This window comes from Macrotis lagotis, chromosome X (assembly GCF_037893015.1).
Source record: "Macrotis lagotis isolate mMagLag1 chromosome X, bilby.v1.9.chrom.fasta, whole genome shotgun sequence".
Taxonomy (NCBI): Eukaryota; Metazoa; Chordata; class Mammalia; order Peramelemorphia; family Peramelidae; genus Macrotis; species Macrotis lagotis.
The window spans coordinates 123,700,454-123,983,322 of record NC_133666.1 but is presented as its reverse complement, the minus strand read 5'-3'; the positions used below and the strand labels follow the sequence as shown (position 1 = coordinate 123,983,322).

The 282,869-nt window shown below is 35.8% G+C and overlaps 5 protein-coding genes and 1 long non-coding RNA gene across 15 annotated transcripts; 3 read left to right on the top strand and 3 right to left on the bottom strand.

Annotated features, from left to right (window-relative positions):
• Nucleotides 1–31,544: 31,544 nt before the first annotated feature.
• On the bottom strand, nucleotides 31,545–63,505 carry LOC141503348 (acyl-coenzyme A synthetase ACSM2B, mitochondrial-like). Its single transcript, XM_074208577.1, has 14 exons — nucleotides 63,244–63,505; nucleotides 59,292–59,545; nucleotides 57,800–58,010; nucleotides 51,122–51,329; nucleotides 50,035–50,178; nucleotides 47,990–48,152; nucleotides 45,607–45,686; nucleotides 43,194–43,317; nucleotides 39,576–39,653; nucleotides 38,955–39,056; nucleotides 37,623–37,750; nucleotides 36,050–36,149; nucleotides 33,373–33,492; nucleotides 31,545–32,832 (listed from the first exon to the last, which is right to left on the bottom strand). The coding sequence occupies exons 2-14, from the start codon at nucleotides 59,475–59,477 to the stop codon at nucleotides 32,716–32,718; spliced, it is 1,761 nt and encodes a 586-aa protein (XP_074064678.1). The 5' UTR covers nucleotides 59,478–59,545; nucleotides 63,244–63,505; the 3' UTR covers nucleotides 31,545–32,715.
• A 16,670-nt stretch (nucleotides 63,506–80,175) lies between these two features.
• Nucleotides 80,176–161,651, bottom strand: ACSM5 (acyl-CoA synthetase medium chain family member 5). Of its 2 annotated transcripts, none has more exons than XM_074207127.1 (14): nucleotides 161,565–161,651; nucleotides 125,049–125,222; nucleotides 123,586–123,796; nucleotides 116,871–117,078; nucleotides 111,457–111,600; nucleotides 104,594–104,747; nucleotides 99,296–99,375; nucleotides 97,391–97,514; nucleotides 91,833–91,913; nucleotides 90,628–90,729; nucleotides 88,826–88,953; nucleotides 88,605–88,704; nucleotides 86,770–86,889; nucleotides 80,176–81,582 (listed from the first exon to the last, which is right to left on the bottom strand). In XM_074207127.1, the coding sequence occupies exons 1-14, from the start codon at nucleotides 161,595–161,597 to the stop codon at nucleotides 81,499–81,501; spliced, it is 1,743 nt and encodes a 580-aa protein (XP_074063228.1). In that variant the 5' UTR covers nucleotides 161,598–161,651; the 3' UTR covers nucleotides 80,176–81,498. The 2 variants fall into 2 exon arrangements, with proteins under 2 accessions (XP_074063228.1, XP_074063227.1); XM_074207126.1 differs by lacking the exon at nucleotides 161,565–161,651 and adding an exon at nucleotides 127,653–127,779 and having other exon boundaries at nucleotides 125,049–125,308.
• Nucleotides 151,385–221,530, top strand: PDILT (protein disulfide isomerase like, testis expressed). Of its 6 annotated transcripts, XM_074207130.1 has the most exons (13): nucleotides 151,385–151,500; nucleotides 152,546–152,706; nucleotides 155,535–155,744; nucleotides 175,839–176,045; nucleotides 184,887–185,020; nucleotides 191,911–192,048; nucleotides 193,988–194,098; nucleotides 194,182–194,307; nucleotides 196,291–196,488; nucleotides 198,875–198,995; nucleotides 201,706–201,884; nucleotides 204,555–204,641; nucleotides 220,787–221,530. In XM_074207130.1, exons 3-13 carry the CDS (start codon nucleotides 155,546–155,548, stop codon nucleotides 220,865–220,867), a joined length of 1,581 nt encoding a protein of 526 aa, XP_074063231.1. In that variant the 5' UTR covers nucleotides 151,385–151,500; nucleotides 152,546–152,706; nucleotides 155,535–155,545; the 3' UTR covers nucleotides 220,868–221,530. The 6 variants fall into 6 exon arrangements, with proteins under 6 accessions (XP_074063231.1, XP_074063233.1, XP_074063232.1 ...); XM_074207132.1 differs by lacking the exon at nucleotides 152,546–152,706; XM_074207131.1 differs by lacking the exon at nucleotides 151,385–151,500 and having other exon boundaries at nucleotides 152,491–152,706.
• LOC141502406 (uncharacterized) lies at nucleotides 180,907–219,348 on the bottom strand. Of its 3 annotated transcripts, none has more exons than XR_012472519.1 (6): nucleotides 218,856–219,348; nucleotides 215,906–216,486; nucleotides 204,844–204,921; nucleotides 197,453–197,633; nucleotides 193,963–194,724; nucleotides 180,907–182,028 (listed from the first exon to the last, which is right to left on the bottom strand). It is a non-coding gene; the product is annotated as an uncharacterized LOC141502406 (long non-coding RNA). The 3 variants fall into 3 exon arrangements; XR_012472517.1 differs by lacking the exon at nucleotides 180,907–182,028 and adding an exon at nucleotides 190,308–193,815; XR_012472518.1 differs by lacking the exon at nucleotides 180,907–182,028 and adding an exon at nucleotides 190,308–193,815 and having other exon boundaries at nucleotides 216,406–216,486.
• Nucleotides 221,531–224,351: 2,821 nt separating the features above from the next.
• UMOD (uromodulin) lies at nucleotides 224,352–242,190 on the top strand. Of its 2 annotated transcripts, none has more exons than XM_074200602.1 (11): nucleotides 224,352–224,459; nucleotides 224,905–225,092; nucleotides 226,492–227,265; nucleotides 227,484–227,591; nucleotides 230,695–230,903; nucleotides 233,444–233,592; nucleotides 234,334–234,579; nucleotides 234,980–235,142; nucleotides 236,964–237,045; nucleotides 239,952–239,993; nucleotides 241,587–242,190. In XM_074200602.1, exons 2-11 carry the CDS (start codon nucleotides 225,011–225,013, stop codon nucleotides 241,646–241,648), a joined length of 1,917 nt encoding a protein of 638 aa, XP_074056703.1. In that variant the 5' UTR covers nucleotides 224,352–224,459; nucleotides 224,905–225,010; the 3' UTR covers nucleotides 241,649–242,190. The 2 variants fall into 2 exon arrangements, with proteins under 2 accessions (XP_074056703.1, XP_074056702.1); XM_074200601.1 differs by having other exon boundaries at nucleotides 224,353–224,459; nucleotides 226,489–227,265.
• Nucleotides 242,191–247,799: 5,609 nt separating this feature from the next.
• GP2 (glycoprotein 2) lies at nucleotides 247,800–262,679 on the top strand. Its single transcript, XM_074201335.1, has 10 exons — nucleotides 247,800–247,918; nucleotides 250,286–250,717; nucleotides 250,820–251,140; nucleotides 254,221–254,432; nucleotides 256,110–256,258; nucleotides 257,084–257,329; nucleotides 257,438–257,600; nucleotides 258,412–258,493; nucleotides 260,052–260,096; nucleotides 261,935–262,679. The coding sequence occupies exons 1-10, from the start codon at nucleotides 247,846–247,848 to the stop codon at nucleotides 261,994–261,996; spliced, it is 1,785 nt and encodes a 594-aa protein (XP_074057436.1). The 5' UTR covers nucleotides 247,800–247,845; the 3' UTR covers nucleotides 261,997–262,679.
• The last annotated feature ends 20,190 nt before the right edge of the window (nucleotides 262,680–282,869 follow it).

Here is a 282,869-nt window from a genome sequence, read left to right as displayed (position 1 = left end):
TCCACCCCTCTAATTTTATATTTGAGGAAAATAGGGCCCAGAGACATTAAGTGACTGGCCCAAGGTCTCCCAGATGAGATGTGTAAGAGAGATGATTTGAATTTAAATCCTATGGCTCCAAAGTCATTATTACTCTTTCCTCAATGCCTCTCTAATTTACCTCATGAGATATCCAGTACAGTAGTCATTGAACCCTTGAAATTATTTTACATGTATTCATAAACCCAACTTCAGAAAGAGTGAAGGAAGATGCAGTTGCATGTTAGCTTATAAAGCATTCTTCTTAGCCAGACATTGTACAATTTCAGACTGGATTATCATTGGCCACTGGAAACTTTCAGTGGAACTAAAGAACTATGCCAAGAGAGTTGATCTGTAGTAAGAGAAAAAACCACAACTATGGGAAGGTTAGCTTCAGCAGTTATCCTCTGCATTAGAAAAAAAAGGAAATCGTCCACAAAATGACCATTATGCAAACATGTTAAACACAAATGTACATGTACAATGTTCACTAGACTGTTTAATGCTGAGGGGAGGAGGGGAAGGGAGGGTGGAAGAAAAGTAGGTAACATAAATATACAAGTGAATGAACATGGAAAATCTTTCATATCATGTAATTAAAAAAATAGAATACAATATAAAAAAAGAAAGAAAGGAACCATGGCTTCTCATTCCTGGAAAATACCTAGCCTTCATGCATATTTAATATCATATTCCCAACTTAGTGGGTAAAGGATTAGTTGGAAGGAGAGAGAGAATTTGAAATTCAAATTTTTAAAAAAATGAATCAGTAATATGTAAATAATAAAAAATTTTTAATGGCAAAAAAGTGACTATTCTTTTCTAAGAACTGTGAGAAAACCCCAGAAAGATTTTTCTATCAACTTCCACATATTATCAGGCAAATTTATGATTTGTTTTCTTTCTATGCTTTAATTTACTCCTTTATCCTTGATTACCTTCTCAGACAACCTCAGACCCTCACTGGCTGTGTAACCCCAAGCATGTCACTTAACCTCAGTCTCTTCAACTGTAAAATAGGGATAATAATAGACCAGATCTCCCAGAGTTATTGTGAGGATCAAATGAGAGAATAATTATAAAATGCTTGTTTCAGTACCTGATAAATAATAAGTGCTGGCATAGCACATAGAAAGTACTGATAGTCTAATTACTATTATAATGAGTTTCAATATGCAATGATGGAAAGAGTATCTGAATTTGAGAGATTATAGGATTGATTGAAGATCCAGTGAAATATTATATAAGATCCTTTATAAGCTAAAGTAAATGTTAACTACTAATTGGTTCCTAAGAGAAGCCTACCTTAGTCCATACACTTAATATGCAATATATGAGTAAGAACCTCTTGCTGTCTTAACTCACCTTCTCTGGATTGCTGTTGTAACCAAGAGAGAGGGTTTTGAGGAGCAAATTTATTTGACACTGATTCCTTTCTACTTTCTTCCTTTGAAGTGGAGCTGAATCCTTTCAGACCATACCATTCTTTTACCTCTGGGGACAGCTCACAAACTGCTTTTTTTTTTTTTCTGTCACTGCATTCTCCATTTACTGGGACCTCATTGCTCACACTCTGCTTCATTATCCCTCTCATGAACTTATCATATGCTAACCTATGGAGGGGGTGATGGTGGAGGTGTAAAGAGAGGAATAAAAGTTGCCTACAGTCAAGAACCTGATTCAAAACAATTTGCTCTATTTTTTTTAATGACTCTCTTGTCTTTTCTCTTCTCATTCTATAGTTTGAGAGCTAGTATGATGGTTTGGATAGCATTGTTTAACAACTGATTCCTCAAAAAACCCAAACAAACCCATAATACAATTTTTTCGAGACAATTGAGGTTAAGTGATTTCCCCAGGATCACACAGCCAGTAAGTATCTGAGGCTACATTTGAACTTAATATCTCTTAATTTCAGGGTCAGTGTTCTATTCATTGAATCACCTAGCTATCCCTATAATATACTTTTAAGTTTAATTAATTTCTTAGATCTAGGCAATCAACAAAGTAAACCAAACTTTGATTTATAGTATTTGCTGATTTTTGTGGTATATATGCTTAAAGTGAAAACTTGACAATTGACTTTCAAGAACTGGTTCAACCTGATGTCAACATACCCTTGGTTGATGAGTAACTTCTAGTAGCTGCCAAGTTTATTGATGCAAGTTCTGTTGACAGATGCAAGTTTTACATCTCTGGTAAGAGGTAGATGTGTGATTTGTTAACCAAGATTTTATTGAGCCATCATTAAATTGGAAGTGATAAAGCAGGCCAGAGACAGAATGCCAGTAAATCATATAGCACTTTATTGATTTCTTTCTTTGTAAAGAACCAATTTGAGAATTTTGGGATTACTCCACTTCTTGGAACTTCTTTTTGCTGTTTTGGAGCCAGATTATACATGATTATAAGGGGGAAGGTGTTTCATAGAACAATCAGATTTGGGATTTCAGTGATCTTCCCAGGACAAGCCCACATGCAAGACAATACAATTATCATATCACTTGTCACCATCCAAGAGGAAGTCCTGTGGGAATAGCTAAGTGGTACAGAATAGAACAGAACAGGGCTGATCCATTTACCAATATTGTTTATTTCCCTTAACATAGGCAGAATAATTCAGGACTTGTTATGAGTAAAACAAATTACTACTTAGTTTTCACTGTTTTCCCAGATCCAGAGTCTGTGCATGTAAAAAGGAATGCTAGAAACTAAATTATTATTAAATTCTTTACATATACCATATTAATCAATATAAAAATCATAACTCAACAGATTTGATCAAGATCTCAGTGATATTAAGTGGCAGAATTGTGATCTGAATTCAGGTTCTGTGACTCCAAGTTTTGTAATCTTTTTATGCACTATACCCTATTATCCCCCTCATGTTCTTTAGGCTATATATTACCTCTTTTCTTTGATCCGAACTCATTTGGTATTAAATCCATTCCCTTCAACATCCTGGTTATGGTCCTCTGGACACAATGAGCTAGGTGTCACTGTGGATAGAGCTCTGGGTCTGGAGTCAGAAATAACTGAACCAAACCTCCCATACTTATTGGATGACCTTTAAGATCTTTTCCAGCTCAAAAGTTTGGTTCTACAATTGATTAGCTCTGTGGCCATGGCATCTGTCTTCTCTGAATCTTAGCTTTTTCATTGGAAAAATATAGTGTTATGTGATCAAAAGTTGTGCCAGGGAAAGTAATTAGCTAATTTATTTATTTTAAAAAATCAGACTTATGATTTTATTTGTATAAAGGATGAGGAACTTCCATTACCAGAGTAGATTCACAAATGTGCCACAATTTATAGTCCCTGAGAATTGTTTGATATAATAAGCAATTAAAGGACTTGTCTGGGTCAGGCAACCATTATATGTCAGAAGTTGCATTATAACTCAGGTCTTTCTCATTTCAGCCATTTCTCTATTCCTAATCCTTTCAGCTGTTGTTATTCAGCCATTTCTGTCATGGCCAACTCTTTGGGGCCCCATTTTTGGAGGTTTTCTTGTTAAAGTACTAGAGTAGTTTTCCATTTTCTCCTCCAGCTCATTTTCCAGATGAGGAAACTGAGGCAAAGAGGGTTAAGCTACTTGCCCAGGGTCACACAGTTAGTAAGGGTCTGAAGCTAGATTGAACTAATGACTGTGAGTCTTTCTGGTACTCTTATCCACTGTGCCACCCACCTATCCCAATCCATTTCAACAGTTAATATCTGCTACATTTTTAAATCTGTAAATTGGGGATCATAATGACACTTACTTCCCACAGTTCCCAAATAAGATGATTATTGTAAAGCACTTAATATGATACTGGGAACACAGTAAGTGCTATACAAATATTAGCTATTATGATCATTGACCCACTATTTCTCAGGGTTTGCCAGATATGATCTATTGAATGAAATTTCCCTAGATGTTATAAATATGAATGAATCAAAAAATCATTTATGAAGAGCTTGATGTGTGTGTCAAACATAATTTTAAGTATTGGGGATACAAATAATAGAAGCATGTGACAGTCCCTGCTCTCAGAAAGCTCATGTTCTAACTGGAGGCCAAAAATCCAAGAAGGAAAGGTAGGAGAAGGTAACAGAGTTTTGCTTCTGTGAAAAGGAATCCACTACCTTCTAAAGCAGCTCGTCTCACTTTTAGATAGCTTTGGAAGTATTTCATTACACTGGGCTAATGTTATCTAAATGTAAAAAAGGAAGTTCTCTTTTTCTGTATAAGAGATATTGGTTTTCTGAGTCATTGATGTTTACAGAAATATCAATTGTACTTAGCGTTCATGTTTAATTGTCATGAGCTGGTCCTTCAAATAGACTCTGCTCTGTTCCCCTGTCACTGACGATGACAGATAGGGTTGGGGAGGGGAGGCATATATAGCAAGAATCAGAGATAAAAGTGAAAAAATAAAGGAAGAAAGCAAGTGGCTTGGAGGGTCGCAATGACAACCTCTTATGTTTGTAAAGAAATTTGACCCTTCCAAGGCATTTTTAACATTCCTTATATCATTGAACCTTGACATTAGCCCTGTAAAGTGGATGGGGCAGAGATTTTTTCAATCACTTAAAAGATGTAAAAATTAACTATAAACTGAAGGTCAAAGTAAGAAAGAGATGCATAACCCATCTTTTTCTTTTTAGTGAAGACTTTGTTCACTGGATTTTGAGTCAAGGATTCCGTTTCAAATCTTTGCTCTCTTATTGATCATATCTATGATTTCAGTTAAATCACTTGATATATCTTGACCTCAGTTTCTTCACATATAAAAATGAATGGATTGGGTCAGAGGCTAAGACATTTTTTACTCTCAGTTTTACTTTTATTAAATTTCCTATACTTTTACAGGCGAGTCTTGCTTTAAGAAAATCCATTCTACTGAAGTGCAAAGTTTTAGAATTGTAATGTCAGTATGGACTTCAGAGATAACAGACTCCAATTCCTACCTGAAGCATGAAGTCTCTTGGACAAAAATTCTTTATTACTAGTCATCTGATCTTTTGAGGCAACCTACTGAGGCAATTTTTGATATCTTCAATTAGAAAGTTTTCATTGTATTAAGCTGAATTTTGTGTCCCTGTATAACTTCTATCTATTTATCAAGAGTTGAATTCTTTGGGGACTGGGTGAATAATTTATCACCCATTTTCCATGAGAGTCTCTCTGATATTTGAAAATAGTGGCCATATCCTCCCATCTCCCTTGCCCCCATATCTTCTTGTTAGTCTCAACATTTTTGAATCTCGAGTCAGAAGATCTGTATTCAACTCTCATTCTTCCTATTATTACCTGTTTTAACTTTGGGGAAATCACTTAATTTCCCTGGGTCTCAAATTCCTCACCTGTAAAATGAGAGGGTTGGGCTAGATAGTCTCTCAGGTTTCTTCTAGTTCTTGATCAGTTATCCTACGATCCATGTAAATACTTTCTAAATAAGTTGATGAACTCCCTCCTGACTTTACACTTATGAATGGATCCTTAAATGACATTTTCAAGTTTCTTCATCATCTCTTCAGCCTCCTCTGGATATGTTCCATTTTCTTAATGCTTTGAATAAAATATTTCACTTTAACTATCATATTTCAATTAATGTACTTTGACAATCATATTTCACTACTGATATATTAAATCCAATTTTTACTGATGCTTGCATTGGTATTCATATGAACTACTATCAAGATACTCCTTTATCTAATACTTATTTAGCTGAATTTTAAGCCTAAGTCCTGGATCTTATATTTGTCTCTATTAAATTTCATCTCACTAGTCTTGGTCTTTCTCCTTAAAGACAGTTGAGAACTCTTCATTTGTAATTAAATAAAAATTATAATGAGGGATAGTTATCCATGAATATGATGCTTATTCCATTTTTGATTCAAGTTATTGATAAGAATTAAACTCAGGACAAAGACCTGACTGGAGGATTTCACTAGAAATCTCATTTCAGTGGCAGCTAGGTGGCACAGTGGATAGAACCCTGGCCCTGGAGTAAGAAGAACCTGAATTGAAATCTGACCTCAGACACACACTTAATACTTAACTGTGTGGCCTTAGGCAATTCACTTAACCTTATCACCTTACAAAAATTTAAGAAAAAATCTTATTTCAGATTAACATTGATTGAGCTACTTGATAAATTGTTTTATGCCTTATTGATCAACCAGTTATGAACTCATAATTGTTAGGCCTATATCTCTTCATCTTATCTTGTGATTTTATCAAATGCCTTGTTGGTCTCCATATGGTCTAAATTCATCAAACACCCTGATCTTTTAGTTTATTAACTTTGTCAAGAAAGGAAACAAAGTTAATCTAGTATGACTTCTTACTAATCTTTTGTTGACTTGTAGTGATCTTTTCTTGCTTTATGCAATATAATATAGTGGAAAAATAGTATGTCTTGGATTCAAGAAGACTGGGTTTCATTCCTTTCTCTGACTGGTTGCAAGATGGGTTAAGTTACTTTACCCTATAAGTTCTAGACTTCACACTATAAGTTCTAGACAAAATACTGTTCTACATTGGTAGGGGGAGTTTTGTCCTCTGGGAGAACCCTATATAACTGAAAGCATAATTATGGTCCTGTTCTAATTCAATTAAATATGCAATTATCCCCATTACAATGAAAAATTCATTCTAGAATTTTATCAAGAACATGGGTCAACAAACTTATAATGACCCATAATATTCAGAATCTACCTTCTTCCCCTTGCTATATACTGGAACAGATTGCTAAATAGAGAGAAACTGGAGTTTGGAATTGAAATTGAGTTCACATTCACTAAGTTCAGTCTTTGGGAGTCTCTCACTGATAACATGAATAAAATGTTTAGCCCCTCCTAGAGTGCATTTGCTATGTTTCTAGCTTTCTTTTTTGGTATTTTTTCATCTAACTGCCAACATGTAGAGGAGCAGCTAGGTGCTTTATTAAACAGAGCCCCAACCCTGGAATCAGGAGGATCTGACTTCAAATCTAATTTTAGTCTTTTGACACCTATGACCCAGGCAAGTCATTTAACTTTTATTGTCCCACAAAATTCCCCCAAACAAAACCTGTAGGTTTCAAAATGCTTTCACTATGATGCTTGTAAAAGATTATAGAAGGGATTAATAATGAAGTTAATGATTTTGTAGAACAAGTCAAAATAGTATTTTAGAAGTAACCCAGCTGAGCTCTCTCAATATTCACCTCCAAACAAATTTAAAATGATTCCTCAAATAAAATTTTGGAGTGACAGAGTAAGTAAAAGGTCTTAGTGAGACACTTTTCTATCCTTTAAAGACTGAGGAGATTTGTGGGAGAAGCTAATGCACATTCACCACATTAGGGTGAAGGTCTGGAGCCCACACATATAGGGTCTGCTACAGAAGCTACAGCAATAGCAGCAGCTATGGAAATTCTCTCAGCCCAGAGACATTCTGGGTCATAATTCCAGGGCATAAAGTAGCACTGGTGGTCAGGCGCAATGGAAAGTAACCCTGGTCATAGTTCCAAAGCAAAGAGGAATGATACTGCTTTGTGGTTTCAGGGAACACGGAGTCTTTTCTGGACTGCAGAGCAGGAAAGGAGTGAGCACACGTCTCCCCACATCACATCTTGGAAGCAACAAAAACTTGAAGACTCCCCAAACTAGTTCTGAAAACAGTAGTAGGAAAAAGTCTGAAGCCTGGGCCAATGTCTCCCCACTCCCAGCTGAGCAGAGTAAAACTTTAACATAAAGGTCAAAGACAAGAACTAGGCTAGAAAATTGAGCAAACAATAAAAAAAGATTGTAAAAAAGCTACTATAGTGGCAAGGAAGACCAAAATATGAACTCAGAAGAATACAACAATGTGAAAATTTACAAGTAAAACTTCAGAGAAAAATGTTAATTTCATCCAAACACAACAAAAATTCCTGGGAGGATTAAAGAAAGGAATGAGTGGTAGAGCAAAAATAGGGAAAAGAAATGAGAGTGATGAAATAAAATTATTAAAAGAAAATTAATAGCTTGATAAAAGAGGCATAAAAAGTATTGAAGAAACTAATATCTTAAAAAACCAGAACTGGTCTAATGAGAGTCTTCCCCTGAAGAAAAGAACTCCCTAAAATGTAGAATAGCTCCAAAAGAAGAAGAGGTATAAATGTTCACTAAAGAAAATAATTCCTTAAAAATTAGAATTGGACAAAGGAAGCTAATGACTCTAAGAGGCATCAAGAAACAATAAAATAGTCAAAAGAATGAAAAAAAATAGAATAACATATGAAATATCACATTAGAAAAACAATGATCTGGAAAATAGATTGAGAAGAGATAATTTAAGAATTATTGTATTAAGGACTAGGTGGTGCATGGATAGAGCACTGGCTCTGGAGTTAAGAGGATCTGAGTTCAAATGTGACCTCAAACACTTAAGACTTACTTAGCTGTGCAACCTTGTATAAATCACTTATCCACTTTGCCCACAAAAACAAAAAATAACACCACCAAAAGAATTATTGTATTACCTAAAAAGAAATCAAAGAAAGAGTCTAGAAATCACATTTCAAGAAATTATCAAGGAAAACGCCCTCAGATATTAGATCCAGTAGGTAAAATAGAAATAGAAAGAATCTGTTGATTATCTCCTGAAAGAGATTCCAAAACAAAAACTGCTGATAATACCATAGTCAAATTCCAGAGTTCCCAGGTCAAAAAGAAAATATTCTAATCACCCAGAAAGAAGTAATTCAAATATTATGGAGCCACAGTCAAAATTTAGTGGTTTCCATATCAAAGAAGTGGAGAGTTTAGAATATGATATATCTATTTTTAAAATTTATATATTTTCCAACAAATGCATATAGTTTTCAACAATAATGTTTTTATAAGGTATTGAGTTTCACATTTTCCTTTTTCCCCTCTCTTTCCCTCTCTCCCTGTTAGAGAGTAATCTAATATAGGTTATACATGTATAGCTATGTTAAACTTATTTCCATAATAATCATGTTGTAAAAGAAAAATCAGGAAAAATAGAAAAAACTTTAAAGAGAAAAATCACAAAACATAAAAACAAATTTTAAAAATTGGAAATAATAAATTTTGGTCATCATTCAGATTCCATAATCCCTTCTGTGAATGGATACTATTTCCATCATAAGTCCTTAAAAATTGTATTTGATGATGAAAGCCCTGAATGTGAATGGAATGAACTCACCTATAAAAGAAAAGTGAATGGCAGACTGGATTAGAAATCAGAATCCTGCAATATATTGTTTATAAGAGACACACTTGAAATAGAAAAGCAGACAGAGTTAAAATAAAGGGCTCGATGAGAGTCTAGTATGCTTAAGCTAAACTAAAAAATAAAAGCAGGGGTAGCAATCAGAATGTCAGACAAAGCAAAAGCAAAAATAGATCTAATTTAAAATGATGATCAGAGAATCTATATCTTGCTAAAAGGAACCATAGAAAATTAAGTAACATAGAAAAATTTTATGGCGAGATAAAAGCCTGATTTCTCAAATATATACTGACTGTACAATGGAATAAAATTTCTAAAAGTAAGAGCCATTTCCCAATTTATAAATAGTCAAAGGATATAGAAAGGAAGTTTTTTGAAGAAGAAATCAAAGCTGTCTAGAATCATAAGAAAAATATTCTGAATTTTGATTTTATTGTGTTCAGTCAAGTCCAAATCTTTGTGACCCCATTTGGGGTTTTCTTGGCAAAGATAACTGAAATGGTTTGCCATTTCCTCTTCCAGCTCATTTTATTAAGGAAGAAAATGAGGTAAACAGGGTTAAGTGATTTGCCTGGTGTCACACAGCTAGTAAGTTCTTGAGGCAGAATTTGGACTCAGATCTTCCTGATTCCAGGTCAGACACCGAGACACCTAGATACCCTTCACTATTGAACAGAGAAATGCAAAACAAAACAACTCTGAGGTACCACCTCACATTCATCAGAAATGACAAATGTTGAGAGAGTGAGGTATATTAATGAATTGCTGGTAGAGAATAATTTGGAAATAGACCCAAAGGACTATAAAGTTTGCATATCTTTTGACCCCCAAATACCACTACTAGATTTGTATCCCAAAGAAATCGAAGAAAATGGAAAAGCACCTATATGTACAGAAATATTTATAGCAGCTCTTTTGTGGTGGCAAAGAACTGGAAACTGAGGGGATGCCCATCAACTGTGGAATGGCCAAGCAAGTTCTGGCTTATGATTATGATATAATACTACTGTACTGTAAGAAATGACAAGGAAGGTAGTTTCAGAAAATAGAAAATGCCAAGGCCTATGTGAACTTATGCAAAGTCAGGTGAGAAGAACTGGGAGACCATTGTGCACAGGTAAGATAATTTTGTAGCAGTTAACTGTGAAAGACTTAGCTATTCTGATCTATACAATTCATGGAGAAATATCTGTCCAGTTTTTAATTTTAAGAAAATATTATTTGTCCCTGCCTGATATTTTCTGAGGTCTTCCTCTGCAGCATAAGTCCCATTTAGATGCAAATTCCCTCCAATTGTTCAATGTAACTTCATTGTTAAATGTAAATTCTCCAAGATGAGGGCAAACTCAGTCCATCTCTCTACACTTCCCCTAGCTTCCTGACTCTCATTTTTCCAAAATGGGTATTTGACCCCAGTCTTGTACCCTCCACAGAAAGTGGGTAAGACTATAAAAGTCTGGCCCACATTTCCTTCCAGCCAGACTTACTAGGGTCAAGCCCAATCATTTTTTATGGCTACTCCCCTTTTTCTCTTTCCCTCAGTCACTCGTTCCTCAACCTTTGTTATTTAGCTATCCATAAGTAATTTACTATCTCTCCAGAAAAGTTTATTCTGTGAACTGCTTGTGATTTGTAAACTTGTTTTTTAGAAAGATTTTATTTTGAGTTTTACAATTTTCCCCCCATTTTTGCTTCCCTTCTCCCAACCCCCACAGAAGGCATTCTGTTAGTCTTTACATTGTTTCCATGGTATACAGTGATCTCAGTTGAATGTGTTGAGAGAGAAATCATATCCTTAAGGAAGAAACATAAAGTATGAGATAGCACAATTATATAATCAGATAACTTTTATTTTCTAATTTGTAGGTAATAGTCTTTGGTTTTGTTCAAACTTCACAATTCCTTCTCTGGATACAAATGGTATTCTCCATTGCAGATAGCCCAAAATTGTCCCTAGTTGTTGCACTGATGGAATGAGCAAGTCCATCAAGATTGATCATCACCCCCATGTTGCTAATGGGGTGTACAATGGTTTTTCTAATTTTGTTCATCTCACTCAGCATCAGTTCATGTAAATACTTCCAGGCTTCCCTGAACTCCCATCCCTCCTGGTTTCTAATGGAACAATAGTGTTCCAAGGCATACCTATACCACAGTTTGTTAAGCCATTCCCCAATTGAAAGATATTCACTGAATTTCCAATTCTTTGCCACCACAAACAGGGCTGCTATGAATATTTTTACACAAGTGATGTTTTTACCATTTTTCATAATCTCATAGACTCAGTAGTGATACTGCTGGATCAATGGGTATGCACATTTTTGTTGTTCTTTGGGCGTAATTCCGAATTGCTCTCCAGAAAGGTTGGATGACTTCACAGGTCTACCAACAATGTATTAGCGTCCCAGATTTCCCACATCTCTTCCAACATTGATCATTGTCCTTTCTTGTCATGTTGGCCAGTCTGAGAGGTGTGAGGTGGTATCTCAGATATGGTTTAATTTGTATTTCTCCAATAAGTAATGATTTGAGCAATTTTTCATTTGACTATGGACTACTTTGATTTCCTCAGCTGTAAATTTCCTTTGCATATCCTTTGAGCATTTGTCAATTGGGGAATGGCTATTTGTTTTGAAAATTTGACTCAGTTCTCTGTATATTTTAGAAATGAGTCCATTGTCAGAAATACTAGTTGTAATTTTTTTCCCCAATTTACTACATTTCTTTTTACCTTGGTTACAGTGGTTTTGTCTGTGCAAAAGTCTTTTAATTAAATGTAATAAAAATAATCTAGTTTGTTTTTAATGATGTTCTCCATCAAGCATTCATAAGCTACTTCCCTTTCCATAGATCTGACAGGTAAAGTACTCTTTGGTCTTCTCATTTGCTTATAATATTGTTTTTAAGTCTAAATTCTGTATCCATTTTGATCTTATCTTGGTATAGGGTGTGAGGTGTTGGTCTAATCTAAGCTTCTTCAAAACTAACTTCCAATTTTTCCAACAGTTTTTATTGAAGAAGGAGTTTTTATACCAATAGCTGGACTCTTTGCATTTATGAAACAGCAGATTACTATAATCATTTCCTGCTATTGCACCTAGTCTATTCCACTGGTCCACCACTCTATTTCTTAGTCAGTACCAGACACTTTTGATGACTGATGCTTTATAATATAATTTTAGATTTGGGAAGGCTAAGCCACCTTCTTTTGCACTTTTTTCATTAAATTCTTGAAATTCTTGGCTTTTTAATTTCTCCATATAAATTTACTTACAACTTTTTCTAACTCAGTAATTTTTTGGAATTTTGATTGGTATGGCACTAAACAAGTAGTTTAGTTTTCATAGAATTGTCATTTTTATTATATTAGCTCGACCTATCCATGAACAGTTGATCTTTGCCCAGTTATTTAAATCTGATTTTATTTGTGTGAGAAGTGATATGTAATTTATTTCAAAAAGTTTGACTCTGCCTTGGCAGGTAGACTTCCAGGTATTTTATATTGTCTAGGGTTCTTTTGAATGAGATTTCTCTTTCAAGCTCTTTCTGCTGTATCTTGCTAGTCATATATATATAGAAATGTTGAGGATTTATGAGGGTTTATTTTATATCCTTCTACTTTGCTAAAGTTGCTAATTATTTATAGTACTTTTTTTAGATGATTTTTTTTGTGATCCTCTAGGTATACCATCATGTCATCTGCAATGAGTGAGAGTTTTGTCTCTTCCTTCCCTATTCTAATTCCTTTTTTCTTCTCTTATTGCTGAAGTTAACATTTCTAATATGATATTGAATAGCATTGGTGATAATGGACATCTTTGTTTCACCCCTGATCGTTGGGAATGCCTCTAGCCTCTCCCCATTGAATATAATGCTTGTTGATGGTTTCAGATAGATACTGCTTATTATTCTAAGGAACAATCCATTTATTCCTATGCTCCCTAGTATTTTTAGTAGCAATGGGTGCTGTATTTTGTTAAAAACCTTTTCAGCATCTAATGATATAATCATATGATTTCTGATAGGTTTGTTATTGATATAATTAATTATACTGAAAGTTTTCCTAATGTTGAACTAACCCTGCATTCCAAGGATAAATCCTACTTGATCATAATGTATTATCCTAGTGATAACTTGTAATTGTTTTGCTAAGATTTTATTTAAGATTTTTTGCATCTATATTCATCAGGGAGATAAGTCTATAATTTTCTTTCTCTGTTTTAACTCTTCCTGGTTTAGGTATCAGCACCATATTGGTGTCATAGAAAGAGTTAGGCAGAGTTCCATCTTCGCCTATTTTTCCAAAGAGTTTATATAAAATTGGAACCAATTGTTTCTTGAATGTTTGAGAGAATTCACATGTGAATCCATCTGGCCCTGCAGATTTTTTTCTTAGGTAGTTCAATAATAGCTTGTTGAATTTCTTATTCTGAGGTAGGGCTATTTAGGTATTTAATTTCCTCTTTATTTAATCTGGGCAACCTATATTTTTGTAAATATTCATCTATTTCACTTAGAATATCATATTTATTGGCATAGATCTGGGAAAAATAATGTTTCTATATTCTAAGATCTGGTACTGGCCAATCTCAGATTCGTAAATGTGATACAAGAGAATTGTTTCTGTGTTTGTGTTAGTGTCTAAACTCCTATGTGTGTGTGTGTAATTCAGATCTGAAATAGGTATACTTAAATGTTACTCCTTTTAGTTTGAGTATTGAATTTAGTTGCTTAAAAAAGTCCATTTTAAGTATTTAGTATAGTTGGGATCTGAGCCTATCCGCTTATACCATTTGAAAGTTTCTTAGTTGAGTAATTTAGTTACCAAATTTTGTAACAAGTCTTGAGAATTTGTGTGTGTTAAAAAGGAAAATATAATTGGGATAAACTGTATTTCAAGTAATTTGGGAATATTGAATCATATATAATATACTTATTTCTTTTGGGAAAGAGATATTTGTACTATCTGATTTGCTTTGATGTTAAATTGATATAATTGTCAAACAGTTACTTATGTTATATATTCTTTGTCTCATCTATCATCACACATTTATGGTAAGGGAAATATCACAAATCATGACCTTCTGGGATAAATTTGTGAATTCATGCATAATATAATGATATAAATATTATTTTGCAAAATTTAATAACTCATGTTGATTGACTTGGATGCTTAGTTGTTTTTACTATTGTTTAATTGACATTTGTTTATATTATTTTTGAACTTTTGTTTACAATATATGTGGTATCCATTATGTAATTGATTTAAGGAATTTTGCTTCAAAAAAAAGACAAGAAGGGGGATATGTAAGGGACTGCTGTGTGTGTGGGATTACCGCAAACTTTTATCACCTGGTGTCCTCCAGCACCAGAGCTTTATTTTACTAGTTGAATGGAGAGTGCCATGGGAGTGGGAGTGGACCAGGGACTGCACAGGATATTTAAGCTCTTGTATTTGATCTAATAAATGGACATCTTGGAGATCTAGGAGATCTTGGAGAACTTGACTTCCTTTTCCCCTGCCCCTTCTACATTCACCTGGGTAAGGATAGGGTATCTGTCTGGAACCTAACACATACTGAGCAGCTAGTCTAGCAGGAACACAACATTCCTGAGTTCAAGTGTCACCTCAGGCACTTATTAGCTATTATGAGCCTGGAGTTTCCTTATCTGTAAAATGAGTGGGAGAAGGAGGGGCAAGTAAGTGGTACAGTTGATAGAAGACTAGCCCTGAAGTCAGGAAGACCAGAGTTCAAATCTAACAGAGGACACTTACTGTGTGATCCTGAACATGTCATGTAACCCTGATTTCCTCCAAAAAAGTAAAAAAAGAAAAAAGTATTAAATAAAAAAGGAAGTGGCAAACCATTCCAGTGTCTTTGCCAAGAAAATCCCAAATGGGCTTATGAAGAATTGTATAGAACTGAAATAACTGAATAACAGTTATTTCTAACTCCAATGCCCAGGCTGTGGCACTATACCACAGTTTCTTCAGGGGCTGGACTTCTGTGGACTAAGTGAAGAATACCCATGTCTGGATATGTTATTATATATTTGTAATTTTCCAGGGAACCTCATTCTATGGATTACTTTTCCTTGAATAAATCTCCTTTACTGTTTTTTTGTGTTATTAGCCCTTTGGGCAGCCTAATAAAGACAATGGATCCTTTCTTAAGAGAATGAGTTGAGATGAAGTAGATAAAGTGATCAATGTGACCCTAACTCTGTCAATATTTCCAGGCATTGATTGGAACTAATTTCCACCAATTCAAAGAATTGTTTGAAAAATAGACCTCAGAGGCGGCTAGGTGGCATAGTGGATAAAGCACCGGCCTTGGAGTCAGGAGTACCTGGGTTCAAATCCTGTCTCAGACACTTAATAATTACCTAGCTGTGTGGCCTTGGGCAAGCCACTTAACCCCATTTGCCTTGCAAAAAAAACCTAAAAAAAAAGAAAAAAGAAAAATAGACCTCAGCACCTGAACTCTGGATAATAATTTCTGCCTCTTATAAAAAGACTTATAAGAGAGTAGAGAACTGGACTGACTCAGAGTTCCAAAGAAACACTGGACCATTCATCAGGGGTGAGTCAAGAGGATTTTGGGTGATTGTGTTATAGAAGGAATATTTTGTCAACCCATGTGTGGGGAGGTACAGAATACCAATAGTCCATTGCAAGGAAATGTGAAACTCAAAAGAAGCTAGCTTTATTGAGAGAAGATGCTCACAAAATGAAGGATGATCAGGGATGATGATTATGATATATATATATATATATATATATATATATGTTCATTGGGCCTCTTGATGGAATTGGATCTTCCACTGGGAACCTGGGGAGAATGGGGCTCTTTCTCCCTAATTGATAGTCTTAGGAGGTTGTTTAGGGTTCTTATCAGGGTCTAGCAGGACTAGGCAATGAGGGAAGGGATAGAAGAGGCTGGATCTGGAGACTAGTGCAGGGATGGGGCATGGGATGGAGGGAACACTTCTGGGAGGATTGGCAACTAAAACTCCCTGAGAGCAGGAGAAGGGTTTTGGTCCACTACTGCCAGTCTTATTCTGATGGGGTGACACAGTTTTTCAGTCAAGGTCTTTTGGAGTTTTCTTCACTTTCTTCATTAGTAATTTGGGGAGGCTAGTATAATCCTTACATTATTTGAATTAGAAATTTAGTGTAAGGGATTCAGGAGCTTGGACAGCAGTCAGGCTATATAAGATAATTTCCAAAGTGTTGTTAAGTCGAGTATGGAAGCTATGACTCTTTGGCCATCTTAGTTTATAGTAAGCACTATTTAATGTTAGTTATTATTATTATTATCATTTACTTTTTCATTACTTTGAGCCACATCCAAAGGCTGACTCTGGCCATGTTTTTGGGACACCCCCTATTGCTATTTTAAATTTCTTTGTGGAGAGTGGAAGTTGACTCCTTTGGGGAAGGGAAAGGAAGATGATCCTATACTCTCACTAACATCTTATAATAAATGTATATTATATGAAAATGCTTATTAGGAAAGTATTGCTCATAAGAAAAGGTTTAGGAGGAGTTTATTATATTGGAAAGAACACTGACTCAGGAATCATAGATTGAATTCAAATCCCAACTGATATTTACTATCTGACTGAGTGAGTCACTTAATCTCTCTTAGCTTCCTTCCTTCCTTCCTTCCTTCCTTCCTTCCTTCCTTCCTTCCTTCCTTCCTTCCTTCCTTCCTTCCTTCTTTCCTTCCTTCCTTCCTTCTTTCCTTTCTTTCTCTCTCTCTTTTTCCTTCTTTCTTTCTTTCTTTCTTTCTCTTTCTTCTTTCTTTCTTTCTTTCTTTCTTTCTTTCTCTTTCTTCTTTCTTTCTTTCTTTCTTTCTTTCTTTCTTTCTTTCTTTCTTTCTTTCTTTCTTTCTTTCTTTCTCTTTCTTTTTTCTTTCCCTCCTTCTCTCTCTCCTCTCTCTTCTTCCCTCCCTCCTCTTTCTCTCTTTCTTTCTCTCTCTCTATCCCTTCCTTCCTCTCTCTCTTTCTCTCTCTCTCTCCCTCTCCTTTCTTTCTTTCTTTCTTTCTTTCTTTCTTTCTTTCTTTCTTTCTTTCTTTCTTTCATCTTTCCTACTTCCTTCCTCCTTTCTTCTTCTTTCCTTTCTATTTACTAAGTAAGCTTTTAAATTTCATTTTAAGTTTATCAACACTATTTTGTTATCAGATAGGAAGGGAACAGATTTTGTCATCAGACATCAAGGTAGCTAAGTGGTACAGCAGTGGGTTGAAGCTTGGTGTCAGGAAGACTTCTCTTCCTGAGGTGAAATCTGACCTCAGATATTTACTAACTTGTATAATCCTAGGTATGTCATTTCCTCAGCTGTAAGATGAACTGGAAACCACCCTAATATCTTTGCAAAGAAAATTTCAACTGTGGTCACAGAAAGTTGGGCATACAACAATGATTTTTTTTTCTACATACACTTAAAAGCCACCTACCCGTAAAATAGTTTTTGTAAATACTACTTTAGCAGTAATTAACAAAAAAGTAATGTAGCTTCCTTCAACTTTGCTAATGTTTTAATATTGACTTTTATTTATTTCTGTTTTTTCTTTTATAAAAGTGATGTCTTTTGAGTTTATATTCTATAATTTCTAAATATAAATCTCTCTCTCTCTCTCTCTCTCTCTCTCTCTCTCTCTCTCTCTCTCTCCTCATATTTGTTTAGCACCTTTTTGCCTTTTCAAGATTGACATTATTTAAATGATCATGGACATTATGTACTCTACTTTGGGTTCTGATTTCTTTTCCCTACATAACTTCAATGTGATAAACTAATAAACAAGTTGCCAATATATTCTAGGCATTGTGATGGGCATCAAGAATACTAGGTGAAATGATCCCTGTCATTGAGGAGCTCTTGCTGTTCCTGGAGTAAGACCCATGTTCTCAAGAAGCCTAAAATCTAATGGGAAAGAAATTAATATCATGTACCAATCTTAAAACTGTCATTTTACTACTTGTGCGAGTTTGAGAAAGTCAATTAATTTCTTTTTAGTCAGATTTTTAAGGGACAACTTCTATATATTTAGTCAAATCAACTCCTTTTAAACCTGGACTCCTTTTTAATCTTTGAAATTATGCCTTGTTTCTGTTATCACTAATCTTAACCAGGTTTCCTTCAAATTTATTCTTTGGTCTTGTGGAAACTCTTTTCTTTTATCTCTAGGGCCTAGTACAGGGTTTGTCACAGTAATCATTTAATTGCTTGTTCTCTAATTGATTTGTTTTCTCTTTTTTTTGACTTCTAGAGAAAATAACTATCATTGGTTCCACAATCCTCATAAGAGTGAACTCACCTTGTCTTCTCCATAGAGCATCATCATCATCTCAAACACACTGACACACAGACACACAGACACACAGAACCACAGACACACAGACACAGACACAGACACACACACACCCCAGTCACACACAAATTCTGTTAAAAATCAACCTTCAGCCTAGAGCTGTTCTTAGAAATGTCTGTTTTCCTCCTGTACTCATTTCAAACCAATTACTTTCTTTCATGTCATTTATCAGTCTGTCTCTGTCTTGTTCTAATTTAAGATGAAGGGATTAAACTCAGACAGAAAATTATTTGCTTAAGTCCTCACTAGGTTATGCAGTAGCAAAGATGAGAGTAATCAATCAGTCTACCAACAAGAATTTATTAAATGGTTATTATGTGCCATAATTAGGTGCTGGGAATCATAAGAAAAAATGTAAGTTTCTTTAATTGAGGAATTTATATTCTGTTGAGGGGAGAAATAATGTACTTATATAACTATATGAGATATATACAAAACAAAATATAGGGTATTTTTGGGTGAGGAGAAAAGGAGAATTTCTAGTAATTGACAGGTTCTGGGCAGGCTTTATGGGGAAAGGGACATTTCTGCTGAACTTTGAAAAAGACTAAGAATTTTGAAATAAAGATGAGAAAGGAAAGTGGTCTAGACAATAGGGACAGCTTGGGATGGATAGTAATTCTCTTTATGTGAGAAGCAGAAAGATGGCTGAATCATAGAACGAGTGAAGAGAAGTAGTGTACAAACAATAATAATGAAATTAGAAAGGAAGGTTAGAGTAGAATTTTCCAAATTCCATGGAAATGATTTTTCTAGGTTCTGAATTACTTTTAGAAACACAGAATTATGGAAGCCCAGAGAGTGGGAGAAAGAAATTTATTAAGTACCTATTATATTCTAGAAACTGAGTTAAGTGCTTTACAAAGATTTGATTCTTAAGACAACTCTGATCTTTATTTTATAGATGAGTAAAGTAAGGTAGACAGTCATCAAATGACACAAGTCTCTGAAGCTATATTTGAATTTAGGTTTTCCTGATTCTAGGCCTACCACTCTTTACTCTAGCCACCTGGTTTCCAGAGTTGGGAGCAAACTCAGATGCTCTAGTCTAATCTAGATTCAAAATACACATCTAACCCTCAGTTTATTAAAATTTGATGAGATTAAAATTAGGGAGAACCAACCACATCTCAAGGCATTCCATTCCATTTGGGGGTAACTAACTGTTCAAAAATCCACAAGCTTTTCCTTGTACTGAGGCCTAAATCGTTTTCTTTGCAGTTTCTGTTTGTAACAACTGGTTTTGGCCTTTGTTGATGAATCTCTTTTTTTTTTTTTTGTGGAGGGGGTTGCAAGTGGTTAAGCAAATTGCCCAAGGGTCACACAGTTAGGCAATTATCATTATAAAGAGTCTGATGTCACATTTGAACTCAGGTCCGCCTGACTCCAGGGCCAGTGATATATATATATATATATATATACTGCACCATCTAGCTGCTCTTTTGTTGATGAATCTAATCTCCTTTCTGCATGACTGCACTTCAAATACTTGAAAAGGTCTTTCATAACTCCTCCCAAGATTTCTCTACTCCATATCAATTATCTCCATTTTCTTCAATCACCATCAAGATTGACTTTAGTGTGAAGCTGCCTTCACTGACTCTAAAAGAGTTCCTTCAATGAATATTCTATCACTTTTATTCCTTTTGTGATACATATTCTTTAGATAAAACCAGCAACTTTGGATCAGAGGTACTCTGATGAATCACAGAAATCACAGAAAGCTAAAGGTAGAAAGGACCTTAGAGATTATCTTGTCTAATTATCCAACAAAAAATTGATAGTATTGGTTTTTATTTTGTCTTCCTTTCTGAATTTGTCCATTTTCCCTTTTCACACTTCCCTTGTATCAAAAAATAAAAAAAGAAAGAGGGAATAGAAGCTGGTCAATAAAAGTAATAAATACATTAAATGTGTTTGACAGAGGGAAAGTATAAGGATGGTGCATACTCAGAGTCTCTAATTGTTTATAAAGAAGAGGAAAATGTATTTTCTCATCTCTTCTTTGCATTCAAAACTGCTCATTATAATTTCATTGTTTTTGTTGGTTTTTATATTTACATTAATGTGATTATTGTTTTCATGGTCCTTCATACTTCAATTGGCATTGGTTCATATACCTTCCCAGAATTCTTCATATTCAAAATATTCTGTTATATTCATATACCACTATTTGCTTAGCCAATCTCAAATAAATGAAGCTCTCTACTACCACATAAAGTGCTGAATATTTTGGTGTATAGAGATAGGACCTTTGATCAAAGACCTTCAGTGACTCTCCATTGTCTCCTGATCATTTTGACATTTAAGGGCTTCTACAATCTGACAAAATACTAGATTTCCAGGATTATCTTGTTTTACTTATTTTCATATTCTCCAGGATCATGCAAAATTGGACAGTTCTTTGATCCTTTGAATATCTCTGTGGCATTTTTAGATTATTCCTTATTCCTGGAATTTCCTTTTTCCTCTTCATTTATTTAATTCCTACTGATCCTTTAAAACTCAAATCAAATAGAATTTCCTTTGAGAAATCTTCCTTGATTTCTTTAGTCTATAATCTCATTCTCCTTCAGAACCCAGATAAAACTTCATTTTCTAACTTCAGACTCATTTAAAATGTAGTATTGTATTCTGCAGCTATCTTTGTAGGGAAGGAATTATATTTAATCTAAATACCATATCTTTCCTAGCACCTATTAATGTGTTCTTCATAGATTAATCACTTAATAAATGTTAATGAAATTATATTAATTTCTTTTATCCTGGAACATTATCCCTTGGCCTTATTCTGTCTTGTTCTTAGTTAGTTGTCACAGAAGAAAACTAATGATAAATCAGTATATTTCAATCAAATATTTCAGAGTATATCCCAAGGGAATTTGCATTTTATGATGCTTGAAGTCAATCAATCAAAAAACATTTATTAAGTATCTACTATATGTCAGACAGAGAAACAATCTGGCAAAACACTGAAAGACTTTAAGATAGCTCTACCTATTTCAACCCAGTCCCCTTGTAGTTTAGGTTTAATATTCAAACAAAATGAGATATTTCTATTCATTCAATATTTAATAAAAGTATAATTACTTACTAATTACAGAAGAAAGTTATTCATAAATGATAGACATTGGGTTCACCTTGAATTGATTCAGCTGACTGCAGTTCTAGTCATGAGGAAGAGGTTCTTTGAACTATAAAAGAACATCTGGTTACCCTAGATGGTGCAAGTCCTCAGGTTTCGATTTATTACAGGGTATATAAAGAATTGGTTAACATGATTGCTGATCCCCTCTCAGTGATCTTTAAAAAATTATAGAGAATGGAGAGAGGAATGCTGAATCAGAAAAAAGGTGAATTTTGCTATGATTTCCAAAACAAGATTGGCCTTTGATAGTTGTAGTCCAGAGCACTTAACTTTGATTCAGCACAGAATATATATATATATATATATACATATACATATATACATATATATGTATATATATTTATAGAAAGATTTTATTTTGAATTTTACAATTTTACACCTATTCTTGCTTTCCTCCCCCCCCCCCCCCACAGAAAGTACTCTGTTAGTCTTTACATTGTTTCCATGGTATACATTGATCTACATTGAACATGATGAGAGAGAAATCATATACTTATGGAAGAAAAATAAATTATAAGAGTTAGCAAAATTACATTATAAGATAATGGCTTTTCCCCCTAAATTGAAGGTAGTCTTTGTTCAAACTCTACAATTCTTCCTCTAGATACAGATGGTACTCTCTATTGCAGATAGCCCAGAATTGTCCCTGATTGTTATACTGATGGAATGAGAAAGTCTATCAAGGTTGATGATCACCCCCATGTTGCTGTTAGGGTGTACAGTGGTTTTCTGGTTCTGCTCATCTTGCTCAGCATCAGTTCATGAAAATCCTTCCAGGCTTCTCTGAATTCCCAACCCTCCTGGTTTCCAATAGAACAATAGTTCCATGACAAACATATACCACAGTTTGTTAAGCCATTTCCCCAATTGAAGGATATTCATCTAACTTCCAATTCTTTGCCACCACATAGAGGGCTGCTATGAATATTTTTGTACAGGTGATGTTTTTACCCCTTTTCATAATCTCTTCAGGGTATAGATACAGTAGTATTGCTGAATCAAAGGGTATGCACATTTTTGTTTCTCTTTAGGTGTAATTCCAAATTGCTCTCCAGAAAGGTTGGATGACTTCACAGCTCCACCAACAATGTATTAGTGTCCCAGATTTCCCACATCCCTTCCAACATTGATCACTGGTCATGTTGGCCAATCTGAGAGGTGTGAGGTGGTACCTCAGAGATGCTTTAATTTGCATTTCTCTAATAAGTAGTGATTTGGATCAGTTTTTCATATGACTATGGAATTGCTTTGATTTCCTCATCTGTAAATTGCCTTTGCATATCCTTTGACCATTTCTCAATTGGGGAATGGCTATTTTTTTGAAAATTTGACCTCAGGTCTTTGTATATTTTAGAGATGAGTCCTTTGTCAGAAATACTAGTTATAAAAATTGCTTCCCAACTTACTACATTTCTTTTGATCTTGGCTACAGTGGGTTTGTCTGTGCAAAAGCTTTTTAATTTAATATAATCAAAATTATCTAGTTTGTTTTTAATGTTGTTCTCCATCTCTTCCTTGATCATAAACTGCTTCCCTTTCCATAGATCTGACAGGTATACTACTCCTTGATCTTCTAGTTTGCTTATAATATTGTTTTTTATGTCTAAATACTGTATCCATTTTGATCTTATCTTGGTGTAGGGTGTGAGGTGTTGGTCTAACCCAAGTTTCTTCCATACAAACTTCTAATTTTCCCAATAGTTTTTATCAAAGAGAGAGTTTTTAATCCCAATAACTGGGCACTTTGGGTTTATCAAACAACAGATTACTATAATTATTTCTTGCCATTGCACCTAGTCTATTCCACTGGTCCACCACTATATTTCTTAGCCAATACCAGACAATTTTGATGATTGATGCTTTATAATATAATTTTAGATCTGGTAAGGCTAAGTCTCCTTCTTTTGCACTTTTTTTTCATTGAATCCTTGGAAATTCTTGACTTTTTATTTCTCTATATGAATTTACTTATAATTCTTTTCTAACTTGTTAAATTAATTTTTTGGAATTTTAATTGGTAGGGCACTACACAAATAGTTTAGTTTTGATAGAATTGTCATTTTTATTATATTAGCTCAACCTGTCCATGAACAGTTGATGTTTTCCCAGTTATTTAATTCTGATTTTATTTGTGTGAGAAGTGTTTAGCAATTGTTTTCAAAAGGCTTTTGCGTCTGTCTTGAGATAGATTCCCAGGTATTTTACATTGTCTGAGGTCACTTTGAGTGGGATTTCTCTCTCTCTAGCTCTTTCTTCTGCATCTTGCTAGTCATTTATAGAAATGTTGAGAATTTATGAGGGTTTATTTTATATCTTGAGACTTTGCTAAAGTTGCTAATTATTCCAGTAGTTTTTAGATGATTTTTTTCTAATCTCTAGGCATACCATCATGTCATCTGCAAAGATTGAGAATTTTGACTCTTCCTTCCCAATGCGAATTCCTTCAATTTCTTCTCTTATTGCTGAAACTAACATTTCTAATACAATATCGAATAGTAGTGGTGATAATGGACATCCTTGTTTCACCCCTGATCTTATTGGAAATGCCTCTAACCTATCCCCATTGCATATAATGTTTGTTGATGATTTCAGATAGATACTGCTTATTATTCTAAGAAACAATCCATTTATTCCTACACTCTCTACTGCTTTTAGTAGGAATGGGGGCTGTATTTTGTCAAAAGCTTTTTTTTAGGTTTTTGCAAGGCAAATGGGGTTAAGTGGCTTGCCCAAGGCCACACAGCTAGGTAATTAGGTAATTATTAAGTGTTTGAGACAGGATTTGAACCCAGGTACTTCTGACTCCAGGGCCAGTGCTTTATCCACTGTGCCACCTAGCCATCCCTTGTCAAAAGCTTTTTCAGCATCTATTGATATAATCATATGATTTCTGATTGGTTGGTTATTATTATAATTAATTATACTGATGTTTTCCTAATTTTGAACCTTTTCCTAATATTGAATCAACCTTATATTCCTGGGATAAATTCTACTTGATCATAATGTATTATCCTAATGATAACTAGGATAATTGTTGTTGTAATTGTTTTGCTAAGATTTTATTTAAGGTTTTTTGCATCTATATTCATCAGGGAGATAGTTCTATAATTTTTCATTTTCTGCTTTAACTCTTCCTGGTTTAAGTATCAGCATGGTATTGGTGTCATAGAAAGAGTTGGGCAGAGTTCCATCTTCACCTATTTTTCCAAAAAGTTTATATAGAATTGGAGTCAATTTTTCCTTAAATGTTTCATAGAATTCACATGTGAATCCATCTGTCCCTGAAGATTTTTTCTTAGGGAGTTCAATAATGGCTTGTTGAATTTCTTATTCTGAGGTAGGGTTATTTAGGAATTTAATTTCCTCTTCATTTAATCTGGGCAACTTATATTTTTGTAAATATTCATCTATTTCACTTAGATTATCAAATTTATTGGCATAGAGTTGGGCAAAATAACTCTGAATTATTACTTTAATTTCCTCCTTATTGGTGGTGAGTTCAACTTTTTCATTTATGATACTAGCAATTTGGTTTTCTTTTTTCTTTTTTTTAAATCAAATTGACCAGATTTTTATCAATTTTATTGTGTTTTTCATAAAACCAGCTCTTGGTTTCATTTATTAGTTCAATGGTTTTCTTGCTTTTGATTTATTGATTGCTCCTTTAATTTTTAGAATTTCTAATTTGTTATTTAATTAGGGGGTTTTAATTTGTTCTTTCTCTAATTTTTTAGTTGCATATTTAGTTCATTGATTTCTTCTTTTTCTAATTTATTCATGTAAGCATTTAAAGATATAATAAATCCCCTGACAGCTGCATTGAGTGTATCTTGTAGGTTTTGGTATGTTGCTTCATTATTGTCAATATCTAGGATGAAATAATTATTTCTTTCTATAATTTGTTGCTTGATCCACTCATTCTTTAAAATGAGGTTATTTAGTTCTCAATTAATTCTGGGTCTATATCTCCCTGGCCCAGTATTGCATATGATTTTATTGCATTATGATGTGATAAAGATGTATTCACTATTTCTGACTTTCTGCAGTTGATCATTAGATTTTTTTATGCCCTCCTACTTTAAGGTCAATTTTTGTATAAGTGCCATGTACTGCAGAAAAAAAAACATGTTCCTTTTTACCCCCATTCAATTTCCTCCATAATTCTATCATATCTAGACTTTCTAACAATCCATTTAACTCCTTAACTTCCTTCTTGTTTATTTTATGATTAGATTTATCTAAATCTAAGAGTGGGAGGTTGAGGTCTCCCAGTAGTTGAGTTTTGCTGTCTATGTCTTCCTGTAGTTCTTTCACTTTCTCCTCTAAGTATCCGGATGCTACACCATTGGGTGCATTCCTATTTCATATTTAAATTACTTTATTGTCTATGGTACCTTTTAGGAGGATATAGTTTCTTTCCTTATCTCTTTTAATGCTATCTATTTTTGCAGCTGCTTTGTCTGAGATAAGGATTGCTACCCCTGCTTTTTTTGCTTGAGCTGAAGCAAAATATATTTTGCTCTAACCTTTTACCTTTACTCTCTATGTATCTCTCTGCTTTAAATGAGTTTCTTGTAAGCAGCATATTGTAGGATTCTGGTTCTCAACCCACTCTGCTATTCATTTACATTTTAAGGGAAAGTTCATCCCATTCACATTCAAAGTTATAATTACTAACTCTTTATTGTCCTCCATGATACTTTCCTTTTTTTGTATTTCTCCCCCTTTTCTCCTTTATCCATATTCCCCAATGTTCTGTTTCTGAATACCACCACGTTCAGTGTGTTTGCCCTCTTATATCAACCTCCCTCCTCTTTCTTTCCCCTTTCCCTTTTCCCCATGGTCCCCTGAGAGAGACCTTGTTGGTAGGTGTTCCTCTCCTTGCTTCTCTTTCTGGGTTTTGTTGATCAAATTTCTGTTAAGAGGTTTCTTTCATATTATATTTGAGGGGAACTAAGGATCACTTAACACAGTGCCTGTCTTCTCTCTGCCATATTGGCTGGAAGTCCTCACAGAATATATTATTAAAAGGGTTGTTTGTAAACATTTTAAGAAAAGCAGTTTTGTTTTTTAGAAAGGTTTTATTTTGAGTTTTACAATTTACTCCCCAATCTTGCTTTCCTCCCCCCACCCCCAACAGAATGCAGTTTGTTAGTCTTTACATTGTTCCCATAGTATGCTTAGTATGATCTAAGTTGAATGTGATGAGAGACAAATCATATCCTTAAGGAAGAAACATATGAGATATAGCAGAATTATAGAATAAGATAACATTTTTTTAAAAATTAGAGGTAGTAGTCTTTGGTCTTTGTTCAAATTCCATAATTCTTTCTCAGTATACAGATGGCATTCTCCAGCACACATATCCCCAAATTGTGCCTTGTTGGTATGAGCCCTGTTGGTTGCCCTGTTGGTATGAGCAAGTCCATCAAGGTTGATCATCACTCCCATGTTGCTGTTCTTCTTGTTCTGCTCATCTTGCTCAACATCAGTTCATGAAAATTCTTCCAGGCTTCCCTGAATTCCCATCCCTCTTAGTTTCTAATAGAACAATAGTGTTCCATGACATACATACACCACACTTTATTAAGCCATTTCCCAATTGACGGACATTCCCTCAGTTTCCATTTCTTTGCCACCACAAATAGAGCTGCTATGAACATTTTTATACAGGTGCTGCTTTTACCTTTTTTCATAATCTCTTCAGGGTATAGACACAGTAGTGGTATTGCTGGATCAAAGGGTATGAACATTTTTGTTGCCTTTTGGGCATATTTCCAAATTGCTCTCCAGAAGAGTTGAATGAAGAAAGGCAGTTTTTATATTGAAGAGTCATCATGTTTCATTAAAAATATGGGATGGGATGTTCAAATAATACTAGTACTGTTGATTTGAGGACTTGCTGAGCTCTTTTCAGGGTTGACTCATTCACTTTTGGTGTCTACCTATACCTCAACTCTCACCTGTGGCTGCAAGAAGCTATACCAGGTGTAGTGGCTACACTCTGGTAAAATCATCTTGGTAGACAGGTTAGCTCAGGTGAGGATAATCAACAGACTCAAACTCATTGGTCAGTTAGGGGGATGTCTACCCTAAGCTTGTGAAGATTTCACCCATCTGAGACTGTTCTATTGTTCCATTGACCCATCAACCATGAAAGTGACTGAAGCAGGTCCTTGGAATGCTTAGAGCTTCTCAGACATCAAAGACACCTTTGATGTCATACACTATATCCTGGACCATTGTCAGTATTCTTGACTTTAGTCTTGCTGTTAGACTTTGATGACTCTGGAAGAGAGAGGGAAATTTTGCCTCACTTATATACAATCAGGTAAAAGTCAAGATATCACCCCATCATGCCATTGGACTAACACCTATCTGATCCCTTTTAATTCTAATGCTTTCATTCTGTTGATTTTTTTTTATCCTGTACATAGCTTGTTTGTATATAATTGTTTACATGTTTTCTCTGTTAGTATGTGAGCTCTTGGAGGGCATGGGTTTATTTTTTATTTTTGCATTTTGACTTCCATGGTATCCCCACTACTTAACACAATTAATATTTGCTTATTACATTAAATAGAAATAAGATGGGAAAACAATGACCTTTTGTTTCTTTTCTAGAATATTGTGAAAATATATGCTAACAAAGAACCAGGGCAGTTTTCTCCAACCTGTATGTAACACTAAAGATTGAGAACATATCTGATATTTCAAACCTGGCTGTGGAAAATATCTCTGGGCAAATACCATCTGGATAGACTGAGCTCAGTTCTTTTTTGAATGTAATTCTTTGTCTAAAGAACATATTCCCAAACCCTATTGAATGGGGTGGGGATTCATCCTATTTAATAGAAGTCTAAAATGAATAGAAAAAAACTCCTCTTTTGGGGTATTATATATTTCTACTAATTTTCTATGTATCTTGGATAGTAAACCCCTTATCACAGCTTTATGATTCAAGGATATTTCTGAATTGATCATTTCACATCTTATATGCTATAATTTTGTTTGTGTAAAAGACTGTAGAATTTCATCTATTTTATTCTTTGTAATTGCCTTCTTAACCAAAGTATTCTTTGGTTAAAAATTTAAGTCATTCAAAATTGTAAAAGGTACATGAGGTGCATCTCTTTCAACTTTTTATGTTATGATCTTAATGTTTTAATATTAATGATTTCATATTGAGGTTAATCTCTTTTGAATTCATTGTGTAATATGATTTAAGATATTGGTGTAATCCAATGCTTGTTTTACCATCAAACACTGGGTTATTGACCTCAAATATTTCTGATTCTTCTTTGTCTAGTTCAAAGTTCAGCAAACTAGGGCTTGTGGGCTAAATCCATCCCTCTACCTTTTTTGCATAGTCCATTGAACTAAGAATGGTTTTTATGTTTTAAAATAAAGGTTTTTTATATTTAAAAATCTAAAAATTATTCTTAGTTTGTACAAAAACATGCTTCAGTGGATTTGACCCTTAGGCTTGACTCCTGGTATAGACTGTTGCATTGATTTACTTGAAATTTTTTTTATCCAGTATCTAATGCTTTCAATGACTGTGATTTAGAAGTACCATTTCTCCTTAATTCTTACTTTTTCATTATTTTCCTTAATATTTTAGATTTTTTATTCCTTCAAATGAATTTTGTCATGGGGGTGAAGGGAATTTCTTTGCAGCAAATTTCTATGATAAAGAAGGCATTGTTTCAAATTTTGAGAACCATTCTCTAACAAATTGTGAAAAGATAAGAGCAAGCAGTTTTCAAAATAGGAAATCCCAATTTTGATTACATTAAATTTAAAAAAGTTTATGCACAAACAAAACCAATACAACCAAGATTAGAAGAATAGTTGAAAGCTAGGAAACAGTTTTAACAACCAATGTTTCTAAGAAAGGCCTGATTTATAAAATATATAGAGTACTGTGTCAAATTAATAAGAATACAAGTCATTTCCCAATTGATAAAGTCAAAAGCTATAAATAGACAGTTTTCAGATGAAGAAATTAAATCATGTAGTCATCTGAAAAAAATGCTCTAATCATTATTGATTATAGAAATATAAATTAAAACAACTCTGTGGTTCTATCACACCCATATCAGATTGACTAATATTCTAGAAAAGGAAAAATGATAAATGTTGGAGGGGTTGTGGAAAAATAGGGACACTAATGCATTGTTGGTGGAGTTATGAACTGATCAAATGATTCTGGAGAGCAATTTGGCACAATATTGAAAGTTCTATAAAACTATGTATGCCCTTTGATCCAGCAGGTCTTCTCAGAAATACAGTTATCAATGACAAATCTAAAAGATTTGTTTCGAAACTACCTTCTACATCCAGAGAAAGAAATCTGAAAGCAATTCAAAGGAGACTATTTTTCAGGGAAGCTAGGTGGCATAGTGTATAAAGCACCAGCCCTGGAGTCGGGAGTACCTGGGTTCAAATCCGGTCTCAGACACTTCATAATTACCTAGCTGTGTGGCCTTGGGCAAGCCACTTAACCACGTTTGCCTTACAAAAACCTAGAAAAAAAAGCAGACTATTTTCACTTAAAAATTTTTGGCTTTTGTTTTTTCTTTTTTGTGGTTTTTCCCTTTTGTTTTGATTCTCCTTTCACAACCTGACTAATATGAAAATATGTTTAACATGATGTATAGTATAACCTATATTAGATTGCTTGAAAACTATCTTTACATGTAATAAGAAAAATAAAATACTATTAAGATATTAAAAATTCCAAAGGAATCCAAACTATCACTAACCATATGAGGAAATACTCCAGATAGCTAATAATTAGAAAATTTCAAATGAAAGCAACTCTGAGGTTTCACCTCTCACTTAACAGTTTGGCAAAGATGATAAAAAAGAAAAATGGCAAATATTATAGAGACCATAGGAAAAATAGACACATTGATGCACAGTTAGTAGAGATATGAATTGGTCTAGCCTTTTGGAAAAGCAATTTTGATCCAAGTCAAAACATTCTTTTAAAAAATATTTACCTTTTTAAAATTTAATTAATTAATTTATTTTGAATTTTACAATTTTCCCTCTAATTTTGCTTCCTTCTCCCCACAGAAGGCAGTCTGTTAGTCTTTACATTGATTTCATGGTATACATTGATCTAAGTTGAATGTGATGAGAAATAAATCACATCCTTAAAGAAGAAAAGTAAAGTATAAGAGATAGAAAAATTACATAATAAATTTTTAAAAAAATATTTACACTTCTAGGTCAAAAGGTAAATAGGTCAAAGAGGTCAAAGAGATAAAATAAAGAGGAAAAGGACCCACTTATAGAATAAGATTTATAGAAGTTATTTTTGTAGTAGTAAAGAGCTGGAAACTAAGGAAAGAGATGGAGAACTAAGTAGGGAATGACTGAACAATTATGGTATATGACAGTAATAGCTTGCATTTACATCATGAGGCACTGTACTAACTACTTTACAAATATTTTCTCATTTGAGCTTCACAACAATCCTTTGAAATAAACACTATTATTATCTCCATTTTGCAATTGAGGAAGCTGAGCTTAAGTGATTTACCTAAGGTCATACAGCTGGTAAGTCTCTGAGGTCAGTTTTGAATTCAGGTCTTCTTGACTCCAGATTTGGTGCTCTATTACTCTGTCCACCATACCACCTACCTGCTATATGAAAATAATGGAATACTTGTACCCCATAAAATTTTGTGTAAAAGACAGTTTCAGAGAAATCTTGTAAGATTTATTTGAACTGAAAAAGAACAAGGTGAACAGAAAGAAAAACTGGGGGCACAATTTATACAATAACATTTTAAGAATTTTTAATCGATTCATTGACCAACCATGATTCTAAAGGATCAATGATGAAACCCCCATCAGACAGAGAGGTGGTAGATTCAAAAGACTGAATGAGACATATGCATTTTTGACTATGGGCAATGTGGGAATTTTTCTTGCTTGACTACATATATTTGTTACAAAAGTTTTCTTTTTTATTTTCTCTTCAATGAATAGGGAGATTGGAGGGAGAGAAAACAAATGCTTCTAGTTGGAAAAAGAAAGAATAAGAATCTCTTTGGCAGTTTGATTGACACAGCATTTAGTGTATTTTGGTAGATTTATTCCTAAATATTTAGTGTATTTTCTACATGTTTTTTAAGTGAGACTTAACTTTTTATTGTTATCTCATGAACTTTGTTCTTATATAAAAGTGATGCTGATTTTTATGGGTTTACTTTTTAACTGGCAAAATTTCTGAGACTATTTATCATTCCAATTAGCTTCTTTCCTGAGTCCCTAGGACTCTCCAAGTTAATTATGATTTCATTAAAAAATAGATACTGTTTTGTTTCCTCTTTGCCCATCTTTATTCCTTTAATTCTTTTTTCCCCTTATTGCATTTTTTTTAGGTTTTCCCAAGGCAAATGGGATTAAGTAGCTTGCCCAAGGCCACACAGCTAGGTAATTATTAAGTGTCTGAGGCTGGATTTGAACTCAGGTACTCCTGACTCCAGGGCTAGTGTTCTATCCACTGCACCACCTAGCTGCCCCCCTCTTATTGCTTTTGCCAACATTTCTTGATCTTTTCAAATAACAGCAGGGGAATTTTGCATCTTTGCTTTACTCCTGAATTGATTAGGAAAGATTCTAGTATTTCTTCATTGCATATAGTACCAAAAGTTTTAGATAGGTTCTTTTTGTTATGTTAAAAAAGTTACTCAAAGTCTCAGAAGTTTGAGTTCCTGCTTTGTTCCAGATAATAATATTCCCATCTTCTATGAATAATTGCTGTAGGGACTGTGGAGGTTGAGAATGGTATCATTTTATTTGAGTTAATATACTTTAATGAATTTAACTCTGAATCTGAATCACTATTCTGGCTAGAGTAGGCCTGTCTCAGAATGGGACCTGAGGTAGAAAAGGGATCCTGCTCTTTTTTGGGGATAGGAAACCACATTGTGTAATGTCACTGGGATCTGGGGACACCTTGGATCTTAGTTGTTTGCTTCCATTCATCCTTTCGCAGCTTAGCACGTTGGATTTTTCCAGTGACAGTCTTGGGTAATGCTGAAACAAACTCCACCTGTTGGGAAAGATGAGAAACCAGGGATTCAGGCTAGATGGCTCCCTTGGACTGAGCTCAGCACAATGTCTTGTGTTATCATGAGATTATGAAAATGATTTTTAATAAATTGGGTGAATAGAGGATTCAATATGAAGTCTTTAAGTGCTTGGGGTTTAAAATATCTATGGTTAAAATATACATTATGGGTTCTTACAACATTGTAAACTCTTATTATACAGGACTTTGTTATTCCATAGAGCAAATAAATTAAGCAATATTGAGCATCATGTCATGTTTCCCATGAAAAGTTGATCTATATTATATCTCCCTAAACAGAAGGGTATTTGTTGGAATTCAACAACAGTCATGGACTATAGACCTTTCTTTTTAAGAGACCTAGAACAATGATGAGTGCCTACTCATCAGTCCCTATTTCTGAGTGGTTCAGGAAAGTTGTGGGTCAAAGATATTGATCCCTAAAAAAGGAGTGGACAGAGATATGATATCAGGGACTAGAGGTGAAAATGACTTTCTTCTATAAACTCAGAGAGGCCTCACCTTTCTGGGATATTTGTAGGGGGCAGTTGAAGTTTTCACATGCTGCTGTAGCTCTTGAATGAGTTTATCCCTATCATGAGATTCAAACTTTGGGGTTAGTACCACAAATGCTTTCACTACCTATAGGAAGAGAACAGAATAAGAAGAATTTATTGCTATTAAGCACAAAATAAAACATATTGTTGGGAAGAATTCATCACCTTAATTACTATAAATACCCTCCACTGACATCATCTTTAACATCAGTGTCATTATTATGATGACTTGTTATCATGACCTTTATAATTATCATCACTACCATCAATATTATTATCACTACCCACTGTCACTATCATTGAGATCATCATCATGACCATCATAATATGTTCCATGATCACCACAACAGTCATCATCACTAATTCCATATTAACCACCAATATTACCACCATGACATCTAGCATAAGTTCCACCATTAGCACTATCATCATAATCATTATTCTCCACAGACACCATGACTGTCCTCATCATGACTGTCAGCAGCACTATCACCTTCATTGCCACTGCCTTCATCATCATCATCATCATCATCATCACTATGGCTATCATTATCACCTCTAACAGTGCCAACTCTATCACCAGTGAAAGTGAAGCTATAGAATCAGGAGTAGAGGTAGACAGGGTCAAATGTTCTTTCAGAGATAAACATCCTCAAGTGCAACTCATAAGTAGGACCAGTAAGAACATCATTCTATAAAGTAGGGGGAATAGCAGTAGTAGGGAAGAAACTGAATGGAGGAGTTTGGGCAAAGAGTAACATATACTGATAATAAATTTCATTGGGAGCTTCATTCCAGCATTCCTTCATTACTATATTAATAGAATCACAGGTCTGGCCTAAAAAAAATTGCTCTAGATAGAGCTTATCTTGAATAAATAAATGAATATATTAGCCAGCAAAGTCTTTCCTCCTTTCCTTCCTTCATTTCCTTGCCCCTCCTTGTTTTGTCCTTCTCTCTCTTTTCTTGGTGAGGATTAGAAATCTTCCACTGTATATTTTTTTGTTATAATTTTCCACAGTGAACTAGAGAATTTCAGAATTGGAATGCTCCTCAGAGGTCCTCTAGGTCAATTCTTAACTGGACATGTCTTTTTCTAAGTGTATTGCTAGATAGTTATCCAGTCTTTTCTTGGAGGCTTTGATGAGAAGGAATCCATTATGTGTGAGGCAATCTATTCTACTTTTTTAGATAGTAGTACTTGTAAAGTAGATTGTACTTAAATTGAAGCTAAATTTACCTCTTACAACTTTTACCTATACTCCTAGTACCAAAGAGCAACAAGTTTAACTCCTTTTATAAGGGATAACTTTTCAGATATTAAGACTATTATATAGGAGGATACTATGGGCAATAAATATTGAATATACTGTTGGATATAGTTGGTGTGTGGGTTAGTTTTGCTGCTCTGGTCTTTTTTCTTTTTCTTTTTTAATCTTTGTTATAAGGGAGATTTCCCTGGTAGGAGGCAGATGAAATATATTTTTAGCTTTTCAATTTCTTTCTCTGAGATTGGGCTATTTAAATTCACCATTTCTTTTTCTGTTAATCTGGGAATTTTATTTTGGTAAAATATTCATCTATTTTAAGTTAGTGTTATTGGCACAAAGTTGAGCAAAACAGTTTCTCATAATTTCCTTTATTTCTTCTTCATGAGTTATTTTCCATTTTGATACTAATAATTTGATTTTTCTATTTCTTTTAAAAATTAAATTAATGATTTATTTAATTCAAAACCCAGCTCCTATATTGTATTTTTTTTAGTTTATTTTTGCAAGGCAATGGGGTTAAGTGGCTAGCCCAAGGCCATACAGCTAGGTAATTATTAAGTGTCTGAGGCTGGATTTGAACTCAGGTACTCCTGACTCCAGGGCCAGTGCTCTATCCACTGCGCCACCTGGCTGCCCCTCTATATTGTATTTTAAAAAAAAAAATTATTAATCTCTTTTTTTGATATATTTGAAAATGTATTCAGGTCCCAATTGGTACAAACAATAGATTCCTCTGAAGTGTTTGCATTATCTGAATTCACACTACCTTTCCCCCAATAGATTGGAGCCAATTATCATGTTTTATGAAACTTTGTGTTTGAATGAAAAATGCAAAGACAAATATATGTCATCACATTAGTGGATTCATTAATCACATTTATGGAACTTAACTAAGCATGACATAAAACTAAAGACATGAACAAAAATAAGATTAAAAGAAAATTCTTGAAAACTCATTGGCCTGCTAACCTTTTCTAATTAATGCTCTGCTTTATGGTTTGTCTTCCTCCATTCTGATTTTATCTACCTTTCCTATGCTAGGTCTCTGAGACTAGGGTAATGATGACTCTCAAGATTGCAAAAAATTGCTTGCATATGGGTATTTTCTGAGAGCTGACTTACTTGATTTCATGTACATTGTCATCCTGGGCTTAAGCTGATCACTTATATTGGCAGGGCCAATTTTGAGTTCTCATTGATAGGAACTTTAATTCTTTGATCCCTTCCTTTGGCTCCCATATAGGGTACATCACAAGGTAGGTGCCTAGTAGTCAGTAAATTGCTCATGCTACAAATTGTGTGACTCAGCCCCAGATTAACAAAGGCATCGCTGTGGTCCACCCCCATGCCCTGCTGAAACATGCCTCCTACCTCTCCTTGACTGGCATCTGGACTGCTGATCACAGCTGACTCAGCCACAGCTGGGTGTTCATTCAAGACATTTTCCACCTCTGAGGGACCAATTCGATACCTGAGGAAGGGAATGGATTTTCAGTCAGTCATCATTGAAGAAGAAGGGGATCGTGTCTTCCATAAATGTTCCCTTTCTCTACCCATTTCCAATCTGCCTTCTGCCTTAGAACAACATTTTTACTGCCTAGGGTTTCCAGATGATATGAATGAGAAAGTTATCTAAATTGCTACACTCTAGGGAAGCATTATCAGTGGGACTCTACTTGTTGCTAGATTTCTGGATGCTACATCTTATTTGACAGACCTTGATGGCAAAAGGAGACCTGGAGAAATTATGTAGTCCTATCAATTGCCTATGAACTTTCATTCTTTTTTTTTTTTTTGCAAGACAATGGGGTTAAGTGATTTGCCCAAGGTCACATAACTAGGCAATTATTAAATGTCTGAGGCTGAATTTGAACCCAGGTCCTCCTGTCTCCAGGACTGGTGCTCTATCCACTGTGCCAACTAACTGCCCCACTTTCACTCTGTTTTGAAGACCTTCAGAAAGAAACAAAAATTCAACTTTCTAAAAATTCTCTTAGTCATTTATTCTAGTAGTGTTTCAATAATCCTCCCTGCTTGAAGTTTGTGTGTGTGTGTATATTTGTGTGTGGTCCAACACTATCAAACTTATTTAAAGATTAAACTTATTTCTATCCTCTATCCTCTCCTTTACATAATGACTCTTCAAAGAACCATTTAAGGTTTAGATTCACATTTATTGAAAGATCTTTAAGTTATCAATTTGTGATTTTTGTTAGTGTTGGGAATTTCTACTAATGCAGATTTATAACTCTTCTGCAATTTGTAATTATAAAGAGTTACATGGGACTTAGAGAGATTAAGTGACTGACCAAGATGAGAAGCCATTGGACTTTGAGATCAGTTCCACTTTCCCATATTCCCTTCTTATTACAAATGAAAACTATGTTTTTTAAAGTGATCTTCAACTCTGTGTGGCCATATCAGAGAGCCGGTGTCAAAAAAGACTACTGCATTTCCTATCTAGATTATCAATAAAATGTTTTTTTTAATTTTTTTTAGTTTTTTTTTTTGCAAGGCAAATGGGGTTAAGTGGCCTGCCCAAGGGCACACAGCTAGGTAATCATTAAGTGTCTGAGGCCGGATTTGAACTCAGGTACTCCTGACTCGAGGGCTGGTGCTCTATCCACTGCACCACCTAGCTGCCCCCAATAAAATGTTTTGAACTCTTTTCATATTGGATTTCTTTTTTAGAATGAGTAATTTGACTGCATGGGCAGTATAAAATCCACTGGATTACAATATCCTAGATTAACTACTTTAACCTGGATTCCTAAAGTTCAATAGGGTCAGAACCTAATGGTTAGAAAACAAAAAGTAGTTTGAGATCAGCAATGAGGCACTTTTGTCTGCAGGTTTCCTTGTCTCCAACCAAACTCTTAATCCTTGCAGTATCACAGGGTTCAATCACATTCTGAAATCCCCATTTGCCAGAGCCAAACCTCACCCCCTTGAGTTGATGACATCATCAGCTCTCCCAATATACTGGAAATTCCCATCTTTGTCCATGATTCCAAGGTCTCCCATGCGCCAGAAGTTCCCTATGATATTGGCAGCTGTTTTCTCAGCATTGTCCTGGTGATCATATTTTGTGGAAAGGTTAGTTTTTCAGGAGAGGCTATACCCAAGTTTGACAGATACAACCTAAATGCAACTTTCCTTCTTCTCAAATCAGCGGATTGAAATGGGAGAAAACCTCAGGGTTCCTAATTATTCTATAACACAGACTTGATTACTATAGATTATTAATTCATTCAATTCACAGGCATTTATTAAGCATCTACTATGTGCCTCCTATGTTAGACAATGGGGAAAAAGACAAAAATCAAGCAGTCTTCAACTAATTAATTGGTTAATTAATAAGCATTTTTTCAATACCTGCTATATGCCTGCTATGTTAGACAATGGGGGGAAAGACACAAAGAAGCAGTCAGTATCTGTTCTTAACTGATTAAATGATGTATCAGCAAGTACTTATTAAGCTCCTAGTATGTGCCAGGCAGAAAAGCAAAAATGAAAAGTGCTCACCCTCAACCAATTAAGTAATCAGGAACTATTAATGAAGCTTTGACTATGGTCCAGGAACTGTGTTAAGCATTAGGAATACAATGCCAAAATGAACAGTTCCTATCCTCAAGAAAGTTATATTCTCTGGGCATGAATTTATAATGTTGATTCTCACTTCAGAGCTTATGTTTTCCAAAGAAAGTTTTCCTTAATTATTTCCATTCTTTCTCTATTTGTCAGCATGCTCCTTGACCTAATGCTATTAATAATTGCTTAACACAATCTCATTTATCCAAATGTGTTATAATAAGAGGTATCAGAGCCAGATGTGGCTTAAAGGAACCAGTTGTTAAATTTTCAGTATGGGCATCGACTGCTTAGAAGCATTTGGCATCTTAGAAATGGGAAAATGGCACAAATTGGTTTGGGAGATAAGAAGACTGAGGGTTGGTGAAATATGATTCAATATAAAGGTTCTTATAGGTGGGCTTGGCAACAGAAGCAAGTGCCAAACCTTGAGAATTCCTATTTTGTATTGACTGAATATTCTGCATTTCTTCCCTGAAATTTCCTGAGGGTCAGAGAAGGAGGTGAATTAGTTTATCTACTTTGATCATTTATGCACAAAATTTGCAGTTCAAAGAGAAGATAGTCTTTTGCTCACCTTTCTGACCTAGTCTGCTTGACTCAGGAGAGCATGACACCTTCATACATTTTCCTATCCTTGTAGTAGCCCCAAAGAGATAGGAAGAGTAGGGAAAGGATGCCTTACCACATAGCCAGAGAAAAGACCAAGAGGCTTGAAGGGTGTGATTCTAATGCCAATTTCTCCTTCTGTGCCAGGAGGCAGGACATTACCATTCTCATCAATAATCTGGAAGAAGAGGACCATAAAATGAATGTAGATGAGTGTCACACCTAGCAACTATCCTTCCTAAGCTCCCTTCACATACAAATGAGAAATAACATTTTGGAAAGTGATCTTAAATTGCTTTCCCCTCTACCTTGTCAGGCTAGATCAAACCTTTCCCAACTCTTTATCTATCAGATAAAAACAGCAACAATAATATGATCTGTGGCTACATAGATCAAGCAAAGTTCACCAAATTAACCATTGTTCTATACTGGTTGCTTTTGCTATTCTAGTGGTATATAGGATGCCATTCATTGGTCCTGGCATTTTCTCAAATTTCTTTCCTTTACTTTACTCTTCTGGTGTAAGTGAGTGGATGGGAGAATTTTCTAACCATTAAACATTATTGAGTATAGTTAGAAAAGAATGGATACTTTAAAAACAAGTTCTCAAAACTATTTGCCTTGAAGAGAATTCACCACACAAGACACTAAATGAACAATGAACAAAGCGGATCCAAGGACAAAAGATCCAACACACCTGGACATCATAATTTGTCACTGCCTTTCCCATGAAGCCAGGCTTGCTTTCCTTTGTGCTGGACCTGCAAGTGATTCCCTGCAAAAAAAAAATACAGTGAATTGGGACAGTAAAATATAGGAGCCTTGGGGGAGGGGGGCTATTGCTATGGAAATTCAGAGGGAGAAGGAAATTTTTGATTGGGAGAAATTGCCCAGAAGAGATCATGGAAAACTTCATTGAATCAAGTCTTGAAATAAATAAAAAAGCAATTCAGCTGGCAGAAATAGGCAGGGGAAAATCATTGCAGGTACATTAAACAGATGGACACAGACCCAATCCAACATTTATTTGGATTATTTCAGCGAATAGTGAGTAGTTAGTTCAGTTTTGCTGAAGATGAAATAGTATCATGAATCTAGAGTGGAAGGAACTTTAGACATCATCAAATCCAACCCCTCATTTACATATGAGAAAACTGAGGCCTAGAGAGAGTGAGACTTATCCAAGGTCACATAGTTAACAAGAGTTTGGTGCAGCATTCAAACTCAGGTCTTCCTAATTGCAAGTACAGTGATCCATCCACTATGTCACCTTGGGAGCAATTGTTGGGTTTACAATTAGAAAGATATGTTGGATTCAAATTGTGAAGAGACATGGTGAAAAATACTATCCACCTCCAGAGAGAGAGAACAATAAGGTGCAAATTCAAGTATTCTGTTTTCACTTTATTTTTCTTTTCTTTTCAAAAAAAATTTTAACATACATTTTTAAAAATTTTGTACTGAAAATTCTTTTTTCTTCCTCCTATTTTTCTTGAGAAGTCATAGAATTTGATATAGATTATAAATATGTAATCATTTAAACACACTTCCACATTAATCATGTTGCAAAAGAAAGCATAGAACCAAAAAAATAATTCAAGGGAAAAAAGGAAGTTAAAAAACCATATTTTTTTTTATCTGCATTCAGAGTTTATCAATTTTTTCTCTGGAAATGGATAGTTCTTTTTGTCTTAAATCCTTCAAAACTGTCTTGAAAAGCCACATCATTCATAGTTGATAATTGCACAATTATTGCTGACACTGTGTAAAATGTTCTCCTTGGACTGCTCACTTCACTTTTTATTAGTTCATATATGTCTTCCCAGGTTCTTCTGAAACCATGCTGTTTGTTATCTTATAGCACAATTATTATTGTTACAATTAATATTCCACAATCTATTCAATCATTCTCCCTTTGCTGTATGTCCCCTCAATTTTCAATTCTTTACCTCAAAAGAGCAGATATAAACAATTTTGTCCTGTTTTCTTTCTTTTTTTCTTTTTTTATCTCTTTGGAATCCAAACCTAGCAGTGGCAATTTCTAGATCAAAGGATTTGTGGTTTTTATAGCCTTTTGGGTATAGTTCCAAATTGCTCTCTAGAATGCTTGGATCAGTTCACAGCTCCACAAACAGTATATCTATGTCCCAATTTTTCTATTTCTCCTCTAACATTTGTCATTTTTCTTTTCTGTTTTATTAGCCAATATGATAGGTGTCAGTACACTTTATTTTTCTTGCTTTTTCCTCTAGTATTTTAATTTTTTCAATTATATGTAAAGATAGTTTTCAACATTCATCTTTTTATAAGACTGAGTAGTAAATTTTTCTCCCTTTGTTTCCTCTCCCTCCCCCAACACAGATATAGGTCAAACATGTGCAATCATTATACATAGATTTCCACATTAGTCATACTGTGAATGCTTTTTTTCTCCAACATGGTTAATATGGACATTTATTTTGCCTGATTTAGTTTATATAATTAATATAATTTTGCTTGCTTTTTCAATGGTTAGGAAATGAGTTTGGAGGTAGGAAGGGAATCTTGAACTCAAAATTTTAAAAATGAATATTAAAAACAAATGAATGAATAAATAAATACATAAAAACAAATTATGAAAAGACGAATTCTGGGCTCTCAATTTAGAAGGTAATGAGGAGTTACTAATGGTTTTTGAGATCTATATTTTGGAAAGTTTAATAATGTCACCTATGTGATTAGACAGTGGAGAGGCTGGAGGCATGGAGATAGATTAAGATGAAAAATAAGATAGTGCTTTGGATAAAGGACCCTAAATCTGAAAAACCTGAGTTCAACTCTGACTTCAGACATTTAATAACTGTGTGACATCTTGTGTAAGTCATTTAACCTCTGCTGGTCTCAGTTTCCTCATCTATAAAATGGAGATCATTATAACACTTACTTTCCAGGGTTGTTATGAGGATAAAATGAGATTATATTTATAAAGCCTTTACAAACCTTAAAAATGTTTCCATTTTAGTTATTATTATTGTTGTTGTTGTTATTAGATTAAAGCAATTCGGGCATAACATAATGAATATCTGGTTAAACTGAGAGTAGAAAGGAAAGGGTGGATGGAAAAGCTATATAAATTGATGCAAATTGATGATAAAAGTTTAAGTGACCTCTCTCTCAGGGATATCTGGATTTTAACAGGAGATTTTGTAGACCAAAGCATATTTAAAATTTCTTCAAATGAACTGAGAATAGTTAAACTTTAGACACTGAGGCTGATTCTTCTGTAGCCTCTCAAATCTTACCTATATATTGGTAGTTCTTTGCTTCCTCATATTAGACATGCTCAAAGCATAGGTATTACTACTTGTTATTAAGTGCCTGTTAATGCTACTTTATGAGATTTGTCACATGGTCAGGAACCCTAATCATGTTTCCTATAGTCTTTTATGCTCTTACTAGCCTACAAGTCAACTTATAACTCCTAATCAGTTGTCTTTAGACATTCAGTCAAGTGGGAGGTTACTAGACAGTGTAGTCCATGGACATAAAGGTGAGAAATTATTGCATGAAAGATTAAAAAAATCAAGGAGTAATTCATTGATGAGAGTAAGAAGATGTCACCTGCCAACCATCTAAACAAGGACCTCGATGTCTTCTATTCTGAGACTGATTGTTGGCAATAGATTAAAGCAGAATGAGCCCAGTTTAGTATTTTATTATTGACCTATGGTCCTTGATTCTAAAGACATTTTTAGGAGGGATAGTAAAGGAACCTTATTGAGGCAGATCATATCAAATTTGAACATTCCAATTTCCTGGATGCCTTCCTCTTCACATCTGTTTCATATCCTTCTCTGTTGTGTCCACCCCTAGGAAAGGTCTTGTGTATTGGACTATACTTAAGTTGCTGAAAGCCTTAGGCATACCACAAAGGACTACACATTGATGACACTATATTACAAAGTCATTGACAGCTAACTACTTCCCTTTTTTCTTCTCAGTTTTGTCAGACTTGGATAAAGGGGAGAAAGAAGCAGCAAAAAGTGGCAGGCAGGAAAAGAAGAGGTTTGGCAAAGGCATCATTGAATGCTTTAGGGTGGGGAGAAAAAAAAAAGAAATGGTGAAAAACATCTCTATCTCAACACCACCCTGACTGGCACCTGTCTTTAAAGATAATTGCCTGATCTGGTTCAAATATGTTCTCTAGACAGGAATATGTGACAATTTAGGATTTTAGAAAATGCAAGTGCATTCAAGATCATTTTTCCTTCTAGTAATTCTGGAAACAAGTTTTAAAAACTACTCTTGGGTTACAGTGAAAGGTGAGAGCACATACAGTTTCTGTCTGTCCATAGATTTCCATGATATTCAACCCAGTCTGCATATTCCATTTTTGCAGGGTTTCAGGGAGGAGGGTCTCTCCGGAACTGATGCAGGAGCGAAGACTTTGGAACTTGTAACTGAACAAGAAAAGAAAACAAACAATAGTCCTGAGTCTGATGTGAAATGCTTTGAGGAAACAAAATTATTCCCCCAAAGTTCCACTAGGAACAAGTTTTTGTCCTAGTAGCTATGTGGACAGAGTATAAGACTGCAAGTTTCCCCAGTCAAGATGTGGAGCTGGTGGTAGTGGGGACCAAGAATATGAGACCAGTGAGACATCTCTGGTGTTTGGAGATGTCTCCAGTGTTTGGAGATACTTGTGGTTTTCACTGCATTGGGATCAAGGACTGTTTGAATGTATTGCATTTGAAAGTGACATTCCTACTCTCTGCCTTCTGATACTATTTTTTTTTTTGCCTTGCCCAAGTCCACACAGCTAGGTAATTATTAAGTGTCTGAGGTCACATTTTAACTCAGGTCCTCCTGACTCCAGGGTCAGTGCTCTATCCGCTGTGCCACCTAGTCACCTGATGCTAAATATTCTACTGGATTTTAAAAAGAACCCTGGATTAGGAGTCAGAGACTCCCACTCCATTTCTAGTGTTATTTACTCACTATGTGACTCTGGGGAAATCACTAAACAAAAACATAAAACAAATAACTTGTGTTTGGGGCAACTCCAGGCTCCTTCTGTGCTCTTTCTTTCTTATCTGTCCCTTATCCCAAGACCTTCATACTCCCAATATCTCTCTCCTTTCCATACAGTATCTGCGGGTAGTACAATTGAGATAAATCAGAAGATCTGAATTAAAATTCCACCTTTTATGTTTGCTACCTGTGTGACTTTGAAAGCATCATATTACCTCCTTGGACCTCAGTTTCCCCATTTGTAAAACAAGAGAGTTGGACTAGATGACCAGTGAAGTCCATTCTACCTCTTTGACCTTCTTGCCTTCCTTAGTCAGGATCTCTATATTTCTTCCTTTTCATTAAAATTTTTTCTTTTTTTTTTGCAATACCTCATTCTCATAGAGTTGTGTTATTTCTAATTCATCTTGAGGTGTTGATAACCAGAAACAACTTGAACTGTCATTCTGTTCTGGAAGCATTTGCAGTTAAATAATAATAGTTAGCATTTACATAGCACTTTGAGGTTTGCAAAACACTTTAAAAATATTATCTCATTTGATAACTCCAATAAGTAGGTGTTATTATCAACCCTATTATTAACCCCCATTTTATTGATGAGGAAATTGAGTATAGGAGAGATTAAGTGACTTGCCCAGGGTCACATAGCTAGTAAGTGTCTGAGGCTAGATTTAAACTCATACCTTCCTACCTCCAAGTCCAGTATTCTATCCATCATACTACCCAACCATGGCCTTCTTAGCTTAAAGGAAAAGGAACTAATGGCATAATTTTAGGTTTCTGGGTAGCCTGGCAAAAGAAATTCTCAGTGGTAGGGAGAGTAGTTGAGAACCCTTCACATCCCAATAACCAGTCAGTAAGAAACCAAGGGCTCAGTTCAAGTCCTAATTCTGATGCTTTGTGCCAGATTTAAAGTTTTAAAGTCACTTAATATCTCTCTTCCTCTTTTACTCATCTATAAAATGAGAGGGTTTGGATAACATGAGACTTCTAAAGTCCTTCTAACTCCAAATCTATGATCCAAAGAAAAAGATAGTGAAGATGATTATGATAAGCATTTGCATGGGGCTTTAAAGTTGGCAAAGTATTTTGAAAATATTACCTCATATAATGCTCAGAACAACCCTTGAATCAGTTGCTATTATTATTCTCATTTTTTACAGATGAAAAAACTGAGATGGAGAGAGTTTAAAATGATCCATGCAAGGTTGCACAGATAGAAAGAATTCAGACCTTCCTGACTCCAAGTTCAGCACTTTTGTCCTTAAAAAAACATTTTTTATTTAGTTTTTTTGCAAGGCAATGGGGTTAAGTGACTTGTCCAAGGTCACACAGCTAGGAAATTAGTAAGTGTCTGAGGTCAAATTTGAACTCAAATCCTCCTAACTCCAGGGCCAGTGCTGTATCCACTGTGCAACCTAGCTGTCAGTTCCCTATTGTCTCTTGATAGATACTAGGATACATATATGTGTACACACACACACACACACACACACACACACAAAATCAGTCCTACTTCTCCCATTAGTGGCCACTTTAAAACAGGATAAAATCACATTTTGGAAATGGGTACTGCATTTGCTTCATCTATGTGGGTCTTAGCAACAAATCTTCATTCCAGGAAAGATGCTCTTGTCTTAGAACCAGCAAGGTTGAGGGTAGGCTAAAGACTTAGTAGGACTTTTGCCAATCTGGAGGTAATGGATGACATTACCTACCTGGTGAGATCTTGTCGTAGCAGCATCCGGTATAACATAGGAGGAGCCAAAATTATATTGATGGGATATCTGGAGAGAGTCTGGTGAATAAGATCAGAGAGATGGCTCAGATGTTTAACTTGAGTCAATTATAAAACCATTATCAGATCTTTGAATTGGTGGATTTTGATACTGCAAAGAGTACAAGTCCCTAAACAATACCCATGTTTTAATATGTAGCTCAAGATGAATAGTAACATTTCTTTTAATTGTCACATAGCGTCAATGCCAGGTCTTTGGTTCATAGTTTCATAGATTCAGATCTCATTTAGTCTGATCCTTTTATTTTACAGCAGAAGAAACTAAGGTGTAGAAAACTTAAGTGTTTTGCCTAAGGTCTCATAGTAAGTGGTAGAGTCATAAGGCTCCAAATTCCATGCTTTTTGCATTGAAGCATGCTACCTCTCTGAATCACTATGTAATTTTATTTTATTTGAGCCTTCCTCTTCCTGATAAGGATAGTGACTGAAGCAAGGAGACCTGGCAGAGGGGCGAGGAAGTTCATCAAGATCTGTCATTGAGACAAACAGTCACACATTTGTCTTTGATGGTCTCCTGTTTCTCCTTTCAGATCCTTTTCCCTTTCTTCTGGTATTTCTCATTGAGCCACCTGTCAGATTCCTGTATAGAACTAAAGTGACTGTTAATAATTTAGGGTGATAATCATCTCAGGGATATATACATTTCAATAGAGCACTCTGGACCAAAGAACCTTTAAGAGACAAAAAAGTGAGTTTTTTATAGCAGGTAGTAATTTTTAATAGAGAGGAAAATAAAATGATATTTAAATATATTAATATTAACATATATTAATGTATATAAATATAAGAGAGTAAAATATTGTTCATATATTTAGAGCTGGAAGGGACCTCATAGATTATCGAGATCAGCTTCCTCCTTCTTACAGATGAAAAACCTAAGACCCAGAAAGTCAAATGATTTGCCCATCATCTTATAGTTAGTAATGGTAAATTTTGAACCCAGTTCTTATGACACCAAATAAGATGTTTTTCTGGCTACACTCATTTTACCTCCCTCAGGTCAGAGGAATTTTCCTGGAAACCTCTGTCCAATACAAGTGAAGTCATTTCCTCCACTTCTGTGTCAGGTTGGTTATACTTACATATTTATTGATTAAAAAAGTGACTTCCTTGGGAAAACTATCTTCAAGTCAGTTCCTATTTATGCAAGACCCAGGAGGGTGGTCATACAGGAATTTGAACAGCATTAATTTCATAGTAAAAAATGAACTGAGAACCTAATATACCCAGCTGGATATAACTATAAACTCAAAATATAGAAAAGACAGAAGTTCATTAGGTCAATCTCAAGAGGAAAGTTGCATGAATTGTGGCATTTATTTTCCTTTTTCACTCTTCTCTACCCCAAGAAAACATTTTGAAAAAGGAAAATAAATTGCCCTCCCAGAACAATGGCATTTTTGATTCATAGACCCTCTGGAATGCAAGGACTGCTAGGAAGGGAGTGTTTATGTCTGCAAATAAATCTCATAGAAAAAAAAAGAAAGTCATCCACTGGCTCAACATTTAACTGCTCTTCCAACCATTTGGCTAGTATCTTGTTTCCTGTCAAATGAGATCCCAAGATTTTATAACTTAACCCTAAAATGTCTAGGTCATTACTTTTTCGTCAAAAGATGATAGAATCTCCTGGAAAGAACATTGGAAGGGGGTGCAACTGAAAGATGGCTGACCCTAGAAGATCAGAGTTACAATCCTATTATTGACTCTATGACCTTGTGTAGGTCACAGTCTTTCTGGACCTTAGTTCCCCCTTTATAAAATGAGCAGGGCAGACTTGATAAACTTTATTGTCCTTTTCAACAGGGTTTATTATGAAGAACAAATGAAATAAGATAAGAGAAAGTGCTATGCAAGCCTATAAAAGGCATAGTTCTACTTAGTACACCACTTGTGCAAAGGGTGGTTGAGGAAGGAAAGTAATAAAGTGTTTAAAAAAGGAGATTTGAGGGTAGACTGATGAGTGACAGAGCCATAGACAGTAAGGAAGAGCATCTGGAATATGCCAGATTTTTAATATTAATGCTGGGGAGAACAATTAGTCATGCCACAATGTATCCTTTATGAAGTCTAGCAGGACCAGGGATCTCGCCCTCTAGGGTTAGTCCTTAGTTCATAGATGGAAACAGATATATTTTTGCAAGCAGAGTAGAGATGATTTTCCATATCCTAACTCCAGGCTGAGATATTTAGTGGGTGCTTCTGGGTCAGACTAGATGTTCCTATATATTTGGCTTCCCGTGAACATCAGAGGACTTTGGAGTCAAACCTGGTTAACCCCTATGCATTGGATCTAATCTTACATTGATGATAACCATTGGGTCTATCCTTGACAAATGGTGGATAAATGAGCATGCTCCAGATGTCCAGGGTTCCAGAAATGACCCCAGTATGTTGAGAATCCAACCTGTATCTGTGATACTCCACATTGTTTCTGAGGCTTGCAAATCAATCCAATTTTTGTCCCTGGAAAAAAAGTAAAAAAGTGTTTGCATACTTCTGTATGATGCCAGCATATAATTTAACACACACACACACACACACACACACACACACACACACAAACACACAAACACACACACATACATATCTATGGGGAAGCAGCTCACAACTTGGGTAGAGTGATATAGGCATTTGGGGTTCTAGAATCTTATCTACTCTAATCCCAAATGAATGAGTCAAATCCTATCCCATACCTCTATTGTATTATCCGTAAGATTAGGAGCACCTTCCTCCCCCTTCTTGGCTTTCTATAGATTTTGTGAAAGAGTATGAACCTAGGGCAAAATCAGCAGCTCTATGTTGGGAGATGTCTGGACCCCTTGGGAAAGAGTAACCTTGGACCTACCTGAGCCTCAGTTTTCTCCCATGGAAAATGAGAATAATAATCTCTATCCTATCTACTTCATATGGATATCAGGAGATTCAAAAGACACACATCAGTTTGAAACAGTAAAAATACTACACAAATACAAGTATTCTTAATTCAAGAAGCTCTGTTATGAATATTCCTTATGAGATTTTTTTTTCCCTACTGGGTTGAAAGAACACAGATTCAGAGAATCTTTGAATTGCAAGGAGTTTTCAAGGTTCTCCCAGGACTGTGTTATCCCACAGTGAGGAAGGGAGGATCATTTTTTTTAGAGTTGAAAGGGAACTTGGAGGTCACAGAAATTTATCTCATAATATCAAAGATTTAGAGCTGGAAGAAAATTTAGAAGTCAAATCCAACCTCTTCATTTTATAGATAAGAAAACTGAGACCCAGATGTAATGTGACTTATTATACAAGGTCACATAGATAGTAAGTCAAAGAGCCAGGATTCAAACTCTGGTCCACTATCTTTAAAGCTAATTAATTTTTTTTTTGGTATAAGCTAATTATTTTTTTTTAAATTGAGTCATTTTTTTTAGTCATGTCTGACTCTAGGGTTTTCTTGGCAAAGATACTGGAGTGGTTTGTTATTTCCTTCTCCAGTTTATTTTACAGATGGGGTAACTGAGGTAAATGGGGTTAAGTGAGTTGTCCAGGATCACACAGCTAGTGAATTTCTGAGGGCAGATCTGACCTCAGGAAAAGCAGTCTTCCTGACTCCAAGCAGCACACTATCCACTATGCTATCTGCCTCCAATGCTAATTAATATGCTTTCCACTATTTTTGTATTCCTTTACAATCTTTAGAAGAAGTAATAGGGACTGCTTCTGATTGTGTCCTTATAGGGATAAGAGGATAATAATGACTTATCTCTCTTTGTCTATCTGTTCCCAATCCCACTCTCCCACTTTCATTGTTTCTTATCTTGTCATGCTTAAGTAACTGTTGTGGGGAAAGGAAGTGTGTGATGTAATAGTGGTGGGGAATTTCTGTTCTCTCCTTACTAATGAGAAAACAGAGCAAGTAGGAAGGATTTAGATCAGTTTAGAGAACTTCCTAATCAGAAAGTAGATAGTGAAATAGACCTGGAGTCAGTTCTTCCTAGCTGTGTGACCTTGGGTAAAGTCACTTAACTTTTAATTTTATTGATGTAAAATGAGAATAATAATAATAGTACCTACTTCATAGGGTTGTTGATTCTTCTAGGATCAAAGAAGATAATAATTGGAAAAGATTTAGCACATAGAATTATATAAATGTTACTACTATTATTATCTCTGGGAGATATGGAGTGTCTCCTCTGAACAGGCTTAATTTAAGCATTCAATCAAACAATATTTACCATGCGCTGGATGCATAAACAAAGTTAACTGTCTTCTTAGGAGAGATTGCAATTCAGCCTGTCCAAAATATAGATGATGGACATCACAAAGCTCCACGAGATTTTCTTTTGAGGTCAAGAAGTCTCCTTACCTAGCATCTATCTTGAATTTGAAGCCCAAGCTCCCATGAGAGTGCTCTGCCATCTTGGGGGCCCCAGTGGTCCCACTGGTGAAATAGATGGCTGCTGCTTCTGTGCTGTCAGTCTCTACACAGCTGTGTGTGGTGGGGGCCTCTCTGAAATACAAATTCATATATGCTCAGCACCCAGGTAGAGCTCTAGAAATCAGTCTGTTCTGTCCACTTTTTCTTCTGAAATGAGGGTCCCTGACAAATACTATACACAGTGTGTGATCCTAGGTTGTCAATTCTGAAGATCCTCTGAGTAACAAGAATGCTTCATGTTGGCTTTTAGATAAGTATTTACTCAATAAATATTCTACCCCTTGTTTGTTGGGGGCTTGCTTCATCCAATTCTCTCATTTCCAAAGTGTGATCAACAACCCTGCTGTCTTATTTTGCTATTTCCACCCCAAATTGGAAATACCAAGAGAGGCAAGACATGAAAATGGGTCTCTAAAGCAATCATATACATAACTATTATGGAGAGAGTAAACCCATGATTTGAATTCCATACAGTAAGGAAAATTAGAGAAATAACCATTTCCTTCCTCAACTGAGAGCCAAGGATGCCCCTTGGTAAAATGAAACTACAGAACCTTATTCTTCAGTCCTTTCTATCTTACTTTTCAGTGACTTCTTCCCCCTTATGGGCTTTCTCCCTTTCTGAGCCTCCTGTTCAGGCTTGACATCTTTGGATAGATTGACTCTGAGATCCTCTTCTTTTCTCTAAATTAGCTACATTCTAGATAAAACTATTTTCGGGTAACTTTCATGTTGGTAACAATTGGATCAATTCATTTCTTTAATCAGTTAATTTCTCAAAAAAGGTTTATATTTCAAAACAGAGGAATCAATTACTAATGGTAGAATTTCAGGGCATATTAGGGAGCTTCAATTGGTGACTGCCAACTCTATGTACTCTAAAAGGAAAACCCACAGTAGTCTATGAGAGAAACTTAAATTAAGCCTAAAGAAAACTTATCATAGAGAGTTCTCACTTCTTCAAGAAGCACAGGCTCAAGGCTTATTACAGAGTGAATAAAATTCAGCCATTCACCGTAGTAGTGTTCTGAAGTCCATCCATCCATCACGTCTATTTTCTGACACTAGGAGTTTGACTTTCAAATCAAGGCAGTCAGGTGCCACTGCATCCACGATGGGAGCCAGAGCCTCACTGGTTATGATGCATTTGGCTTTTGAGATATGTAGTCGATAGAGAATGTCTTTTGCTACTAGCATAGGAGTCCCAGGAATGAACACAAGTCCTGGAAGTAGTAAATGATTATTGAATTGTTCATTGAATAATTCCTTATATAAATACTGATTAATTGTCTAATGTATATAAGATGGGGTGCTGAGAACCACAAGTGATATAAATAATATTAATATGTGGACCCTGTATAGTTTATTGAATTGAGATGACATGTACATATATAACTAAAATACAAAAAAGACTATGATAAGAGTATAAAATGCTTACACATCTATAAAGTACAAAGTATACAAAGGTGCCAAGTAGAAGGTAAAAAGGGCTTATGATAAAGATTGCTGTCCATTCCAAGAGAGAGAGAGAGAGAGACAGAGAGAGAGAGAGAGAGAGAGAGAGCATTGATTGTGTCTGAATTCAGATTGAAATATACTTTTAACTTAAAAATAAACCAACAACATTGTGTGATGATTAATTATGATGGACTTAGCTCCTCCCAGGAGTTCAGTGATCAAGAACATTTCTAAAAGACTTGTGATGGAAAATGCTATCCACAACCAGAGAAAAAACCATGGAGTCTTTATGCAGATACAGTATACTATTTTCACTTTTTAAAACTTGTTTTTTGTTTTTTTTCTCACTGATTTTTCCACTTTAGTTCTGATTCTTTTTTTTTTACAATATGATTAATAAGGAAACATTTATTATGATTATTCATGTATAACCTATATAAGTTTTGGGGATGGAAGAGAGAAGGGAGGAAGGTAGATAAATGTGGACTCAAAAGCTTACAAAAATGAATGATGAAAACTATCTTTGCATGTAATTGAAAAAAAAATAAAATAACATTAAAAAAATCTTTCCTGATATTTCAGTGAAGATTGCCTAAAGGTGACATTGTGATAGAAGGGATTGGATTTGTCTTTGGCGCTCTCCCATTCTTTATTTTTTTTTGATTTTTTGTTTTGTAGGGTAACAGGGTTCAGTGACTTGTCCAGGGTCACATAGGTAGGTAAATTATTAAGTGTCTGAGGTCATATTTGAACTCAGATCCTCCTGACTCCTGGGAAGGTGCTCTATCCAATGAGACACCTAGCTTCCCCTTCCATTCCCTATTTCAGGTTTGGAATTTCAGATAGTACCTATCCTTGGTTTTTCCACAAAATCTTTTAGTTGCTAGGTCTGGAAACATCATTTGGAAACTAAATCCTATAGAATGTATAAGCTGTTACTTTTAATAGCTTTTACATTAAGCTTTATACATTAGCTTCTTGAAAAGCCAATGAACTTAGATGAAGAGTTCCAGGCAACTGAAAAAAATTTAAAGACCTAATAGAATAAATCTTTAATGGTAGAATTTTATACAGACTGTAGAAAACACTTTTTACTTTGTTTTGTTTTTGGCAAGAACCTCTTGACTGTCATGTTGGAAAACATCTGATAATTTAACACTTAAAATGCTACCTTTAGATATTTATCATTTTTTTTAAAAAATAAGTGATAATTTTATTTTGATATATTATAAATCCTCCTGGTATGATTCCAAAGGAACCCCCCCTGAAAACAATTAAGTAATATTGATTGTGTCTTGATAATATTTGTAACCTTGTCTTTTAATAATTTTCCATTTCTGATAAGAAAAGACAGATGTTTATTTTGTAATTTAGTACCAATGTGATGTAATACTTTTTGATCTGGGTTTTGTTGCCATTTCAAATGTTCTTCATATATATTGTTCTAGAAATCTTGTAAATTTTTTATTTGGTTCTGTTTTGTTCACTCTATCCCTTCATACAAGACTTCACATATTTGAATTCTTATTCATCATACTTCATGGTTCAGTAATATCCTATCACATTGACATGCTACAATTTGTGAAGGCAGTTTCCAAATGCTGAATTCATTTTGTTTCCAAAATTTTGCTTCAAGAAAAAAATGTTTTGTTATGAATGTATTTATATACATATGCATTTTATTTTTTCTATTGATTGTTTTGGAGTGAGATCAGTTGGTCAAAGAATATGAGTGGTTGATGTACAAGTATGATTTAAAAATTATTTTTCAGTGGTTGGACAGCTCCACCAGCAGCAAGTTAATGTACTTATTTTCCTATATCTCATGAACACCAAGTTTTGCCATGTATAGTCAAATTTTCCAGTTTGATACATCAGAATTGTTTTCATTTCTATTTCTTTGATAATTAGATAGGCAGTGTGGATAGTGAGCTAGCTTAGAAAAGGAAAACTATGGTTTAAGTCTTGTTTCCGACATATACTACTAGTTTGACCCTGGGTAAGTCATTTAAACTGCAAATTCTCTAGGTAACTCTCAGAGATGATAAGTTGCAAAGAAGGTACCAATTTGCATTGGTAGAAGAAATATCCTCACTGGGAACCTTGCGCTACCCATGAAGTCATAGGTCAAATCCTTTATTCCTTTTTTGAGGATTATTATTTTTGAACTCCTGTCTTTTCTCTTTTGAGAATTTTTTTTTGTATCTTCAAGAATATTTGTGTATTACTGAACAACTCAGTTATAACTATTACTTTGTATCAGTTCCTTATAGGTTTTGGATGTGAGGCTTTTATCAGAAAAAAACCTATTTTGAAAATATTGTTCTGATTCTATATCTTTTCTCCTTATGATAGTGTTTGAATTTATTTTATGGAAAAATTTTAAATTTTTAGATAAGTAGTAGTCTATTATCTTTATAATATTGTTCATGTTGAAATTCATTATGGAAACATGCTTTATGTACAGTCCTGAAGGTTATAACTATTTTCCTTTAACTTTTGAATATTGTGACCTTTTAGATTTTGTTAATTTTTCCACTGAAAATTTATTATGGTAAATAATTTAAAATGTTGAACTAAATTTATATTTTGGTAAACTGCTATCCAATTCTCCCATTTGGGGAAAAAAAACTTTTTCCTTAATTCTTGTTTTCTTGAATATATCTGAGGGAAGACTTCCATAAGCATTTCCTTCTAAATCTTGCTTATTTATCTATTCTTATTTTTATATATAATTTATAATGTAATATAATCTATTTATTTTTGTTCTATTAAGTTTTGATAATTTCTGAGTTATAATGTAATTTTATAATAATATATCCTACCTGCTAATGACAAAGGACTATTATTTCTCTAGATATTATTGACCTTTATGTGAATTTTTTAATTCTATGACATATTTCCTTGGTAATATGATTGATATAAATCTAGATTGATTTAGATGCTAATATAATTTTTATTATGTTGATGTGACTTAGTCATGAATATTGAGAATCTTAATTTATCTGGGTCTTGTTAATTTCTGCAAAAATTATTTTATAATTTTATTTGCATAAGCCCTCAAATGTATCTTGGTAATAGCAATAAAAATAATAATAAATAACATTTATATTGCTCTTAAAGGCTTACAAAGCATTCCAAAAATATTATCTCATTTTATCCTTACAACAATCCTGGGAAGTAGTTGTTATTATTATCTTCATTTTTAAAGACAAAGAAACTGAGGCAGACAGAAGTTAATTGACTTGTCCAGGTTCATGCAGTCATCCATTATCTGAAGGTAGATTTGTACTTATATATTCCTTATTCCAGATCTTGCACATTGCTATCTCTTGGTAGATTAGCTCCAAGATATTTAAGTATTATAATTGTTATTTTAAGTTATATTTCTCCATTCCTTCATCCTAGTATCTCGAATTTATCTTGTGTTTATGACTTTGCTGAAGCAATTAGTTGTCTCAGCAAAAGAGAAAACATGGTTTAATTAATTACTTTTACAATAAGGAAAACTATAAACCAACCAACAATTCCAAAACAAAACCAGGATATTTTTTAAATTAAAGGTGAGATATACAGAATTAATTTTTAAAAATCAATTGAATTAATGTTAAGAAAAATGTTCAGGGAAACAAATTTTACTCTAAGGATTACTTTAGCTGCATCTCATGAAATCTGTAAGTGATCTAATTATTAACATCTTTTTGAATATAGTTTTTAGTTCTTATAATAACATTGACCTACATTATGATTACCTTATTGAAGATGTCCTTTTGAATTTTCCTTTTAGGTCTACATTTTACAATTTTATTTTGTTGAGGTTCTGTAAAGGCTGTGTTTAATAGTTCTATCATGCATTTGCTTGAGTTCTTGAAAGATTGAGAAATAATTATATTCACTAAGATTCCCATATGTGTTTTCATTTGTCCATAAAATCAAGTTTCCCCCAATATTTTGTCTGTAATTTCCTGTTCATTTTATCAAACTCTATTAAAGGAATGCTAAAGTTGACTAGAATTATCATTTTACCACCTAAACCTTTTTTTCTTTTGGAAACATAATAGCTATCAGTACACACACACACACACACACACACACACACACACACACACACACACACACACACAGACTTTTAGTATTGTATCACAGGATAATAATATCATAGCTTTAGAGCTGGAAGGGATCCTACAAATCATTTAGTCCAATACTCTTATTATGCAGATGAAAAAACTGTGTCCTAGGAAGATTTAATGACATACACACAATCACACAAATTAGTAAAGTGGCAAAACCAGAATTTGAACCAGAAGTTTTTCCCTCTCTTATGTTCCACTTCAAAATTGTATTGTTCATTATCCATGGTGCTTTTATTAATAATATTTCTCTGAATATATCTTTTAATGTCATCTTTGCTGTTGACTTATACAAAATCATATTTGCAATTTCTGCTTTTTAAAAAATTTAACTGACATATAATAGCTCTCACTTTAGCCTTTACTTTAAATATGTATCAGGCTCTCTGTTTTAGATATGCTTCTTGTAAGCAGCATGTTTTAGATTATTATTTTTTAATCTAGTCTGTAATTTTTCCCTCTTAGGGAAATATTAATAACATTTTAATTAATATATTAACTAATTAAATATTAATATTCAAGATAACAATTGTTTAGATTTTCCTATATTAGATTTTCTTATATTGCTTTTCCCACCCTTAACACAACATGCTATATTGATCATTTTATTTTTTGGCAGACTAGTTTAAGCACTAATAATTTATAGCCATTCATTTCCCTAACTTTATCTAAGATTATCTTACTTTGTTAACACTGTAATCCTAGTCATCTCTCCCTTCCAGAAAGAACCAGGTTTTCATGAGTATAAGATAGAAAGAATGTGAAAAGAAGAAATTGAGGATAAAAACTTTAAAGATTAAGAAGGACTTCATGGGGTAGAGATGGGTATTTGGGGGGAATGGTAGACTGGGGATTGGTAGGATTGAATTGAATAGTAATGAGAAATTGGTAGAGGTAATAGGAAAGAAGTCTTTTGCTTTGGACAGCTATTCCAGGGCATCACTGCATTATTTTTACTACCTATCTTAACAAAAGACCTTTCCTTAAAAAATCCATACTATTTATTCCTTGCATAGGAACTTTTTTATGCTTAATTAATTCTTTGGTTTTGGAATTTTTCTGTGAAGATTTCTTTCCCTTTTCCTAATCTTTTTCTTTTTGTTGTTTTGTTTTATTGGGTATCTTTGCCTTTTGAACATGGTACAAGGAAGCAAGGGCTAGTAATAAATACTGTCTTCTCATTGGAAGTTTGGGGTAATATGCTTTTCAAAAAGAAATAGTTCTGTAGCCCAAAGGAACATAGTTCCCTTGGAGAACTTCAGATATGTGGGAAGAAGAGAAATAACCTGCTTCTTGGTAGACTGGCATTCAACTATAGTTTAGATTAAACCAAAGGAATATACTCAGATCAACCTAATACCTTTTCTTCTAAAAAAGCCCAGGCACTTTTTACTTGATTTATCTGATTCATATTCACAACCTACCTGCGGGCAGGAAGTGGAAAGTAGTTTTCTTTCTTTAAATAATGAAAGCCAGGACCCAGAAAAGTTCAGTGCTATTCCTTGATCATTTAGAGTGGTGATTTTTTTTTTAGTTTTTTGCAAGGCAATGGGGTTAAGTGGCTTGCCCAAGGCCACATAGCTAGTTAATTATTAAGTGTCTGAGACCGGATTTGAACCCAGGTATTCCTGACTCCAGGGCCAGTGCTCTATCCACTGCACCACCTAGCCACCCCAAGTGGTGATTCTTTATTTCTGCTACATTATACTAACATTAAATAGGATTGAAGTCATAGGCTAAATTCTCCAACCTTTTCTTGAAGATCAACAACAAAATAAAATAAGTCAGAAGGTTGTTTTTGTTTTGTTGTAGATGTGTCAAAGTGCAGGACAAGGGACAATAGCAAGGAGCTGAGGAGAAGGAAGAAGAGAGGCAGAAAATCTGATTAGCTTTAATCAGAATAGTCAGCTCATCAAGAGAGAGACCCAGAAGGATCAGGGAAAAAAGTGGCAAGTTTTAAAACAAAAATGTATTTCTCCAACTTTCTGGCAACGTTGAAGTGTGGAAAGTGTGGAAAGTAAAGTGGTAGCTTCATTTTTTGGTAACAAAATAGCACCTTTGTGTAGTTAAGTTTAATTATCTGAGAGCTGAACCTTAGCACTCACCTGCTCGCATGCAGCCTGTGATTACCAGCCACCACTCAGGTATCCGGGGCAGAATCACAATCACACGGTCTCCTCGCTTCAGCCCACAGGCATCTGAGAGGACACTGGCTGCCTGGCAGGTGAAATCGCCCAACTCTTGGAAGTTCCACTTCACCTCATTCCCTTTATCACTCACCCACCACAGTGCTGGGGTTAGGGTTTTCTTGCCCTCCTGATGAAACAGAACACTATTAATAACAATATGTACAGAGACTGGCCATCCATATAGGTTAGGGTGCACTATGATCTTTAAGACTAATGATTATCAGCTACTTGAAAGGTTGCAAAGGATATTATTAGTCTTTGAGGCAGTGTATAAATGTGTGTGTGTGTGTGTGTGTGTGTGTGTGTGTACTCATATATGTGTGAAGATGGATCTGTAAAATGGGAATAATAATAGCATTTACCTTTCATGGTGGTTGTGAGGCTTGAATGAAATAATATATGAAAGTGCTTTTCAAACCTTAAGGTATTTGAATTCTTGCCAACTTTTATTAGGGGAAACCATACTCTGTCTTTCCATGAAGTTTGGAGCTAGAAAGTGAGAAAGTTTTCTATGCAGTATGTAGGGTGGAGAGGGGTAGAAGGAGGAAGACTGGATTTTGACCTAAAACATGCTTGATTTTTCTAGGTGGGCTTTCAGATCCATTAGCACATACAATATGAGCCCTGCAATAAACTTTCTTCTCTTTGCCCTGGAGTTGGGAGTTCTTTCAATTGGACTTACCTGTTTAATTCCCCTTTATCCTCCCAAGATGAGCTTAAGGGAAATAAATGGCTTACCTTGCAGAGACAAAGGAGTTCAGAGAAGGGAATGGTTTTAACCAAGGTCACACAGCAGTCAGGTCAAAAACGTAGAACTCAGGTTTCTTAACTCCCTGATAGCCACTCCCCCTCCTCCAGTGTAAGCTAGTATAAATAGGCTACCTTCCCCCATATTACCCTCTAGAGATAAAAAAAAATCAGGGGAGAAGGTTAGGGCATTTGAATTGGATGTAAAATGGAATAGATGGGAAAAATCTAATTTCAGAACTAGTATGCTGACCAAAAAAAAAAAAGCCTCCCATTGCTTCAGTACAACAGATGAGATGAATTGTCCCCTGGGGAAATTCTGAATTAAGAACGACTTCATGAAGAAAGTAAGAGAGCTGGACAGAAAGATGGAATAGGGATGGTTGGAGCTAAAACTGCCCACCCTGCAAGGAAGAGATAGGCAAAATGTGTTGTATTGTAGGGTTCTGGTTATTGTGTTCTGTTTTAGGGTGGGAGTAGTTTCCACTTTCCTGGCATGGTTTTGTGTTCTGTTTTAGGGTGGGAGTAGTTTCCACTTTCCTTGGCATGGTTTTGATATTTCATTTTTCACAAACTAATCAGTACAAATATCAAAAGTTTAGTTCCTGCTTCCCAGTTTCCTCCACTTCTGACATCTTCAGTCCCTGAAAATCTCTTTTACCTTCTCCATATGAGCCCAGTGATCCAGCACATCATTTACAAAGTTAAATTTTTCAGGCATTTCTGGATTTCTTGTCCCCAAGAAGGCCTGCTGGACCATGTGTCTGGGATGGAGGTATCGTGGACAGCAGGTTAACCAGGAGGACCACAGGGCTCGGCACTGCTGGAATCTTAGCAATGGTTGCATGATTGGGAGATCCTAATGGCACCAGGGAGCCACAGAAAATCTTTGAATCTAATTTAGTTTCCAGAGCTCTGTTGGAGGGAGAAATGGAAGAAAGGGTTTTAACTCATTTGCAACAGTTCAACCAAACATTGGACTTCTAGGGCAACCTGAGGGAAGCTGTCCTCCTTCACTACTCACATGTAACTTGGTTACATGTCCAGATACCAAAGAAGAGACAGAACAGGGACTGGGAGTGGGCATCTTTCTCAGTACCTGAGGTCTGAATATTAAGCAAGCACTGAACTAAGTCCAACAGGGTTGGCATTTTTCATCTCTCAACACTGAAGCCCTTCCCAGAACAGACCAAACAAATCCCTCTGATATTTTATTACCATATAGAATTTTCAGGGACTCCAATCATCATTCTTTCCTCAACCCAACATCCACCTAGTAGAATCTACCTATCTATCTAGTAGAAGAAATAATGTTTTTCCTTCAGGATACTACACTGCTTTCTCTACTTAACATTTGTGCATGTGTTAGCAGATAGAGTACTAAACTTGGAGTAATAAAGATGTAGTTCAAATCCCACTTACCTGTGTGTCCCTGGACAAGTCATTTAACTAACCTTAGCCCCAGTTTCCCCATCTTCAAAATGGGGATAGCAATTATTTTACAGGGTTGTTGTGAGGATCAAAGATAGTATACACAGCATACTCTGTAAAATTTAATGCAATATATAAATGTTAACTACTGTTATCCTGGTTTGTTTTACAGTGGTTATTGTTTTGGGTCATTCAAGTCATGTCTATATATGTCTATGCATGTTGTCATTTGTTCAGTTTGTGACCTCCAGCCTCCTCCCCTCTATTGCTGGTATTTTGTTATTATTTTAGTGCTTGTCATATAGGTGTGGACTAGGTTGCTTTTGAGGTTCCCTTGTTCTCTATGATCCTGTTATTTTTGGCATTAGTTCTGAGAAGAGGTACCTAACTGTACCTCTCTGCTGACATTCTGTAAATGTTTATTGAAAGAACAGTTACAGAGGGGATGGGAGCTAAATCAGGTCAATGAATCTCTTAGATTAGTATTTGTTTATTTTTACACTCCAAGTTTGAAAGGCCATGTGAGGCTGGGTCTAAGATCGAACTGGTTGTATAATCTTTCTGGTTAAGAGAACCTGACCCAGCAGTTTGTAAAAGGGGAGGGTTATCTTCTGTGATTAGATTAATACCATGCCCTACATAATCAATCAAGCATAATGAAAGAAACACTGAGTTCCAAAGTCAGACAGAGGGGCTAAGTTCAAATCTTAACTCTCTCAGTAACCTGTGTGACCAGGCACAAATTGTTTAATCTTTTGCTATAAGAAATGATGAATAAGTTAATTTTAGAAAAACATGGAAAGACTTACATGAAATAAAGAAGAGATAAAATGAGCAGAGAGTATTGGATACAGTAAAAGAATTATGTGAGGTCAGATAGGTGGTGCAGTGAATAGAGACCAGCCATGGGGTCAGAAGACCTGAGTTAAAAAAACAGTCTCACACACTTGACACTTACTAGCTGGGTGACCCTGGGCAACTCACTTAACTCCAAATGCCTCAAACCCCATCCCCCCCCACAAAAGAATAACTGTGCATGATTAAACTCTTCTCAGTATTATAAAGGTCCTAAGAAGGAAAATACTATCTACCTCTAGAGTAACAACTGATAAATAAATGAATGCATAGTATGATTTCATATCTATCTACCTACCTAACCTATCTGTCTATGTATCTTTGTACCCATGTATTGATCTATGTAACTATGTAAGTATATTTATATGCATGTATGTATATGTATGTATGTATGTGTATATCTATCTATATAGGCCAAATGGTGTCCTTCTCTAGTTCAGGTTGGGAGGGAATGAAAAGACAATATGGGACTTAAAATATAACCAAAAACCACCAAATTTTTATTCTTTATGAACTCAATTTCTTCCTCTATGGAAGTGAGAGGACCAAGTAAAATGAGTGCTCCTCTTAGCTTTAAATCAATGATTTTTTTGATCCATAACTTCTATTACTAATTCCAAAAATGCTCTGTTATACATAAATTTGCCCAAACCTTTATTAAACAAATATAGATTTTCAGTCTTTACTGGTTCTAAACAGGGCAGTGAGTTGTGGGATGATGGGGAGATCTGAGAGAAGGGTAGATAATAATAAATAAATTTATTATCTGTTGCCTCTTACTAGTCACAAAAAACCTGTGATTTTATTGGAATGGATCTACTCTCCCAGATGTAGACTGGAATTCCTTCACACCACATCATTCCACTAGCCTTGTTCTTGAACAATAGGAATATTTTGGGGCACTGCTCCCTAAAGTCTTTCAAGATGGATTAGACCTACTACAGCTTGAAGGCCACCACCATAATCTTTAAGAACCCAAATCCTATGCCATAATTGGAACCCATAGTAGAACTTTGAAAATATAGCATGTTTGAGCAAAAAGAGACCTTAGCAATCATTTAATCCTGCATCTTCCTTTTTGCAGATCAAGCCTAGGAAGTCTAGACAGTTTAACTAACTTGCTTACTTATTGCTTACTTACCTAGATAAATCATTTAACCTTTCTGCATTCTAGGCCAGAGGTATCAAACCCATAACCTGCAACATTCCCCAGTGGCTAAATCAGGTTAAAATGTAATTGGGGATAATTTAACAAAATAACTAAAATTACAATAAACACAGGTAACATTGCCTTTTTTAAATAACTTATAGTTTGTTGGATTTCCTATGTAAGAATGAATGGTCTTGTTTCTAGTTGAGTTCTCTTTGAGTATTCTTTTCATACCTTAGTTGGGTTTCTATATGATTCTGTGGGATGTGTAATTCCATCTACAATTGCCTTTACCAAAATTCATCTAGCCTTTCCTAGAACCTCACTGAGTGACAAAGAACTTATCTGCTTTCTTAACAGGTAACACAAACCATTGTTGGACTATTGGACTGATTCTTAAGTTTCTGGGACTTCTACTCATTTGTAATAATTTTACCCCAAGAGTAATGCAATTTGAAATTTTTTCTTTATATAATTCTCTAGCTATTAGAAGGCAATATTCCAAATTCTTAGCCAAAGGCACTGGTCTTCATTGTTTTTTTTCCTTAGGGTGGTTTATTTTTATTTTGTTTTTAATTGGAGGAGTTAATATGCAGGTTAAGTTCTGTACACTAAATTATAAGGGAAGGAGAGTAGAATGTAGAAGTTCCTAGTTTGAAAAGGCAAGAAGATAACTTGGTAGGGATGTTGGAGTGACAGTGATGGAAGTAGAAAAAGGATGTGCAAAGATGCCAAAGACAAAAGTATTGTGTTTTTCTTTCTTTTTTTTCCCCTTTGGTGGAGACAGTCCCAACACTGATTAATAACACTCTCCCTCCAACCTAGGAAGAAAGCATTAACTTTTGAGGGTGTTCATAGTCCTTCCTTCTTTCAGGTTGAACTATTTGGGAAATGTCATTTGTTATCCTTCTCTTCAGCTTTCTCAGAATCAATATCATATTAAGCGTAATTTCTAAAATTCTGCTGCCAAGGACATTCTAAACTTCCTCAACTGAGTCATACTTCCAGTTTTGCAGCTGGGAAGTTCTTCCTAAAAAATAGAATCCTACTTGCTATAGCTAATGTCTGTTGAGCTGAAATGATCTCAAGAATCCTTTGTCCTGTGAACCCTCCCTCCCTCCTCTTCTCACTTCCCAAATCTTCTTTCCCAGCCAAAATGTCTTCTGATTTCACTTACCTCTGATGAGAGGGCAGGATGAACATCAGATTGCTGAAGGAAACTTGGAACCCTTAGGATGTAAGGAAGGAGATACTAGACTAACTCTGGGGTTCATTTTAGAATCTTAAGTAATGAATTTCTTTGCTCTGGAAGGATAAACTGTTGGATGCAAAGAAGAGATTCTTCTGTGGTAGAGACTGGCACTTCCAGAAATTTTATTTCATTCACCTTCAAGTAAGAGCTCTGAGTTTCCTGAGGTTAAGGACCAATGGCAAGAGCCTTTCGCAAGACTACCAGTAGCTCAAATGCTCCTCCTCCTGTTTTAAATCTTTCTGTATTTGACAGTTATCTCAAATTCTTAACAGGGAATCCCATAGTTGCTCTCTTTCCAATATAGAATGCTAGTTAGGGTGCATTAACTTTCTGAACTATCTAATCCCTTCCTACTCTTTGGTATGGCATAATTTGGGTGCCTTCTTGTAAGAAACCACACATACATGTATGTGATGGAAGGAACATAGGATTTGGAAAGAGCAGAACATTTGCATTCAAATTCTGATTTTGCTATTGACTATTACATTGTTGATTCTGAGCAAGTCAATCAACATCTTTGGGTCTCAGTTTCCATATATATATAACAAGGAGATTGGATTAGATTACCTGTAAAGTTCAATCTAGTTTTATATCTTATTATTGTGTATATTCTCTAAAGTATTTACCTTTTTCATTAGTCTTAATAGTATCTCTGCATTGTGCAAGCATTTGCTCTAAGTTGAGATCCAACCCTTTGTTCTGGTATATAGATAGAGGAATACTTTTTTAAAGAGGCAAAGTGATGCAATAGAGAGAACATCAGATTGGAGTTAAAAACAAACAAATTTGGATTAAAATCTCAGACTTAGCATTTATTATTTGTGTGACCCTAAGTGAGATATTTTCCCACTCTGTGCCTCGGATTTCTTATCTGTAAATTGGGTGGGTTGTATTTGTCAATCTTTAAATTTTCTTCTAATTCTAAAGTTCTTCAAATCTCTAATTCAGAAGACAAGGGCCTGGGAAAGGGACAGATATTGTTGGAAGGATCTGTGACCCTGAAAAAAAGATATCAATTTCTTAATCTATTATTCAGTGGACAAAAAAGAGCTTTTCAGATTTCTTTTTCAGAGTATTTCAGGGGCTGAAAAGAATTTTTACCCAAAAGACATTTATAAATGCCTATTATGTGAAAGGCATCAATAATATAAAAACAAAATAAATAACAGTTCTTGCTCTCAATGAAGTAACATTTTGTAGGATGAGGAGTGGGAGGGCAATGTTTGTTTATGCCATGAAAGCAGATAATACATGCATAGATGTACAGAGAGGACTTTCATACACAGGATGGAATGTTAGCTTTTTCCCTTCCTCTACCTCTCTGTTACTTCTGGATTGAAATACAAATCCTCCTCTTTGAATTTTGCAATCTGACTCCATCTTACCTTCTTGGACCTGTTGCATGTAACTCTCCTTTATTTGCTCTATTTTTCTAACCAAACTAGCTCACTTCTTTCCTGAACAAAATATTTCCCCTCCTGCCTTTGTGCCTTTGCATACAGATGCTGTCTCTTATCTCTCTTTTCACCCTCAAACTCTTAGAATTCTTAGCTAGTTTCAATCTACTTTTGTCACTCACCATGGATGCCTTCTTAGATTATTTTTATCAGTCCTCTCTTCTTCTTCCTTAAATTATTAGATGTTTATATACATAGAACATGAATTGGGTATTCTGGTATACATTGGGAAGAACCTTGCCATTGATCCTTCCCCCCAGGAAAGCACAGAGTCAGCCCCAAAGAGAGACAGGGAAAAGCAGTACCCAGCCTAGAGCACTTGGGTTCCCTCAATGCCCTAGAGACCTTGCAGGTTTCACAAGATCAATGGAATCTCTGATAACCAAATGATCCTGGGACTTATTAAGGTTAGAGTAGAGGATGGAAGGACTCCTCTTTAGGGGTATACAAAGAGAAGAAAATAAAGGTGGGTCTAGGCTAGCATCTATGATGGGTAAAGAGGAGATGGAGGTAGGGACCTGGGATTGTGGCAAAGCTCAGGTCCTAGAACAAATCAGCCCATCTAGAGTTGTAGAGGAGTCAAATCCTAACTACATAGTGGGTAGTACTTAAAAGGGTCTACTCATGTCATCTAAGATAAGGAGACAAAGTAAAGCCTATCCCTGCTACAAAGTCTCAATCTGGGGATTTGAGTAAGTAGATATAAATGCAAATATAATGAAAAATGCTTCATTGTACTGAGTTGAAAGGAGTCCAAAATAAAAGTCCAAAAGATGAGTATACTTCCAAACATGACTATAAGAAGTATCTCAGAAAAAAGGAATAGCTTTGTTATAAACATTGCAAAAATGTCTGAATGAGATGAAGCTAAAGATAATAAATGAAATTAGAAGTCTTGAAGGGAATAAAAAGAAATAGAATTAAAAAGCTTATAATCAAAAGTGAAAAATCTTATCTAAATTACAATATCTGATCTAAATTGGATTCCTGAAAAACAGAATGGAGTTCCATGAGACAACAAGAAATATTAGAACATAATTAAGAAATTAAAAAAAACAGAACATATAAGAGATCTACTACCAAGACTATTGTGGAAAATGGAATTTTAATTTAAGAATAGTTGGACTTCATGAAAATCATGGTCATATTTTAAAAGATTGTTGCTATATTTTACTGACATAAAAGAAAACTACTTAGATTTATTAGAACTAGAAGGCAAAAATAAAAACAAAGAACCCAATGACTTTCTCTTGAAGAAATTTCAAATGGAAAACAAATTGGAATATCATATAAAAAATTTAGAGCTTTTAGGTTAGAATAAAAAAATACTGCAAGTGATCAGAAAGAATGAATTCTATTAAATGAACCAATGTCAAGATCACTTAAGACTATACTATAGGGGGGCGGAGCCAAGATGGCGACAAGAAGGGATGGAGTCTTAGGCGCTCTCTGATAAAACTTGAAACTAAGGACTCTAACCAAACTTTTGAGAGACAGAACCCACAAAGGGACCCAGTGAGGAAGTTCTCCTACTCAAGGTAACCTGGAAAAGAGCACAAAGGCTCTGCTTCCTGGTTCGGAGGGGCAGCCTGCCAGAGGGGTGGCCCACCAGAGCGAAAGAACTTCAGCTTCCCTTGGCAGCCCCAGGGTGCTGGGAGCCCCAGCCCGCAGCAACAGGGGAGTCTCCTGAACTGCACCCCTGCACCCCGGGGACCACCAGGCACAAAGTGGGGGAACAGCAGGGGGACCTCTGCCAGAGCGAGCACGTGGAGCCCAGCCCTCAGGGCACACAGCCAGCAGCTTGGTCTTTGGGCAGCCCAGACCCGGAAACAGAAGCAGGTGGAGCCATTAAGCAGGAGCCTCCAGGGCATGAGCCCATTTAGCTGAGGGAGCAGAGTGAAGAGAGACTGCAGAGCTCTGTCCTCTGCCCCTGGAATAGGACTCTGGGGCTCTGAACACATTCAGATCCTGATAGCAGTCTAGAACAGCAGGGGCACCCCAACCTCAGCCCCATGGCAGAGGGGGGAGGCGCTTATGGTCATTCACAAACCAGGAGGGAGGACAGAGCCTCACACACTGAGACCCTTGTGGGAGTGCCCCAAAAGCTCAGGAAGCACCCCAAAACCAGGCCCAGGCTGGGAAAATGAGCAAGCAGAGAAACAAGAGGAAGACCATTGCAAAATATTTTGCAAATGAGCCCAAGAAGGACCAAAATACTCAGTCTGAAGATGAGGAAGCACAACCTCCTGCATCTAAAGACTCCAAGAAAACAGAAATTGGTTTCAGGCTATGACAGAGCTCAAAAAAGACTTTGAAAATCAAATGAGGGAGTTGGAAGAAAGACTGGGAAAAGAAAGGAGAGATGCAGGAAAAACATGAAAATGAAGTCAGCAGCTTAGTCAAGGAAATCCAAAAAAATGCTGAAGAAAACAGCATGCTAAAAACAAGCTTAGGTCAAATGGATAAAACAGTTCAAAAAGTGATTGAGGAGAAGAATGCCTTAAAAAGCAAAAATGGCCAGATGTAAAAAGAGATAAGAAAACTCTCCGAGGAAAACAAATCCTTCAGACAAAGAATAGAATTCAGGGAGATTGATGAATTTACCCGAAATCAGGAATCAATACTTCAAAAACCAAAAAAATGAAAAATTAGAAGAAAATGTGAAATATCTCATTGAAAAAACAACTGATATGGAAAACAGACTTAGGAAAGATAATTTAAAAATTATTGGAATACCTGAAAGTCATGATCAGGAAAAGAGCCTTGACATCATTTTCAAAGAATTACTACAGGAAAATTGCCCTGATATTCTAGAAGCAGAAGGCAAAATAGAAATGGAGAGAATCCACCAATCCCCCTGAGAAAGAGATCCCCAAAAACCAACCCCTAGGAATATTATAGCCAAGTTCCAGAACTCCCAAGTCAAAGAGAAAATATTACAAGCAGCCAATTCAAATATCATGGAGCTGCAGTCAGGATCACACAGGACTTAGCAGCAACTACATTGGAAGATCATAGGGCTTGGAATATAATATACCGGAAGGCAAAAGAGCTTAGAATGCAGCCAAGAATGAACTACCCAGCAAGGCTGAATGTCCTCTTCCAGGGAAAGAGATGGACTTTCAATGAACCAGGGGAATTTCAAAGGTTCCTGTTGGAATGACCAGAGCTGAACAGAAAGTTTGACCTTCAAATACAGGATTCAGGTGAAGCATAGAGAGTGGAGAAGAAGGGGAAAATATGAGGGACTTAATGATGATGAACTGCATGTATTCCTGCATAGAAAAATGACACTGGTAATACTCATATGAACCTTCTCAGTTAATAGAGCAGGTAGAGGGTAGCTTTTATAGTTGAAGCACAGGAGAAAGCTGAATTTGAAGATAAAATATGGTGTAAAAATGGAGCCAATAGAAAAAAAGGGAAATGTAATGGGAGAAAGAAAAAGGAGAGGGGGTAATAGACCAAGATATTTCATATAATAAGATTTTTTTTATTACAGTGAGCTATTGCAATGATATAGAAGGGGGGAGGCAAGGGGGAATGAGGGAACCTTTGGTGGCTAGGAGAGGAAACAGCATATATACTCAATGGGGTATAGACATCTGGAGTAAGAATGGGAGGAGCAGGGGGAAGGGGTGGGGATGTGAATAAAGGAGGAGAGGATGGACCATGGAGGGGAGAGTGGTCAGATATAACACATTTTTGTTTTTACTTCTTGCAAGGGGCTGGGATTGGAAGGCCAGTCCAAGATCATAGGGCCAGGTGGATTCTGGGCCTAAGGGGTGGTATAGGGGCTCAGGGCCTCTTGGCCCCAGGACCAGGGATCTGTCTGCTGTGCCACTCAGCAACCCTATAGCAGAGTCAGAGTGAAAGGAGAGAGAAAATATAGTACATGGTAATGGAGAAATAAGAAAGGAGGGAGTTGCGATCAGGAATGACAATGTTGGAAAAATATGGAAGTAACTTTTGCGATGGACTTACCGTAAAGAATGCGATCCACCCATGACAGAGGTGTTGGAACAAAGATTGAAGCACATTTTTTATTATTATTATTTGGGGGGGGTGCAGGGAAAATGGGGCTGGGTGGCCTGCCTGGGGCCACATAACAGGGTGATCTTTGGATGTCTGAGGCCGGATTTGGACCCAGGTGCTCCTGGCTCAAGGGCCAATGCTCTGTCTGCCACCCAGCCACCCCTACTATTATTACTATTTTATTTTATTTTGGGTCTTCCCCCCCTTTTTGTTGTTTTTTACAGGGCAGTGGGGATTGCGTGGCTTGCATGTCACATGGCTGGGTGATTGTTGGGTCTGTGGGGCTGGATGTGGGCTCGGGTGCTTGTGGCTCCAGGGCTGGTGCTTCGTCCATTGTGCCACCTGGCCATACCTACAATTATCATTATTATTATTATTTTTTAATTTTAATTTTTTTCTCTCCCCTTTGTTTTATTGCCCAAGCAAGTCTATATTCATGGGGGGAGGGGTATTTTGTTTACTCTTAAACAAGAATATTTTATTAATGTAAAAAAAAACTTTTGTACAAAATGAGAATAAAAAAAGAAAATAAAAGAGAAAAAAGAAAAAAGACTATATTATAACTATTTTTAAATACAATCTTAGAATATATTCTAAAGACAAAAAAACTGTTTATAATAAAGACTACAATAAAAAGTTACAATGGACTATAATCCTATAGCAGAGGAAAAATAGAAAATTGAGAGAATTTACAAATATTGTTGATGAAAAGTCCAAAGCTAGGTAGAATTTTTGAAATGCAAGCATGGAGACAAAACAAAGGAAGGGAAACATATTTGAGTAATTCAAGATATGTTCTAATGGAGAGACAAGAGAAAAGTGTTCCTGTAGACTCCTATGGTCTTCAGGAACACAGAAGGAGTAAAGGTAGGTAAAACAAGACCTGGAGTAGTTTTTTCCTATCTTGTTGGTTTCAAGACTAGAAAGAAAAATGAAAAATGGATAGAAATGGAAGAAGAAGAAAGGAGAAAGAGGGAGTAAATTTGCTATTTTTCTTGAAATTGGAGTACGAGGTATGTATGTAGTTAAGAAGGATTTATTAAGTGTAAGCATGCACTGACAGTGCTAAGCAATGGGAATAAAAATAAAAGCAAAGAGAAGGATAATCTCTGCCTTTAAAGAGTTTCTATTTGAACGGGAATATATATATATATATATATATATATATGTATATATATATATATATATATATATATATATATATATACATATGTATAAATAGGAGCTGGAAAGTAGTGAGGGATAGTTGATAAGAGATACTTGGATGAGTCATGGTGGCAAAGTTGAAGAGGGGAATGAAGCATAGTTGGCCTGGGTTTGTTTCCTAAAAGAACTCATCAGTGAAGGAAGAAGATAGGGAAGAAGGCTGTATGTGATGAGGGAAATTCCTATATGATAGGACAGCTAAGCCAAGAGCATCAGAAGCACAGTTGGAAGAATTAATAAAGCATGGCTCTTTGGACTCATTCCCCAAATGGAGATTTTTGAAAGGAACCTGCCAATAGGAGAAGTGAGTGGCATGGCAAAGGGATATTATGAAAGAGCAAACATAGAGGAAGGGTTAGGAGTCTTATCTGAATTTGGAAAAGGTGGGATGAACATGTACACATACACTCTCACAAACATTAAAATTAGAATAGACATACATTAATTTCAATATGGCAAGAGGGAAAAAGAATAGGAGAATTCAATGAGGACAATTGGACTTAGAAGGGGAGAAGCACAAACAAAACACGCTTATAAAGGGAAATGAAAAGGAAAGAAGGTATAAGAACTAGTGACTCACAGCATGGATAGGCGAAGAAAGGAAGAGCAGAGGAATGGGATGAGACCATTATAAAATGCCAGGGTTGATCATATACTACTTTGAAAAGAGGATGTTCAGCAAAGAGAAAGCAAATTATGAGAATAGGATGGAAAGAAAAACACAATAAATAAGCATAACCATAAATGTGAATGAGCTGAAATCACTCATAAATAGAGGATATCAGAATGAATTAGAAAGAATAATCCAGAAATATGTTGGTCCCAAAAAACCCCACAAACTATAAAAATTTATAGAGTGAAAAATGAGATATTGTATCAGAATTTATTGTGCCTCAAGTTAATTTTTTTAAGTTTTTTTTTGCAAGGCAAATGGGGTTAAGTGGCTTGCCCAAGGCCACACAGCTAGGTAATTATTAAAGGTCTGAGATCGGATTTGAGCCCAGGTACTCCTGACTCCAAGGCCAGTGCTTTATCCACTACGCCACCTAGCCACCCTCAAGTTAATTTTTTAAAAAAGCAAAATGAACATTCACAAAATATAAAATACCTAGAACAAAAAACAGAAGCTAAATTGCCTAATTTAAAAAAGAATTGAAATTTATGTATGGATTTTTAATTAAAAAATAAATCTAGAACCAATCAAATTTACAAATAAGTTCCATGAAAGGTTCAACGAATAATTAACTTGAATATTGGAATTAATAAATTATTTTCAAAAAAATGAAGGGATTCTACCAAACTTTTTGCTGTAAGACAATCATGGTCCTGATATTTGAACCAGGCAGAAATGAATCAGATAATGAATATATATATATATATATATATATATATACATATATATATGTATATATATACATATATATATGTGCTTTCATACATATTGATATAATGATATTGACAAAAAATTAGTAAAGTATAGCAACTATTTTTATGACTAAGTTGTATTTATGCAAGGAATACAAGATAGGTTCAATATTAGGGAAATTAAAAGTATAATAGACTGTATTAATGACAAAAATTTTCTTGATTTGATCAATAGAAGCAAGAGAAGTTTTTGCCATAATACAATATCGCCTTATGGTTCTTGGTAAGCAAGGCAAAACCTCACCTATTAGTACCCCATGTCACAGAAAGATAGTTCAAGTTTCCGGGTGGGGAGGAATGAATAAAATGGGGTCATAGCTAGAATGGAGGCTACAGTGAGGAGATGTTTAGAAGGTATCACAAAGTTAAATTTCTACACTCAGACTCAAATCAACTGTAGAAGTAGAGTGTGAAAGAAGATTTGGCTAGAACAAATTCCTATGAAAAGATGTGGCAGCAGCTAGGTGGCACAATGGACCTGGAGTCAGGAGGACCTGAGTTCAAATTCAGACTCAGACACTTAATAATTGCCTAGCTGTGTGACCTTGGGCAAGTCACTTAATCCCACTGCCTTAAAAAAATTTAAAAAAAGAAAAAGTTCTAGTGGTTTTAATTGACTCTGGTGTCATAAAAAGTAACCTGACTTTTGAGTCAAAGGACTTTTCAGTTTCCTTATCTGTAAAATGAGGGGATTGGATTAGATAATCTCTGAGATTCCTCAGAAGTATAAGGACCATAATTTTGGATTACATTCACAACAATAGTAATGTCACATGTTTGCAAAATACTTTTTGAGGTTTAAAGAGTGTTTTCTTCAAAATATCCCTTTATCCAAAATTAAGTAGATGATGGTCAGACCACATCAAATGTATTATATCCACTTCTATGAGCCACATTTTAGAGGAGCATTTACAAGATACAATTGCCCAGAGAAGAGTGATTGAAATGACAAGGGGAATGAATACTGAACACCATGAAATTCCATTGAAGGAACTGAACAACTTTTGACAACTAGAGCTACCTAAAAATGGAATGGGTTACTCAGTAAGGGAGTAAGTCCCTCCATTGTTTGGATCATCAATGTTGCAGAGGAGATGCCTAATTTGTTTAGGGGCTAAATGACCTTTGAGATTCCTTCTAACTTTAAGGTTCTATAATAAAACAACTTTAGAGAAGTTTAAGACTTGGTGCGGATCCTTCCTCCTCCCCTAAAAGTTTTCAATCAATAAAAAAGAATATAATAATAATAATAATAATTATTATTATTATAACAACAACAATAATAATAATAACTGACTTACATTGCCACCTGAATTTTGCAAAGGACTTTCCTCATAATTATCTTATGAAGTATGGGACAGCTAGGTGGTCTAGTTGCTGAGCCTGGAATAGAAAAACTCATCTGACCTCAGATACTTATTAGTTGTGTGACCCTGGACAAGTTACAAAAGAAAATGGAATGGAAATATCTTGGGCCTTCTCGCTAAATGTATCCTGTTTATATCAGTTCTTCATGCTGTAAAATGAGCTGGAGAAGGTAAAGGCAAACTACATCAAATATTTTTGCCAAGAAGATCCCAAATGGGGTCATGAAGAGTCAGAAATGACTAAACAAAAACAAAACCCTATAAAGTGGGTATTATTACCCCCATTTTACAGTTATGGAAACCAAGGCTCTGAAAGACTGAGAGACTTGCTTATAGTTGCCCAATTACTATTTCTGAGGTAGGATTTAAACTGTGGATCAGGTTCAGTACAGTTTCTATCATGCTTGTGTCTCTGCTCCCTGAAACAATCTTCATGTGACCTGAACATCCAAGAGAAACAGTTTTCCAATCTCCCTTATAGTAGAGAGAACATGATTGAAGGGACTGTGATTCCTGCTCCCATCCTAGGGCAACTGCTTGACCTCTGCCCTCACCATTACCACGACCGTGTTCTGCAGGAATTCATTGCACCAAGACTATACCTCTTCATTACCAATCAGTGAGGTCTGGGTAAAACTTCCTTTGCTAGATAAAATCTAGCCCAGAACCAGAGCCATTGACCAGGGGCCACTCTCACCTCCAAGACAGGAGCTCCAGCCCCTTGCCCTCTTGCCCTCAGAACCTCATCAACGAACAGGGTCTCTGATCCTTTAGATGCTTGAGAATAAACTAATGGACTCTGCCATCTTTCATCACAGGATCTTGATAGTAGGGGAACTATCCAATGATATTACAGCTCAAACCTATGGAGGAAAACTTCCAAACTCTTCCTTATCAGACTCACCAAAACATACTTCACCTGATGCTGTTCTGTACTCTAGTGTCCAGACCTGCGTAATCTCATCCCTTCCATATTTTCATCTCTCTCTCTCCACTGCTTTCATTTTGCCCTCTAGAACCTTGTTTTATTCCTAATAACTTATTTACTAATAACTCCATTTTAGCTCTTTTCCTCGAAACTTTTCCATCTTCTTATATTCATGAAAATCTGTCTTCTTTTCCCCTTAAAGCCCCAAAGCAGTGCATTTCTGGTCACCCTTCCCAGGGTTATCTTTTGCTTTCTCTCCCACCCACTCTGTCATCATATCAACCATCCCAAAATGCCATGCTACTTCACAGCTATCTGTAAATCATGCTGTCTACTCTGACTAACATCACCATCTCTTCACCTCCATTGCAAAACTCTCCTCCTCTACAGGAACCTTGGATTCTGCTTTTAGGGTGACAGGCTCTAATAGGTAACTTTTGCTTCATGTTATCTCCATGACACTTTCTAATCACCATCCCCATACTATGCTGCCACCTATCCTCTTTTCCAGTATTCCTTTATGTGTCACCATCCCTGACTTTTTGAACTTCAAAACCATGTCTGCAATTGCTTGAACTTTTCTCAGTGTCCAGGACCTCTTCACCCTGGAACATCCAACCATTCTTGTAATCTTCTTACCTAGCAATATATCTCTGCTAAACTGGTGCCCTATTTACACTGATGAGTGGATCATTCATGGAGGAGTCTTAAGCTGATCAACTTTTATTCCCCTCCCAACACTACTCCTGACTATATGGACTTCAATACCATGTTCCTGGAAAGGTTTCTTCATCCCCTTTCTGCTTCATTCTCCTTCACCTGCTATTTGTGTGTTGTCTTTCCCTATTAGACTATAAGCTCCTCAAAGTCAGAAACTATCTTTTTGTGTATAATTATGTCCCCAGCATCCGTTATAGTGCCTTGCTGGTTTTCTGAACTAATAATTATTATGTTTGTCCTTTGTTTTCAAAGAAGACTGGCATCAGGGAAGTGATCCTATGGCAAGTAAGTGAATTGTACTTGAACTAAAGGGTAGTTTGCTAAGTCACAAGACTCATTTTCTCCTTTGGAGCCATCTAGGTCTGGTAGATGCATCAGGACTGCTGGAGATGACCCTGGGTATGAGGAAACCAGGGTTAAGTGACTTGCCCAAGGTCACACAGCTAATAATTGTGAAGTATCTAAGGCCAAATTTGAACTCAGGTCCGGATGCATTTTATCTTTGACAATAGGCAGAATCTAGAGGTTTTGAAAAAAGGACTATCATAGTTAAAGCTATACTTTAAGATTTTTTTTTATTTGTTTTGTGAGATGAATTGGAACTGTGAAGATGGTGAGCAGATAGTCAATAGTTCAATTAGGAGGTGATTATTATGTTCTAAATTATAGGGAATGAAAGCCTAAATTAGAATTGTCATTAAAGTAGATAAATGGGAATGGGTTCCAAAGATATAGAGAGATAACTGACAAAACTTGGAAAATGGTTAAACATAGGGTTTGAGGGAGACAGAAAAGTCTAGTCTGAAGTTATGTAGATAGGTAGCGGTGATACTATTGGAGGAATGAAGGAGGGGCAGACTTAGAGAGTAGGATTGTTCGTAGGGTCATAGATATAAAGGTGGAAGGCATCTGAATGGTCATGTAGTCCAACATCTCACTTTGCAGATGAAGAATAAGATCAGGGAAGTTAAATGAGTTTTTCCAGGTCACATAGGTGGCAAATAATGGAGCCAGGATTTGAACCTAGGTTCTCTGTCCCTGGAGTGAATGGTTTTTACATTTTACTAGGTTGCTTCAATATTAAATATGTCGGAGTTGAGATATCAAAGGACCAGTCAGGTGAAGATTTTCAGAGTGACATGAGACAAAATGAAAGATTGGACCTCATGGGAAAGTCAAGGGCTAAATAAAAAACTGTAGTATTCATTTTAATAGGAAAAAATAATTGAACCCCCCGAGAGCTGATTAGATCATCTAGAAAGAAAGTGTAGAGTGAGAGGTCTCAGGGCAGAACCCTTAGAGACAACCACATTGGATTTGCAAGAAATAGATGGTGAATCAGCAAATTGAAAAGGAGTAGTCAAAGAAGTAGGAGAGAATTATCTTGCAGGCCCAGAGAAGGGATAGTCAATAATATCTGGCACTGATACTGTGTGCTTTATTTGCAATTTTTATGGTGCCCTACAAACATCTCATTTAAGTCTCATGATCAACCCATGAAGTTACTACAAATATGCCCATTTTTGAGATATGGATATTGAGGCTTAAAGAATCAAAATCACTTGTCCAAGGTCAGACAGTTTATAAATATTAGAGACAAGTTTTGAACTGAGATCTTCATGGTGCCAAATCCATCTCTCAATTTACCATGAATGTCAAAGGCTGTAGAAAGATCAATATGGTTAAGGACTGAGAAAGTGTAGAGTGTAAGGGATTGAAAAATAGACAGCTCTTTCAAGGATTCTAGCATCTTTTGGGGGAGGGTTAAGATGATATCTTTTTTATTTTAAACCTCATTCTGTAAAATTCTATTTAAAATTTTTCTTTATTTTAAACATTTTTTTCTTTTTAATTTTAATTTTAAATTTAAATTAAAAAATTTTCTTTTCAAATTTATATAATAAATATTATATGTATGTGTATATGTATGTATGTATGTATGTATGTATGTATGTATGTAAAATCTTTTTTCCTCTCCTTTCCATTCTGGAGATCGTAACCATATGGGATGATCAAGAGTCTCAAATGAGATGTTTGTACAGAATCTTAAAAACTGCAACTAAAGCATACAATATCAGTGCCAGATATTATTGATCATCCCTTCTCTTGGCCTTCTGGTTAATTCTCTTGTACTTCTTTGACTACTCCTTTTCAATTAGCTGATTCATTATCCATTTTTTTGCAAACCCAATGTGATTGTCTCTAAGGGCTCTACCCTGAGACCTCTCACTCTCTTCCTCCTATACTCTCCCTCACATATTAAGGTAAGTTATATGAAATCAATTATACACGTGAAATCATACAAAATATATTTCTATATTAACCACATTTTTTTAAAAAGCCAGAAAAAAAAGAATGTCACAAATTTATAGTTCAATTTACACTCAGAATTCATCTCTGGAGGTGAATAATATTTTTTCATCATGATCTTTCAGAACTGTCTTGGATCATTGTATTGATCAGAGTAGTTAAGTCTTTCACAGTTGATCATCTTTATAACATTACTGTTACTGTTAGCAATATTGTGTGATGATCAGCTGTGAATGACATAGATTTTTCTCAGCAATACAATAATCTAAGATAATTCCAAAGGACTTAATTTTTTGTTTTTTTATGTTTTTAAATTATTTTTTATTTTTAATTTATGGAATAAATCAAGTATTTCCATAATATAATATAATATAATATAATATAATATAATATAATATAATATAATGATTAGCATGTGAAGCTACCAATCTAGTATATACAATTTTCTAATCTGTTTAATTATATAAGATATTTAATTATATAAATAAGCATATAATAAAATATATATGTAAAATGTTTCTTCTCTCCCTCCCACTCCAGAGATGGTTACCATTAGACGCAAATAAGTATATATGTGTGTATATATATATATATATATAATATACATATTATATATATATATATATATATATATATATATATATATAAATCATACTTCTGTTTATCAGTACTTTCTCTGGATGCAGCGAGCAGCTGACAGGCAATGTGTAGTTCTTTGCCACCATAAAGAAAGATGATATAAATATTTTGGAACATATAAGTTCTTTTCATTTTTTCATAATCATCTTTGGAAGGAGACCTAGTAGAGGCATAGCTGGATCAAAGGAGATAGGCCGCTTAATAATTCTTTGGCCATAATTTTAGATTGTTCTTCAAAGGACTTAAGATGAAAAATGCTATCCATCTCCAGAGAAACAACTGATAAAAGTCTGAATGCAGTTTTTTAAAATAAACTTTATTTTTCTTGGGTTTTTTTTTGTTTTTTTTTTCCCATGACCAGACTTATATGAAAATATGTTTTGCATAACTGCACATGTGTGAACTTTATCAAATTGTTTGCCACTCAATGGGAGAAGAGAGGAAGAAGGCAGAGAATTTGGAGCTCAAAATATTTTAAAAAGATTTTAAAATTTGGGGGAGGAATTGGGGAAAAAATAAAATATTAAATAAAAAACCATAGCTGTTATTTTGTACAATGATCTGGTTTATCTTACTTTTCATAACTTCATATAAGTCTTGTCCTATTTTTCTGAAACTACCCCTCTCATCATTTTTTTATAATGCAATATTACTTCATTACAGTCATATGCCACAACCTGTCCAGCTATTCTCCAGTTGATGATCCTCTTTTAGATGTCTAATTTTTTGCCACCATTTTTGCATGTAAAAGTGATTTTCCTTTTTCTTTAATATATATATTATATATATATATATATATGTATATATATGTATATATTTGGGATATAGACTTAGTAGCGATATTTCTGAGTCAAAGAGTAATCACAATTTTATAGCCCTTTGAGTCTAGTTCTAAATTGTTCTCCAGAGTAGTTGGACCAGTTCACTCCTCCACCAGCCACCAGCAATTCGTTGTGCACTTGTTTTTTCTCCTTCCCTCCAGAATTTATCATTGCTGATACATATGGGAGGGTACCTCAGAGTGAGATTATTTTGCATTTCTCTAATCAATAGTGAATTAAAGTATTTTTATTTGACTATAGGTAGCTTTAAGGAGTTCTTTTCTTCAGTATTTTTGTGTGTCTTTTACCAAACTGCTAATTATCTTTTAATAATTTTCTGGGATCTTTTATTTCCCCAATTATCCCCTACTATTCTTAACTCTTTAACTTTTCCAGGAATTCTTGTTTAGTTTCAGTTCATTTTGCATTTTTCTTTGAGGCTTTGTTTGTAGCTAATTTTACATTGTTGTCTTCTGAGTTTTTGGTCTTGGACTTATCTCTCACTTTAGTAGCCTTTATGGTCAAGTTCTTTTTTCATTTCATTCCCATTTTCTCAACCTATATTTTGAACTTAATGCCAAAGTTGGTCTCTGCTCACCTGGGAATGGGAAGCAATGTCCCATCATTTAGTTTGGAGCAAAGGAGGAATGTGAAAATATAGATGTGAAGAAATTTTGAAGCTGAGGAAACTCATGACAGATGATCTAGATTTTCTTAGTAAAATACATGAGATAACTTGTGTGTGTGTGTGTGTGTGTGTGTGTGTGTGTGTGTGTGTGTATGTGTGAGTATGAGAATGATAGATTCAGAGAGACAGAGGGACAATGACAGATAGAGACACAGAAGGAGGAAGGGGAAGGAGGGAAGGAGGAAATGATTTGGGAAGATAGGGTAGAGAAAGAAAGGGAGAAGAAGAAAAAGAGGGAGAGGGAGATGGAGAGAAAGTTGGAGAAAAAGGAACAGTAGGAAGGGAAGGTTAGAAGAAAGGAAAGAAAAAATTTGAAAGGAAAGAAAGCAAACAAGTTGAGAGGGGAATGGAGGGATTAAAGAGAATGAATTTTTGGAGCTGCCATGATAGAAACAAGGAAGAAAAGCACAGCAATGCAGCATTGTGAGGCTGGTTGAGATTAGATAACAGGGACTTTTAGGGAATTTGTGGTTGGTTGCTTGGGTGGACTGCATGACTTCTTCCAGTAACATTCAGGTAATTGGGAACAGGAGACATGACTCATTGGTTTCCAATAGGCAGAGTAGGAATAGAAGAAGGCAGGGGATTCCATGGTGGAAATGAGTACAAAGTGGAGCTAGATAAAGATGTCAAATATCTAGTCTGCTGGTTGAATGTAGCTCCAATACTCCCAAGTGCTGTCTGAACCAGATTAAAATGTAGTTGGAAAACAGCAAAATTGATAGAAGTATATAGAGAAAACACAAAATATAGATAACATTTAAAAACTAAGTCAATTTGTGACCTCTAGGCATCCATTTGCATGAATTAGTGGCTCCTGTTTATATCTGAGTTTTACACAATTGAGTTGGAGGGTCAAGAATTCAAAGGGAGGAAAGTAAGGTCAGAACAAGATTGATTGTCAGGGAAACAGAAGAAAAGTGATTGCAGTAGAAACCCTAACCATTGCTTTAAATGCCCTCCTCCCAAGCTCCATTCCAAGTCTCTTCTTTTTTTTACTTCTAAAGAGAAGAGGGAGAGGGGCAGCTAGGTGGTGCAGTGGATAGAGCACCAGCCCTGGAGTCAGGAGTACCTGAGTTCAAATCTGACCTCAGACACTTAATAATTACCTAGCTGTGTGGCCTTGGGCAAGCCACTTAATCCCATTTGCCTTGCCAAAAAAATAGTCTAATAAGGAGAAGAGGGAGAAAGGGAGAAAGACAATTCAAACAAATGCAATGAGACCAGGCTGATTAGGACCTCATTTACCTTCTAGATGAGAAGAAAAAAAATCCAAACTTTTGAGATGAGAAGCAAATAATTTATTGGCCAGAAATACAAACAAAGACACAACATTCATTTAGTTGAGGAATGGGTTTTGGCTTAGTGTGCTTTGGGGACAGGAGACACCATCTTCACAAGGCAGCTAGATGATACCATAGATAAAGCATTATATTTACAATGAGAAAAACAAGTTCAAATCTGATCTTAGACATTTGCTATCTATGTGGCCCTAAGCAAATCATTTAACCTCTGTTTCACCAATATAATATGGAAATAATAACATCTATGGGGTTGCTTGAAAAGTTATATATATATATATATATATATATATATATACACACACACATATATGTACTTCAATCATGATTATTGTTTATTCAACAAGGAAATTTTCGACGGTAAAACACAATTTTTCTAGACCTCAGTTTCCTCAACTATCAAATAAAAGAGTTAGACTAGATAACATCTAAGATCTCTTCAATTCTAAAGTTTAAGATCTATGATCTATATTATTATTATTATTATTATTATTATTATTATTATTATTATTATTGAACACTGAATTGGAACTGAACCTCAATTTGAATCTGGTTGATGCCATTTTTTTATTTAAAGGGTTATGGGCAAGTTACTCAATCCAGAGTTCTAACTAGAACAAAGAAAATGGGGCTTTTCTATGGAGGTCCATAATAGGGATGGGTATTTTTTAAGGAGAGGTTAAGTACTTTCTCTCATGGTGACAACTGAACTATGTAAAAAGTCTTCCATGATATAATACAGATGCTTTGAGTTTCCCAGTTGACCTCCCTACTATCCTTAACTGGCCTAAATTGAGCTCTTGGGTGTTGTTTTCTCCTCTATTTTGATATTTGGAAATGAACTCATACATGGTTTTCACCTCCCATACACTACCCCCACCTCAACCTTTATCTACTGAATTTGCCTCAAGTTAATGTTTTCTAGATATATTTCTGATTTTAGTTCTTAAGATCCTGTTTCCATCTTTATAAAATGGGAGTAATTATTTTTGCACTGCATATTTTAGAGCATTATTGTGACTAAAGCATTTTTTTTAAAACCTAGAACATCATATAAATGTGAACTCTTATTGTTATGAACTGCTTTTTTGTATATTAGTAAAATGCATACCAGGGCTATTCAAATGGCCCATTCCTAAAGTGACAATTTTTATCATGGTCTTGGTCAGACTTCTCCTTCCATAGGACTCTAAAACATTCTTTTCATAAATTCGAGGGGAAAATCAACTCAAAGCCTCCACAAGGAATACTGAAAGGTCAATAGAAACTTCTCCAACTCCATCTTAATTCCCCCATTCTTTCTTTCTTAATTTGCTCCTTTGAATCTTCCCACTGATTGTCTTTGGCAGCTCTTGGACAAATTCCACCTAATTAAAAATAAAAATTTTTCCCATAAGTAAGTAGATGAAAAATTCTAGCTTCCTTGTGCTCAATGGACTTGATTTTGAGTTTGGGAGGGAGAGGGGTAGGTAAATCAAGGTATTGGGGAATAATGTAACTGATAATATTTCAACAATGTAAGTTTGTTTGAATGCAATAGAGATTGATTCATTCTTTTTACTTGTCTATCCAGAATTTAGCATAGTGTCTGACATATACTTAAATACTTGATTGTTGTTAAACCATTCTGATCTCGTAAGTTAGAAAGAGATCTAGCCATACTTTATATTGATGGAGAATAACATATTCAGAATCAAAGGATCCCAGAATTTGAGCAATGGAAAGGAAATCATGAGTCACCTAATACAACCACGTGCTGTTTAGACTCCTCACTCTCACCTCCCACAGCCAATTTTTTTGCCAAGGCCTGAGAATTTTACCTTTATACCATCTCTTGTGTGCATGTCTTCTCTCCTCTGATTCTCCTGATACCCTGATGCAAAATCTCCCCAACTTTTGCCTAGACTATTACAAGAATCTGCTGGCTGATGTCCCTCCAGGAGCCTCTCCCCATTCTAGTTCATTCTTCACTCAGCTATCAAAGTGGTCTTCCTAAAACACAAGACTGACTGTGTCACCCCTTCCCCTCTCCTCTCCCCATTATTCAATAAACTCCAATGGCTCCCTATCACCTTCAGGATCAACTAGAAAATCGTTTGGCTTCCAAAGTCCACCAGTTCACCTTATTTACACCTTATCCCTCCATCTTCATTATCCATCTGACTTCTTCCATCTGCTGACATTGTCCTCCTTGCAGTTTCTCAAATAAGACAGTCTCCCTATTCCTTTTATTTTCACTGGACAACACTAACCCCAGGACTGTGTACTCTTCTCATCTCTTCTTCTTGAATTCTTTGGCTTTCTTTCAGTCCCAGCAAAATTTCCACCTTTTGTAGAAAACCTTTCTAGATCCTCGGAATCCTCACACCTTTTCTCCGTTGATCATTTCCTATTTATATTTTTTTGTGGCTTGTTTATACCTAGCTATTTGCATGTTGTCTCTCCAATTTGACTGTGAGCTCCCTAAGAACAGGAATGTCCTTTGCCTATCTTTGCATCCCCAGTGCTTAGCACATAGTAGATAATTAACAAATGTTTATTGACTGACTGTGTCAATCTTTGGATCTAAACAGAACATGTCTGATTCCTTCTCCCCACGAGAACTCTTTAAATATTTGAAAACAGGTACCATGTCTTCTTGGTCTTCCTTAGCCTAAATTGATCTTGTCCATTTAGCAGACTCACAGATGCTATATACTCAAAAACCCTTCACTATCCTACTTACTTTCCTCTGGGCACTTTTTGGTTTACAAATGTATTTCTTAAACTACGACTTTCACAACTGACTACTATCCTAGGGAAGACAATAATTACTACTAGTAATTTCCACCACCACTATTACTATTACTATTACTAGGGCAGCTAGGTGGCACAGTGGATAGAGCACTGAGCTTGGATTCAGAATGGAAGTTTGAATCCAACATAAGACACTTGCCACTTACTAGCTGTGTAACCTTGGGCAAGTCACTTAGCCCTGATTGCCCTGCAACCAGGGCCATCTCCAGTATTCCTGATTCATATCTGGCCACTTAACCCAGATGGCTTTGGAGGAAAAAATGAGACTGGTGACTGAGCACAGCAACCCCCCACCCCAAATCCAATTCATGTGCTTGTCATGGCATCACCTCCCTAATGTAGTGGTCTTCTTTGAAAATGAAGGACAGGGGAGGCTAGGTGGCACAGTGGATAGAGCATTGACCTTGGAGTCAGGTGTACCTGAATTCAAATCCGGCCTCAGACACATAATAATTACCTAGATGTGTGGCCTTGGGCAAGTGACTTAACCCCATTGCCTTGCAAAAAAATAATAAAAAATGAAAATAAAGGACAAACATTATTATTACCACTACTACTTCTTCCAGTACTCCCACTACCACTATTGTTGTTATTTTCCTCATTTTACCTTTGAGGAACCTGAGGCAGAAAGAGGTTATGTGATTGTCCAAGGTCACATAGCTAGTAAATGACTGAATCACATTTGAATTCAGGTCTTACTGACTAGATCTGGCATTCTCTCTACTGTGCCACCTAGCTGTCATATAAAAGACTTGACATAATCTAATAAAATGGAATTCAAAAGTGATAAATGCAAATTTATATAGTTTGGATTAAAAAAATTAACCTCACATATTGGGTAGAGATAGGTAGACAGTGATTTGTTTGATAAAGAGTTTTAAGAAACTCCAATCTCAAGATGATTCAATAAGGTGATGAGGCAACCAAAATGCTAATGTAGTTTTATCCTCAAATCTTCCCAATTTAAATCTCATCTCTATTTACTGCACTCTCTACTTAGCTGCCCTTCTTATGCCTGAAAATTGTCTTATGTAGTCATAGATATAGTTGACTTTTTGTGTTTGCCACACATGATAGATCTGGGTGGATCTTTTAAAAACAAATTAACTGTGTTCCTCCCATTCTCTAATTGTGAAATGGATTTTATTTTAACCCAGGAGTAAAAACTCACATTTATCTTTATTGAATTTCCATTTCTTACATTCAATCTAATCTTTGAGCATGTCAAGATCTTTTTGGACACTGTTACCTATCCCATCTATATTTTATGCCACCTGCAAATTTGATGAATATAACCTGTATGCTTTTATCTAAGCCATTCATAAAAATGTGAACCAGTACAGGGCCAAGCCCAGACTCTATTGAAGATCTACTGCTAAAATAATGCTGAACTATTATTAATGGTTCCTCTTTGATCCATTCAACAAGCTTTGAATCATTTATTATCATATGATCCACATCTCTCCATTTTCTCCAGAATAATAGTAAGAGATACTTACTAAATGTTTTTCTTAGATCTGTTAAACTACCCACAGAATTCATAAGGATTCTAAATGATGTAGAGGATAGACAACTGGGCTTGAGTTCAGGAAGATGAGTTCAAATGTAGTCTCAGATACCCATTAGCTTAGGAAAAGTCCCTTAGCTTCTGACTGTCTGAGTTTCCACAACTCTAAAATAAGGATCTTAAAAGAGCCTGCCTCCCTGGGTTATTGTGGGGGTTGCAGCAATATTTTTAAATCCCTTAATGCAGTATCTGGAACATAGTAGGTATTGTTGTCTTCCTCTGTCTTACCCCCACTGGCATAGAAGGTTAATCTGGCATATTCTGTTATTGATGAAACTCTGTTGTCTTCTTAAAGTAACTATTTCACTTTTAGATATTCACAATGTATTTCTTCAATGATTCATTCTAGAATTTTCCAGAAACCAGAATTAAACTTACTGGTCTAGAGTTTGTAGACTCTATTTTCCATTCTATATAATTTCATATTAAAATCGCTGGTTTATAGATTGGAGGAACATAGACTTAAATTCTGGTTAAGGAGGTCACATAGTCTCTTGCTCCCTCAACCTACTAATGATTCCACCATCATGTTATAGAAAGAAACATTAGAGTATACTAGAAAGAGCTTCAGGCCTGGGAGTTAGGAGCTCTTTCTAGATCTAATTCTAACTGTCCCTAAGACTTAGCTTTGTAAGAGACATAGTTTTTCAAAAGAAAGTGTGTTAGACCAAACACAGGAAGATGAGTTCAAATCTAGCTTTGGATTAATGCGTGATCATGACACATCATCTTAATTTGGGGTTTCAGAACCTTGGCTAAAATCCTAGCTCTTTTATTCAAGGGCTGTTTTAACTTTTTCCAGGTTACTTAACTTTTTATGAAAAGGTTCTTATCTATAAAATTAGGAGGTTAGACAATGTCTGTCTGTCTATTTATCTATCTATTCCATGTCTAAATCTATGAACCTATGAAGTTGTTTCTCTCAGCTTCAGTTCTCTCATCTATAAGATGGAGCTAGCATTATTTAACCTCACAGGGTTGTTGAGAATCAAGATGCCTCTTTTGAAAATGTAAAGCTGCTAGAAAATTGGCAGTTAATATATTGCCACTTGTAAAATAGAGATCGTGATTCCTGCACTACCAACTCCCAGAATGATTATGAGGTTTAAAGGAGATGATGAAAGTGCTTTGTGAATACAAATAAAGCAACCTGCCTGGCTGGCTTTTATTATTGTGTTATATAACATGCTAGAGATGCCTGACTAATCATTATTAAGTGATTGATCATCACCATACCAATGGGCAATAGTTTAACAAAAAAACCCATCACAGACTTGTCATTTCATCAGGGTAGGAAACTCTCAGTGTGGAATCTCATAGAAAGCTTGGCAGGCAACTCTCCTATAATTTAATGTCTTGAAGATTTGGGGGACAGTTCTGATAGGTTAATTAATTTCCCCTTGGTAGTAGTATCAAAGTGTAGGAGGAAGGATTTGAACCCAAGGTTTCCTGACTTTCTGACTCTCTAAACACTGCTAGATCACAAACCTATTCTCCCAATCCTTGTGAACTTTGTAAAGCAGATTTCCATGTTATGAGGATTTCCATTATACAAATAGGCTTAGAAGCCATGTAGAGACAGCACAAATCATCACTAATTAAATTCTTGGATAGCTAGAGAGCTGGACCTGGAGTCAAAAAGACTCATCTTCCTGCGTTGAAATTTAGCTTCACACTTATTAGTGGTGTGAATCTGGGCAAGCCACTTAACCCTGTTTGCCTTGATTTCCTCATCTGTAAAATGAACCAAAGAAAATGGCAAATCCTTCTAGATCTTTGCCATGAAAAAACCAAATGCAATCCCAAAAATCTTACACACCTGAAACAGCTCAACATCAATAGCATATTTATGTATTTCTTCTGGCTATGAATCAGCCTTCTGACAGTTCTCATCTGTTTTATTATGGTTTTATGCTTGTCTTGAACTCATATTGATATTTATATTTTAATGTTCATATCTTGTCTCTTTATAGAAAATGTCGATTTTGAAAGCAAATACTACTACCTGCTTCTTTGAGAAGGCTTAGATCCTTGCAAGGTTCTTCCCTTTTTCTTTTCCCTTCTTCTCTTTCCCTTTTCCTTAAAAAAAAATTCTGTTTTTCATTGACTATGAGATTAGGTAAGCCTTTTCTCTTACTTCCCTGTTCCAATCTCTAGAAGATAGTAGCTTCTAGTTCTCCAAGCCACTTACCTTCCTGGGATATTTGTATGGTGCTGTCAACTTTTTGACATGCTCCTGCAGATCCCGAGTCAATTTCCCTGGGTCTTGGTTGATAAAATTTGAATTCAAAACTACAAAAGCTTTTACCACCTGTATAGGGAAATACATAAGGTTACCACATGTTTAATCAAGAAAATAAAACCCTTGATCGCTGCCCTTTAAATAAGCCTTTTAAAAATGTCTAAACATTCACCAATTCACATAGAAAAGTCTGTCCCATCCCTATGCCTGTTCACCTTTAGCAAGATGAATAGAACCAATATTCTGTTCTACCTTTTTGAGGCTGTATTGATGGAGACGTTTTAAGTGACTGCTTATGAGTAAAACTTGAAGAATATTGGAAGACCCCCATATTTCTCTATGTTTTTTGCAACTAATGTTTAAGAATCTTCTATTAGAATTGCAACATCCCTACTAAGATTCGTACTTCTGAAAGGAAAACATACTGTGTCACAACATGAGTCAAAACACCTCAGGACTAGATTAGTTTCATATGAGATAATTAGCTTAAAGAGATTATGGGGCACAATTCAGGAAAGGTAAAACTTTCTGGGGGTTACTGGGCAGCCAAAGTCCAACAGAGCTCCCCTCCTAGTGCTCTATCTTCAGTTGTTATATTTCTTTCCTCTTTTTCAGATTTCTTGCTTTTTTTCACAATCATCTCCCAAAGTTCTGCCTCATATGATAAACAAATTCACCCTAAAGGGTGAATAACTATATTGGCATTCATTTACAGGCATTAATCCCTTTATTCCCTATTGTTTTACATGCCTGAAAAGTCACATTTGTATTCCTTTAGAAAGAAAGGATTTTTTTTTTTACTTTATATCCTCAGGGCTTAGCATTGTGCCTGCCTGGCACATGGGAATCTTTATTAAATGATTATTGACTGACTGACTATACATAACCCAATACATGCTTTCCATAGTTTCCCCATCAATTGTGAACTTTTCTCATTCAATCTCACAACCCTTTATATGTATTCTCTTATGTATCATTCTGTCTGCATAGCCTATGACTTCATATTTCTTTATTAGACTATAATATTAATGAGGGTAGGGATCGTCTTATCTACATTTTTTTTAAGTTTTTTTGCAAGGCAAATGGGGTTAAGTGACTGGCCCAAGGCCACACAGCTAGGTAATTATTAAGTGTCTGAGACCAGATTTGGACCCAGGTACTCCTGACTCCAAGGCCGGTGCTTTATCCACTATGCCACCTAGCCACCCCTATCTATATTTTTCAATGTTAAACTGTGCCACCGAAGAAAGTAGATATTAAATAAATACATATTGAATGAAAAGTGCTAGGAATTTAATGTTACTTTTTTTTTGCTTTAAGACTGCACATTTTTTAATGGGTACAGAGGTTAAACTGACACATCACATACCAATATAAGCTGCAAACTGATAAGCAACTTTAAGGCAAAGGGTTAAATTATGCAAAATAGCTGGGAAGTATCTTTTACATCTTTGGTTTTAAGAGAAAAATCATAATCATTAACTAAAAGAAACCACAAAATGATTATACAAAAGTCTTTTGCACACTAATTGTAAGAAACTTGGAAAAGTTTTTTTTTTGTGAGGAGGTATTTGCTTTTGAAAATTAGATGCTAAAGAGGGAAGATTTCAAACAAAGGAATGAACCTCTAATAAACCTCTAATTTTAGATATTAACACTCTAGAGATTTAAGATTGTGTGAGAGGCATTTGGAGACAAGTAAAATCTTGGGACATCCAAGTGATTCATGTATCCTACCTATGTAGGTCCCTGATAGAGACTCAATAGGAAACCTGCTATATTACCTCCCCTCTGATGGGGTCTGGGCTGCTGACCACAGCTGACTCAACAACAGCAGGATGTTCTGATAGGGCACTTTCTACTTCAAAGGGTCCAATTCGGTAACTGGAAAAGAAAAATGAGCTTTTTCAACTGACACTGTTGCAATGTGCTACCTGCAGTAGCCCACTCTCATACCTAAGATCCAGAGACCCACGAAAATAAAAGTATCAGCCATCATCTTTACCTTGAAGAATTGATCACATCATCAGCTCTTCCCTTAAACCAGAAGTAACCATCTTCATCCATATGGGCACGGTCCCCAGTGATGTAAAAGTCCCCTTGTTTGCAAGAGGCTGTTTTCTCAGTGTTGTCCTGATCACACATAATGAAAATTCAAGAAAGGACATCCCTGGCATAACTCTAAAGTATTGACATACTTTTATGTTGGCTTGATTAGCAATGGCCAGGTTAGTGTTCAGTTAAGTTTCATGATCTACTTGTTTTGATAATTGACAAAAGGTAATCAAGTCCTATCATTCAAACTACTTTGTTCTGAAGATCTAGTTCCATAATAAGAGATTTTTAGTAGGGAATAGTTATTCGCTGAAACCAGAACATCATAAAATAAAATGGTCTTTGAAAGATCACTTAGTCCAGCCTTCTATCTCTTGCATGTATGACAGTCTCTTGAAGGGAGTAAGTGTGGTGTTGTGAAATCAGAAGTTGACTATGGTATCAAAGAACCTTGGTTTAAATCCTACCTCTGTCACTTACAATCTACATAATCTTGGGTGAGTTACATTACTTCTCTGTTCAGTTTCCTTATTTGCAAAATGAGGGATAGGTGATCATGTGAATTAGTGAAACCTATAGGGAAGGGCCTGGGTCCCTTCAAGTTGTAAATCTAAAATCTCCCAAAGTAGAACTGGGATTAAATAGAATAATTACAGCTGCTCTGACTAGTAACCTTTTGCTTGAGCACATATGCATAATTCTTTTTTTTAAGGGTTTTTTTTTTTTGCAAGGCAAATGGGGTTAAGTGGCTTGCCCAAGGCCACACAGCTAGGTAATTACTAAGTGTCTGAGACTGGATTTGAACCCAGGTACTCCTGACTCCAAGGCTGGTGCTTTATCCACTGCACCACCCAGCCTCTCCCTCATATGCATAATTCTTAAAAATTTAATCTTATATTGGCAGAAGTTCTTTAAAAGATTTCAAATTGTAAACAACCTTATGAAAAGTCACTCAAAATCAATAGTAAGGGAAATGTTTATCAAAAGAACTCTAGTTTCATTTCAAATGCAGTAAACTTGTGAAGAATAAGAAAAGATAAGAATAGTCAATGTTGAAAGGGTTGTAGGAAAATGAGCACAGTATAATTTTAAAATATTTGGAATTATTCCAAGAAATGGCTAAAATGTCCTTTCTCTTAAACATATAGATCACATTGCTGGACATATGCCCTAAGAAGTAAAAAGAAGAAAAAAATCCAATATTCACTAAAATATTCACAGCAGCACTTTTTTTTATAGTTGAAAAGAACTATAAAGAAAGTACATGCCCTTTGACTGGGAAATAACTAAGCAAATCACAGCATATGAATTTAGTAAAATATTGTTGTGAAGTAAGAAATGAGGAGTTTGTAGAATACAGAGAAACACAGAAAGATTTGTATGAACTGATGCAAAGGATAGTAATCAGGACCAGGAAAGCACAATGAAAATGAAAAGAACAACGCCAAAAAAGGAACTGAATACTCTTCAATTATAATGATCAAATTTGACCCTGAAGAAAAGAGAAGAAAAGGTACCTCCTTCCCTCTACAGTGGTGGGAAAATTACTATGGGTGTGAGATATTTTATGTGCTTATGGGTTAGTTTTTCCTGAACTACCTCTCCTCCCTTTTCTCCTTTGTTATAAAGGGTGATTCTTGGGGAAGGAGAGGAGAAGGATATATTTATATGAAGTTGATATGTAAACAAAGGTTATAAATAAAACTTTTTTATTGCTTCTAATGCTGCTTATTTACAAACAAGTTTACTTACCAAATAACCTGTGAAGAAACAGAAGGGCTGCTTTGGTTTGATCCTCACACCAATATTACCCTCCTTTCCTGGAGAAAGGATGTTGCCTTCATCATCTACAATCTGGATGAAGAATGAGAAACAAAGGCATCAAGTGAGTTTAGGAGAATCAATTCTCCCACAGACCCAGCACAGATATACTTAGTATATAATCAGCTTTAAACTACAGGAAAAACAATAACAACAGTTTACATTTTTGTTGTTTTACCTGCAATAATTCTGTGGGGCAAGAAGAATCAATAACTGAATCTCAGAACTGACAGGGACCCATGAAGTCATCTTGTTGTTTAGTCATTTTAGTAATTTGCATTCAGACTCTTTGCAGCCCAATTTGGAGTGTTTTTTTTGGCCAAGATACTGGAGTGGTTTAACATTTCTTTCTCCAGATCATTTTATAGATGAGGAAATAAAGACAAAGAGGGTTAAGTGACTTCCTCTTGGATCACAAAGTTAGTCAATGTCTAAGGCCAGATTTGAACTCAGAAAGATGACTCCAGACTTAGCACTGTATCCATTGTGTCTCCTAACTAATCTTTGACTAACTCAATTAAGAATTCCTCATACAAAATACCCATCAAAGGGACATCATCTTCTTGCTTGAAGTAGTTGTACCTTTCTTAGGCAACTTCCACATTATATTTGGGTAGCTCTAATTCCTTAATAAGAATTTTTCCACTCATTATTCTATGTTTTTCCCTCTGGACTCAAACAGTCCAATGCCTCTTGTAAGTGACAGTCTTTTATATATTTAAGGTAGGTATGATGATGTCTCCCTTTAAAACTTCTTTATATCAACATATCCTTCAATAAATTCACATGACCATGATTATTAGACCCTTCTGGTTCATCAATTTCCTTTCTCTAATGGTCTCCAGAACAATTTGTCAATTGCGCTCTGGTATGAGTACAATGAAATTATTCTTTCCCTGGTTCTCAACATGCCTCTCTTTATTTGGTCTAAGATTTCAATAGCTTATTATTTGCAGAGTCAAAATCTCAGAGACAGTAAGTGATATGGCATAGAGTTTGTAAATGTGAGAGTCAATACTCAAACATGGATATTTTGACACTCATATGTGGGGTGCTTTTTGAATTGCACTCTTAGACCTATACATCTAACTCACTCTTAAACTAACCTCTATCTAATTGAGGCAAGAGTTTCTTACCTGGACATCATAAGGTGGAAAAGCTTTCCCCATGGAACCTGCCTTGATTTTCATGCCTTTTTGATTGGCACATATCAAAACCTGAAGAGAAATTAATGTCAAATAATAGTGATTGCCACATATGGTAAGTTCTGTTGTTAGTGGAGATTGATGGTAACACTGATATATTTGGATATATTTTGTCAATCTTGTGGGTAAAGGATGCCTACATCTCTCCATTTGAGGTAGTCTACCTCACTTTTTGAGCCTCTCTACTCTTGTAGTAACCCTCTTCACTCTTTCTCTTACCCAGTGTCTTTTTGAAACCCCAGGTCTTTCATGTCTATAAAGTCAAACTATTTGATAAATTTATTCATGCTAGGGAAACTTGCTAGAGAGATATAATATGTTACTCTTTCAATGGCATTTTACATTTTAAAATAGGAGAGAGTAATGCTTAACCCCAACAAATAAATTTCTAATGCAAGAATTTCAGATATACTGACATTGTTCTCAAGGAGATACTTGATAAGGACCATTGACACATAATGATAGATAGTATTTCCATAAGTCACTTATTTGATGCCAAGAACATGAGCTCAGAAAACAAATTTCCTGTGCCAGTTACCCTAATCCATACAGAAGTCTTTATTTATGCAATTTACCCTAGGAAACAAAAATCTGGGTAGAAGCACTATTCAGTTCTCTTCTACTACAAACATTAACTAGAGCTAAATATTTGGTTGTGACATGTGCATTGCATAGGAATTAGAAGTATTTTTGTATTCAATTTTTATTATATGGTCTCACCAAGGTTCTGTTGTCAGGGAAAAAGTAGTATAATAAACATAGAAGGCAAATACTTTCGAGGCATAGGCTCTTGTGTATTTTGTATCTTACACAGTTCTGGAATAGTTTTGGATATAGAGTTGACATCAATAAATATTTGTGGATATATTAGCAAAAAATAACTGGAGAATGAGCTGATGTTAAATTGTGTAACCCCAAGAAATGGATTTCTAATGCCAGAATTTCAGATATATTGACATTGTTCTTAAGGAGATACTTGATAAGGACTGTTGACACATTGAGTCAAGTCACTTCTTCATCAAATAATATTCATTAATGCAAAAAGTATTTGTTAAGTGCCTACAATGTGCCAGTCACTGGGAGTTCAGGGAAGGGAATAGTTTGAGAAGACCTGATGGACGATGGTATGGATGTGCCAGATTTGGATTGGTGGAATGGGGAGGAAAGGCATTTCAAATGAAAACAACATGAGAAAACAAATTTAGGAAAAGTATGGCAATTGGAAATTAGTGTCATGTTGGAAAGTAATAGATCAGAATTATCAGTAAAATGTGACCAAGTTATGATGATCTTTGAAAATGAGAGTTTAGATTTAATTTGGGTGAATAATATAGAACTATTTTTGCTTCTTGAACAGGAAAGTATCATAATGAAAGCTGTGATTTGGGAAGATTAGTCTGATATTAGTATGCAGGATGAATTGGAGCAGATGGGAATAGGGACAATGGAACCAGAAAGACTAAGACACTAGTAGAAGGAGGACTGGAGCAATAATCTCAGCATGAGGTGATGAAGACTCTGAGCAGGTGAGTGTGAGTGAGTGGGAAAATGAAAGACTAAATGAGAGATTAAATGAGAGACTTTTCAAAGGAAGAAACAAGATTTGATGATATATTGGATATAGGAGATGGAGGGCAATGGAGCTAAAGATAGTGTGAAAGTTTCCATTCTAGGAATCTGGATGAATAGTAGCATTACTGATAGAAACAGAATAGTTGAAAAAGGGTGAAGATTAGGTTTAGGATTAATACTATCTGGAAGTAGGCTATTATGAAGATCAATTAATGGAATATTTTTTTTCTTTTAAAGATATTATTTATTTTGGGCTTTATAATTTTTTCCCCAATCTTGCCTTCCCACACCTACCATCCAAAGAAGGCAATTTGCCAGTCTTTACATTGTTTTCATGGTATACATTGATCCAAATTGAATGTGATGAGAGAAATTATATCTGTAAGTATAATAGATAGCAAGATCATATAATAAGATATGATTTTTTTTTCTAAATTAAAGGTAATAGTCTTTAGTCTTTGTTCAAACTCCACAGTTCTTTCTCTGGATACAGATGGCATATCGTAGATAGCCCCAAATTGTCCTTGATTGTTGCACTGATGGAATTAACAAGTCCATCAAGGTTGATCATCAGCCCCATGTTGCGGTTAGGGTGTATAATGTTTTTCTGGTTCTGTTCATTTCGTTCAGCATCAGTTCATTCAAATCCCTTCAGGCTTCCCTGAATTCCCATCCCTCCTGGTTTCTAATAGAACAATAGTGTTCCATGACATACATATACCACAGTTGATTAAGCCATTCCCCAATTGAAGGACATTTACTTGATTTCCAATTCTTTGCCACCACAAACAGGGCTGCTATGAATATTTTTGTACAAGTGATTTTTTTACCCTTTTTCATCATCTCTTCAGGGTATAGACCCAGTAGTGGTATTGCTGGATCAAAGATTATACAATTTATTGTTGCCCTTTGAGCATAATTCCAAATTGCTCTCCAGAAAGGTTGGATGAGTTCACATCTCCACCAAAAATGTATTAGTATCCCAGTTTTCCCACATCCCTTCCAACATTGATCATTGTACTTTCTGGTCATGTTGACAGTCTGAAAGGTGTGAGGTAGTACCTCAGAGATGCTTCAGTTTGCATTTCTCTAATAATTAATTATTTAGAGCAATTTTTCATATGACTATGGATCGCTTTGATTTCCTCATCTGTAAATTGACTTTGCATATCCTTTCACCATTTGTCAATTGGGGAATGGCTTCTTTTCTGAAAATTTGACTCAGTTCTCTGTATATTTTAGAAATGAGTCCTTTGTCAGACACTAGTTGTAAAGATTGTTTCCCAGTTTACTACATTTCTTTTGATCTTTGTTACAGTGGTTTTGTTTGTGCAATTTTAATTTAATATAATCAAAATCAGCTAGTTTGTTTTTAATGATGTTCTCCATCTCTTCCTTGGTCAAAAACTGCTTCCCTTTCCATAGATCTGACACATAAAGTACTCCTTGATCTTCTAGTTTACTTATAATATTGTTTTTTATGTCTAAATCCTGTATCCAATTTGATCTTATCATGGTATAGGGTGTGAGGTGCTGGTCTAATCTAAATTTCTTCCATACTAACTTCCAATTTTCCCAGCAGTTTTTATCAAAGAGAGTTTTTATCCCAATAGCTGGACTCTTTGGGTTTATGAAACAGCAGATTACTATAATCATTTCCTGCTATTGTACCTAGTCTATTCCACTGGTCCACCAATGTATTTTTTAGCCAATAGCAGACAATTTTGATGACTGATGTTTTATAATATAATTTTAGATCTGGAAGGGTTAAGCCACCTTCTTTTGCACTTTTTTTCACTGAATCCCTGTAAATTCTTTGACTTTTTATTTCTCCATATGAATTTACTTACAACTTTTTCTAACTAGTTAAAGTAATTTTTTGGAATTTTGACTGGCAGGGCACTAAATAGGTAATTTAGTTTTGGTAGAATTGTCATTTTTATTATATTAGCTCGATCTGTGTATGAACAGTTGATGTTTGCTTAGTTGTTTAAATCTGATTTTATTTGTGTAAGAAGTGTTTTGTAATTGTTTTCAAAAAGTTTCTGAGTCTGCCTTGGCAAATAGACTCCCACATATTTTATATTGTCTAAGGATACTTTGAATGGGATTTCTCTTTCTATCTCTTTCTGCTATATCTTGCTAGTTATCTATAGAAAAGTTGAGAATTTATGAGGGTTTATTTTATATCCTGTGACTTTGCTAAAGTTGCTAATTGTTTCCAGTAGTTTTTTTAGATGATTTTTTTGAGATTCTCTAGGTATACTATCATGTCATCTGCAGAGAGTGAGAATTTTGTCTCTTCCTTCCCAATTCTAATTCCTTCAATTTCTTTTTCTTCTCTAACTGCTGAAGCTAACATTTCTAATATGATATTGAATAGTAGTGATGATAATGGGCATCCTTGTTTCACCCCTGATCTTACTGGGAATGCCTCTAGCCTCTCCCCATTGAATATGATGTTGATGGTTTCAGATAGGTACTGCTTATCATTCCTTAGAATGATAAGTCCATTTATTCCTACACTCTCTAGTGTTTTTAGTAGGAATGAGTGCTGTATTTTGTAAGATCTTCCTAATAAGGAATGCCTCTTGAATATAGTGTTTGTTGATGGTTTCAGATAGATACTGTTTATTATTCTAAGGAACAGTTCATTTATTCCTATACTCTCTAAGTGTTTTTAGTAGGAATGGGTGCTGTATTTTGTCAAAAGCTTTTCTCAGCATCTATTGATATAATCATATGATTTCTCATAGGTTTACTATTGATATAATTAATTATATTAACAGTTTTCCTAATATTGAACCAACCCTACATTCCTGGGAAAAATCCTACTTGATTGTAATGTATTATCCTAGTGATAATTTGTTGTAATTTTTTTTGCTAAGATTTTATTTAAGATTTTTTGCATCTATATTCATCAGGGATATAGGTCTATAGTTTTCTTTCTCTTCTTTAACTCTTCCTAGTTTAGGTATCAGCACTATATTGGTCATAGAAAGAGTTAGGCAGAGTTCCTTCTTCACCTATTTTTCCAAAGAGTTTATATAGATTGGAATCAATGGTCCCTTAAATGTTTGCTAGAATTCACTTGTGAATCCATCAGGCCCTGGAGATTTTTTTTCTTAGGGAGTTCAAGATGGCTTGTTGAATATCTTTTTCTGAGACAGGGTTGTTTAGCTATTTAATCTCCTCTTCATTTAACATGGGCAACTTATATTTTTGTAAATATTTGTCCATTTTATTTAGATTGTCAAATGTATTGGCATAGAGCTGGGCAAAATAATTCTGAATTATTACTTTAATTTCCCCCTCATTGGTGAGGAGTTCACCTTTTTCATTTATGATACTAGCAATTTGGTTTTCTTTCTTTTTTTAATCAAATTAAGCAGAAGTTTATCAATTTTATTGATTTTTTTCATAAAACCAACTGTTTTATTTATTAATTCAATATTTTTTCTTTCAATTTTATTAATTTTTCCTTTAATTTTTTAGAATTTCTAATTTGGTATTTAATTGGGGGTTTTAATTTTTTCTTTCTCTAATTTTTTAAGTTGCATATTTAGTTCACTGATTTCCTCTTTCTCTAATTTATTCATGTAAGCATTTAAAGACATAGTGTATCCCCTGACAGCCACTTTGAGTGAATCCCATAGGTTTTGTTATGTTGTTTCATTGTTGTTATCTAGCATGAATTAATGGAATCTTAATGGTGAAATTTTAGGGTTCATTGAAGAGATGGAAAAAAGTATTAGGGGCTCAAGATACCACAATGTAAGTCCAGAACTGATCAGATCCATTAGTGCTCAGAACTGGAAGGGTGGAAAAATTCTAGGATCTAGAAACGATTGTTCAGAATGTGAGGGAGCCAATGGGACAATTCTCATTGGAGGTTCAAGGATTCAGTAGCAACTTACCGTTTCAGACTGACCATAGCCTTCATGCAACTCCAGACCTGTCTGACTCTTCCATTTTTTTCTCACATCAGGATTGAGGATCTCTCCTCCTGTTACACAGTGCCTCAAGCTCTTAAATTTGTACCTTTGTTGCGGAAGAAAAGAAGATGACTCTAGTTAGGGATTTAGCATGGGATGCATGCTATCCATGGTGATTAACATTGGGATCCTGCTCACACTTCAAAAGATGTAGTCCTCTGAGTTGCTGACCTTTAATGACTCTTGATTTTTATAACTTATGAGCTTGCTACCTATGGAGTAGATCAAGACAACTATTACTTAAGGAGATAAATAGCTTTATGAATAATAAAAAACCAGCAGATAATATTAAAAAAAACCCCAAACCTACTTTTTGAATGTGGGTTAGCTAGGTTGTATGGTGGATAGGGTGATGACTCTGGAATCAAGAAGAATTGAATTCAAATTCAGACCCAGATAGTTATTTACTGTGTGACCTTGGGAAAGTCACTTAATCCTCTGCTCCAATTCCTCATTTGTAAAATGAGCTGGAGAAGGAAATAGCAAACTACTCTAGTATCTTAGGGATCACAGAGAGTCAAACATGACTGAACAAACATAGCACAACCACATTTTAAAAATAATGAACAATGAATAATAAAATGACCATTTAATTCAATGTGTATCTTGCCAGGAATGACTTCTGTAGCTTACTAATTTGAGACTTGGACAAGTCACATGCTAGACCTCAATTTCCTTACCTATAAAATGAAGGGGATATACTGAACATTTTCTATGTTCTTGATCTACAATCCTTTCTAGGATATTTCTATGATTCTCATCATGAGATCCAATGAATGGCTACCCAGCTTCTTTGGAGAGGGACCCTTTACCTTCAGGGACAGAGTCCAACTCTAATGCATTGCAAGTGGAACTTAAGTCAAAACAAATGTTTGAATATATGATTTACATATAAAATGAATGAAGGAGAGATTATTTGCCTCACAGAAGACCTTATCACAAGGAACCTTTAAATAGTATACTCCTCCAGTGAATCTAAAAATTAAGATTAAATTTACACAAAATATTTTGCATGGATTCAAAGTGAAGGCTCCTTGTGTATAATTTTGTCTAATGAGGGTGTGGATCAGTGCAACCATTTCATTTCCTTTTTTTCTTAGACATTGCATGAGAAAATTATTCCAGAAGAACAGAATTCTTAGAATTATCAAGGTTTCAACAATGATGTTGCCCTTCAGAGAAGGCAACCCTTATAGGAGGTAATTCACAAAGAGCCAATTCAGAATCTACCATATGTTTGTGGAACATCATAGAAGTTACATTTGTTATAAATGGTACATAGGGAAAAGGAAGAGGCACCCCTTGAGAGATTGAGAGGGTTACAAATTTCATAAGAGACAAAAAAGGCTCCATTTCCTGCAGGCTATTTCAAGAAACCAAAGAGGAAGGACCTTCTATGTGGCTACCAGAGGAATCAATGATTTGTTTGAGGTGGTCATCCTCTATATGCCCAAATAACACTATATTAATTAATGTTGATGCTATATACAATCAATGACTGTGCCTAAAGCAGATCTTTATGGACAAAACCACATGGCGTAACTCATATGAGAATTAACTGAACCCAGAACCTTGGCCTCATTGGCACCATCAGAGTCAATGGAACCATACTAAAAAAACCCCTCAGTTTTCTCTACCAGAACTCTTTCAAATCCCTCTGAGCCACTAAAAGATGGACACACTGCAGTTCAGCTTTATAAGAAAACTGGGGTTCATATATTCAGGGTGTCCTGAGTAGTGCTTGGTCCATTTTCAGTCTCAGTCTCTCTCTCTCTCTCTCTCTCTCTCTATCTCGTATAAGTAAATATGAAATGGAAAAAAAGGTACCTGGTCAAGTCATGTTGTACAAGCATCTGGAACATGGTTGGAACACAACAGAAGGTGGTGATTGGCATTTGGCAGAGTGTCTAAATAGGAAGAAAATGCTGAACAGTCACCAAATCTTGGGTCCAAAGGAATAATTGGTTAGGTTATCTTTAGCAGGGTGCCAGGGACAAGGATAATTGAGGTGGGTCCCATCTCTATATACAACCTATGTGGATACCAACTATCTATCAAAACCTTCTCTGGATTGCTGAACAACGAACAATGTAATTGACTTTTGTTTTCCCATCCTTTTTGAAGAGAGGTATTAGGGATGATGGAAGACATTTGGGGAAGGAAAGAGGACCTGAGGAAACTTTAATCCTGGATAATTGAGAGTCATCATTTGGAGTTTTGATGATTTCTGATAAATATTGAAGCTAAAATTTTCTTGTTGGAAATGTCTTTCATGGGAAGGTCCAGAACCTTGGTCTGGAATATCCAATACCTGTGTTTTAGCTCCATTTCTTTCTAACTTTCTTGTAACTTTGGCAGGTCACTTTCACCCTCTAGGCCTCAGTTTTCTTTTCTTTTGCTTTAGGGTAACATGCATTTATTGATATTTCTCTAAGTAGAGGATTGCATAGATACATGAGTGGGGATCTAGTTAGAGAGCCACTTCTCCAGACTCAGTTTTCTTATGTTCAAAATGATTGGGTTGACCTAGATCTCTAAAGACTAAAATACTTTACAGTAAGCTTCAGACCCAGGACCCTATTTTTCTACACAATTCTCAGATCCTACATTGCTTTACAAGTAGGAGGAGCTTAATAAAATACTTGCTGAAGTGAATTAACTTGAATTACTCATTTTGGATTGTGGAATGACAGAGAATTAAGCTCAGCAAGAAAAACAGATATACATTGTTATATCTTGATTCCATTCTTCCAGTACATGGTTTGCTTTCTACCCATCTAGTAATTCAATTCAATAAATTTTATTAAGTGTCTATTGTGCTCCAACACTGCTGTTGGTTCTGTAATTCAACACAATAAATAAAACTCAGAGATAGTTTCCAACCTCAAGGAGCTTCTACTAGAGAAAAATACAAAATATAAACACTGGGAGGGCAATGACTCTTGTCTTTCCTCTTTGTGTATTTCTGGTGCCCAGAAAAGTGCCAAGTACATAGTAGTCTCTTAATGTTTGAGTAGATGAACTGAATTATCAACATTTTCCTTTGAACCAGAAAGTCCAGTTTTTTTTCTGTCACAGGTGGATCAAATTCTTTATGATAAGTCCATCACAAAAGCTACTTCCATAGTTTTCCACTGTTGCCATTGCTGATCGCAACTCCCTCCCTCCATACCTCCCCACTACCATATACTATTACATATTTTCTCTCACCTTTCATTCTGTCCCTCTTCTAAAATGTGCTTTAGGGTAGCTGAGTGGTCAGCAGACTGATCACCAGCCCTGGGGCCAAGAGGCCCTGAGCCCACACACCACTCCTGAGACCCAGCAACCACCCGTCCCTGTGGTCCCAGATAGGCCACCCAATCCCAGCCCCTTGTAAGAAGTAAAAAAGAAAATGTGTTATATCTGACCACTTTCCCCCATGACACACCCTCTCTTAGCCACGTCTGATGAGAGCAAAGGTTTTCCCTCATTCCTCCTCACCTTCCCCCCTTCCATATCATTGCAATAAAAAATATCTTTTATACAAAATACCTTATCCTTTTCTACCTCTCTTCTCTTATGCCCAGTACATTTCCCTTTTAGCCATTGACTCCATTTTTACAATACATCTTCAAATTCAACTCTCTCCTGTGCTTCCTCTATATAAGCTCCTTCTACCTGCTCTATTAAACTAGAAGTTTCATATGAGTATTATAAGTATCATTTTTGTATGCTGGAATACATGCAGTTCATCATCATTAAGTCACTCATATTTTACCCTTCTTCTCCACTCTCTATGCTTCAACTGAGTCCTGTATTTGAAGGTCAAACTTTCTGTTCAGCTTTGGTCAATTCAACAGGAACATTTGAAATTCCCCTGGTTCACTGAAAGTCCATCTTTTCCCCAGGAAGAGAATGTTCAGTTTTGCTGGGTAGTTGATTTACGGTTGCATTCCAATCTCTTTTGCCTTTTGGAATATTATATTCCAAGCCCTATGAGTCCTTAATGTAGTTGCTGCTAAGTCCTGTGTGATCCTTACTGCAGCTCCATGATATTTGAATTGTGTCCTTCTGGCTGCTTGTAATATTTTCTCTTTGACTTGGGAGTTCTGGAAATTGGCTATAATATTCCAGGGGGTTGGTTTTTTGGGGGATCTCTTTCTGGGGGAGATTGGTGGATTTTCTCAATTTCTCTCTGCTTTTGGGATATCTGGGCAGTTTTCCTGTAGGAATTCTTTTAAAATGAGGTCAAGGCTCTTTTCATGATGATGACTTTCAGGTATCTCATTAATTTTTAAATTATCTTTCCTGAATTTGTTTTCCAAATCAGTTGTTCTTTTAATGAGAAGTTTCACATTTTCTTGGTGTTGAAGTATTGTGTCTTGACTTCTCATAAGGTCATCAGTTTCCTTTAGCTCCATTCTACATCTGAGGGATTTGTTTTCCTCAGAGAGCTTTCTTATCTCATTTTCCATCTGGCCAATTCTGTTTTTTAAAGCATTCTTCTCCTCAATAACTTTTTGAACTATTTTATCCATTTGATCTATGCTGGTTTTTAACATGTTATTTTCTTCAGTATTTTTTTGGATCTCCTTGACTAATCTGCTGAATTCTTTTTCATGTTTTTCCTGCATCTCTCTCATTTCTTTTCCCAATTGTTCTTCTACCTCCCTTACTTGATTTTCACAATCTTTTTTTGAGCTCTGTCATGGCCTGAGCCCAACTTCCGTTTTTCTTGGAGTCTTTAGATACAGGAGCTTATAATTCTTCATCTTCTGATTGAGTATTTTGATCCTTTTTGGGATCATAGACAGCATATTTCTCAATGGTGTTCCTCTTTTTTCTCTATTTACTCATTTCCCCAGACTGTGACTGGTTTTGGGGTGCTTCCTGAGCTTTTGAGTATTATTGGGACAACCCCCCCCCCCCAACAAGGATCTCAGTGTGTGAAGCTCTGACTGCCCACCTGATCTGTGAATGACCACAAGTGCATCCTTCTGCCATGGGGCTGAGGTGGGGGAGGGGCTGAGATCAGGATCTGAATGTGGTCAGAACCCCAGAGTCCTGTTCCAGGTACAGAGGACAAACCTTGGAAGCATCCCCTACCTTCCATGGTCTGAGCACTCAGGGCTCAGTTGCCTGGAGGCTCTTGCTTGCTGGTTCCACATCTGCCTCTGTTTCCTGGATCTGGGCTCCCCAGGCCCCAATGCCACTATGCTGACCTCACTGACTGCAACAACTGCCCTGAGGGCTTGGGCTTCCTCACTTACTCTGGCAGAGGTCCCCTACTGATCCTCCAAGTTGTACCCAGTACTCTCTGGAATGTATTTCAGGAAACTGCCCCAACTGCCAGGAGCCATGGCTCCCAGGTGCCTGGGGCTGCCTCCAGGAGGCTGAAGTTTCTTTACTCTGGAGGGCCACCACTCTAACCCTGTAGAGCAGAGCCCTTCCACTATTTTTCAGGTTACTTTGGTCTGGAGAATTGTCTCACTTATCTTTCTGTGGGTTCTGTCTCTTGAAAATTTAGAGTCATAATTTTAAGATTTTTGAACTATTATGGAGAGAACACCTAGGAGAGGCTCTTCTCCAGTTGCTGTCTTGTCTCCACCCTGAAAGTCCAGTCTTAATGACATGCAGGGTTTTGCACTGAATTGAATAAAGCTTCTAGATGACATAGTTTCTTTCAAAATTATTATCACCTTAGTCCTTGCATAGATCTCTTTTCTCTCTGTTCATAAATATTCATTATTTTTCAAAATGGGATTAAAAACTTCCTTATTTTAAGAAGTCTTCCTAAAGAGGAAATTTCACACAAATGAAAATAATACACTAGCTTCTGAGTTGAGAAAAACAGAATTTTAACTTCCTCTTTGACACTTGGTGGTTTATATAACTCAGTTTCTTTATCCATACAATCTGAGGCAGTTAAGTGGTATGGTATATAGAGCTCCATTCAAAGATCCAGAAAGACCTGAATTCAAATGTGACCTTTGACATTTACTTATGGGTAATTTTTGACTGCCTCAGTTTCAACAACTATAAACTATGAACAATAATAGTGCCTCCTTTGCAGAATTGTTGTGAGGATCAAATAAGATAATATTTGTTAAAAGTTTTTGTTATATAATAGTTACTATATAAATACTTATTTTCTTCCCTTCACCTCCTCCCAAAATGGAGATGCTCGATTTCTCTATTTCACAATATTAAATGAGCTAATATGTATCAAATATTTTATAATAATGTGATCCATTTATGATTATTCCTTCACTGAATTTCTACTCTGATGTGTCACTATCATGCTGGGGTAACCTTTCATTCTCAAAAGCAGGGATCAAACTCTAGAAGGTCTAATTAAGTGCAAAGATTTCAAAAGTAGGTCAAAGATGAATGAATAAATAAGCGAATGAAGAATTAAATAAGTAGTTACTATGGATTAATCACAGGAGATAAAGTTAGAAATGAAAGAGAATTCTTATTCTCAAGCATTTTACTTTCCTGTGGAAGGAGATGATGTGTATGGAAGCTTTCAGCTGCAGATCTGATGTCAAGATCTCATGGTGGAGAGATGTGCTTTCCTAGCACCAGCTTGTCTAAGACCAGCCTAGGTTAGTGAGGCTCAGCACCTGAGGGTTCACCACCAGATGATGAAATTGTTTTTCCATCAGTACCTCATATAGCCATTTCTCACGGGAGTGGATTTGCATTCCTGAGGGTTCTTCCTATACTGATTAAATCAAGAATCCTTGAAAAATGGTCACCAATATTATAAAAGGGATTTTAAAATATATGTTGATTAGGGATCATCATAATTTACATTTACATGAACTTTGATGTTTGCAAAGTGATCTACATATATTATTTCACAATATTGAATCTCACAATAACTCTGTGAGGCAGCTACTATGTATATTATCACTATTTTATAGAAGAGCAAGCCTCTTTGATAGAATTCAAACCCAGGTTCCTTGTCCCCACAAATATTCAATATTCTATCCTCTTCTCTATTGAGATCAATGACAGTTTAAATTTACTTATGCCTTTTCCCCATATCTCCTATAGCTCAGTATGTCTGTTTACTTTCACTTTTTTTTCCTAACCATTTTCAATACATTCAACAACTAAAGTAATTTCTGTTCTTACATTCAGGATAATGTTGGTGTCAGCCTTTGGCAGTTGGTGGACAAAAAGACAGGCTCCTGTTATCCAAGTAGAGTAAAAGGTCCAAGCGGCTTTGACCCAGCCTGTGTCAGATGTATTCCAGAAGATGTCAGAATCCAATAAGTCTGTCCACTTCCTGACAACCCAAAAGAGAATGTTTGCTTTATAGAAGCAAAGTTGTAGAGACCAATCAATTCCTGGTTGTTTAGCTCTAAGCAGGGCTTGTCTTATTTCCCTCAACTGTAAAATGGGGATAATAGTAACACTCCTCAGAGTTGCCATGAATATACAATGCAATAATACTTGTAAAGTGCTTAGTGTAGTGTTTACACAGAAGGCACTTGATAAATGATTATTTCTTTCTTTCTATCTCTCAAAAAAAGAATCAGAGACTAGAGAATGTCTGGGATTACAATGAATATTTAGCAAATACTTGTAGAATAATTCTACAACTGAATGGTCCCTGGAGTGTCAGAAATGTCATATCATCAGACATCTAGAATTATGACCAATCAAACCTCACACACACACCATACTTAATACCATCTTGAGGGGGGGAAATAATTGAAACTTTAAAAGTTGATGGGCTCTGAAGTAACAGCATTTTTGAACTAGAAAGGGACTTCAAATTTTATTTAATTTATTTTTTGCCATCCCCTCCCCCAAGCTCTGCAAAAAAGAAACTAACTTGGTCAAAGTTACTGTGTAATTAGATCAGTGATTATGTTTTGGCAGAAATGCAGAATAAAAAATTGGCTAGCTTCATCCTCTTTCTCAATCTTGCTAAGCAAACCTCCTGAGGTAATATGCATGAAACCTGATAATTTTAAGGAGACCCTGACTGAGGGAGTAGAACTGTGTTCAATTGGAACTTATCTAGGATTTCTGGGGTTGGGAGGAACAATCTAGTACTGAAAGGTTCCACTGAGGATTTTCTACTTCCAACCTTATCCCTTCCTCAAGACACTATGATTGGATAGCTACATTTTTCTGATGTGACCTTTAGAGGACAGACTAATTTATTGATTATAAGTATTTCATTATTGCATATAAGCTTTACCAAAATATTGTTTTTAAATGGTGTAAGGCAATGAACTGCATTCAGATCCTGATTCAAACATTTTGTATCTGTCTGAAGTTGGATGAGTCACTTAATCTCTCTATGATGTCAAGTTTTTTCATTTGTAAAATGAGGAAATAGAGTCTCATGATCTCTCAGGTTTCTTCCAGTATAAATCTATGATCCTATGATTCTGTGACAACATTCTGGATTTTATAGCTTCAATATCTTTTCATATTCTCAGATGTTTCACTCCTTTCCCTCCATCCCGTATGAGAATAAACTCAGACTACAAATTATAGGTTTTAGGAATATCCCTGATTGTTCTGATAAAGCTATTGTACATGCAATGATGAAAGCATACTGTTGGGAAAGTAATGTATTGACCAATTTATAGCAATGCATTCTGATATTCTCAAAGAGCCAGCAGTTTGGGAATTATTTAGTAAACACTCTAATGATGACAATGACCAAGAATTAGTGACATAAGGTGGAAGTAGAAAATCCTCAGTGGAACCTTTCAGTACTCGATTGTTCCTCCCAACCCCACAAATCCTAGATAAGTTCCAATTGAACACAGTTCTACTCCCTCAGTCAGGGTCTCCTTAAAATTATCAGGTTTCATGCATATTACATTGTGACATTCTTGGGAAAAGGTGGACAGACTGGAGTAAAAAGAGCATACTGGCAAGCAGACTATCACTTGGAACAGCAGCTTCTTCAGCAGCATGGTGCAATCATAGCAGCATCCCAGGAAATATTGGATGGATGAGGACTATAAGATATGAGCCAACCTATAAGGCAGATAAGTTGTACAGTACTGTACTAGGAGTCAAGAATATTGGAATTCAAATACCAACTTGGATACCTACTAGCTATGTGACCCTGGGCAAGTTATTTATCCTCATTTCCATACTGAATATCTATCTCATTATTTTGTTGTGAAGATCAACTGAGATAACATATAGAAGGTGCTTTGCCAATCTTAAAGTGCTATGTGAATTTTTCTCCTCTTTTTTGTTCTTATTCTTGTTGGTCTTGTTGATTTTTGTTGTGGTGGTTCTTCTTTTTGTTCTTCTTCACTGCCCTTTTATTCAATATTGAAAACTATGGACCATTTCAGGGGAGTTACTCTAGCTAGAAAAAAAGGAATATTTTGAATTTTGAAAATTTTGAATTCTAATTGTTAGTTATATGCCCCAAATGTGATTCAAGAATTGTGAGGACCTAAAGCAGAAACACAGAGATATGTCTAATAATCTTGGTTGATTATTAGAATGGCATAGTGGATTTACTTATGACATTGTACACACATTAATGATGCAATGGTCTAAGACTATAACATTTGAATTTATGTGAATAGTGAATAATCGATCTAGGATAACTGTGTGAAATTCCTAAAACTATCTTCCAACATGAATAAACAGCATAGGGCATTATAGAACAATGCACAAAATCCAGTTGATGATTCCCAACCTCTTTGTGAGTAGCCATGGGTAGGGACTGCCCTTTTAAAGATGGAATATCTCAGGAAGTACTGGAAAGAATTACTGGTCAATTTGGATAGAACTTTGGAATCAGGAGCCAAGACCTAGGTTCAGATCCTCCCTCCGAAATCACTAGTTATATTACCTTGGGTAAGACATTTAATTTCTCAAAGTCTTAATTTTTTCATCTCTTAAAAGAAAAAGATAGACTAACTCTAAGATACTCCCCACCTCTAAATCTACCATTGTAAGTTTATCATGGAGTTTTGAAGTCTACATAATTTTTCTCTTATTATTGGCAATATGCATGAGAGTATGTATTATTAGTAGTATGAGAGAAGGCTAGAAAAAAAAGACCTGGAGATATATAGATTAGAGGGAAATTAAAGAAGGAGAGAGAAGGGGAGAGAAAGGGGAAGAGAAAGTTTTGAATAAGAGAAACAAAGTAGAAAAGTACAGTATGCCATTACTTCAAGATCTGGAGTTTGCCAAGATCCAGTATTGGAGTACTTGTCAATGCTGGACTTGCACAGTAGATACTATCAGATCACTATGGCTAAGGAAGATGATAAAGAAAAGATGACCTACATCTGCCCCAGAAGAACTCATGCTCCATGAAATTGATGGGGTCCCAACCATTTTTCAGTAGTCTATAGAAAAATGTAGTTGAGAGTATGAACTACCTGGAAGTTACAATGCACCTAGATGATCTCATTATAACTGGAAAGAAATTTGAGAAGAGTGAGGAAAAAGATTAAATCAAATGAAAGACACTCAAACTATCAAATGATAAGTGTCATTTGTCACATAGTATTTAAGTAGACGGCTATTGTTTATCTTTATCTTTAAAAAGATTAAGTCCATGTTAGCTGACCTTATTTAAAGATTATTTTTGTGAACCATAGACTTCTGAAATTTAGTAGCTGCTATCAGAAGTATATAAGGAACCATGATGAAATTGCTAAGTCTCTCAAAGATATCTTGTGATTATATATTTCAGAAAAATCAAAATTAGGATAGCAAAAAGCCTTGGACTGACCAGAGCTTCTGTAGATCTCTGGGACAAGAAATGAGAGCAAGCATTTAAGAATTGGTCCACATTGGTCCGCTACCACATGCATAAAAAGGCTTCAGTGATATTCTCTTGCCATCTTTTCTTGTGAGACTCATTATTCTTTCTTTTTGTAAGGCAAACGGTGTTAAGTGGCTTGCCCAAGGCCACACAGCTAGGTAATTATTAAGTGTCTGAGACCAGATTTGAACCCAGGTACTCCTGACTCCAGGGCCGGTGCTTTACCCACTACGCCACCTAGCCATCCCTGAGCCTCTATATTCTTATGAGGTCCAAATGGTAGGGATGGATCATCAGGGTGTCCAAGGACTGGCCCCAGTCTATAATATTCTGGTAGTACCCTGAACAGACTGGAATTGGTTTATGCAGATCAAAATATGATCTTTGGGTGACATACAGATGCTACCTCAGAGAAATAAATTGGTCAATATATTACTTTCCCAACAGTATTTCATGGCTCATGGCCACCAAAAGTCTTTTGCATTTGCCATTAAAAGATGTACTGGCAGTGACATTGATTATTTAATAAAAAAAAAAACTGATTTCTTTGAAAGGCATTCTATTATGGAACTAATTCCAAATATGTGCAATCTATTAATGTATATTTTGATCACCACAAAGCTGGATGCTTTGCTGGAGATAAATAGTGGCACTAATCATGCAATTTTTGGCCAATGAAGATTAATGTAGATAGGTGCAAATGCTGTAACCTATAGGTTCCATGTATCTGAAGCCTGAGAAGTACCCAGTCAGTCAACAAACATTGTGTTTATTGTATGCCAGCCTATGACATAGGGATCTGAATCATTATCGCTTGAAAGCAGAGCTGAAATTTTCGGTTGTTTACTAAAGATTGGGTCAGCAGTAGATGTAAGTTTAAATGGACTGGATCAATCAACTTTGTTTTGGTTGTCCTTGTGACAATGGGAAGCAAGAGCAGTTGAATAATGAAGTATAAAAAATGATCCAGATTAAGAAATGACAATGTAACCCTTGGGGATTTAAACTTCTTTCCCCAGAGAATACTCTACTATTGAAAGAATTACAGAAATTGATAAACATGAATAAGCCCCAGTTGATTCCAAGCAAGGTATGGAAAACCAGAAGACATCCCAAGCCTTCTAAATCTATGACTATAAAAGCTTGGGTAAAGAGAAAACTGAGGCTAACACAAAGCAGACTTACTGGCTCAAGATGGCAGTAGATACCTGTAGGACAAGAAAGACTAATGCTCAATCTGAACAAAGAAAACAGCCTGGGGCAGTTAGGTGAGGCAATGGATAGAGCACTGACTCTGGAGTCATGAGGACCTGAGTTCAAATCCAGCCTCAGACACTTAATAATTACCTAGCTATGTGACTTTGGGCAAGTCACTTAATCCCTTTGCCTTGCCAAAAAAGCAAAGAAAAGAAAAAAGGCTTTTTGTCTAGAAGTAGCAGTAAGTCTTAGGAGTTTGTGTTTATAGGCTATATTTCTGAAAAGATACTGGAAGAGTATGAGTTGCATCCTAGAGGTGACAGATCATTTGACCTATTGCTGACAGGGCATGGGTGATTAAAAAATGATCTTTTGCTTTCCTTAAAAACTCAACTCAAATATTACCTTCTACATTAAGGTTGTACTGATACTGCTAGAGTTTTCTCTCCTAAAACTACATTACATTCATTTTATATGTATTTATATATGTGCTGCTGCCTCCTCCCATTAGAATGTAAGATACTTTAGGGAAAATTTTTATCTTGTATTCCCAAAACTTCTGCCAAAACACATGTCCTGACCCATGGTAGTCATGACATTTAATAAGTGTTTATTGGTTGATTGATTTATAGATAGGCTAGGTTGACATAATGCCTCAGGAGGAATAGAAGATGAACAAATAAGCAAGAATAAATATATTTTTCAAAGGTTCAAAAGTTTGTAGTTCATTACCATGAGATGGGGAACAGGATGAAACTACAGAGTTTCAGTCTTACATACAGTTAAGGATGAAGGAAAGAGCAAAAGAATTTCCCCTTTTTCTTCTCTGGTAAGGATAAAGTATGTTTTTTCTTAGAAATGATTGCAGATAGCTATTTGAATGAGAGAAAATAGTCATGGGGGAGGGGAAATGATGTGGGGAAATAACGAATGAACAAATGAAAAGCATTTATTAAGTGCTTACTATGTGCCAAGAAGGCACCTCCCCAAAATATGCATGTGGGTAGAAATAAAGAACAAAATAGGGCAAAAAACCATGTAATTAATGACACTTTAAGAAGAGGATTGTGGGGGCAGCTAGGTGGCACAGTGGATAGAGCACCAGCCCTGGAGTCAGGATTACCTGAGTTCAAATCTGTCCTCATATACATAATAATTACCTAGCTGTGTGGCCTTGGGCAAGCCACTTAACTCTATTGCCTGCAGAAACCTAAAAAAAAAAATAAAAGAAGGTTGTGCCTGATTATCTGTTAAATCCCTTCCTGACTTTCCATTCTATGAGTCTATTGTTTCATCAATCCTTTTGGCATAGGGAAATATGTGACCAGTAGGCAGGATGAGAATAAAGTAGCCTCCATACTACACTGACTAAACATTGTTTCCCCTGGTTCAGCAGACTGTGGCCAGGCTGCCATCAACACAAAAGCACCACTGTCATACTGGTGTCAACATCTTAGATAACTGTGACTCACACCAGTCTTCCTTTTTTGACCCTTTCATGTGAGTTTTCTCCTAGCACTATTGTCTTTCTCAGACTTGTAGGTTAATTTTTTTTTAAAAGTATTGTCATAGGGGAGGCTAGGTGGCACAATGGATAGAGCACTGGCCCTGGAGTCAGGAGTACCTAGGTTCGAGTCTGGTCTCAGACACTTAATAATTGCCTAGCTGTTTGGCCTTGGGCAAGCCACTTAACCCCGTTTGCCTTGCAAAAAAAAAAAAAAACCACCTAAAAAAAAAATAAAAGTATTGTCATAGATCTAGCATTGCAAGGGACCTCAGAAACAATCTTGTCTAACTCCCTATTTTAAAGATAAAGAAATTAATATTCAGGGATATTAAGTGATGGTTAAATGGATAGGAAGTATCAAAGATGGGATATAAATCCATGGCTTCTCACTTTGGATCCCATGGATTTTTAAAAAATTCTACCACAAAATTGTTGACCCATCACAGAACTGGTGATTTTAACTAAGCTATCACTGGGATTATTGCTTTATATATTAGCTGCCAAAATATCTTCTCATTATACCTTGCAGAGGTGGCAAAGCCCAAGCCAAAGCTGACTTGTGTGTGTTCCAGCATCTTGGGTGAACCTGTGGTACCACTGGTGAAGTAGATGACTAATGGATCTTGACTCCTACTCTTCACACAGCTGTGTTCTTCAGGTGCCACCCTTAAAAAAAAAGAATATACATGTGCATATATATATATATATGTATATGTGTGTGTGTGTGTATGTATGTATGTATTCTGCAAATTACCCTAATCTTTACCTCTACTCTCAGGTAATTTAAAACTGTTTTCTTACACAAACTTTGGGGAATTTGAACTCTGGATACTTTGTAATATAAACCCACAACAGAGCCATGTTTTCCCTTTGGATAGATGTTTCCATCCACACCAGTTTTTGTGCAAACAGGCCATATAAAGATTTCATTCCTCCTTTGAATAGAGCTGCTGTTTTCAGAAGATCTTTAATCATCCACCAATCAACAGGCTGAACTTTATCTTAAAAATGAAAAAATAACAATTAATAATCATAATTAATAATAACAATAAATAATATATTTTATATTATCCTCCCAAGATGAGATAAATTCGTTAACTCTCAGTTTTAAAACAATCTCCAAGTTTAATTTAGGCTAGAGAGGAGGCATAGTGACTCTCTGGAAAGTTATACAAAGTATTCTCCAGAAAATACTCACAATCTCTGCCCCATATCACTCAACCTTCTTTCTCTCTCCTCCCTTATATGAATACAAAGCTCTGTCCAATTTCTTTCTTTCAGAAATTTTTAGTTTTTATTGATGTTTTATTTTCATATCATCCTCATATTAAAATATGTCCCTTATTCATATTCTACCTAGCAATTCATCCCTTGTAGTAAAGAATAAAAACAGGGAAAAAAAGCAGCTGTCAAACTAACCACAACATCCATTAAATCTGATATTATATACTATGTTTCACAGTTATAACTATCACAGGGTTTAATTACTCTGTAGAAGCAAGAAATGGAAATTTACCATCTCATCTCTTTTCTGGAGCCAAATTAAGTCATTATAATTATACAATATTCAACTTTTCCTTGTATATTATTGTCTTCATGGGTATGTTGCATTCTTGGTTCTACTTACCTTATTCTGTATCAGTTCATGCAAGTCTTTGTGTACTTCTCTGAATTCTTCATAGTCATTTCTTATAGCACAGCAAAATTCCTTTATATTGCACTACAATTTGTTTTGTCATTCCCCAGTTGATAGGCACAAACTTTGATTCTAATTCTTTGCTATCACATAAAGTGGTGCTATGTATTGTTTTTGTATATTTGGGGTATTTTTAATCATAAAATATAATTTTTATTATATAAAATAACATATTATGAATTAAATATGTTAAAATATTTTGATGTATATATTTCTGTCTTTAATTTCCTTAGGGTGTATGACTAGTAGTGTGATCTTTGGATGAAAGAATCATGACTATATTTTAATACCCATTTTTTTTAAAAAAACATAATTCCAGACTGTTGAATGTTTGAACGAATTCTCAGATCTGACAACAGTGTATTTGTATGTCTGTTTTCCTCTAGCCCTTCTTTTGTAATCTTTATTAATTTTTTGGGGTGAGATGTAAAACCTTAAGGTTCTTTTGTAGAATTTTTTATTATTAGTGTTTTAGAGCAAGTCACATTATTTACTATCAAATCATTTGGGGGGAAATATTGTTGGTTTTTCTGGCAGGGAGGAGGGGAATCACCAAACTGTTTTTTTTTTTTAGGTTTTTGCAAGGCAAACGGGGTTAAGTGGCTTGCCCAAGGCCACACAGCTAGGTAATTATTAAGTATCTGAGACCGGATTTGAACCCAGTTACTCCTGACTACAGGGCGGATGCTTTATCCACTACACCACCTAGCCACCCCTCACCAAACACCTTCTTATCCTTTGACCTTTTGGGTATATGCCACAAAAGAGTCAAAGAGAGACAAAAAGATTTTTTTCTCTCTCTTTCATATATATAGATATATATGTATATGAACACTTTTTAATCATATCGAAAGACTAGAAATAAAATGGGTGTTCTTAAATTAAGGCATGATTGAACTAATAATTGTATTATATGATGGTTAAGATTTGCAAAACATTTTGCAAACATTATTTCATTTTGTTCCATTTGTCTCATTTGTCAAATAATATATGAACCTAATGAAATATTCGGAAACAATATGTGAAATAATATGAAATCTATGTACCAGTATGACACAAATGTGATTTAATTTATGAAATTTAGAAAAACATACCCTCTTTGATAAAAACTGCTGGGATAATTGGAAGTTAGTATGAAAGAAACTTAGATTAGACCAACACCTAACACCCTTTACCAAGATAAAATCCAAATGGTTACAGGCCTTAGACATAAAAAACAATACTATAAGCAAATTAGAAGGTCAAGGACTAGTTTACCTGTCAGATCTATGGAAAGGGGAGCAGTTTATGACTAAGGAAGAGTTGGAGAACATCGCCAAAAACCAATTAGATGATTTCGATTACATTAAATTAAAAATCTTTTGCACAGATAAAACCACTGTAACCAAGATCAAAAGAAATGTAGTAAATTGGGAAACAATCTTTACAACTAATGATTCTGACAAAGGACTCATTTCCAAAATATACAGAGAACTGAGTCATATTTTTAAAAGAAAAAGCTATTCTCCAATTGACAAATGGTCAAAGGATATGCAAAGGCAATTTACAGATGAGGAGATCAAAGCAATCCATAGCTATATGAAAAATTGCTCTAAATCATTAATTATTAGAGAAATGCAAATTAAAGCTTCTCTGAGGTACCACCTTACACCTTACACCTTATACCTCTGGCCAATATGACCAGAAAGGATAATGATCATTGTTGGAAAGGTTGTGGGAAATCTGGGACACTATTACACTGTTGGTGGAGATGTGAACTCATCCAAGCTTTCTGGAGAGCTATTTGGAACTATGCCCAAAGGGCAACAAAAATGTGCATACCCTTTGACCCAGGAATACCAGTACTGGGTCTATATCCTGAAGAGATGATAAAAAAGGGTAAAAAATCACTTGTACAAAAATATTTATAGCAGCCCTGTTTGTGGTGGCAAAGAATTGGAAATCAAGTAAATGTCCTTCAATTGGGGAATGGCTTAGCAAACTGTGGTATATGTATGTCATGGAACACTATTGTTCTATTAGAAACCAGGAGGGATGGGATTTCAGGGAAGCCTGGAGGGATTTGCATGAACTGATGCTGAGTGAGATGAGCAGAACCAGAAAAAACACTGTACACCCTAACAGCAACATATGAGTGATGATCAACCTTGAAGGACTTGCTCATTCCATCAGTGTAACAATTGGGAACAATTTTGGGCTGTCTGCAAAGGAGAGTGCCATCTGGATCCAGATAAGGAGATGTGGAGTTTGAACAAAGTTCAAGGACTATTCCCTTTAATTTAGGAAAAAACCAGATATCTCATTGTCTGATCTTGTTACCTCTTAGGCTTCTTGTCTCTTCTTTAAGGATATGATTTCTCTCTCATCACACTCAATTTGGATCAAGGTACAACATGGAAACAAAGTAAAGACTGACAGATTGCTTTCTGTGGAGGGGGGAGGGAAGTAAAATTGGGGGAAAATAGTAAAACTCAAATAATATCTTTAATAAAAATAAATTAAAAAAAAGAAAAACATGGGAAGTCTTTTGTGACTGTTGTAGAGTATATACAACTAGTAGAACAAAATATACAGCAGCTACAATAATGCAGATGAAAATAATGTGACTGAACCCTGACTAATTCTAAAGACTAATCTATATTTCTGAGAACAGATGAGAATTTCCTTATCTTTCTCCTTTCAGTAGGGAGGTGGATTACAGATATGGCATGTTCTATGTGCTGTCAGACAAGTCACTATTGGTTCATTTGACTTAAAGTTTTTTATTTTGTTATCAGAGAGGGTTCAGTGGGTGGGGTATAATAGTAATTAACTGTGCTATGAAAACAAGTCTAAGAAAATGGGGCCTAATACAAATTCTTGTCTCCTCTCTCCACCCTCCCACCTCCATGTACAAAATTTAATAGAAATTTGAAAACAGAACCTCTAGCACTGCTGTGTCATATCATTTCAACTAAAAAATATATTAAGTGCCTATTGTATGCAAAGTACTATGTTAGGTAGGAGGACAGAAAACCAAGAAGAAAAAGCTAGAATTGCACCCTCTGTTTGTGGAGCTTACTTCCTATTTCTTAAGACTCCTAATGTTCTTCCAATCAGAGGTAAATAAGAAAGGGCTAATTTTATACAAAGGGTTAGAGAATACCATTATTGGATATGCCAGTCTGCTCTGACCAGTAGTTTCTAACTTCCTATTTCTGAACTTTTTTTTTTTAAATCTCATTGACATTCCCTTCCTGCATTTTAGCTATTGGAGCCTTGTCTACAGCTTGCCTCTGCTGGCTAGAGGGGAGTTTAACCAATCCTGTGGTTTTACCCACCATTCCATCTACTTACCTACCCACCCTTTCTGAGTACATATAAGTCCTGTTATAATTCCCCTGTCTGAAAAGATTGTGATGTACTCCAAATTACAATTCCTTGAGCCCGAATGAAATATCTCATTATTACTTACTGACCACCCAGTTGGTCTGAGTTTTTGTTTGTTTGAGAAATGATAATTTTTTTCAATTCATGAGACTAATCATGCACTATTCTCCTGCACATTCTCAATCTCAACATACCTACCAAATAATATTTGCTGCTCCCCATCCAAGATCCATTACCCATCTCTGAGTCTATGCATAGCCCATCTGCCATGCATGAAATACTCTCCTTTCACCTCTGACTCTTAGAACCCCAGACTCCTTTCAAGGTAAAGTCAAGATTCACATCCTCCAAGAAACTTTTCCTGCAGTAGAACTTAATTTCCTTGAGGGCAGGGATACTTTTTTTTAAATCTCTGAATCCTCAGTGGATGGCATATTAATTGCAATTGAAAAATGATTATTGAATTAAATGGAATTCCAGATTATGCCCAACATATTACCACCTTCTCAGTCCTAGTGAGTTAAAATAGCCATTTCATTGAGGGAATTAGTTTTGCAAAGAAATAGTTCTGCGACCAGAAATTCTACCTACTTAAGTACAATTTCTATTCTCTGACTTTGTATCTAAAATGCAGATGGTTATGGGGAGGGGTAGTAGTTGGACTATGTGGTCTCTAAGATTCTTTCTGGTTTTAACATTCTAAGATATACAAGATAGTCTCTAGCTTGGCTTCCTTTTCTTTTTCTTTCTTTTTTTATTCCCTTCCTTCCTTCCCCCCACTTATCCTCTCCTCTTCCCCTCTCTCCTCTTTCCTCTTGATTATGTTTTCATTTGGAGGTTAGATTACTTTCCCAAAAGGATCATAACTCACTGGAATAGTTCTCTGAAGTTCAACCAGCCAGGTCGGCTACTGCCAGAGATGAGCATTTTTGTCCGGAGGGAAGGACAGTCAGCACTAATGAGGTCCACCTGAGGTGCTAAGGAGTCATTGGTAATTATGGCTTTGGCCCCAGATGCCTGCAATCGGTAGTGGATATCTTTTGCTGTTAGCTGAGAGATTCCAGGGATGATAACAATCCCTGAAAAAAATGAAAGAAGATAATAATAATTTAGATTTAGTCATCTTAATCCACAGTGAACCAAAGAGCATCATGGTATAATTCAGATGTACAGCACTGGATTTGAAGTCAAAAAATGTTTTTAAATCTCATTTTTGCAATTTACTGAGTGACAATGGTCAAATTACTTCCCCTTTTCTAAGATCCTGTTTCCCCTTCTATAAAGTGAAATAGTTGTACTAAATCACCCATAAATTCTTTTTTTTTAGTGCTAATTCCTATATTCTTAAATGTCAATTCCTAAAAGTCATTCTGGTGTTTTTTCAATCCAAATCAACACTGAGATCAAACTTCAGTAGGAACTTAATTTTTCATCTGAGGCAGCTAGGTAACATGGTGGATGGAGTACCTGACCTGGAAGTGAGAAAGATCTGAGTCCAAATCTAATTTCAGACACTTTCTAGCTATATGTTCCTGGGCAAGTCATATAATCGCTGCTTGTCCAAGCTTCCTCATCTATAAAATGGGAATAATGATCTCACCTACCTCCCCCTAGATTATTGTGAGGATCAAATAAGATAATAAAGAGCTTATAGCACAGTTGCCCATAACAAGCACTATGTAAATGTTGTAGGCAGATGATGCAGTGGATAGAAGGCCAGGCCTGGAGTCAGGAAGTCTTCCTGGGTTCAAATCTGTTCTCAGATACTTACAAGTTATTTGACCCTGGGTCACTGGCGTTAATGATTGGTAGGATCAGGAAAGAATTTATATAGAAGGTGATAAAAGTACTGGATTGTTTTACTATTTCCTTCTCCAGCTTGTTTTACAGATAAGGAAACTGAGGCAAATAGGATTAAGTGACTTTTCCAGAGTGACACAACCAGTAAATGTCTGAGGCTGGATTTGAACTCAGAAAGATGAGTTTTCCTGACTCTAACCATTATATAACCTATCTGTTCACTATGATATGTGTGTGTGTATATATATATATAGTATTTTAATTCTATTTTTTTTCTGAAAACATTACACATATAGAGCCTTTGGAATAATATTTTTATTCCTGGATACACAACATTCATGCATATATATATGGTTACACAAATACATATTTACATACACATATATACACACAATATATATCTACACATATACCTATGTACACACATATATGCATTCATGTGTCCATATCTATCTCATCTGACTGTCTGTAGGTCTATCTATCAATCTAACCATCTGTCCATCTCTCTCTCTCTCTCTCTCTCTCTCTCTCTCTCTCTCTCTCTTTTTCTCTCTCTCTGTCTATCTCTCTATCTCTTTATCTCTGTCAATTAGGCTTATCTCACTTTTGTCTTTGGATACAAAGTTACTAGCACAGTGCCTGTCATATACTAGCTCAATAAATGGTTGTTGATTGATCAATTGATCTCAACCGGATCATAACTTCTACCTTTATTCATAGTTCTTGAAGGTAAAATAAATAAGTAAAACAAGTTAAGTAAATAAGTTAAATAAGGAAGCAAGTAAATAAATAAATAAATAAATTTTAAATAAGTAAAAATAAATAAGTAAAAAAAGTTAAGACAGAAAACTCTCTGAACTAAGGCTGATTTTTGGAGAATGACCATATCTAGGGTTATTGACTATAGACCTCTATCTGAAACTTTTTCATTTTGATAGAACTTACAAGAACTCATGTTTGGACTGTCAGAGTCTTCAGAAACATTTTGGTTCTAAATTAGGATGTGTGCCCAGATCAGATATGATAACAATGAATCTAAGAAAGTCTCTGATTTTTTAGGATTTTGGGGTGGCAGCCCAGTGAACTAGCTATTATGGAGGATATTGATAAGCTTGTGCACTGTGAGTTTGGGAGGAATATCTGCTCCACAAAAAAGGAACCAAGGAAACAGAGCTATGAAGGTTTATAAATAAAAACTCTGGTTTGTACTTTATTCTCCTCACTCTCAGTAATAAGATGAACCTCACTGACCTAACAAGAAGGAAGCCTTCACTTTCTTAGAGATTCCCTGCCAACACAGAATAATATGATAAGATTAGCTACAGAGAAAATATTATTTCCCTGGAGCAAACCAGTTTTTTGGTACCTTTGAGACCCCAAAGTAAATACATATTCTCTATTTCCATTCTGTTACAGAATGCTTCTGATTGTCTATGTACTCTAAAAAAAAAGTAAAATACTATAAAAGTCAATCTGTACTCCTAGCTGAAGCCACTAATTAGCATACTAATAGATTCCTTTTAATCTAGCTGCTTCCTTTAAGTCCTGCAGATCTCATGGTGGATGAAATTCTCCTTAGACTCTTATGGAATCCATGAAAAATTCCATGACAATATGGTGGTAGGAGTAGAGTGGGATGACTAGGACTCAACAGAAAAATAACTGAAATTATCACACCCTAGACAACTAGCGTGTGTACAAGATAAGATTTTTACACAACTGTACTCACTGGTGTACTTTCTGACTTCAAATGAGTTATGAGTCGTTTTCCCTTTAATTTTGTGAGAAATACAAATTGAAACCATAGTTTACTATTGACAATATACTACTCAAACTCCATCTATCTCTTTTGACAATGCATAAGGAAACTCTAGAAATATGCATCTCTATTGAGAATCTGAGTTTTTGCCATTCTTTGAATTAAGCAAGGATTTCTCTAGCAATGCATTTATATTTCATGTACATATGAGGTATGTATCTTATGTTTATATTTCTTTCCTGTGGAAAAAGAAATTTATGATTTCCCTCCCTCCTCCTTCCCATGTACATAAAATTTGCCTCCTTTTTCTTCTTATCCTCCCTGCTGGGGATATAGTAAACTTGCTGAAGATTTGGCCAGAACATCCAAAGAAGTGCCAATAACTGTCAAAAGAAAGACAATTAGCTTCAAAGTTCTTTTAGGAGTAGTGGGTGGGAAGTTAGATCTAACTTAGCAGTTGAATTGGCTCTGTCAGTTTCCTGTTCGGCAAAATGTGAATAGTATAACTTAATCTTTCTTGCAGAAATATCAGATATATTGAAAATTAAGGGGTTGATACATTTTAGTTATTTTATTCAAGCCTTCAGAGACTGGTGTCAGAATCCTCTCTCAGGCAATTCTTCAAGTGCAATCTACTATAAACCATTTGCTTCTGTCCCCATTCTGAAAATTTTCTTCCCCTCCCATCTTGTTTGAGAAAGTAACCAAGTTACCTCTTTGACTTTCTGTTCTTGAGTTGGAAAGGAAATTTTGGCCATAAAGTGATATTGATGTCTAGAGAATTTTTCTACAACACTGAGAGATTTCAGTGTCCTTTGGGTTAAAATAATTTCATGTAGTATACTTCAGGTAGCTCACATAAAAGGAAAACAATTAGTATTTGTGGAATGATTAATTTTAAACTGTCATGTCAGATGAACCTAATATAGCATTAAATATTAGCCAGGATATTTTATACTATATTCCTTGTTCTTGTTAGTGGAAATCTATATAGCCAGATAAATGGTTGTAGGAACCATGAAGGAATTGTAGGTCACTGTTTAGAGAACTGGAGCCATTGGAAAATATATATGTATATATGTATATATATATATATATATATGTATATAATTTTTAATTTCTGAATTTAAAGGTGAAAACTCTCTTCTACTTTGGAAAAGATTAAAAATAATACTCAGACATATAGCTATTTGTCTGTCTCTTTCTGTCTGCCTGTCTTTTTGTATGTCTATCCATCTGTTCATTCACTCAAGTGTGCAGTGGACAGAGCATGGTATCTAGAGTCAGGAAAATCTGAGTTCATATTTAACCTCAGACATTTACTGTGTGACCCTGGGTAAGTCACTTAACCTCAATGTATTTCAGTTCTTTGAACTGTAGCATGAGGATAGTAATAGTGCACAGAGTTGTGAGCTTTGTGAGAAAAATTGTCTAAGGATACATACAATAAATGATGCAAGGATATGGAAAAACTGGTTTGTTACATTCAGAATTTATGTATAACTAAAGAAAATCAGTGAACTTAGTTCATAACTTGCAGCAGCCATATGTAGGATAAGCAGGATGAGTGCAATGGAATTTCAAAGAGCAAATAAGGGTAGATAGTGACTTACAGACCAAAGGACAGATGGCAGAAAAAGAAGATCTGTAGCAAGTAAAACAGGAAACTTAGCTGGTTGACACTGTAGCTACCACAGACTTCTCAAACTTGAATTTGTAGCCATGTAGATCAGGAACTAACACCAGAGCTATTATTGATGTCTCAGCTTGACTTTGCAGACTCTATCTAGTTATGACTTGCTCATTTTAAGAAAATGGCAGTAAAAAAAGTTAAGTCAGATATTCTTATAACAGATCAAAGGAGATATAATATTTGCAAAGTACTCAGCACAGTGCTTGAAATATATATGTATGTATATATATATATATATGTATGTATATAACCAGTTAATAAATGCCTCTCTCTCTCTCTCTCCATCCACCCATGTGATACTAAATATGAAGTTGTTTTCTCCTTTCTTTTTCCTCCCTCCCTCCCTCCCTCCCTCCCTCCTCCCTCCCTCCCTCCTTCCCTCCCTCCTTCCCTCCTTCCTTCCTTCCTTCCTTCCTTCCTTCCTTCCTTCCTTCCTTCCTTCCTTCCTTCCTTCCTTCCTTCCTTCCTTCCTTCCTTCCTTCCTTCCTTCCTTCCTTCCTATTTCACCCAGAAATCTGAACTATACAGGAACTAAAGTCCAGACAGGTTAAGTTTCTTGTCCAAGGCAAACAGGAATTTCATGGCAGGACCAAGACCAGAACTCCTGAAATTCTGCTCTTCTGATATATTGGATTTTAAGGGGTTTTTTTAATTTAGTATTGAAAACTGGATGTAATTTTTTAAAACTGATTATTCATTCCATCTCTTATTTTCTAGTTTTTTCATTTCATTATAAGAACTGAAAATGAAGTCAAGATCCTGAATCTTCTAGTTGCCTGTGATGTGGCATTAGGTAAAAAAATATTACCTCTTTTTGCCTCAGTTCCTTATTAGCAAATTAAGAGTAAGAATGCCCATCCTATCTACATAAATGATAAGGTATATATACCTACTTAGAAAAACACACAGAAGGGACAGCTAGGTGGGGCAGTGGATGGAGCATTTGACAGAGCATTGGACCTGGAGTCAGGAAGACTTGAGTTCAAATATGATTTCAGACACTTAATACTTACTTAGCTGTGTGACCTTGGACAAGTCACTTAACCCCATTGTTCTGTAGAAAAAGAAAAGCACACCAACTTCTTTCAGTTAACAAGTAAGGGCTGAGTCTTCATATGATTTGTTTATGACCAATGTACAAGGCTATGTGGAAGATTTTTTAGTGTCTGTAAAGCTGTGGTATAGAGTACAGACAGGGGAATGAGGATCTGGATCAAAGGTCAGATTGGGAGAAGGGATTGATTACTACTGAGGATTATATTGAATACTGGTTTGTATGATGACCTCCCCCCCAAGTCTCTCACCTTCCTAAAAGAAGACCAGGGAAAGCTCAAAGTCCTCTGAGTCAGAGAAAAATGAGCAGTAATAGCCTTTACAACTGTGAAAAGTTTGAGTATCAACCAGCCTCCAAATGACCAGGAATCTTCTCTTTGCACACCCTAACTCCATCCTGGATGAATCAGTGCTAATCCCCAGGTCCAGTCACTTCATTCCCTTCCCACAGTACCTGGCCCTATAAAGTCCTCCAGGTTTTTATAGTTTGTAGTGGGGGTTCTCCATTTGTTCTCAGACTCCAATAAGGTATCCTCCTCCATCAATTAGCTTGCCTTGTGTCTCTCCTCTCTGATTTCTTAATATCTCTATCTAATAAAGTCAACTCTACTTTCTTGTTGTGAGTTCTCTAATTCCTTGCACTAGACTTCTGAACTTTCCCAAGTCTATATTAACATGGCAGGACTGCGTGGTTAATATGTTGATTTATTTTTCTTCACCTTATTTATTGTTAAAAAGGTAGGTTCTTTTGGGAGGAGAGAGAAATATTGGGAAGAGGTAATGAATTGAAAAAAGAAAAGGACATCAATCTCAAGAAAATTTATATGTATATATATATATATATATACATATATATATATATATATTTAATTGGATTGGAAGGAAGAGGATTAGTAATAAGAACCATATTGGTATGAGTAATGATCCCAGTAGTAACTTTACCATCTTCCTAAAAAGAAGAAGCCCAGGGAAAGCTCAAATCTCATTTACTTAGAGTAAGATTTTATTCTATTATTTATCAATATTAATTCCAAATTATATCTATATTTATGTGCTACATGCATTTTAATATATACATATATACATGTATGTATACATATACACATATATACTTCCTCATTCTCTAGAAAGTCTTAGCAATTGCTCAGTATAGAATGAGAGCAATAAATTATTCCTCCCACTCTAAACACATTCTACTTCCCCCTCCTAACTCCCAACTTGATCTGTACTTAGAGTGAGTAGTGCTGTCATCTGCCATGTCAGAGGGAAGCATTCACTAACCTGTTCTCATACAAGCCACGGTCACCAACCAATATTCAGGTATTCTGGGGAGAATTACCAACAATCGATCCCCTGGTCGCAGGTTGCATACTCTGGACAAAACATTGGCTGCCTTCCTGGATTTGATCCCCAGTTCTTCATAATTCCATTTTACCTCATCTCCCTGACCATCGACCCACCAGAAAGCAGGATTTGGGGATCTTTTTCCAGCCTAGGAAATGACAAGAGGTGGAAAGATAATAGCATTTATGAGCCAAAGGTAGTCTTCAAGCTTATGGAATCAGGTTTTAGTTGGGAGCCCTATATAAAACTTTACCAAAGGGGTTTGGGGTCTGCTATGCAACTAACCAATAGAAATGCCCTCATAATGCACTATAGGTTTGAGGAGTTGTTTTATGGGGCCCCAGACACTGTAGGAGTTACTTGGATGATCATTATGCCTCTGTCTAAGTTTTTCCTTTTATGTCCAGTAACCTGTTATTATTCCTTCTGTGGGTCTTCTTCCCCATCTTACCAGCAGATAAGTGAACTACAAGGGAAACTGACCACATCCTAAGGCCCAAAGTATGACATTAGCTAGAAATTCTATGCCTTATTGGAGGCAACTAAGGGTTGTATTCCTCTGATCCTTAAATTGTTTATCCCTCTTTCTTGAAGAAGATCATGTCATCAAAGAGTTGATGTCATGACATGCATGTGAATTGGATTTGAGTGAGGGGATGCTGTGCAAAGTCAACAGCCTCACTTTCTTCTCCAGAGTCATCTGGATTCAAGGGCCAGATATGAACCAAAACCATTGAAGATGGTCCTGGGTGTGAAGCAATCAGTGTTAAATGACTTGCTCAGATTCACACAGCTGGTATGTGTCAAGTGTTGGAGGCTTAATTTGAACTCAGGTCTTCTTGACTATAGAGCCAGTCAGTTCTCTATCCATTGCACTATAGATCAAACCCATGAGTAGAAAATTAACTTTCTTACTCTCCCCTTCCCACACAACTCAATATTAACTAAACAAAATTAATCAAACTTCCAGTCTCTTATTAATCATCTGTCAGGTTGATTTTTCTAAAGCATGAATTTGACCATATCATTCCAAAATTCAGTGAATGAATTACATTGCTTGAGAAAACTGCCCTTGCCTGGAATTTTCTTCATCATATCATTGAACCTCATTGTTAGAGAAGAAAGAGTCAGTTTTTCTACTAAGTCTTATCTAAATGGTAAGTTTTCATTGCCATTGTACAAATCTTGAACATTAAATAAGATCCATGATTTTGATGCTTTGAAAGTCAAGGACAATTTCTCTTTTTAGCCCCTACTATCTGAACAGCTCGAGGTGGCAAAAAATTGATCTTCTCAATACAGGGACCAATTGTTTTCCTTCTACAATAGGGCTCAGAATCTAAGGCATACACCTTTACAGTGATGTCTGTCAACCCCACCACCCAATCCTCCAGCTTCACCTTTTCCATCTGACTCCATATGTCTAGTACATCACTGGCAAAATTAAAGTACTCTGGTATCTCCTGTTTTCCTTGATGAATGGCTTCAAAGTCAGCAAAGATCTTCTGAGAGCTGGATAGACCTGTGCTTATACTGCGAAGAGGTCTACAGAAGACTTGGGACCCCCACAATGGCTGGAAAAGCAGATGAGATAACCTTAGCCTCATATTTCCACAGACTTGTCTTGACAGGCAATGGAGGAAATGTGGAAACTTTGTACCTAATGACAACAAAAGGAGGCAAAGTTAAATCATTACATGTAAGGATACATGTAATGGATAGAGCACTAGGTTTGGAGTGAAGAAAATCTGGGTTCAAATGTTGTCCCATTTGTCATCCTCAATGTATGACACTAGGGGAATCATGAACTTCATTTTCTTCATTTATCAAATGGGATAATAATAAGAGCATCTAACATGCAGAGTGAATGTGAGAAACAAATAAGTATTTTGCAAACCTTAAAGAACCATTATAAATGCTAACTTTTATGATCATCCAGTCAAGAAATGATACTTCTCTTATGGTGACTGGTGATTGAATTTACCCACAATTGTATATGTAACATATTTGTAAGTGTTGAGAACTTTGGATTAATATTTACTGTGGAATGTGGAAGGAGGAGGAGCAGATCACCAAAGAGGAGATTTTTTTGACATGACTATTAAAATTATTGACATAGAAAATTTATTGAAGAGGCCAGGAGGGAAATTCAGGGTGCAATGGAAGAAGTGTAGGTGACATTGATTACAAGTAATAGGAGTTTTCTTTGGCACTTTTTCCTACAATTCTGTGATTGTGGGAATGAACTGACAGAGGATTCTATTACACTGATATCACTAGGCATTTGAAGGAGGGGGAGAAACCAACAGCAAGAGAGAGAACAAGTATATTTTTAATCCATTAGTATAATTTGGTAAGTTTTTCTCATCACTTTTGCCACATCTTTTCCTTCCATTTTACCGGAGGGCCTTGAGGAAAATTTCCTTTTTCTCCTCAAATCTAAACTCTACATCTCGTCAATTGTATCCCTCATTTCTCTAATCCTTTGCTCTCATCTTGAAGATGCAGCCTTTCTCTTTGTAAACTCTAGTCCTTCTGCTTTTGCTCTGGCAAATTACACCTTCATTCATCCCCTATTTTCTCCTAATTTTCTAACTCACCTTATCCTCTCATCTCTTCCTTACTACTATTAAACATGCTCAGTTCTCTTCCATTGTTTTTTAGGGGTGGGGTTTGCGAGGTAAATGGGGTCAAGTGGTTTTCCCAAGGCCACACAATTAGGTAATTATTAAGTGTCAGAGGTCGAATTTGAACTCAGGTACTCCTGACTCCAGGGCTGGTGCTCTATCCACTCTACCACCTAGCCACCCCTCTCTTCCATTCTTAAGAGAAAACTTCAGCAGACCCTTTCATCACCTCAAGCTACTGTCCTATGTTGTTTCTCATTTTCACAAACTTTTTGAAAAAAAACTATATTCTTTTCCTGGTTTTTTTTTATATTCATTTTTTGACCCCTTGCAAACTGGCTTCTAACCTCATTAATTACCTGAAACAAAAGACTCCCTAAGAATACAAGTGATCGACTACCAAATCTGATGGTCTTTTCTCATGATTTATTTCCCTTGACCCCTCTACTTATTTGACAGTATTGACTGTGGTACCCAGAACTAAACACAATACTCCAGATGAGGTCTGACAAAGGCAGTGTGCAATGTAACTATTACCTCCCTATTTCTGACAGCTATGCTCTTTTTAATGCAGACCAAGATCATAGTAATTTTTCTGGCTACCATATCATACTGCTGATTCAAATTGCTTAAGTTTATTATTTGTTTATTAGGAAAAATATGAGTAAAATAAATGATTTAGCAAATGTATGATAAAAAGAGATGGTGGACTAGTTAGAAATATTTTCAAGTAAATTCATAATTTTTTGAAGACAGTCACATAGAATAGTGAGATTTTGAATCAAACAATTTGACCTCTTCCCCTTGTTGCCTCTTTTCCTAAGACAAATAATTTAATTTTTCTGGATCTGGATTTCTTCATTGTAAAACAAGAGGATTAGACTCTCAGATTGAGTCTAAGATTCCTTTCAATTCAAAAGCTTTGATTCTATGATTTTATAGAGAATAGCCACATTCTCTCACTAGACCTATAACATGCTGGGGTCAATGAGGGCCTATTCCCTGATGAAATGTGTTTTCCTTTCCCCTCTTCCATATGAGAGGATCAGGGTTCAAGAAAGGTAGGCTCCAGAAAAGCTAAATTCTATAGCTCAAACACTTGGAACAGAGTGAGGAAGAAAGTGAAAGAAGGAAATTAGTAGGAAGGAGGAGATAAAATAGGAAAAAAGGATAAAGAGGGGAGCAAGAAGAGAGAAGACTCATGTTGAGCAACAATCCAGAGCCTTATATAATGTGACCCATTTATGTCAAAGCAATTAGCTCTGATCATCAGCATATAAAATCAGTCACAATATAAATCATCTGAAAGGCAACCTCTTGGCCAGAAAAATTACACAAAAGTACACCAAGCAAGTGTCAATTCTTCATATACCGTACCTCTCAGCCAGTGAAATATGGAAGACATCCTTATTTTGATTCAAATTGGGAAGAGTTCTCAGTACTTGTTTTTGATTCCAACTCCCCAAGGTGACTGAACAAATTGACAATAATTCACCAAACAGTTTGGTGCCGGAGAACTTTGGACTTTGCCTGCAGCAGTGAGAGGAAGGAGGAGTAAAGAGATGTTCTTTTGCCAATGTCACTAGTAATATCCAGTGTGGTACCTGAACTCCTTAAGATTAAGATTTGCTGCTGAATCCAGGACTAAAGCCCAGAATGAATTTCAGGATGGAGGGAGAAAATGCTGAGGATGATAATTAAAGGGCTTAAAAAAAGTTATGTTCATGAAAGAGATCCAAAAAATTAAAACTGCCAGCACTTTTATAACCAAACTTCACAGCTCCCAGGTCAAGGAGATAATATTCTAAGCAGCAGAAAGAAGAAATTCAAATATCATGGATAATGCAAGATTTAGTAGTTTCAACATCATAGGATTTGGAACATGATATTCCAGAAGTTAAAAGATTATGAACTATTACCAAGAATCAGCTACTCAGCAAAACTGAACATACTCTTTCATGGGAAAAGATGGACAATTCAATAAAATAGGAGACTTTGATGAAATGACCAGAGTTAAACAGAAAATTTGATTTTCAATTTTGAGACTCAAATGAAGCACAGAGTTAAATAGGACAGTCAAATCATAAGGAACTTAATGATGTTGATCTGCTAATATTCCTGGATGTGAAGAAGATGGTGAAAACTCATATGAACTTTCACATTTATTAGGGAAGATAGAAGGGACATAGGTGGGAGTTGCATTTGAAGGGATGAAATAGTAAAAATATGAAGTTAATGGTAAGAGTGAAATGTACTGGAAGAAAAAGAATGGGGAAGTGAAATGAGATAAGTTATTTCACATAAAAGAGGTAAGGAAAAACTTATTCAGTGGAGTGGAAGAGGAGGGAGGAGGGGGGATGAATGAGCCTTAATCTCATAGAAATCGGATCAGAGAGGGAATAACATACACATTCAATTGGATATATTAATCTATCCTAACATAGAGGAAAGTAGAAGGGGAAAGGGATGGGGAAAATGAGGGGGTGATGGAAGGGAAATGAGATTGTAGGAGTAAGTAATCACATGCAAAACACTTTTGAGGAAAGACAGGTTGAAAGGAGAGAGAATAAATGAGGATGGGGAAAGTAGATTGGATTAAATATAGTTAGCAATAGTAACTGTGAGAAAAGAGAAATCATAAGAAAAATACAGTTAAAAAGTATGGCTATGTTGAAGAGAAATTTATTGGAACAAATTTCTCTGATAAAGACTTCATTTCTCTAACATGGAGAATTGAGTCAAATGTATAAAAAATAAATAAATGCAATTTCTCAATTAATAAAGGATCAAAAGGTATGAACAGTTTTCAGTTGAGGTTATCAATACTACATATTTTTATCATTTAACAAATGTTCTAATTCAGTATTATTGAAGAAACATGGGTTGGAACAATTCTGAGGTACTATCTTATATCTATTGGACAGAAAGAAAAAGTGGCAAATGTTGGAGAGGATGAAGGAAAATGTACTGTTGGGAGACTTGTGAAGTGATACAACAATTATGTAGAGCAATTTGGGACCATGCCCAAAGGGCTATAAGACTATGCCTACCTCTTGACCTGGCAGTGCCACTACAATGTCTGTATATCTGAAGAGGTGAGCAACAGGAAAGAAAAGGACCTATATCTAGAAGGATATTTATAGCAGTTCTTATCTGGTGCAAAAAAATGGAGATGCCCATCTGTTGGGGAATGTAATTGTGAAGAAATGCTAAGAAATGATGATAAGATACTCTCAGTAAAAAAAAAAAAAAAAAAAAACTTACATGAGTGGATGCAATGGGAAAGGTAATATATAGAAAGTCATAACAATGTTGTAGGGTGATCAACTGTGAATGACTTACCTCTTCTCCGCAATTCTGTGACCAAGACAACTCTGAAGGACTTCTGTTTAACATATCTATAATTTTTTAACTGTATTTTCCTTGTGATTTCTCTTTTCTTGAGTTGGGGGAGAATTATGTTTACTCTTATAACATGATTATAATAGTAATGATTTTTGTGACTACACATTTCTTACCTATATCAAACAACTTGTTTTCTCAATGAGCAGGAAGAGAGAGAATTCGGAACTCAAGTGAATGGTAAAGCTTATTTTGCATTTGTAGGGAAAATTTTAAAAATGTTATGTTCAGGGGCAGCTAGGTGGCGAAGTGAATAAAGCACTGGCCTTGGAGTCAGGGGTACCTGGGTTCAAATCCCGTCTCAGACACTTAATAATTACCTAGCTGTGTGGCCTTGGGCAAGCCGCTTAACCCCATTTGCCTTGCAAAAACCTAAAAACAAAACAAAACAAAACAAAAATGTTATGTTCAGTATGAGGAAGAATATTGAACCAGCCCAGTATTACTGGTATAAATTCCACCTGATTTTAGTGTATGATCCTTGTGATATATTGCTGTGATCTCTTTGCCAGTATTTTAATTAAAATTTCTGCATCTCTTTTCATTAGAGAATTTGGTCTGTTCTCTCCTCTCTCTCTCTCTCTCTCTCTCTCTCTCCCCCCTCTTCCTGATTTAGGTATTAGTACCATCTTTGTGTCATAAAAGGAATCTAGTAGAACTTCAACTATTTTTTTTCAAATGTGTAGCACTAGGATTTAATTATTATTAATTATTCTTTAAATGTTTGGTAGAATTCACTTGTGAATTCATCTGATCATGGGAATTTTTCTTAGGAAGTTCATTTATTTCTTGTTCAGTTTCTAATATTGGGTTATTTAAGTATTTTATTTCTTCTTCTGTTAATCTGGGTAATTTATATTTTTGCAGTATTCATCCATTTCATTTAGATTATCAAATTTATTGGCATATAATTGGACAAAATAGCTTCTAATATTTCTTAATTTTCTCTTGATTGGTGGTGAACTCACTCTTTTCATTTTTGATATTAGTAATTTGGTTTACTTCTTTCCCTTTTAAAAACAAGTTAACTAATGATTTGTATATTTTATTGTCTTTTTTTCGTAAAACCAGATTCCGGTTTTATTTATTAGTTCAACAGTTTTCTCACTTTCAGTTTTAAAAATCTCTCCTTTGATTTCTGGGATTTTTAATTTGCTCTATTTCTAGTTTTTTGTTGCATATCAAATTCATTGATTTGCTTTTTCTCTATTTTATTAATGTAAGCAATTATATATAAATATGTGTATATATGTACACATATATATGTGTATACACTCATATATATGCATATATGTACATATATATTTACATGCATACATACACATATATATGATTATTTTCCCCCCTAAATTCTACTTTGCTTGCATTCCATAAATTTTAGTATGTTGTTTTATTGCCATCTTACTCATTTATTTATTTTTGAATTTTACAATTTTCCCCCTAATCTCTCTTTCTTTCATCCTTCCCCTGCATACCCCACAGAAGACAGTCTGATAGCCTTTTCATTGTTTCTGTGCTATATATTGATCTAAATTGAATGCATTGAGAGAGAAATCATATTCTTAATTAAAAAATATGAGATAGCAAAATTATATTATATATAGATAATGGTTTTTTTCTTTTTAAATTAAAGGTAATAGTCTGGTTCAAACTCCGCAATTCTCTCTCTGGATACAGATGGTGTTCTCCATTGCAGATATCCCAAAATTGTCCCTGATTGTTGCACTGATGGAATGAGCAAGTCCATTAAGATTGATCATCAACCCCATGTTGCTGTTATGGTACATGTTCTTCTGGTTCTGCTTATCTCACACATCATCAGTTCATGCAAATCCTTCCAGGCTTCTCTGAATTACCATCCCTCCTGGTTTCTAATAGAACAATAGTGTAACATATATATGCCACAATTTGTTCAGTCATTCCCCAATTGAGGGTCATTCACTCAATTTCCAATTCGTTGCCCCCACAAACAGGGCTGCTATGAATATTTTTGTACAGGTGATGTTTCTATCCTTTTTTCATGATCTCTTCAGGGTGTAGACCAAGCAGTGATATTGTTGGATCAAAGGGTATGCACATTTTTATTGCCCTTTGGACATAATTCCAAATTGATAGTCAGAAAGGTTGGATGAGTTCACAACTCCACCAACAATGTATTAGTGTCTCAGATTTCCCACATCCTTTCCAACATTGATCATTGTCTTTTCTGGTCATATTGGCCAATATGATAGGTGTGAGATGGTTCCTCAGAGCTGCTTTAATTTGCATTTCTCTAATCAATAATTATTTAGAACAATTTTTCATATTACTATGGATAGCTTTGATTTCCTCATCTGTAATTTAACTTTGCATATTCTTTGACCATTTGAAAATTGGGGAAATGACTTGTTTTTTTAAAAATTTGACTCCATTCCCTATATATTTTAGAAATAAGTCCTTTGTCAGAAATACTAGCTGTAAAATTGTTTCCCAATTTACTACATTTCTTTTGATCTTGGTTACAGTGGGTTTGTCTGTGCAAAAGTTTTTTAATTTAATGTAATCAAAATTATCTAGTTTGTTTTTAATGATGTTCTTCATCTCTTCCTTGGTCATAAACTCCTCTTTCTGACAGGTAAACTATTACTTGATCTCCTAGTTTGCTTATAATATTGTCATTTTTGTCTAAAGATTGCACCCATTTTGATCTTATCTTGGTTTAGGGTTTGAGGTATTGGTCTAATCCAAGTTTCTGCCATACTAACTTTCAATGTTCCCAACAGTTTTTATTGAAGAGAGAGTTTTTATCCCCAAAACTGAACTCTTTGGGTTTATCAAACAGCAGATTACTATAATCATTTCTTGCTATCTCTTTTGCACCTAGTCTATTCCACTGATTATTGCCATCTTCTTTAATGAAATTTTCAACTGTTTCTGTGCTTTATTCTTTGACCTATTTATTTTTTAGGATTAGATCAGTTTCTAATTAAATTTTAATTATTTTTTCCATTGTCCATTATTGAATTTAATGTTATTGCTCTATCATCTGAAAAGAATGATACTTTGCCTGCTTTTCTGCATTTGGTCTAGTGGTTTTCATGCTTTAATATATGATAAATTTTAGGATAGAGCTATATACTGCTGATATTTCTTTCTATTCTCATTCAGTTTTCTCCAAATATCTATCATTTTATTCACCTCCTTAATGTCTTTCTTATTTATTTTTTGTGTGTGCTAGATTTGTCTAGTTTTGAGATGGGAAAGTTGAAGTCCCTCACTAGTGTAGTTTTATTATCTATTTCCTGCTTAACTCATTCAACTTCTCTAAAAATTTAGCTGATATACCATTTGGTGCATATATGTTTACATTAGTATTACTTAAGTGCCTATGATACCTTTCAGTGAGATACAGTTTCCTTACTTCTCTTTTAATTAGATCTATTTTTTCTTTGTCAGAGATTATGATTACTATCCCCTGATTTCTTTGCTTTAACTGAATAAAATTGGTTTCAGTTTACTATCTTTACTCTGTGTGTATATTTCTATTTCAAATGTGTTTCTCATAGATCTCTCGTATTCTTATAGAATTCAGGTTTTAATCCATTCTGTCATTTGCTTCCATTTTACAGGTGAGTTCATCCCATTCATATTTGTAGTTATGATAAATAAAACTGTCCCTAATATACTCTCCCTTTTATTAGTCCTCTCTCCTCCTTCTTTTAATCCCTGTCCCTTTTTATTTCCTCATAAGGTAAAATAGATTTCTGTATCCAACTGAGTATGTATATTATTCCCTCTTTGAGCCAATTTTGATGCAAGTAAGGTTTTAGTTTTGTCTGCCACTCCTCGATTATGATAGCTCTTGCACGCTTCTTTTATGTAGGATCATTTTTTTTTTTTTTTAGATTTTTCAAGGCAATGGGGTTAAGTGGCTTGCCCAAGGCCACACGGGTAGGTAATCATTAAGTGTCTGAGGGCAGATTTGAACTCAGGTACTCCTGACTCCAAGGCCAGTGCTCTATCCACTGCACCACCTAGCCACCCCATTATGTAGGATAATTTACCCCATTCAATCTCCCCTATCCTTCTTCCAATGAAATTTTCTTTCTTACTTTTTTCTTTTTTTTCTTTATTTGGTATCATTCCATCAAAGTCACATTATAGACATATTCTCTCTCAATCTCTGTCTCTGTCTGTCTGTCTCTCTCTCTCTCTGTATATATACATATATATATATGTATATATATATATATATATATATGTGTGTATGTGTGTGTGTGTATGTATAAATTCCAATTGGTCTTTTAGAAATAAAATAATAATGTTATTAAAGTTATATCATCTTACCACATGGAAAGATAAACAATTTGACTTACTGAATTTCTTATATTTTTATTATTTCTTTTTTTACTTTTAATGTTTCCCTTGAGTCTTGTATTTGGAGAGCAAATTTTTTTATGCCCCTCTGGTCATTTAATTAAGAATGATTGGAAGTCTTCTATATTGTTAAATGTTCATTTTTTCCCCTGAAATATTATATTCAATTTTCTTGGGTAGGTCATTCTTGGTTGTAACACTAACTCCTTTGCCTTTATTATTTTACAAGCTCTCCAGTACTTTAATGTAGAAGTTGCCAAATTCTATGTATACTGACTGATATTTGAATGGTATCTTTTTGGTTTCTTGTAGAATTTTCTCTATGATCTGAGCCCTGGAATGTGACTATGATGTCATTGGGAATTTCCATTTTGGGATCCCTTTCATGGAATGATTGGTAGATTCTTTAAATTTCTTTTCTGCCATCTTCCCTAATATATCAGGGAAGTATTCTTTGATAATATCTTGAAAATCTTGAAAGATGTTGTCCTGGCTCTTTTTTTTGATCATGGCTTTCAGGTAATCCTAAAATTCATATCTCTCCTAGATATTTTTTCTAGGTCAAAAGTTTTGTCAGTGAGACATTTTATATTTTCTTTGATTTTTAAACTTTTTTGATTTTGTTTAATGTACATTGATATCTTAGTGTCATTAGTTTTCATCTACTCAGTTCTAATTTTTTTATTTTTTAATTTAATATTTATTTATTCTCATTTTGTATAAACAATGTTTTTTATACATTAATAAAATATTCTTGTTTAAGAGTAAACAAAATACCCCTCATCCAAAAAATATAGACTCAATTGAACGATAAAGTAAAGGGGAGAGAAAAAATTAAAATTAAAATTAAAAAAATAATAGTAATAATTGTAGGTATGGCCAGGTGGTGCAGTGGATGGAGCACCAGCCCTGGAGCCAGGAGCACCCAAGCCCATATCCAGCCCCATGCACCCAACAATCACCCAGCTGTGTGACATGCAAGCCACCCTAATGCCACTGCCCTGCACAAACCAAAAAAAGAAAAAAGAAAAAAACATAAAATAACATAAAATAGTAATAATAGTAGGGGGAGCTGGGTGGCAGACAGAGCACTGGCCCTTGAGCCAGGAGCACCCAGGTTGGAATCTGGCCTCAGACACCCAATGATCACCCTGCTATGCAGCCCCAGGCATGCCACTCAGCCCCATTTGCCCTGTACCCCCCCAAATAATAATAATAATAATAATAATAATAATAATAATAATAATAATAAATGTGCTGTGCTCCAACACCACCAACTCTGTTGCAGGTGGATCACATTTTTTATAAGTCCATCACAAAAGTTACTTCCATATTTTTTCCACTGTTGCCATTGCTGATCACAACTCCCTCCTTTCGTATTTCTCCACTACCATGTACTATATTTTCTCTCTCCTTTCACTGACTCTGCTGTAGGGTAGCTGAGTGGCACAGCAGACAGATCCCTGGCTCTGGGGCCAAGAGGCCCCAAGCCTCCATACCACCCCTTAGGCCCAGCATCCACCTGGCCCTATGGTCCTGGACAGGCCATTCAATCTCAGCCCCTTGCAAGAAGTAAAAAGGAAAATGTGTCATATCTGACCACTCTCCCCCCATGGTCCATCCTCTCCTCCTCCTTCATTCACATCCCTACCCCTTCCCCCTGTCCCCCCCTCCTTCTTACTCCAGATGTCTATACCCCATTGAGTATATATGCTGTTTCCTCTCCTAGCCACCTCTGATAAGAGTGAAGATTCCCTCCATTCTCCCTTGCCTTCCCCCTTCCATATCATTGCAATAGCTCATTGTAATAAAGAAAAATCTTATTATATGAAATATCTTGGCCTATTCCCCCTCTCCTTTTTCTTTCTCCTATTACATTTCCATTTTTTTCTATTGACTCCATTTTTACAATATATTATATCTTCAAATTCAGCTTTCTCCTGTGTTTCATCTATAAAAGCTCCTTCTACCTGCTCTGTTAGTTGAAAAGATTCATATGAGTATTATCAGTGTCATTTTTCTATACAGGAATATATGCAGTTCATCATCATTAAATCCCTCATAGTTTCCCCTTCTCCTCCAATCTCTATGCTTCACCTGAGTCCTGTATTTGAAGATCAAACCTTCTGTTCAGCTCTGGCCATTCCAATAGGAACATTTGAAATTCCACTGGGTCATTGAAAGTCCATCTTTTTCCCTGGAAAAGGACATTCAGTTTTACTGGATAGTTGATTCTAGGTTGCATTCTAACATCTTTTGCTTTGTGGTACATTATATTCCAAGTCCTATGAGGTTTTAATTTAGTTGCTGCTAAGTCCTGTGAGATCCTGATTGCAGCTCCACAATATTTGAATTGTGTTCTTCTGGCTGCTTGTAATATTTTCTCTTTGATTTGGGAGTTCTGGAACTTGGCTATAATATTCCTGGGGGTTGCTTTTTTGGGATCTCTTTTTTGGGGGGATCTGTGGATTCTCTCCATTTCTATTTTGCCCTCTGCTTCTAGGATATCAGGGCAATTTTCCTGTAGTGATTCTTTGAAAATGATGTCAAGGCTCTTTTCCTGCTCATGACTTTCAGGTATTCCAATAATTTTTAAATTATCTTTCCTAAATCTGTTTTCCATATTAGTTGTTTTTTCAATGAGATGTTTCACATTTTCTTCTAATTATTCATTCTTTTGGTTTTGAATTATTGAGTCCTGATTTCTCATAAAATCAGCAATCTCCCTGAGTTCTATTCTTTGTCTGAAGGATTTGTTCTCCTCAGAGAGTTTTCTTATTTCTTTTTCCACCTGGCCAATTTTGCTTTTTAAAGCATTCTTCTCCTCAATAACTTTTTGAACTGTTTTATCCATTTGACCTAAGCTTGTTTTTAGCATGCTATTTTCTTCAGCATTTTTTTGGATTTCCTTTACTAAGCTACTGACTTCATTTTCATGTTTTTCTTGCACCACTCTCATTTCTTTTCCCAGTTTTTCTTCTAACTCCCTCATTTGATTTTCAAAGTCTTTTTTGAGGTCTGTCATAGCCTGAGCCCAATTTTTGTTTCTCTTGGTGTCTTTAGATGCAGGACCTTGTGCTTCCTCATCTTCAGATTGAGTGTTTTGATCCTTCTTGGGATCACAGGCAAAGTATTTCTCAATGGTGTTCCTCTTTTTTCTCTGCTTACTCATTTCCCCAACCTGTGCCTGGTTTTGGGGTGTTTCCTGAACTTTTGAGTGTGTGAGGTTCTGTCTTCCCTCCTGGTCTATGAATGACCACAAGCACACCCCTCTGCCACGGGGCTGAGATGGGGGGGGGCTTGCTGTTCTATTGGGGGGGAGGTCTAGACTTCAATCAGAATCTGAATGTGGTCAGAACCACAGAGCCCTGTTCCAGGGACAGAGGACAGAGATTGGCAGTCTCTTTTCACTCCTCCCTAGGCTCAGCTCTCCCCTCCTCCCTAGGCTCAGCACTCAAGCCCTGGGGAGTCCTGCTTACTGGCTCTGCCTGCTTCCTGTTCCTGGATTTGGGCTTCCATGACCACACTGCTTGCTGTGTACCCTGAGGGCTGGGCTTCATGTGCTCACTCTGGCAGTGGTCCCCCACTGTTCCCCCCAAGTTGTGCCTGTAGCTCCCTGGGGTGTAGGTCAGGAAACTCTCCCACTGTTGTCACCCATGGCTCCCAGTACCCTGGGGCTGCCTCCTGAAGGCTGCAATTCCTTCCCTCTGGCAGGCCAGCCCTCTGGTGGGCCACCCCTCCCACCCTGTGGAGCTGAACCTTTCTGCTCTTTTCCAGGTTACCTTAGGTTGGAGAACTGCCTCACTGGGTCCCTCTGTGGATTTTGTCTCTTGAAAATGTAGTTAGAGTCCTTAGCTTACAACTTTTAAGAGAGAGCACCTAAGAGGCGATCCTCTCTTGTCGCCATCTTGGATCTGCCCCAGATAAATGCTTACTTTTTAAAAAAATTTACATCTCATTTCATTCTTACAAAAACTGTCCAGTGTGGGCACATTATCCAAATTTTAGATAAATTAGTTCAGATAAGAAAACTGAGGTAAATAGGGATCAAGTGACTTCTTGAGGGTCACACAAGTAGTGTTCATCTGAGGCAGATTTAAACTCAGAACTTCTGATTCCAGGTGCAGGGCTCTATCCCACAGATGCCTCATATAGGAGAGGTAGAAAAATTCTTTGGAAAATTAACAAGATGCTGCAAACCTAGACAGAATATATTTTAATTTATAATGACCTCAATGTGGAAGTAGGCAAGCAGCTTTATGGTGAAAAATATATTGAAAAATATGACTCAGATTTAAGAAACATAAAAACCAATTGCTCGTAGACTACTCTTAGGTCTTGCCCTTGTATGTCATAAATCATTTCCTTAAGAAAAAAGTTGGGAGATGAACATGACAAACAATAAGCAACATCATCACAATATATCATGGTAGTAGCAACAATAGTAGCAGTAGTAGCAGTAGTAGCAGCAGCAATAATAGTAGTAGGAGTAGATAGTGGTGATAGTAGTAGTAGTAGTAGTAGTAGTAAAAGTAGTAGTAGTAGCAGCAGCAGAAGCAGTAAAAGTAGTAGAAACTTGTTATTGCTGCTGCTGCTGCTACTACTACTACTACTACTACTACTACTACTACTACTACTACTATTACTACTACCTAGGATTTATATAGCATTTTTAAAATTTGCAAACATTAATTATCTTATTTGATTTGTACAAGATACTGCTAGTTATTTATATGATACATATTGGAATCAGTTTACTGTATGCAGGTTGACTTTGTTAAAGCAAAAGTCAATTTGCATGAACTGAAAAGAAAATTTAACAATTTGGAGAAGACCTTGTGTATGATTGCAACAGTTTCAGTCTGATCTAATAAAGCAAGACTCTGATGCAGAAATTTAAAAAAAATTGTAAAAGGGAAATATTGAGATTGCTTATCATTATATCAAGTAGGGGTTTAGTATAAACAAAGAAGTCACCATAGTGAACAGGTCAAAGGAACCCAGAAACATCCTTAGCCAGAAAATATTTGAAACTCTTGCCAAAGTTTGTTCATGTCAACCCAGGAAAAAAATTAAGAAATGATTCTCAGTCTTGGGTAGCACCCTTCTGCTTCCAGAACAGTAAGGATGGAATAGCAGAAAAAAGGGAAGAGAAACAAGACACATAATCCAAGTGGCTGAGAACATGTAGCCAAACGAGGCTTTGGCTATGTGTTTTATGCTGGTGATTACCTGAAAACACCCAGTCTCCATTTTTCACTGTGACTGGTGAAGTAATCAAATTGATTATGTGTTTTTAATTGATCCTATTTTTAAAATATTGATTTTATCTTATAGCTATCTATGTCATGATTTTTTGTCTTTGAACTTAATTCAGAAATTTTGCTGGCCTGTAATGAGTTAAGTTGTGAAATCCAGATGTCTTGTTTATCATTATTCCATTATTCTGTTAAGGAAATTTATTATCCTTGAAGGAAGAAGACATCAGGGAGTCTGGTCTAGTATCTTTATACCCCAATCTATCCTTCAAGGATGTCTGTTTTTTTTTATCCAAAGAACGTCTGGTTTTCTATCTCTGTCCCAGAAGATCCTGCTGGACTTAAACAATGAACTTTTCTTAATCACAGGAGGGAAGAAGGGGGTTGTTCCTAACCCTCATTCCCAATTTCCATTCAATCATATATTTTTCATTTATGATGCTAGCTTTCCTATTTTCTTTACTCTAGGAAACTATAAAAAGAACTATTAATCCCATTGGTAAATTCATATTTTACTAATTATTAATCTTGTTGGAACTTTGTGCCTTAGTCTTTACTGTTACACTAGCTCATTTTGTCATTGTCTAATTTTCTTTGGGTACATAATTTAATCCCATGGATTACTAAAATTGTTGATATTCATTTTTAATTAGCTTACCATCACCGTAACCTGTGATGAAAAAGGATCTCCTATCTCTATTCCATTAGTTTCCCTTCTCTCAATCTAGGACTAAACACTTTTTGACTTGGACTAAAATCATTATAAGGGTACCACATGCTTTAATAGACATTTCAAATGAATCAGAACATAGATAAAATTACAATAAAGTTAATTAGGATGCAACAGGGTGGCAGTAGGAAAGCTGATATAAATCTCTACCGCTCCTTATATACCCTCTAGTCAGAGAAAGTAAAGGGATCAGACACTACAAGTGAACTTCACAGCCTGGATTTCAGGGAAACAAGAAAGTTGTGAGATTTTCTTGTTATCCCACCAACCATGGTGAGTTGGTTTGATACTATGTGTTCTGCTGATATTCACTGTCATCTCTGCCCACATGAATATATGCTATGACATACCTTGAGCTCTTAGTGCTTCTTACTTCCCTTGCTTCTTCTGCATGGAAGTGGAGAATGGTCCTGTTCCCTGTCACTTCTGAAGAAGGGTGTATGTGGGGTACAATGTGGCTTATAGTTCTCCCTCTCTTCTATTTCAGTCATTTGACTTTTTTTTCCAGAAGGAAATTCCTTCTGTCCAAATACTCATAAACTTGTAGTATCTTTGAGCAATGCTTGTATGACAGCACTCCTTTTTTACCATTACTATATGCAATATATGTGAAACAGAGATTGCATCCCTCCTTGTGGTCAAAATATTTTGTTCTCCTAAAATCATGATGAATATCAGAACTCAGTATAGCAAGAATGGTTATGCAAGTATAACAAGTAATTATCCCAGTCTACCATTTACATTAGTGTTTCATTAATATTACATGCAGTAGACAAAACAATGCAATGTACCATTTGACAAGCTGCTTCAACTACCAAGTGTATAAATTATATGTAGGCCATATTATATGTAACCATTAATTTTGCTACATTGCTGTGCATTAATTTTTGCTTATTTATTATTGAAATGCTTATGTTTATATATGTATATCCGTAGTTTACAAGCAAAAAAAAAATCATGCTCCTGTCAGAGGGGTGATGGACTCTAGGTGCAGGATGAGAAACACATTTTCTCATACAAGAAGAACTGAGAGACCTCATGATGTGGCATATCACAAATGTAGGTTGAAAGAGGTAATAGTGTATATCAGTAGAGGGCATATGTTGCTAAAACAGCAGACTATGGCCAGTACGTTGATTTTGTTTTGCTTAACCACAGTTATTTGTTCCAAGATTCTATCCACCTCAGAGGTGAGGTACTGGTGTTAATATTGAAAAAAATGAAGACAAGAGGAAAGAGGAAGATTATTGAGACTTTTTGAAAACTACACATAGGAGAACAGAAAGAAGTCAAAAAGAAACCATACAAGCAGGATGTTTTTGAAAGTAATGTCTAAAATTTAGTTATATGCTTTTAAAAAACAGGCATTATGAAAATAGATTCATGGTTTAAGATAAAAATCTCTTTTTGAATATGGAAATGCTCATTGTGGAGGTGGGTTGTTTGCTAAATTCTGGTCAGTGACTAGATGTTACATGAAGCTTTACAAAAGAAGTTCTTCCAATTTTATAACGAGGTAAAAGTGTAGCCATGTTTTGGTATATTAAGACCTTAACTATTCATTATTTATGTTGCAGGTCTAGTGCTATCTATAATTTCATCAACTAGATAAATTTATTAGGCTTATTTTGATAAACTTCACCCTCTCCCATTCTCCTTACCGGTTTTTAAAGAATACACAGTTCCTTCAAATCATCAACTAATAAGCCATGTCTTAAAGGAAGTTTTTCATGATCTCCTTTATTAATTCCTCAAATTTTCTTGTATTCATTTATCTGTGCATGTTTTCTTTCTTCAACATAACATAAAACTTTTTTCAAGGTGGGTATTTAAAAATAAGACACTTTTGTTTGTATATGCTCAGACCTATCCCTGTGCCTTACATGTGGAAATGCTTGATGAATTGAAGAGGGATTAGATTTTGTTTGTCTTGTTCTCAAAGAATCGACTTTTGAATGCATTCAAACCAACTCAATCTGACTGGAAAGAACTGAAAGTTAAATTTTCAGTGTAAGCATGATTTATTTTGTTGCTGATTAAGTCTTAAGAAAATAATGTTAAAGGTGTTAATAATACAGACTAAACTTGTAAGTGTTTAGGGGGTACATTTTAAGGGAGGGAGCCAGTTTTTAAACATTTACCAGCATAACCCTGCAATGAGTTGAAGTTAGAAAGTTAGATTTAGGCCCAATAAAAAGGAATAAAGACCCCTTCTTTTATTGGTGAGATCTTTCTGGAACTTCCACAATGGAAGTTTTAGAATCTCTCTGTTCTCCAGTCTTAGCCACCAATTCTCAGTTGCCTCATGATTTCACTTCATTACTTTTGATCCTTTCTCCCATTGATGAATTCTTGGAAGATACATTTTTGAAAAAGGCTACACAATGCTCATCCTTCAGCTATCTGGATTTAACTACCATGACACTGACTGGATACCACCTTCTAATCTTTTCCTTTTTTGAACCTTTATTTTAATTTTTTTTCTTCTCCTACTAGGATGTATGCTTTCTAAAGGCAGCAACTATCTTTCTTTTTATTGTTTTTGCATCCCTAACTTAGCATAGTGCCTGGCATAAACAATGCTTAATCAATGCTTATTGACTGATTAACTAAAAATAATAACTACATCCAAAGGGAAAAAACCCAACCTTGTAAGATCCTCTGGAAATATTTTTATATTTGTCTAATACATTTTAGAAGGAATTTTATTAAGTTGCTAGTGTCCTTTCCACTAATCATCCTTCTTTAAGAATAGGAATATTACATTGTAGTATTATTTAGATAAGATGTATAAAATAGTTATTCCTGTTGCTATGATCCCCATGTATACCTCTAGCAGTTTCCCTAATCCCTAATAGATTTTGATGAGGGTGAGGGGTAAATTGACATTTTATGTTTTCAGATACAATTTATCTAAAGGTCTGATTTTGTTATACTTCAAAAATTTTTGCTTCTTTTGTTAGTATTGTCAATCTCTTTGATATCATTGTTTTTTCTTTGATTTATTCTTTAAAATGCTCATTATTCAAAATGTCATTAGTCTTTACTTATGACAATCTTTTACTTGTTTTCTGTATTGCTATGGTTATTGAATTTTTGTCTGGATTTTCTACCCTTTTAAAATTTATTGATTTATTTTTGTGCCTGACATGCTCAATTTTTGTAAAGAAATAATGATCTAAACATAACCACCATGGGAAAATTATATTTATTACTATGGAACTTACCATTATTATAATCTGGAGCTTGAGAAGACTCAAGGTCTAAATGATCTACATTTTGGTCTATTCAATGCAGATACATATGTTTTCAGATAAATAATCTTCAAATTTAAGAGTAATATTTAAATATATGTTAGGATCTTTTGGCTATTTCAATTTGATAAATATTCTTTTTTACTTCACTATAAACAATGATTTGCTCCTTTGACCTAGAGTAAAAGAGTAAATTAAGGAGAAAAATGAATTATATCAAGCCTCCTATTATATTTTTTAGGCTTTTTTTTGCAAGGCAATGGGGTTAAAGTGACTTGCCCAAGACCACACAGCTAGGTAATTATTAAGTGTCTGAGGCCAGATTTGAATTCAGATACTCCTGACTCCAGGGTCGGTGTTCTATCCACTGTGCCACCTAGCTGCCCCTTAAAGGTACATTTCTAACAAAATGTCTTATTTATGAAGTAAATGGTACAACAAATTTAGTAATCTTTCACAAGAAATTTCAGGACTATATTATCCATCTTTATACAAAATCAGATGTTTGTCCTTTATGTTCACAAGGGCATTAGAAAATAAACTGAAGAGTATCAGCAAAGCTTCTAAAGAATTTGTAAGGGTAACAATGCTGAAAATATATCTGTATATGTGTATATACATATACACAAACATATATACACATATACATATAAAGATATTTTCAACATTAGAGGAACTTTTGCAATTTTATGTGTGTGTATGCTTCCAATTTAGAAAATATTTTGTCCTTCAAAATTTATTTTTAAAAAATGTTTTATTCAATTCTGTTTCTTTATGGTTGATTTTTCTGCTATATTTATCCAGATCTGAAATAAGAACATTACAATCTCCTATAATAATTGTGTTATTATCTTTTTAGTCAGCTAGATACTGCAATGGTTAAAGCACTGAGTGTGGAAGCAAGAAGAATTAAATTCAAACTTAACCTCAGACATCATGCACAAATCACTTATCCTGTTTGCTTCAATTTCTTCAACTTTAAAAGGATCATAATAAAAGTACCTAACTCTCAGGGAGTTGTGAAATTCAAGTAAGATAAAAATTTTTAAATATTTCTTAGCATAGTGCCAGACAAAATAGTAGGTGCTATATATAAAAATGCTAATTCTTTTTTTCTATTCTCCCATTCCTGCCAACCCCACCCCTGACCCCAGTTTGGTTGACTTCTTCTTTCTGGATTTAGGTTTTATACCAGAGACAAGGAGGAACAATCATAGATGTAGAATCAGAGGACCTAGGTTTGAATCCTGACTCTACTAATTACTACTCTATCTATGTGACTTTTAACAAGTAAATTCCTCTGTTTGGCCTTCAGTTTCTTCACTTTTAAATGAGGATATTGAATTCATTCACTTCTAAGATAATTTCTAGTTCTTAGCATATGATACCATAGCACATATGTATTTAATACTGGTATTGTTTTTCTGTCTATAAATATCTTTAAGCAAAACGTCTTTTCCTTTTATAACTTTCTTGACACTTTGAATCTTTATTGTTATCTTGAATGAATTTAAGATTTCAGTTTCTGAATTTTAAAAAATAATTTAAGGTGGTAGCAGAGTAGAAAAAGCATTCATCTATGCTCTCCCAACATTCATTCCTAAACAACCTTAAAACAATGCCTCAAATCAAGTTCTGGAGTGGTAGAGTCAGTAAAAATTCAGTGTGATACATTCATACAGCACAAGATGATGCAGGCTGGAAAGAAAAATTTGTGACACGGGGATTGAGGATGTCCTGAAGCCCACAGGTATGAAACATCAGTGAAGGGACCAGGTGATAGTGACAAAAACAGCAGCAGCTTTAGGAGCTCTCAAGTCAGAGGTGGTAAGAGGAACTGACAAATGGTCAGAAAGAAATTATAGGGGAATCCTGTACTAGCATTGGATGCACTAGTATCTAGATGCTATTTGACAACTCTATTGCCTTTACCTTTTGTTCTACCATTTTATATCTGTATTTCAGTATGATCAGTTATCTTTGTAATATTATATATTTTTATTGTTTTGAGAAAGGGTCCATATTCATGAGACTGGCAAAGAGATCTATGATCCCCCAGAATAGTAATACTGTGAAAGAAGGATCAAATCTTAATACTTGTGGGGAAAAAATTGAAAAAGAATAGTTGGCAGCTAAATGGAATAATTCACCTGTTGTTCTTTGGAGCATCAGAATAAGATATCAATAAACAAGATTACAGGATAAGTATAAACTTTGAGGTATAGAATTTTCTAGAAAATGGAAGGGATAAGGATAGGAAAAGGAGGGAGGGCTTCAAGAAAGATTACACTTTTGCAAAAGCATGTAGATCCCAAGTACAAAGGTATTTTGGATTTACACAGAGGCTCCAACCAAAGGACAGGGGCCTTTCTGCATAGTTTCTTACCATTATGTGGATGAACTTTCTTTGAGAAATTTATGAGAGGAGATGAAAAAAAATCTGCCTCAGAGGAGAAGGTATGAATGAGAAGCTATGGAAGTATCTACATCATGAATCACAAATCATAAATTATTTACAAATTCATCAGTGTCAAAATATTTGCCTAATCATTCAGTATAAATCTTTCCTTCAACTATTTTGAAAAACAATCTTTCAATGTCCTCATATTTATATTACTCAATTAAAATTATATCAGATATGTTCCATAAGGTTGTTATTCAAGGCATCTAAATTCTTATCAGAAATACATATGACCAAAATTCATTCCCCAATAAATAAGTGTTCAAAGGATATGAATGAACAGTTCTCAAAAGAATTGTAAACTCAAGGGGCAGCTAGGTGGTGCAGTGGATAGAGCACCGGCCCTGGAGTCAGGAGTTCAAATCCGGCCACAGACACTTAATAATTACCTAGCTGTGTGGCCTTGGGCAAGCCACTTAACCCCATTTGCCTTGCAAAAAAAAACACCTAAAAAAGAATTGTAAACTCAAAAGAAAATGCTCCAAATGAAAAATAAGAAAAATGCAAGTCAAGATAATTATTGTATATACCTCGAAAATAGGAAAAAATGACAAAAAAGTGAGGAGAGTTGATTTTGGAGGGATTGTGCAAAGATGAGCTTGTATTAACATTCTGAGTGCGTCTGTCAATAGATACAGTCTTTCTCAACTATTTTTGCAATAACAAAAAATTGGAAACCAAGATTGGGGTGATATTAATTGGGGAATGACTGCTCAAATTAAGAATATAAGAATGTAATAGGATAGCATTGTTCCATAAGAAATTGAAATGTGAGGGCAGCTAGGTGGCACAGTGGATAGAGCACCAGCCCTGGAGTCAGGAATACCTGAGTTCAAATCCGACCTCAGACACTTAATAATTACCTAGCTGTGTGACCTTGGGCAAACCACTTAATCCCATTGCCTTGTAAAAACCTAAAATAAAAAAAAATTAAAAAAAGAAATTGAAATGTGCCAGTGCTATCATTAAATAAAACAACACTGTACAAACTAATACTTTTGAAAAGACAAGAACTGTTCAATTTAAAGACCAATCAAATTCCACAGGACCAATTATGAAGTATGCTGCTCATCACATGACAATAGACACAGGATGAAAAACGAGATATATATTTTTGGACATGGCCAATGTACAGATTTCTTTTGCTTAATATTTGTTAGAAAGAGGTTTTTATTTTTTCCATTTTCAGGGAGGAAAGGTAGAAGAAAGATTAAATAAGTGCTTGTTAATTGACAAAATAAAAGTAAAAAAATTGAGGTTAAAAATATTCTAAAAAGAAAATTTAAATTTTATAAAGAGAGTGACTAAAAAGGGGCTCCCTTTCTAGGTATATTCATGGTTGTAATGGTAAATGTTTAATAACCATCTCTTCTTAAAAGAAAGATTATGTGTGGTTCACACTTTCAAATTTTACCTGCATTTTTTTCTCCATCACTTTTTAAAGTCTAGACAGCAAAATAGTAAATCAAGTTCTAATTTGTAGCATTTGTTGATTGCTGAGATGTAAATGTTTAGACAATAGGATCTGGCTTCTCCACATTGGTATATATCCCAAGAAGGTCAGTGACAAAAAGAAAGTCCTCAGGTACTGTGAAATATTTACAGTAGCACTTTAAATAACTGAAAAACATAGTTATGTAGGGGCTGGCATAAGTAATTGTTGAACATGAATGTAATGGAATATCACTTTGTTATAGGAAATGATGATCATGATGAGATTAGCGAGATATGGGAAGACTTGAAATAATGCAAATATATACAATAACTATAATAATTGAAAGAAAGAACAGCCAAAAAGTTGAATCAATGCTAAGAAATTATGACCAAGGTTAGTTTCCAAGAGGAAATATGAAGTCACGTCTTCCTACTATTTTTTTTTTTTTGCAGAGATGAGGACTACGGGTATGGAACGTTGTATATCATATCAGAAATTTTCAAAATATTGGATTGTTTTGCTAAATTTTGCTCCTTTCTTTTTATCTTCCTTACACAGAATGACTCTTTAGGAATGGACAAAGAACATGTTCCATTGAAAAAGATAGATAATATAAGAACAAAAGATGTCAATAAGTTTTTATTTTCTTTAAATGCTTTGTCTCTAGAATTTTTCAGTGGATTAGCACAGTTGCTTTTCCCATCTTTTTTTTAAAGTGCCATTTCTAGTTCCTTACATAGGTAGACCTGAGGTCAAATTCAGTCTTAGATGGTTACTATCTGTGGCCTCTACTTCTTTTTGAACCAATTTCCCTAACTGTAAAATAGAGATAATAACACTATCTATTTTCCAGGATTGTTGTGAGGATTAAATGTGATTATATTTGTAAAGTGTTTAGCATAGTACCCAAACCTAAGAGAGCTTATTAAATACTTGTTTCTTTCCTTGTGATTCAATTTGTTGATATGAAATGAAATAGATGAAGAGAGATTACTTTCATTTTTTTGAATATGTTGTTTTCTTTCCAGTTCCATATTTAAACACACTTGAGATGGGCTCATTTGAGTCTCACACAGGGTTTTCCTCCAAATTATTTTTATTTTTTTTCTCTCCACTAACTTACTAGATCCAGTGGAGTACTTGGTTTGTCCATGTGTTATCTCTGACCCTCTCCTTAGGATCAATATAACTTTTTGAATTTTCTATTAGTCTGATGACTCTTGTTCTTCAAAATTTCTCATTTGTCTTAATGTTGTAGAACACTGAGACAAACTATGTGCTGCTCTGTTGTTCTCTGTGTAATATTCTCTTTCATTTTCGTGTAAATGTCTCTGTTTTATGTCTCACCAGACAAATTAATTTTTTAAAAAATCAATTATTGGAGTTCATATCCTGGGTTATTTTTATTTTTTCTTTCAAGAAATTTTGACTGATTTTAATGAATGGGATACAGCTTGTTTGAAGAAAAGTTTTAAGGTAATATTTTACCCCCAACAAATCAATTGCTTTTTTTTTTTTTAGTTTTTTGCAAGGCAAATGGGGTTAAGTGTCTTGCCCAAGGCCACACAGCTAGGTAATCATTAAGTGTCTGAGGCAGGATTTGAACTCAGGTACTCATGACTGTGGCCACCTAGCTGCCCAAATCAATTGTTTTTTAAAAGTATACTAATGGAAACCTTGAACTGGTTTATGCTTTGCTAGGTGCTTATAGGTAGAGAGTCATTGAATAGGATTTTTTTTTTTATTTCTTTCAAGGAATCTTGAATAATTTTAAGAGATAAATAGAATATATTTTGATGGAAGAAGGCATTCTGTTCCAATCTATTGTACCAAATCTATTAGTAGTTTAAGGGTAGCAAGGTGGTGGAGTGGATAGAATACTGACCCTGTAGTCAGTAGAACCCTAGTTTAAATTCAGTTAGACACCTGTCACTTACTAGCTGTTTGATCTTGGGCAAGTCACTTAATCCCTATTACCTTGTCAAAAAAAAAAGAAACAAAGAAAGAAAAACAAATTAAATGTTTAACAAAAATCAGTTAATAATAGAAGCAGTGTTATCTGTACTCTGGACAACTTTTGGTCAATTTGTAATGGTAAAGATATGGTCTTTGTGGAATATCATTTGAAAAAATCTGTCCCCTCCTAATGTTTTCATTGAAGATTATATACTTGTAAATGATTCTAATAAATATTTTCTATTGATAAGAAAGAAGATATATTATTTAGTAATTCTTGGCATTTCTTTGGTCACTTTTCTTTGGTATTGAGTTTCATATTTTTCAATGTCCATTGCATATTCCCTTATTCATATTATTTGTGAATTGATGTCTCACCACCCTCATTATTGCATCACTTCTAACATGGATTACCTCTAAGTATACTTGTTCTAATATGGATATTTTCTTTATTTTCATTTTAACTTCTTTATTTGAAACTCTGAATTTATGACATTAAAATCTAAAAGAGGCAGTTCAAATGTCCTTTATGGCAAATGTTTCTCATGAAAAAATCTTCGCAGACCTTTATTTTCTCTTTTTTTATCCTTCCATTTTCATCTGCCATGACCCTGGAATGACTTTGCTTAGTTGTGTTTTTCACCAACCTTTCTTTATCTTTCTTTACCCTCTCCTGTAAGACTTTCTTTTATGGGACTATGCTCATAAGAATTTACTGATTTTTTTTTATTTTAGATTGATTTTTCCTTTTAATGTTATCTTTCTGTATCTAGTAAGTCAAGTGTTTTCTGTATAATGTCCTTTAAAGTCCCTTGTGGTATGATTTAATGGCTATTTATTTATTAAATACATGTATGGAATTATGATCCATGTTAATATTCCTTCTTAAAATAACAATTTTATTTAATTATAAAATGTTTGAATAAGTCAGGATGGAGTATGCTATGACTTTTCTCATGATTATTCACTTTTTATAACTTTGTACTAATTCTCAACTTTGATGTTTTATGACGGAAAAATGCTCTCTCAGCATTATCTTCTAGAAGAGTTTGTAGATAAGTTTACATAGTAGGAGTGTAATGTATCTTAGCTTGGCAAGGAAATTAAGTGTTTATGACCTGATGTAGTAGATTCTAGGCTTTTTCATCCTCTTTATTGTGGAAGTTACATCTATCAATTATATTTTTATAAACAATGATGCTAATCCATGTGGCATTTTGTTCTTTAATTCATTTTATTTTTGGTCATCAACAGCTTTCTTAAATGATCAAGCTGGAGTTCTTTCAATTGTCTGCCATATCTTATTTCATCTTTTTCCTTGAATTTTATCTCTTCTATAAAATATCAATTGTAAGACTGTGCAAATAGCAAACTTTGAAATAATTAGCATAATGATAACTATGAATTTCCTTTTCATTAATTAATATTATAGCCAGTTGCATTTTCTGTGGTGTTATTTGGTATTCATGATGTTCAAGGACTTCAGTCTCATTACTTGAAGAAATTGTTCATCATATATAGTTATGAAGCTTCTATGTAGTAACCAAATTCTTTATTTCTTGATATTGTACTATATTTTGCATCATAGTTTTTATCATTTCTGTGCCCATTTTTGCATTAGAGCATTGAAATCTTGATTTATACATGCACTGATTTAATTTGGAGCAGCATTTTAAGGGGTTCTTTATGGAATTTTTCTGTTTCATCATCTAAGCATAAATTGGTCCATAAATTACAATGATTTTCATGGTGATCTTTTTTTAAATGCTTCTAATGAGTGATGCAAAGTGCGATGGTAAGTTGTACCATGGTGTTCCTCATTGCCTTTGGATGCAATCAACACTGCCAGCTAATTTATTTGTCTCTCTAAGAAACTGTGAACCATTCTTTCATTTAATTAAATTTATCCTATGGTTTCTGGTTTCATATATAGCAAGAATGCCAACACTGATAAGTTCAGTTTCTCCAAAAACATGCCAACAGTTGAAATATTTTTAATTTTCAAAATTCTGAATGAAACATCAAAATAAACAGTTCCATATATAGTAGAAGAATAAAATTATTGTATATGAAACTGCATATCTGTAATATATGATTTAATTTTTAAAAATTCAGTTTATAACTTTAAATACAATGCTTTTTATGATTTCTGCTTCTATTCTTGTCCATTAATACTTTCTTCTACTTTCTTTTTATCTTCTTTCCTTTCATTTCTTCATGTCTTCTATCCATGCTGCCTTCCTTCCTTCCTACCATATTTTTCACAGTTGGAAAAAATTTAAAAAAAAGAAAAACAAAGTCCTCAAAGAAAACTAATCAACTCAAAGGTTTTTGGATAAAGATCTTATGCTTATTATATCAAGAACTTAACAGGTAAAGATGTTCTTAAACTATGTTATTTCTAGTATCTTATGTACTTTTTTAAAGCATGTCTTACTGATGCTGAAAAAAATCAATGTCACTTTTATTATGAATGAGTTCAGTTAAATAAAATACAAATATTGGTTGTCTCTGAAAAATGTGTACTTCCTTCTACACATATACTACACATACTGCCTCTATTCCATGAGGTAAAAAGGCATGCTTCATCCTTGTCCTCTGAAGTTATAATTGGTTTCATTATTATTCCATGTTCTGAAGTCATTCAGTCTTTAATTGAACTCATTATGAAAATTTCTTCCTTCCTTATTCTGCACTATTTTATTATATGTGATCCCAAGTTTCTCTGAATCTATCATATTCATTGTTTCTGACTCAAAGTCTCAGATGGATCTATAATATCATTTATCTAAGAGTTCCCTCTAATGATTTAGATTTTAACTTATCCATGTCAGCTCAAGCTGTGTGATAATTGTCAATACTTGTCTAAGTTTGGTGCAGGATATACATCCAATGTGCTGGAAGCCTTGCTTGCTTTTTCCTAACATTGTAAGGGTGACAATAGACCTGAGGCTAATTATCTACTATCTTTCATCCTTACCATATGACCAGGAATCTTCTCTTGTGCACATTCCATGGTGATATCTTTCGCTCTTCTTCTTTGAAGTTCCAAATCAATTATATGTTTCTACTCATATTCAACATGTGCCCCTCTAATATCCTCTGCATGATTATAATTTTTTATTCTTTGGTGATGATTGTGTTCAAGTCTTGATCTTAGCATCAATACAAGTAGAATGTTTGTATTAAATGAATTTTTATTTCTATTTTCACAGATTGCATTGGCTCTGATTTAATAATCAAGTTCCCAAGAAACATATATTCATTTTCCTTCCTCAGCACTCTCTTTTTTCCTGCCACCCTTCTAATTGAATGGTATCAAATTGGGCTAAGGGTCATTTTACTTGTTTGTTTAATGAGTTTCTGTGGCTACCATCTAGTAGACAACATAGTCTTAGGTCCTTCTGTATTTATTTAGGCTACTCCATGAATTCCAGGCACAGTGTCTCTGCAGCAGCATTCTTTGAAGCTATTCCAGTATGAATGGATCTTTCCAGAATTAATCATGTATCTTCAAGAACCCCAGGTTTCTTTCTAGCCACAATGAGACATTCATAATTCCCACTTCTGAAAGAGTAGGTGAGAATGCTTTAAAAGGGTCTATCAACTTAGCTAAGGGTGGTTCTAGTGATTACAATGTGCTTTTCTCATATTGGATACATAAAACATAATGATAAACTACACTTGAAGGGCAAATTTCACTTAGTTTGATTTGTTGAAGAGACCAAAGTTAGGGGAAAAGTATTAAATAACCAGTCTTCTTCAGGAGAATAAAAAGAGCACATTCTAAGGCAGTTGAGAGTGGGGAGGAGCAGAAGGAAAAAAATGGAGAAAAGAATGAAAAGAGACAGAGAAGAGAAAATAGAAAAGGTGAATAGAAGAGGAAGAGAGAAGAAAGAAGATGGAAAGGAGGGAAGAGAGAAGAGAGGGAGGGGAAAAAAGAGATGGAAAAGAGTAGAAAGAGAAAGTAGAGAGAAGATGGAGAGATTAAGAAGAAGAAAAAATAGAGAGAAAAAAACAGAAGAAGAGAAAAGAAAGAAGAAAAGGGGGAGGAAAGAAGACAAAGAAGAGAAAAGAAGGGAGAGAAAAGGAAAATGACATAATGAAGAGATAAGGAGAAGAAAAGAGAAAAAGAGAGGAGGAGAGTGGAAAAAGAGAGGAGAGAATAGAAGAGAAACTATATAAAGGCAAAATGAGATTAAGAGAGAAAAGATACAAGTAGTTATTAAGGGGGAAATACCAGGTAGAATAAAGAAATAAAAAGTCATGACAACAGTAAAGGGCAATCCATGAACCAAGCTTAAAATAAGCAGTATTATATTAATATGAGAACAGATTTGTGCACAAGTCTCAAAGCTCAAGCAAAGGAACAACATGGCATTAACAAATAGGAGGAAAGAGAGTAGAAACTGAATTTATTTTAAACTTATTCTGAAACTTTGAGTTTATTATGTTCATACTCAGAGCCAGATCTTTCCCACCACTAGTTTTAGAAATTGAGACCTCTGTAGAAATAAAGCCAATGAGATGAGACTATTAAAGGCATTTTTTTGCTTCAATTGTTTGTATTAAACCTTATTAGTACTTAAAAAATCTCTAACTTCTGCGTGTGACTGACTGCTATTATACAACCTTAAACGTATGGTGCTTTAAAATTTTCACAATATATAACCATACACTCTTATTTGATACTCTTGTTTTGTTGAGAGTTAGGAATATTATCATTATTCTTATCACCACTCTCATTATTCTGGATCTTATCAGTGTAGGGAGCCCAGGGTCAGAAAGTTTTCTCTTTTAATGCAGATGTGCTCTGAAAGATTAATTGTTCAGGGCTACAAGTCTAATAGTCAAAGATTTAAGCCCAGGTCTTCTAGACTTTGAAGTCAACTCTGTATTCACAGTGATGTAATTACTCTTAGTTTCTTTATATTTATTCTCATCTCTATACTACACATGGGGAAATTTAGGATGAAGGAAATTTTTAGTTACTTTCATACTAGGAGGGCCAGAACAAGAACCTTTTGATTCCTAATTCTTGGTCATTATACCAGGTAAGGTATAATAATTGGTAAGGATATCTACTGCTATCTGTTGGGTTCAAGTTATAAATGGGGCAAAAATGAGTAATGAAGAAGGAAAATAGCCATTCTGGATCCATCCATCATAGACCCTGGTTTAATGTTGTAGCATGGGGATACCAGCCCTAATCCCCAAATGCCACCACTTCACCTTAGTTGTTGCTGCTGTTTTGTTGGTTTTTTAGTCGTGTCTGACTCTTCATGACTCCATCTGGTGTTTGCTTGTCAAAGACACTGAAGTGGTTTGCCCTTTCCTTCTTCAGTGTATTTTATGTAGTATGAAGAATTATACATTATGAGCCAGGCAAGGTTTAATGACTTGCCCAGGGTGACATAACTAAATGTCTGAGACCAAATTTAAATTCAGAAAAATGAGTCTTCCTGATTCCAGGTCTTCATCTAGCTTATCACCTAGGTGCCCCTACCTTGCTACAAAGGGTTTATTTTTCTAGAATATACACTTTTTAACATCTAGTGGTGGATATAAGTATTAGTAAGTTTATGACACGGAGCCCTTAATCACCTTAAAAGTTTGCTTTACAAAATGGATTGGTACATAGACTGGGCCCGTCCTATGGCTGTTTGTCATCTGTTACCTAGAAGCATAGAATTTTAGAAATGAGAAAGAATCTTCATGATTGTTTCATATCACCTCTGCAGTATACAGTGGAGGAGACTGAAGTCCAAGGAGAGGTACAGTAATTTTCAAAAAGTAAAATAACTAGTTATTGGCAGAACTGGACCTTGAACCCATGGTTATCTATTTTATTCACTAAATCTGAGTACTGAAGTTCCATTAGCTGATAATTTTTAATAACATGGCTCAGCTGGATTTTATGTTTTCTTCACTGGATACTGAAAAATCTACTCTTAATTAGAATAGGGTAAAAAATGGATCAGGATGACAAACAAAAATGACAGCATCATTCTCTACAAAAGGACTTTGAGGATTTTCCCACTTGTTAATATTCCCTCCTTTTCCCTGCCCCTGCCACTTTATGTTTATTTTGTATTGGATTATCATATATACATATATATATATATATATATATATGTGTGTGTGTGTGTGTGTGTGTGTGTGTGTGTGTGTGTGTGTGTATGTATATATCCTTCCCTTCCATCCCTACTTTTGGTAGAATGTAATCTATGAAAGTAGGAAATGTTTCATGATTTACTTTGTTTCCCTAGTGCCAAGTCCATTTTAGATACATCATCAGTTTGATGTTGAAGCCCCTTATCTCAACAAGTAGGGTTGATTATTAGTGTGATAGTAGGGAACATTGTTACTAAGCATTGATAAAGGAGCAGTCTTTATTTCCTTCTCAGGCAGGAGGAAGATGTTGCTGTTTTTGATTACTTCACTACTTTCCTCTGGCCTCCCAATTGTCCAAGCATGGGGAGGATGGAATTTCCAGAATGACAGGGTCTGGAAACTAGAAGCTCTAGGGATCCAGGAGGAAAAGAACTTGCTAGTGCTCACAGCACAAACACTGGGCAGAGTGCTGAATGAGACTCGGTTCCTGATGGTGGAGTTCTGTGAGTACAGTGATCTTCTCAAAGAAATGGGCTCAACAGTTGAATTAAGGCAAAAGGAGAGTTTAAGTATAGCTTACATTTCTGTGGAGTTTTGAGGTTCATAGAACTTTAAAATTTGAGTAAGAAGGAAGGAAAAGGTTTTGCTTTTCTCAGAACAACTGTGTGAGCTATCTAATATTTGCTGTGAAATGTGAGGTATAGGAAGTTACATGACTTACAAAACCAAAGTTCTTAAGAATTGGAAAGGATCAAAGGATCTCATGGCCATGAGACCCTAAAGGAACCCCATTACAATATACCTGGCTAGTGTTCATTCATCCTCTGCTTGAAAATATCTTAAGGGTGGGGATCACCTCTCACCTTTGGATAACTATTAAAGACTAAGTTTTTCTTGATATTTTGCCTAAATTTGTCTCTTTGAGGTTACTATCAATTTTTCCTTATTTTACCCTTTGGGGTCAAAAAAGAGATAATCAAATTCCTCCTTCACACAAAAACCCTTCAAATATTTAAAATCAGTTCTTTTATCTGCCTACCCTAGTTTTATCTTCTCCATGGTACACATATCTAGTCCTACCTTTACATCACAATTCTCATATGCCCCATGAGCTTCATTATTTTTGGTTGTTCTCCTTCTTACATGCCACAGCTTATGAATATCCTTCTAAAACTACCCAGCTCAGACCTAAACAATATTATAGGTGAAGTCCGACAAAAACAGAGTATAGTGCGACTTTCGCTTTCCCCTGCCTGGAAGCTGTACATCTTTGAATTCAGTCTAATATTGTATTAGTTTTTTTAGACTGCCATTTCTATCACACTGTTGATTCCCATTGGGCTTGTATCCTTTAAAACCCTTGATCCTTTTTTATGAAAACAATTCCTGCTTAAAATATGTTCTGTAATCTTGTATATGTGAAGGAAGGGCATTTTAAAATATCCAAATATAAGATTTAACAATTATCCTTTTTGAATTTTACTAGATTCAAATGAATTCTTAATCTTTTGGGTCATATGATCTGCCCTTGTCCTAGTCATTGATGGTCATGCCATCTGCCTTTGTCCAGGTCATTGATGAAAATATTAAACAGCACTGGACCAAGCACAGAATTCTTGGAAATTCTACTGAAGACTTCCTGCTAAGTTGACATTGAACCTTATAATACTGCTCCCTAAACAATTCTGAATCTAATTATTTGTGCTGTTCTTTAGTTCCCCAAAGAATGGATATGAGAAAATTTGTCAAAATCTTTGCTACTATTTAAATAAATGATATCTACCACATTCTCATCATCGACATATTTAGTTATCCTGTCCCTCCCCACCACCCCCTAGGAAATGAGATTATTCATTCAAGAAACTTCTGAATAATAAGCAATGACCTTGTCCTGCTAGCACTTTGCACATCTCTTCTGTGCTTATTATTTATTATAGCTATTTTTGTATTTTTATATCTACCTTCTTTAACTGCATGGATGATCTTTGAAGACAGGAACTATGTCTTAATAACTTTTAATATTTTCACCCAATGTCTAACACAGTACTCTGTATAGAATATGTACTTGATAACTTCCACTGAATTGAATTAAAATATCTATTTATATAGATTGATGATTTACATAGAAAACCTCAAAGAATAATTTAAAAAACTAAATGAAACAAAAGCTTTAGTTAAGTGGTAGGATGCAAAATAATAAAATAAATTCAAAGTTGGATATTTATATATAGCAGAAAAAGAATTCATGAGGAAATAGTAGGAAAAAATCATTCTCAAACAACTACAAAATATTTAAGATATCTACAGAGTCAATCTACCAAGACATAGTCAAAACATACAAATACAATCACAAAATGTTATTTAAAGGAAAAAAAGAATTACTTCAAATTAGAAAGACATTCATTGCTCGTGATGAGGACCATCCATATGCTAGAAATGTTATTATCTAAATTCATTCATATATTATTGCTATATTAATCAAATTACCAAAGAAATTTTCCATGGAACTAGATAAAATAATATCAAAATTCATTTAGAGCAGGGATGGGGAATCTTTTTTTCTGCCAAAGGTCATTGAAGCTCAAGTATCTTGAAAGATCATAAAAAATAGGAATTCAGGGGAATAGAATTTCTAGATTTCAAAATATATTACAAAGATAGAAAATTATACAATATATTTTGTATCATGAAATAATATCTTAAAATCATAAACATCATTTGATATTTCTTTTTTAAATTTTATTAATTTAAGGCTATGGGCTTAAGTGATTTGTCCAAGGTCACACAGCAAGGCAAATATTAAGTGTCTGAGGTTACTTTGAACTTAGATTCTCCTGACTCTAGGGCTAGTGCTTTATCCACTGTGCCACCTGGCTGCCTCCATTTGGTATTTCTTAAACAAATAGAAAAGTGGATCACTGGAACAAAGTTAAAGAAGAATCAGAAACATTTAGTTTCAATAACCTATTGTTCAATAAACCCTTGAACATAAATTACATGGAGAAGTAATTTGATACAAAGCAACATCTTACATTATTTTCTACAATAAACTCAAAATGGATGTGATTAGAATGTAGTAGATCATATCCTTAAAATAGAAAAGAAGCAAATTAGGTACCTTTCATGGTGATGACTAAAGGGAAGAATTCTTAACAAAAAAAATTATAAAGACAATCACCAAAGTTAAAATTGCAAACTTCAATTATTTAAAGCAGAATTTCATCACCAAACCAATGCAGTTAAAACCACTATTGATTGGTGAAATGATTTTGTTTGTTTGTTTTGCATTGAATATCTTTGACAAAGTTCAGTTATACAAAATATATAAGGAATTAACAAAAATACATTTCTAAAGCCACTTTCCAGTGAATAAATAGCTAAAAGATACGAACTGATAGTTTTCAGAAGTGTACATTATTAACTTCATGAAAGATTGATATAAATCATTAATGAAAATTCAGATCAAAACAACTTGAAGATTCCCACTCATACCCAGAAAATTGACAAAGATGATCAAATATGGGAATAGTCAATGATGGAGGCACTTTGAGAATATAGATATTGAACATTGTTGGTACAGCTACAAATTGGTTTATAGTTATTCTGAAAAGCAAGTTGAAATTATTCTAAGAAAGTAACTAAAATTTCTTTGCACCTTGATCCAGAACTCTTACTGTTAGGCATATACCCCCAAAAGACATAAAGAAAGGTTCAATATACTCTAAAATATTCTTGATCACACTTTTGTGTGTATGTGGGAAAGGGGACTATGACAATATCATTGAGCAATACCAATGAACAGGAAGTAAGTTATGATACATGTATCTAATTTATAGTAAGAAATGTTGAATATGAGGAATTCAGAGAAACATGGTTCAAGGTTTAGGCAGTGTGAAGTAAGCAGAATAAGATAAATATATATATATGTATATAATATAAATGTATATTTACATTTACTGTAAGCAAAATGCAACTGATTGTTATGTAACTAAAATGTCCAACCTTGACCCCAGAGAAGAAATGGAGAATAATTTTACTGAAATGTCTACTCTCTCACCTTTATATAAATATAAATATATATAAATATATATGTTTATTTTTTGTTATAAGGACTAGATATTTGGGTAAGGAACCAAGAAATTATTCAGGACCAAGGGTGATGGAAAAGAAAAAAGCTAGAAATAAAAATAGAAAAAGAAGAAAAGTATATCTTATTTGTTTTTCAACAATTTTCATATAATAGAGAATATGGATCTGTCTACAATGGACTTAGAATCAGATGACCATCGTTTGGTGGCTCTTCTCTAGCATTTATTAACTATTAGCCCTTCAGTATGTCACTTATCCTCTTTGACCTCAATTTCTTTCCTGTAAAATTGTGAAATAATATTTGTATTTCCAATCTCACAGGGTTTTTGTGAGACTCAAAAGAGATATGAACACTATTTTGGAATCATAATTCAATATACATCTAAAATCTACCATTACTATGTTATTTTCTATACTGGACAAAAGCCTACATTTAGCTTGATTAGTCTTAAATAAGTAAGTAGGGAAAATTCATTTTTGGAATCTGCAAGAAATCATATATTTTAGAGCATATTAAGGTCTTTTATATAGATTTTTATCAACAAGAGTGGATAGAAACATAAAGAATTTTATCATTTACTCATTTGGCCAAATTTTTAAATTAAAACAGCATCTGCTAGTCTCTGTCTGAGCCAAGTATTCTGTTTAAGCCAAGTTTTAAAGTATTTCATTTTATTTGGCCTAAAATGACAGCTTTTAAATTTCAAAAGGGTTATAGAATTTGGTGACAAAATTCATGGTTGTCCTAGAAATATCTGATATGATGATCCAGCTTGCTCAGTTCAACTTCTTGATTAATTTGAAAATTGACTCAACCTTGAACTTAGATCTCCCCCTATCAGTAAAGTGAAAGGTGAAAATGGAGAAAGACAAGAAGACAGAGATGAATTCAGTTGAATTAGATCATGAGTAAAACATTCACATAGATCTTTCCCCCACCCTACATCTGTAGCTTTCTAATCTAATGATTTCTAGCAATGTTTACCTAACTGTCGCTGTCTTGCCAGAATTTGGAAGGAACTTGCTTTTTGCTCTCCATAAGAAGAAAAATAACTTCTAGAGCTTCTCTCTTTTGTAATAAAAAAATTATCTTAAATACTCTCCAAATCAGTATTTTCCTTTTCCAAAGTGTTTGTTGGATTATAGATTTAGAACTAGAGGAGACATTTGAAGTCATTTGGCAGATGAGGAAAGGGAGACATAGACTAGATAAGTGATTAGTTCAAGGTCTCATAACTAGTATGTATCTGAGTTAACATTTGAATGTAGGTTTAGGTGGTACAGTGGATAAAGTACTAGGCCTGGAGTCAGGACAGTTTATCTTCCTGAGTTCAAATCTGCCCTTAGAGACTTTCTAGTTATTGATCCTAAGCAAGTCAATTAACCCTGTTTTCTTCATTTTCCTCATCTGTAAAATGAGCCAGAGAAGAACATGGCAAACCACTCTAGTTTTTTTGCCAAAAAATAACAAATGGGTTATAAAGAGTCAGATTTACTGAATAACAATTTCCAGATTCCTAGTCCATCGTTCTACCTATTACTACCTCAAAGACTTCTCCATAATGGAATTAATTAAGCCCTAGTCAAGAAACTTCTGCTCTCTATTGCAGGAAAAACTAGAGAATAGAAACATTGTTTTGATGATCCAGAACCACAGACCACAAAGCTAATAATATTATTTGGAAATCATAGATCTAAATCTGAAAGGATCTTCAGAGACTGTCTAATTCACCACCCTTCTCCCATTTTGAAGATGAATAAACCTAGGCTTAAGAGATGTTTGGTGACTTATCCAAGGTTGCACAGAGAGTAAAAATCAGAAATGGGATTTGAATCTAGGTCTTTGTATGAGAATGTCAGTGCTTTTTCTATTGTATCATATTGATATACTCACTGTCTCACTTTAATTCAAATCAGTCTTAAGTAAGACACCACTCTTAAGATGTCTTTGGTCCTCTTTGAGAACAAATGACATGCCGCAACAGTGAAAGCAACAACAACAGCCATTCTATGCTTTCTTTCCTTATTTCTATTAACTGAAGAAGCTAGCCTAGGGCTCCACAGTCACAGAATTCTCGGATCTCAGTTCAGTGTCAACAGTGTCCCAAAGTACTCCACAGAGACATTTGTGACTAACCACCCTGACAGCATTGCTCCCTGTAGAGGCTACGCCCACAGAGTTCTGAACTAGAAAATGCTAACAAAAAAGTCAAATACAGTAAATGTTTTCTTACCTTTTCTCTTCTTTCTTTTTTACTTCTTTGCATTCAGCTCCATACTCAATCCACTTCTCCTGTTCTGCCTTGGCTGATCTGAGACCTGGTCACTTTCTTAATATACTTCATAGTTTATTAGAGTTAGATCCTATCTCTTTTTGTTTTCAGTTTGTCCTCAGATGGCAGTAGTTTTGAGATCCCATTGATCATTTTCCCTGTCATTCTATGGAACTTCTCCAGATGTTTAAGCCTTGGAACACAGTGTTCCAGGGACAGGCACACAATGGCCTTAGAGAAACCTCTTTTTTCCTTGGCATGAGGGCTGTCTTTCAGACTGTAGCAGCATACTGGGCAGATGGCTTCAGAGAACAGTGAGTGGATCATCATAGCTATGTTATCTGTATTGAAGGTACAGCATGCTACCCAGTGAAGAGTTCCCAGTGGTTTGAATTTGCCACCACATCTTGGAATTATTTTCCACTCTCCAACAAAATTAAACAATCTTGGATAATTTATTTCCCTGCTGTGGACCTCAGTTTCTTTGCCTTTAAAATAAAGGGGGGGGTGTGTGTCAGACAAGATGACTTCTAAAGCTCAAATTCTACAACTCCCTTTAGTATTCTAAATCTGTATTTGAATTCAGAAACTTGATCTGACTTGGTTGATTATGGTTGGTTATAAAAAGTGATACTTGTTAGTTTTACATTGTGTCTGTGTTCTCCTTGTCATTCACTTGGTCCAAAGCAACAGAATTCCAACTTAACCCTACAAAAAAATGAGCAAATAAGTTTTATTGTTGTTAGGAGCACACAGTTAATAAATTTCTGAGGACTAGATTTGAACTCACAAAGATGAATCTTTTTGACTTTCAGGCTTAGCACTTTATCCACTGCACCATGTAACTGTGAAGTGGTTTAGAAACTCCAAAATAATTATTAAGCTACAATAACTTCTCTTTGTCCTTGGAGTTCAATATTTGATACCCTGCCCTCTACAGATTAGGCTTTGTTGTTTTGTTCAGGCTAACACTAAAATGAGCTTCAGTCAATCAATATTATGAGAACAGAAGAAGAAAAGATGTACTAGGTGGGAAGAGGTACAGAGGAAGGCTACCAACAGGTCATGAGTTTATAGAATGATTTTTTTTAGGTTTTTGCAAGGCAATGGGGTTAAGTGACTTGCCCAACATCACACAGCTAGGTAATTATTAAATATATGAGGCCAGATTTAAACTCAGGTACTCCTGACTCCAGGGCTGCTGCTCTATGCATTGTGCCACCTAGCCGACCCTATAGATTGATTTTTTTAAAAAAATTATTTAAGGCAATAGGTTAAGTGACTTGCCCAAGGTCACACAGCGAGACAATTATTAAGTGTCTGAGCTTAGATTTGAATTCAGGTCCTCCTGACTCCAGGGCCACTGCTCTATCCACTGTGCCACCTAACTGCCCCCTTGGTCATTGATTTAGAACTGAAAGAGATCTCAGAGACCATCAATGCCAACCTCCTCATTTTGCAGATGTGGAAAATAAGGCCCAGAAAGATTAAAGTTATAATAAGTAACAGAGAGAGGAATTGAATATAGGTGCTCTGACATCATTTCCTTCCCATTTAACAGATTCTACTTGAGTCAAAAGTGATTGAGCAGGAATAAAAGTTTTCTAAGGACCTTTGTGTTCAGTAGGGCTTAGATGCTTTAGGCCTTGGAGTTTTCTATTATGAATAGAATGCATTGTGAGCTATGATTTTTAAACTAAGCATCAATTCAAACATTTGGAACAGGTATCATCACCTAGAGAAATCAGGAAAGGTCTTATGAAGGAGGTGGCTCTACTTGAGCTTTGATCTAAATGAACTTCAGCTTCTAAGAGACAGATATGAGGAAAAAATTCTGTGCCAAATGCTGGGCAAAGGGATTGATAAAGCAGACTGGTTTGACTGGTCTGAAGAGTGAGAATATAGATGTGAGATCAGCCTACAACGGTAGACTAGAACTAGACACTTGGCAGTGTCGTGGACTAGACTTGGATATGTTACATCCTGAGTATATTATATACTGAGAACAGAAGCTGACAAGATGCTGCATTTGGAGCAACTGGAGACTCAGGGAAACCAAACAGGTAGAGAAGGTTGCTGGATACTTAATGTTCCAGATAGACTACTTTGCACTGAAGCCCATTAGGACATAGGCCTTGTATTTCATATGAATGTAACATGTGTCCTCCATGACAATGGAATCCCCTTAAACTCTCTAGATTAAGTGTGATTGGTGTAATCAGTTCTGAAACTCAGTGCTTGAATCATGCAGTACAACTCTTCATTGTCACAACATAAAAAGACACTGCTCACACCCAATAATAAAAACATGTGATTAATATGTAAAAGAAATGTTAGAAACAAAAAAGGTATCTCTGCACTATTCACATAGAAGGACAATTTCTTGCACCACCCTAAATAGGATAGAAATCTCCTGGGGAATTTTAAAAGGAGCTGGGAATGCTGCCTTCCAGTGCATGATGGGACAGGTGAAGAAACTGCCCTTTGTCTCTCTGTCTCGTTTCTTTTCAGCACAGTCTCAGTGATCAACAAGGATATTGGATAACTTCCTTGGAGAGGGGTTCACTTTAGTTGAAATATTTTGGCATAGTTCTAGGGTCATCATCTCTGGCCTATCTAAATGCTGAGCCCAGCCACTTTTTTCCCTTTTACTATAGACTTCTCCTCTCTTTCTTTACCAAGGAAGTTGGTGTCCAACTGACACCAACTCACACATTCAAGTACCTGGGTTTTAGGGAAAACCCAATTTGCCTTACAAAAGCCTAAAAACAAAAAAAGAAAAACAATGGCTGCCTGTCCCACAAGCATGTAGGCTTGAAGCAGCATTAGAAAGTGTCCATTAAGGAAACTTAATGGTCATTTCCTTAACTGTGTCTCAATGCCTTAATTGTCCCTATTACAAGAGCCATGTTTCTTCCCTTACAGTTGGGTTAGGGGTACAATCACCCAGAGTTTTGATAATTAATTTTATTTTAAATACTTGGAATTAGTATTTCTTGTACTTGATATACAAATACATTCAAAACACTATCCTGTAGCTTCTCTCCTTTCCATTTACAAGAATATTCAAGTTAACCCTATTTTTTAAAAAAAAAATCTCTTGCCTTCTTAGGCTGTTATGCAATATTCCCCCCCCATTTAAATGACAATCTTTTAAAATATTAATAGACTGCACTATTTCCACTTGTTAAATGCCTTGCAATCTGACTTCTGATCCTACCATTTTATTGAAATTCTACTCACAAAAATCATCAGTGACCTTTAAATGACTAAATATGAGAGCTTTTCTTGGTTCTTAACCTTGATCTTTCTGAAGTATTTCACATTCTTCATATCCATCACCTTTTCTTGGCTTCCATAGCATTCTTCTCCCCTTTGTAGTTAGATGATAATTACTTTTTCTCAGGTTCCTTTGCTTGTCCATCTACACATTCTCTACTACCTACATTCTGATATCTCCCAAAAATCTTTGCTAGTCCCTCACCTTTCTATACTGTTTCCCTAGTGATCTCATTTTGTCTATTCAGACAAGTTATCACTTCTAACTTTCATGCAGATGGCTACATCTATATGTGTACATACATGTATCTATGTATATTTATCTATATGCACATATATACATACATATATACACACATAAATTTATATGTATATATGCCTTTATTTCTCTCCCCTTAACTTTAGTCCCACCTTCTTCAACTGCTGGAAGTTCAAAATCAATATATACAAAATGTACCTACCTCATCATCCTTTTAAACTTTCTTCACTTCTCACGTTCTTTATTTTGTTAGAGACATCTCCTTCCAGTCACTCCAGCATGGTGCTGTCTTTGACTTTTTCCTCTTACTCACCTTCTGTATCCAATCAGTTGCTAAGCCCTATCAATTCTGTCTTATATCTGTCTTGTATCTATCTATATGTTTTATATCTATCTCTTTTTCACTCACAGAGGCACCATCCTAGTTCATCATTTCTCATATGGATTGGCACACTAGATAAAACACTGGTCCTGGAGTATGTAACATGAATTCAAATTTGGTTTCAGGCACTTACTAGCCCCATGCCTGGATAGATCACTTAACCTCAACCTACCTCAGTTTTTTCAACTAAAAATTAGGGATAATAATAATAATAACACTTAGGTTCCAGGGTTGTTGTGGTGTTATTTAAGTGTTAGTTATCATTATTTTCATATTCTACTTAAATCTTTCCTCACCTTTCTATACTGTCTCCCTGATGATCTCATTTCATCCATTCACACTTCTAACTTTCATGCAGATGACTACATCTATATGTGTGCTTGCATGTCCATCCTTCTTTCTTGCCCATCCTTCATGTGTTTTTCAAATTAATCTTCCAAGCTACCATCACTGCTCACAAACTTTCAGTAACTATTTTCACAGTAAAATTCCTAGGAAAATGTTGTCTAAACTATCTTTGCTTTCATTTCCCCTTCACTCATTCCCCACTTAATTCTTTGGAATCTGACTTCCAACATCATTATTCAACTGAAAACCATTCTTTCCAATGTTCTCAGTGATCTCTCCCTCCTTGTTCCCTTTCCCAAATCATATTAAAAGGTTGAATTCCCTAAGGGATGACTGCCCTAGATTCACAATACTCTATTGATTTGAATTCCTATAATTATAGCTCATAGGTTTTCATCCCTAACCCCAGTTCCTGTACATGTGCAATGTTTTGAAATGATGTAAAACACTGAGTCAGCTACCAACAATAATCAGCCATTTGACACAATGAACTCAAAGCAAAGGTGTTTACAGAAATATTAAAATGTGATTAATAATAACAAAATATTGCTCCTTTATACCTGTTACATACTCTTTCCCAAATAAACAAAGGATCAGTAAGAAAAATGGACATATATGTAGATTATAATCCTATGGAGGAAGATGCATTATAAGACTTCCTTTCTTTCTCTCCCCCCTTCCCCAATACTTGGTATACAAATGCCTGGGGACATACACATCTTCAGGTGAAAAATCAAACTGTCCTGGGTAAAATTCCTTCATGTAGGACAACTACAATTTTCTCAATTATTCTTTGCAACACATAGCACCTTCCAAATCTACATCCAAACCCCCCCGCCTTCAAAAAGAGAATCATGTTAAAGAGCAAAGTTCTGGAGATGACAGATCTAGGTTCAAATTCCATCTATGATTATTGATCCCTTTGTGGTCTTTGGGAAATCATTTGACTTCTATATGTCTTGGTTTCCTTATCTGCAAAATGAAGAAGACTTGATGAATACGGACTCCCTTCTAATCTATAAACTATGAACATAATGAATCTTTTCATTGGTATAAGGTGTTAAAATATTTTGGGGACTTTACTTAAAATAAAGGGAAAAATTAATATGTAGGGACATGAGTTTGAACTAAATGATTCATGGCTTCTGGATGTAGCTCAGTAATGCGCATTTTCTGTAATAAATTTTTATTAAGAAGCCCTTGGGAAAAGCTTGAAGACAACTTTGGCATATTGTGATCTCTATGAATGCTATACATAACATGTTTTAGTGTCAGTTTAACATCAAAATCTTTTATTATCCAAGAAATCCTTTATTATTTTTAATTCATTTATCCTTATTCTTATGATTTTAGCACTTTAAAAATGCTATCTAATGTTGAACACTATTTTGAAGTTATGCAAAACATTGAGTCAATCATCTCTACAATCACTGGTATTTTCTCAGGAGGCAGTGAGGTTCATCTCCCAAAAGTCAATCACAACCTTCAGGAAAACAACTAAATTCATTTTCAACCTTTCATTTCCATAGCATTCTTTCTCCTACTCCCACTTATTTGTCCTTCTTCTCTGTCATGTCACATCCCTCAGAAATGAGAAAGAAGGAAGCAAAGATGGAAGGAAGAAGGGAAGAAGAGGAAAGGAAATGGAAAGATTATTTTTAAAAGAAATTAAATAGGCTTACAACTATCTCCAAAGAGGTGTTGGACTCCCCCAAAGCACTAATTACTTGGAACTTCTAGAACATCAGATGAACCTTATCCTATGGACTTTAAGTTTATAAGGAGTGCAGATAAACTGAAATCCACAAAGAATAAACAGTTTGTTTGCTCAAAAGAAAAAAATAGCATGTGGAACCTCTTATAGGTGCTTAGGAGCACTACTGGGCACCAAAGATATCCAGATAAGCTCCAGATGTGCCATCTCTGAGCTACCCTCCACCCCAATTTGTATACATGGGTTAGTTCCACTAAGAGTACCAGTACAGATTCAAGGTAATCTGACTCTTTTACTTTCTATAATTTCATAAAATAGACTCAGGGGGGTGGGGGAGACTCAGTTATCAGAGGTCCCCTAAACAAACCCCCCTACACAACTGCTAAACCAAATAATCTTTTAAAAATATCTTCATTTCTATTGATCTTTCTATAGATTTTAATATTGATGATTATCATCTTCTCTAGGATTCTTGTTCATATCTGGGTTTTCATAACATTGTTTTCTCTTGACTCTCCCTTTGTACATCTGGCCATTCCTTCTCAATCTCCTTTGTTGTATCATCCAAGATTCTATCTTGGGCCCTTTTATTTTCTTCGATCTCTCTCTGTCTATGTCTCTGTCTCTCTGTCTCTTTCTGTCTATCTGTCTTTCATCATATCAACTCCTGTGTGTTCAGTTATAAGTTCTATGCTAATGACTCTCAGATCCACTTATCTAGTCCTATTCTCTCTTCAAATCCATATTATCAAATATTTTCAATTGTGTCCCTTAGCCATCTCAAACTTAACATATTTAAAATATAACTCACCATCTTTCTGTAAAGGCTACCTCTTTCCCTAAAATTCCTATTTCTATTTAAGATTATCACCATCTTTCCAGCTACCCAGATTTGCAAACTCTAGCTCTTTGCTCTCCTTCACCTTACACATTCAACTGGTTGCTAAGTCTTGTCAGTGCTGCCTCCTCAACATCTCTCCTAAATGTTCCCCCATGTTTAAAAAAGTTTAATAAATTATTTTTTTCCTAAATTACATGTAAAATAATTTTAGCATTTTTTTTCAAATTTTGTGTTCCAAATTCTCTCTCTCTCTCTCTCTCTCCTCTCTTCCCTCCTTCCTATTGAGAGAGCAAGAACATCTTAAAATAATGCTGTTTCTGAGTCCAATGTTCTCATAGTTTTGCTCATTTCACTTTGCATCAATTCATGTTAAGCCTTTTTTTAATGATATGCAAAAATATTTTAAACATTCATCTTTTTGAAAGTTTTTGAGTTATGCCATTTGAATTTTACCATCCTCCCTTCCCTCCCCCATCCCCATGGCAGTGAACAATTTGATTATAAATTATAATTGTGCAATCATGTTTAACATATTTCTATATTAAACATGTTGTGAAAGAAGAATTAAACTAAGGGGGGGGGAAGACCATGAAAGTGAAAAAAATATGAAAAATTTTTGTTTCCCTCTGTTCTGTCTTCCCCCATTTGAATTTTTCTTTCTCTGTTCTCCTTATCCCACCTCACCATTGTTTTCCTTCTGATTGCTAACTGTCTCACACTGTCCTTTCTTTTTTTTCCCCTATTACTTCCCCATTAGGAATGTTTATAATTTGCTCTTTGAACCAAATCTATTGAGAGTAAGATTTACTCAGTATTTACTCTCTCCCTTCTTCCCTTTACTATAATAGGTCCTTTGTGCCTCTTCATATGGCATTAATTATACTCTAATGCCTCCTCCTTCCTCTTCATGCTTCTCCTTTTACCTCATTTGGCCACTCTCCTACTCTCCTGGCCTAGACTCTCATCACCTTCTGTCTGGACAATTGTAGTATCCTTCTACTTGGTTTCTACTCTTCCTCTTGTCTCTACTATACACAGCTACTTACGATTTAGGTATTTCTTAAAAACAAAGGTATCATCACATCATCCTCCTGCTGAAGAAACACTATTGGCTCACTCTTGCCTCCAGGGGGAAAAACCCCACAAACTCCTCTTTGAAATTGAAAACCTTTCACAGTCTGGTCTACTTTTCCAGACTTATTATAAATGAATCTCTTTCATATACTTTCTGTTCCAATCAATCTGACCTACTTGTTATAATGTGCACACAACATTCTATCTCTTATGTCTGTAGGATCATTAATCTACATCTGGGAGAAACATCAGAAATCACTGAGGCTAATGACCATTATTTTATAAATAAGGAAACTAAGATCTAGGGAAGGTGGACTCACCTGAGGTGACACAAATAGTAAGTGGCAGAGGAGCGACCACAGCCTAGGGCTTCTGAAAGCAATTAGTACTCCTTTTTTTTTTTTAAATTAGTACTCTTTCCACGAACTGTGTGTGCTTACTTTGCCTTTGAATACACCTTTCCTATGCCTGTTCACTCAATTACTCAGTTACTCAATTCTGCTTTGTAGAATCCTTAGCTTTCTTCAGAACCCAGTTTTAATGCCATCTTATACACAATGATTCCTGAAGCCCCAGCTGCCAGGACCCTCTCCAAACTATCTTTTATTAACTTTATGTGGATTTTATATTTGCCTATAAATGCTTATAGTTCCTCTGATAGGAGGTAAACACTTGGGAAATGGAAACTAATTTTTTTAGGTAGATATCTGACTTAGTGAAGAGAACACTAAACCTGGAGTCAGGAAGACTTGAGTTCAGATATGGTCTCAGATATTTACTTGCTGTGTGACTGGGCAAGTCACTTAATCCTGTCTGCCTCAGTTTCTTCTTTCACAGTATGAGCTGGAGAAGGAAATGGTCAACAACTCCAGGATTCTTGCCAAGAAAATCCCAAATGGGGTTATGAAGAATTGAAGACTGAAATAAATGAACAATAACAACAACAAATACTACACATAATAAGTAGTGCTTGTTAATTAATTGACACTCTATTACCTTTAGATTAAATATAAATGCAGATTCCCTGGGTAGCATTTATAAGCCTCCCCAATCTGGTTCCAAACTACTTTTCCAGACTTCTTGTACATTATTCCTCTTCATGCTCTTAACCCTATAGAATCCTATTTGTTCTTGATCTATATTGTTTATTTCTTATATGGAGTCACATAGGCCTTGTCTGGATTACACTCATCCTGATCCTGCAGATTCCTTATTTTCCTTCAAGACTCAACTCAGATGCCACCCCCTCTCTAATACCCCCTCTGTTGTTTCCAGTTAGAAGTGTTCCTTTTTATCATAGCATTTTCCAAGAATACTTTTTCTAGCTCTTTCTCCCATCAAACTTTATTTCATATTATACTTATATCATTTTCTCTCCAGTCAAACATAAGGTTTTTAATGATGGTGGTTGTATGTCTTCAACATATTTTTTTTTGGTATTCCTGGGGTTTAGGGCAATGCCTCAGACTTGATTTCTTTAATAGATCTGAGAGCTTAATAATATGACTGTTCCTTTCAGAAGTGCAAATTTTAGTCCTTCTATACTTCTTTCTGTGTAATACTTATCTATGTTGTTATTCAGTTGGTTTTCATTTGTATCCACCTCTTTGTGACTCCATTTGGGGCTTTCCTGGCAAAATACTGGAGTGTTTTGCCATTTCCTTCCCTAATTCATCTTACAGATAAAGAAACTGAGGCAAATAGGGCTAAATGACTCACCTAGACTTTCACAGTTAGTGTCTGAGGCCAGATTTGAACTCAGAAAATGAGTCTTCCTGACACCAGGTATGGCTTTCTATCCATTGTACTACCTAACTGCCTTGGTGTTTATCTAAGTCCTTCCATGAATCCTACACAGGACTTCCACCCAGTCAACTTGCTTAGAAGCTTTCCTTTAGATCTTTTTATATCCTATGGATATATATATAGAAGATGTGGGTTATTCTTTGGTTTTCCTTTCCTCTTACAACATGACTAGTCCATCTCCTTATTCAGCCATCTTTGATGGTATATTTTATGCTACTTTTTTTCCTATGCTGAAATATATTGCAACCTATTCACAGACCCTATGGACTTCTCTATTACTTTGGGAGAGACTTGCAAATTTTATTTCTTCATGGACTGTTATATTCAAGCCATATGGAATCATCAGACAAACATTGATAATAATAAATCTTTATTTCATATAAAAAGTAGACATAATTCAAAACATCATGTAAAATCATCAAAGCAATACAGGTCATTTTCTTCTTTTTAATCCATTGCTATGTTTGTCCAAAATTTCACCTAATATTATAACAGGATCTGGACAGCCGTCATTCTTCATCAACTTAGTTTTTCCAAAGTTCATGGGTAGACCATGATCTCTTATAGACCAAATCTCTTATAGGACGTTTTTGCATTGTTCTGGAGCTTGATTCAATCAGCAACATGTCTTCTGCAAAAAGGAGCAGGGATTCCATAGGGAATCCTTATTTCATTTATACTCTTCAACAAACAGCCTCCAGAAGTAGTCAATAAATTCCCTCCCCCATACATATTTTTGTTTCATGACTTATTTTATGTTTTGTGTGTTCTTGACCTCTTTTTCCTGATCCATCCAGATCATTTTGTTTGACCAACCCTTACCCATCTGAATCCAGAGAGATTGGTCTTGAAAAGGAAATCTTGAGAGGTGATTGCAGAATAGGGCAGTGGGTGAGGAGGTAGCGGTTGACTGAACATGATGGATGGGAGGTATCGAAAGCAATGATGATGATAAAGCAGGCAGGGGACTGAAATCGATCACAGAGTAAGGAGGAAGTTTCATTTTTTTAATTCATTGATTGGCAATGTAATGGAAATGATTATTCACTTTCTGATGCTGTTATATAAGTAGCTGTCCTGATTTGAGACCCGGCACATGGTTATTATCCTGCCAAAGAACAAAAAGATCTTATAGAAACTGGCTTTCTGTTGGACTTGCAATTTGTACCCAGTAACTGAGGCAATTTGTACATTTTTCTCTCTGTGCCCAGATGAAAAGGAAATTGATAAAGATAAAGTGTTCTGGTTTCAAAGAGAATCAATACTTTTTTTCTGCCCCCACCCCCAACCCACTATTTTGTGGACACTTGGATATAAGAGGGAAATAGACTAGTGTAACTAATAACATATATACAATGAATGGCCAGGCTATCAGATGAAAGAGAAACTATTTTTCCTTTTCAGCTTCCAATGAGGCATGAATAAACTACCAAATGGAATTATGAGTCAGGGATCAGGTTTTCCTGGACCCTTTTCCCCTCATATTCTAGGTCTGGGTTTTCCACCCCAGAGTATTGATAGTGCCCAGAGGCATCTCAAAGAGCATCTACTGACTTGCTAGACTTCTCTCCACGGTGGACTGTCTCTAGTCCAACCTACAATACTGGCTCTCAATATTCCTCTTCCTGATATAGGTCAACAGAACCATGTTGTGTACATGTATACATCTGGGGATGCACAAATTGGGTTGATTACTCTAAGCCCAGGACCTCAACTTTGTGATTTTTCAGGGAAGAGAAAGGAGTAGTTGCAGCAAGTTGCAATGGAAGGGGAAAGATAGATGATTCTGTGAGAACCTGAGCTTGAGCTAATGACCATGTAAGAGCTTGAGGCAAAAGGACTGGTATTAAGACAATGACATGGGGCGGCTAGTTGGCACAGTGGATAGAGCACTGGCCCTGGGGTCAGGAGGACCTGAGTTCAAATCTAGCCTCAGATACTTAATGATGGTGGTTGCATGTTTCAGCATATATTTTTTTTTTTTGGTATTCCTGGGGTTTAGGGCAATGCCTCAGACTTGATTTCTTTAATAGATCTGAGATCTTAGTAATATGACTGTTCCTTTCAGAAGTGCAAATTTTAGTCCTTCTACACTTCTTTCTATGTAATGCTCATCTATGTTGTTATTCAGTTGTCCACACCTAGCTGTGTGGCCTTGGGCAAGCCACTTGACCCCATTTGCCTTGCAAAAAAAAAAAAGACACTGACTGCCTGGCCCCATATCCCTTCTCCCTTGGCACAAACACAACTAGGCTTCCAGGAGTTTTCTCCCCTTTCAAGGTTTCTGCAGATTTCATTCAAATATATACTTGGGAGGCAGTTGCTTGTCATTCTCCTAGGGATGACTTAACTAACCAAAGATGCCTTTGGCTCAGAGAGACTGGATCTGACAGTGAATTCAAGACACTCATTCCCTGGGAAATTAATTGTCTTGTGACTGAGGAATGAATATCAGTGATCTTTGAAAGATGATGGGGGGGAGGGGAACAACCACAAAATGGAGAGTTTTATCAGGATTCAATCATGCCAGAGACAGCATTTCACACACCTTCCCTTCATTATGGGAAGGTCACATTAGAATATCACCACTTTCCATTTCAGTGAGGAAGTAATAAAAGACTCAGGTGATAGTTGAAATTTCTAAGGAAGAGCATTCAATGACCACAAAGGGCACTCAAGTGAAAGACCTTGAGAGTAGTCCTCTCACTAGTCTATCTCCAGTCAATACCCAAAGGGCCTCCCTAGGTCTTAGGTGTCTGTCTACTCAAACTTTTGATTATTTATGATATAAGCTATCAGTCTCTGCTTTTGAGTAAGTATAAAATGCTTTTCTTTTTGATCCTCCATTTCCTTTGCTGGCTCCTCAGATCAGATGCTCTTCCCATAGGTGTTTTTCAGAGTTCTGTACTAGTCCCTCTTTTTTTATCCTATAATACTTCGCTTGGTGATCTCATCATTGTTCATGGATTTAATCCTATCTCTATACTGGTAATATGATTCTTAAATCTACCTATCCTACCCAAACTCTCCACTGACCTCCAATCTTGCATTTCCAACTGCCTTTCATTTTAAACTCATTATGTCCAAAACTTTCACCCTAGGCCTTCCTCCCTCCCCCTTAACTTTCTTATTACTGCAGGGGGTAACACCATCCTCCCCATTTCTCAGGATAAAACTTAAGGGTCATTCTGTGTACCTCACTTTCTTTCACCCTCAATAATCTGTGTTGCCAAGACTTGTCAATTTTACCTTTACCTCTGGAATATGCCCTCTTCTCTCCTTGCCACTGTCAACACTGTGATGCAGAGCTCATTATTATCTCATGCCTGGACTAGGTGTGTGTGTATATATATACATATATATATATATATATATATGTATATATATATGTATATATATTGTAATTATAATTGTAATTGTAAATATATATGTAATAAATAATTTATAATAGCTTATTTGTGGGTCAGTCTGCCCCAAGTATCTCCCACTCTAATCTGCCCATCATTCATTGACCAAAAGGATTTTCCTAAACTACAGGCTCCTCTTAATGTGACCCCTCCTAATCAATAAACTCCAGAAACTCCTTATCTTCCAGTATCAGATACAAAAGTTTTTGTTTGACCTTTAAAGTCCTTCACAATCTAGCCCTTTCCTATTTTTTCCAGTCTTCTGGAACATTAATTCCCACCATGTTCCTTTCAATTTAGTGATACTAATCCCCTTGCTATTCCATAAACAAGACATTTTGTCTCTTGACTTCTGGCATTTTCTTTGGCTATCCATCAAACTTGGATCCATCAACGTTGTCCATTGACTTCCCAGGTTTACTTTAATTCACAAATTAAGTCTCATTTTTGACAGGAATACTTTCCCAGCTCTTCTTTATTCTAATACCTTCCATCAGATAATTATTTTCTATTTATCCTGTGGATGATTTGTGCATATTTGCACATATTTGTTTACATGTTGTCTCCCCCCCTTTATTTTATAAGCTACTTGAGGACAGGAGGTATCTTTTTCCTTTTCTTTATATCCTCAGCATAATGACTAGAACATAATAGGAACTTAATAAATATTGATTGATTGATAGGCATCTACCCATAAACACCAATCCTTTGTTGTTCATTTCTGTTCAACTCTTTGTGATCCCATTTGGGATTTTCTTTGCAAAGATATTGGAGAGGTTTGCTATTCCTTCTCTAGGTTTATTTTACAGATGAAGAACTGAAGTCAACAGAGTTAAGTGGCTTGCCAAGTTCACAGAACTAGTAAGTGTCTAAAGTCAAATTTGAACTCAGGAAGATGAGTCTTTCTGACTCCAGGTCCAGTACTCTATCTATTGCATCATCTAGCTGTCCTAAACCAATTCTAAGCAGTATATATACTTATATATACTTGTCCATCTGTACCTACATGTTCCCATTTTTGTTTAGGGACACCATAGAAGATTGCTTCTTATTCCTTGCATCTCTCTCACCTCTATAAATTTATGCCTCTTCTTTGTCATTTTTCTTTCCTTGTTTCCCTTTCAGATAATCCCCTATCAAGACAATCCCAAAATCTGATAAAGGAAATGGGCAGAGCAGTGGATATAATGGGAAAAGAAAACACTGGAGTCCTGTTTGGCAAAGTGAACATCACCTCCGAGAAGTTGTTAGAACAAGAGTTTGCTATTAAAGATGTCCCCATGGTGAAGCTTTTTGTAGAAGGTCAAAGACAGCAGCCCATTGATTGCAGAGGTAACTGGTCTCAGTCCCTTACTTGCAATTCCTTGCTCTGCATGGAGTCTTGTTCTCTGAGAGAACTTGGTTGAGGGAAGCAATAGCTGAGCTAAAGGAAAGAGAGCTCTCACTCAGCCCCTTAGGCCATTAGCCTAACTGGGCAGGCCTCCAAGCTATACTTTGGATCCAGTCTTTTGCCACCAAGTCTCATCAAAGCTCTCTGTTACTTCAGCTGGCCAAGGAAGTCTGCTGACATGTAGTGCTGGAGGCAGAGAAAAGAAAGGGAGGGAGGGAAGGAAATTTTTTTTTTCCTCTAGAGTCTGTTTTCTTCCTACATCCCAAACTCCTGTTGTTATGCTGAGCTCCTTTTAGCCCCTTTTGTTTTGCAGCTTGTGATGATACTGACAATTCATTATGATCCCAAGAGTTTCTGGTAAACCAAAGGGAACACAGAGTTTTAGAAGAGAGATGCAGAGAATAGAGAAACTCCCAGAAAGTCTGGGGCATTACTGAATTGGGTCTAAACATAGCCCAGTGGGAAGAATATCAAACTGAATCTGAGAACACCTGGACCCTAATCCTAGTTTGGCATGAGAGTAAATTAGCTGGATTACTTTGATGGCATTTTACTCTACCCTTTTCCCAGTTATTATCTTCTCTAAAAGGAGAGGGTTGGACTAGGTCATTTCTGCCATTTCTGTCCCTTCTAATTTGATCTTTCTTTGAAATGTGGAAAGAAGGCTGGACTTGAAGTTAGCTTTCTGAATATTAGTTTATCCTTCCCTGTAAAAATGGGTCCAAGAATATCCACTATACTTACCTCACATAATTGAAAAAAGGGATCAAGTGAAATACTATACAGAAAGCATCTTATTATTCTGTGAAAGGGAAAACTTTTCTTTCCTCAATCTTCCAATGATAAGAACTAAACTTCCCAAGGGGAGTTGGACAGGGAAGATTTGAGCATGTTCGATCAGGATGGGTTTTTGATTGCTCTCCATATATGGATGTTCTAGGTCTTGGTCAGGTATGAGGATGACCTTTATTTTCGGGGTTTCTGGAGACCGAATTTCATGGTCTTTAGCAAAGATAGTAGTGGGAGAATGGGGATTGGGAGAAGTGGTCAGTAGGTTCCACAAGAGGAAGAAATGACTTTGGTGGGACAAAGGAGATTGTAATGGGGATCCTGCTGAGGAGCTGATGATTTTTTGAAGGGTATGAAAATCAAGGGGAAATTTCATTAGTAGGAATTCTGACAGTGAAAAGCCTAGATTTGGAGTCAGCTAGAGCTGTTTTGGAATCCTGCCTCTGCAGTTTTTTCAATGTGTGACTCTGGGCAAGGGACTTGCCTTCTCTGGGTCTCATTTTCCTCATTTTGATGACTGAAATTGACCTCTCAGGTCCTTTCAAGCTCCAAATTTATCATTAATCATTAATTAATCCAAATGGATTGTTAAGAATAGATTCTGACTTATGATCTAATCCATGAGTATAGAGAGAATGTTACAAAGTACACAAGAACAGACCAGAAACAGGGGAGACAGGATGATAAAGTGGAAAAGAACATTAGTTCACTTCAGGGTGTTATTGTGAGGATTAAGAGATAAAGGACTGTGAAAGCTTTGCTATTATTTTCATAGAGTTAGGCATTCAAGAAATATGAGGGGCAAATACCCCACAATATAGTCACTAGGCCAGAGTTGAGGCTACTACTGATCCTTTGATATCAGGTACCGTTACAGAATTATTGGAGCCAGAAGGTGTTTCAATGGTCATCCAGTTTACTTCTTCCCCTTCATTTTACAAAGGAGGAAATTCAGGCCTAGATAGGTTTAATGGGACTAAATGCTGAAGATCAATTACACAGGTAATAAATATTAGAGACAGAACTCAAACTCAGGTCTTTTGACTAAAATGTATCTTTTTTTTCCTGCTACATCTGGCAAAGAGAAACAGTGCAACTTCCCTCCAAACTGACAGATAACTTCTCTATTTCTCAGAGTTAGGGTGGATAAGTGTGGGGAAATTCTGGATCCAATGGTCAGCCTGATCTTGTTTGCTGAGCCACCCCTCTGGCATTTTTTGAGTTTGCCCTGGTTTCAGGCAAGGTTGCTTTCCCCTCCCCTCTTGTTTCCCAGACATCCCAGAGTGAAGGAAACATCCAGAAAACAAAGTTGGGTCGAGAAGTCTCTGGATTTTCCCTAAATAGTTCTCCAAACCCTTTCTTCTCTGTTCTTAATAACAATTGTTGTCTGACTTGTCCATGCTTTATTGGAAATTCCCCAGTCAAGGCCCCATCCTCATCAAACATTCCTACAACATCCATCATATATCAGACCTTTCAGATTGCAAAGGTGTCTTTGACACAGAGGAGTGTTGCTGGCTGATTGGAGAAACTAGATCAGCCTTCACCTCTCTTCCCCCTCCTTTTAAAACATTAAAAGACAGAATACACTTAATGTCCAATGTGTAAGAGAGACAAATTTCCATAGGATGTTGGAGAATAAAAAGATACTGTTTTATATTGAAGGATGAAAAAGATCAAGGAAAGATTTATGATCTTCAGCTACTCTCTTTGTCTTAGGAATAAGATGTTACAACCCCTATACCTGCATCCACCCAACTGGAAGGGAACCTGCCCCCCCCCCCCCCCATCTCAAAGCTAGAATTCTGGAACTGGGATGAAACTTAGAGAGATTGGAGCTGGTAGTTTAGCATCTACTTCAGTTCACTGAAGTTCTCTTGGTAGTCAGCAGAGGGCAATAGTTTCATATACCAAAATTGCCAGAACAGTTACCAGTCAAAAATGAACATTGTCCAGGTTATGTAAGAGGCAGAGCAGACGCCATGATCTACATGACAGCAGAGTTTTGGGATTTCTGAGGAGTGAAGGGTGGAGAGGAAAACTGATTAGATTGCTGAGAGAATAACCATTATTCTAGTAGACCATTTATTGAGGGAACTTGTCATCAAGGAGAGGGCTCGTTTCTTCTGAAAGCTATCTGCCTTATAATTAAAGTTAGAAAATTTCATTCTAATATATTTACTTCTAGGCTCAGGATTTAAATAGAGAGAGCTATTGGTGAGGAGGGATCATATAGGGAATTTTTAAAAATTCCCCAGAGTGGGCAGCTGTATTTCCCATCTTCCTATAGACTTAACTCCAATGATTAAGGACTATATGCTATATGGGAGGACAGAAGAGGGGAAGAACTGAGACTTTCCTTGAGGGCATCAAATTTGACTGTATTCTTCTCAACTAGTCTAGACAGCCTTTTGTCATCCATTCCTTCTCTCTGGGACAGCTAGGTGGTAACAGTGGATAGAGCACTGACCCAGAAGGATGGGAGTTCGAATCAGCCTCAGACACTTGACACTTACTAGCCATGTGACCTTGGACAGGTCACTTAACTCTGATTGCCTTTCATCCAGGGCTATTTCCAGTCATCCTGACTTATATCTAGCCACTGAACCCAGATAGTTCTGTAGGAGAAAGAGACTAAGCACAGCCCCACCTTACTCAAGTCCAATTCATGTATTTGATATGTCATCACCTCCTTGATGCCATGGTCTTCTTTGAGACTGAAAGACAAACATTAATTTCTTCTCTCTGGGAGTGGGGACCTGAACCTTGGACCTGTTTTCTTTTGTCTAAATTTGTCTAAATACAGAAAGCAAGGATATTGCAATTTTGGAAAAGTGGATGGATTTGGACAAAATCTGTGAGACTAGATAAGGGAATTTTGAAATATTTCATCTCTGAGACCCTTCTATGAAATAGAGTGACTTGGAATTTATCTGTAGGCTATACAATGTTAGAGGCATGCTAAATATTTCCAAACCTTATTTCATTTGGGGATCTCTGGAATGTAACTAACACCAAGGAAGATGATAGAAATAAGCTGGGAATTGGAACACCTGGGTTCTAGGCTCAGCTATGTCATCAAACAGCTGTATGATCTCGGGTATGTCACTTAATATCTCTGAACTTCAGTTTTGTCATTTACCAAATGGGAATAATATTGTCTGATCTAACCAAATGTATATCATAAAAGCTATCCAACATTCTTCATGGGATTGTATGAAAATACTGTGGACAATTTAAAAGGAAAGTATTATTAAAACATAATAGGTAGATGGAGTTTTGTACTGCTCATTTAAAAGACCCATTAAAATAGTGCTTATTCCTATAGTGAAACATCTTTGTAGAGATTTCCATGAATAAATGAGAGAAAGAAACAACATTGAGTCTAGGAACTATGCAAACTTCCATGAGATCTCTGTAAATCATTCACGATGAGTTTCTGGCTCAGTCATTATGGCATCATCTGACTTTTGAAAGACACTGACTCCATTAAGCCAGTTACCAGGAAATGGACTGAATCAAGAAGTGCCTGCTGCTGTTATTCCAACTGTGTGTGGATGACCAGGATGGCCACGGTGCCCTGATAGTAACAGGATATATTATCAGGCACCTCAGATTTGTGAAGTTTAGAGAGATCAGTGAAACTATCATTCTTTCCTTTCTTAGGGAGATTTGTCAATTTGAAATACTTAATTTCTGAGAGTCAGATCAAATACAATGTTGATGGAATTGGCTACCCGGAGATGTGATATAGGCTGGAAACAGAGCAAGACAAATTCACAGATATTGACTACATTGTAGGTTATTGAAGGAAGTGAGTGATTAAAAAAAGAATTGGCATCTATAAGCACTTAAATTTCAAGTTAAACATTTTAGCTATATTATTTCCTTTGAGCCTTACTGAACAATGCTGTGAAAGTAGGCACTAAAATTATTATTAATCTGATTTTATAGATAGGGAAACTGAGAAGGTTAAGTGATTTGTCAGAAGTCACGTAACTTTTATTTGAGGTTTTATTTGAGCCCAAGCTTTTTTGATTCCAAACCAAACATTGCATCCTCAACATTATGCTACTTTTTGTGGAGACGTAATTTAAATATGTCAGTAACAAAGAGTAAGGATCCATTTATTCTCCAATTGTTTATAGCAAACCTGTTGAATGTAAGACATGCAGATCAGAGATGTGCCTCACACATTCCCCAGTTTCCATTGATTAGCTATTATGGTTTTATTATCCATAAATTGATTCTGGTTTTCATGAATCACAGACACCTGAGCAGAACTTTCCCCTTTCCCTGTATCCATAGTCCTCCAAGACCCTTGCTCTTCAATTCATTTATATCCTGTGAAAACTCCATTTTATTAAAAATATATAGGTGTGGCTAGGTGGCGCAGTGAATAAAGCACCGGCCTTGGAGTCAGGAGTACCTGGGTTCAAATCTGGTCTCAGACACTTAATAATTACCTAGCTGTGTGGCCTTGGGCAAGCCACTTAACCCCATTGCCTTGAAAAATCTAAGATATATATATATATATTCTACTTCATCTATACAGTGCCAGGAGGTAGAAAGAGCCAACTTTCTTGTTTTCTACTTTCTTCTTGACCGCTGCCAATACCTTTAGTATTGTCTTCTCCTCTGACATTTTATCTGGCTATCTCCTATTCCTAGTTACTTTTTAATTACTTACTTAATTACTTACTTCTTAGTTACTTCATTGATCAACATTCTCTCTCCATTCATTACCTGAGTCTGTCTCTCCACCACAACTAGTTCCCTTGGCAAGTTGGTCTCCTTTCCTTTCATACTGAAACTGTTCTTCAAGCTATCAGTTATCTCTTAGTTACCAACATTTCTCAGTTCTTATTCCACTTTACTTTGCAACTTTTGACACAGCTGACCACCCTGTCCTCCTGGATATTCTCCGCTTTTCTGGGTCTCCTCCCTCTCATCTAGTCATTTCTTCTCAGTCTCTTTTGTTGGATCCTCAACCATCTTCTGTCTACTGTATGAGTATTTTCCAAGGCTAAATCCAGGTTCCTCTTCTGTTCTTTCTCCATATTTTCACTCTTGTTTCTTGCTGTTGTTTTTTGTCCTTCTCAAAGATGACCAGCTACATCAGGAGGATATCTTGACCTGCAAATGAACTGTATTTAAGCAAGGTAGAACTATGCAAAGTCATCAGCCTCACTAATGGTCTCAATAACTCCCATAGATTTGTCATCTCTAATACAGATGACTCCTGAGTTTTTATATTTATCTCTGGTCTCTTACCAAACTATATCCTATATCATCAACAATTTGTTAGACATCTGTCCCTAGATTTATGTTAGTCATCTCAAGTCAACATTTCCAAAATGATATATAATTTCCCACCCTAAGGCCTCTATCTATCCCTTCATCAAAATTTCCTCTTTCTATTGAGGCCCTTACTATCCTTCCATCTCCTATTAACTCAGTTTTATAATCATGAAATCATCCTTGATTCTTCCCTGGCATCCCATAGTCAATCACTTGCCAAATTCTATTGATCCTCCCCCCACCCCGCCACCCATATCTCTCATCTGTTCCTTTTCCTTCATCTATCTAGCTATCATGCTAGTGCAGATTCTCACTTTCTCTTGCCTAAGCTATTATGAAAATTGCCTAACTGATCGCAGTGCTCCTAGTCTCTCCCATATCCAATCTTTCTTCCATAGAGGAATAAAGTTAATCTTCGTAAGACACAAAGCTTAAAAAACTTCAGAGGCTCCTTATTTCCAAAGATAAAATATAAATTCTTCCACTTGATATTTAAAACATTCCTAATCTGGCTTCTACCTATATTTCCAGTTATATTTCATGTTATCCCCCTTCTCCTAGCTATTTCCTGAACTTGATTTTCTATTTCCGAACTCCATGACATTGCATAGGTTGTCCTCTTGCCTAGAATATACAGTCTTCTTGTCTCTCCTTTCCTTCAAGGTTCAGCTCAGGTGCTCCTTTCTTCTGTGAATCTTTGCCCACTCTTGTTACTGGTTTTTGCTTCATCCTCAAATAATCTTACATATATAAATGAATATATATATGTATATATATATATATATATGTGTGTGTGTGTGTGTGTGTGTGTGTGTGTGTGTGTGTGTGTGTGTGCGTGTGTGTGTGTGTGTGTCTGTACCTGCACTTATATATAGGTACATGTCTGTATATGTTTGAATTGATCAACATTTGTATGTGTGTGTGTGTGTGTGTGTGTGTGTGTGTGTGTGTGTGTGTGTGTGTGTTTTATCTCTCCAGGAAATTGCAAACTTGTCAGTGGGCAGGAGCTGTTACCTTTTTGTTGTTAGTTTATTCTCAGCATCTAGTATATGGCCTTGCAAAATAGTAAGCACATAATAAATAGATAAAGGTTTGACTATAAGGTGACCCAATGCATCTTTTTAAAAAACTTTTAATGTTTTTAGATATGATATGTAAAGGAATGGAACACAAATAACTAATTCCTTTCTAATAATTAGGCATCTGGATGGCACAGTGGGTAGAGCACTGGACCTGGATTCAGGAGGACTTGAGTTAAAATTTGGCCTCAGAAACTTGAAATTTATTAGATGTGTGACCTTAAGTGGACAACTCACTTAACCCTGCTTGCCTTGCATCCAGGGCCATCTCCAGTCCTAGTTTAGGTATCAGTACCAGATGGCTCTTGGGTGAGAGAGGGAGGTGAATAAGCACAGTACACCCTCACTCAAATCCCATTCACTTGCCATGGCATCACTTCCCTGTTATCAAGAAGGAAGGACTAACAATGACAACAACAACAACAATTTCTAATAGATTAATTCAATACACATTTATTAAATACCTACTCAATGTACAATACCTATCAGGCTTTTGTACTTCTCTAATAGATTTATTTTAATTAGAATAATTCTAATAGAATATCTGCTCTTGAGGAGTTTATAATCTGATTCTCACATTAAGTTTAAAGTAGAGAAGGAAATGGATGGCTCACGGGTCTATGAAGGGGAACACTGGACAATTAGCAAAGGCCAGTCAGCCTTAGAATCTCTGTTCATTAATTGGGCATCCCTGAAATTTGTTGGGTCTGTTATATTAATATTCTCCTAATTTTTGAATAACTTATCCTTTGATTCCCATCTGGGCTCAGGAATACCAAGATTGTCTCTAAATATTACAATTGAGTTTGATATAAAGAATTCTCATAGATATTATTTTAAATTCACTGTTACAATTTTTTAAAAGTGCAGACTATTATGTGGATGTGGAGACAATCTGATAGAAAGAAGAAGTATCTGGAAAGAGAGCATGAAGGGTGGTAATAAATATTTGCATATTATGTATTATATGCCACTCTTCACAATATCTCTGTGAGGTAGTTGCTATCATTGTCCCTACTTTACAGTTAAGGAAACAGAGTCAAACAGAGACTGCTCAGGGATTTTCTCAGAGTCACAAAGCTAGTGATCTGCCTATATGCAGATCTGAACTCAGGTCTTTTTGATTATAGACCCTGTTCTCAATCCACAATGTTAACTAACTGCCCCAAGAATGAATCGATTCAACTCAGTATTTGAAGCCAGAAGATCCTGAGTTTGAATCCTAACTCAGACACTTACTAGCTATATGACCCTGGGTAAGTCATTTAACTTATTTTGCCTCCTCTGCTATATAATAATAGCACTCCCATACTGGGGTAGTTAAGGATCAAATGAGATATTGGTAAGGTACTTTGTAAACTTAAAGTGCTATATAAGATATTATTATTATTATTATTATTATTATTATTATTATTATTATTATCATCATTATTAAAGGATGACAAATCCAGAGAAGCACAAAAATGGAGACCCTGAAGAGATAAGAATTGAAATGGTATAAAATGTGTAAAAACCTGGCATAGTGTTATTTCTCTGATTTTACAGGCTGACCATTCCCCCCCACCCCCAAGCACAGTGTACCTGGCTGATCATTTTGGCTGTTTCTTGTTCTAGGTGTCATTGAAGCTGCAGCACTTGTCGCATGGTTGCGGAACCAAATTAAACTCAGTACTGTGTTGTTCACTAGTCGGGAGCAGATAAAGACCTTTGTCAGGTCTAGGAAACTGACTGTCATTGGTTTCTTTGAGGTAAGAGGAATGAGGGTCACATCCTGGAGCTGAGTTCAACTCTCTAACTCTAGATGCTACACTATGAACCTTCCTATTGGTTGGAGGGAAAGGGATGGGGTGGTAGTGTAATAAGATGGCCATGTAAGGAGCCAACATAAGTAGTCCAGGACCTTGACTTTCAAATTCTCTCAAGTTCCTGCAGTTTCTTCGATCTGTTTAGAGAACTTTTAGACTCTATTCCTCATTTATAGCAATCTTGGTTCTGAAATAAGATTTCATTTGAATTCACTGAAAATTCTAGAAGAATCAGAGGATTATAGAGCGAGAGAGGATCTCTGAGATCAACTAGTCTGAACCTCATCATTTGAAGATGAGAAAACAGTCACAAGAAATAATTAATTTTTCCAAAATACTCTAGATAGTAAGCATCAAAGGCAGCATTTGAATCCAGTTCATTAAATTTTAAAGTTCTAAACTCTTTGGCTTTTATCTTGTTTTTTTTTTAAATTATAATTATTTATTTTTCTAACCACATGCAAAGACTATTTTTAATATTCATTTTTTGTAAGGTTTTGAGTTCACATTTTTTCCCATCTCTCCCTTCTGTTCCCCCTCTTCTTGACAGGTAATCTGATACAGGTTTTATGTGTGTAGCTATTTTATCTTCTTTTAAGAATTATTGTGGTACAGAAGAAAGACCATTGAATTTGGAGTCGAATGACCTGTATTCTAATAATAATAATAATAATAATAATAATAACAACATTTATAATATGCCAAGGACTATGTTAAGCTATTTACAATTATTATCCCATTTGATCTTTGCAACAACCCTGAGAAGTAATTGTTATTATTATCTTCATTTTTATAGATGAGGAAACCAAGACAGATGGCTAGGTGACTTACATAGGGTCATACAGTTCATAAGGCTCTGAGGCCAGATTTGAATTTAGGTCTTCCTAATTCTAGTCTTGATGTTCTATTGATTACACTCTGCTACTGTGTTACCTTTATCTGTCTGAGAATTGGTTTCTTTATGTAAGGAAGGGCTTGAATTATGTGATCTCAGAGATCAAAAGAACAATCCTTCCAAACAAGTCTATGCTCCCAAGACAGCGGCAAACAAAAATTAAGACTTCAAATATTTTTCTGATAGCTTTTGGCATTGGGCCAAATTGAACCAAAATCAGTTCTGAGCTCTACTATGTAACAAATAGAAATATAGGGAATAATGAGCAGGTGGGTTGAAATAGAGATTGTACTTCACTGGATGAATAAGATTAAGTTTCTCTGCTATCTCATTTGAATTCAGTAGATCTTCTGTTCTCTAGGTTCTTGTAAGTATTTACTAGTCACAGAAGCAATCTGGAAATGAAAACTAAGGGCAAAAGACCTCAAGTTCAAAAGCCAAACAAAGTAAGAAATTTGAGTGGTAAATAGTTTGTCACCATTGTGGTATGGGGTGGAGGATAGAGTACTGGGCCTGGAGTTAGGAAAGCATAAGTTCAAGTCAAATCTCAGATACTTACTAGCTGTGTAACTCTGGGCAAGCTACATAAACTTTTTTTTTTACTTAATCCACTAGAGAAGGAATTGACAAACCACTCTAGTATTTTTGTCAATGAAACTCCATTCACAGAATGATCCACAAAGTCATGAAGATCTGAATACAACTGAATGACTGTTTTAACTGCTGACTTCTCAGTTTTGGATAAAACATAGCTCTTGCCATAATGGAGTCTTTAGTCTAATGAGAACAAGTTAACAAATAGCACATTTTAGGATACTTTAAGAACTTTAGAGAGCTATTAATGCAAGATGCTCTGTGAATTCCTAGGAGAACTGGACAAGGAGATCAGGGAATAGTTTATGGAAGGAAATAGAAGGTTTTTCTAGACATAGAAAATAGCAAGGCAAAAGGTAAGAGATGCAAAGTATGTGGGAGGGAGTATTACTGGACAGAAAGAATTGTATAATTTTGCTGACCATAGAAAATATGAAGACGGTAATATGGAATAAGCTTGGGAATGTAACTTCGTGCCAGATGATGGAGAACCTTGGATTCTACAAAAAGGAATTTGAATACTTGGTTGGTAATAGGGAACCATCAGCAATTTTGGAGCAAGGGAATTTCATTACTGTCTTCCGTATAAGAAAGGGCAAACTTAAAGCCAGTAGAACAATAATAGTTGGCATTTATATAATGCTTTAAAATTTACCAAGTACCTTTGCAAATACTTGCTCACTTTGGCCTCATTGCAGTCTGGTGAAATACTGATAAGATGATTCTATTCTAGTAGTATTATTCTAATATTCTATAATGTTAGTCTATTATTCTGAAGTATTGATATTATTATTCTAGTCTCACCTACCTCCAATCTGCAATATTACTGTATAAAAAACTTTCAATGTGGAAGTTACCTCTATCAGAATAAATCAATATCTCTTTTGTGTCCTATAATTTTAGAGGCACTGAGAGGATAAGTGATTTTTCCCAAGGTTTCACAGTTAGATTCTTGTCTCTATCTTTTTTACTATAATTCCATCTTTCAGTCCATTATATCATGCTCATGTTCATGTCAACAACACAAGTAAAAGTGCACAGGTAAGAGTGTGCCAAGTATTTGTGGATGAAGGGTGGAAAGAAGGAATAGGAGAAGACAAATAGTCTGGAAAAATACTATATCAGGCCTACTAGGATAGTAATAAAGCCCAGGGAACTGATGTTGGACATGTTGCAGATGCAACCAAATAAAACTTGGTAACTGGAAATGGGAGGTGAGGGAAAAAGGAATAAAAAGAAATGCCCAATGTTAGACATGGGATTGGGATGATGTTGATATCACCAACAGAAAAACTAGTTATGAGGGTAAGGATAATAACCTCCATTTTTGAAATATGAATCATGAGGGAGCCAGTAAGATATATAAGTAGAGGTGACAAAATATGAAGCTAAAACTCCAAGACTAAGGATTGGATGTGAATCATTTACATAGAAAAGGTTCACTGAAGTCACAGGAATGAATGAGGTTGCCAAGAAAGATTACAAAGAGAAGGGGACACAGAATGTTGTGGGAAGCTCCTATAAAGGTTCAAAACAAATAGTGAACTAGAGACAAAAGATAAGAGAAGCCAGAGAAGAATGTAGAGTGGGGGTTCTCAGAGACCAAGGGTTGAGAGAATATCCAGTAGGAAGGAGTGGTCAACTGTGTCAAAAATGTCAGAAGAGGATAAAGTCTGGTGACCTTTAAAAACACACTAGGAGAATTGTTGGGACAAAAACTACCTTGAAAGGGACTATAGAAAGAATGGATAATAAGTGGAGGCATTAGATATAGTTAATTTTCACAGAAGTTTAGTAATGAATGGGAAGAGAAAGATGGCATTTGAGTGATTAAAAGAAAACCTTCTTAGGACTTTTAAGACCTAAGCATGTTAGTAGTACTGTGTTTGAAATTCAATAAAAAGGTAAAGATAAACTGAGACAAATTTCTGAGCATATCAGCAAAAGCTTTGGATTAATGGTTTGCCTCTATATAAGCCAAAAATCCAGAACAAAAGTGCAGTTTCCCTATTAAAGGGTTTAAGAAGTGCAAAACAGCATAGATGACATCAAGGGGAGTGAAAGCAACATCATTGGTTAAAAAAACTGAACTGCAAAGAAAAACATGATTAACTGGAAATTTGGTAATAGAGACTAGCAATGACTCTTCCCTGCCCCACTCATTCTCTCATAAAACTAAGAAGTGCTCATTTTAATGGAAATTCATAATAGTGGCCCAGAATTTTGGTCAACAGACCAGATATCCTTGAAAGATATTAGACCCAAATTCCTTGTACTCACATGTTCCCCAAGGTCAAATTCCTTGAAGAATAAATTAAAGATTAGCAGGGCAGCTGAAATTTTAAATGGATAACCCATTACAGGCTAGCTGAATCTTGTCCAGAGACAAGAATTATGACTTAAGCAATTACAGGACAAAATCAATTACTTGTATATATGATCAATAAGAAAATGATATAGAATCAAGTCAGCCTTCTCAATAGGCATATGGAAAGGAGACAATAGAGGAAATAGTGAGTGCGCAAATACCTTTCCAAGCTAAGAAATGTATTCTGAATAGTATTTTTTCAATTCATGTAAAAATAGTTTTCAACATTTATTTTTGTAAGATTTTGAGTTCCTAAATTTTTGTCCCTCCTTCCTTTCTCCCCCACCCTAAGACAGCAAATAGTCTAATATAGATTATACATGCACAATCATGTAAAATATATTTAGAAAATGTATGATTAGGGGCGGCTAGGTGGCGTAGTGGATAAAGCATCGACCTTGGAGTCAGGAGTACCTGGGTTCAAATCCGGTCTAATTACCTAGCTGTGTGGCCTTGGGCAAACCACTTAACCCCATTTGCCTTGCAAAAAAACCTAAAAAAAAGTATGCTTAACCAAACAATGGGATATAAACAACTACAAAAGATAAAATAATTTTAATTACATGACGCTAAAAAGTTCCTGCACAAACAAAATTAATGCATCTAAGTAAGAAGTGATGGAAAAATATGTTTGTCTCAATTTCTCAAATTTTTGTTGTTTTTTTATCCAAGATATATAGGTAACTAAATAAAAATCCTAAAAGTCATTCTCCAGCAGATAAATGGTCAAAGGTTAGGAAGGAACTATTCTCAAAAGAATTGTAAACTATTATCAACCATATAAAAGAATGCTACTGATCACTAATAAGAGAAATCACAATCAAAGCAATCTTGATATTTTACCCAACAACAGTAAAATAATAATAGATGACACCTCACATTCTGCAAATCAGCAATTATTAAAAATATAAGAATGTTAATGTTGCAGGAGGGTAGTGATGGGAAGATAGGTGCCCTAGTGCATAACTACTTTGGAAAACAATGTAGAATTATACAAATAAAATGACAAAAATGTCCATACATTTACTTAAGAGATTTTGGATAAGAAAAAAAGCCCCCCAAAATATTTATAGCAGATCTTTTTGTGTTAGGAAAGAATTGGAAACAAAATAGATCCTCATTGACTAGCTAAGTAAATCATGATACATGATTATAAATAGAATTACATTCCAGTATGTGATAAAAAAATAATGTATATGAGAAATATAGAGAGATATGGAAAAATGTACACTGATACAGAGTAAAGTAAGAAATAACATAAAAAATAATTGCAATATAAATGGAAAGAATAACAAAACAATAAAAAATAAATTTTGAAAAATTGCAAAGAACCAACATGACTCCTCAGAAGAGAAATGAGATGATATCTTACTTTACTCCTTTGCAGAAGTGGGAGGTTCAGGGGTGTGGTGCATTCCATATATTTTCAGGCAATCATGATGTATCAATTGTTTGGCTTCTTTTAAAAATCTCTTCCTCTTTATTCTTTAAAATATTATTTAATAAATGGGATGGTTTTCTGGAGGGTAATTTAGTGATATGAAAGTAAAATATATCACTAAAAATATTTATAAAAAAAGAAAATTCATGAAAAACTAGGAAATGATAGAGCAGGGTCCTAGTAGAAAAAGGAGAAAATGTGACTGAGGGTATAGAAAAAAGGGATTATACTCATAAATTGGAATACTGTTTTTCTAACACTAGGAGGCAAGAGTGTGTGATGAGACCACCATAATCTAGCTAGAGGTGGGTATCTCATGGAACTCTCAACAATGAATTAGGATAGTGAGTCTTTTGCTATATGTGGTACATATTGTGGCCGTGGTGGTGGTGGGTGATATGTTGGTTTCCTTTTAAATTAAGTAGAAGAAAAAAGGATCAGGCAATAGCTGTGAGGAATGAGCTATGGCATCCATAAAGGTAGTGTTAGATTTTTTTTTTTTTTAGGTTTTTGCAAGGCAAATGGGTTTAAGTGGCTTGCCCAAGGCCAAACAGCTAGGTAATTATTAAGTGTCTGAGGCCAGATTTGAACTCAGGTACTCCTGACTCCAGGGCCAGTGCTCTATCCACTGCACCACCTAGCCACTCTAGAGTCAGATTTTTAAGTAGACAGGAAAGTCCAACTAAGTTGAGTTATATAGCACAAGTATATAATGAGTCAGAAAAGGGATATGCATCAGAACATTTTTTTTTTCTATAAGGAATTCTTGGAAGAGGAAATTGGCTCTACCTAGCATAGTTTCTCTCAACCCAAAGTCACTAGCTCAGGGTTACACAGTCAAATCCTTTATAAAAGACAGATTGGATGATATCATGCCTTTGTGCCCAGGTAGTCTTGACTCCAAGTCCAGGTCACCATCTATGATACTATATGGTTAAAATCAACTTAATTTCTCCAGGGATACTTAGTAGCCTTGGAGCAGAGACAGAAGAATTTAATAGTACATATAACCCAAGGATTTCAGGTTGGGGAGGCATCAGATTCTAGGTAGAGATTCATTGAGGTGACAGACTATGGAATTAAGTCTGAATGTGGAGTCAAGTGAAATGGGAGCAAGGGAAGTGGATCCAGTTACTAAAAGTCATGATAGAGAATAACAGGACTAGTATGAGTGAAAAAGTAGAAGAAATAAAATAAGTTATGGCTGAAAAGCAAATTTGAAAGTTCAAAATCTTGAATTTTACAAAATTCCAAATGTACTAAAAATAAAGGTGATTTTTGGATTCAGGGGTTGAGAAATTATGTAATCAGGTTACTATCATGAATACTGAAATTTTTGAAGTCAATGGCAGAATGGAAAAGAAGAAAAGGAGGCTGCTAATAACAATTTGGGGACGCTCAGTGTTTGAATGGAAAATAATATGTAAACAATGTATTAGCTCATAGACTCTTAGTTCCTCGTAGAATATTTTCTTTTCCAAACTATCTTAAAATGTTTATTTTTAATTTGGGGGTGGGGGGAATATGGGGAATAGGATCTCCATGAGGGAACAGTGGAACTCTTCTATGAACTAGTAAAAGATTTTCCAGAGGTTCCTTTTGGGATGACAGAAAATAGACGTATTTGGATTCAATATGGCATCACCATTGACTCCATGGTAGTATTCCAACAGGTATGATTCTGAACCTTTCTAAAATGAATTTTTTAAATGGGTAAGGTTTTTATTTTTCTGTTGTAAGATTTTTTTAAAGCACAACATGAGATCAAGGTCATGGGTTTGATTTTCATAGCTTCACACACTGAAAAATGATTGTCTGTGTATACCTGTTGTACCTTTAACCCTTACCATGACTTCAGATTATGTATACAATTCCACTTCTGTCACCAGGGAATCAATTGCAAATGAGTATAGGGGCTAAGTTGATATTGTATTGTATAGAGAACTAAGGGAATTATGCAATAGGTTGGTTGAAGAGACTCAGTATTAATGGTTAAGTCTGTTTTGTTGATTTAAGAAGACTCTTTTCCAAGTACATATGATCCTAAACTACTCTAGATTATAATCAACAATAGTGGTTTAAAATGTTTTCAGAAATGATAGTTCTATTGGTGTAGGTAGTGTTTGTCAGTCAATCTCAACTCAAGCAGAACTAGGATTTAAGTGAGACAGAGTTGCATAAAGTCATCACCTTCATTCTCTCTTTTGGTATCATCAAATTCAGTGGCAACATACTAATTCCTCCCCACTACCTACTTCAACTGCCTTCAGTGGCCATTGGAACCAATTGTTCTTTTCATCCAGTGGAAATTTTCACAGGCTTAGGATAGATACTACTCTAAGTTATCACCAAATTTGAGCTTCGTTGGTTCTCTTCAACTTAGTTTAGGCCATTTACAGAGACAGTTTTACAATGATGTGTCCTTTGCACATGTTTAGTTTCTTGGAGCAATAGATGAGAGTTGAGTGCCAGGTGGAGATCAAAAGTAAATTAGCAGCCTTGAAAAGGGTTCAACAAGTCCTTACACCAGAGATTCTAGTCCTCCTTGAATACTCCCTATGCCCTATTAGAATAGGTATTCATCCAGTTATTATTTCACATGGAATCTTTGGAGTGGAATACAACTTCAGATGGCATTTCCTAATCTCTTCCTCAGAGAGTTCAGTTTCCTATATACTAACTAGTTCCTAGACATTACTTTAGTAGTCCTACCAAGTTCCTACTCCTAGCAAGATTCATGAAGACAGGGGGCCATATCTTAACTCATTTTCTATCTCTCTCCTAGTGCCCAGCATACTGTTCTGTATAATGGACATAATAGGAACTTAATAAACATTCATTGAGTTGAAATGGAAAAATCCAATTCATGTAATCAGTCATCAAGGAAAATTAGCATAGGGAAATACATCATACCTAGAGCTGGCTGGTCATAAAGATTTCTATTCATATGCAGCAATGAAAAATCTGATAATCCAAGACAATTCTTGAGATTGAGGGTAAATATATATCATTTTCCTGACAAACCTCTAATTGGAACCCATATCTATTTGTCAGGCATGAAAGGAAATAGAGGTGAAAGAAGAAGAAAAGGAAAGAAGGTAGAAAAGAAGGCCATGGAACTGAATAACAAAAGAACAGATAGTTTCTCTTTGGAGTTGCTCCTCATCATCTCTTAACCTAGAAGAGACCTTGAGAAGCCATCAAGTCAGTTTTTCTTCCCTCCAAGATGAATTATGTCTAAACCAGATTTCTTGACCTGAGGTGCAGTGACCTCCATGGATAGATTTCAGTGAGGAGGACTGTCCATGAACTTGAATGGGGAAAAATCTTACATATTAATTTTTACTAAGCTTTGTTTTATTCTATTTTATTCTATTCATTTAAAAACTTCATTCTGTAGAGGGTTCATAGATTTCACTGTATTGTTCAGGTCTGGAACTCTGAAAAGCATGAAAAAAAACATTTCCGGTCATTACAATCTATCATGTAAAGAATATTTATTGTAATCCTAATATATATATATATATATATATATATGTATATGTATATGTGTATGTATATATATATATAGCCTGTATAGGCCTTACCTTAAAATGTTTTCTTTGGTCCAAGGGAGTAATTGTGCATTTTGAAGAATGTGAAGAAGACAGGCACATCTTGAGGGACCTCAGTAAAATAATAAAATTCTTCACAATGGACTTGGTTATAGAGTACAGTGTAGAGGTAAGTGTGTCAAAGGGGCAAAACAATGGACAGGAAAGGTGTTGATCTCAAATAGATGACTTATTTTTTTTTTGATATTTCAGACCATGGATCAGATTTATGATATGCACATTAGGAATCACATCCTGCTCTTCATCTCTAAGAACTCTACAGAATTTGGTGCATTAGTTCAAGTTTTTGAGTCTGTGGCACAGGAGTTCAAGAACAAGGTATGTGAAGAGACTATTGGTACCTTTTTATCTGTTTACCTGAGGTCACCAGAGGTCCATGGTTAAGCATAAGCTATTCTGTGGGGAAGTTGTTCGACTGTCCCAAGCTCTCTGTTTATACAGAAAAGATCAATGTGTTGCTTTTTTATGTGTAGGATAAAGAGCTACTTTGGCTTGTTTCCACAAATATCCCAAGTATAGGCTCAAAAATAGTTCCAATTTCCACAGTGGTTTACATGTGATTGACATGATTTTTGTTCAGAATAAAAATATAATAAAATCCATATTTCTTATCTTCCAGACTTTTCCCATATGTCTCTTCCTTTTCTTCTTAACTTCATTTCTTTGCTACTTGAGTTCCTTTGTTGGGGAAAAGGTTCGCCTTTTCTGTCTTCTGCTGTACTTTGTTGATTTGACCTAATTTCAAAAATGACAAGTATTACTAGTATTATCGTTGTAATTCTATGGATATGGACACTGAGCTTTTTAGAGATTAAGTGCCCTTTTTTTTTTTTTGGTGGAGGAAGATGTCTTGAGTCTCCTGATCTTGCCTAATCTGAAAGTACAGTGACCATCAAGAACCTCATCAGCATGGAAACTTTAATCTCCATTACTGACTGGGCCAGTTCACCCTTCCTGAGACAGACTGGTGGCCTTTCATGCCCAGGGCCTTAACGTATTGTTGCAGGATTTAGTGTGGGTGCTGACTGGCATTACCCCAACTGCAACTCAATCTACAATCTTCAGCTTCCCCAAAATCAGGGTCACAGGAATGTACCATCATGCCAGGCAAAAGTCATGTTAAAAATAACAATCTATTGGTTGGTAACTAGGACTGAAAGTCAAGTGTCTGAATTGAAGTCATAACTAGATGGGTTAATGGGGAACTTTGTGCCAGTATTTAACAAGTAGACTACTTTGACCATGACTTTCCGCAAATGCTTTGACAAAGGAAGAGAAAAAATATTATGGAATAGAATCTGTATTGTAGAGAGATTCATTTACCAGCAATTCTCAATTACTAATTGGTGGATTATCTACTTTGTCAAGTAACTGGGCTGCCTCCTTAGTTACTATTTGCTGTGTACTTAGTGGCTTTCCTTTTTTATTTATTAGTGTAACTAGGAATTTTTTTCACTAATTGGCTAAGGTAGATAGGAAGAGGGTAATATTCATCTGGTGTGCAGATATCCAAGAAGAAGAAACATATCAAGGGACATCATGAGATTTCTGTGTTGTTGAAGGAATGACTGCCAGCATGGAGGAGGCTGGGAGCTGGAGATGTCTCTATCCCCACTCTTGCATCAGTCAATAATTGCCAATGTGAGGAGCTGAAGTGTGGGATTCTGTAATGGGGGTATGGCAGGAATGAATGTGCACAGGAGGGTGTGGTCAGTGTCTTTTAAATTAAGATGTCTCAGAGCAAGATTCCAGGGAGGAGCAAGCAATGGTCCTGGAAGTAAAAGGAATAGTGAGAGGAGATTGTTACATTTCCTCCAGGAAAAGAGGCAGAGTTGATTTGATCATGACCACAGAACTACTTGGGAGGAATAGGAAGTAAAAGGAGGAGGAAGAAGAGAAAGAAAAGGAGTAGGGAGAGGGGAAAAGGGGAAGAGGTTAGATTTTTCTGTTGTTTTGTTTTATCTGTGTCTTCCAACAGTAAGAATAATTGAGAATTTGTTGAGACAGGTGTCAAACACAACACCTACCAAACCAGAATGAAATGTAATTGGGAATTTATTAAAAACAATCAATAAAAATACACTAAAACAGATAACATTACATTTTAAAACTAAGTCACTATGTGGTCTGCAGGAATCCTTATATTTGAGTTAGTGACCTTTATTTCTATTTAAGTTTGACTCCATGGTTAAGATAGCCTGGGAAAAGACTGAAGCTTGTCATCATGTGATATATGATCTAGCAAAAATCTTACACTTTGACAAAGAATTCAGTGATAACTTTTTTGTTTTGTTTTGACAGATCATCTTTCTTATTGTTAATACAGATGAAGTTGACAACACCCATGTCTTAGAATATTTCCAGATATCTTCTTGGGACATTCCTGGTATCCGAATCCTAAACGTGACTAAGAACATGAGATATCGAATGCCTGCTGAGGAGATAACCTTCAAAAATATGAACAGTTTCTGTGAAAACTTCTTGAATGGGCTTGCGAAGGTTTGGGTTTTATTTTGTTTTGCTTTTTGAGCAGGAAATGAGTAGTGTAATAACTTAATTTTCCATAGTTTTACTGTTCAGATCCATTCTTATGGGCAGATATAATAGATATTCCTACACAGGAGAAAGGGATGCTTTTAAAAAATATATTCCATTTTCTTGGGTAATAGGAAAAACTTTTAATTTTGATAATTTTTTTTTAAAAAGTCTCCTTCCTTTTTGGACAGATCTAGTTATTTCAATGAGCACATAACAATATGGATAGAATACTTAATACCTGCCAACAATCTTTGAGCTTCTTAATTGACAGAGAATGAGTATGGATTGGTTAACTGATGAATAGGCTTATTCCAGAGTTCCCACTTGGATGATCCAAGATCACATAACAAGTAAATGGTAGAACCAATTTCCAAACATTGCATCTCACTCTGAATTAAATCCTTCCCAAACATTAATTGCCAATTCTTTGGAAGCTTTCTGCATGCAATCAATTGATATTCTAATTATAAATAATTATCAATAATTCATTAAGCAAATCCCTTTAGAACTTGAAGAAACTCTATAGTTAGGCTATTTGGATTTGTGTATACTTGAAAGTAAGAAAATTACAACAAAATTCATAATTTTCACTGATTCAGATTGACTTCTAATTAGTCTATATTCATAAGAATTCTGTATAGGACATAAGAACTCATACTATACCTCTCTCTATTCTCCCAACCCATGTTGTGTGCTTTGAGCTAATATTAATAAAAATTCCATGGTGAATAAGTTATAATCTCAGCTCTCAGAGTATGCCTCCCCCTGCTAGTGGTAGTTAGGGGGCAATGGCTAGAACCCTCCACCTGGAATCAGAAACACTTGTGTTCAGATCTAGTCCCAGAAACTTACCCTAGGCAAATCACTTATCCTCTCACTGTTTCCATTTCCTTAACTGTAAAATAGGGACCATCATGATACCTACCTTCCCAAGGTTGTTGTGAGGATCAAATGAGATACAATTTATAAATATTTGTGCCTAACACACAGTAGGAGTTTCATAAATTCATATTCTATTCTTCTACCCCCACCACCACCTTAATTTGTCCGGAGTAGTCCATTTATCAGTTGTTTGTGGAAAAGACTCTTGCTTTTCTTTCTCTGACCTAAAAATAGCAAGAAAGATTAGTGATGTTTTTGCACTTCATCAGACATCTTTAGAGACATGATTACTCTATTTTCAGAGTCATCTGCAATAAAGTTATTGTGTGTGTGTGTGTGTGTGTGTGTGTGTGTGTGTGTGTGTGTGAGAGAGAGAGAGAGAGAGAGAGAGAGAGAGAGAGAGAGAGAGAGAGAAATTCAGCTGAAAGGTGTAATAAAATGAGAAGAATCAAAGGAGTACACTTAGGGTACATTGACTATAAAATATATATATATATATGGGGGGAGCTGAGGGCCAGGTTTCATAAAAGGGCTTGGAGATCAATGAAACAACAAAATATTATGGAGTGAGTGCCTAACTTGTACTTAAGTAACAGTAGATGCTATTGGAAAATATGAGAATTTTTGTTTAAATATTTATATTATTTTAAGGAGACAAAACCAACAACTATAACATTTAGTGATTGGTCCAACAGTATATGTAATAGTAATAGTAATAGTAATAGTAATAGTAATAGTAATAGTAATAGTAATAGTAATAGTAATAGTAATAGTAATAGTAATAGTAATAGTAATAGTAATAGTTAGTAATAGTAATAGTAATAGTAATAGTAATAGTAATAGTAAATCTATCCCCATCTATTTATCTATCTATCTAGAACTATAAGACTTACAAAGAGTTTTATATAGGTTATCTCATTTAATCCTCACATCCCTGGGAGGTAGGTTCTATTAGTATTACCATTTTACAGATGAAAAACTGAACCAGGGCAGAGGATTAAATAATTTACCCAGGGTAACACAGCTAGTAAGTGTCTGAGGAAGGATTTAAACTCAGAAGAACACCCTATATCACCTACCTGCCTCTCTATAGGATATAGGATAGTGTAGTAAAAATCCTACTGTATTCTCAGTGGAATTGTGTTCATATCTCAGTTTTGCCATTTATTACCTGTCACAATATCTCTGGACTTTACTTTCTTATTTGCTAGAATTTTCAGCTGAAAAAAATCTATGATTTAGGTGCATCTTTGCCATTCTTTTTAGTTCCAAATCTATAATCCTAGGTAACTAGAGTATCTTCTAGCTCCAAATCAATAATCCCATGTCCTAAGATTTAAATCAAATATTTAATTTTTGACAGACTAAAAAATCCCTCATCATCCTCATTCATGTTGACTGGGGCCAATATCTTTGTACTTTCCCATTGTAAAATTACTTTGAGCTTTTGAATTTGTCTTTTCAGCAACAATTACCTAGTGAGAATATTCCTAAAGACTGGGATACTAAACCTGTCAAAGTGCTTGTTGGAAAGAACTTCAAGGAGGTTGTCTTCAGTCATAAAAGGAATGCATTTGTAATGTTCTGTAAGTATTGCTCAGGGAGAATGAATCCATGAGAGTATTATGGGGCCCAAGTATTATCATATACATGGTTGATGAGGCATTATTGGATGCAACTACCTGGTTCAGTGGAAAGAATCCTGGACCCAGAGTCAGGAAGACCTAAGTTCAAATTCAACCTTAGACACTTAATAGCTGTAAGAACCCAGGTAAGTCATTTAATCTTCTGTTTGCCTCACCTTCCTTATCGGCAAAATGGACATAATAGTAGATTATGACTCCTGGAGTTATTGTGAGGAACAAATAAGTTTTTTAAAGTGCCTAGGATAAAGTAAATGCTTTAGAAACGGCATTTAATAACTTAACCTCTCTTTTTCTCAGTTTCCTCAACTGTAAAATGGGAATAATAACATCGATCTATTAAAATGGTAGGTTGAAATTTAAAAAGAAGGGTCATTGTCAAATGAGATAATATATGTGAAGTACACATAATACACAGAAATAGTGAGTTCTGTTGAAATGTTTATTCATTTATTACCCTTATTGCTGAAGGGATTATATACAAACCAACACAATAATATAATTCAGAATATCACCTCTTCATTAGTTGCTATGCTCAAAGTACTATTTCATGAAAAACTAACAGTCTTTCAAGGAATAGGAAGGCATTTGTCAACATGGAAGACCCTATGATACAGTGGTAGATATGGATCCAGGAAGACTGGAGTTAATATTTCATTCATCGCAGTAGCTAAGTGAGTATGAACTTACCACTGCTCTAAATCAGAGGCGTTTCCCAAAGACTTATCTACCATATTAAAAATGATTTGTGTTTTGATAGAGGGAGTTCCTATATCTTCTTGATACCCCTTAAAGCTAGCACTTTCCCTCTGAAATTGTCTCCACTTTAGCCATTATATCCACTTTATTCAAACATGGTTATTTGCCTGTTCTCCCTTGTTAGACTGGGAGCTCCTTGAGATTGGGGATTGAATTTACCTATCTTTGTATCCCCAGCACTTAGCACAGTGCCTGATGTTATAATAGGTACTTCATAAGTGAGATAACCATGAAAATAGAATTGTCTTCTTGTTGTTTCCTAGAAATCTTGATATAATATCATAATATGATAACATTAAAGCCAGGCTCCAGTTCTGTATGTTGATTTGAGCTTTGCCAAACTTCTATAACCCTAGCTTTATACATGCATATTTATAGATATGCATATATAAACATATATAAACATATATATATATATATGTGTGTGTGTGTGTGTGTGTGTGTGTATATATACCTTGAACTGAACAGTCCATCCTGAATCCATCTGAATCCCTGATAACTGAAATGGTATTTTGGGGGTAGGGGGTGGGGACCAAGGAGAACGTCACTTTCTTCTTTGAAAATCCCTAAATAATTGAGGCTGTCTACACTCATAATTTTATATTGAAGAAATAAATAAAGATTCTTGAAGGCTGAGGATTCTTTAACAATAATAACCATAGTGCAAGGATTTATATTCAGGAAACATTCAACATTTAGTAGCTAGAGAAGGAGGAAGGAATGGAAGGCATGTGGCATTGGGATTAGCTGTCATGAAAGGCAGTGTGCATAGCAATATAAATTTGTTCTTGGGGCTTGGAAGAAATGGTTTCAAATCCTACCTCAGACATATATTGACTATGTGAACTTGGGCAAGCCATTTAACCTCTTAACTGATCCCTCCCCCCAAATAACTCCATAAACATATAAGTCACACAAATGCAAACCAACAATGCTAGGAGTCTCCTTATCCGAGCATTCCTTAAATCAGGAAAATTGCAATTTCTGTGTCTATCCTAGGTTTTATTTATAAAGAATATATAATTGTCAGGAAGGCAAAGTAAGAATGTGCTGGGAGTGAGCTTCTTGGTGTCATTATGTGTTTATGGGAGTGTTGTTAGAGTCAAGAAGTGGGAAGAGACTGGAAGAAGACTTTATTGGCTTTTCCATTCCACTAGTAAGTCAGATAAGGTGCAAATGATGAAATAATGGAAATCCCTAGATGTTCATATGGAACATTGTGGGCTCCCTCCAATCATCTTTTTGTACTGAATAGAAGTCTCAAGTTGTTAGAATGCTCATTTAGCACCACTGAAAGTCATGGTAATGAGGGAAAATCAAAATCTGACTGTCATTTTCTTTTAAGAAAAGCTATGGTAGAATGGGCTCCCTGGGTAGATCCATTAGGTCCTGAAACCAGCAGACAAAGCTAACTAATGTCTTAGGGACTTGGTATACCTCTGAGGACAAGAAAATGGAAGTTCATGAGTAATAGGGGATTAAACTAACTCAGAGACCCAGGGACAGGGAAGCGAGGGAAGTAAGGAAGGAGCAAAGGAAGGATCCCAGATGGGAAAGAACAGTACTCATTCAATTTTCATTTACTTCAAAACTTTCCAAAACCTTAAGAAATAACCTTGCTCACTCTCTGAGAAAAAATTGTTGTCTTTTTACCATTAAAGGTGATTAGGTTAGAAGGGAAATGGCTACTCTGGCATTTCTTATAGCTGGATATAGCAGATCTTAGGCAATTTCTCCTCAAAATGGGATTATGGGACTTTCAAGAGCAAGAAAAACAGGAAGGGAAATGTCAGTGACCTCATTTATAGTGAGGGTTACCATGGGTTTTCCAAGTCTTTGTTTAGTTTGTTCCTCTTCCTTTACTATATCTTTTCCTATGGTCCTTCTCTTATAGATGCTCCATGGTCTTATGAATGCAAGACTCTGCTCCCAATATTAGAGGAGTTAGGCAAGAAATACCACTACCATGAATCTGTCACTATTGCAAAAATTGACATCACCGCCAATGACATTCATCAGACTTTCCTGGAAAAGTACCCATTCTTCAAATTCTTTCCAGCTAAAACTGATTTGGTGGGTAAATTTACAGTTTTCCCTAAAGTTTCAATCAAGGCTGACTTCTGTTTTGGGGTCTTTTTTTTGAGTTTGAGTGTGATAATGATCAACACTTCAACATTTTGATGGATCCCTAAACTTATTCTCATAATTGTAAGGATAGAGAAGAGAGGCACTGTGCAGATTCTTTCTTTTACATGGGAGGGGTCAACTTTTCCTCTTTCTATATCTTGGGTGTGACTTTTAGGGTGAGATAAAAAAAAGGAACTTTTTATCTGCTAGAGACAGTGCAGGAGGGCCCAGTTTCCCCTACCCACTCAAATGTAAAGAGAAAACTTCTCTTTACCAAGCCTCCTTCTCAACCCAACTGTCCTGAATGATTGATTCAATTTGAAATCCAGGTTTGGATTCCCTTGGCTTTCTCTGCTTGTGGGGAAGCTGAATACCATGAATCAGTAATATCCCTTTAATTATTCTTAGTTCCTCAACTGGGGAAACTCCATCCCAGATTTCTTTCTAGGTTTCCCCCAGAGTGAGTAACTCCTTGCTGTTAATCTACCCAGGGTGACACACACACATGATCTCTCTCTCTCTCTCTCTCTCTCTCTCTCTCTCTCTCTCTCAATGAACCATATCTTATAGACCTAATCTCTTTTTTGAGAAGACTTGATGAATACAAAAATCAAATTGATTTAAAAAATACCAATGAGCAGTGAGAAGTAGGTTCAGTGATGGAATGATATGAAAAAAATGATGAGAGAAGTAGAAGTTTCATCATTGCTGATCTCTAGGGTCACTTTGAGCTCTAAATCTGGGATTTCATGGTCCTAACTGGTTCCAAGCCCAGGGCTCCCCAACATTGCTCCTGACTTCTTTTCAATTATCAACTAGTTTATTTTTTTCCAAACACCTATTTTGTGCTGACATGGTAGGTATGTGGGTATGAACCCAAAGAATATAAATTCCCAGGGATCCAGAGTTTAGTTAATGGGTATCAAAAACTTAGCCAGGATAGACCACAGCACTCTTGAATAATGCCAGAAACATATAAAAATGTAATTGGAAAATATTGAATAAAATAAATAAAAATGCAATAAAACATAGATATTGTTAATGTGTGGTTTCCTAAGTCATTATCTGCTCACAGGGTTCCTTATGTACTATATGGACCTTGGTTCTATTTGAGTTTGACACTACTGGTTTAGCTAAGGAGGAAAGACTAATACATGAAAACAAATTAGAAACAATAAAGTGTTAAGAAACGCAGTGTCTAGAATTCAGAAGAGGGAAGAAATCAGTGTGAACTGGAGTGTTTGAAGAATATCCTTCACAGAGGAGGTACTTGAATGGATGGGCTTTAAATGAGTGGAGTGGGTAGGTAGGAAGGGGCCATTCCAAGCAGTTTAAAATACTAGAACCAAGAAAAAGAAATGGGAATGAGTAAGGTGTTCAGGAGACTGATTGGAATTGGAAGAGAGGCTGCTTGCTTGGGAAAGAGTGGGAATTAAAAAAACCTTGAATGCCAGGTGGAGGCATTCAAAAATTATCCCAGAGGCAATAAACATTTCAGGAAGATTATGAAAGTCATATACCAGAAGAAGCGTGACAGTATTGTGAACTCAGGAAAGTCCAGATTTAAATCCATATTCTTATTCTAATTAGCTGTGGAACTACACTTAAGCCATCTAACCTCCCTCAGTCTTGTTCTCTTATCTGTGAAATGGGAATCATAATAGTTAAAGCAATTAAGAAAAAAAGACTGAAAAATTTTAAGCACTACATAAACAAGGTATTCCAAAAGTCTTAGGACATTTAAAAGTTTTAGCAATTTCGGAAGTATAAATATTATAAACTTAGAAAAATACCACATAATACTATATAGAGAAAAATGCTATAACCTTAGAAAAATATCTGTTAAATTAATCTGTTAATTAAGTTTTTCTACACTTATCTAGATTTGAGAATTCTGAATAATAAATTTTTATTTTGATAAGAAAGAACACTCTTTCTTTATGTTTTGTGCATGCAACAGTTTCTGGATGATGGTTTCTTAGACCAGTGCATTGACTGAGGGAACACTTTTACTTGGCCACCTGGATCACTTCTCTATCACAGACTTTTTTGGTGGGGATCACATATACATCAAAAATTTCATTCTATGAATGATCTTATAGTTAAGAATAGAAATGCAATCCTTTGAGTCACTGAGTAGCAGCTGTTTTTTTAAAGTTTAAAAACTGATTAGAGAAATGTATAACATAGGATGGTGATTATGTTGAATTTTAATAAAAGTATATCATATTTTAATATTTTAAAAATATTTCAAATGAAGTTTTTGTAAGTATATAGCTTTTATGCTGCTGAAGTCATAAAAGCTTAAAACTGAAGTAACACCTTATCAGTTACTACCATGTAGGAATTTCTTGGGCCAAAGAATATGGCAATTTGGGAAGGAAACTAGATTTGAAGTGTTCCAGATCCTGACTTAGCTGTTTACCAGTTGTGGAACCTTAGACAAGTTGCTTAACTTTTCTGACCCTCAGTTTCCTTTTTGTAAGGTAAGAGCTTTTGATGAGATGATATTTAAAGTCCATCCCAACTCCAATTCCCTGTAGAGCCACAATTTGTTTTCCTTCTGTGATTGCAAGAGAAGTAGAACCACTATCTTATGCTTTTCTTTCTTCCTAGGTTGTACCATATAATGGTGAATATACCCTTGATGCCTTCATTGATTTTGTGGAAAAAGAAGTCAAATTTCAAATGGAATCAGAGGAGGTAAAGATTTTAATTTATCCTTAATTATTATACCCAACTTAGGTACATCAGGAACTAGGTAATTAAAAGATCAATTGCATATTAGGATAGATCTTCACTCAATATCATGTTCTCTTCCTCTTTAGAATCAAGGAATGGCTTATGTGTATTAACTATTTTAAGTCAGGGGAATGCACTAGATAAAGACAAGAGGTATACTTACCCAGGTCAAGAATTGTAGGATGATGACTTCCAGGCAAGATGGCAGAGAGCAGACAGACACTGTGTCTTCTGGTCTTACCTCAAATATAATATGAAACAAACCTCTTAACAGAAATTCCATCGAAAAAACTCAGAAAAAGAATCACTCAAGGTTTGTCTTTGGGGATCATGGGTGAGCAGGGCACAGAGAGCAGAGAGTCAATGGGGGCAAGGTGAGAGCCAGACTAACCTAATATCAGCTACAGAGGCTATGACTGTGGGAGTTGGGGTCTGAAGCTGTGGAGTCTTTGGCCATGGTAGCAGAGTTCAGGAGGAGTCCCAGCAGGGATGGAGGATGAGTTCCAGCACAGAGAGTTGCAGAATGTGGCTGGATATTGATCCACTGGGCTTGGCTGGTCTGGAATACTCTGGACTCCACACTTTCTTTTCAGTGGAGTCTTCTTCCCAGAACAAACACAGTGACAATCCCCCACCCCACCCCCCAGGCTTAGGTGCAGGCAGCAGAGCTCCCTCAGCTGAACAGGGAGATTAACATTCTCCCCCCAGAGCATAGCCCACATTGTTCAAGTATAACAATATCCAGCAGCACCACCCACCCACTCCAGGCCTAGGGAGAGTGCCTCAAATCAAGGTCACAGACACTCTAGAGAAAGCAACCAGTAGCCCCTACTGGCCAGCCAACTTGGAGCTACTAAGCCATATGAGAAAAGCCTCTAGCACCCCTACTGGCTGGCCCACTTGGAGTTACTAAACCCAGTGGGCAAAGCTTCTACGGATCTCAACATGAAACATCTGTGAATCAGCCCCTCCTCCAGCACAAGATCTTAGGAAAATGAAGAAAGGCCAGTAGAAAGGGGGGTCCACAGAAATAGAAATTAAAAATCCTAACTCAGAGAGATCTAGAACTTTTGAGGAGAATATGATTTGGTCTCTAGCCCAGAAAGACTTCCTTGAAGTAATCAGGAGGGAGTTTAAACATCAAGTGGAAAATTTGGGAAAAGAAACTCAAGAAAAATTAACACCTTGAAACAAGAAAATAAATCCTTTGAAAATACAATTGGACAAATACAAAAAGAAAATAATCCTCTCAAAACATCAACTGAGCAAATGCAAAAAGAAAATAATTTTCTTAAAACCACAATTGGACAAATAGAAAACACTTCACAAATAGAATTGACCAATTGGAAAAGAAGTTGCAAAAGGAAAATGAAGAAAATTCTTCTCTTAAAAAAAAGAATCGAGTCTGTGGAAACTAATGACTTCATGAGACCAGAATCTGTTAAAAACCAAAAATAAAAAAATAGAAGAAAATGTAAACTACCTCATTGGCAAAACCACTGACCTCAAGAATAGAACCAGGAGAGACAATTTAAAAATCACTGGGCTCCCTGAAAATATTGAAGAGAAAAAAAGCTTGCACTTAATATTACAGGATTTCATGATGGGAAATTTGCCCTGACATCATGGAACCAGAGGGTAAAATACATAAAAAAAAGAATACATCAACCCCTCCAGAAAGAGATTTCAAAAATGAAAACACTAAGGAATATTGTGGCCAAATTCAAGAACTATCAGATAAAAGAGAAAATCCTGCAAGCAGCCAGAAAGAAACAATTTAGATACTATGGAACCACAGTAAGGATTGCACAGGACCTGGGTTTATCAACATTAAGGGATCAAATGACCTGGAATGAGAGAATCCAAAGAGCAAGGGAGCTTGGAATGCAGCCAAGAATTCATTATCTGGCAAAACTGAGCCTTCTCTTCCAGGGGAAAAGATGGACATTTAATGAAATAGGAGACTTCCAAATTTCCTGATGAAAAGACCAGAGCCAAATAGAAAATTTGGACTTCAAACAGGAGACTCAAGAGACACATGTGATAAGGTAAAAAAAATAAAAGGATAAAGAAAAAAACCTGCAATCCAATAAGATGAAACTGGCTATATGCCCACTTGGGAGAAAGACTCTCATAACTCTCAAGAATTGTAACTATAGTAGAGAGAATATACCTAGCAAGAAATAATGGGCACTCATGACTTAACTATGACTCTGATAGAATGACTTAAAAGCAATATCTCCTTTAAAAAGGGCACAGTAACTAGACAGGAGGATGGAGGAGACTGAATGGTGAAAATCACATAACATTAAGAGGTACACAGGACCTATTGCAATACAGGGAAAGAAGGGAGGAAGTGAGAACCACCTGAATCTTACTCTCATTGGATTTGGCTTAAAGTTAACATACACAGTCTCAAATAAGTAAAGAAACTTATCTTACCTTTCAGGTATTAAAAGGGGAAAGGGGGAGGGAGGAGGAAAAGAAGAACTAACAGAAGGAAGGGAAGGAAGGAACAAAGGGAAATGGGAAAGAAAGGGGTTGGATATAAGAGGGCAAACACACTGAATGTGGTGGTATTCAGAAACAAAATACTGGGGGATATGGAAAAAGTGAAAGGGGGAAAATACAAACAGAGGGAAGATAGCATGGAGGGAAATAAAGAGTAATTATAACTTTGAATGTGAATAGGATGAACTCTCCCTTAAAATGTAAGCAATCAGCAGACTGGATTAAAAAACATAATCCTACAATATACTGCTTTCAAGAAAGTCATTTGAAGTAGAGAGAGATACATACAGAGTAAAGGTAAAAGACTGGAGCAAAATATGTTTTGCTTCAGCTATAATGAAAAAAGCAAGGATAACAATCCTTATCTCAGACAAAGCAGCTGCAAGAATAGCTAGCATTAAAAGAGATAAGGAAGGGAACTATATCTTCCCAAAAGGTACCATAAACAATAAAGTAATTGCAATAGAAAATATGTATGCACCCAATGGTATAGCATCCAAATTCTTAGAGGAGAAGTAGAATGAGAACATGGACAGAAAAACTACTGGTAGGAGATCTCAACCTCTCACTCTCAGATTTAGATAAATCTAACCATTAAAAAACCAAGAAGTAAGTTAAAGAAATAAATAGATTATTAGAAAATCTAGGCATGATAGACATTTGGAGAAAACTGAGTGGGATAGAAAGGAATATACTTTTTTTCTGCAGTACATGGCATTTACACAAAAACTGACCATGTCCTAGGGCATAAAAACCTAAAAATCAAATGCAGAAAGGCAGAAATAGTAAATATATCCTCCTCAGATCATAATGCAAAAAAAAAAATACCCACATGTAATAATGGGCCAGGGAAAGATGGACCTTAAGCTAATTGAAAACTAATTAACCTCGTTTTAAAGAATGAATGGATCAAACAACAAATTATAGAAAGAATTAAAGATTTCATCCTAGATAATAACAATAATGAAACAACATACCAAAACTTGTGGGATACAGACAAGGCACTTATCAGGGAATATATTATATATTTAAATGCTTACATGAATAAATTAGAGAAAGGGGAAAAATAAACATGCAACTAAAAAAATTACAGAAAAAACAAATTAAAAACCCCCAATTAAATACCAAATTTGGAATTCTAAAAATTAAAGGAGAAATTAATAAAACTGAAAGCAAGAAAAATATTGAACTAATAAATAAAAACAAGAATTAGTTTTATGAAAAAACCAATAAAATCGAAAACCTCTGTTTAATTTGTTTAAAACAAAGAAGAAAACCAAATTGGTAATATCATAAATGAAAAAGGTGAACTCTTCACCAATGAGGAGGAAATTAAAGTAATATTTCAGAATTTTTTTGCCCCACTCTATGACAATAAATTTGAAAATGTAAATGAAATGGATGAATGTTTACAAAAATATAAGTTTCCCAGGTTAAATGAAGAGGAAATTAAATATCTAAATAACCCTATCTTAGCAAAAGAAATTCAACAAGCCATTATTGAACTCTCTAAGAAAATATCTCCAAGGGCAGCTAGGTGGCGTAGTGGATAGAGCACTGGTCCTAGAGTCAGGAGTACCTGAGTTCCAATCCAGCCTCAGACATTTAATAATTACTGATCTGTGTGGCCTTGGGCAAGCCACTTAACCCCAGTGCCTCACAAAAACCTTTAAAAAAAACTCAGAAAAAAAATCTCCAGGGCCAGATGGATTCACAAGTGAATTCTGTCAAACATTTAAGGAAAAATTGGTTCCAAATCTATATAAACTCTTTGGAAAAATAGGTGAAGGTAGAACTCTGTCTAATTCTTTCTATGACACCAATATGGTGCTGATACCTATACCAGGAAGAGTCAAAACAGAGAAAGAAAATTATAGACCTATCTCCCTGATAAATATAAATGCAAAAATCCTAAATAAAATTTTAGCAAAATGATTACAGCAAGTTATCACTAGGATAATACACTATTCCCAAATAGGATTTATCCCAGGAATGCAGGGTTGGTTCAATATTAGGAAAAATGCTAGTACAATTAATTATATCAATAACAAAACTATCAGAAATCACATGATTATATCAATAGATGCTGAAAAAACCTTTGACAAAATATAGCACCCATTCCTACTAAAAACACTACAGGGTATAGGAATAAATGGATTTTTCCTTAGAATAATAATCAGTATCTATCTGAAACCATCAACAAGCATCATATGCAATAGGGATATGCTAGAGACATTCCCAATAAGATCAGGGGTGAAAGAAGGATGCCCATTATTGCCATGACTAATTTAATATTGTATTAGAAATGTTATAGTTTCAGCAATAAGAGAAGAAAAAGAAATTGAAGGAATTAGAATTGAGAAGGAAAAGACAAAACACTCACTCTTTGCAGGTGCCATGATGGTATACCTAAAGAATCCCCAAAATCATCTAAAAACTACTACAAATAATTAGCAACTTCAGCAAAGTTGCATGATATAAAATAAACTCTCATAAATCCTCAACATTTCTATATATGACTAGCAAGAAATAGCAGAAAGAGCTAGAAAGAGAAATCCCATTCAAAATAACTTCAGACAATATTAAATACCTGGAAGTCTACTTGCCAATGCAGACTCAGAAACTTTATTAAAACAATTACAAAACACTTCTCACACAAATATAATCTTATTTAAATAACTGAACAAATATCAACTGCTCATGGATAGGCTGAGCTAATATAATAAAAATGACAATTCTACCTAAATTAAACTACTTGTTTTGTTCCCTACCAATCAAAATTCCAAAAAATTACTTTAATGAGTTAGAAAAAATTGTAACTAAATTCATATGAAGAAATTAAAAAGTCAAGAATTTCCAGGGGTTTAATGAAAAAGTGCAAAAGAAGATGGCTTAGCCCTTCCAGATCTGAAATTATATTATAAAGCATCAGTCATCAAAACTGTATGTTATTGGCTAAGAAATGGAGTCATGGATCAATGGAATAGACCAGGTACAAAAGAGATAGCAGGAAATGATTATAGTAATCTGATGTTTGATAACCCCAAAGAGCCCAGCTTTTGGGATAAAAACTCTCTCTTCGATAAAAACTATTGGGAATATTAGAAGTTAATGTGGCAGAAACTTGGATTAGACCAACAACTTACAACCTATACCAAGATAAGATCAAAATGGTTACAGGATTTAGACATTAAGGAAATATTATAAGCAAGCTAGGACATCAAGGAATAGTTTACCTGACAGATTTATGAAAAGGGAAGCAGTTTATGACCAAAGAAGAGATGGAGAACGTCATTAAAAACAAACTAGATAATTTTGAATACATTAAATTAAAAAACTTTTGCATAGACAAAACCACTGTAACCAAGATCAGAAGAAATGTAATAAATTGGAAAATAATTTTTACAACTAACATTTCTGACAAAGGATACTTTTTTAAAATATATAGAGATTTGAGTCAAATTTATATAAAAAACACCATTCCCCAATTGACAAATTGTCTAAGGATATATGGAGGCAATTTACAGATGAAGAAATCAAAGTGATTCATAGTCATATGAAAATTGCTATATATCATTAATTATTAGAGAAATGCAAATTGAAGCATCTCTGAGGTGCCATCTCACACTTCTCAGACTGGCCATTATGACCAGAACAACAATGATCAATGTTAGAAGGGATGTGGGAAATCTCGGACATTACTGGTGGAGCTGTGAACTCATCCAACCTTTCTGAAGAGCAATTTGGAATTATGTCCAAAGGGCAATAAAAATGTGGATACTCTTTAATCCAGCAATACTACTGAGTCTATACCCTGAAGAGATCATGAAAAAGGGCAAAAACATCACTTGTACAAAAATATTAATAGCTCTGTTTGTGGTGACAGAGAACTGGAAATTGAGTGAATGTCCATCATTTGGGAAATGGCTGAACAAATTTTGATTTATATACATTATGGAACACTATTGTCCTATTAGAAACCGGGAGGGATGGGAATTCAGAGAAGCCTGGAAGGATTTGCATGAACTGATGCTGAGTGAGATGCGCAGAATCAGAAGAACATTGTACCATAGCAGCAACATGGGACTGATGATCAATCTTAATGGACTTTCTCATTCTACCAGTGCAATGATTAGGGACAATTTTAGTGTATCTGTGATGAAGAATACCATCTCTATCCAGACAAAGAATTGTGGAGTTTGAACAATGACCAAAGACTATTACCTTTAATTGATTTAAAAAAAAATTATCTTATTATGTAATTTTGCTATCTCATATTTTTTTTTCCTTAAGGATGTGATAGCTCTCTCAACACATTCAACTTAGATCAGTGTATAGTATGGAAACAATGTAAAGACTAACAGATTGCTTTCTGTGGGGGCTAGGGAGAGGGAAGCAAGATTAGAAGGAAAATTGTAAAATTGTAAAATAAATAAATAAGTTAATTTAAAAAATTGTAGGATGTTATATTTACATACATAAATATATGTGTGTATACTGTATGTAGGTATGTGTGTATATATGTATATATATATATATATATTTATTTATACACATACATCTGTCTTTGTATATATCTATTTTTTGACCTCACTTGAATATAAAACAAAAGAAAAAATCAAAACTTGCCCAGGATGTCCTGAGATACAAATATCTATCTTGAGGTCAAGAAGCTTTCTCATTCTCCTTCTACCAAGGCTTAAATCAAATGGAATGGAAATACCTTTTAGGCAAGCCTCTGAAGAGCACTGCCAACTCTTTCCTCTCTTGGATGACTGAGAACTGTAGGTGTTCTTATATTGAAATCAGTCAGATGACCTTCATGGTGATGCATGGGTCACTAAATAGCAGTCTGGTATTGCCATCAGGGGAGATCTAGGTTTCAATCCTGAAGCAGACAATTACTAGCTAAGTGATCCTGAGCAAGTCACTTAATTTCTTTTATCTTCAGTTTCCTTATCTCTAAAATGGAGAAAATATCACCTTCAGTATTTGATGTCACAGTTCCATATGGCATAACATATATGAACTGCTATATAATATCTACTACTTTTATTTCAACTTCAATGGAATTTTGATTTTTATATTCAATGGAGTTTTGATAGATATGTTCTTAGATAGAACCTACTATTGTTCTTTGTTGTTTCAAATTTAGCACATTATTGCTTAGGAAATTCCCTGGAAGCTAGGAAGTACAGTGGAGAAAGTGCCAGATCCTGTCCTTTGTGACCCTTAGCAAATCACTTAAAGTTTGTCTCTTAAAGTTTCACTGTAGGAAAACACTCAACATGATCAAACATAGCAATAATAAAACCAACAGAAATCATATGATTATTTCAATAGGTGCTAGAAATGCCATTCCTATTAAAAACACTAGAAAGTTTAGGAATAAATGGAGTTTTCCTTAAAATAATAAATAAAAAATGCCCATTATCACTACTACTATTCAATACAGTGTTAGAAATGCTAGCAGTAGCAATAAGAGAAGAAGAAAAACAATTGAAGAAATCAGAATTGACAATGAGGAAGCAAAACACTTATTCTTTGCAGATAATATAATGGGATATTTAGAGAACCTGAGAAAATCATCTAAAAAACACTTTTAAATAATTAACAAATTCAGTAAAGTAGTAGGATATAAAATAAACACATATAAATCATCAACATTTCCATATATGAACAACAAAGCCCAAGAGCAAGAGATAGAGAAATTCCATTTAAAACAACTATAGACTTTAAATACCTGGGAATCTACCACCCAAGACGAACCAAGAAATGGTCTGAACATAATTATAAAGCGCTTCTCACTCAAATAGTCAGATCTAAATAATTGGAAAAATGCTCATGGTTAGGTCAAGCTAATATAACAAAAATGACAATTCTACCCAAATTAAATTACTTATTCAGTACAATACCAATCAAACTACCAAATAAGAACTTTACCAAGCTAGAAAAGACAAAAAGTCAAGAATAGCAAGGGAACTGATGAAAAAAAATGTAAAGGAAGGTGGCCTACCTCTACCAGATCTCAAACTATACTATAAATCATCAGTTATCAAAACTGACTGGCACTGGTTAAGAAATAGCATTATCAATCAGTGGATTAGGACAGGTTCAAAAGAAACCACAGTAAATGACTACACCAATCTACTATTTGTCAAACTCAAAAACATCAGCTTCTGGGATAAGAACTCACATTTGACAAAAATTGTTGGGAAAAATGGAAAACAGTATGGCAAAAACTAGGCATAGATTCACATCTCACACAAAATAAGGTCGAAATGGGTACAGGATTTAGATATAAAGAGCAACACCATAGATAAATTAATAGACCAAAAAATATTCTATCAGATCTATGGAAAGGGGAAAAATTTATGACCAAGAATTAGAGCACATTATAAACTGAAAATTGAATGATTTTGACTATATTAAATTAAAAAGGGTTTGGAGTAATAAAATCAATGCTGCCAAAATTAGAAGGAAAGAAGAAAACTGGGAAACAATCTTCACAACTAGGAATTCTGATAAAGGTCTCATTTCTAAAATATATAGAGAATTGCATCAAATATTATAAGGTTACAAGTCATTTCCCAATTGATAAATGGTCAAAGGACATGAACAGACAGTTTGCAAATGAAGAAATCATAATTATATATAATCATATGTAAAATGCTCCAAATCACTATTGATTAGAGAAATTCAAATTAAAATAACAATGAGGTATCAACTCACATCTATTAGATTGACCAAGATGAGAAAAAGGGAAACTGATGAATGTTGGAGAGGTTGTAGGAGGATTCAGACATTGATTCATTGCTGGTGGAGTTGTGAACAGATCCAACCTTTCTGGAGAGCAATATGGAACTATTCCCAAAGAGCAATAAAACTGTTCATACCCTTTGACCCAGCATTCCCAATGCCAAGTCTTTATCCAGAAGAAATTATAAAAAAAGGGGAAAGTCCTACATGTTCTGAAATACTCATGGCAGCTCTTTTTTGTAGTGGCAAAGAATTAGAAATTGAGGGGATGTTCATCAATTGGGGAATGGCTAAACAAGTTATGATACATGAATACTATGGAATACTATTGTTCTATAAGAAATCACAAATGGCTGGACTCTAGAGAAGCATGGAATGACTTATGGGATCTGATGCTGAGCTAAGGGAGCAGAACCAAGAGAATAATGCACACATCAACAACATTGTGAGATGAACAACATTGATGGAAGCAGCTCCCCTCAGCAATTCAGAGAGCTAGGACAACTGTTTTAGACCGGCAATGGACAATGCTATCCCCATTCAGAGGAAGAAAAGCAAAACAAAGCAAAACACACCCCCAAAACCCATCAATCCTTCAGAATATGAAGAACACTCTATAAAAATTATCTCTTATGTATCTCTTTCCCTTAATCCTAATTCCTCATACTTGAAAATAACTAATTTATAAACATATTAATCAAAAATATGTATGTGCTAGCCTGACTGTTCACTGCTGAAGGGAGGGGGGGCGAGAAGGGAGGGTGGAAGGAAATTTTGTAACTTAAAAAATACATGTGCATATGGATGAAAATAAATAGATAAATAAAAGAAAAAAGTTTACTTCAGTTTCCTCATGTGTAAAATGAGCTGTTGAAGATGATATCAAGCCACTCTAGTACCTTGCCAACAAAACCTCAAATAGGATCACAAAGCATTAGTTACTCCCCAGAATGACTGAACAATAAATTAAGGAGGCTAAAATTTAAACCTTTTTGGGAAAGTTCCTGGGGTTTGAGCTCATCTTCTGTAGGCTTGTTGAAAGCATCTTTAAGACAACTCCAGGAGTAGATAGGACAATGAGCATAAACTGCACTTCATCCTACAATAGATGCATGTCTTCTATAGGAAGCAATTTTCCAGATAATCTTAAAAACCATTGACATTCTTACTATATGATTCTCTTTCTTATAGCTATAGCATGTGAATAAGATTTTGACATAAATGCCATGGTACTTTTGGGTAGCTTATTCAATAATTAGTGACTGATACTAAATTGCTCTTTATTCTCCTGAGACTTTTGGACACACCCATATTGTTTCTCAGTCAAAATATTGTTTTCTTCAAATGTTTATAATTTTTTGATGATGAAAGCTGTGAATATTTCATATAAAATACAGAAGCATGAAATTGGCTTATATTTAGAGGAGTAACTAGTGTCATCTATTAGAAGGAAGTTCACAAGCATTTTTTAAGCATCTTCTATATATTTAATGTTTTACAAATATCTCATTTAATCCTTACAGCAGCTCGAGGAGATAAGTGTTATAATTATCGTCATTTTACAGTTGTGGAAAATGAAGTAGACCAAGGTTAAGTGATTTGCCAGGGTCACACAGTAAGTGCCTGAAGCCAAATTTGAACTCAGGCCTTCTGATTCCAGGTCCAATAATCTATTCACTGAATCCACTTAGCTGACTTTTAGATATAGATGTATGATGGCTTCTTTCAAGAAGGGATGGGAATCAAACTTGCATCTGAGAAAAAGTTCGCAAAATGCTTTGACTGAAATTCTTTCTCTGCTTTATAACATTTGAAGCAATAATTATTGATCTTATTCAATCCAAACACTGACCAATTTTGCAGAGAGGCTAAAATTTTTAGTCACCTCTTTTCACCTGAATCTTTTGTCCATTATATTAATGACACTTGATTTTTTTGCATTAGACCCAACTCACATTTTGGTTTTGTTGGAATTCTGGGGTTCTTCAGGGGTTCTGTACATCCTTTGATTTTATTTCTCTCAAGCTTCTATAATAAGGATTTAAATTAATGAGAATTTTGTTGTTGCTGTTGTTTTGACTCGTTGTTACCTTAAACTTTTTGACTCTTGATTTCAATTGCTAGGGAAGAGAATCTAGAATTTCTAATATTCTTTTTATTTCTTGATTCCATTCTGCAGTTTTTCTTTTTCTTAACTTTAACTGGACAAAAATAGCATTCAAGTTTTCTTTTTGTTTTTTTTGCAAGGCAATGGGGTTAAGTGACTTGCCCAAGGTCACACAGCTAAGTATTAATTGTCTGAGACAGGATTTGAACCCAGGTCCTCCTGACTCCAGGACCAGGTCTATCCACTGTACCACCTAGCTGCCTACATTCAAGTTTTCTACTGAACATATCAGCTGGATATTCATATAATCTTCCTATGACTTTTTATAGGATATCATTAGTTTCTCACATTACTTCTGCCAGAGGTGTTTTCAATCAGTCAGCAGTATTAGACATCCAACATCGGCCAGGAGCTATATTATGCTCTGACCTAATGCAGACAAAGACAAAAGACATGCATAAACAATAATTAAATTTCAGGGAGTTTATATTCTATATAGTTTATAGATAGATAGATAGATAGATAGATAGATAGATAGATAGATAGATAGATTCTATCTATCTTATCTATATCAAATTTCTTGGGAAAAGGCATGGACATTTGGAGGTATTAGGAAAGATTTCAAGTATCCTTAGCTCATCTGCCCAGAGCTGAACATACACAAACAAATAAATAACTGGAGGAAGGTGGTAGAATGGGGCATGCTAGAGGAACCACTATAAGGTCAAGGAAACATAGAAGTTGGCAGGAGCATAGAAAGCAGTCATCCCAGAGAAATGACATGAAAGCAGGTTAACACAAAAACTGGTCAGGCTTTGGAAGCATAAAGAAAGTTTTATAAAGTGTACAAACTAATAAGCACAGTCTGGGCTTGTTGAAGAAGGGAGGAACAGTGTAATAGTAACAATTCAATTTAATTCTTGATTATTAGTTCTGATTATAAGCCTTCTCTTTCTCTATTCCCCCCCTTTCTTTTTCTAAAAAGGGAAGAGGAAGAAAAGAAGAGAAAGCACAACAGGTTATAATGAAAGGAAATACACAATAATCATAATAGTGAAAGTGAATAATATAGACTCACTCATAAAATAAGGAAAAATATGAAATAAAATTCATGGAATCCAACAATATGCTCTTAAAAGTACACTTGAAACATAAAGATTCACAAAGAATTAAAATGAGGGATTACAATAGGATTTTTATTGCTTCAGGTATATTGATATTTAAAGATACAGATAATGAAATAATATCAGTACTTAGTATATATGCGCCAAATACTTGAAAGAAAGGTTAATTGAATTATGAGAAGAATAGACAACAAAACTTTTAATAATTAGGTACCACAGTATGTTCATTTCAAAATAAATTGAACAAAAAACAAGAAATTAATGACATAGAATTTTAGAAAAATTAAATGTGATAGATTTCTAGAGATTATTCAATGGGAATAAAAAATACATATATCTCAATTGTGTATGGCAACTTGATTGAAACTGACCTTTTGCTAGGACATAAAAACCTCATAAACAAATTAGAAAAGCAAAAAATATTAAACATTTATTTTACTGACCATAACAAGATTCAAAAGCAAAGAGAAGCTAAATAATTTAACCCAGAAGAATTGGTGGGTAAAAGAACAAATAACAGAAAGGAATACTTGATTAAAGAAAATGACAAGAAACATAATATTAAAGTTTTGGAGATGCAATCAATATATCTATATGTATATATATATATATATATATATATGTATATATGTATATTCCTTTTAATAGAAGAAAGAAAAATCTAATTAATTGGTACAGTTAAATAAAGTAAAGCTAAAAATAAAAACATTCCATCAAATGAAAAAGTGGAAATTTTAAAAATAAAAAAGAAATAAAATTGTTGGTATAATGTAAAATGAATTGATAAATCTAGGAGCTGTTTTCTTTTTTTAAAAAAAATAAATAAGTCATTAGGTAATCCAGAAAGAGAAAAATAAATTGCTAAAATCAAAAAAGAAAAAACAGAGACTTCATAGATGAAAGTGAAGAACTGTTTTACTTAATTGAATGCCAACAAAACTGATAACAAATGAAGGAGAGATTTACGAAAATATAATGTACCGAGATTCACAGGATGATAATCTTGTCTCCAAGAAAGAAATTTAAGACTTCACCAAAAAACTCCAAATTGGTCAGAGTGAGCAATCTAGGATCATTGGTATTAACTTCCAAGTGAATTCTCTCAAATATTAAAAGACCAGTTAATTTAAATATTGCATATATTCCTTGAAAAATGGGGAGAGAATATTTTACCAAAATTTTTTTTTGTGAGACGAACATGCTCCTGATCTAAATGAGGGATAAATGAATCAGAGAAAGAAAAGTATATATCAAAATCTTGAATAATCATAGATGGAACTATATTGAATAAAATATCAGCAAAGTGATTATATTAACAAAATTATATACTACATTAGTGTTGGATATATACCAGGGATAAAGTATTGATTTAATATTTGGCTAGGGTTTGAAGTTATTACATTTTTCTCCTCCTCTTCCTCATCATCTTCCCTTACCATAGCATATTATTGAAACTGGTACAACTACAGAGATAGAACTATTCTGAGTTGTAGACCTGGAACAGTGAGAGGGAATGGAGATTAAGAGACAAGGTAGGAAGGATTGGAACCAAATACCTTTTGCTAGGAAATCAGCTAAGATATCTTTTCTCTGTCCTGATAAAATTTGGAAAAGAGCCATAAGACCTTCAGTTAGTGCTCATACACTGACAGATTTGAGTTCCATCAAGCTTACCTTTGTCTTCTCCCTAGGTGGTTAATATTCATGGAAGTTCTTATTGATTAGTTCATAGGATGGAGATCAGGAAAGGGAGACCCTTATTTCTTTAGAATTCAAAGAAATATGATTTAGAGCTGGAAGGGACCTAAAAATTTATGTAATCCAATCCCATCACTCTACCGGTGGGGAAGCTGATGACCAGAGGGAATGATTTTCCCACAGTCATACGAGGTAGTAAGAAGAGGCAAGATTTAAACACAAATCCTCTGACTCCAAATTTAGTGAACTTTTCATCATCTTCCTCTGCACGTAACCTCTTCCTGTAGATTCCTTTTTTAAACCCTTTCCTAGACTTGACATGGAGTTGGGTAAGATTCAGTTGCGGTTATTTCTGTTGGAATTGATACAGTTTCTGACTTGGGAAACTTTACTCTGGAAAAAGATATAAGCATTCACCTCCTATCTCTTAAGAAGCCAGCTTTCCTCTTAACACTCCTGTGAGCTCCAGTTTGACTCTCTGGAAAGTGGACCACCCCTTTTACTGATTCAGCTGTTTCTGTGGTCAGACTGACCTCTGGACCAGTCATCACCCAATCCCTAATGTCCTTTGCACTGCTTTTCCCCTCACATCCCATCAAATATTTTAACTGTAGAAGACAGGATTTCCTAGTTAGGACTCTGAGAATGACTTTCAGGAATGGAGTCTTTACATCTTTACAAAGACACAATTAGAAAGTCATGCAATTTGAACATATTTAAGCGACTAAAATTATGGAAGTCTTTGGAAATTTGTTTTGCTTGTCCTCCCACCTCCATTTTCTAAGTTTTCTTCCTATTCCCTGGCTCTGCTCCTTAGTATCCTGAAGTAGTACCCCTCTATAGTTTGTCCACAAGCATGTCTCAGAATTCTTCCAAAAGACCTGGATATAACACCTGACATTGATATTTACTTTAGGTGGATCTTGGATAAGTCATCTCTCTAAGCTTTAGTTTTCTTATTTGTCAAGTGAGGACAAAAATCCTATTATATACACCCATCGCAGAGTTGTTGTGAGTATCAGATGAAATAGTGTATAGAATAATGTTTTGTAAAAAAAATGATAATGTGAGTTGGAGGAGGAGGAGGAGGAGGAATAACTCGAATTCCTTCGTGTTGAACTCCTTAGTGTCTTGCACCAGTTCTCACAGAGGAAACTGATCACATTCACAATAAGCTGTTTATAGCTGATAATAGCGTCATTTGTTGTCAGTTCTGGCTACATTTTCATTTTAAAAGGGATCTCCTAGAACCAGAAATTCCTTAATACCAAATGGAAAAAATGGTGAAATTTCAAGCAGGAAGGCAGATAGAGGAGAGATATTTGGCAAAATTTAAAGTTTTAATTCATATCATATCGATGTTTATTTTGTGTAGGTTATGTGTATGTGTGTGCATACATATATAAGTGAATGATTGAATGTGTACACTCATTTAAATGTAATTAGATGAGGGAGACCATCTTATTAATTTTTATGGTAATCATATATTCAGCATCTTTTGTAAGCATATCCTTTGTAACACATTTTCAAACTTTTGTTGCCATATTAATGAAGGGAGAGGAGAGGAGAGAGGAGAGAGGAGAGAGGAGAGAGGAGAGGGGAGAGAGGAGAGGGGAGGAGAGGGGAGGAGAGGGGAGGAGAGGGGGAGGGGGAGGGGAGGGGAGGGGGAGGGGAGATGAAGGAAAGGAAAGAAAAAAGGAAAGGAAACAAATGGGAAAAAAGGAAAGAGGAAAGGGAAGGGAAGGAGCATACTCCAAGCCTGGAAAAGTAAGTTTTAGCTATAGGAAAAAATATATGCAGTAAGGATAATCCATCTCCCCCTCCCTCTTCCTTTTTCTCTCCTCCCTCCCTCCCCCCTTCCTTCCTACCTTCTTCTCTTTCAACACACATACCCCCTTTCTATTTAGTGGTCTTTTGAGGAAGAAGAGTCTGATGAGCAAGAGGATCTTTCTGTTCAAGATTGGGGAGAAATCAAGGAAGAACTGTGATCCCTTTAAGTTCAGGAAGAAAGAGGCAAATCATTTACAAGTCACAGCACACATAGGACTACTTCATTCTGAGTGAAAATAATCCAAGAGAAAATAATAAAATTCCAGAATTAAAAAACAGTCCTGCTTGACCTTGTCTCCTTTAGAGTCTGTCATTCCAGATTGGAAATTATTGTATTATTGTACCAACTTCTGTTTTTCAAATTCAGACCCATCTTCCTTGCAGAGGCACTGTGGTAGAAAATTGCCACAATCCAGGGTAACAACCTTTAAGGCCAAGAAGTTGAGAGGAATTTGCCTGCTGAGATGGTTTCATAGTTGGTAAAAACTTAGAAGATGCTTTCTAGTGACAAAGACTTACTCATGACTCTGATGGAACTATGGAGATGTCATGGCCAAAGTTGGAAGATTTGGTCACCAACCTGGTCTATTTTTAAAAGTGTTAATGATAACTTTTGTTTTTTACACTATTGTTAATCACATCCAACCATCCAGCAGTGAATCCTCCCTTAGAATGGAGGAAAACCCTTTAGCAAAACTGATTTACAAAACAACTTTGTCTAATAATATCTGTGAGCTCCCATCTTGCTACCAAGAGGAAATCAGAAATGGAAGAGAAAGAGAAGAAAAACAAGGGTTTATTAAGTACCTACTATTAGTAGGCCAACATTGTGGTAAGTACTTTAAAGATAACTCATTTAAAAGTAATAGAGCTTGGTTATCACAATATGATTTTAGTTGTCTTTCAATTTTTTTTTGTTTACCATGTGATAGTAATTGTATTCATTCTGATCTTTTTATTTTTTCCTTTAAGATATATTCATGTATCAAAATTTATTCAAACAAACCTCATTTATTCAGCAGTCATTTTTTGCCATTACAAGAAGTGCTGCTATTAATAGTGTAGCCTATGTAGGACCCTTCTTTCATTCACCTCTTTGGGGCTTATCTACAGTAATGCCCAATGAAAACTTCAATGCCACCTTCAATAGGCTTAACAAAGAAAATGGGCATTTTTCATCACAAGGCTTGGGGTTCTTTCTTTTTGCCCAAAGGCTCTTAACTTTGAAATTTTTTATCCTCTACAAAGGCAAGTTTCTCCTTTTTGAGCAAAATGTTTAACATACAAAGGCAGGAAGTGTTTCTACTAATCTTGGCCAAAAAGAATGATAACTAGCTTGTACCACATTCAGGCCTGGTTTAGGCTATATTTCATTAAAACATCCACTGTTAGATAATACATAAAATAATAATGATAATGATAATGATATAACATCTATTTAGTGCTTTAAGGTTTTCAAATCATTTTACAAATATCTCATTTTATCCTCACAATAGGTGGTGGTTTTATCCCCATTTTACAGATACAAGGTAAAAAGAAGTTAAAAGACTTATTTATGGTCACATAGCTGTTAAGTGTTTGTGGATTTTAACTAATATATTCCTGTCTCAAAATACAGTGTTCTATCCATTGTATTACCTAGTTGTCTTAAAATGGCCTCAAGGATAAGGTAATGAAAGGCATATAGAGAATGATTCCTAGCTTGCTTTTTCCTAGGATCATAGATCTATATCTGAAAGGGACCTCAGTGACTGTAAAGTTCAACATCCTCATGATGTTGGATGAGGAAAATGGAAGTCTGGATTAAGTGAGTTGCCCAAGATCAAACAGGTAATAAATGTAAATTGTGAGATTTGAACCTAGGTCCTCTGATTAGAGCAGTGCTCTTTCCATTGCACCCCATGTCCTCGGATCACTTAAACTTGGAAAAGCAGAGGATTTTTACAATGAGTAATTTTTCTAATTCAGTAGAGATTTGAGGTACCAGATTTTTAGAAGTATTTAAGACAAATATTTATTACAAGTTAGTTTCTTACTAATCAAATTCATTTTTATCCAGGTTCTTTTGATGAATAATATTAACAAGGATACCCCAGTATGAGAACAAGCCCCAGTTAGAAGTTGCAACTCCAGAAAGAGGTTTTTATTATCTTCAAGGACTATTCCAAAATTTTAGGAAAAGGTTACTACTGTGTTAGATTTTACAATGCTTAGAGAAAGACTCCTTCATTCTTAGTTTCACTATCATAGAATCATGAGGGTATAGACTTAGAGCTGAAAGGTTCTTTGAGACCTTTAAAAGTCTTTTAGAGATGAGGAAACCAAGGCAGAGGAAGTTAATCTGCCTAACTCAAGCCTTTCTATCTCTGTCAGGAAGACCTTTATTTCTGTTCTATAAAAGGAGGTTAGACCTGAATGCCTTCTAACCTGATTATATGCTCCTCACTGAAGCAGCTCTTTGGCCTTTATTGCCAACTTGGATCAACTGACTGGTTGCTAGCTTGAGTCTATGCTCATGTCTTTGCTACGTGGATTTCCCAGGGAAAAGCTTTTATTAGTGCCACTGGTGATATAGTGGCACCTAACTTTGACTCAGTAAGATCTGTTTAAATCCCACCTGGGCAAATTAACCTCTTGTCCTGCCTTGATTTCCTCATCTCTAAAAGGTCTCAAAGACCTTTTCAGTTCTAAGTCTATGCTCTCATGATTCTATGACCCTGCAGCTGAAAATGAAGAAAAGTTTTTCTCTAAGCATTGCGAAATCCAACACAGTAACCTGTTTCAAACTTTTTGGGAAAGTCCTTGAACACCTCCTTATGAAGTTGCAACCTCCTCTTGGGGATTATTCTCACCCTAGTATATACTTGTTCATTTCATTCATCACAAGTTGCACCTTCCATTGACTACTAAGAAGCAGACTGCTTCTTAGCCAGGGTAACTTCTTGACAAGAAATCTAAAGACATCAGAGATCACTGTAGCCAATGAAAGACTTGAGTCTCTGGATTCATGGCAGAACTGTTTTTGCTTTCTGAAACCTGTGATCATGTATACACATTCCTGGCACCTTGGATGCTATGGTGTGGAACTAATGGAGGGGTGGAACTCATCTGGGGGGGGCAATGTGATGAGGAAAAGGAGTATACTGGGAAAAGTCAGCCACGGCTGCCAGCTACGAGTCACCATGGGCAAGTCATCATGTCCTAGCTCCCAGTGGTTGTTAGTTGGACCTGGGTCTACCACGTCTAAAAGAAGCACAGAAACAGCCTCTGGCTCTGCAACTGGCTCAGTCTAGACAGAATGCTGGGTGCCAGAGTGCTTGGTATTCAAGGCACATCCAGAGCTCACCTGCTCATGCCTTGGGGCTGCATGAGGGGTTAGGGTACTGTGCCCATTGTGCCTTTCTTGGTGACTGAGAGAGAGTGGCCAACACCCTGGCACTGCCTCCTTGGTTAATCTCTAACAACAGTCACTTACTGCTCAAAGGTACAAAGTTAAGGGGTTTTTCTTATTTCCAGACAAGGGCAAACCTGTTAATTTAGTGCAGGTCACCATGAAGTGCAGGTCACCAAATAAAGTCAATCTGTCAAGAAAAGGAAAACAAAGTGTGAAACTCTCCAATTAAAACAAATCCAAACCCCAAGGAACAAGCAAGTAGAGGGTGTGGCCTTCTGTCCTTTTGGTGTTATATATGTATATATTATATGAGGGAAAATGCTTGGGAACTGAGTCACTCTTCAATTCGATCTCAGGTAAGATGGATTTCCCAGGATTTAGGACAGCATTTCCCTTATTTCCATTCACTCATAGTCTCTCCCTGAAATTAGTGAGCTCCTCCTTGGTTTCCATTATAAACTACTTGCTCCAACCATCAATAACCACCAAAAATAGATATATGTTAGAAGATGTTGAGTGGCAGAGGAAGAGGGAGGAATGAGTTCACTTTGACAGTACAGGGAAACAGAATTGGTCCTGTGAAAAGTCAAGTGCTTTTCCATGATAAAACCTGCACAGTGAACATTGAAATTTGAAAGAATTCATCAGATTTTCATTCTCCAAAGACCTCTTGCTTCCTCATTTTAAGGGGGAATCTATTTTAAGTGATGTTGTAGACTTTGGGATTACTCAGAGCGTAAATTTGGAAGGTGTAGGAGAGATAATATGTATCATAATAACCATGTTCCTTCCCTTCTGTAGGCTGAAGGGTCACAGAAAACAGACCTGGAAGAAATCTGAAAGGGGCAACTCTTCCAATTCCTTGTCTCCAGGCAGGACATTGGTGGCAGAGACCCTGGTGTAAAGCATGACACAGCTTTTCTATCTGACTCTACTGGTGGTGGCTTTTCAACATTGGAACCTAGTTACTGTTGATGGCTTTGCAGAGAGTAAGTGAGGTCTTGCATCATTCCATCTGGCCTTGTCCATCCAAGGACACTGCCTCTCCGGCCCTAAGTAACAAAACAACAACAACAATGATAATAGCTCACTTTTCATTAGCACCTACTTTGTACTAAATACTGTCAAAGCACTTTAAAATATTTCATTTGATTTGGGGGGCAATGCTGTAAGATAACTGCTATTTTTTAAAATCTCTTTTCTATAGCTGAGGAAATTGAAATTGAGAAAGGTGAGGCACTTGTCCTAGGTCACACAGCTAAAAAGTGTCTGAGGCCATGACTTCTCTAGATAGAACTTCTCCAGAAAGCTATATGGTGCTGCATAGAGAAGGCTGAACTTGAAGTCAGGAAGATGGTGAGTTCAAATTGTGCCTCAGACATTTAATTAAATGTGTGTTCTTGGGCAAGTCTCTTAACTTTTCTCAGCCTCTTGGTTTTCTCATCTGTAAAATGGAGATATTAATAGCAGCTACCTCCCAGGATTACTGTGAAATTCAAATAATATAATATACATAAAGTGATTAACAAACCTTATAATAAATGTTACCTCTATAAATGTTACCTATGATTGTTATTTATTTTCACTGGGAGAGAAATGAGTGAGTGCTAGATGCCAGTCAGAGTTCACAGGTTCTTTATATTAAACTAGAGACCTGCAATCAAAAAACCATTTTATTATTGAAAGAAGCCTTGAGATTCTCTAATCCCTCCCCTGATTTTTGCAGAAGAAGCATGAGAGGGAGTTTGTTGATAGAACTCATCTATCGAGTTAATGGCAGAGCCAGGCCTCCACCCCAGGTTTCCCCCTGCTTCAGATTTAGAGATTTATTCTCTAGACTCTATTCCTAGCTCTAATGGGACAATGGATTTTTTTTCTTCTTTGGGGAAGCATGTGGACTAGACCTCATAGAACCTTTCCAAGTCACAGAAAGCAAGCCATATAATGTTTTCTCCCTTTGCATATGACCTATGCTCTGTTTTTCCCTGAAGGTGCCTAGACAAAGTATATAATGTTCTCCTGAAAAGAAGTTGAGAATACTGTGGTTGATAATACTGTTCTTGGTCAGTCATGGAATATGGTTGTCTCTGGAATTTCATGATCCATAACGGAAAAAACCATGGATTTTGAGTCAGAAAACTTGGGTTCAAATCTCAGTAATACCATTAACTGTGCAAATGTGGAAATCACTCTATGCTTCTGAGTCTCAATTTGCTCATCTATATTATGGGGGTTTGTCTTAGATGAATATGTTACTTTCCAGCTTTATGCTTCTATACTATTGTCTCTCACTGGCCTGGTTTGGCCCACTTTAGTCGGGAGGGAAGGTCCTGGATCCCTCCATCTATCCTTCCCCTGTCACCTGTTCCTCTCTCTCTCTTTCAGCAGAGAGCTGTTCCAAATGCCACATCAATGCAACCTGTATGGAGACCAATAGCTCCGTCATCTGCTCCTGCCTGGATGGCTTCACTGGGGATGGTCTAATCTGCTCAGATGTGGATGAATGTGCCTTCCAGGGGAGCCACAACTGCTCAGCCAGCAACTGTGTGAATACTATGGGTTCCTACTATTGCAGTTGTCCTGACGGTTTCTGGCTGACCCCTGAGAATGCCTGCGAAGACATAGATGAATGTAGTGACCCAAACCTGGGCTGCCATCCTCTGGCAATCTGTACTAACTCTCCTGGCAACTACTCCTGTGTCTGTTTTCCTGGATATTCTGGGGATGGACATCAATGTCACTGCTCCCCTGGCTCCTGTGGACCTGGCTTAGATTGTGTCACTGACTTTGATGGGAACCGGGTCTGTGTGGATCCATGCCAGAACTACACCCTTCTGGATGAGTATTGGAGAAGTACCTCCTATAGAGCTGGCTATTATTGTGATGCCATTAACCAAGGTTGGTATCGTTTTGTGGGCAGGGGAGGTGTGCGCATGCCAGAGATGTGTGTACCAATTAATAGGTGCAATACTGCTGCTCCAATGTGGCTAAATGGAACCCACCCATCCAGTGATGAGGGCATCGTCAACCGGACTGCCTGTGCCCACTGGAGTGGCAACTGCTGCCTCTGGAAGTCTGAGGTGCAGATGAAGGCTTGTATCGGTGGATTCTATGTGTATAAACTGGCCCCTCCACCAGAATGCAACTTGGCCTACTGTACAGGTGAGGAATCACCTATTGTCTGCATAGGGTAGTGACTGAAGAATTGGGCAAGGGGTGGACATTCTTGGAGCCTTCTTTCTTGAGAGCTAAACACTTCAAAGAGATAGACTTTCAAGGTGTTCTCCTTACCTTGTCCTACCACCCACAATACCATGTGTAACTTAGGCTGTGAGTTCACTCTGTTTTTTATCTATCTGTCTGTTCATGTGAACCTACAGACCCAAGCTCTGTGGAAGGGACTTGCAATGCCTGTGGTTTGGATGAAGACTGCAAGGCAGTGAATGGAAACTGGACCTGCCAATGCAAGCAGGTCTCAGATATTACTGGTAAGTTTCTTGTGAGGTAGGGGATGTGGTTACACTGGCCCAAGCAAGGACAATGGATAAGGACAAAAGACACAGTGTGTGTGTGTGTGTGTGTGTGTGTGTGTGTGTGTGTATTCATTTGTGTTTAATCTCTTAATATTAAACATAATTTATTTATATTTGTTATGTTTATAATTTATTTAAATAATAAATAATTAAACATAATGTGAATATAATTAATAATGATAAAATAACTAATAAAATAAATTGAATATAATAAATAATATAATAAATCAATATTAATTAAATAATGATAATTAAAATAATTAAATAAATATAAAAATTACCTCAAGACAGAGGGTACTTAAGCCAAATATTTTATTTTACAGATGAAGAAGGGGGTTAAATTATTTGTCCAGTGATGCTCAGGTATTGAATGTAAGAGGTTGGATTTGAAACCCAAACCTCTGAATTTAGATTCAGTGTTCTTTGCCAAGTACCAGATTGTCTCCCTATACAGAAATTTTGCCCCAAAAGAAACCCTGGAAATCAAAGAATCATAGAGCTTTAGGTAGTAACTGGAAGAGATCTTAGAGATCATATGGCCCCTTTCATTTATAAATTTATAAATAAAGTCAAGAAACTTTTATTGAAAATTTCTATGTACTAGGTACTGTGCTAAGTAAGCAGTGAGCATACAAAGAAATTAAAACAAAACAAAACAAAATGACCATCCCTGTTCTTAAAAAGTTCATAGTCTAGTGAAGGAGAAATAATGAAGAAATGGTAGTTAAGAGAAGTTAAAGAACTTATCCAAGGCAACATAGCTCATTAATAGCAGAGGTAAAGTAAGAATCAAGATTTCCTCATTCCTGGTCCAGAGTTCTTACTACTCAGAAAGAAGTTTTACAATGATAGCTACCTTCACATTGGTGCATACAAATATCCTCTCTAAAGAAAGAGTAAGGAAGAAGACAAACCAACCAGGTACATGAAATATCCTACCCACTGAGATTCACATGGATTTCTGTGAGTCTGTAGCTTAAGGCAAAGGAAGAATTCTAGATTAAAATGTTTTCAGGAGGAAGTTACTAAAAGATATTTAGTCACATATAGTTTCCTTTAAGTTCCAACTAAAATCCTACTTTTAGAAGCCTTCCCCAGTGTCCCTCTTAATTCTAATACCTTCTTCTAAAAATGCCTGCAATGCCTTTCTCATTTATCATATATATATATATATACATATATATGTCTACACACACACACACACACACACACACACACACATATATATATGCATATATATATATGTATATATCTTACATACTTTATTTGGGCAGCTAGGTGGTACAATTGATAGAGCCTTGAAGTCAGAAGGATCTGAGTTCAAATCCAGCATCAGACACTTGCCATTTACTGTGTGACCTTGAGCAAGTCACTTAACCCTGATTGCCTTGCATCCAGGGCCATCTCCGGTTGTCCTGATTCATATCTGGCCACTGGAACCCAGATGACTTTTTTTTTAGTTTTTTTTTTTTTGCAAGGCAATGGGGTTAAGTGGCTTGCCCAAGGTCACACAGCTATGTAATTATTAAGTGTCTAAGGTTGGATTTGAACTCAGGTACTACTGACTCCAAGGCCAGTACTCTATCCACTTAGCCACCTAGCTGCCCCCCACAGATGACTCTTGAGGAGAAAGTGAGGCTGGTGACTTAGCACAGCAAACCCTCACACAAATCCAATCTATGTGCTTGTCATGGTATCAGCTACCTGATGTCATGGTCTTCTTCAAAAATGAAGGACAAGCATCTGTTAAAAGTTTGTTTTATATGTTTTTGTTTGGATGTTTTGTCTTCCTTATTGGATTTTATAGGCTCCTTGAGGGTACAAGTGTCTTTTACCTCTTTTTGGACCCCCAGAACTTTGCACAATGTTTGCAGTTGTTTAATAAATGTTTTTTCATTTTGCCATACTACTTCCACTCAGTCACAACCTGCTTGCTGTATAGACATCTCACCAACACCTAGTAGAGTCCAACATGGAACAGCTTACAGGTATAAAAAAGTGTTTCCTTGTGCTCATTAATAGAGTTTGCCCAGAATCCTGGTGATTTAGAGAGAGCTCAGTAGGTGCTTAGCCACTAGAGTTAGCTATTTAGTTTATAAGGATCCTCACTTTCAGATTTCCATCCAGTGGAAAGGTCCTTGGCCTGGAACACAGGATATCTGAGTTCAAATCTTTTATGGTGAGGAAAAGAGTTAAAATTCATTATTGTCACTTAAGCAATCAGAACTAGGATTGAAGAATAGGAGTTACAAGAGACAAATTTTAGTTCAGACAATTAGAGTTGTCCAAAAATATATCTTGTGAGAGAATGATTTCCCTGTGACTGGAAGGGACTCATCTTCGGCAGGTTAAGGCAAGATAACAAATATTTATTAAGTGTCTACTATTTGCCTTGGTACTACACTAACTATTGGGATGTACCAAAAAGATATTCCTTGCCATCAAGTTGCTTATATGCTAATAGGAGAAGACAATGCATAAAAGAGAGCTGAGAAAGGGAGGAGGGAAGGGAGGGAAAGGATCTGTAGATGATATGGTGGCAAAGTCCAAAAAGTCACAAGCAAAACTGGGAAGGGAATGCAATCTGGTCAACTTGAACTCCTCCCCAAAAGAGAGGCCCCCAGAAGGAACTTCCCAATAAAAGAAGGGGAGCCAGCATGGAAAAAGGATGTTCCAGGATGTGAAAATTCCAGGTGCTAAATGAAGTTTAAGGTTGGGACTGAACTTAGGTTACTTTCAAGTTTCAGCTAAAATCCCACCTTCAACAGAAAACCTTTCCCAATCTCTCTTGTGGTATAAAAGCAAGGCCTTCTTCCTCCATGGCTCATTTCTTGTTAATCTCATATATGGCTTCTTTGAACATACTGTCTTTCTACGTTGTGTCCCTGAAAACAGGAAATACCTTTTATCTTCCTTTGTATGCTCAGTGCTTAGCATCATGCCTGGAACATAGTAGATATTTAATAACTGTTTATTAATTTACTGATTGACCTCTAAAGTTTCTATCCCACTCACATTCTAGAATTCTATTATTCTCTCCTTCATTTGGTTCTTTCAGAAATTGCCAACCTGAAGCCAAATCTCTCTTGTGAGGCCAGTCACATCAAGGTGTCTTTGAACAAGTGCCTGCTGAAAAACTTGGGGTTTGAAAAAATATATACATTTTTGAAAGACAGATCTTGTTTTGGCTTTGAAGAGAAAGACAACCAGAGTTGGGTATCAGTGATAACTCCAGCTCGGGATGGGCCATGTGGAACCATGCTAATGGTAGGTGGGGTGAAGCCTCCCTAGGGCAAGGCTTGAGCTTCTCCAGTGTGGGAGTGGGGTGGGGAGAAGCAGATGGGGTGCCCTACTGTGGGAACCAGGTAGCTGGTCCGTGATTACAGAGAGGCAATTGGGATGGCTCTCGTAATTGATTCTAATCACCTGAGAAGTAGTTTTTCAGTCATGTTCAACTCTCTGTGACCCTATTTGGGTTTCCTTTGTGGAGATGCTAGAGTGATTACTATTTCCTACTCCAGCTCATTTTACAGCTGAGGAACTTGAGTGACTTGCCCAGGGTGACATAGTTAAGCGTCTGGGGCCAGATTTGAACCAAGAAGATGGTTTTCCTGATTCCAAGTCCAGCATTGTTATCTACTGTGCTCATCTAGCAGTCATGTTTAATGACATGAGGTTTATATCCACATATATGTATATATGTTCATACAATCTATATGTGTATATGTGTATATATATAAAGTGTCTGTATATATGATATATAATGAATATATATATATATATATATATATATATATATATGTAATCTTCATATCTATTCCTTATTTCCTTTCCTTCCCCAACCATCACAGCAAAGCCCCAATACTTTCTCGTATTTGTCTCAGGATTTATCTTGGTGACTTATTTTCCCTTTCAATTTTAATTTTAGACCACTTAAAACTATTGGTGGGGCAGTATTTGGGATAGATCACAGAGTATGATTTGTCTTTGTCTTGGCTTCTGTACCTCAGGGAACCCTTGTCATATGTATATATAAATATATATTTACACAACTGGATTTTTTTCTGGGACTTTATCAAGCCTCACCAGTCAAGTTGTTAGATCCCAGAATCAAAGTCCAAGAATCAGAGTTTGCCCCAGTTAGACTGCTTAGTCTATGTTTAGTGTCTTTCAGTCCCCACCTTTGCCTTTAATCTTCCAAGTGGCTTCATTCTACACATCTTCTCAAAACCTACCTTCCTTCCTCTCTTATTCCCCCTCAGCTGGGTGAGTCATATAAATAGTGCCTTTAATTCTGGATTCCTCTTTGCCTCTTTCCTTCTATCAAACTTTCACATTCTGGGTCCCCTTCCCACTTAGCCAGTTCTTGTACTGAAACATAATCTCTTAGGAATCTTGAGTGGAAAGAGACTTTAGAAAGTATTTGGATCAAACACATGACAAAAATTCCTTAACTTAGAGAAATTAATCTAATAAAGAATTTGCAGGCATGGTAACAGCAGTGTTAGTGGGCTTTTATCCCACAAACCATGCCACTGAGATGCCTACTTGTTATGCCTATATGTAAGATCAGTCCTGAAGTATTTAAGGAAATTTTTGTTCCTGTCAAGAGGGCAATTCAACAATAAAGATGATTTGAAAACCTTCAATCTGAAGGGTCATATAGGGAGATCAGCACTAACAACAACAACAACAACAACAACAACAATAATAGACAACGCACAACTCTTTTTTTTCTTATATTTAATTTTAATTTTATTTTTTCTCAGTTATATATAAATGAAAGTTTTTTGACATTTAAGAACATTAGTTCCATACTTTGTTTCTCCCTTCCCTTTACCTTGACAAAGAGGCAGTGCACTATATGTATGTCTTATCATCTCTATAATACTCTGAAAAATCCAACTTTAGGAAGTTTTATTGCAAAAGATTCAGGCTTGGTCTTACATAATAATAATAATAATTAATATTTCCATAACACTTTCTCTGTGTTAGATATTATTAGTAGTATTTTACAATTATTATTATATCTCATTTGACCCTAACAACAATTCTAAGAGGCAAGTGCTATTATTATCCTCATTTTACAGTTGAGGAAACTGAGGCAAACAGAGGTTCAGTGACTTGTCAAGGGTCACACAGCAAATATTTGAGGCCAAATTTGAATTTAGATCTTCCTGACTCCAGACCATGTCTTCTATCCTCTGTACCACTCAGATGCCCATGCACATGCAATGTGAACAAAGAAGGCAATGAGGGCCTCAAGTCTTAGGATGAGTCAAAAAGTCCCTGGGAAGGCTCATTGCAGCAAAATATCGTTGCCTTTACCCACCTTTTGCCTAAATTTCACTGTTATTATTTTATTCCTTTTTATCTTAAAGACTTTTCTTTCTTCCAGAATCTTATCTTGAAATGGAAATACCCCTGGGAAAGGTTACAAATTTAGATGTTATCATTCCATACAAGAATCTGACAACCAGGAGGAAGGAGGGAGATCATGGCATGATAGAAACCCTAAATTTGAAGTCAGAGACCCTCAATTCTAATCCAGGCTCCTTTTCATTTACTAGTTGTGAGATCTTGGTCAAGTCACTTCATGGCCTTTAACTTCAATTTCTCACCTGCAATATGAGATTCTTTTAATTCTCAATCCTATGATCTTTGGATAGAGGGGCATATATCCTAGAAGTCGGGGGTCCAGAAGCACCAAAGGAGTGAAAGGAAAGCATCATAAACTTCATAGTTTCCTTAGAACTAACCTATATAGTGATTATATCTAGTGAGCTTTTCTCTCTGCTCCCTTCTAGAAAAACCAAACCCATGCTACATATAGCAACACTCTCTACTTGTCTGATGACATCATCATTCGGGATACCAGTATCAACATCAACTTTCAGTGTGCCTACCCTCTGAACATGGAAGTTAGTCTTCAAACAGCAGCACAACCCCTTATCAGGTAAGATAGTTCACATCTACAGAGTGCTTTAAGGTTTGCAAAATAGTTATCTAGTTTCAGATACAACCCTGTGAGGTGGGAGCCATCAATAAACCATTTTACAGTTAAGGAAACTAAGACATGACTTGCTTCAGGTCCCTTGGGGCAGGGGGGGGTGGGGATTTGAATTCAAGTCCTTCCAACTTCAAATTCAGCACTTTGCTACTGTGCCACCTAGTTGCTTAGGGAGGAGAGTGTATTTTTTCTCTGCAGAGGCCTGTCCTTCCTATTTGTTCAGGGAATAGTCAACAGTCTATGGGATAGGACAACCTGAGCCCATTATGAACATTGTATTCAAATCCCATAATCTTAACACTGAAGGGATCTCAGATTTCTTAGTGCAATCCCCTCATATTTTAAAGATGAGGAAACTGGAGCTTAGAAAGACAAATGAGTTGGTCAAGTTCAAATGATGGTTAGCATCAGAGAAAGTATTCAGGGACAAATCTTGACTAAGAAGCTTGATCTTTATAGCTGGAAGGTCATCTTAGAGATCATCTAGTCCAATCCCCTCACTTTTCAGATGAGAAATTTAGGACCTAGTAAAATAAAGTGAGTTATTCAGGATGATACTACAATGAAATATCAGCATCAGGACTTGAACCCAAGTCTTTTAATACTCAACACTATTTCTGCTCTACCACATTAACTCTCAGCCCTGTGATATGGCCTCTTAACAACATGTGCTCTCTCCTACTACAGTTCCCTGAACATCAGTGTTGGTGGGACAGGGATGTTTACAGTGAGGATGGCTCTCTTCAGAAGCCCGACCTACAGATTGCCCTATGAAGGCTCTTCCGTAGCTCTCTCCACCGAGGCCATACTCTACGTGGGCACCATATTAGAAAGGGGAGATGCAATCCAGTTTGTTCTACTGATGATGAATTGCTATGCCACCCCCAACAGCAATGCTACGGACCCCTTGAAATACTTCATCATAAGAGACGGGTAGTTGACTATCCTTAAAGGAACTGTGTGGCTTAGGGTCTCAGGGGGAGGAGGAATTAAAGGGAAATGAGGAGGGAGTATGGACTATCACCAAATAGCATTGTGGAGTGGGGAGAGGGACAAGAAACAGATAGAAAGGAGGCAAGATGACTTCTGAGCCTCGGGGGGGAACCAGGCAGTGTTCCTATACAGTGACACACAACATATTTCTTTTCTGTCAGGAAGGTAAGGCCTCTCTCACTCTTCCCTTGATGAACTCCTCTTGGTACTCCCCTCTTCTGATTGAACTCTCTCTTGACCTTTAAAATGCCCAATATACTACTGGCCTACTGAGATTATATTTTAGTTCCCAATCCTGACTACTGAGGGAGAAAGAGCCATGTGAACACATCTTTTGCAGATGTCCACGCACTCAGGATCCAACCATTCAGGTGGTGGAGAATGGAATGTCCGCCCAAGGTCGATTTTCAGTCCAGATGTTTAGGTTTGCTGGGAACCATGACCTAGTCTACTTACACTGTGAAGTTTCTCTCTGTGACACCAGAAATGAACAGTGCAAACCTGTAAGTTGACTCTGTCTCTTTTCTAGCTTCTTCCTAGTCCAACCTTCCTAGCTCAGTCAATAATTGATTCACATTTCTCCAGGTATCCTTGGATCTAAAAGAGATCAGGCCACAGAGAAAAGTCAAATAAACTGCAGTCTTATTTCTATGCCCTTACATCTGAGTATATAGATAGGGATTTGGATTTTAGATAGGGTATCTTTGCTTTTATTCTCTTTATCTAAGACAAAGGGTTTTTTTATTTAAGGCAACAGGATTAAGTGACTTGTCCAAGGTCACACAGCTAGGCAGTTTTTAAGCATATAAGGCAGGATTTGAACTCAAGTATTCCTGACTCCAGGGTCTGTGCTCTATCCACTGTGTCACCTAGCTGAACCCTTAAGGCAAGGATTTTTCAACTTTTATATGGTCTTTCAGGAGTCTAGTGAAACCTATGAACCAACCCCCTTCTCAGAATAGGTTTAAATGCATAAGATTGTAAAGGAAACCAATTATATTGCTATCAAAGTCTTAAAAAGAAAAACAAAAATCAAGTTCACAGATGACAAGTTAAGAGTCCCTAGTCAAAGAATACAAGGATCAGGAAGAAAGGATTGATGTGTCAAGGCAGAACAGGATTATTTAGAAGTGCAATGGGGATGGTGGAAATTTGGAAAAAGTCTGACTTTGTGTGATGCATTGCCTCAGTTTATCATTTGATTAGTAATTTAGTAATATTGACAAGTGTATTCTTAAAAAAAGATGATAACACAAAATCACATATAAAACTATGAACTCCTATTTCTAGTTGATTTAAAAGAAAAAAATATTTATATAAATTTTAATGAAATAGTGCAGCAAGGGTATTTGAAAGCAACTAGAAATAACTCTAATACAATTTGCAGGCGGAAAGGAAGACTGTAAAAGTCAACCAGTTAGTGCTGACTCACATGTGATAGGAAGCAGACTGGAACCTGGAATCCAAAATGAACAATTAAGAGTTTGCCCCATAAGATGACCCATCTAGAAGCCAATGTAACCTTTGCTCCAAAAGTTTCTTATTTGAGGATTTCACAAATAAGTTATTTTTATCAGTGTTGGCACTCTCTGCTTATACAGATTGTAAACTCTTCACAACTTATTAGACAGTCTTTGGCCAAAACATTCTCTACTCTTTGGTCAAGCTGGTGAATGTCCTGATCCTTCAACTACAAACACATAGTCTATCAACAGGACCACGATTGAAACTTTTCTAGCTAGCCAGGATCCATCAGAGTTTGTGTTCCACTGGCCCAGACTTCAAGAAGATAACAAATTTTGTTGGATGAATACATCATGGGACAGCCCAACTGTTTCATTAATATTACTCAAAGAAAGTGGGGAAGGTTCCCTGCTGTTATAGTGAACTTTGGGGAGTAGCACATTAGTAGCATAGGAGGAACTGGCAAGAACTGATCTGCTTTTTTCCATGTAATATCCTAATCAATGAAATTACATATCTATTTGATTGATATCTTTACTGTTCATATATCTAATCTTAATCTTTTCTTCTTTACCCTTGTTTTTCTTTGTTATTATTTTTTCTATAGTGTAGGTATATATGCTGTGTGAATCCTGCCATCTATCTTCTGTACCCCTTCATATCTCTTCACACATTTCTTTATGTTCTTAATATTTTATAAGTATTTTGGATCTTTTAAATTAGTCAGTATTCTTTTCTCAGATCCTCAGTTTCATGATGGAGATGACTGTCAAGGACTGTGGGTTATGCCACCCAGGACAATCCAGTTATGAGGTTTCACCTAATAAGAGTTTCTTTGTGTCACTTTCTCTTCCCTACAGTCTTGCTCAGGGACCAGACGCCGTAGCGGAGGTGTTATCAACCAAGCTCAAGTTCTGAACTTGGGACCCATCACTCGGAGAGGTAATTGACTTTTGCATTCATGGACTCTTTGGTTAGGGAAGTGGGGGTATAGCTACTTTGGCAACAGAGCCCAGGGACAAAAGATAGTGTTTTTCTGTTCATGATTAGAAGTTTCTGGATATCTGGATGTTGGGAGAGCCAATATTTTTTTCTCTTATAGGAATGTCCCATTAATAATGATTCTTTTCTTTAGCATTCACACTAGATATTGCTACCTAGCTGAAGGGAAAGTATTGACCCCATAAGGACTGAGTCACAAATCCTAGAAATGGAGAAGATTTATTCAAACCAAAGATAAGAGTAAACACACAACTTCCTTCAGTCACAAAGTTGTGAGAAAGAAACCCTATCTCACTATACTAGGTGGGAACTTTGATGGTAGAATGAGCAGAGTGGTTTGGTGAGCACCAGAATTCTGTCTAGTCATAGAGCTAGAAAATAAGAACACCAAGTTGCCATGCATACTTTCTATAAATATAGAAATTTAGAGCTAGAGGGGAACAAAAATCACAATATTATCCATCTCCTTGCCTCTACCCTAGTTAATAAGTAAGCAAACTCAAAATTTTTTCTCTGGTCCTTTTGTAAAGATGCCTCAAGATAGACACTCCATTGTCTTAATTGTCCATTGAAGTAACCAACCCCATTACCCCAAATAAGTCAAGCCTGTTAGGCACTTAGGGGATGCCTTCCCAGAACCAGGCACCAGGGAAACAGAGGACTTGTTAAAGAGAAGTGCAAAACATGGCCCCAGATATTAAGTACAGTATAATCTCTTTGGGGGAAGATAAAACAATTAGAGAATAGTAAAATAAGGCATAAAAATTAAATGCTAAATTGCCTACTCTAGATATTAAGGTCAGAGAAGGGTAAAATCAGGGTAGGGTAGAATGTTCAGGATTGGCCTCCTGGAGGAAGAATCTCTGAAATATTATGATCATAGAACTAGAAGAAACCTCAGGGGCCCTCTAGTTCATACTCCTTATTATGTACTTATGAAAACTGAGGGCCAAGAATACTAAGTGACTTACCAAAAGATCACACAATTAGTAAATAACAGAGATGGTGTTTGAATTTAGATACATTGAAAAATAGATGATACACAAGACTGTGATGATAGCTGTCAATTGTATAATGATTTATGGCCACAAATGAATAAATATATGTTCATTATCTTATTTGAGATTTACAAGGGCCTCTATATGGTTAACAGTGCTAGAATTATAGCCCCACTTTGAAGATAAAGAGGCTAAGTTATATAAATAAGCAACTTTGAAAACTATGATCAATGCAATGACTATTTTTGATTCCAGAGGTCTGATTATGAAAAATGCTATTTATTACAAAAAAGTGATAGATTTATGGTCCAGAATAAAACATACAAATTCATGTATACATACACACATCACACATCAACATATATACGTTATCTCTCTATATATTTTATGTATTTTATATTACATATTATTATATCTATACATTATGTATTTATTATATATAATATTCTATATCTAAGTGCATATGAGACATATATAAGAATGAGAGGAAATGCATGTATATATTGTATTTATCTATGTACATATTATATATCTATATTTATAGTATGCATGTATGTATATATAAAACATTTGGACAGTTAGCTAGTGCATTGGATAGAGTGGCAGGCCTGAAGTCAGACAGACTCATCTTCATGAGTTCAAATCTGACCTCAGACACTTACTGTGTGACCCTGGCTTAACCACATTTGTCTCAGTTTCTTTATGTATAAAATGATGTAGAGAAGGAAATGGTAAACCAATCCAATATCTCTGCCAAGAAAACCCTAGAGAGGGGTCATGAAGAGTCAGATAGGTGTGAAATGAGTGAACAACTAAAATAAATACACAAAACATAAATATAAGTATTAGATGCATATACATATAGTTCATATCTATAAATAGATATGAATGCTTACTATATATATACATTTGAGACATATATATGTAAATATGGATTAAATTTATCTATGTATAAATAGAATAGATATTTATTATGCCTGTGATACCTACATATGTGTGTGCATGTTATAGATCATATGTGTATTCCTCATATGAGACATATATGAGACTGATATGTATGTATACATCTATATATAACAAAGCTATATGAGTCTATGTATATATTACCTACAATTATATCTACACTTATATACTTAAATATTTATTTGTATACAACTATTTGGGGAATTTGTTTTACTTAACAATGTATATTTACTATAAGACATTTTCTTTTTTCAATGGGGTAAAGAATAGAAAGGAGAGAAAATAGATTTCTATTCATTTTTTTAAAAATAGAGAACTGAGAGGGGTATTATAGATGTGAAATGCTGCACAAACTATCAGAGGTCATTGAATTATTCATTTTACTTGAACATTTTGCTTTGTTACATGAGATATCTCATAAGTGAGAATAATCTGTAAATGATTGACTATAAAACCAACAATAAAACTGGAATTTAAAAAAATGGGTAGAGAGAGGCCTAAGGAAAAACCCTTTTATTCTGCTATGGAGAAAGTTGAAGCCCTTAAGAGGTTGTGAGTTGTCCAAGACCAAAAATATAAAGTTGAAGTAGTTAACTAAGAAAATATTTCAAGAAGGTATAAAAATAGGAATTATCATCTGAGATACATCCTGAATCCAATGAAACTTTTGAAGGACTTGAGTAATATAAACCTGAAAGCATGATAAAGATGTGTGATGCTTCTTTGAACTCATCCTCTCTTCATCTCTTCTTCTTGCCTCCCCTTTGACTGTTAGGATTCCTCTTATAAAACCCTTTACTATTTGAAGAATGAATTCAAGCCTCTCCTTAATCTTGTGTCCTCCGGGGCAACTCAATAAACTAATGTGTCTCTTTGTACCCTCAGCTGCTCAGGTTGGCACATCGAGTGACATCCCTAGCCATTCAGGTATGTAATTTTCTCCTTGATAATCTAGGCCACAGTTTATGAACAAAGCTGTAGCTACTTTGTTCAGTGGCTCAAAAGAAATGTGAAATGTGCCAATTTATAGATGTCTCCCTCCAATGGTCATATGGACAATTTGTGTCTGACTTGTCATAGAGCCATCCAAACTTGTATTGATCTGATCAGCCACAGTCAGACATACTGTGCATTGGCCCCAACATCATGATGTCTTGTTGGTCCTCCTTAAGCATTAAGGATAAACAATACTATCTGTCAACCCCTTTAAACTCAGTTTCTTCATGCAGGTTGTATTAAATGGCCTCCAAGATCCTTCCCTTCTAGCTCCAAAGTTATCTTCTTGGGATCCTTGTGATTTTACCTGCATTAAACTTGTATTAAATCACATGCTCTCAGGACATATTAAAAGGCAAATCAGAAGGAAGAACCAGAGTCCTTGTACAATGGCTCCCTGTGTCTGACTGAAGGAGTAATTCAAAGTCACTTAGGGAGTGACACCAAATTGCACAATGACTCCTATTAATAGGCAACAAAATGGTACAGGAGATAGAGGAACAGCCTGGGTCCAAGGCCCTTCTCTGACCCATACTGGCTGTGTGACCCTGGATAAATCTTTGACCCTCTCCATGATCTAGGCAATTTTATAAGATGGTAAGTTGCAAAGAGAGTTGCCTATCTTCATTGGTGGAGAAGTTTCCTCCCCTGCAGTTCTCTACACTGGGGAAGGGAATAAAAATTTGTAAAGTGCCTACTATGCACAAAGTTGAATGTTTTTATTTATAAATAATTGCCTCATTTGAACCTCACAATAACATTGTGAAATAGGTGCTATTATTATCTTCACATTACAATTGAGGAAGCTAATGAATTGGAAGGTTTTTAAGAAAGAAATGATGGGTTTATGAAGCACTGCCCTAAAGCACTTGGCATTATTTCACTTCATTATTTCCATGATTGGTGAGGGTGAATATTATCTTCTTTTTACCCATAAGGAAATTGGGGTTCAGAGAGGCTAATCAATTTATCCAAGGTTACATAGGAAATGGCAGAGTTAGAACTCAATCTTAATCCTTCTGATTACAAAGTCAATGCTGCTTCTACCTTCCAGAACTTCCACATTATGGATCTGATTGAATGTAACTCCTATTAAGCTAAACATGAGATTGCTCAGTTCTTCCTTTACTCTGCCTTTGAGGGTCAGCAATTAATTGGTAGACCTCATGGTTCCATGATTTGAACATTAGACCATGACTCTATGCGAAAGAAAGAAAGAAAGAAAGAAAGAAAGAAAGAAAGAAAGAAAGAAAGAAAGAAAGAAAGAAAGAAAGAAAAGAAAAGAAAAGAAAAAAACTTGTGTTGACAGTGGGAAAATCCAGTTGAATATCTAGCTGCTTAGTCTGTCTGTTGCCCACCCAACATCTGTATGGAGACCAGGTGATACTCTCAGATGTTTGCTTCTGCCATAACAACATCCTGTAATATTTATTCCACTCCTGCCCCCCCAATCATTATGTGAGTCCCATGGCAATTGAGAACCTACCATGAGAACTTCTATAGTATTTCTTACTTTCATTTCAGGGTTCCTGACCCCATGGCTAGGTTTGACCCTGCCAATTGCTCTGCTTTTAGCAACTCAGTGATCCAACTGAGGGAAAAGCTGGGTTTGCAAACAGCTGCTGCATGTAGTCAAAAAGGGAAGAAGCTTCAGAACCAAGAATCTACAGCCTACACTTCATTCACTGAAGAGGGAGGAAGAGATCCAGCACTGGAGATAGCAGCAAGATGGGACTCCCATCATTTGCTCTTTTTTTCTTTTCATTTTTAACAGTGGGACTTTAAAAGACTGTGCTTTTAAATGGATGCTTCAAGAATTTCTGAAATCTCTTTCAATTATATTTGCAAGGGGAGATATCTAGTTTCTCCAATGTGTTATAGAAAGAGAACTGGATTAGGAAAAGCTAAATTTTAACCCTGTGTCTGCAGTCACCTAAATTCTCCGAGTCTCAATTTCCTACTCTGTGAAATGAAAATGGCAACAATGTTATGATAATGATGATGAAAAATAATAATCTTTCTGTATATACATCATAGCTTATAAACTTCATTTTATCCATTATTTCATTTGAGTCTTACAACAATAAAGTGATAACTCTGGAATCAAAGAAGCTGGTTTCAAAATCCACCTCTGACTCTTACTTGTATGATTTTGGGCAAGTCTCTCTCTGTCTCTCTGTCTCTCTCTGTCTCTCTCTGTCTCTCTCTGTCTCTCTCTGTCTCTCTCTCTCTCTCTCTCTCTCTCTCTCTCTCTCTCTCTCTCTCTCTCTCCCCGTACATTCCTGAATCTGAGATATCCCTGATCTGTAAAATTAAGTGATTGGTCTAGGTGGTCCTGGAGGCCCCACCACTAGATCGGACATCTTCTTTTCCCATATGTGGAGATTGTGGTTCAGCAAGATTGAAGAATGTATCCAAGGTCATGTGACTTATAAGAAGCAGAGCAAAGACTTGGACCCCAGGCTCTTAACTCTCACATCTGGGGTTCATTCCCATAAAACGTTATATGAAAACAAAAATAAAATATTTGTTATAGTTTGGGGGTGGAAAGGAAGAAGATTGAACTAGTACACATTTTCCCCACCTTTCCTGCCCAGTAGACTCTCTCTCACTTTATCTCTTGCCTATTGACTTTCTGGATCAGATTCAGAAACCTGCCTCATTTCCCATTTCTTCTTAGTTTTTGCAGTGAAAATATTAGGGAAAGTGAGAGAGGAAATTAAGTAAATACCATAATTGTTCCTTAGATTAGAATAATAAAAAGGATGGAAGCATACTTCATAGAACATAATAAGAAAGAAGCTTTTTCCCAGTGACATGCTCTGTCCTCATTTATTTTGAAACAAGAAGTCTGGCCCCAAAGCCAGAAAAATCTGGGTTCAAGTGCTTCCATATACTAGCTATGTGAACCTGAGAAGGTAATTTAACTTCTTAGTGCCCCAATCAACTTTCTGAAATTATAATTTGCACATAAGTTACTGACCTACATTGATATGAAGAGTTTCTTTTCCTCAGTTTTCTATACCAGTGAGGGGGTTCTCCTATATAAGGAAAAATCAGGGGAGCATTAAGTTACTCATTTTCTCTCCCCTCTTTTCTTCTCTTTCTCTCCCCTTCCCTAATCCTCTCTCTGTATCTCTGTCTCTGACTTCTTCCCCATATCTATCTCTACCTCCTCTTCCATTTTTCCTGTCCTACCTCTGTCTCGTTGTTTCTGTCTCAATATTTCTTTGCTTCTCTCTGCCTTTCTATCTCCCCTCTCTTGCAGATCTGTCTATCTTTTTCTATGTCTGTCTTGATTTTAAGTCCTGCTGAAACTCATAAATACCTCTGGAAGAGATTCCATGTTAAGGCCAGTATTGTTGGAGTAAATTGATGGAAGTGGGGAGTGGTGGAAGACAGAAAGTCCAGAGTCCTCCAAAGAACCTTCTATAAATAAACCAGTTCCTGACTGAGCTGTCAATCAATCAGAAGACTTGGGTTCAAATTGTGAATCCTATTTCTAAAGCTTCCTTTAGTTCTAAATTCCTCCTCTGTTAAAGGGACAGGATTGATCTCTATCACCTGTGAAGAACCTTCCAGTTTTGTTTTTCTATTATATGCCTCCAGAGAAAAGATTCATTTTCCAGAGAATAGATTTTGTTAGGTATAATACTAATGAGAAAATACTTTTTTTTGGCTTCTTTCAGCTTCTTGTTGGAAGCTCCAACTACACTTCTGGGAAAAGCCCAAGGTCACGTTTCATTGGCTGAGCTTAGTGTTTCCCATGGGAAAACACACATGTATATCAGCAAATTGGGCCTAAGTAAAATATTTTCTATACAACAGCTTCTTATTATCTCATACATGCCCATAATAGTGTGCCAGACAAAGATGATGTCATTGACCTTCCAAAATTTATTTTGTTTTGCGTTTCCAGTAATAGGAACATGGTGTATTAAACCATTCATATTCACTCAACTGTTCCCTCCTGAAAAAACGCATGTGCAATTCATTTGATTAGTGAGAGGTAAGCAGACTGGGATACTGTGTTTCTTTTATAGAGAGTTAATCTAAGAAAGAGATCTTCAACTTTTTCATATCTGAAAGACTCATTGATTAGTCTGCTGAAGCATGTGGCCCCCTTTTCAGAAGAATGTTTTAAAAGATAAATGTATGTTTTAAAAGGAGAAAATACATAAGATTTCAAAGGAAAACAATTATATTGACAGAAAAAGTTAATTTTCCTTATTCAGATTCATAGACCCTCAGAAATCTTTGTACAGACCCTAGGTTAAGAACCCTTGATTCTATGAAATATGCTTCATCTGAGTCTCAATTTTTGGTAAAATTTATTATTTTTGAATTTTACAATTTTCCCCCTAATCTTGGTACCCCCCAGAAGATAGTCTGTTTTCTTTACATTATTTCCATGCTATACATTGATCTAAATTGAATGTGTTGAGAGAGAAATCATATCCTTAAGGGAAAATAAAGAAAATACAAGGGTAAAATTACATAATAAGATAACTTTTTTTAAAATTAAAGGCAATAGTCTTTGGTCTTTGTTCAAACTCCACAATTCTTTCTCTGGATACAGATGATATTCTTCATCTCAGATACCTCAAAATTGTCCCTTTTAGTTGCGCTGATGGAATGAGCACGTCCATTAAGATTGATCATCTATCCCATGTTGCTGCTATGGTGTACAATGTTCTTCTGGTTCTGCTCATCCATTAGTGCCAATTCTAATGGAACACAAGCTGATAACACTTTCTCACAATTTCTTTAATCTTTTTTTAGATTAAATCCCTTAAAAATGCAACTCTTGAAATAACTCCATGTGCTTGAAAAGGGAACAGAGGTCTTATCAATTGACTTCTTTGCTACTTTCCTCTTATTATTAGTTAACAAAAGAAAGTCCAGTCATGTCAACTGATGGAAAAAAAGTGTGTGTATCTCTACATATCTATAGATAGACATTTCAATCTAATATTAACAATAAGATAGAGAGCAGAAGAGGTGGTTGTTCAATAATAACTTTCCCTACACAAGGTAGTTAAATTTAATCTTCATTCTGTCAGATCCCCTCCTCCTTAACTCTTCCTCTATTACCAGACACATTCCCCAAGATTTTATTCCTTTGTTCTTTCCTCAACACGCATTCCAAATGGATTGTCTACCAAAGTTGTATATCCTGCTATATTGGGTGGCATATCTTCTCTTGGCTTCTAATATACTAAAAATGCCAGGATCTTCTCTCTTCCTGTCAAAGGAATTAGAATCTTGATTTGGGGATTAAGCTGTAAATTACAGGAATAAGGGAAGTGAGTTGCACATATTCATCACATACAGCCTAGAGGGTGTCAGCTGTTGCTCTGGCCTCAATTAAAAATTTGACAAAGTACCCCTCAAACTCAAAACTTAAAGAATCTGTTTCACTTGGTTCTTTCAGGCATAACTATCTTGCCTGGGGCTTAGTGAGGCCTCACAGTATTGCTTTCATGGTCACTTTCTAACCAGGAAATCCTTATCACAATGTATACAAAACAGTAAAACCTACTTCTTAGTTCCATCTTTTTTCTGACCTGGGGCACCAATCAAGGAAAGCCCCGTAGCAGTTTGGGAGGTCAAGTCTTTCTACAATTGCCAATAAAACCAAACAGTTTAACAAAAGCTCCTTTCCCAAAGAGGCCTCAGTTTAAAGGCTTAACATCTTTATACCAACAAAGACTCCTTTCACCCCCAAGGTAAGTCCAATGCAGCAGCCAAGGCTGAACCAATTGGTCTCCAGCGCATCTCTTCTCATAACTCATTATTTCATCTTCACATATTCCTAGGAGATTTTCAGAACCCAGTGTCTCTCAGTGTCATCACAACGGTGTCTATTTGGTAAAGTGAGAGCTAGACTTTCTCTGTAACTTGAAATTATTTAATGTCTTGAATTTTGTCCTGCTATTTGCATGAATATCAATTCTAATTTTATTAGTAGAGACTTGTCAGTATTCTAATATGCTGCAAGGAAATTTTGCAGACTCTGATCTCTAATTTTCAGAAAAACGATTTTTATTATTGTGCTTCTGAAGTACAGCCAAAAGAAGGAAGGGTGGATAGGGTTTTTGTCCTAGGGCTTTGTAATTTGATAACACTTGTCTAAATAAGCAAAATAAACCAAGACATTAACTATGTCTGATGACATATGTTTCATTCTGTACCTATAATCCATGACTTCTCTTCAAGATGAGTGAGGTCTTTTGAAGTTGATTGGTAATTGCATTTATCAGAGTTCTGATAACTTCCAATTTTATTTTCCTTTAAATTCTTGGATTATTCTTTGTTCATACATTTTATTCCTCTGCCTTCGGAGTCAGAAGACTCGGTTCAAATCATTCTTCTGGCATTTATTCCCTATGTGACATTTTAAAGTCTTTATCATCCTAGGCCTCTATTTCTTCATCTGTAAAAAGGTAATTATTCTAGTATCTTGTGACAAAGGAGAGAGTGATGAATTCTTCTACCAAAAGTTTCACCTAAGATTTCCTTTGAACTCTCAATAATTTTAAGGGTTTGTTTACATGGTATAACTATTGGGAGGTTGCAGTGATAAAAAAAAGGCAAAAACTTCAAACTAGAGTTTTTAGGAGCCATTGTCAAATTAAGATTAATGAGAAATGAAATGATGGCCAATAATGAAACAGGATTTGATAAACAAATCTTACATTTATCAAACTTCTGGGACATAGCTATTCCATCAATTAATACAACAAAAAAGATTTATTAATGACCTTCTGTATGCCAATTATTATGATAGAAATTGAGAATGCAAGTAGAATAAATGAAACCCTCCCTACTTGAAAGGAGCATACATTTTAATGGGGAAAACAATGACATGTATAAATATATACAACATAATATAAAGTAGATATATATAATATAGATATATGTAGATAATATATATGCAAAGATAAATATATAAATGCAAGGTAAAAGTTGAGGGATCAGAAAAGACTTCATATAATACTTGAGCTATATCTTTTTAAAATTTGTTTTATATATTTTATTTTTAGTATATGAAATAAAACATTTTCATAAAATATAATAAAAATGATTATACATAAAACTGCAAATCTATTAAGTACCACTTACTATTCTTTTAAAATATATAAAGCAGTTATCATATAAATTTATTTTCCCCCCTCCTTTTTTCTTCCCTTCTTCTGTTCCTCTCTGTAGAGATGGTTACCATTAGAAACACACACATATACAAGTCATTTTATACATACTGCTATTTATCAGTTTTCTCTATTTTCCTATTTTCCTTTCCTCTGCCCCTCTCTGTAGAGATGGCTACCATTATATGTATATATACATATTTGTATATATACACACATTTGTATATATACATATTTGTATATATACACACACAAGTCATTTTATATATACTTTTATTTATCAGTTCTTTCTCTGTGTCTTAAAGAGTTGGACTCTTTAAGGCTGGTAAGGAGGAAGTATATTCTAGGCACAGGAGATGGTTAATACAAAGACAAAGAGATATGATGAGATACAGCGTTATATATGAGAAACAAGAGAAAGTCAGTTTATCTTGGTCATAAAGAGCACAAGGAAGAGCAAAAAGGTGGGGTTTGGAAAGAATTCAATTTTTAAAGGAAGTCAATTTGTAGTGTATCACATGATCAGTAGTAATATGTAGCTTTAATTTTCACTTTAACCTAGTGCTTTTTCTCCCCACAGCTATACAAAAACTCCCAGTACTGTAGCATAAGAAGACACTTCCGAGGTCAGGATGAAGGGGGTCTGCCTCTTCTTTTTGGCTTGTACCTACTACTTTTTCAATGTGGCATTTGCAACCCAGAAGGGTGAGTGTTACCTGGTATCTTGGGTTTCTCTAACCAGTTCAATATGATAATTTGGTAAGGTTGGTTAAGGTGGGAGAAGGAAATGGGTGTGGGGATACTAGGGATGGTAGAGTACTACTATGGATAGAGGAAAACTACAGACTAAAGTTTACATTTGGACATCAGGATAGTTCCCTGGTTGATCCTCAGTTGCTGAGTGAGAGCCACATGGCACAGCTATTCAACTCCACGGATAGGTCTTTAAAGGTGTTTCTAAATGGAGGGGGTGAAAAGACAAGTGATGGAGGGGTGGAGAATACTCCAAAGGACAAGAAGATAATTACAGTTTTTTTGAATAGTGTAGTAGAAAGAATAATAACTAGGTAGTCAGAAGTCCTGCTTTCTACTCTTGAATCTGCCATTAACTTTGTGTGTAATCTTCATTGTGTCCCTTTCTCTTTTGGGACTACAGTGCTTGATAAGAAAATAAGAATTAATGACTTATTAAGGTTTCTTGATGTGGTGATAAATATAAACCCTAAGTATTACTAATTTTTATGAATATCTCCACAATGATTCTATATTCCATTGGTTTACCTCAACCTTTTTTTAAACTCATCCACGTTTTTATCCTGTACTATCTGTGAGGATAAAGGCAGGATAGATTCAGGATGGTGGCATAGTTCAATCATTTTAGTATTCTCTCAATAAAATATTTCTTTTTTATAGTAGGAGACAATATGATACTTTGGAAAGAATAATCATATAGGACTCATGTGAGCTGGGTTCTGAGTACTATTAACTTTTTGAGCAAGTCACTCCAACACTTTCAGTTTGCTGTGTGTAAAATAGGGGATTGTATTAGCTCCTTCCTTCCAACTCTAAAAATATCAGACTCTGGTCTCCCTATGTAGGATTTATGCAAATTAAAGATACATTGATGCTGACCAGCAAATCAAAAAAGAGTAAAAAAAGGATTTAGAGTTGAAAAATAATGTTTGTAAAAGCACTCATCAGAGTACCTGGAACATCTTGGGCAGTTAACAAATGCTTACTTTCTTCCTTCCATCCCTCCTCCAAATCCATCATTTTACATACAGAGAAACTGAGGTCCATAGTGGTGACTTTCCTAATATCAAACAGATTATGATATAGTAAATAAATATAAAATAAGGTAACATGCCATAGTGGTTGGAAAGTAGGTCTTATAAGAAGACCTGGGTTGAGGCCACACATTTGGCAGCATTGACCCAGGAAATGCTGAGCAAATCACATTGACCTCAGGTAATCACTAAACATGCTGTAGGAAATGGTGCCAATCTATATTAGTCAAATAAATTTCCTATACCAATAAAATCAAAGAATGGACTTCTCCAACAAGTAAGTGTAATAAAGAACAAAACCAGGATTCAAATACAAGTCTTTAGACTGCAAAAATATATGGAGTTTTTCTTCTTTTTTCTTCCCTTCAATTTGTCTTGTCACCACTTATGCAGTGATTTCATTACACTGGAAGCCCTGACTTAAAGATCACTTGGTCATGGCTGAAAGTTGTGACAGAAAGTCATTTAGTCATGGTGGTCCTGACAATTTTATTCTCAAACTTAGCTGATAGATGCTGCATCAAATAAAAAGGACAGGGGGGCAGCTAGGTGGCGTAGTGGATAAAGCACTGGCCTTGGAGTCAGGAGTACCTGGGTTCAAATCCGGTCTCAGACACTTAATAATTACCTAGCTGTGTGGCCTTGGGCAAGCCACTTAACTCCATTACCTTGCAAAATAAAAAAGGACAACATACAACAAATAGACAGTAGCCTATCAACAAGTATTTGTTATGTGGGAGGATAAAAATAGAACAAACCCTACTTTTAAAATGTTCTTACTGTAATGGGGCCTGGGAATGGGGAGAAAAAATAACAAGTACACAAATAATAATAATGTTGGTCCTTCATTTTTCAAAGAAGACCATAACATCAGGGAGTGATATCATGACAAGCATGTGAATTGAATTTGAGCAAGTGGGAAATGTGCTAAGTCACCAGTCTCACTTTCTCCTCCAGAGTCATTTGGGTCCAGTGGCCAATAAATTTGGATGACTGGAGATGGCCCTGGAGAGGCAATCAGGATTGAGTGACTTGGCCAAGGTCTCACAGCTAGTAAGAGTCAAACTTCTGAGGCTGGATTCGAACCCCCATTCTCTTGACTCCAAGGTCATTACAGAATAAATATAAAGAGAAAAGCATGCACATAAAATCAAAAATGGTAGTTTGGAAGGAAGGGTACTAGCAATTGGAGAGAAGGGGAATCAAAAAAGGCTAGCCAACTAGCCTTATGCCAATTAGTCATCACAAAAAAAGTTAACATATGCCTGTTTTTACATTCTATTAGGTTCAACAATACCTAGTTCCAATGTTCTGAACTTAGACTGTGGAGAGCCAGGGACACCTGCAGCCCAAGTTTGTTTTGACCCCTGTGATAACTATATCACACTTGTAGAAGCCTGGAGAAGCTTGAATCAAACAAGTAAAAGTAAGATATGTGACATCGATAAAGAAGGCTGGTATCGGTTTTCAGGTCCAGGTGGGGTACAGATGCCAGAGAAATGTGTGCCTGTCAATAGATGTGGCACAGATGCCCCGATGTGGCTGAATGGGACCCACCCATCGAGAGAAGAAGGTATTGTTAGTCGCAGAGTCTGTGCTCACTGGAGCAATAATTGTTGTCTTTGGAGCACAGTGCTGAAGGTGAAGGCTTGTTCAGGTGGATTCTATACCTACAAGATAAATGGAACACCTGCATGTGATCTGGCATACTGTACAGGTGAGAAGTTGGGGATTGGGTTACTCTAGGGTGCTTGCTAGTGTGGGGTTCACAAATCCCTTTAACTATTTAACCTCCTCTACTCCTCCCTACCCACTATAGATCCAAGTACTACTGATATACCTGAACCAACTCGACAACCTGGGCCATCTCAGCCTCCTAAGCCATCATCTCAGCCTCCTAAGCCATCATCTCAGCCTCCTAAGCCATCATCTCAGCCTCCTAAGCCATCATCTCAACCTCCTAAGCCATCATCTCAGTCTCCTAAGCCATCATCTCAGCCTCCTAAGCCATCATCCCAGCCACCTAAGCCATCTCAGACACCTAAGCCAGAATGTGATCTTAAATGTTCCCCCCAAGAAGAATGCAGGCTTGTTAATGGCACCTGGGGTTGTCACTGCAGACGAGACTTCAACCTTTCTGGTAGGTACCAAATATGGGAAGGTTGGAGGAAAACCAAAGTTCTTTTTCCATGCTGGATATAGGCAGAAGCTGTCTACTATAAGTAGTAAGGGAGTGATTGCTAAAAACAGTGGAGGAGGGGGACTGGGGCTGGGCCATAGGTAACAAGAATTTAAGTGTATAGTCAGTCTAGGCTAAGAGTTAGAGATAATAAAAGGGATAGTCCTCAAAGACTTCACATTCACAACATGTAAATAACTTAGCAATAATAATAGTATTTATGTAGAACTTATCCTCATAACAATCTTGTGAGATAAGTTCTTTACTATCCCCATTTAAAGATGAAGAAACTGAGATGAAAAGGTTAAGTGACAGACCTGCCCAGGATCACATTTGTTGTTGTTGAGTTGTTTCAGTTATATCCGATTCTTCAAGACCCCATTTGAAGGTTTGGGGGGTCTTTTTTTTTGCAAAGATACTGGAGTAGTTTACCTGTCCAGATTATTTTACAGGTGAAAAAACTGAAGTAAATGGGGATAAGTGACTTGTCCATGGCACAGTCCCTGAGGTCATATTTGAACTCAGGACGATAAGTCTTCCTGACCCAAGAAATGGCACTCAATCCACTGTGGTTAGATTTGAACTCTCTAGCTACTATACCACTTTCAGAGGAGATAGAAGGCAATTTCAGTAGGAAGGTACCAAGGAGGAAGCCAAGACTGTGTTGGGGAAGGAATGAAAGATGACTTAAAAAGCTTCTTGTAGGAGGAGGAATTTGAATGGAGTTTTGAAGGAAACCTGAGGAAAAGAATGAGAGAAAGAGAGACAGAGAGAGAGAGAGAGACAGAGCTAGAGAAAAAGACAGACAGACAGAGACAGAGAGAAACAAAGACAGACAGAATCAGAGAGAGAAACAGAGAAAGAGACAGAGACAAAGAGAGATCTCCAACAATGGAGAACAGCCAGTCCAAAGGCACTGATTTGAGAGATAGAGGGTGTTGAGAGGGAGAATAACTGAATTGTAGAATGTATGGAGAGGAAGAAAACATAGGAAATATCAAGCTGTGATGGGTCTTAAATGAAAAACAGAGCATTTTTGTATTTTAGCCAGGAGGTTATGGAGAGCTACCAAAGTTTATTGAGTAGTGAGGGTGATATGGTTAGACCTGCATTTTTTATCACTTTGGTAATTGAGTGGAGGATGGACAGGTAGCACTTCAGGTGTGTAGGAGAAGTTGCCCAGTTTTATTCCTCCCACCTGAGATCTTCAGGAAGAGACATTCAGAGACAAGTTCAACCATTCCCACAATTCAGGGAAGCTATACTAGGCTGAATCCAATTTTACAGCTCCCATTGTCACTTGCTCTATACTGACATATTCAGTTCAATTCAAGAAGCACTTATGTCCTGGGTATTATGCTATGGCACTAGAGATATGAAGACACATTCAATATAGATGTGCAACTGAGCCACCAAGAGTTCCCAATACTGACCTATAGCAAAATTAGTAAGACAGGTAATTATTAAGGTCAAATTTGAATTCAGGTCCTCAGGATTCCAGGACTGGTGCTGTTCCATCCTTCCCTAACTTTCTATGTCAGATGTGGTCTTACCAATATATTTGTGCTAGGTTCCATAAATTCTCCTGCTATCCACAACCTGAAAAAGTATTTATTTTGTCACAGTATTATAGTGAAGATATAAAGTCAAAGCTTTTTTTAATTTTGTTTCTGGAGTTTCAGTTATGCCCAATTCTTTGCAACTTCATTTGGGGTTTTCTTGGCAAAGATATTGGAGTCGTTTCCCATTTCCTTCTCCAACTCATTTTACAGAGGAGGAAATTGAGGCAAACAGTAAAATGATTTTTCAGGATCTCACAAACAGTAACTATCTGAGACCAGATTTTAAGTCACTCCATTCTCTGTACCGTTTAACTCTCCCTTTTCATTTTGTAGCAAAAAAGAAAACAAGTCTGTTGAGAATGATTTTTGTCCCATATTTTCCAAAACAAAGAAGGTCAATTACTTCATTATAGTAGAAAAAGAACTGAACTTGGAGTTGGAGGTCATGGGTTCAAATTTTAACCATCTTGGACACTCTTTTGAGCCTCAGTTTATTCATCTGCAAAATAAGAGGCACTTTATAGATATGACTATAATCCTAAGATTTTATGTCCATTTGCCTACTTCCTGATTTCAGAATCCAATGTAGAATATTCCAGTGTTGGTCATATCAAATATTTCACAGGGTACTCAAACTCTGATCCTGGAAACAATCATTTTTTGCTTGTTATTCCCCATGAGTGGAAATCTTTTGCTTTGCAGATTTATCTCTGGTCTCTCTCTTACCTCCTTCAAAAACTCATCAAAAATCTTACTTTTGGGGCAGCTAGGTTGCATAGTGGATAGAGCACTGGCCTTGGAGTCAAGAGGACCTGAGTTCAAATTTGACCTCAGACACTTAATTACCTGTGTGACCTTGGGCAAGTCACTTAACTCCATTGCCTTAAATAAATAATTTTTTTAAAAATCTTACCTTCAACAAGAAGCCTTTCCAACTCTTATTTCTAGTGGCCTTTCCTTGTTTGTGCATAGTTGTTTGTATTACATCTTCCTCATTAGATTGTGAAGCTCCTTTTTTTTAAGGTTTTTGCAAAGTAAACGTGGTTAAGTGGCTTGCCCAAGGCCACACAGCTAGGTAATTATTAAGTGTCTGAGACTTGATTTGAACCCAGGTACTCCTGACTCCAAGGCCGGTGCTTTAGCCACTACGCCACTTAGCCACCCCGATTGTGAAGCTCCTTAAGAGTAGTGACTATCTGGGCGGCTAGGTGGCGTAGTGGCTAAAGCACCGGCCTTGGAGTCAGGAATACCTGGGTTAAAATGGGGTCTGAAGACACTTAATAATTACCTAGCTGTGTGGCCTTGGGCAAGCCACTTAACCCCGCTTGCCTTGCAAAAACCTAAAGAAAAAAAGAGTAGTGACTATCTTTTACTTTTCTTTATATTCCCATTGCTTACCAAAATTCCCAGAATATTGTAGGTCTTTAACAAATCTTAGTTGACTGATTTTATTGATGTGCATGCCTGATGGTATTTCAGATATTGCTAACTTCCATCGTCAACTGAAATGTGGAGTCAATGAAATCAGCTTGTCTCTGGACAAGTGTCAGCTGGAAAGTTTGGGGTACATTGGAGAGATATTTGCCTACCTCAAAAACAGGAATTGCAGTAAAGTTTTGAAGACAAATGAGAAGACTTGGCTATCGGTGGTGACCCCAACACAGGCTGGAGCTTGTGGAACAACTCTGGAGGTAGCCTTAGTTCAGTGCTTTTTTCCCTAGGAAATAGAAAGAAATCAAAAGAAGACCAGATATGGTGTTTCCCATCTTCTCCAAAACAAAAATATTCAATTTTTAAATGTGTTACAATAATTGCAACAAAAATCATCAACAACAACCTCCAACCCTCCACTTCCCATTAAAAATGTGTTGGGTAACAACCCAGGATTTGGATTTGCCAAACCAGATAATAATGTCAATTGTCTATCATGAGGAAAGAGTAATTAATCCTTTCCTTTGTCATTCCCTTCATGAGTGAAATCTTTATGAGTTTACATCAACTCACTTGGTACTTTTAGGGATTTTCTAAAGCTTAACATTCAACTTTAGTTGGGTTGCTGAAGTCATTATTTTGTACTAAGAGGTGATGATTTCTGAAAATGGCAAATGTTTTACAGGCAAATTTTTTTGGGGAAAGTATGCTTGACACATTATAGAATTGAAACAGCATTATTATTTTCATCATTACTTTCTTAAGTCTAGAAAATCAACAAGATAATAAATGAAGATGATTTGTAGTCTTTGGGATTTCAGAGGTATAAATTCTCACATTCAAAATTTAACAATCAGATTTCCAATTGATTGAGCTTTCTCCAGCTTACCTTTAAATTGCTAATGTTTTTATAAAATTTTAATATTAGCAAAGTCCTTTACATAGATGATCTCATTTAAAAAGACCTTCCCATTGTAGTGATCAAAAATGTGGAAATATTCACCCCACCTTTAGCCCTTGACATCCCACCTGGAGCGATTTAAGGTACATTTGGACTACATCTAGAATTAAATTAATTTTATCCCCCCCCCCCAAAAAATGATGCCTTTCAAAGTTGAATTCCTAAGAGATGACACATCAATGAAAAGCAACAGAATAAGAATACAGTCATTTTAAAAATCCAAATTATGGAGGGTATAATGAATGAATTCTGTAGTTCAATGGATAGAATTCAAGGTCTGTAGTTAAGATAACCCCTTTCCGGAGTTCAAATTTGACCTTAGACCCTTACAAGCTGCGTGATCCTGGGCAAGACCCTGTTTGTATCAGTTTCCTTATCTGTAGAGTAAGAAAGAGAAGGAAATGCAAATCACTCTAGTATATTTGCCAAAAGAGCCCCAAATGGGGTCATAAAGAGTTGAAAATGACTGAACAACAAGATTTAAGAGACATGGATTCTAGCTCTACTCTTGGTTTCATTATTGCTTAAATGAAGGAACCAAATGATTTAGAAGGTGACCTCATGGAACTATAATGTCCTTTTTGTGGTTGGATTTTATAATGCCTCCTAAAAGTACCAAGTAATATACATTTTTTTAAAAATTGAAATCAAGTAAAATGAATTTTGCCTAAAAATCTTCTGAGATCTTCCTGTTGCCTCTCAAATAAATGAATATACATATTACATATGTTTAAATACACATATGCATGCACCCACATGTGTGTATGTGATTGGGGGGGTAAGGAGTATGGTGTGGTGATACTGTTTCAAGATGGAAACATAAAAGGTTATATATGCCAATTTAAAAAGGAGAAACCACTATTATGATAAGCAGCAAGGATACCTAAAGGACAGTATTTGAGAAATGCTGATTCAGACCTGTTTCATTTGTGTAAAACTGAGGCTAGTAACATGGAATATTTCTTTTTTCCCTAAGAGAAATGCAACTCATGCTATTTATAAAAACACCTTGACCTTGACCAATCAGCTCATCATCAGAGACAACATTTTCAGAGTTGATTTTCAATGTGCGTACCCCTTGGATATGAAAGTCAGTCTTCAAACAGCTATGAAGCCCATTGTCAGGTACAACACTGGAAGAGTTGCCTTTGTGAATGGTGCACTCTATAATATTTGTGATTGCAATTTACAACATAGAGCATGTGTGCAGCATGGATGGCACTTGTATATCTTCTCTGGGTACAAGAATATTATCACTAACTCACTGTCAAGAGAACAGATGTCAGGGTTTGTGTTTATAATTGTTGAGTCATTTTGCACCCATTTGCACCCACTTTTATCTTGGCTAGAAAGGTGAGGAGGAGGCAAAGATGAGGAAAAGCATGGGGGACAGCTGGTGCAAATGCTCAGGGCTATGAGATAAGAGTGTCTGTGGGACAACAAGGATTCTAGTGCCACTGAATACAAGAATATATATCCAAGTGTGTAGAGTGCCTAAAGTATAAGAAGATTGTAAAGGGGAGTTGGGTGGGACAGGTCAAGGCTAAGTAGCCCATAAGGAGATCAGACTCAAGTCCTTGGCTTCATAAAACATTGACTTCAAATGTGTTTTACCATTGGAGATAACTGCTTCCATTTCACAAACCCTGAGTACAGTTTATGGTTATTCCCCCTCTAGTTGGAATTAACTCCCTTCTCTCTACTTCTCACATCAATTTTGTTGTTTATCTCTAATGCTCTTGTCATACAATGATGCATGTTATAGTTGTTTTTGTGGCTCAACCTCATTGACTGTAAGCTCCAGGGCATTTATATTGTATTGTCTAAGATGTGTCTTCCTTATCATTTATCACAGTGCTTTGCACACAGTTGGCTTTTAATAAATATTTGTTGAATGAATGAATAAAAGGTAAAAGGCTGATATTTCTACTATTATGGTCTTTATTCTAGTGCCCTGAATATTAGTGCCACTGGCTCAGGAGAATTCCTAGTGAGAATGGCTCTCTTCCAAGACCAGAATTACACTTCCCCTTATGAAGGTCCCATGGCTGTATTGTCTGTGGAATCCATGCTTTATGTGGGTGCCATTTTATATCAAGGGGATACCTCCCAGTTCAAACTACTGATGAAGAACTGCTATGCCACGCCCACTAAAGATCCAACAGACCCCTTTAAGTATTTCATCATTAAGAACAGGTATTTGCCACTAAATGATTTTCTGGGGGCAAAACTCTATTTCAGCTTTAGGATTTGGATCATCTGAGTCTTCCTAGAAGGATAACCCTACCACTATCACCTTCACAGCTGCCCAAACTTACGTGATCCAACCATCAGTGTGGAGGAGAATGGAGTGTCTACTGAAGGTCGCTTTTCAGTTCAAATGTTTATGTTTGCTGGAAATTATGACCTTGTCTACCTGCACTGTGAAGTTCATCTCTGTGACAATGTCAAAGAACGATGTCGTCCAGTAAGTGCATCTCGAGTATGATTGAATTCTTCTGCAGTGTCCACAGGCAGTGTGTATTTATAATATGTTATACAAATCACACTAGAGTGATGGTCTTTAGGAACTTTACTTAATTTAAAATAGCTTAGGATAACCATTTTCTTTATGTGCTTTCCACTCCACTTCAGTCTTGGATACTTAAAAAAAAGATTACTGAGGAGCAAAAAAGTTACCTTAACCCATTCCACCAAAGCAAAGTCCATCAATGTGGGAGGGCAACTTCAGGTTTTAGACATCTGAAAAGGAAATGTTAAACCAAGGGAAATACATATTTCACTCAATATTTATGGTAAGCTAGGAGAGGAAGAAAATTTGGAAATAAATTTTGTAAATCAAAGCTGGGAAAAAGTTTGCTTACTTGAAGAGAGTAGATGGGACAAGTAAGGAAGTAAAGTAGGTTATGTATTATGGGGTAGATTGTAGGAGTGGTCTGGAGGGTATGAGTCTAAATCTGATACAAAATGATGGGGATTCATTTGAGGTCACTTTGAGGATTGATAAATTAAAATTTCAGACACTATATGATATTTGGATCAGGAAAAGAAAAAGTACAAGTCTAATAAAAATTAGAGCCAGTGGCCTAATGTTCAGGGCACTGGAATAAAGACCATAATGGTAGAAATATCAGAAGTCTAACAAAGTATTCTGAATGATGGAAGACATATGGAAAGCATGACTGATTCCAAAGTTAGTGTTGCTGGGGTCAGAGGCATGTGTCAGTTGGAAATCTCCAGTTAGAAGCTTATCTGATGGGAATTTTCCACTCTAACAGCCTTGCTCTGGAATTCAACACCGAAGTGAAGTCGCTATCGACCCAGCTCATGTTCTGGATTTAGGACCTATTGCCCGAAGAGGTAAACACACACATACACACACACACATACAAATGCACACACACCCCAAAACTTAATGATGATGAGAGTGTGAGGTCATCAATAACATTCTTGGAGGAAAGATTCAATTAATTTTCCATTTGGTTAATGGATTTGGTGATTAGGATATTATTGGTGATCTTGGAGAGAGCACTTTTAGTAGTAAGGTGGAGAGGTTGGGAACTATATGATAGGGGTTTGAAAAATGAGTAGGTGATGAAGAAATAAGTCTTTGAGAGCAAAGAGAGATGGAAATCAGGTTAAATGGGGATCAAGGTCAAAAGAAGGACAGAAGCAACTCTAGCATGTTATTGAATAAAGAAGAGGAAGTGAGGATGCAAAAAAGAGAAGGATTTGTTATTGGAACACAGCCTGAAAAAACAAGGGAAGCTTTAAAGGGTAAAAGAAGTCAAGAAAAGGCAATAAGCATATTTTATTTGATGAGGTAAGTATATGTCGGGGGATACAGCCACATCAGCTTTACCATCATACATTTACTGCTTGAGCTTAGGGCTTTTAATTTTTTTAATTATTAAAAAAATTTAGGAATAGCTTCCCTCCCCGTGTTCCATGCCTTATAGCCTCCTTTACTTGTGAATCAATCAAAAGACATTTATTAAGGTCCTCTTTTATGGCAGAGATTATGCTTGGTATTGGGTTTACAATGATAAAAGTGAAACAATCCCTGCCCTCAAAGAGTTTACTTACAATCTAGTTGGGTGAAGACAATACGTACATAGAGTTACATTCAAAATAGATACAGGGCAATTTTGTGGTTTTGGTGATGGACTGGGAAGTAGTGGTGAAGGTCCTAGTAACTCTGGAAGAGTTAATGAATAAGGAAGACATCATATTAGAGGTACTATCTTGAGCTGAGCACTGAAGGATACTAAGGATTTTTAGAAGAGGTAAGGAGTATATTCCAAACATAAGCCAACATTTTGTGCAAAGACAGAGATGGAGATAGAGTGCTAAATTTATTTGGTTAAGCTACAGTTTACATTGTGAACTTTTCCATGAGTGGAAAAGTAAGTTAAGGATCAGCAAAGGAGTTTATATTTGGTCCTTGAAATAAGAGGGAATCATTGGAGTTTTTTGAACTGTGATCAGACTTGCTTTTTAGGTCTTCAGAAGACTGTTGATTGTATGGAGGAGAATGAACTGGAGAGTGGGAGAGATTTGAGGCAGGGAGATCAATTAGGAGGCTATTGCCATAGAACAGGTAGAAAATAATTAGGGTCTGAACTATAATAAGGTCTGAGAATTGAGAAAGTGAAGGATACAAGGAATATTATCAAGATAGCAGGATTAGGTAACTGAGAGGGTACATGGGATGAGTGGGAATGATCTTTCATTACCACATATCAAAAAGAACACGTGATGTCTCTTTGAACTGTCCTGCTCTCCTGTTGAGATCTAAATGTGATAAGCCATTCATTAACCCATCATTTTTCATATTATTACTCTTTAGAAATAGGATGACTCAAAGGCTGCTGGGAATTGGCTGATAGAACCCTCACTTTTATGTTCTCATTTGTAGGTTCCCCATCTGTCCCTGTTGTAAGTGGAGCCACCAGCCCCTTAGGTAAGTTATTCCTTTTGCCTTCCCTCCTTCCATCTCTTTTCCTTCATTTCTTTTTTCCTCCCACCCTCCCTCCCTCTTTCTTTTTCTCCTTCCCTTCTTCTCTTACTTCCTTTCTTTTAACCTTTCTCTACTTCTAGCAGCCATACCTCTCATATTTTCTATCTCAATCCTTACTCCTGCTTGTTTTGTTTTAAACCAGATAATGAACTACAATAAGTAATACAGATAAGTAAGCCTGGAAATACCCCAACTATAATTGATAAATTTAGTACGTAATAAAAATCTCCAGGGCAACTAGGTAGCTCATGGATAGAGCTCTGGGTCTGAAGTCAGAAAGACCTAAGTTCAATGTGATCCCAGACACTTGCTAGCTGTCTTACCCTGGGAAAATAACATAACCTCTGTTTGCCTTAATCCACTGAAGAAGAAAATGGCAAACCATTCTGGTATCTTTGTCAAGAAAACCCCATGAACAATATTGACATACTATGGTCCTTGGGGTCACAAAGAGTGACTGAATGACTGAATAATAAAAAAAAAATCCCCAAACAACTGCAACAAGATGGCAACTTGCCAATACATCATGCTTAACACAAAATACAGCCAAAACAACTTAGACAATAATATTCTATAAAATTCCAGGATCTCTTCCTCTGGAGATCTTTAAAGTCAGAAAAATCTTCTCAAAAGACTGGGCTATTGGTATAGTCAAAAGTCAGAGGGACTAAGAAAACAAGTGAAGAAGAGGGGAGGGGTCCCTCCTTAGAAAAATAAATGCATCAAGTGAAATTCATAGGGACACACAAGAAATTAATGGTACTGAAATGCAATTACTGAAATAATAATAACAACAACAACAATAATGTCACACACACACACATACACACACACACACACACACACACACACACACACACACACACTGGAAAAAAGCACTGGAATTAGGAATCTTGAGTCATATATTTTAGTCCTAACTCCTTCTAGAATCAAGAGATAGCCAGACACCTGAACTTTTTTTAGTCCCTTAATTTTTTGGTATTAATAAAAATTCTAATACAAAGATGGCCTACCTCCTATTGCTTCTTTAAGAATGTAAATAATTGGTATGAGTATGAGAAGGAATCACAGGGTCAGCACCTCCTCCTCAACTTACAGTCTTAAAAAGTTTCCTAGGTCATTGAGAGATTGAGTGACTTTCCTGTGGTCACAGACAAGACTTGAATTAAGTCTTCCTGACCCTAGGTTAGCTTTCTATTCATGATAGAACATTACTCTCCCAGGTAAAGAGAGCTTATAACAGCAAATATTGTTGTTTTTCAGTCATTTCAATAGTTTATAACTCTTCATGACCCCATTTAGGACTTCTTGGCAGATATACTGAAGTGGTTTGTCATTTCCTTCTCCAAATCATTTTATAGATGAGGAAACTGAGACAAATAGGTTAAGTGACTTGATCAGGTTCACATAGCTAGTAAGTGTCTGAGGCAGGATTTGGACTCAATAAGATGAGTCTTCCTGACTCCATTCAGAATTCTATCACTTCAACACTTGGCTGTACCATTTTGTACAGCCTTGCAAACTACAAGGCTAGTAAAGATAAGATAAACAAATAGAGACAATGTGCATATAGAGAGGATCTCACATAGTCATCAGTGACTGCAGTCACTCTGACTGCATTTCTGCTTTTGGCTTGATGTCTATTCAGAAGGTAAGCTCTTTCTTTTCTCCTCTAGTGCAGTGAACAACTGGAATCTTGTTTGAGTCTGATGATCATCTTCACCATACCCTCAAAGTTTGAGATCAGTGGATAACTTGACATTTTCTCTTTTATGTTTCAGGGCTCCTAATGATCTGGCCTGGATTATTGCTATCTCTCCTTGGAATTTTGCTGCTCCATTGATCTACTGGGTATCATGTCCCTGGCTATAGAAATGGAACCTTCTATCAAATGAAGCTCTCACATCCTGGACATTGCCTTTTAACACTCCAAAGGACATAGAGAATATGGTTTAGTAATAGTTATGAAGTAGGAGCAAGTATGTAGTAGCTCTTTCTCTTTTTAAATTAACAGAAGTAGTCAGTGACTTTATCTATTTTCTCTCTCAGAGGACTATCTTTCAACTAGGGGGCTTCATATCTATGCCTCACTCAGCAGTATGGAAGAAACTTTAAGGAAGGCCTCTAGGTGCCTGGCATGTTATGAATAATCTGCATGTCCATCCAAGGCTTTATCTCATCCTAGTCCTGAATCTAGGGCTTCTTATGTCAGCCCTTAGCCCCAGCAATGGGGGAAGTGGGCTGATTTATTGACTAGAACTGCTTAATTATGGATACAGTAATATAAATGTGACCTAATGGGCTAGTTCCCCACAGTGCATCCCTATCTACCTCAAACTATGAAATTTCCTTAGCCTGAGGTGTTAAGTAGTGATGGAGACTAGAGCTGAGGAAGCCAATGAATCAACACCCCATCCCCTTCACTCCCCTCATCACCGCACTCAACCTCTGATTCTGGTTAATGAGATTATAAAGTAATAAGCAGCTATGAAAGCAGACTCCAACCTGATTTTAGGGAAAGCTTTAATAAACATTCAACAAGCATATGATCCAGGTGCTCTCAAGCACCCAAAAAAAGGGAAAGCAAAAGTAGAATGTAGTAGCATTGGATTTGAAGTTACTAGGTTTGACTGTTCACTCTGTGTGACCTTGAACAAATTACTTGAATTCTCCAAGTCTTAGTTTCCTTATCTATAAAATGAGGACAGGAAACTAAATAATTATAAGGACTATTCCTCCTATGTTACATATGTGATATCCTGATTGCTCTACCAAGATCTTTCCTACAAGACCAATACTGGTCTCCTGAACCCAAACCCTATTTCTCTGGTAGGAGGATACATCTTGGAATAATGACTTAAAAACTGAAATCTAATGGTGGGGGGAAATAGGGTGGAAGTGACTTACTATAACATCATCTCCTGCCACCATATAGTTTATAATAACAATATTGAGAATACATATTTATCACAAAGTACTTTAACTGAAACTCAATGCAAGTATAATAATATCCATTTTACAGATGAGGAAACTGAGAGTTAAGAATAACACAGTTGGTGACAGGACTCGAAAGGGAACCTATTATTTAAAGTCCAAGTTCAATGCTCTTCTGACCATACAATACTGGTCTAAAGAAAGGAATTGCCTTGAGGGGTGTCTTTTGTGATGCTTGTGTCCCTGAATTCTAAACTCCAAGCCACTAGATGTTCTTCCTCTTTTTTCTATTCCCATTCTTCTAATATGGTACTCTTTTTATGTCATCCTTCCAGATTCCTTGATAGGCAGTACAGTAGATAGAAATTAGGAGGTAGAGTCAAGAAGACATGAATTCAGATCCTACTTCAGACAATTGTTTAACTCTTGGTGTCACTTAACCTCTATTTGTCTCAGTTTCCTTCATCAATAAAATGAAGATAATACTGGCATCTACATCCCAGAGTTGTGCTAGCTATTATTATTATCAAATTCACTTTTTTCTTTTTCTATACAAAGTGAGGAGATAAAAGCTTCCATTACCAGTTAGGGGCATAACTTGAGCCATGTTATCTTCTTTATTTTTGCTTTACTTTCCTTCTCTGTAAAGTTTGGATAATGTCTGCCTTGGTCACCTTACAACACTTTTGAAAAGATCAAATGAGAAAATTCACATGAAAAGACTTTGAAAAGTATAAAGCACTCTACAAATACAACACATTATTTTTATTATTTCTCCCACAATAGAATTGTTGCAGGAGGCCACCGGATTCTCTTTCAAAAGATGAATGCCACAGCTGTATCATGATTAATTGAAAGCCTCCTACCAATCTGGTCATTATTGTTTTATTCTTAATAAAGCTTATAAAGCTAATAATAATAATAATAATAATAATAATAATAATAATAATAATGGTTTATAGTGATGATAAAAAGTACAGTGAAAAAGTACAGTTCTTTTCATGCATTTGCATTGTGTAACATTGTATTTAGATTAGAAAGAAGCTTTTAAAATCATCTAGTTTCATGCCCTGATTTTATAAATAAGAAAACTGAGCTTCAGAGAGATTAAATGATTTGTCCAAAGTCATACAAAGTGATCATTCAAATCCAGCCCTTTTGAACTAAACTCTACTACATTCTGCTTCTTTTGCCTTCTTTCTTAACTTTTTTTCCACTGGAACTTAAGAGGAATATTTTTAGATATCTTGGATTTCCAAAGCTAAAGCTTTAAGGGAATTGTTGAAAAAAAAAAGCACTTTTTCATTGGACACAATGAAAGACTCCTTCCTGCTCTGTCATTAAAACTTACCCTCACCAATTTTGACAGGACAAATTCCTGGTAGAATAAGTCCAATATATTATTATTTGCTCTCTCAATGCCACCTACTGGCTTGCCTTGGAAAGATTCTTCCCCAGACATGATAGACATATTTCTTTTTCTTAACATACAACATCAACACTGACATAAAATTAAAGAGAAAATTTTAACTTCAGCCAAACAAACTTATCAAGGAGAAAAACACATTCAGAGAAGTGAATTCACTTTGAAAAAGTAACACATAGTGGGAGAGAATAATAGCTCATACTTATTTTGTGTCTTATAGTTTATAAAGCATCTTCTTTGCAATGGCCCTTTGAGGTAAGAAGTTGAAATATTAGCACCATTTTTCAGATGAAGAAAACCCAGATCTTCTGATTTTCAGTTCAATGACTTCATGCTATTCTGAATCTGAGTTATAGAATCTTGGATTTTGGCACCTGTTAGCCCAAAACTTTTATGTTATGGATGAAGAACCTGAGGTTCAGAGATGTTAAGAGAATAATTTTCTAAGATAGGAATTGATACCCCAATTTGTCTTGCTTGATTCTCCTAAACCAGCAGATAAAAGGGAATTGTTGTCCTTGGAGATATAGGGTAAATTTGAGGATGGGGATTGGCCTCAAAACCATTCATGTCAATAGTAAAATCTAATACCGAAGATTGAACATATTTCAAGAATCTGATTCATTAGGGAGATCCAAAGAGGGAAAATGATGTGATCTCAGAACTGGAATTCTGCAGAACTTTTCCATTATACAAGAGCTGGATTTAAAATGTTCCTCCCACTATCATTTTTTTACAATAACCTTGAAATCTTCTTCTTACAAAAGCTGAATGGATATCATGGTCACAGCATGGATGCCAGTATATTTTTTTTGCAGATCATTTTCAGTCCAGAAACATCTCTCTTTAGTATCATTCCTGAGCATAAAGAGTGATGTTTATGTGTATAAATGGTTCCCTTAGGTTCTCAGCCATGCTTAGACTGGTTGGAGCTGAGAATGTCCCATCTCTTAACAACAACAATGATGAGGATGAGGATGAGGATGAGGATGATGATGATGATGATGATGATGATGATAAAGCCAGCAAGATTTGGGCTCAAAGACTGTCTCAGAAAGTTATTTGCTGTGTAATCTTGTACAAGTCACTTTATCTTACCTTTACCTTGTAGAGTGCAAAGGTCTCTTTACTTCAGAATGAGAGGAAAAGACTAGATGACCTCAAAAGAGTCTCTCTTCCAGTTCTAGATTTATGATTTTTATCTTATAATTCTCCTTTATTTTCTTGACAGCTGCAGTGATAGGGGGTGTATTGCCCATTAACTAGGAAAAACATACTAAAAGACCACACTCTCTTAAAATTACATACTAAACCTTTTAGTGTTTCTCTATGAGACACAAGAACACACTTTCATACATACCAGGACCTTGAAGGGATGTTAAAGACCATATTGTTCAATAAAACTCTAAATTTAGCAGTGGAGGAAACAAGACCAGAGAATCAAAGGTCTAGCCCATATAGATAACAAGTGATAGAGCTGTGTGGTTCTTTCACTAAATCTAGTGCTCTTTCCACTATATCAAGTATGTCTGTTTTCCAGTCACTAAGCACTGGAATCCAGAATACAAACTTAAAGGTCATAGTTATTCTCTAAATAACTACACAGGATATGGGGGTCATCTCCAATCATCCTGATCTATATCTTGCTACCAGACTCAGATAACTCTAAAGGAGAAAGTGAAGCTAGTGACTTTGCACAACTCTCCTTCATTTAAATTCAATTCATTTGCAAGTTTTGTCATCACCTTGCCCTTGCAATAGTCCTCTTTGAGAACAAACATCAACAGCTGTATTTCCAAAGGGAAGTTATGATAATAGTACCATCTCAAATTTCTGTAGTACTTAAAGATTTACAAACCACTCACCTACAGCACACTCAGATACAAAGTCCTCATATACTATTGTGTGAGAGGCAATACAATTTTTATTTACCCTTTATGCACATGATAAAGCTGAGGCTGAGATAAAGTCAGTGATTTGTCTTAGGTCAAACAGCTGATGAAAGACAGATATAATCAAACCTAGGGTCCCTAATTCCAGAGCCTGGGTTGTTCCCCCCCACACACACTTAGTGACATAATACCTCCAATTAGACTAGTTCACCTTCCTGTTGGTACTTTAGGGATTTTTCTGCTGAACTGACTTATATATGTCTTTCCTCCTCGCCCCCTTTAAGAAAAGAAACACCCAAGATTTCATCTTTAGAACAGCCTTTGTAATATTAAACTTTTAAATTCATTTAGTGCTATCCTGGCTCAGAAACATACTATTTGTGTTCCTCTCAGCAAGCTACCCAACTTTCCTTTATCTTACTTTTCTCATAAGTAAAATAGGAATAATTTATGGTGCCTATATCCCAGATCTGTGTTGAAGGTGGCATTTAAATCTGACCCCTTGTCTAGATTTTGTCCACTGCATCTATGAAACCTCTCATTTTCCCTTCACAAAAATCCAGTGAAGTAAGTAAAGCAGAGATTAAATTCCTACATTTAAAAATTGATGAAATTTGTTTGTGGCAGCATGATATAATGGTGAGAGCATTGGATTGAGGGTCAGTTCACATGCTCTAGTTCATATTCTGGTATCAACTAACTGTACAATTTATCCATCTGATCTTCAATTTGTTCATCTATATGATGAAGGGTAGAGCTAGAGGATCTCTTAGATCCTTCCTAGTTCTAACTTCTAGGATTCTGTGATTCTATAACTTACATGAACATTTAGATAATGGCAAAAGTAGGACTAGCACATGTCTCTTGTCAGTCCTAAATTCTCTTTGAATGAATTAAGGTGGGAGAAGGTTCTAACAAAGAAGACTTCTTCCCCAGGATTTCCTCTTCCCTTAGCAGAATCCCTCCCACTCAGACCCTTCCCCAACCCAGACACTGCCCCCCCCCCATCCCCGAGTTTATTATTACTGAATTCCAATAGGTGACTGGCTCAGCATTGGCCTGACAATAGAGGGAGCTGTGGGAACATGCCCACAGAAAACATGTGCCTCTTCTAGAATTCATACCCTAGTTGCTAACCCTAAAATGTGGTGACAGAAAATGATACAATTTAGAAGAAAGGAGTATCATGGATTCTCACTTTCCAATGAAGAATTTGGTGGCAATATCATGGTAATTGAAAAGATCAAAATTTTCAAATCTGTTTCCTTTTCCTTTCTTAGATTTCCTTTCTTTCTGCTCTCCCTGTTTTCTTTCCTGAAGTGTCTATTGAGTGGCAAAAGGTGATGCAATTTAGAAAGAAATCCTAAATTCCTTCCTTCCTTCCTTCCTTCCTTCCTTCCTTCCTTCCTTCCTTCCTTCCTTCCTTCCTTCCTTCCTTCCTTTCCTTCTTCCATTCTTTCCTTTTTCTTTCTCCCCTTTTCTCTCTTTTGTTCAAAATTCATTTCCCTCTTTTTCTTCACTTTATTCTTTCTTCTCCTCCTTTCTTGTCTTTTTTTCTCTCTTCATTTTTTCCTCCTTTGTCCTCCTCCTCTTCCTTCTTGTTCTTCTAGTCTGTCTTCTCTTCCTCCTCCTCTTCCTTCTTTCTCCACCTCCCCTCTTCAATAACTGTAATAGACTAAGTTGAAACTCCAGGCTTAAACTTGGAATAAAATTACATACTTGAGGAACATCTAACAAAAAGGAGGCTTACTTAGCCATATCAGGGGAATGATACTAAAAAGTAGGGGAAAGAATATTAATCAAGAAGACAGTCTTGATTCAGCAGATTTTATTGCTGATATGTCTTTAGAAGCCTCAGAAAGGAAATAGAGTCCTTTGTGACTTGATTGTTTTTGTTCTCAGCCAAAAAAAGTATGCCAATGAGCATTAGCCCCTTAAGCCAACTAAAAGATAATTTTAGTACCTTTTTTAAAAAAGTCCCTACCCTAACCTGCATGAGATTTTAGGATATTGTTTCCACCATATTGATTATTCTCTCTCACCAACTTTCCTCTTTTATGATGAAGACAAAAAGGCAATCATCATTATTCAGGTGCTTAAACTGCTCCAGTGAAATATTTTCTTCAATATGCAATAGTTTCTTCAATATCCAAAATCCAAAAGATATCCAAAGTCCAAACAAAGGTTATCTGTTAGGGAGAAAATTTAAGTCAGGGCATAGTTGGAAATAGGCAAGCAGGGAAAAATGAAAATAATAGGGGAGGAAAACAGAAGTGAAATGTTAGAAAATAGCAAGGGATACTACCCTTCCTACTCATTTCTTTATTGGCTTTGGAGTTGTTTTATAACTTAGGAATGACTGAATGAGGACTCCATAAATACAGGTGAGTCAGTTCTACCCTAATCATAAATATTGCTATAGGTTATAATATTGTGATATATTTTGATGTTTAGTAGAGGAAATAATCCTGTTGAGAATAAAAAAAATAAGGAAAAGTACTCATCAACTACTGTTGTCAGAAGGTGACAAATTCAAAGTATCATCTTTATCTGGGAAATCATCTGGAGAGAGTTCTGGACTCATAAGAAGTTTTTCTCCAAGTGTTAGATTTGATTCTATTCAATTTCCTATCAACCATGGTAACTTAACCTTTGCCAGTAATCTCCCAACCAGATAAGATTGGGGATGATTAAATGAAGCTCATTTCCTCCATCATCAATAAACCCCCAAAACACACATCCTAGTGATGGTGGTTCATTTCTACGCAAGATGCTACTTTACTAGTTGAGTGACCTTTAGCAAATGATCTAACTTATAGGGTATCCGTTGCATTATATACAATATGAAGATTATATACTACTACTTCATATACCCCATCATGCTATAAGTTGACCAAGTGTTCTCAAAAGTGTAACAACGTAGTATAAATATCAGCAAGTTCCACCATGTTGGAAAGGTTTTGGAGTATGGTTCTTCCAAAAGACCAAGTTTCTTAGAACTATCCTAAATAAATAAAGAGAGGCTTGTCACCAGCAGGTGGGCCCTTTGGTGACACATTCTTTGTCACTGGAACCCCCCCCCCCAAAACAAAGGAAAATGCAAAATGTTTCTCGATTCTATCTAACTCCCTTCTATTTTTGCACAATGGAAGTAATGGAGTATGTGGGGGAGGCAGATAGGCTTGATATTCTAATGTGACCAACAGACATAACAGGGGGAAGTAGAATCAAATCAAGGTCTACAGATAAAGAGAAGATACTGAAAGTTTTTGTACACAGCAGTGACAGAGAAATTAATATTTTTTTAAAGTTTTTTTTCAAGGCAAATGGGGTTAAGTGGCTTGCCCAAGGCCACCCAGCTAGGTAATTATTAAGTGTCTGAGACCAGATTTGAACGCAGGTACTCCTGACTCCAGGGCCAGTGCTTTATCATCTGTGCCACCTAGCTGCCCCTATGTATTTTAAAGATTAATTTCTTGATAAGAGGCATTACAGCCATAGAATTATCTTCAATATCAGGAAGAACCTAGACTCAAATCCCAATTCTGACAAATAGTGACTTGGCACAAATCACTCTGCCCTTCTGATTCCATGTAATTCTTTCTCACTATAAGTTACAGAGACCATGATTATTTATATTAGCAGAGGAATTTTCCCAACTATAAAAGTGAAATTACAACTACAATAAAAACTATCCACATGCTTTTTCAACAATGTGATATGAAAGTTAAAGGAGATCAATTAGGAGGCCATTAGGATAGTAGCAATTGACAAATTATGAGGGGTAGGGTTAATGTGATAGCAGCAGGAAGGGAAGAACTTGGAGACACATTGTGAAGGTAGATTTAACATGATTAAATGATTTCTCAAAGCTATTGAAAGATATTGAGAAGGAGCAAGCAGAGAAACGGGAGAACTAAGACAGAACCTTAGTTAAGATAGATTAGTTATAAGATTGAGGGAGTGGTAATCTATGTCAAATACAGCTGAGGAAATAAAAGAAGATGGAAAAAGTCCATTGGATTTGTCAAATTGGTGACTTTGGAGAGAGAAATTTCAGCAGAATGGCAAAGTTGGAAACAAGATAATATTGGTTTGAGGTAGGGATAGTTATTGAAGAAGTAGAGATATTGCTTGCTGGTGGAAACTTACTGGCAGAAAAAGAGGATGATATAGAAATTGGAAGGTGACTTTAGATGATAACAGGAGCAGAAGGGGCTAAAAGGAAAGACTTTTTTTTAAGGGGAGACTTTTTTTGATTGAGAGAAAGGAAAAATGGAGATATAGCGGTCCAGGAGAAAAGTGGGACAATGGACGAGGGGGCAGGAGAGGGCTGAAAGGGATCAAAATAGTGATGAGTACCTGCATCAGGATGGCCATGTATATATTTTTCCTTTTCCACATACTCCAAAAAGGGTTTTAAAAATCAAAGCTTCAATTTCACTTTAAAAAAATATATCAATTAATCTGATCTGAAACTCTTAGCAAAATGCAACCATCTACCCTATCCCCTTCAAATGAAATGAACACATTTTTAAAAATCTACTCTTCCAACAACTACTGAACCACTCTAAGTAACTTTTGAAATTAACCCATTGTACAATTTAGATGGAAAAAGACCACTTATCTTTCTAAATGTAACATAATTATTCATGTTAAATATCTTCTTTACAACATAATTTCCCAGTCAAATAACACAAATGGAGCTTCACCCATATCTAAATAGGACCATAATGATATCAAGGGAGTGCTAAAGAACATCTTGTCTTAGCATCTTCCAGTCATTGGCAGCTAACACTCATAGAAAATAATGATCCAGGTGCTCCCCAACTCCCCAACTTCCAGCTACAAATCACCTCAGAACTCAGCATATATACCCTAACATCAGAAAATAATAATTACTTCTCTCTTTTTTCGCTTCTTTTGTCAGGATGTAGAAAAGTTTTCCTTGGTGGATAGTGCAAGGTTTCATTTTTGTCTTTGTATCCCCAGTGCCTATCCTTAGCAGGCATGTAATAAATGCTTGTTAATTAATTGATGGATGAATAGATGAATGGAATGATTCTTCTATTAAGGTTGGGACATTGTGATGGGGCTTGGAGTCAGGAGTCAAAGTATTACAACAGAAAGGTTCCTATTCCAGACCCAGTACTCATCTACTTTATCACCATGAACAATATAAATTCTCTCTCAGAAGAAAATTCTAAAATCTTACAAACAGTCAATGCTCCAGAGATACAACTTGTTACTGTTTCTTTACCTACCCCAGGCTGTTATAAAGATTTTGCTTTATAAAAATCCTTAAAGTGCTATGCTTATAACTTGTCATTATGAAACCATAGGATCCCTTTTTATTCAAAAGAGATTCACTTAACAATCTAATAAACAGGAAAAAGAGAATGGTCAAAGAATGATTTTTGTCTGACCTATGATTTTGAATTGAAGGATAACCCATTGAGTTGCTTCATCAATGTGTGTATGTTTGTCTGTATTTGAATATATAATGCAAATATGCATAGACACACATGCATAAGCTCTTGTGAATAATTAGATATTCATTATATAGAGATAGATCTATTAGGCAATCATTGAAGACAGTGAAGTGAGCCCAGAAGTTAATAGGAGAAAAATAAATGAATTTAGTAAAATCTACAGTAATATCTACAATCTCTGATACAAAACTTTATCTTCTTCATAGAATGGGGTCTTAGTTTGAACTTTGCCATTATTAGACCAATTGACTTTGGGAAATAATTTTACTTTTCTGGGTCTTTTTCTTTATTTGTTAAATGAAGAAATTTTTTAAAAACAATAATGGAACTAAGCCTATATATTGATAAATTATTAATTTACACAAAAGCTTCACAAAAATGATTCATTAGCTTTGGAGTTAAGATTATGGAAACATTACAATATTTGAATTATCAAGTAATTCAAAGGGCAATGGGGAGGATGAGTTTCCTCATATAGAAAATGGAAGGGTTGGTATAGATACCATCTCAGGTTCCTTCTAGCTTTATATCTATGATCCTGTAATCCTCTGAAATTTATGGTGAGCATAAGTGGCCTGTAGCTATACTAATAATTATTTTATATAAGAATTATCATAAAAGATATCATTAAGGTGATGAACAATAATACAACTAAGTCTATAGTGTCATGAGGTTGAAAAGAGATGGACAGTCCAGATGCTATACTGGTACCCATATAATGTTAAAAAATTGGGGAGGAAGATCTTCTGCACAGTGACCATAGAGCTTTTATGGAGAATTTATGCAGGCTATGGGTAATGGATATGGAGGCAGCAAGTAGGACATTGAGTAGAGCTCTGGGCTTAGAAACAGGAAGACTCATCTTCCTAATCTGTCATCAGACTCTTACTAGTTGTATCACCTTGGGCAAGTCACTTCACTCTCTTTGATTTCCTCATGGATTAAAATGACTGAAGAAGGAAATGACAAACTACTCTAGTATCCTTGCCCATCACAAAGAGTTGTACATGACTGAACACTGAGAAGTTGAGTGATTTGCCCATGGTCACACAGTAAGTATATTTTAGAGTCAGGAATTGAATTCATCATTTTTTACTAAAGTAACTTCCATTTACTATCCATTTTCTATTTATGCTATCTCTCAAGTATTAGCTGCATTAATAGGATTACCTGTTATTTTCTGACCCTATCCTGTCCTTTCCCACCTGTTTTTCCTTTTATAAATTGTCCTTTCTGCCTGATAGTCTCCTTCTACCCTTCTGTTGAGACCCTTCTCTTCCTTCAAGGACTAGCTCAAATATCATCTCATGATCTCCTGATACACCCACATCTATGATGTGATAAGATCCTCCAGTTCAAATCACCATAGATCCAGATACCACAGAGACTTTTGTGCTGTCTATAAATTTTATCTTTGCGCAAAGAGTCCCTTAAACTGGTCCAGTTCTTTGGAATGATCAAATTATTTTACTTCTTTAAAATGTTAGCACTTGGGGTGGCTAGGTGGTGCAATAGATAAAGCACCAGCCCTGGAGTCAGGAGTACCTGGGTTCAAATCAGGTCTCAGACACTTAATAATTACCTAGCTGCGTGGCCTTGGGCAAGCCACTTAACCCCATTTGCCTTGCAAAAAAAAAAAACCCTAAAAATGTTAGCACTCTAAGATATTCTTTATCTTCAGGAATCCATGAGCATCTATGAGCAACCTTCATACTTCAGCTACAAATACAAGCAGATGGTGGCACTATGGATAAATGCTGGGTCTGGCATCAGGAAGATTTGAATTCAAATCTGATCTCATACATTGTCTGACTGGGATAGAAAGTGCAATACACATATTTATTTCCTTCCCTTCCCCTTCCCTCTAGTCTGTCCAAGTGACCAAGCAATTCTTCCCTGAGCAATTTATTATGAAGGCTTCACTCTAAGACCTGTACTCTTCTTGATAAAAGTCTCAATGTTAGTGAGAGTGATTTCCTAGCACTTGGCAATAGTTAAAAAGAGGAAGAGACAATGCCTACAAAGTCGAAGTGTTGTTTAAACTACATTGTGCTCCCTGTTTGGAATACTACTCAGGATGATCAGGCAATCTTAGTGAAATCTAAGATAATTGTGCAAATAGAATTGGGGTGTTCATTTCTCCATCCCAATTCGTAGTGTGTGCATTTGTCTATCTCTTATAGTCCTGGAAATGAAGGCAGTAATGGGAGTTGGAAACTTGTGTCCCAGATCCATGACAGGGGCAGCAGTAAGATGAGTATTTACTAATTTGAACTCTCAATGGCCATCTGATTATTGACTTTTTAGGATATTTCTATATCCTGAAACCACAATGCTCCTGCATTACTTCATAAATCATAATATTAGAATTTCTAAGTGCTTTTCTCTCTAATATCAACTTGTACCCATCTAAATGTATCTTACATATCCTTATTTAGGTACTCCTGGTTTTCCCCACACCTATGAAAAGTAAGCTTTTTGTTTTTGTCTTCCTTTATATGCCCAATGTTTAGTGCAGTGCCTGCCATTTGGTAGACATTTAATAAATTCTTGTTGATGGATGGAAATACTAGGAATATAAGAAACAGAAAGCATAAGAATTTCAAGAGAATTGAAAGGTGATCTGTCTAGTCCCCTGCCTCTGGGGGAGGAGTTATCTTGACCCCGTGCTATTTGCCATTCTTATTAATGACTCAGATAAAGGCATAGAACAAGGGTTGGCAAACTACAGCTCAAGGGCAAATCTAATCTAACCACCTGGTTTTTTTTGTGCTGTCCATATCTAAGAATGGTTTTTACATTTTTAAATACAAAAATATATCTTTTAAATATAAAATGCCAACATTTGAAAATATAAAAAAATTGTAAAAACCAGTCAGCTTGTAGGCCAAACAAAAACAGGCAACTGGCCAGATTTGGCCTCTGAGCTGTAACTTGCCAACAACTAGTGTAGATGGTATGCTTTTCAAATTTTCAAATGCCATCAAACTGGAAACTAAAGTCACACATTGAAGGCAGGATCCAAAAAGATCTTGACAGACTGAATCTAAGAATATAAAATTTAATAGGAATAAATATAATGTATTAAAATTTGGAATAAAAAATTAAAGATTAGGGAGATGTGGCCAAATACGAGATTTCCTGAAAAATATATTGAAGCTTCAGTGAATTGTAAGCTCAGAGTGAGTTAATAAGGTGATATCTTTGTTCCCCCCTACTCAAAATAAGCTACAAAGTTGAACTAAATTAAGAAAGATAAATTATTCAGGACCACTGAGGAGATAACCCTATTATGCTTTCTCTCAGTTAGATTGCAACTGGTATATTGGGTTCAGTTCTGGGTGTTACATAAGAGAAAAGATATTGATGAGTTGCAGAATAGATAAAGGAGGGCTAAGTTCAATAATGGGGACTTAGTCTGGAGAAGAGTACAGCTCTAAATAGCTATTGACCCTAAATCTTAAATTTTTTTCTCCTGTTAACCCTTTTCAACAACAACAACAAAAAAGACTGATGTGAACTGACAATATTTGATATTGTTGAGACATATCAGTTGTGTCTGATTCTCTGGGCCCCTATTTGGTATTTTCTTAGCAAAATTAGTGGAATGGCTTTCTATTTCCTTTTCCAGATCATTTTACAGATGAGAAAACTTATGGCAAATAGGGGTCAAGTGACTTGCCCAGGGTCACCTAGCTAATACATATATGAGGTTGAATTTGAACCTAGATCCTCCTAAACCTAGAGCTGGCATTCTATCCACTATACCACTCTGCTGCCCATGATATACTACTCAATATTTTGTGATTATTTGCTATTAAAGGCATCTTCTTTGTTTTTTGTTTTTGCAAGGCAATGGGGTTAAGTGACTTGCCCAAGGTCACACAGCTAGGTAATTATTAAGTGTCTGAGGTTTGGTTTAAATTCAGGTCCTTCTGACTCCAGGGCCAGTGCTGTATGCACTGCACAACCTAGCTGCCCTAAAGTCATCTTTAAAGAATTTTTAGCTTGGACCCCTTGGTCCATAGTCTTTAACTCCTTAGGAATTACTGACCTAGATAAATCATTTTGCTCCTCTTGCCTCAATTTCCTCATTTGTAAATTGGTAATGGGGAAAAGTGGGGAATAAATAATGAAAGAAATGGCTATGGTGACAGTAGTGTGAGGAGAAAGGGATTTGAATGATGAGAGGAGTAGGCATTAAGGATGAGGAAAACGGGAAAGGTAGAAAAAGGGTGCAATAGGTGATGGATCATAGAGTCTCAGGTGTAGTGATAGAAGGAAATTCAGAGGTCATGTATTCTGACATTCTCATTTTGCAAATGAGAAAACTTAGGCCTGTCCAAGAACACATGGTTAATTAAGAGTGAGTGTGGGGTGATAAAAATGGAAGAATACAAGGAAAGAGAAGTGGGACAGAAAAGGAAGATGGAAGGAGTGATTAAGGGGGGGGAATAGAAGAAAAAACAGGGAGAAGGGAGAGGAGTGGCTATAAGGAAGAAGATGGGGGGAGGGCTTTCAGAGAACAACTGAACTTTCAGAGCAGAGTGTAGAAGAGAGGTTACCATGGCAACACAGAGAATGAAATCAATGTTCGGCTTTGGATAGGGAAGTAAATCACAGCCCGCTACCTCCCATGACCTTCTCATCTCTATATTGGGGGGATGGGAGGGAGACCCTACTCTATCTCCTTTCCCTAGAGCCCCCAAGAGCAATTGGTAATAAGTGATTCCCTGGTCTAAAGGGTTCCTGAATATCATACCCCCAAAATACAGTACCCTAGAAGCTCATCCATAGAGATGGGAGGTACTGAAGCATAGTAGAAAATCTACTGGCCTTTGTAGTCAGAGAGGCCACATTCAAATCTGGTCCCTCATGTCTACTGTCCTTGTGACCTGGGCAAATGGTTTAGCCTTCCTGGTCCTTACATAACCACATCTGAAAAATCACAAGGTCGGATCAAATGACCTTTAACATTTTGGACAGCTCTAGCTCTATGGTCCAGTTTGTGTCTGTGATGGGTTCCTCTCTATTTATTCAGGGAGTTTTTTATTGGCTACTAGAACTCTATGAATCTCAAGTTGTTCCATGTTTCCAGAAGTATAGGTCAAAGAGAATGGAATTCCCCTTAAACTTGAGCTCAAAACATTCATTTTGAAAGTGAAAGGTTGTGGAAGCCTTGCCAGATAGCAATTTTCCTTAAAAAGATATTAAAGTTTTAGTCAATCAACTAGTCTTTGTTTTTTTTGTTTGTTTTTAGGGATTTTTTTTGCAAGGCAATGGGGTTAAGTGGCTTGCCCAAGGCCACACAACTAGGTAATTATTAAGTGTCTGAGGCCGGATTTGAACTCAGGTGCACCTGACTCCAGGGCTGGGGCTCTATCCACTGTGCCACCTAGCCTCCCCTCAACTAGTCTTTATTAAACAATTAGAACAATCAAGACACTGTACTGGGTGCAAAGCACTTAGATGTGGAAAAAACAGCAAATACCCCTAAGAGTTCAAAATCTGATAGAAGAAAACCCAAGTTCAATTTGAAACATTCATTTGACATTACAGCAGCTAGACTGGACTAAGAAAGGATATTTTGAACTAAGGAGGAATTTATATATCACCTTAAGAACCAGGCACTTTACAAGAGCTAGCTCATTAAATCCTCACAACAGTGTTGGAAGATAGATGCTATTATGATTCTCATTTGGCCATTGGGGAAACTGAGACAGACAGAGATTAAGTGACTTTCCCAGGGTGACACAACTAGTAAGTGTTTGAGGTTAGATTTGAACTCAGATGATACTCCAAATTAGTGCTCTGTTCACTGCACCATCCAGAAATTAATAAAAAAAAATAATAAAGCTCTCCAAACCACATCTGGAGTATTTATTCAGTTCTTGGCTATTACTGTTTGGTTGTGGTGGTAGTTGTTCTGTCATTTCAGTTTTGTCTCATTCTCCATGACCCCTTTTTGGTGTTTACTCAGCAAAAATACTAGAGTGGTTTGCTATTTTATAGATGAAGAACTGAGACAAACAGTTAAGTGACTTGCCCAGGGCCATACAGCTAGTAAAGTGTCTAAAGCTGGATTTGAACCAGTCTATCCACTCTACACATTGAACCACTTAGTTGCCTTGTTACAATTTAGGAAGGATTTTGATAAACTGGAAAGTGACTAGTGGAGCACAATTTCAAGATCTTTTTAGGCTCTGAGGCTAACTCCCTATCCAGTGTGCCAAGCTGTCAGCCATTTGCACACAGCAGTAATTTAACAGATATTTGTTGAATTAAATTTGTGTGAATTATGTAATCAGATCTGATGGTCGTTCTGGTAAAGGAAGTTTTGATGAAGCAAAGGAAAAGAAGTCTTAGAGTATGAGGTACTGCATAAGGGAAGGGGATGGGGGTACAGGAAACATTAGAAAGTGGATTGAAAGAGTTAAGATTTCTCAATTGACCCTAAAGTGGACACTCTACTTGATTCTGGAAAAGTTGGGGTGCTCCAGACTGGAGCAGAAGAAAATTACTGCAAGTAAAAAAAATTAAAGCAAACTAGCTGTCACACCAGGGAGCTGGCTCTAAGGGAATAAAGACCTCCTCACTCTTGGTGGTCCACAGAAACAAAGCCCAGTTTTGGAGAGTCATGGGGCAAAACTGTATCTATGATAATGTCCTCTAATATCAGGCTTCCTAAACTTTAACCTTTAGGGCAGATCTGATCACAGGATCATCCATTTAGAGTCAGAATAGACCTCAGGAAACAGCTAGTTCCTCCATTTTACATTAGAGGAAATTGAGGTTCAATGATTTTATTCAAAGTCTCATAAATAGTGTCAGGCTCTTTGACTCCAAAAACAGAGTTTTCCCCCCTGCTTTACGATGACCAGTCAGAGAAAAGAAAATGTTGGCCTGAAAATAAAATTTAAAAAATCAAATAAGCTGATAGGAGGGTTGGTTGGGTGGTTTTTTGGTTTTGTTTTGCTTTTTACTGGAGGAGAATGTCAAGACAATGTTAAAGGGGGTATGACATTTTATGAGGGCTAATGAGTGAAGAGAATGAACCACATATACTTTACAAATTGGCGAAAGATTTCCAGAAAGTAAAATTTGCCAAAAGACAAACAGCAGCTTCCAGGGCACATACTCTAGAGCAGACTATGAGTTTTGAAGAAAAAGCCTGTGGGTGGGATGCAGTCTTTCTAGGATGGGGAAAATGTGTCTCTGCCACTGAAGAAAATATGGCAAGATGTTTAACAAGTTTGTGGATGCCAACTTTTTCCTGTCTTTTTTTAATAAATAAAATAAGAGTAAGCTTTAGAGCCCGAGCTTTCTAAGTGAAGTTTCTACTTGAGGAGGAAAGAAATGACATTATTTACATGTCACAGGGGACATAAAGCTAAAACTAACTGATTGTTCTTGGGTCAGAGTGGGTTGGAGAAACCTTAGGGCTTGGTGGGGGGGGGGGTGCCTAAGAAAGGACAAATCATTGATTGGTGTGGGGGAGATATAATCAAAAGATTATTGACTTAGAATCAAAATAGTGCTAGGGCTACTGCAAGTGTCTAGCTATGAGACCTTGGGCAAGTCACTCCTCCTAGGCTTCAGATTCCTCATCTATAAAATGAGGAATTATATTGAGATCCCTTTTAGTTTCTTAATATTCCATGATGTGGATTATTATTTATATCTTATTAGTATTTTTTGAAGCTAACTTTATGTGCTTAGAGATTGCTTGCACTCAGAATGTTGTCCTGATCTCAGTAACCCTCTAGGAATTCTGAAGATGACAAGGAGTTCAAAGCATTCTTTTTGGGTTTTGGTTTTCCACATCCAGTATGTGTTTTGGGTCCATCCAAGCTTGTGTTTTGGGTTCCCTTCACATGATTCATGTGTAGATACCTTTGTCAAAACCTAAAGTGATGTAAACCTATCAGAACCTGGAAGAGGAAGCCAACAGGCTCTCTTTCTCTACCAAATAACCTAATAAATTTCTTTGTAAACTTCTTTCAGTTTTTAGGTTTGTTCCCCCAAACAAAAATGATTCTACAGAGATGAATAGAACTTATTCAGGAGAATGTTGAGGCCAAGTTGAAAGGAAATAGGACTTGGAATATAAGAACCAGTAAAGGAGTCCTAAGAACTGCTGTTATCAGTTATTTATTGAGTCATCTTCACTTATACAGGTTCTCCAGAGCAGTGTCATTAAGTCTGGAATATGATTCTCTGCATGAATATAACCCCTATGGCCACAAGGGTTCTTTTCCCTCAAGTTGTAATGGTTCAGGTACCTTTTTCAGGTTCCACTTGTTTTTAAATTGTTTCAGTTTTATCTAACTCTCCAAGATCCCATTTGGGTTTTTTTTTTGGCAAAATACCACCTTCAAAAGGTCTTGAAGACTAGGCAATATTTGGATAGACCAAAGGGATACAAAGATAAGCAAGAGTCTGCAGGTGGGAACGAGTTTAATGGGTATAGGTGACTAGAAAGAAAAAATATTGGGAAATAACGTAATGGAAAGAGCATAAAGATGACTAGAGAAGAGAATGAGGCCAGAGAGTAGGGGGTCTTGCAGCTAATCAGGGTTGTCAGGAAGTTAATGGGGAATCACTGCAAATTTTTGAACCTGGGAGTGAGAAAATGATAATGACAGTTTAGAAAAATTAATCTGATATTACTGTGAAAGAAGGAAAGCCAAAAAAAAAAAAAACCAAACAAACAGGATGAGAAGTTTCCAAACTAATCTAGGCATGAAAGCATAATCCATACTCAGATAGCTTCAAAGAAGAATACCCTCCCAGTAATCCATTCTAGCCCATTATAGTTATGCTTTAAGTTTACCAGATACATTGAGATGGGACTTGAGGGATAAAGAGTGGATTATCCTTAGATTTAAGGTGAAAGAACATGGATCCATTTCTAACTGTTTCATATTATCTATATGAACTTGGACAGATCCCTTGATCTTTATTGGACAAAGCTTCCTAAAATGTATAATAAAAAAATTGGACTAGATAATTTTTACGGTTTCTTCTTGTCATAAATCTTTTTATCCATTCTGGGTTCAGAGTGCTAGCATTATTTGTTAATTTATCCTAGAGAAGTTGAATATCCTTTCTATTTCCACCTCCATCTCCTAGGAACTGGGAATATGATTTCTCTGGTGGGATTCCTGGTATTATTATCACATAGCACCATAATAGAAATCAGGACACTTGGATGTAAATCTCCCTGGGGATTAATTTTGCTGTGTGATCTTTTGACCTTTCCATGCCTCAATTTTGTCATCTGTAAAACAAGAATGATAACCTTTCTAACATACTTCAAAGAATTTTCATGAAAATCAAATGGAATTATTGATAGGAAAGTGCTTTTGGGGGGGGGGGGGGACAAAGCAGAAGTATGATAGGAGATGGCTAAACAAGGCCAAAATCTCTTTACTGCCAGAGAAAACAATTTTGAGGTCAGAGAATAAGTCATTGCTTTGTTGTTTCTGTACCCTGGTGTCTGTCATACAGTAGCTGCTTAATAAATGCTTGTAAATAGATTGATTTTTATTTCTGATTCTTTTGTCTCACCTCCAGACAGGATCTGGAGGAATTCTTTGCAAAAGACACACCTCCCTGGCTTCTGAGTATGAATTCCAGAACCAAAAGACAGGCAAACAACTAAAAGATCTGTCTGAGACTTAAACAAGGTTACACATCCTTAGAGAAGGACCGCTGTTCAGAAGGCAGCTTTATTGGTCTTCTTTGATTACTCACTTAACCTCCTTGGACCTCAGCTTCCTTATCTATAAAATAGAGGTTGGACCACATGGTCTCTGACCCTATGATCCTTTAGGCTGAACTTATGCAAGGAAACAAGTTAGATTCACAGCCCGCCCTTGAAGCTAAGGACAAGGCTAACTTTTTTTTGCATAGGGATCAGTGAAGGAGAACTGGCTGAGACTGACTGTGGAGAAAAATATGAGGGAAAGACATTTTCTGCAATTTGGAGAAATAGACAAAAGGTGCGAGGACAGTAAAGGAAAAAAAAATCCAGTTGACTCCTGCTTCTTCATCCCCATCCCCAGGTTTTTAAGCATTTATAGTTTACAACCCCCACTACTACCTTCTCCACTGTAAAGATTATCAGACCTGAGCCCTTAAAGTCCCACCCAGCAGGGACCCAGTGGACTGAGAAAACTGTGTTTCAAATTTTAGATTGTTTTCTTGAGTGCATACACACACAAATACATACACATACAACTCTCTTGTTCATGGCTGCTTCTAAGAAACAAAACCATTAACTTCTGTTTTCTCATAGAAATTTCCCTTTAATTTGTCTTTAAGACTTTAGTTAAGGAAGAAGTGACCTGCAGGGGTAGTTCTGGGAGATTCTTCCTTGCTTCCTCCTTTCTTCCGCCCCCCAACACTCCCCCCCAACCTGATGAAGGAATGATTCGCAATTCTGCTCCTGGAGCTCTACTGAGAGATCTTTTGTACCATAAAATCAGAGTTGGTTCAAGGATATAATTTTGTGCTTTAAAAGTCAATCGCTCATGTTCCCTGCTGAACAATGCCCATTTGAAAGGACCAGTCTGAGACCGAAGGTTCAATAAGCTTTCCGTAAATATTCTTTCTGATGTGCAGCCACCTTCCTGTGAAGGGATATGACATGGATAGTACTGCAGCAGAATGGGCAGATTGAGAAGAGATAATTTTACACAGAAAAGGTTCCTGGAAATGGGGGTGGGGAAAGATACACTATCTAATCCTTTTACTTTTCTGTTAAGGACTTTAGATAAATAGCATTCTTCTTCCAAATTATAGAAAAAGAACTGGAAGAAACTTTTTCTTCTTAATTCTAGTGTCTTCTCTTTGGTGATTATATCCTATTTATTCTGTATATGTCTATACTTACCTGTTGTTTTTTTTCTGGCTATGCAAATGACAAAATTAAGGAAACTATGATCTTCTGGAGCAACTCAAGTTATTT

Coding starts and splice junctions, on each gene's coding strand:
- LOC141503348 (XM_074208577.1), bottom strand. CDS start 59,477: ATGCAACCATTGCTAAGATTCCAGCAGTGCCGAGCCCTGTGGTCCTCC. Junction 48,153..50,034: donor AAATTCAAGATAGATGCTAG/GTAAGGAGACTT, acceptor CTTTTTTTCCAG/GGACAAAAATTGGATTGATT. Junction 39,057..39,575: donor TGACAAATTATGATGTCCAG/GTGTGTTGGATC, acceptor CTCTTCTTCCAG/ATTATTGATGAGAATGGTAA.
- ACSM5 (XM_074207126.1), bottom strand. CDS start 127,680: ATGTCTTCCATATTTCACTGGCTGAGAG. Junction 125,309..127,652: donor CATATTTCACTGGCTGAGAG/GTACGGTATATG, acceptor TGTTGTCATTAG/GTACAAAGTTTCCACATTTC. Junction 117,079..123,585: donor CGTGGCTTGTATGAGAACAG/GTTAGTGAATGC, acceptor CATTTTTTTCAG/GGATTGTTATCATCCCTGGA.
- PDILT (XM_074207132.1), top strand. CDS start 155,546: ATGTTGCTGTTTTTGATTACTTCACTACTTTCCTCTGGCCTCCCAATT. Junction 192,049..193,987: donor CCATGGTAGTATTCCAACAG/GTATGATTCTGA, acceptor CTTTGGTCCAAG/GGAGTAATTGTGCATTTTGA. Junction 204,642..220,786: donor TTCAAATGGAATCAGAGGAG/GTAAAGATTTTA, acceptor CTTTCTATTTAG/TGGTCTTTTGAGGAAGAAGA.
- UMOD (XM_074200601.1), top strand. CDS start 225,011: ATGACACAGCTTTTCTATCTGACTCTACTGGTGGTGGCTTTTCAACAT. Junction 235,143..236,963: donor GAAATGAACAGTGCAAACCT/GTAAGTTGACTC, acceptor TCTTCCCTACAG/TCTTGCTCAGGGACCAGACG. Junction 237,046..239,951: donor GGGACCCATCACTCGGAGAG/GTAATTGACTTT, acceptor TTGTACCCTCAG/CTGCTCAGGTTGGCACATCG.
- GP2 (XM_074201335.1), top strand. CDS start 247,846: ATGAAGGGGGTCTGCCTCTTCTTTTTGGCTTGTACCTACTACTTTTTC. Junction 247,919..250,285: donor GGCATTTGCAACCCAGAAGG/GTGAGTGTTACC, acceptor ACATTCTATTAG/GTTCAACAATACCTAGTTCC. Junction 250,718..250,819: donor TGATCTGGCATACTGTACAG/GTGAGAAGTTGG, acceptor TACCCACTATAG/ATCCAAGTACTACTGATATA.